This window comes from Plodia interpunctella, chromosome 8, assembly GCF_027563975.2.
Source record: "Plodia interpunctella isolate USDA-ARS_2022_Savannah chromosome 8, ilPloInte3.2, whole genome shotgun sequence".
NCBI classification, from domain to species: domain Eukaryota; kingdom Metazoa; phylum Arthropoda; class Insecta; order Lepidoptera; family Pyralidae; genus Plodia; species Plodia interpunctella.
In genome coordinates, this window is record NC_071301.1 from 10,486,081 (window position 1) to 10,722,457 (window position 236,377).

The 236,377-nt window shown below is 34.5% G+C and overlaps 10 protein-coding genes and 2 non-coding genes across 17 annotated transcripts; 4 read left to right on the forward strand and 8 right to left on the reverse strand.

Moving 5' to 3' along the window:
- Positions 1 to 15,776: 15,776 nt before the first annotated feature.
- On the reverse strand, positions 15,777 to 15,849 carry TRNAY-GUA (transfer RNA tyrosine (anticodon GUA)). Its single transcript has one exon. It is a non-coding gene; the product is annotated as a tRNA-Tyr (tRNA).
- A 2,270-nt stretch (positions 15,850 to 18,119) lies between these two features.
- Positions 18,120 to 91,964, reverse strand: LOC128672017 (uncharacterized). The gene is made up of 9 exons (XM_053748900.1): positions 91,798 to 91,964; positions 58,643 to 58,697; positions 36,451 to 37,372; positions 36,053 to 36,162; positions 34,930 to 35,116; positions 33,722 to 33,781; positions 25,253 to 25,442; positions 22,351 to 22,531; positions 18,120 to 21,295 (listed from the first exon to the last, which is right to left on the reverse strand). Exons 3-9 carry the CDS (start codon positions 37,295 to 37,297, stop codon positions 21,254 to 21,256), a joined length of 1,617 nt encoding a protein of 538 aa, XP_053604875.1. The 5' UTR covers positions 37,298 to 37,372; positions 58,643 to 58,697; positions 91,798 to 91,964; the 3' UTR covers positions 18,120 to 21,253.
- A 10,314-nt stretch (positions 91,965 to 102,278) lies between these two features.
- Positions 102,279 to 113,748, forward strand: LOC128671753 (formin-binding protein 4-like). 3 transcript variants are annotated; one of them, XM_053748488.2, is made up of 11 exons: positions 102,279 to 102,689; positions 102,992 to 103,126; positions 103,928 to 104,126; positions 104,578 to 104,854; positions 105,528 to 106,188; positions 106,408 to 106,628; positions 107,102 to 107,235; positions 110,875 to 110,998; positions 112,040 to 112,165; positions 112,377 to 112,598; positions 113,109 to 113,748. In XM_053748488.2, exons 1-11 carry the CDS (start codon positions 102,485 to 102,487, stop codon positions 113,202 to 113,204), a joined length of 2,400 nt encoding a protein of 799 aa, XP_053604463.1. In that variant the 5' UTR covers positions 102,279 to 102,484; the 3' UTR covers positions 113,205 to 113,748. The 3 variants fall into 3 exon arrangements, with proteins under 3 accessions (XP_053604463.1, XP_053604464.1, XP_053604465.1); XM_053748489.2 differs by having other exon boundaries at positions 103,937 to 104,126; positions 113,109 to 113,747; XM_053748490.2 differs by lacking the exons at positions 110,875 to 110,998; positions 112,040 to 112,165; positions 112,377 to 112,598; positions 113,109 to 113,748 and having other exon boundaries at positions 107,102 to 107,621.
- Positions 113,749 to 113,926: 178 nt separating this feature from the next.
- Positions 113,927 to 162,951, reverse strand: js (jiangshi). Of its 3 annotated transcripts, none has more exons than XM_053748493.1 (6): positions 162,745 to 162,951; positions 162,428 to 162,570; positions 136,168 to 136,254; positions 123,510 to 123,660; positions 116,508 to 116,629; positions 113,927 to 116,124 (listed from the first exon to the last, which is right to left on the reverse strand). In XM_053748493.1, the coding sequence occupies exons 2-6, from the start codon at positions 162,494 to 162,496 to the stop codon at positions 114,997 to 114,999; spliced, it is 1,557 nt and encodes a 518-aa protein (XP_053604468.1). In that variant the 5' UTR covers positions 162,497 to 162,570; positions 162,745 to 162,951; the 3' UTR covers positions 113,927 to 114,996. The 3 variants fall into 3 exon arrangements, with proteins under 3 accessions (XP_053604468.1, XP_053604469.1, XP_053604467.1); XM_053748494.1 differs by having other exon boundaries at positions 162,740 to 162,951; XM_053748492.1 differs by having other exon boundaries at positions 162,736 to 162,951.
- Positions 162,952 to 179,117: 16,166 nt separating this feature from the next.
- Positions 179,118 to 179,190, forward strand: TRNAA-AGC (transfer RNA alanine (anticodon AGC)). The gene has a single exon. It is a non-coding gene; the product is annotated as a tRNA-Ala (tRNA).
- Positions 179,191 to 181,626: 2,436 nt separating this feature from the next.
- Positions 181,627 to 187,086, forward strand: LOC128672004 (uncharacterized). The gene is made up of 4 exons (XM_053748879.1): positions 181,627 to 181,745; positions 183,292 to 183,434; positions 184,014 to 184,157; positions 186,121 to 187,086. Exons 1-4 carry the CDS (start codon positions 181,743 to 181,745, stop codon positions 186,299 to 186,301), a joined length of 471 nt encoding a protein of 156 aa, XP_053604854.1. The 5' UTR covers positions 181,627 to 181,742; the 3' UTR covers positions 186,302 to 187,086.
- Positions 187,087 to 187,368: 282 nt separating this feature from the next.
- LOC128672003 (uncharacterized) lies at positions 187,369 to 192,220 on the reverse strand. The gene is made up of 3 exons (XM_053748878.1): positions 192,071 to 192,220; positions 191,406 to 191,472; positions 187,369 to 188,248 (listed from the first exon to the last, which is right to left on the reverse strand). Exons 2-3 carry the CDS (start codon positions 191,470 to 191,472, stop codon positions 187,461 to 187,463), a joined length of 855 nt encoding a protein of 284 aa, XP_053604853.1. The 5' UTR covers positions 192,071 to 192,220; the 3' UTR covers positions 187,369 to 187,460.
- An 8,897-nt stretch (positions 192,221 to 201,117) lies between these two features.
- Positions 201,118 to 202,773, reverse strand: LOC128671894 (uncharacterized). The gene is made up of 3 exons (XM_053748719.2): positions 202,449 to 202,773; positions 202,284 to 202,331; positions 201,118 to 202,199 (listed from the first exon to the last, which is right to left on the reverse strand). The coding sequence occupies exons 1-3, from the start codon at positions 202,494 to 202,496 to the stop codon at positions 201,579 to 201,581; spliced, it is 717 nt and encodes a 238-aa protein (XP_053604694.1). The 5' UTR covers positions 202,497 to 202,773; the 3' UTR covers positions 201,118 to 201,578.
- A 222-nt stretch (positions 202,774 to 202,995) lies between these two features.
- LOC128671811 (superoxide dismutase [Cu-Zn]) lies at positions 202,996 to 207,894 on the forward strand. 2 transcript variants are annotated; one of them, XM_053748580.2, is made up of 4 exons: positions 202,996 to 203,241; positions 203,825 to 203,875; positions 205,251 to 205,421; positions 206,280 to 207,894. In XM_053748580.2, the coding sequence occupies exons 1-4, from the start codon at positions 203,176 to 203,178 to the stop codon at positions 206,454 to 206,456; spliced, it is 465 nt and encodes a 154-aa protein (XP_053604555.1). In that variant the 5' UTR covers positions 202,996 to 203,175; the 3' UTR covers positions 206,457 to 207,894. The 2 variants fall into 2 exon arrangements, with proteins under 2 accessions (XP_053604555.1, XP_053604554.1); XM_053748579.2 differs by having other exon boundaries at positions 203,043 to 203,241; positions 207,147 to 207,894.
- Positions 207,895 to 207,981: 87 nt separating this feature from the next.
- Positions 207,982 to 209,213, reverse strand: LOC128671808 (ribonuclease P protein subunit p40-like). Its single transcript, XM_053748577.2, has 2 exons — positions 209,074 to 209,213; positions 207,982 to 208,987 (listed from the first exon to the last, which is right to left on the reverse strand). Exon 2 carries the CDS (start codon positions 208,985 to 208,987, stop codon positions 208,115 to 208,117), a length of 873 nt encoding a protein of 290 aa, XP_053604552.1. The 5' UTR covers positions 209,074 to 209,213; the 3' UTR covers positions 207,982 to 208,114.
- Positions 209,214 to 209,489: 276 nt separating this feature from the next.
- LOC128671809 (protein takeout-like) lies at positions 209,490 to 213,372 on the reverse strand. Its single transcript, XM_053748578.2, has 5 exons — positions 213,178 to 213,372; positions 211,692 to 211,911; positions 211,078 to 211,208; positions 210,503 to 210,658; positions 209,490 to 209,674 (listed from the first exon to the last, which is right to left on the reverse strand). Exons 1-5 carry the CDS (start codon positions 213,230 to 213,232, stop codon positions 209,523 to 209,525), a joined length of 714 nt encoding a protein of 237 aa, XP_053604553.1. The 5' UTR covers positions 213,233 to 213,372; the 3' UTR covers positions 209,490 to 209,522.
- A 5,580-nt stretch (positions 213,373 to 218,952) lies between these two features.
- LOC128671844 (protein takeout-like) lies at positions 218,953 to 224,858 on the reverse strand. The gene is made up of 5 exons (XM_053748645.1): positions 224,749 to 224,858; positions 222,069 to 222,288; positions 221,291 to 221,415; positions 219,963 to 220,115; positions 218,953 to 219,653 (listed from the first exon to the last, which is right to left on the reverse strand). The coding sequence occupies exons 1-5, from the start codon at positions 224,810 to 224,812 to the stop codon at positions 219,502 to 219,504; spliced, it is 714 nt and encodes a 237-aa protein (XP_053604620.1). The 5' UTR covers positions 224,813 to 224,858; the 3' UTR covers positions 218,953 to 219,501.
- Between the last annotated feature and the right edge of the window lie 11,519 nt (positions 224,859 to 236,377).

Here is a 236,377-nt window from a genome sequence, read left to right on the forward strand (position 1 = left end):
GGTTCAATTAATATAGGTGTCTAACTTTTTGAGCATGTTTTCTTGTCGATTCAAATTGTTTTGTAGATCTTTTATAATCAACAATATCAATAATAATATTTAAAATGCGAAAGTTTGTTTTTCCTTCTTTCCTTACACGAGGACCGAGCTAATGCTCATCTAATGATGAGGTGATTTAAAATAATAATAACAACTTAAGTTACGATTTACGGTCGAAAGTTTGGGCAACAGCGAGAAGGATATAAATTTAAAAGTTACAAATTATATTTCGAAATATTATAACAATTTCACGCAAAAAAACTACAGGACTGTTTTTAATGTAATTTTTGTAACAGTATGAAAACGAATTGTCCTTAATATTAAATCTTTTAGTAATTTCTATCAAAGCGTAACGCCGAATATTTAAGTTTACTACGAATACTTCCTACCCATTTCGGATGATATAAAGTAAGATTAATAAGGTAGATTTGTTGGAGAATAGCGTAATTTCTGAACAACAGTTTTCGCAGATAAAACTAGGCTCATGGGCAGACAATTCAACCTAGGGTTGACTGTTATGCTCTGCTTTTATGTCTACTTCGGGTCGCCTTCATTTTGTTGTGGATTTTATTCTGACCAACGTAATTCTTATCTTAACTTGAAAAAAAAAACAGCAGACTTATCATTTATTATCATCATTATCAATAATTTCATTTATATTTCGGGTTCATGGCCATTATATGAAAATAAATTAAACCAGAGTTCTTGTTAGATACATAAATAACAGATTAGTGGCGCGGCGTGTAGTTTCCGCCCTGAAATAGAACATTTCATGTGTTTTCTAAGATGTCTACTAAGTTGAATAAGTAACCTTGACAGCTAGAAGCTGACCCCGGGCTTCGGGGCAATGCAGCCGAGAACACACCCAAATGAAAAGTTCTATACAATATTTCATTAGAAAACATAGAAAAGTGGTTTAATCTATCTAGGCTATAATGCACTTTAGTACATCTTGTTACCTAAGTTTCACAAATTAGTAGGTGTGCCGAACGAACTTCAGAGTAATTCGAGGAATAACTTCTAGTGGTGAACCCTATCACATGAACTCCGATTTCAGTTCGTTCGTTCGTTCTTCTGTTTTTGTGGTTTCTCTGCATATCGTTTAGGATCGCGGTCAATCGACGTTTATTCCTTAGGGGGAGTTGCACCGTTAACTTTGACGTTGATTTCAACATATGCGCCGCTGATGTTTAAACAAAAAAATTAAACAAAAGTTGTCTAAACGTCAGCAGCGAGGTTTAAAATCTACATCAAATTTGACGGTACAACTCGTCCTTTCATTTAAGCAAAAAATCACATGAAAATTACACTATTTAAATAAATCGTGTAATTTTCAATAATAACTTTTTTATCTAGTGCTTTATTGCTAACTCAGATACTGTAGTCTCATAAAGGCATCATGATATGAAATTTACGACTAAAAAATCTATTAGCAAGTAGTGTCATGTCTCTCACTTGGTTGATAAAAGCTACTACTATAAATTAATACATGATCCAGATTGTTGAAATGTTACTTAGGATTTGAACCTGTTTCGATCAGATGGTCTTAACCACACGGCAACCACAAATAATGCAATTTGAAATAATATTTACATTAATGTTAAGAGCCAAGGTACTAGATTAAAAGTTCTATGAACGTAACTAAGTTTGAAAGTATAAGTTATAGTAGGCAACCCTATGGAACATTCTAACTGGGATTTTCGCGTTCGTTTCATGGCACATTAGCTCGTTGCGACCTTGTCTGCCTAGACTGAACATCTAGGTACGCATGTGCTGTTTTTAGTTTTAGGTTATACTTATATTTTTATAAGTCCACGTCTTCACACTTCGACATTTTATTATATTCAGTTTCACCTCTTCATCCCACAAGGGATGTGATGGAAACTCAAAGTTTAAATGAGTTTCTTTCGGCATTTCTTCTTAGCTGTGGTCGTTCTGAAATGCTAGTAGTTCGTAGCTTTGGTAAATAATATTTTATCTATATAGAAGAGAATATGACGTGAAAAAGTGCTGTGATTCGATTTTCTACATTGCATTGGTGGTTTGTTTGTTTGAAATAACTTCATTGCATAAGACACAAGAACCTGTAATACTAACAACGGCGGACTTATCCCATGGAGGGATATCTTCCAGTCAATCGGTTATTGATGCCGGAATAATAAAAATATGTAGGTATATTTCAACAAGAAGGTGTGTAATATAAAAATAACAGTGCCTAAGCCAAGCATGTAAAACATCTTATGTTTTAGGCGTTAGCTAGACTAATACAAAGTTACAATTACAATTTAATTAAAGTATAATATTTGGAAGCTAATCTAACAGATTATATTATATATATATTATTTTATATTATTGTGCACAACGCCGGTAAAGAAGCTGGGGCCCGGACATTATGTTATACTGGAAATGACCTATAATATCGTTCGGACCATCAACAATTAAAAGTTATTTCGTGGATATTTTCAAAACGTTCAATTTGCTTAACCCTGTCTCGTAGAATATTAAGGACGTAATCAGATTCGTGACGTAATTCTCCAAACTGTATTCGCTATCATTTACAATCAACGGCTCATTGCAATTTAGCCCTTATTACCGACGCTTAAAGACATGTAGGAGAAGTCGGCGTGCAGTCGACTGTACATTTCAACTCCGCGTGAAATTAGAGGCGCGACTCTCGACGGCTACTGACTACAAATTGTCAAAGGGTTGTTTGTTTGTTTATCACGGACGTTTGCTAACAAGATTTGCAGATTTAAATATTTATGTTAAGATGTCGTTAAATGTTGGGCAAATTACGTAGGGAATAAAATGTCTGGCTATGCCGATCCCGCCTGGAGCTGGCAGAAGGGGTAAACCCAAAAAATGCTGGCTTGAAGTCAAGAATGATATGCATGACAATGGTCACACAAATGAAATGATTCAATAGAACACAATATGCTCATACAGTTCACATGTGCATATTCTAAAACAAGGTCCTCTGCTGCGTCTATCTGTCTGTTCGTCTGTTCGCAATAAACTCAAAAACTATAGCACGGATTTTCATGCGGTTTTAACCAATAAATAGTATGAAGGTTTAGGTGTATAATTTATTAAGTTTTTATCCGAGCGAAGCCGGGACGGGTCGCTAGTTATATATGTAACTTAAAACCAAAAATTGTACAAGAAAACGCGGGTAAGGCGGCCTTATTGCTGTTAGTGATTTCTTCTAAGCATCCTTCTGACATGAAAAAAAAACATCTTGTCGAACAAGTAAGTACCTATTTTAAATATTTAATGATGTTTTAAATATAGGAGCAACTTCATTTAGCATACAACAGACTAAATTCAAAGCATTATCTATCAGTCACCGAACATAAGCGGTTTTATTTCACCGTCATCCAATTGAAACAGAAGCCCTTGCCGGATTCAGTCGGGAAGTGAGCACGGACAGACAGACAATCTTATCGTACTCCGCAGACGACATGCTAAACATTATATAGGAATGATAACGTGTGAGAAGGGCCGACGTTTGCGGGTTAAAATATTTCTGGATTTCAGTTTAATATGAGGGTAATTTAACATATGTAGTTTTAAAATATTGATAATATTTTCATGTGCATGCGCTCCGAGGATGCACTTCTTGAAATTCTATGAAATTTTTAGTTTTCATTATTTTTACAGTTAATTTGCAATTCGTATTTAGAATTTAAATGGTATGTGATGTTATTTATTAAAAACATTGTTATCAGTAAATTTAATTTTCAAAATATTCGTTCAGCAGATTTAACTCTGCGCAGGAGTAGCTACGAATGCCAGAATGCCACGCGTAAGCTACGATCCCCACGAGAGCAATACGTGCACACTGCACACTGTAAGTAGATAGGTACTACACCAAGATAATAAATATACATTTATTAATGTTAGTTAAGTTTGTATTATAGTATAATGCTTTAAATGTAGAACTTAAATATGTAAGATAATATTAATTGTATAAAATAGTAGTTAATAATAAAGATTGGATATAATGTTAAAATTACTTAAATAAATAGGATTCACAAAAATAAAAAGAAATTCTTTGTCCTAAATAAACATGGTAACTTTTCTTCCTTCTTCCACACTTTACCATCAACGGTTCATTCGCTTTATCACTTGTCAGTTTGACAGTGACATTTCGTTATTGACACATCAATCTCGAACATTGTTCAGTGTAGCACCTATACCAAACTTGGCACTAACAACAAACTTGCAACACTATACTGAACCAACGCAGACTTTACGAGATTGTGTGAGGAAAGTAAACAAACAGCTTGATTGATGAGTCGCCACCTCCAGTCTTGAGAGATTAGTTTGTCGTGTAGTTAGTTTAGTGACATATACTATTTCATAAGCAGGTTGGCCCGGTAAATTTCGTAACATCTTTGCAACAACCAACTTTATTGTAATAGGGAGTATTACTGCACATTTATCCCGCCAGAGTACAGCACTGTATGTTAGGTATACAATAGCTTTGCCGCCTTTTGCTATGTCAATTAAAACGTTTAAGATCTCAGCTTCAGCATCAGCTTGTTACGACACTCTTTTAGACGTTTTGGAGGAAGCACTCAGGCGAGTTACATCTAGCAATAAGCACATAATTTTATGCGGTGATTTCAATATAGACATTTTAGTTTCATGTTCGGAAACCAATGGATTTAAAAATCTGCTAGACTCATTTAACTTAAAGCATACATTCTTTGAACCTACTAGAATAACCTCGACCTACCTACTACTAGATGTATAGATAACGTTTTCTGCGATTGCGCTGTTTATAATCAAAAACTGTTCCCCTGTCTGGGCTCTGAACACCTGGGTCAACAGGTATCACTTATAGGTACATGACGGAGAGTCTGACCTAAGCACCGCTCCTGTAACTCGTAGGCCTCTAACTAAGCAACGTAAAATGCGTTTTGGCGATGCGTGGAATACGCCTCACGCTGTAAAATTTTCGAGCCAGTAAACGGTCGAAAAGAAGCTCGGAATACTTCACACGTCGTGAAGACTTATTAAAATATGGACTTCATAAAGGTAAGATCTTCAGTCAAAATCAAGTTTATATCCGTTTATGACCACAGTTGACCAAATAATGGAGAACATAACCTAAAATAGTGTTATTATTTTCAGAATAATCCACTAAATCCTTCCTTTTTCCTTTAAACTCACACCACGATTGCGTAGAAGGTATTTTTGGTCGTAAATCTGCAACAATATTGGAACTTGGCGCTTTTTGCCGTCATTGACAATATTTGTGTACCTTAGTTGCACCAGTAGCGCCATCTGCGCTGAGCTTATATATATGCCCTATTAGGGTGGGTTGCACCCTTAACTTTGACGTTAAGGTACGCAGATAAAGGCAAAGTACGCCATTCGTTAAATTAACGTCAAATTTGACTGGTGCGTCAACAACTTTTTTATATAATATTTCCAGTTTCTGGTTCCTACCAAATTAGGCTGTGGTGTTTATTCATATAAATAATGATTAAATAATATTATTAAGTAAATAATAATGACATTATTAGATATTTTTTAGTTAGTTTTGTTTAGTTTAGTTTTAAGTTACTTTTAAGTTAGATAGTTTTTAGTTTCTAATGATATAATTTTGTTACTTTATAGTTAATTATATTTTGTGATATTCTTTTTTTACAATAGATATACCCAAATACTGGTATGTAAAACCATTTTTTTTACCAAAATTTATCGTAAATAAATATAATGAATGAATAAGTAAATTAAAAAAGAAATATTGTAGCAACAGCAACCCTGAAACTACAAATTTAAAATATTGATTTTACTTTAAATTGCACGCAAGCTTTACACGGGAGTTCGTTGGCCGAAGCTTTTACCTGCAATCAACGGATCACCCGCTTCCGTTGCGGCGCACGGCACGCTTCCGGTTCACAGTCGGGTGGTGTTAGTACAAGTTGGTTTTAATTTTTTTTATCTGTATGTAAAGGTTAATGTGGAAACTCGTTAGGTTTTTGATAAGATGCAGTTAAATGTGGCTTCAAGATGCTGTGCAGACTAAACACCTGTGTATATCGAACTTGTATTAAGCACGTTGCGTATTAAAATTTTATGGAATTCATACACGCATTGCGTTACAATTCCATACAAATGTTTAGCATAAAGTGCATGGGATTTTGGTATGCATTTGCTGTATTATATTCTTTCTGATTGTATTATGCCAATGTGCTATTCTTGAAGTATGTGAGTGTACAAAAAATATATTATAAGCATACCAACTTTATGACTAGTAGCGTCCTGTAGATTCGCTCTTGTTATGAATATTAAAATTGTTGCTCAGGAAAAAAATATAAGAAACAATAATGGTAAGCCGATCTGGCATGATAGGGACCAACACTGTTCAAATGAGTTTCTTTCGGCATTTCTTCTCAGCAGTGATCGTTCCGAAATGCCAGTAGTTTGTAGCTTGTGAGAAATAACTATTTAATATAAAAATTGACGTGACAAAGTGTCAGTGAAGGTCTAATTTCTGAATAAACGGTTTTAATTTGAACTTTTTGAATTTGAAAAACTACACCCTATGTTACTAAAGAATATAATGTAACTAGTGACAATATATGCAAATCGGCTCAGAAGTTCCTAAGATTACACACTACCATACGTACAACTTACAAACACACTTTTTAAACTATAATTATATACCTAAATCAGGAGTTACAATATCAATTTAATAAACCCCCATTAAAATACGTTGCGTATTTAAAAAAAATATATTATACATACTTAGGGACAGATAGACAACGGGGAGCGACTTTGTTTTATACTATATGTAGTGATAAACGTCTCCGACGCTCAACGACTGAGCATGCAACCAGGTAAATGTTATCTTATCTATGATAAATATTTAAAACTAAATATAATTTACTAGACTGTCAAATTATACCTCAATCATAATTTTCCTCTTCGTTCGTTTCACTGAACCATTAAAAATGAACAGTTAAAACATAACTGTTAATTGGTTGAGTACTTTTACTCCTGCATACTGCAGTGCAATATTATTAATAGTTATTAATTTATTATAAAAGCTTTTGCCCGTAGCTTCGCCCGTGTTTATTTCGTGCGTTCGCTCTTAATTTATTATTATCGATATCTCGAGACCTAAGCAACGTATCGCGATGAAATCTACACCAGATTTTAAGTTTGACCATCCGCTATATAATTGTCAAAACCGCATCAAATTCCATATAGTAACTAATAGTTTTTGCCTGATGCGCGAACAAACATACAGACGGATAAACAGACAAAAATTCTTTAAAAAAATGTTTTGCTTTCTGTTAGTCCCATATAAGTATAGGTACTCCCTTAAACTTGCAGGTTTTTTATATGTATAGATACGACCGACGAATAAAATTCTGATGTGTAGAAAACTGATTTCAATAATTCTAACTTCAATAGTATACTAGTACGTATACTATGAATATTACCAAAAGCAAACAATTTTCTTGATTTTAATCAAAAATCCAAGGCACAGATATAGAACATTACATTGTAATATTATTTTATCTATGGTCCAAGGAGGAATGAAATCAGACACGCGGTGGTTGTAAAATCACAGGCGCATCTTTAAAATTTTAATGATTGTTTTTACTCTGATCTCGTGGTAATCTCAAGCTCAAATGCAACCAAACACGCGAAAATGAGAGAGATAAATAAATAAATAAATAAATTAGGACAAATCACACAGATTGAGCTAGCCCCAAAGTAAGTTCGAGACTTGTGTTATGGGATACTAACTCAACGATACTATATTTTATAACATAAATATATAGATAGACATCCAAGACCCGAGCCAATCAGAAAAAGATCATTTTCCATCATGACCCGACCGGGGATCGAACCCGGGACCTCTCGGTTCAGAGGCAGGCACTTTACCACTGCGCCACCGAGGTCGTCAAAAGATATATAAATACAGTTAAAATGTCTTATATTACTACTGAAAGTTGCATATGTATTTGTATATAACTATGAATATTATTATTTGCGCACTTTTACTGGCCAATAAAACGAGTTTACATTGTAAGCTTGCAATTTATTCATGTAGGGTAGCGTCGTAAAATACAACTATGTCATGGTTACTGTAGATGCGGCGTGTGGTCCCGCCCTCTAATAGGACCACTGTAAATTCATACAAGGCGACTAAGGGACATACCTAATAGCTCTGATAGCTAACAATAGCATTCCCAAAGACGTTAGATTGACCGGTTGTAGAAGCCTAGCCAAATCCTCAAAAAGAGTTTCATTCGGCATTTCATCGCAGCAGTGTACGTCCCAAAATGCTTGTAGTTTGTAGCTTTAGTAAATAATATTTTATTTAGAATATGACGTGAAAAAGTGCCCGTATGCGGTCTCATGTTTGATTAAATGATTCGATTTTAATTTTATCGAAGAAACATGTGAATACATCAAATTGAATACTTACTTTAAATTTCATACATTTCGTAACCCAAGATTCTGTAAATGCTTTGATCGCGCCAATGCTACGTGTTGTAGATGTCGAATACATTCCAAGACAAATTCCGCAGTTTTGCCATCAAGGGGTATGACGGGGGTTGAAATTGGGACGTTGATAGTATATACAATTGACTGGGTATATGGCATACCATTATTATATATTAATCTACTAGCGGTCCGCCCTGGCTTCGCTCAAGTAAATAAAAAAATAAAGTGATCTAGACCTTCCTCTTGAATCTCTCTATATATTTAAAAAAAAACCGTATCAAAATCCGTTGCGTAAACATCTCAGCATACATAGAGAGACGGACACCGGGAAGCGTTTTACATGAAGTGATTACCTACTATATAATTTTTTAACAACTGACATTAGTAATTTAACTCTCTCACTCTCATAATCAACGTTAGCGACCAGCTCATTGCCACGCGTCTTCACATGTGTTTTTGTAAATATCTACCTATTTCGTTCAAATCGGATCACTAGATTTAGCTCTAACGACTGGTCGAGTAATCCGCATAACGCTAATGAGAGGATTCAAATTCAAAATTCTTTATTCAATTAAGGATGATATACATCACTTATTGACGTCAAAAAATTACTTAAGCTAAAGTGTACTATCGACTTCCAAAGCGGTGCAACAAACTTCACCGCGGCCTTATCTCCAAGAACGTAGATTAAACTAACTTACAAACACAATTAGAAATAACTAGATTATTATCTAGTCTACTAAATACAATCCCGGTGGTTCACAAAATACAAATATGAACAAAATAGAGGAATGCCGTCGCCGTGCCGGCAGCTATTTTCCAAACAATCTAACAGAATGCAGGGAGCTGGGAGCTGTGGCGTAGCTAGCAATGGAGAAAAAGGACGCCCACGGCTTCGCACTTAAAAGGGAGATATACCATCAATAGATATACGATCTATATATCTCAATCTCAACAGAGCTTCGGTTTCTTCCGCAACCGTTGAGCATCGGAGCATCGGAGAATCTGTTCTACTTTTTTTACTTGTTAGATCATATAAAATCTATCATGTTTTTTTAATAATACTCCCATTTATATTTTCTTAATCAAGAGTACATTTGTCTGGAACCGAACAGATATGTAAATCAACGCCATTCGAGTTGGTGTGCAGATCAGAATGCCTCATACTTTATGGATTGCTCTCAGATTGATTGCAACATTGTACAAAACCTTGAAACTGTGTCAGCTTGACACAGAAGTACCTAATGTGAAAGGGAATATCGTTTTGTGATGGAATCCAAATGGATTTACATTTATGTGGAGTTAATCTAAACTTTGAATAGCACGATGTCTCTCGTAAGTATGTCAGATTACGTAAAGATCGGGATCAGATTTACGTTTTAACTCACGGACGCTTTACAATGTTCTGGTTCGAAACTTTATCAGACAAAAATTTGATCCTGGATATGAATATATTTTCAAGCAGGCAAACAGACATGGGACCCACCTTATGGAAAGTGTTCACCACAGTATGGACACAGCAACACTAGAGGTATCATACGCAACAGGCTTTGTGACCTAGGGTATTTTCCTACAGTATTTTAACCTTATTATAAAAACATTTAAAAGGCGGACTTAAAGCCTGAGTCTTTTTCCACCAGTCAACTAATAGAAGATGCAGATAGCAAATAATACTTTTGGTGTTAGTGCATCTTGTGTGTTAGTGCAGCTGGCATTGTTCTCTGTTACTTACTGCCAATGCAGTAAGTAACGAAACAATACCAGCTTCAGATTGGCGGAACTGAATTATATAAGAGTAAGGTGCCTATAAAGACAATATTTGGGCCAAGGTACTGGGGTATTATTTAATCTGTGGCCAAGGTCTACTTTGGTACCGACAACATACGGGAATGAGAAATGACACGACTATCTAGTAATCGCCTCTGACATGACGCTGATCGACCGCGCGAAGAAGAAGCGTCTTCATATCTGTAACATACCGACAAACCCCAGGAGTGACACCCGCGCTGGTACGTCTACATCTTGCGTAGACCGGCAAAGGAACAAATGTCTGGCCATGCCGCTCTCGCTTGGAGCTGGCAGAAGGGACAAATCCAAGAAGTGCTGGCTTGATGTTGTTTAGGATTATATACGCCAATGGCCGTACTAGTGATGCCGTGCAAAGTGGAGGCAAAAGTGTAGGAAAGCAGACCCTTTTTTCCGGCGCTCAAAGGTTGAGGAAGAAACTGAACAAACGCTTAAATGAGAGAGAGAGAGAGAGAGAGAGAGAGATAGATAGAGAGAGAGAGAGATCTAGAAAACGCATCGTTAGTCCGCAAAGAGAGTAAGTTTTATTTTTAATCTGAAGTTATGAAGGTCGCTTCAAGTGTCATGTAGCCAGTGTTTACGGCAGTCAGTGGGGATTATAGAATTGCTTCAGTGACTAAGCCGAGACGCGCAGGGATCCTCTTAAGCTAGGTGACGAAACTCCTTCAGATGTGTGTGTGATTCAGTAAAACTAGGTATTAAGTGATTTTAAGACATTCCATAAACTATCCTTAAATATTATAAAAAGAAGTCCCATATCTCGTATGTCTGTATGAACGCAATAAACTCACACTGGACAGATTTTTATACAGTTTTTACCAACTGATAGTATCTATACTTCCTGAAAAAGGTTTAGGTGTACAATGTTACCTGAGAGAAGCCGGGCGACTAGTATAAAGTTGTTTGTCGTATATAGAAAAATAGATCACGTTCAATAATGGATCGAATCTCGTCTAATCAAAACCCTTCAAAGTAAAGTATTACCTAACTTTAAAAAACTCAAGTTAAAAATTCTAATGAGATTCCAGATTTTCAGTTAACAAGTTGTATCTTTGATTTCATTGTGATGAAAACGTTGTTCTTTTTTTAGATAGGTATGAATATTAAAAGTTCCTCGTGCGCCTTAGCCGACCTTGACCTTGAAATGAATCCTAAGATATTTCTGATTATATCGGTGTTCATTTCTGTATTGTGACGTCATTTGGCTTCGTTTTTGTGCCATAGATAGTAGATACACAAAGATTTCGCCAAACATCAAGTCGTTTGTTTACGTTACCAGCCTTTGCCGCGATGATAGATATTCTCTGTACTTGTTAATACGTATGTTAAGAACAGATGGTTTTATAAAAACAAAAAATATATACAAAAACTCACTTTTGCATTGACAATAAAATAAAAGATAACATTAGACTTTTACCTCCGTTCTTTATAAAAAAGTTAAAGCACACTTTTAAACTAAAATTTGTTTTGTCATTGATAGAAAGAGACAAAATATATTTTAGAAGTATTGTACAATATGTGCTTGAAGTATGTTTTCATTTTTTTACGTACTGCTTTGAATCGAATCTTTTCATGCTATGTTTCATTCGATTCAACTCATTTCAAAAATGAAAATTAAATAAAAATCATTTGTTTTCCGACAAACATGTTAGTAATTACTTAAAATATGTTAGTAAATTAAATAAAATCAAATTATAATATATAATTATGATTTATGATTATAATTACCATTATTTTTTGTTTCACTTTTTTCAGTTTGTAGAAAATTTTAAATAATGTTTAAAATTTGGATACTGTTAAACAACACCATGTATAGTGGAGCGGAATAATACAAAAAACAAATATTTCGCTTTCTAAAAATGGGATCTAACATGAACGAATAAAATCTCTATCCCATAAAAGGAAAAATAAAAACATTTTATTCAGTAATGCTGTTTAGAAAGTTTCTGTCTTTGGAGCTTATAGAAAAGCTCGTGCGTATCGGCGACAGGCGCGTTCCCTGTGGCTCCAGTGTTGCATCCAACACAGAAAAACTATGCTGTTTACTATGTTGTTTGTGTATGAAAAAATATGCTGTTTACTTCTTTCAAAAATTAAATTTTTGTCACAAAATTGTATTGTCGTCAAAGAGATATTGTTGAATGTAACGCGTGGCGATTAAATCATATCCGTGCGGCCGATGAGTAGTTCATCCTATGTACGCCAGATGATGCTTATCATAACAAGCATTGCCATGGAAATAAACGGAATCGATGTGGAAAATTTCAACTCCATTACACAAGCGGAAGTGGGTGAAATTAATATAACTTGCAATATTTGATCCTTGATAGACTGGACTGGCTAAAAGAGATGTTAAAGGCATCAGGAATAGAGGAAAACCGATATGAACTGAACCTGTATGAACTGGAAGAGTTAATTAAAATGGCCAGTGACAGAGCTAAAAGTAGTAATTCCGCTTCATTGAGAAAAGGATCAAAAGGACGAAGAAAAACTGGACTGGTAAAACTAAATAAAAGCTTAACTGCTCAGCTATCATCTGGATTGAACCCATCTTTGGGCACATTGGGAACATACAATCGGCGAATGTGGGCGTGACCTTGACCCGAAGCTCGTGTAACCCGCTAACGAATACTTGTGGGATGATCGCTTTTATCCACTCTATCTATATGCCATTCAAAATAATATAATAATCTTGGAAATGTTGATCTCTAAAACGACGGGTCAGATTAATGAAAAGTTTTTAAGTGACCATACGTCACGAAGCTCAAGGTGGATTTGGGCAGACAACCTGGCACGTCGAGGTGATCGCAAGTGGAGTAAGACTATATAGTAGGTGAAAAAAGTGTCGGAAGACCAGATATAAGAGCGAGATTTGGAGATCACATCATCAAAGCAGGTGGTACATGGATTAGACAAGACAGGATGGACAAGATTAGTGTAAAAGAGGAGAGGCCTGCCCAGCAGTGGTCAGAAAATGGCTAAGAAAAATAGACTACCTATCAAAATATGTTTAATATCTTACAGGAACCGAGTAATTATAAACATATACTTATTTACGTTTATCTGAAAACATGTTTACTTATTATGGTCAACGAAGCAAATATTACGCAAACAATTCACACACATTGAATTTTTGTTATCGCATTAATATTAAAATACCCGAGGGTGCAGTCTCCCTCAAACTCACATGTCATTTCAGGAAGAACCTTAATATTCCGACGGGGAGAGAATGATGTCGCTCCTGTTAATATTTCATAGAATATTACAATCGTTTTCTGAATTAAGCGAATGAGATTACTTTCCTGAGTACTTTGAATCGGCTATGACTGAATATAAAATGAAATTCATAATTCATAGGTAATTTATTAAACAACCAAATATAATAATTAAATGTCACATTAGGTAATTGATCAGTTTTATTAATTACGAGATTTATTATTTGTTGATGTCATACTATTAAATACCTATGTATATTAGAAATTCTTTTCGATTCCAAAATCTGTGACGTCACAATACATAACAAAAAATTTTATTTTTGCCATTAGAAAAAAGTGTCTGATTTGGCTAGTTGGAAAGTAGCAAATAGTTAATAAATTAAATCTATAACGTTAATGAATGAACAATCTAGAAGTTTTGGGAGTTTTGGAGGACATGGACAATTTTTTATTAAAAGAGAGTGTGAACTCTAATTTATTTCTGTAATCTAAATATTATAGTTACGTTTTGGGATCAGAATACCTATATAAAAAAACTTTCAACTTATTGAATTGTTAATGAATGGAGTTAAGCCTCAATAAATGTAATGTAAATTGAATAAAGTTACTGCTCGTTAGTTTGGTGGCCAAACTGACCGCACAATGTAGGCCTTATCGGATTCTCAATGCCATTGGATTGTGGCTTTTAAACCTAATGAAATAGGGTTGTGATTAGGTAAGGAAGGAAATAGAAAAGTATAAAATTTTGAACTATAGCGGTTCACTTTAACATCCCGTCAACTTTGAGCAAATAAACGACCCAACACTTTTCGTTATATTCAAATGTTGTACTATAGTTAGTTAATAGTTTTAACAGGTGTTTTATTTGTATAGCCTTCGCATTGCCTTATAGTGTTAGGCTCTACCTACCCCGTACCTTATAAAGACGGTTGTGTATATGAAATAATAATAATGGATCCATATCCCCACGCAAGCCTCTCAAAGGACCGGACTTAGTGCCGTGAATTTTTAAAAGGCGATACATAATAATAATATATAAAAGATTTAGGATAAGGCAGCATCTAATAAATGGCTAGATATAGAAGAACTTTTCCCAGATACTGAAGGTTTCCTCATCGCCATTCAAGACCAGATTATAGCAACAAAAAACTATAGAAAATATATACTTAAATACACAAGTACCCCCAATGATTTATGTAAACAATGTAACAATAAACCTGAGACCATTCAACACATACTGGTGTATGTAGTAAGCTAGTCCAAAATGATTATGCCCACAGACACAACCAACTAATATATATTATTCACTAGAAATTAGCACTCATATACAAAACTAATAACTGACACAAAAACTCCATATTATAAATACACACCCGAGAATGTATTAGAAAATAATTTCTACAAATTATACTACGACCGTACTATCCTTACAGACCACACTGGTCACAACAATAGACCGGACATTACACTGGTAGATATGAATATAATAAACATACTTACATAATAGACATTGCTATACTTGACATGCACAATATTCAAGCTTCAATTGCAGAAAAACTAAAAAAATACACGGTAGTAACAAGAGGAAGTGAAACGGATGTGGAAAATGAACTCTGTCTTTATAATCCCCATAGTTATTTCCACAACTGGAGTGATACCTAGTGACATATTTAGAGACGCCTTCTTCAGTTAGATTTACAAATATATACGTACTTAACTTTACAAAAAGCGGCAATATTAAACACGTATAGGATTGTCCGCAAATTTCTTCAACTCGAGTCCAGTAATACAAATAGTTCCGTATAATAATTATGTTAGCACTTGGTAACCACACCCGTGCTCTCATATAATTCTACCAGGCCTCGCCTGAGCTCAATGAATGAGGAAAACAAAATAATAATTATTCTTTATTTCAGAAACAAGATCCATATACAACAACACAGTGATAATAAAATAAAACATAGAACATGTAAAAAATAAAAATTGAAATTATAAATTAAATACCTTCATAATAGGTATCAAGTTGAGAGTTTATGGGTTAACCTTACCCAACGTATTAATTAATATAATATAAATATAAATATATACGGACAAATCACACAGATTGAGCTAGCCCCAAAGTAAGTTCGAGACTTGTGTTATGGGATACTAACTCAACGATATTATATTTCATAACAAATACATATATAGATAAACATCCAAGACCCGGGCCAATCAGAAAAAGATCATTTTCCATCATGACCCGACCGGGGATCGAACCCGGGACCTCTCGGTTTACAGGCAAGCACTTTACCACTGCGCTATCGAGGTCGTCATTAATTGATAGTGATTTGTATCGATTTATATATTTTATTAACAAAATATAAATCCCTTGCAACCGTCTTGTCCTTACTAGGAAGCGACGTAACTGGTTTCAAGGATGACCACAGAAACACGCAAACTCAGCATTTGTCACAATTTTTATCGGTCACGCACTTTCCTTTATTTAATCTGTGGGTGTTTAAAAACTACCATGTCAGGAATTAATTTATTTAGTACGAAAGTTCAGACGGAAATTGCCCTTTAAACGGGGCTGTATGATTTATTTTATCGCCCTTTGAACATTATCACATAATAAGTAATTAGTATTTAAAGTTACAACAAGTTTAAACATAAAATATCATGTTACGTTTATTTTCTTTGTGTAGCGATATTATTTGTTATTATAAGAAAATTGTGCTATTTATTTTAGCAGTGTTATACTTAGTAAAGCAAAATATTATTATATACTCTGAGTATATACCTCATACTGATGTTAATCCGGTTACTTCCTTCTTCATATACGTCGGAGCCGAGGTTCTGTTTTTCTACATTTTTCCCTTCACATCGCACGGTATTCAGCATTATTTGGGTAGGTTGCACTATCAACTTTAGTAGTAGCCGCAAAGTACGGCATATTGTCTAAACGTCAGCTGCGTGCCAGTTAAAATCATTATTAAATTTGACTTTGCAAACTTTGTTTTTTCTATTTGTAACTATAGAACATGGATTGAATAAGTACTTACCGTGAATTACCTACAAATTCCATGCTATAGAGTTGAAAGACTTTTGAAAAATTGCGCAACACCGCACTTACTTCTGATGAAGGAAAACATCGCGAGAAAATCTGCACACTGGTTGACAGTTGAAGTTCACTAGTGTGTGTGTGTGTGCCTATGTGATTACTTGCCACTCGACGCCGTAGGTAGTTGTAAAATTCATGTCATTGACGACCTCGGTAAAGTTAAATAATATTTTCAGCTACAATACGTTTTGTCTCGTTCTGTCAATATAGTAACGATAGTGACAAAACATAATTTCGATTAAAGTATGATTCCAATTATTTGATTTCAATTTGTTGGGTATGACGACCTCGGTGGCGCAATGGTAAAGTTCTTGCCACTGAACCGAGAGGTCCCGGGTTCGATCCCCGGTCGGGTCATGATGGAAAATTATCTTTCTCTAATTGGCCCGGGTCTTGGATGTTTATCCATATATGTATTGGTTATAAAATATAGTATCGTTGAGTTAGTATCCCATAACACAAGTTTAGAACTTACTTTGGGGCTGTCTCAATCTGTGTGATTTGTCCCAATATATTTTATATTTTTATATTTATATTTATGTCAGATCATTTTAGGCGACTTGAATAAAATCTGACACCAGTACTAGCAATAACCCACTCGAAAAGAGAGGATAAAAAGAAGGAAAGACTATGCTTTAGAATCAATTTTACTAAAAATAAATAGAATATTATATTTTGTAAATAACACAATACACTAGCGACAAAAATGGCCTAGGTCCAAGACAAACTTGCCGGCAAGTGGAAGTTAGTTAGTGGCTTTGTTTGCGTTGTTTATTAAGTTTGCGCTCCATAACTCCGTAACTAAGGGCAAACAAACTCCAACTTAATTATATACATCTTCGGTATGTTTGCTTCTACATGTTCTGTTCACACGAAAATTATTTTCCATAATTTTGATTTATTTGTTGTCATTTTCTTTGGTGGATGCGCTGCGATGGGTCGTGATCTCAAGAACCGGAATTTTCTTGAGATAAAATATTGAAATACTTTAACATTTATTCAGAAATTTTGTTTGCCTTCGTGGTGGTTATAAAAAATCTCATTACTATGTAGTCTTCTGTGTAAATGTGGAAAGTCTTAACATGTGAAAGGCAGTGTCAGTGTTCCCAAAGAGTATTCACCTCAGGGCTCCTTCAGGCAGGCGCCCGATATTAAATCTACAGCCAAATCTTCACAAGTTTACTTTCTTTGTTCACTTGCTTTAGGTCTAACACAATCTTCAAATCTCTTTGTCCACATATATTTATTTTATTTTTCAAGCGGTCCTTGGATAATAGTGTCGTAGCAAATTTTCCCTGGATCGCTTAATAATGGACAATTCCATCTAACGGTGATCAAAACGAAACCGGTAGCAATAGTAATTAGTTCCATTCGAGTTGGTGCACAGAATGGCTTATCAGAAATATATTTCGATGGGGTAAGATATTTTTCTCATACGGTTTGTTTTTGGGTAATCTAGATTTTATTAAAACAAAAAGTTTATAAAAAGAAAAAACATTTATTAATCGTCATTACAATAAAGACACGCAATGCTTTTTTACATTTTTATTATTATTTTATAGTTTAAAATACACTAAAATTTATGCTTCATAAGTACATACTTTTATGTTCTAAACTGTATCGTCTATACTACCATTTTATCATAGTCTTCAATAATTGTATTCAATTATATGATATCTATTTATATATAAACAAATAGGGGATCTAAATATTTTTCGTGGTCATATCAAGCACGCATATATGCTTAGGCACTAATCATAAATATGCAATATCTAATATTGGTAAATATTTATCAATCTTGATTCATTTCAAAAATGAATATTTTATATACAAACTATTGGCTTTAAGAAAAAAGTTAAAATCCGAATTACTAATTCTCTTATTTAAATTAGATTTCAAATTATGCACTTTTATAAATGAAAATATTAATTACATAATATAATAATAATATTAATTACTTAATTTATAATATAATAACTAGATTACCTGATAGCCGTTTACAACGTATTTGAGTCAATAGTGATATGACTGTAACAAGTGATAGGGAATAAAGGATATTCATCACTTTCATGAACAAAATAAATATATGATAATAAAACATTCTTTTTGGACATTTTTTTTTCAAAGATATGTAATAGATATGCAAACATTTAATTTGGATTGGATTGTAACCTAGTTTAAATTGAATTTAACTTATTTAATACGTTTCTATAAAAATAACTACGGACAATCTATGTTCCCAGGACCAGATCTATATTCATATAATTTTGAAACTGAAAGTATTATAAAAAATGCCAATTCACATCATATTTATTTGAACTGTCATATTTGACAAATTTAGTTATTTGGTACATACAATTGAATATTAGAATAGTTTGTCAAAAAAGTATTTTTTTTGTTCATAAGTGGACATTTTATGCGTTATTATTATTGTTTTAAGATAAATCTTCTAGATCTTATAGAAATACTTTTCAAAATGTATAAAGCAAAAAGTTAATAATGATATATCGAAATGGCTATATTAATAAAATCTAATGCTTATTATTACAATCTAATAGTAGAGATCAATTCTATACGCATTGCCAGTTTTTATATATTTTTTATGTAATAATTATGTCAGTATATATTTTACAGAATTAATAGCAAGCACCGTTTAAAAAATAATAATTTCTCCCTGATAATGTATTGGTTCTTATTTACTGAGTTAAAAGTATAGTATTAAAATGCTTTTTGATCCAAAAATTGGTCACAATCGGACGTTTATTTTTTATTTAATTGGGACGATCATAAATTTAATTTTTGTAAATGATTGTATAATAATTTATTTAAACACGTTGCAATTCAAAATATAATTTGTAAGACTTTAGCTTTGACTAATACTTGCCGTCTAAAATCACATCAAAGTACATGACAAATAGATTCGTACTATAAAAATATTATTTATTCACAAAATTCATATTAAAGCCCGTTCCATGCATTACGTGGTTGTTTGGCTCGACACTCGAGATATTTTTATCTAATTTTTTGAAATAAATATATATAACTTTAATTTGTTAACATTAATATTTTACTTAAGTACTTGCAAAGTATCTGTCATTTTTCTGGAAAAACTTGACATAAATTATTGTGTAAAAGGAGAATAACATAATAGAAAAGGCGAAGATAATAATTAAAAATGAAATAAAAAATTCAGAATTATTATTTTAACTTGCGAAATAAACAACAAATATAAAAAAATATTCTATGATCCAGATCATCAGTTTTGGATGAATTGTGTTAGAGAATTTGAAAGTTGAAAGGTTGTAATATGTAAATATATATGAAATTTCCGTGATATTTTATAAATATAAAATGTGATATTTATATTTTTAGATACAAGTATCTGGAGAGTCAAATCCAAAGCACACGAAGTAGTCTGACACCAATAATATAGAATACCTATAAGTGTGCACATAAAGTTTATACAAAATTACGTTTCCGATAATATTATAGCGTATATTCGGATATGTATACAATTATATGATATTTTTTTATATAATCATTACGATTATTTTTTTAAATTATTTACAATTTTAAACACTACTGCAAATACTGATACTAGTATAATATTCGTTGTGTCATATAAGATAACTATACTAAGTATGTCTATACAACGCGGGTTAGCAGCATTTTAACATAAAATTAAGTTTTATCTTCTTTTCTATTGACAAATTCAATCGAAGATATAATATGTCCACAGTAACTATATGATATAAATCTGTTTTAATAAAGCGCTTCCAACTCCCGCAAAATAAAATAATATTATGTTACTAACATTACTATTACTATCACATTATGATGTGCTATCGTGCGTCGAGCTAGACAAAGGTACAGATTTCTAAAATTCTACATTTTTTTTACTGTTCCCATTTACTTGAAAAACTTGCTACAAATAGCAAACTACGTAATAACACTACGATGAAATTTAATATTGCAATTTATAATGACTGTCTGTACCTTCAAAACTTGAGCATGGTGAAACACAAGTGACAAGAGTCCTTCATTTTAACCCTTTAAATTGTTTATAAAACACATGCATTTGAAGAGATAAAATTACTAATTCTATGTATTAAATTATATATCAGTTATAGAACTCACAATTAAACTTGTGACTTTTTCAAAGCAGCTTGCATCATTGTAATCATATAACGATGTTATAATGAACATAAATGAATTGGAATAGAAATACTAAAAACTGAATTATTTTAAAATGATCCTTTATTGAATTTGGAGATTAAAAATAATAAACTCTATCCGTCGTTTCAAAATGCACGTGTTTCTGATTCTCTGGTAGCACAATCACTAACCATCATGGCGAACTCTTCTTAATTGTCTCCTGACTTTTCACTACACTTTTCGGTGTTGCTTTCTCATCGTCATGTGGCTCGTTGATTTCTGGTATCTTCGGTTTGGGGGCGTCAGACGCTTCCCGGTCTGCTTGGGTCAGTACTTCTTGCACGTGGATGGTTAGTTCTGGTCTGACGACTTGCGTGAAGGGTAGTAGGGCTCCGGCTACGTCCATAGTATTGTTGATGTTCCTGTGCCATAGCTCGAGCACGACACTGCGCCGCTGCTACTTGTACCGCGGCGGGCCCAGCCAGCCGCAGCCGAATACCTGACAAATAGATCATCAGTTTTATAATTTTTTAATGCTGTAGTATGTCCTACTGCTGGGCAAAATCTGTCTCTTTCCACGAATCCCTATACTAAAGCTTTTTCTGTACCCGTCAGATAGAATCCATCCAAGTTGTAATGGACAACGAGCGAGACACAAGCGCGCCGAAGACGACACTTTAGCACTCACGAGCGACCGGCCAATCAAATCGTCGAAATGCCGATTCGCTCACTAGTATTAGTATACGTGAATACGAGAATGTGAATAAAGATAGCGACATGTCAGATTCAGTTCAGTCGAGTTCTTTTAAGTTAAGTTTAATTTGTAATTTTGTAAGAAGACCATTTATTATACAGTCCACTACACAAGTAATAAGAATGTCAGCGAAATGAATATTTTTATGCGTTCTTTCGGTATACATCGTGCATCGTGGTATTCAAAAAGTAGTGTATTGTTTTATATACTTTCGAACCTGAAGAAACAACAAAAAGATATTCTCCATGTATCACCTTTTTGTTCTCGTTTCACGTAAGATGAAGTAGGTATTATTTTTTTTTGTGAACAGTTTTAAATTTTGTTAAAGTTAGTGGGAAGTTTACGAACAACAAGAAGGATATTCGACCTGATATTGTTAACAGTTTTCAAAACTCTAACACAACTTCACGAGTACCTAACTAAGAAGAGAATATTAAAGGTCTAAAGCATAGGGCTCTCAACGTTACAGCTTGGCGGGTCTATTGATATGGTTACATTATTTGATTATCTTTATTATGACTGACATGTTAAAAGGTTTAAAAAGGTTTTATGTATTAAATTATTATAAAATGAATTGATTTAATAAATTATAAAAGTTCTAATACTTTGCCTTTTATATTTATTATTTAATAATAATGCTTGTCTGTATTTCTTTCAACTCTCCCTCTAGTAGACCCTAGAAGAAATTAAAGAAATCACATTAAAGACGCAGCACCATTAAACACCCTCTTCACTACACGTTTCTTCTTTGTACAAACGTTTAAATAAATAACAAAAATTATCTTCTAACAAAGACATACTTGGCAGACCACCAAAGCCAAGAGCAACAGCACTAGCAGGGTAATGACCCCCCACACCACTCCGAGCTGGGTCAATGCGAAGACATACAGAGTGCGATGACACCACTGGTTCGGCTCGAACAGCGTCGGCGCATAGTCCGGCCACATGATGCCCAGGGTCCAATAGTTGCCGAATGCGAACCTATGAAAAGCAAACACAAATACAATCATTTAAAAATAACATTATGACGACCTCGATGGCGCAGTGGTAAGGTTCTTGCCACTGAACCGAGAGGTCCTGGGTTCGATCCCCGGTCGGGTCATGATGGAAAATGATCTTTTTCTGATTGGCCCGAGTCTTGGATGTTTATCTATATATGTATTTGTTATAAAATATAGTATCGTTGAGTTAGTATCCCATAACACAAGTCTCGAACTTACTTTGGGGCTAGCTCAATCTGTGTGATTTGTCCTAATATATTTATTTATTATTTATTATTATTATTAACATCATTTTCTGAGCTCTTCTTGAACAAGTTTTTACAAAAATGTATTCTTTGCCACAAGCTTTTATTGTCGTCAGAGAGACCTTGTGGCATTTAACACCTGAACATCCATGTCCGTGCTGTAAACCGTTGAGGAGTTCCCTCGTTGAGAACCGATCTAGGTGCACCATCAGGTCATGCTTATCATAATTGCATTGTCATTGAAACTGAATCGGCGTGGTAAATTTCTACTCTACAGGACAACTGGAAGTAGAAGAAATCTAACTTGAAAGATTTGATTACAGACAGACGAGCAAATATCGGGACACGTGAAACTAAATAAAAACCTGTAAAAAGAGTCGACTATATATATTTTTAGTTCACAATTCTTATGTAAATTTACACGTTAGATAATTTCAATTAAAAAAATATTTCAAGGAGGTATTTTAATGTTTTTGTGTATTTTTTCATAGAATTATATTTTATGAAAAAACAAAATATAGTTTCTGTTTCTTTTGGTTAATACTAATCATACACCATTGTACCGCTTAAACGATTTCTCGTCTCACTCTCGTTATTTTCGTCTCTGCTTCTCGTTATTTACCAAAATACTATAAAATCATACAGGTGGGAAGATATTTTACAAAAACTTCAAACAGAGAAACAGAAGTAAAATTTTCAACACTAATTTCACTAAACATGAATGGTATCATGTATTCATTCAACATAAAATAACATCACAATAACAACGTTTTAGGTAAATAGATGCATTATTGGGGATTAAACTCTGCAATGCAGTATTTCAGCCTTACTGCACACAGTGCACCGTTTTCAGAGGAGGGTGGCATCCCCTCTGAGGGGGTAGTAAGTGTGATAAATTAAAAGTTTCGGCCCAGTAGCTCAGTATATCCGAATACATGCTATATATTTTATATATTTTTATGGAATTATGCAGCAATCGATCTTCATTTTCATGTATTCCATTAACTTTTTTACCTTAGTATATATGTGAAGGACACAGGCGTAGTAATAAATAAATAAATAAATATATTAGGACAAATCACACAGATTGAGCTAGCCCCAAAGTAAGTTCGAGACTTGTGTTATGGGATACTAACTCAACGATACTATATTTTTATAACATATACATATATAGATAAACATCCAAGACCCGGGCCAATCAGAAAAAGATCATTTTCCATCATGACCCGACCGGGGATCGAACCCGGGACCTCTCGGTTCAGTGGCAAGAACTTTACCACTGCGCCACCGAGGTCGTCAAAGAGTAGTAGTAGTAGTAGTAGTCGTTGTAGGGAGGGGCCATCATGTTTAAATGAGTTTCATCCGGTCGTTCCGAAATGTTAGTTGTAAATTTGATAAATAATACCTATATAATTTACTTGCGGCTTCGCTCGAGTAAACCATAATAAATTACACATCTAAACCTACCTAAGCACTACACTAACTATTAAAAAAGCCGCATTAAAATCCGTTTGAAACAGACGGACAGTGGGAAGCGACATTGTTTTAGTGAAGATGTGAAAAACGCCTGTGAAAATCTAATTTCGCAGCCAGACGTTTGTTCCCTTTTTATTTTTATTTCTTTTCATTTATCATTATCTGATCAAAGGTAAGTCAAAAGTAAAAGTCCATTATCAGATCTAAAAGTAATAACATTTTGCTATCAGATCGCGAACGTCTGATCTAAAATTATTAATATTCTTTGACAAACATAATGCAAACTTTTAATAAAGACATTATCTTTGGACAACAATATTAAAGAGATAAAATCAATTTAATGATAAGTCAGAAGTTAAAGCAACTTAGTTATAAAGTCTTAGAAAATAAAAAAGGATAAAAAGATCTAAGTTGGAAAGTCTAAAAGTTCGGCCGTTTAAGTTTTACCTTCGTTTCGTGAAAACAGATCGGCTTATGAGAAAAATATTAAAATTGTGTATTGTACCAAGTTTTCGACAAAAATATTAAATGACGAAGAATGCGATTGTTATATTTTACGAACCTCTTAACTTTTTCGTTTCAAAAGGACTTAGAAAATTGTTTGTAATTTGCGTCCTTTTAGAGCACAAAGGTATGTTTTATGACACGTAAAAAATTGTAAGAAATAATAATGGTAACTCTGTGAACGACCACTGCTGTGAAGAAATGCCGAAAGAAACTCATTTGAATATTATGCCAGAAGCCCTTCTGTTACTTTCTCTCTGTTTCTTCACAGTGCCAGTAGTTTGTAGCTTGTGAGAAATAACTATTTAATATAAAAATTGACGTGAAAAAGTGCCTGTGAAGGTCTAATTTCTGTATAAATAATTTGATTTCGTAAAATTCAAAGTGTTGTATTATTATGATAATGGAATACATATTTTGGATATAATAACAATTTTATCAGGAATTTTATCTATGTTTTTACAAATGGAACTCACCAACCCATGAGGAACACAGTAAGAGTATACGCCAGCACTCTCTCAGGCACGCTGGCTGAGGAGTTGGAGCTCCTGCTGGCCAGCTGAGCCCATAGCAGCCAGCAAATGCCGGCGCCGCCAGCCGCGCCGCCCACCACCATGTACACGGGGATGCGGGGCTCGGCCGGGCAGTCGCGGATGTATTGGACACCTGGGTTTGGTAAAAAAAAATTACCATTTAAATCTTCCATACGAGTACATTCCAATCCCAACTAATATTATAAATGCGATGGCAAGTTTGTTTGTTACCGCTTCACGCATTGTCTACTGGACCGATTGTTATGAAATTTGGTACACGGGTAGAAAATAACCTGGAATAACATTAATCCAGAAATTCTCACGGGAGCGAAGCCTCGGGGCGCAACTAATTTATTATAAATAGTTCGGATAAAAACATAATAAAAAGTAACCTATATTACTCCTGAAGGTTTCGTCTATCTCTGTGCCAATTTTTATCTATATCGGCCCAGTTGAGTTTATTTGTTACAAACAAAAAAACAATACAACGAATATTTTCTCTTTATGAAATTATTAGTATGAATATGTATATTGATTGTATGGTTATGAAAGTGTTTTGATTTTTTTACGTAAAAATGAAATCGTAGATATAATACGTCAAAAATCACCTCACCGACGGAGGGCAGGAGAGTGTCACTTTACATTTAGTACGGACTAATAAATTATTAAAATCCATACGGTTTAGTCGCTGTTAGAAAGATAATGCAGCTTGCTATTATGTAATAGTTTTTTCACGTTATATTCTACTACACGCATGTTGCTAATACTGGCCACTAAAAGTTTCATTATTAGTTTTCCGATAACAATATTACCTACCACTGATCAACAAATACAATATAGTACCGAAATAAATATTTGGCCGATCGAGTGAATCGAGCGAGGTCTCACATTCTACTTGGGGCAGAAATACATTTTTTGTATGTATGTATGTTTGTTTGTTTGTTACGCGACAACTTTCGAACCGTTGGTCAGATTTTGATGAAATTTGAAAGGTATGTAGGATCTGATGGAATGGAATAAATAAGTTCGTGGGGCAACAAAATCGGAAATATTCACAATTTTGTAAAAAAATATTGTGTTCGCGAGGTGAGTTTGTATGTTTGAGGCGGGTAATCTCCGAAGCTACCAAACCAATTTCAATAATTCTTTCACCATTAGAAAGCTACATTATCCGAGACTGCTATAGGCATATATTTGTTTTGAAATAAATTAGTTTTCAGCAATATCAAGGAACAATTGTAAAGTAATCAAAAAAAAAGCGCTACCGAAAATCTGAACGCGCGTGCGCCGGCCTACTGCTGATTATACATGCATATAATGTGCTACAAAATATAGGTTTTTTGTAGATCCATAAAAAGTCCGCGACACTATACATCTATCTTTTATAATTAAGTAACTGAAGACATTTTATATGTAAAAAGATAATGTAAATTAAAAGTTGCATTTTGACAATTATTACTACACAAGCATATTATTCCTTATGATTAAAAGTTATTTCATCATCAAGATAATTTCACGAAGATAAATTTTGTCCTTTACAGCACATAAATTGGATGAACAGATTCTGAAATATCGTGGAATTAGAAAATACGCACGCCGAATTAGGTACCTATATTTATATTGTTGAACACGGCACGCGCTGCCGCGTGAAACCAAAAAACTGTAACTTTGAAAAATGTGTTTTGAGATATTTGACATTATATCTTATATGTAAAAAATGTTGTATTGGCGAGGTCTAATTTCTTGGCGAACGACTAATTAAATATAGTTTAAGTACAGTAAAAATTACTGTTCGCGTTCTTATAAAAAAGTATATTTTTCAGTATAATGCCAATTAGCCAGTATGGCTTACCAAAGCGTGGGATGCTGTTACATTGAATGAAATATTGATAGGTTTCATTCAATTAGCGAAGGAACAAAAATAAATTTTGATCGGTTATTTTTTTTATTTTCTAATAATGGACTTTTTGTTTGTGAAAATTATATTAACATTAATTTTGTCAAGCGGTGTTCATGAAAGCGATGACCAAAAAGTGATTCGAACCAGTTTACTTGCACGTTAACTTGCGTTTGTCTTTGCAGGTTTAACTTAACGTCGAAGTAGACCTGTGCAACGCACCCTTAATATATTTTAAGAAAAAGCTGAGTAAAATATAAATATAGTTTTTTTTTTGAGTTATGTCTGTTTTAGAAAATAACAAATACCTATGTTATTAAAATGTTGTCGAATATATTTAGCTCGGACAGATCATTGTTCAGAAAAGTACGGTGAAAACCTGCAATCGTTAGCCTAGAGTTTCATGCTCATTCATTATAATATTTCCTCATTTTCGGACAAAAATAGGTATCGTATTTCTAGCGTATAGGTGATGGTAAAAATGGAGAAAAGAAATGTCAATATTTCGTTACAAAGTCAAAGAAAATGCTTTCAATTTGCAGTAAAAGTACTATCGCGCACAGCGGTGGTGTCTGCGCTCATGAGATATTATTTAATACCTTTGTGGCTGGATGTCAATGTAATGAATTATATTTATGATACATTTAGATGAAAGATATTTTTAAGACCCTAATATAATTATAACTTATCAAAACGTACCACCATAACATTTTTAATATTTTTAATAATATTGGGACAATATTGGGACAAATCACACAGATTGAGCTAGTCCCAAAGTAAGTTCGAGACTTGTGTTATGGGATACTAACTCAACGATACTATATTTTATAATAAATACATATATAAATAAACATCCAAGACTCGGGCCAATCAGAAAAAGATCATTTTCCATCTTGACCCGACCGGGGATCGAACCCGGGACCTCTCGGTTATTACGTAAATTATTATAAATTCGTAAGTATAGATGTGAGTGAAGAGAGCATGTGTCAGGATGTATGTCACTCAATCTCGCAAGATCTATTGAATGGATTTAAATAACAGTTTGTCACACTAGTCATCTGGAATAGCGTTGGGATGTATCTCGAAATTCCTACGGCAATTAAGACGCTATGGAGCTAGTAACACTATATATTAACATTTCAATGCAATGAGTCCGGTCCGGGTCCAGAAAAATGACAAATAGACATTGTCATTTGAATTTGACAACTGAACGGATCTGTCAAAAATCGTACACAAAAGTATCTATAGAACTCGAAGTAAAAATCATCTTGGTGCTGGCAAGAACGCTGGTTTAAGTGATAGTGTTAAATATCACATTCGATTAGAGTTTCCATTTTTAAATTAAAAAATTAACTAGCACACGTACATTCGCGCTCAAAGTGGTTTGGAGTGTTACAACTGGGAGAATTAATTAACATATTCATTGGTAGGCGTTATCGATGTCAGGCAATTAAGCACGTATCGGCGCAAATTAAAAATAATGCAGAAAAATATTTTTTTTATACAGTGACAAGCATTGGTAAAAGGGATAAATAGACAAATTAAAAAAAAACAGGTACACTGTTGTATCAGAAAAGGAAAAACTGTTCATTTATGTATGTTAATTGTAAATTGGTTGTCGGCAAACTCGTTGTATGTAATATTCCTAACGTTCCACTTGCGGTGGTGGTTTAATGGTTCACACGCCCGCCTGTGGATCGAAAGGTCCCAGGTTCGAATCCTACTCGTGCCACATGAGTTTGTATACCAATATGAATCATGTATAGTAGTTTCCATCGATCGCCACTTGCTTCCGGTGAAGGAAAAACATCGTGAGGAAACCTGCACACAGGTTGATTGTTATTAACTTGTGTGTGAAATGGAGAAGGCTCAAAGCACTCCATTAATAATGCTAAGAAAGTTGTTGTGTGTGTTTCATTCCACGTAATAACCACGACCCTCAGCAATGAGGAATACGACTATGAAGAAAAAGTTTCACTTTCAAAACAAAATAGCACCACATAACTCATAAACTGTAACTTTACCATAAACTGTATCTCGTTAAGATATAAATTGTTGGATGTCCCAATAAAATATAGAAATAAATGAATTCACACATAATATATATGTCGGTCGCTCGTAATAATACAAATATTATACTGCGCTTATTACGACCACCTGACATCTGAAAACAAGACGACTTGCTTTAGTGCTACGAAGTGCTACGCCGCCTCTACGAATCTCTACGACTCGCGGCCACGGGTCTACGAGATGCTACGATGAGTCTACTCACGTTTAATAATTTTGACGTGACAACGTCTTAAATTAGGTTGCGGCTGGGAGTCACTTATGAAAAAGTGTAACGCCCGGTAACGTTACGATGAGTCACCGAACGAGAGAGAGGCCCGCCGAATGCCTTGCGTCTCTCTCCCACTCAACTATGATCGGTCTGCCGCGCGCGTAAAAAGACGTTGTCACGTAAAATCTTCGCCCGTAAAACCGACTTTACAGGCAACCATTTTTTTTATTATTATAAAAAAAAAAAATATTATAAAAAAAATACTAATTGTATTTTTTTTATAATATTTTTTTTTTACTTTTTTGTTGCTATGATTTGATTTCGTTTTTTTTTTTCTTTAGTATGGGGTTGAAAATTGTAGACATACTATACATTTTTAATCCAATATCTTTATAACAATTTCTATCAATAGTTACTAAATAAATCACACGTTTTTATATAATTACTATTTATTTAATTTATTCCATCACTTTATTCAAATATAACACATATTATATAAAAATAGGGCTTATGCTAAGAGCATTATATTACAAACAAACAACAACAAAAAGGTTTTTCAAATTAAATTATAATGTTTCAGTTTCTGAGAATCCTAATCCCCCTTTGTATGTGGGTGTCTACTGTCGAAACAAGCATTTATTGTACACGATAAAATTCATACGATATAAGTCTGTCTGTCTGTGTGTTCCGCTATCAATGCTTAACCGCTCGATCGACTTTGATGAATAAGTAAGAAATATTGGATAATGTGTAAAATTAAATTTGAACGTGCAAAGATACATTTATTGATGTTATTGCTCATGTTCAATCAGATCTACTGCTTTATATCCCATCCCGGACCAATCAGAAAGATATCAATTTTCATCATGACCCGACCGGGGATCGAACCCGGGACCTCTTAGTTCAGAGGGAAGCACTTTACCACTGCGCCACCGAGGTCGTCATACACAACAAATTGAAATCAAACAAGTTGAATCACACTTTAATCGAAAATATGTTTTGTCATTATCGTTACTCTATAGACAGAACGAGACAAAAAGTATTTTAGCTTAAAATGTGATTTAACTTTTTTATGAGTGTGATGTTTTTTTTATGTATATGTAAGTTAATCAGAAAAAGATCATTTTCCATTCGAACCCGGGACCTCTCGGTTCAGTGGCAAGAACCTTACCACTGCGCCACCGAGGTCGTCAATGATGGAAATAATATTAGTTCATTCGGTTAAAGCATTGGTTAATATTTATTTTAAGAGTTTTCTAAACTCGTTTGGGATTAAAAGTAAAATATAAAATCAAGTGTGACTATTATAATATAGAAATATTTTTTTATTCAGACCAGTACTTTCTGTCTTCCAAAAATAAGTTCAAAGAAAGTCTTCTATTTTATTCAATTGAAGAGATTTTTTAAGAATTTCATTTCAAAGAAAATGTAACATATTGTAGCGGCACTTGCAAGCGAAGTAGCGTGCGCAGCATAGCATAAAATAAATTCTGCTGCTTCTCTTGTCGCACATTGCAAAAGTCAATCAAAGGTGAGGGCTATAAATTTGAGTTTCTTCTTACAAGTAAACTAATACTACAAATATTCAACTTCATAATTCTATTGGAAACGTGTCATACAGTTCTTGTATTAGAAATTTTGCCTTCAAGTTTGGCTAACCTTGGTTCAGTCTACAATTTTTACGAACTCTGAATTGCAAGGGTACTTGTCTATAATAGATTTATAGTCAAAATAAATAGAAAATATAATAAAAAAAAGTAATTTCATATAATTACTGTCATACCTAAAACTCGGCAAGATGTTAATCAGTCTTTTGAAGAATTCTATCCGGTTGAAAATAAAAGCGCGCGCAATTTTGTGACATATTCCAATCGTATTAAATTAGAAACATTGTGGCTTTAATCCACGCAAAAATCAAAATACGCCATTTTATCTAATCAATGGCGGGGTGCAGGTTAAAGTTAACGCCAAAGTTGACTGGTGCAACCCACTCTTAAAAATTACGTATCTTTGTACGAGTTCAAGAGAAACAAAGTGGCCGATGTAATGACACGTCAGAATGGTTACTCGTAACATCGCGTGTTTATTGACAAATGACATTATTACGTTTAAGAAATTGTAATTTCAAATGTAAGCTTTTCTAATAAAATAAAAGTTTGTCTCAAATAATATAAATTCATTAGTTTTCTAACATAATGATAACAACTTATGTGTGTTGTTAAATATTACGTATTGGGTATGGGTGTAGCGATTAGCGTTACAAAACATATTTTTAATGAAATAAGATAAGATGCAAAGGAAAGAAAGTACTAAGTTCGATTTTAAGAGTTTTTTTTTATCAATCATATTTATGTAGTTGTTTTCATTAACTAAAATTCTAAATGGAATGAAAGAGACGGAAATATTATTTAAACATATGTTACATTGCATAACCTAACCTTTATCGAAAATCGACTAATAAAACATAGTGGAAATAAATTGAACTATCAAAATGAAATAATATGAATGAAATTACTATATTGTTTCACTACAACACAGTTAATTGTTCAAATAGGAACTATCGCTGTTTTGATCGAATCGTACAGAGAGCGGGTAACGTGTGTTTTGTATTCAATATTTACCATGCAAACCATTATGAGAAAGTGTGTTATTGGTTTTATCCAAATATAGAAACTGAGGCAGAACTTGTATTATGTTCTAGGTGAACGACAAACGTAGAAACGCAGCGCGACGTCGCATGATTTTTATTTATTTAATGTCGTTTGGTGTCCCATTGCTGGGTAAAGGACTGCCTCCAATATTTCCATTTGGTCCCATATTACACTTATATATCATGCGACTGGACAGTCGCATGATATATCAAAATTAAATGCTCTTTTTAAAAATAATGATGAGATGAAAAAATCTGAAATCGAGCGGGAGTTGAACCCACACCCCTGTCTGGGTTCAACTCCCGCTCGATTTCAGATTTTTCGACACCCCTGTCTATCCGCTATAGTAATTATAAGAATGCTTCTCCATATTGAAGACTGCAGCCAGTTTTATATTAATATTCCATTTCTACAATAATATTCAGAATTACGTCTGAATTTACACTCATCAGATTCGCTTTATTCGCGGACGATCACCGGCCAATTTTATTTCAGACATATGATTAGCTCTGTGCTATTGCCGTAATCACTCACATACGCACGGCGTTGTGTTGCATCGTGCAGCATTCCGTCGCTCATCTAGTATGGTGTGTTCTTCCGCGGTTAACATTTGACGTTGATTCTGTGATTGACGTTATTAACGCAGAGTATCCTAAAATAAATTTTAAGCGAAGGCGTCTTCAACATGTACTGTCAATCAGTAACTACCTTTTAACGTAGTTACATACGTAACGGCCTTGTGAGGGAATTCGTATTGAACTAATTGAAAATTCAACTTGAGCGGGTAAACAACAGATAAAGTAGACTTCATTTCAAGTATATTATATTATTTCATATTCATGATATTGCTTATAAATAATAGCGGAGATTATGTAATACATAATGTTATTTAATAATGAGATTACTTCCATTATGTTTAAAAAAGCATAAGTCGCGTATTTTTATCGCTTTCAACATAAGTATTCAAAACACATCTTATTCTCAACCTATCAGCCACATATATATCTCCTTTATAAATCTCCTTTGTCGTATCCATTTACAAATGTGTTTTCGGTTGGAATAGCTTAGCGCTTAAAATGTGATTAAATATTCGGAATTACAATATTTGTGTCAGAATCATATTATTACGATTCTGAAACAAATATTGTCCACAGTCGATATAAGAATCCGTATGAACGAATATATGGATTCTTCTTTATACTCGTATTCTTCATGACTGAGGGTCGTGGTCATTACATGGAATTAAACACACGTAACAACTTTCTTGGCATTAGTAATGGAGTGGTTTGCTATTGCCTTCTCCATTTCACACACAAGTTAATATACAACAAGTGTGCAGGTTTCCTCACGATGTTTTTCCTTCACCGGAAGCAAGTGGTGGTCGACGAAAACTACTATACATGAGTCAGATTGGTATACAAACTCATGTGGCACGAGTAGGATTCGAACCTGGGACCTTTCGATCCACAGGCGGGCGTCTTAATCATTACAGCACCACCGCTTCTGTATGGATACTCATCTTTTAATCCAATGTATTAGAAATATAACTCGGAAACGAGAGAGGGGAGCTATTTTAACACACTTACCCATAATTAACATAATAACTGGTAACGTGGACAGGATGGCCAAGAATACTGTCATAAGAACTGCAACAAATTTAAATAGAATTACAAGTTAGTTTAGTTAAAACGGGAACTGGAAAAATAAAAGGTTAGAGTGAGACAAAAATGAGACTTTTGCACAGCGGTGAGAAATTATTTCTGTCTGTGTTATTGCTGGTGATAGATTTATTTCTGACTTTACTTTTACAACTATTGTTATATGACTTTTGCCACTAAAACAACATAGTTCAACGGAGCCGCACGCCACATCTACACACTGCCAATATAATACCATACCGCACTTCTCGTTGTCTCCCTCTAACTTTATTTATATACCTAGAAATATTCTTTTTTTTGTCTGTGCTTTCTTCTCAGTTATTTATGCATGTTGTATTTAATGTATTTATCCGTGGCGCCACCCACACTAGGAAAAGGCGTAGCGTAACACAGAGCCGTTGCCTATTGTGACGTGTTACTTTAGTCTTTATTTATGTCTAAAATCAAAATCAATCAAAATCAAATCATTTATTCAGAAATTAGGCCTTCACAGGCACTTTTTCACGTCATATTCTAAATTAAATGATGTTTACCCCAAAGCTACAAACTACTAGCATTTCGGAACGACCACTGCTGAGAAGAAATGCCGAAAGAAACTCATTCAAACAGTGTTGGTCCCTATTATGCCAGAAGGGCTTACCATTTTTTAAATATAAATTTATGTATAATTTTTTATCAGTAATATAACATGTAAGTACACAATAAAGAACATGGTCAAAAGGTATACTGAAACATATTATGATTGTGATCAAGTGCTGATGAAAGGAAAATATATATACTTATATTATATATGTATAATTAACCAAACAAAAAAAAAACTTTTAATAAAAGATCGAGCTGACCAGTTCCCCCGGCAGCACCCGTTCACGAGTTGACGCGTGAGTCAGCCATCGCAAAGCTCAACCACAATAGAGGGAACCTCCCGACCCGATCCACGACGCCGCCACCGGTTTGACCATTTGAGTGTGCATGACATACTCGATCTCCATAATCTAACATAATAGATACCTATATTACTTTCAGACACTTGAAGATCACAAATCACGTATATGTTTTACAAGTAAATGTGTGTACACACAAATTTCATAATAAAGACTATTCTATTCTTTAAATGACAAAGAGAGACAGATACTTACTGGTTCTGTTCATAATTTTAGCGGCTCGGCAGACAAAGTCGACGGTTCCCGAGGCCTCCATGTTAGCATCCTTCAGCTGGTACCCGACGGAGCCGTATGTGGTGAGGCCCACGCCAAGGCCCAGCCCCCCACGCTCATTGTACTTGGCCTGCTCACCACACAGACGCCGCTGTTCGTCACCGGAGACCTACAGAGGAAGATCATGACATAGTTGGACCACAGCATCTTTTGAGAGTACCGTGCTAGTATTCATTAAAATATAACTTGCCAACTCTAAAACCTCGACTGCGTCTTCATGTATGTACCCTGTCATTTATAAACAATTTAGTGCATACTTTAAGCTAAAATATGTTTTGTCACTATAACACCTTATAATATTTAACCGAGACAAAATATACTTTAACTTTAACTTTTATATATAAAAGGGGTATCAACCAGAATTTTTCCAATTCATTCCCTAAAAGTCTGAGAGAAAACAAATGGCAAACCACTAAATTAATGCCATGAAAAATACAGAAAAAAAAAGGAAAAACATACAAATAAAAACGACATTACATCATATATACTTTATCGTTACTGATTCTATTTCAACCACGCTAATTAAATATGTATTTTTTTGTGTAGCCGAAACATGGGTTTGACTCGAGTCCACTTATTGTAATAAAAAAAAAAAACAATATAATTTATTTAATAGCTTTCAAGTAAGTTCTCAAATCGAATACTAATTTGCGACTTAAAAGAAGTAGTGTAATTGAAAATGCGAAAACCTCAATTAAAGAATGCGTATACCTTGTATCATTAGCTGTTACTATAAACAATTTTGTCAATAGCCCCCGAAAAACATGTGAATTTGCGCGTTGAACTTGAACTTTACAAGGGCGTGCCCTACGGCAACACTTAGTATACTACCTAATTGAAAAGCCATGTGTACTGTATCGTATGTCTAATACAATTAAGGCTTGGAATTGGTTCCTGAGCTGCAAAAACAGGAATGTAGACTAAACTAATTTAAAGTAAATTTTTGAGGTTACAAAGTGACTTACCATCACGTTGAAATGAAGATAATTCAATTCGACGACCATCAAAAAGTCAATACGACTTTGAAGACTGACTAGGCACTAACCTGACTAACAGAGCTGGAAGCTCTCCTGGAACCCCCATCAGACAACACTCCCCCACTTTGACGACCGCTAAGTGACGCCCGGTAAGGAGAGATGCTCCTGCCACGAGTTCCTGAAAAATTACTTTCATTATGATTTCAGAATGCTTATTGGAAATAATGACATTAGGTACTTCCAGATTTGATAAGAATCAGAAAAATAAACTGAAAAAATCTGAGCTCCTCCTTTGTTTTGACGTCCATTCACGAACAACACAAAAATTGTACGGTCGACTTGCGTCAATGTCAAAACTACAGAGCACAACGGAGCGGCAACTTGCTATGTCGACGCAACGGAGCAATGGCGCCAGGTTCGAAGTAGTATATTAAGTGTAACAGCTAGGAATATGAAAAAAACTCACCAGCAGTTTGACTATCTTCACTAGCCCGCCTTTCTCTGGACACCAAAGGCTCTTGAAATGTTAGCGTTAAACTGCCTCTTGGACTAATCCTTGACGCATCGATCTCATTAGTCACCAAACTCCCCCTCGCACTCCTTTCCGAAGGCGCAATGCTTCCTCGCGGGCTCCTCTGAGAATCTGGTATTATGGATCCTCTTGGACTCCTACTTGTTATATCAGGCAGTTCCTTATTCTTCAATGGCACATCTGGAGCTATACTTCCTCTTGGACTCGTCCGTGGACTAGGCCCTAATTCTTTCTGACCCCTAGCGGGATCTAACTGTATACTCGCCACGGAATGCCTTGGACTTCTCCCCACATCTGGCACTAAGGAGTTGCGTGGCTGGTTCCATGTCGTTCCTTCAGGCACTAAACTTCGTCGCGGACTCCTTGCCGTAACATCGGGTGTGATACTATTTCTCGGGCTCCTGTTGAAGTCTTGCGGATTAAGACTTAGTCTTGATCCGTATGCTAATTCGACGCCTAAATTGTTTCTGCTTGGTGCTAGAGTATTCCTCATTTGTTGTGATGTATCTGGGGTGATAGAATTCCTAGCAGATCTTATTTCTTGAGGAACTAAAGATTGTCGCGGACTTCGGTGGTATATTTCTAAAGCGGCGTCAGGAGCGAGACTAGTCCTTGGACTTCTTGCTGGCAACGGAGAATCCATTTCATCATCAGTTTCTGTAGTTGCTAAAGATGCTCTTCTAGATGTTTGGGCAGACGCTCTCGGTGATCGAGTTTGTGGTGAAGTAGCCGCACTCCTTGACGCTCTTCGGCGCCGTGAAGACGATGTTCTATGGATCATTTTTGTACAATCTTTTTTACAATGTTTTCTATAAATCCATTAGTTTGTAATTAATGTCCGTTATAAATGTTCTTTCTGAAAAAGATGAGAAATGGAACAATATTAGTCTTCAACTTCGAATACCTAATTACGCAGTTAAATATTGGTATTCCATCGGCTCAGGGATTTAAAACTTCATAAGCCAACTGCGGTCCTCAATTTAAACTTATTTGTTTGCGCAACAAATCTTGACATTGTCAATGATTTAATAAAAAACTAGATTTGGCATGAACGCTTCAATAAACATGTGTAGTCATATTGTTTTTCGTTTTGTTGATCTTTGTTTTCGAAATGTAAAAACTCATTTCTATCTATCTAAACACTAATGCCTGGCTATTTATTATTAGGCCTTAGGCCTTAGGTAGCCTATACTCCAACTCGCGAATTATCTCCACATCAAAATTCACCTCAATCCGTTGCTGTGTTTGACGTGAAAGACGGAAAAACAAACACAAAAAACAACTTTCACATTTATAATATTAATATGGATAGACAGTAAGTGGATAGAAACTGCCCAAGACCGAGTGAGATGTCAGAAACTGAGGGAGGCCTTAACACTAGAGGTTGAAAATGGCTAAGAAGAAGAAGAAAGTGTAATAAGTCGTGCAATAGTACGGTGCAATTAAATATTTAAACAGAATTTTAGTTTACTATTTGTTCAATTTTCATATTCTATACCTTACAAAATTTTAGAAATTTCACTATCTCTCTCTACAATTCGTCAATCCTCATAAGAATATTATTGTTGCCTACCAGAGTGATTCTGTGCTAGAGTAGAACTACAAGCGGTAATGTCGTAACTTTTGCGCAGCTACTTACGTAAAATACGTATTCAAGATTACGAAAAAATTGGTTAAAGATTTAAATTGCTTTATGAAGTGCTTTATCCTAGCATTCATATGTCGATGTTATTTGTGAATAACATGCGTTTCTGATGACCCTCCACGATTTATTGGCCCCTCTTGGGACCGCGTGGCGAATTAGTTTTCTACTTATATGTTGTAGTAATGCGATACCGATTGATTACAGGGAAAAGATGCATCAAAAGGAGTAGCAGAATATTTTCCATAGGTCTGTGCCCGTAATATATTCACGCTGGTCTGTATTCTACAATATATAGATCAGCATAATTATATCATAAGGGACTAGAAGCAAGCAACTACTCGCTCCTAGTCGGTTAAGCCTGAGGCTAATTCCTGTCTGATTGCTTGGATGGTTGGTTTCGATTTAAAACTCTGTCTGCAGTGATATAGATCTATGAACATTCCGACAAAGTCTAAGCTATTCAAGTAACATTTAAATTAACAAATTTTCTTTTTCTTGTGGTTTTACCCGAGGGAAGCCGGGACAAGCCACTAGTGTGTAATTAAAATAAAATAAAAATCGGATATTATTTATGTTATGTAATAAAATTTCTTTTTATGTTATTTATTACATTTACAGTAATAATTCATCCTAAGGTTGCCATTTGGCAAATAATAATATTGTTGAAATAAAACGCAATTCTAAATTTAATTATTACGTTCTTCCATTCAATTCACATTAGCAATTTTTCCATACACGAGTAACCTTCAAGTAAAATTATAATTAGGGACTTCAAAAGGGTCCCAAATTACAAAAAATAATCTCAGCAAAAATAAGGTGGCCAGATTTATGCTTAGTCCCATTACGAAAGGTTTGTACAGTCAGCGGCTTGTCATGTTACGCAAATTCAATGCAAATTCAACGCTATTACCTACATAATAGAGAACAATGCAGAGTAACTTGACCATTTGGCTGCATAACCAGATTGTGTTAGTCGAACATTGGGCTGTCTGATGCCGTATACACACCGAGCTTTGTGAATGAAATATTTATTCAGTTGAAACACATTAAACATAAATGATATGCATAAATAAATTGTATATATGACCTTACTAATATAATATATATTGACGATTTATTCATTAACACTGACTAGATATATTATTGTTCTGGGAAAATTAGCTTTATACACTATTACACCTCTATGCCTTACCGTAGCCAGAAAGTCGCGAGAATCAACATTAGCAGTATTATTGGTGAAATTAAGATAAAATTATTATAGATAGTTAGCTCGTATCCTATGAGAAAACGTGCCTAGTTTATATTCAATCTATAATTTTTAAAATAAGACATTAGAGAAATACATGAGCGCTCGTTGTGTGCCGAGTTTAAGGATTAGACATTTGTTATCATCAACACGTTTTAAGAGGAACATAATTGATTAAAGGGAAGGACAATAGGCATAGGCAGTTAAGTGACAATCAGCTTATGTGGACACAGATCAGAATAAAAAATAGAACAAAACGGAAAACATCTGTATAGTAGGTAAAGCAGGAATAATTAACAACTTCTAGCGGCTTCCTGTCACTGTATCATTTACATACATAATGTTGCTGCGATGGTAAGGGTAACTATCACCTACTTTTCGTAACAATACACTTTCACGAGTGAATCACATGACGCATCTGATAAATTAATTTGTTATTTCATTCGTGTGTCACACACGAAGTCAATGGCATTTATAATGATAGTAATAATCTCTATAGACATAAAGGTTAGCCAACGAATGAGATTGTACATACTTAAATCTTAATATATAATGAAATACTGAAATCTTTCTACGAGGGCGTTTCGTGTGACTCTGATTTTAACACAATTTTTCACACAATAATTTAGTATCGGTTGCACCAGTAAAATTTGACGTTGACTTTAAACTGCGCGCCGCTGTCGTCGTATAGATTAAAACGCGTACTATGCATTTTTCTGCACAGGTCAAAATCAACATCAATGTTTTGCTATTCCGGGTGTGTTTAGACTCCAGATATTAACTTAATGCTTACTGCTGAGTGATGATTATAACAAATATCGATAGTACTTCCAAAAATATAGAGAAGTTATTTTTAAAAATTATGAAACCAAATGTTTCTCCAATTAAAGTTGTATCACGAAAATAATTAAAATACAAACTATGTTTTGTGCTTGAACTAAAAATGAAGCTTTGAATTAAATTTTGTTATAACTATTATTGCGTTCAAGTTGAAACACAAATTTATCTAAATATGATAATACATATAGGTATAATATATACATCAATGATATTTATTCAAAATATGTTCTATAAATGTTTTCAAAATGCACTTTCTCCATAACGTCATTCTTCAGAATTAAATGGATCACGAACTATTCCAATTTATATGCAAAGTGGACAAACTTCAATGGAAAAAACTACTCGTAAGGAATTCATATTTATGGACACACTGAGGAAAGGTAAATCCACAATTTCAATTACCCTTTTTGTCTACTTTCTACTGAAACATTAATTTTTTAAAACTCGCATTAGATTTTCTAAAATTCTGAACATTCTGGACGCGAGCGAGCGCGTGCTCATCCCTTCTCATCTACAAGTAAGGTAGGTGAGAATAACACTCTATATAGGTAGGTTCAACAAGACTACATGAAGTCAGATTTACGACAATTCGTTTTTAAGCTTTGTAGATAACAATAGTGATAAAACTAGTTTTTATTGTACTGCCCAATAAATGACGAGCATAATGATAATATTTAGTGCCTAGTCCATTTATTTTAGCAGATGGCCCCTCTCATTTTGGGTATTATTCCAGTTGCGCCGGCATTTTTGATACCGTTCTCACTCACTTGATTCATAACATCTATTTATTTAAAACTACGGGCAAAATCAAATATGAGATATACTTAATGAACGAACATCTTATAACAATTACGTTTTTTTATGAATAAGAAAAAAACAATCTAATATTACGAAATGTGCCCTACATTTATTAATTGACGTCCTTGGAGAAAAGGCTGCGGTGAAGTTTTTGCGCCGCTTCTTCTTCACCTGCGCTTTGGTAGTCGGCAGTAGACTTAGTAATTTTTTTACGTCAATAAGTGATGTATATTATCCTAAATTGAATAAAGAATTTTGATTTTGAATTTGTGAAATAACAAATTGAGCTTCAAGCTGACAGACTAAACAAGTCCAATTTAAGTTATTACTGATGCCTGGGGGGCTTACGATCATCTCTTAATGCGATCTAGTTCGGACCTAAACTGATCTGCATCGCTAATTCGTACCATCAAGTTAACATAACGATCCATTATAGGTAGTCACCAAAACAATACGCCAATTCGATTTCATTCACTCATTTTGCATACAATTCGATACCTAGATAGATTGAGAACGTAAATTGGATCGCGTATCTGTCAAAATTCGTGATTCTAAAAAAGTTACTATTTCTGATTGATTACCACGAAAGAAGTCACACAGTCGTGGCGCTACTGTCTAGTATTTGATTATGATCGACAAATTTGTTAGTTAAGATTATATTGCATTTATTGTAATTTAAATATTTGTTTTATTGTGTTTACTTTAGTCATGTAACTAACACAAAGATAATAATATACATTTTAATTTTAAGTAACAAAAATACAATACATATTGTTTGCTCAAAATGGTAAGAATTTGATATCGGAACGCAACTCTTGAAACGAGATAAAATATATATATATTGTATAGCTCTTTCTTACATTTGGCTGCTATCACTGGGGTTTACGATTCAGAGACAATTTTTACTTTTTTTATGCATTTAATTCACTCCTTACGATTCAAATGCGACTTTGTTTAAGATAAGTTGGTGGTACCAAATAACGCGATTCGTTTTGGTTCCTAAACTGAACTGCCCTGCATTTGAATCATTGTGTAATAATTGATGGTAGGCGCCCTGAATTAATGAACTTTATTTATTGAATGACTAGACTGACCAACTTTATATACAGATGTGAAGGTGTCGACCCACATATTGCGGTGGGAGAATAACACTCTGATGTATTTGTGGCTATTCAAATTAAATTCTACCAAAATTTTCGATATACAAATGATAAATTAAATCCCAAAAGGATGATTCTTTGTGGTTATTTAATTAAAATATCAAATGTTTCAATAATTTTGTGATATTTTAAATGACAAATGGTAATGTGATGACATTTAAAGTGATTTATCGCTATCAACTTAATTAGTTCACAAGTCAATAGTGTTATTACGGATATGACTTCGTCTTCGTGTACTAATAAATACCTATCGAATAACACCTGTTGTACGAAACCATACATACCTATGTATTAACATACTGTCCAGCAAAACCTCTGCGACTGGAATATCGAATATGATGCCTATATAACAAAGAAATTAACTATATAATATTACAATAATTAAAATAAAAACTAAAACCAAAATGTATATATAAATGTATATATGAATGTATGTATAATTTTAGTTTTGGTTTTTACCAAAACTAAAATTAAACTAACTCGTAAACGAACTTCTTCACAACAAATAAAATTTAAACTAGTTTTAAAAAATCTTAAGCATAAATCGCCGTCGTTGTGCGGTGTGGTAAAGTTCCTAGAAGACTGGAAAGATAGTCACCAGCCCTTGGATCCCCACTTCCGTACTCCTGGTCGATGTATGTTTATTTTTAATTACGTTTAATTTAGCACATTTTGGTTTTAGTTTCTATTTTAATTATTGTAATATTATTATAGTTGATAGGCACTTAGGATAGGATAATTTTGGAAATTCTAGTGAATTTCAATAAATTTATTAGTCTGCTGTACTTAATATTGCCAAAAAAGTAATAGAACTTAAGTTTTTGAAGAATCGAGACACAAACAATAGATAAACAAATTGTTACGCGGTATGGTAGACTACGGTGAGTAGCTCATGAGTGTCGCATATTACACAACCAAAATTTTTCGACGATTAATTTTATCTTAACCTTGTATTTCGTTTACGATTCAAAGCACTAACATAAATCACTCCCAGATATTTATTGTTGTATATCGTGTAACGTTTAACGCGATTTCGAGTGGAACAATGCAGCTTTTCTGAGATAGATCATTCCTGGAGATAGAACTGGTTAAAAAAGGTCATGGGATAAATCATTTTCACCCGAAACGCTGTCGGTGAACAGAATGGCAAGTCAAAAATGGCGCTACAAAAATGGAGAATGGTTTTTGTAGTTGTATATATACAGTGTTTGCCTTTTAAGGTCTAAAAGGATATAATATATGTACGTATGTCTGTATATTTATCCTAAAGAAGGTATAGGGTATATACAAGTAAAACAAAATTATTTTGTTAGTTTGCAATTTAATATAATAGAAGAACAAACTATATGAGTTTGCAATTTAATATAATATAAGAGCAAACTCATATAGTTTGTTCTTCTATTATATTAAATTGCTTTTATCTAATTAACCACATTTAATAGACAAAATACAATTATATGTTATTTATATACTTTGTTATTCACAGGCAGTTTTCACGTTAAAAGTTATATTATATAGTAATTTGTCAAAAAGATACAAACGACTGTAGCCATTTACTAACTAATAAAGAACATGCCTTAGTTCGTATCTAAATTAAGACTTCCACTTCCGTGATCAATCATTCTGTCCCCTGTGGCAGAAGATATGCTTCTGGAGAAATGTCGAAGCGAACATACAATCACACACGTAACGTTAATGGATCTTCGTTTTGTTTGTGAATGTCGTACGAGGGCGACAGGGACACATTGCTTTGTTAGTTTTTTTTTTTACAAGATTTTATTTAACTTGCAGTGTTTGTAAGTATGCATGTTCAGGTGGAACGTTGCAACTCAATTTTGACGCAGATATCTTCAACTTCATGAACCATTAATTCTTGTATTTTTTAGATTAAAATTTTACTACAGGCCTACCAGCAACTCTTTGAGAACGAATGTTTCATATCAACGCTTACTGGTCACTTCATGAGATATTCGTAGCCTCGTTAAAACAATATAAAACTAATTTATGATACGAATAATTTCATTTTATTCCTATCTTTACCTAAATTAGATTCCTACAATGTAGTTTTCTTTTATAAGAAAATTATTAAGTATGTTTGTGTTTATTAATCATTCGCACATACATACATTATAATAACGGGACTTAGCACGAACATTTTTCATTCAATATAGCTGCTTATCCATGATCATGGTTTACGTTAAATAAAAAATGTTTATACTAAAGTCTTATTAATATAAAAATAAACATCATTTTGTAAAAATAAACATTATTTTGTAAAAATAAACATCATTTTGTAAAAATAAACATTATTTTCTAAAAATAAACTTTTTTTCTAAAAATAAACTTTTTTTCTAAAAATAAACATTATTTTCTAAAAATAAACATTATTTTCTAAAAATAAACATTATTTTGTAAAAATAAACATCATTTTTTAAAAATAAACATAATTTTGTAAGAATAAACATTATTCTTCCTTTCAAACATCTTACTATCAATCCCACAGAGCAGACACAACTCGTAGTCACGTGTCAACATGAAAACACTCCCACACTTTGCCACTCCTCCAATCAATACAGTTGTTATACTTAAACCCTCTGTAGTTAGGTATAAAACTAGCTTACTACACAATATTATACATGGTAGTGAGCAGTGACCCATATTAGATGGGCATTGATGTCTAGAGGTTGGATAGTTAAGACCCACTGAAAACGAAAGTTCCAATAAACACAATGTTACCCAGTAACGGTATATATACGGCATGTACACTACATATCCAACTAACTAACTAATTAACCGCCGTTATTCACATAACGGAGGTTAGTTACAAAATCGTAGTTAATATAAGTCAATTTGTTTTTCTTTTCATGTTAATATTTGTTAATATTTTCTGCTATTGGCAAAAGTAATTATTGTCGTATTGTATTTTGTAACAATTTGTTGTTCTAATTAAAAAGTCTATGCAAAATTTCGAGATAAAAGTACACTATTATTATTAAGTATTCCAGGTTATAACAATCCGTGTATAAAGCATAAAAGTAGGTAAATATATATATATATATATATATTTAATTTCTTCACTTCACTAGCATGTAAATCTTATACAAATCCTACGTATCATTCGCAGCGGGTCAGTATATCATATTTTATCATTTGGACTTCGCCATTCAAATATTCAGTATTGAAGGGTCCATCTAATACCGTGTGGACTTGAATCCCGAACGGTCGTCGGCGATCGACTCAAGATTACCTAAGGGCTCTTGAAAAGGGTCGACAGTTAATCTGGAAAGCTGTTTAGTAAAAATGTAAAATATCTGGTAAGATCATCCCGTGTGTGTAATGCAAAATATTTGATTTGTTTGTGAATATATTTTTTATACTTAACTAGCTGTTGCACGCAGCTCCATCCGTGTTAGATTGACCACGTGTACTTAACAATGTCTATTCCAAATTTCATAAATTGCCATAGAGCCGTGAAACCGTGACAGACACGTTTTCATTGGTACATAATGCCAAAGGCTTTGGCAATCATTCTTATCAAAATTAAAGATAGTCGATTTACATAACAACATAAGAACTTTCATAATAATAAGTTCAGGTTTTAAATATATATGGAATAACGTAAAATTCTAATAACATTTTACACATCTACTAAATCCATTGTTAAACAATTAGAATTTGCAACAATGCAGTAAAGTAACTTACACAATAATATAAACGTTAAAACATAACACTCCTTTTGGTTAATCTTGGAAATATAGAACAAACAGTCAATTTACAAACTACATACAGACGTTTTTAATAGAAAAAATAATCTTTGTGTCATGCGTGAGCGACCAACCAGTGCACGCCTAACGACACGACGCGATGCATCAACACTATGTACCAATTTTCTTCCAGAAATAAACGATTTATATTATTATATTATATTATTTTATTAGATTTATATTATTTATTTCTCAATTGAACATTTATGGATGCATTTACTAGTGTGTACATCAGTTATATCGAGCGCCAGAAGCATTTCTACGCTCATGCGAGTTTTACGCACAGTCTTGTATCGAGTCTCGCAGCGTTTCAGCTGGGATACTAAATCAATGTTTATTTATATTTCTGCCGATTCAGCCGCAAGTTTTGAAGTGAAAAGTGAGGGTAATTATGTAATCTATCCGCTAAGTTTGAGACCCTTTCTAATCTTGGTTTCAAACTTGAGCTTTCCAAGTTGATAGAGTCAACAAGTCTTCGAGTGTCTCACCCTTTGTTATTGTTTTATTAGGGCCCGGTTAAGTGTTATTTTTTTAAACAAATACTAGACTCAAACATCCAAGACCCGGGCCTTACAGAAAAATATCATTTTCTATCATGACCCGACCGGGGAACGAACCCCCGGGATCTCTCGGTTCAGTGGCAAGAATTGTACCACTACGCCACCTAGGTCGTCAAAATCTGACTTTAGTCAATCTCTCACATCGCGTGTTCTCATGTATACGGGGATGCGACCTTTCCAGCCTGTAGTCGTGTCCCACTGCTGGGCAAATGTCTCCCTCTTCCCAGAAAATCTACGGGCTGCGATTAGTTGCCACCCCGCAGGAAATAATGCTTTATTTACAATGATGTCACTCTCGTCTCTCATGTTCCCAGTTGCGTTCGTGGTTGTGATACCGCGAAGCCTTGGGTCAGCTCAAAAAAACATAATTTTGATGATTCGGCTGTAATTTTACAACCGGCTACCTGCCTGACATCAACCCTCTTTGGGGATGCTATTATCGCCTATCGGCTGCCGTATGTACCTTAATCGTGTCGTACGATATTCACGGGAAGATGTGGAGTGTTCCTGTTCTAGGGCGGAACCACACGCAATTTATTATTTACAATGATGTAATATGGTTAAATGAACAGATAATTATAGAAAATACGATCAAGATTATGTATTCGTACACACGTAGGTATAACCGCAACAATGAAAACTTTTTTGGCCATTACACTTTACGAGGTTTTGTACGAAAAATATTCGGTGACAAGTGTTAAAGTTCAGCAAACAAGCCTCTTCTGGTTGGGATTTCAAAGAATATTTTGTGGAGTTGAATTTAACAACACAAATATTGATATATCGCTAACATGTTTTAAATTATTTTAAAATTACTTTTACATGGCTCTGTCTAATTTGTAAGGAATGGAGATGTGATATTGTTCAATGTATTTACATAATCTGCCAAATATTGAGGAACATTATGAAGATCTTTTGAGAGACGTCTGAGGCTTACACACACACACACACATGGAGAATATTAATAGGAGATGATCTAAAAGATTTCATACTCCGCACTTTTCAAATCATAACAGACTATCTCCCGACAAACATCGGTGCAAACTAATGAAACTACAGAAATTAATACGATTCAGATAAACTTAATTTATAAATTAGTAAATGTTACCCAAGGCTTTGCTCCCGTGAGAATTTTAAGATAAAATATAGTCTATAGTAATCTTGGATAATGTACCTTTTGAATGGTGAAGGAATTTTTGGAATCGGTTCGGAAGTTTCGGAAATTATTCTTTAAATAATAGTATAGAAAAATAAAAATCACTAATATTGGCACTGACTGGAAATAATTAAAATCTTGAAAGGCTCTTCTGGTATCTTAAAGACCAATACTGATTGAATGAGTTTCTTTAAGCATTTCTGATCAGGTGGCCGTTCCTAAATGTAGTAGCTTTTATCTTTAAGAATTATAACATAGATAATTAAAATTTGACCCGAAAAAGTGACCGTGAAAGTTTGATTGCTGAGGCATGATGGTTTAATTGCTGATCCACACTCTATATATTTTACAACTGCATGCACCAAGACTTGAGTTATAGAATAGAAGAAACTTTATATGGAGCGATATTTTATTTGAGACTGCGGAGTCCAACCAAAAGCTTTATTCTTTATTTACTTCGGTTCTGGAGTCCAATATTCCGGAGTTGCTTTTATTTATTTCGGAGCTCCAAGATTTATTGTGGACGGTCGAGATATACCTGTATTGTAACTTGCAAAGCCAGTTAGCAGATTTATTGTTTTCGTAGCATTTGCTAGAGGCTTTTTTGAGGATTTATAAAAGCACTGGCCACTGATAAAAGATTAAGTAATTATGTGTTCTAATTTTAAATATCTGTCACGGCTGACACAGAAAAATCGCGAATGTTTATGCCATTGCCATACTTAATGGCCACTATAGATGAAGTTTAATTTATTTGTTTCGACCACGGAAGTCAAATTTTTTTTGGTTGAAAATACCAATTTTACGTTAAAAGTCCATGAACTAAAAATTTACTGCTAAAATTTCAGGTATACACTAGGAAATTTTCTTTACAAAACGTTTTACAACAATGATTTTGGTCTGACTACCTCAGTGGCGCAGTGGCAAAGTTCTTGCCTCTGAACCGAGAGGTCCCGGGTTCAATCCCCGGTCGGGTCATGATGGAAAATTATCTTTTTCTAATTGGCCCGGATCTGGGATGTTTATTTATAAAATATAGTATCGTTAAGTTAGTATCCCATAACACAAGTCTAGAACTTACTTTGGGGCTAGCACAATCTGTGTGATTTGTCCTAATATATCAATTTATTTTTTCGAATTCCATAGTCAAATGGTTAAAACCCTTATAGATTCATCATGTCTAGTCTGTTTGTCTGTCCACTCGTATGTAACCCTTATTTTATTATGTAAAATGTGTGTCAACGTTTGGTCACATCAAATAAAATATTTAGGTTACTCATGTAACTAAACTAACCGTATGATAAGTTGAAGATACTTTTGTTTCTATAACAGAAAATCTTGACCCCAAAAATAATGTAATGAGAAAACTGTGAAGTGTGTCCTGTCCAGCTATCGGACACTACAACAATAGAGTGGACATTGTGACAATATGTCAGTCAGGCTGTGTCAGGGGAATGTACAGACCAGAAAAATAAGTTATTCAAACTGACAGCCCACTTTTAGTGGTAATTTTTTATTTTATATGCATAATGGAGAGTGAAAGTCTACTCTATTATGGGATTTTTATTATATCGAACACTTATGTCGTTATGTTTATAGTACGATGTTTTATTCCAACGATCGTCGAGTCAACGGGATGCTATGTTAATTCGATAAACCTTGGTACTACAAACCTAACAGCGCCACTTCATTCGCGTAAACACTGCTTGTGTACTGTAGTAATATCTCCTTCATTAGATTTTAAAACCTTTCTATTGCATTTCGAACGAAGAATAGAAAAACCAAGAAGAGTTTATTTGATGTATGTTTTGACGCAGTCAGCCCCCAGATTTGGATAAGATTGCGTGCGTGTTAAAAAAAGTATTAAATTATATATCTAATATCAATATATTCTAATTGATAAGCGAGCCCGATCGTTAGAGTACACAATCCTAACTCAAATCTGAAGAAAATTTTATACGATCTCTCAAAATATATTTTGTTTATTAAGTACTTTTTCTTTTAATGGTTTCTAGTCACCTTCAGAATGTTTTTTCTCGACAATTCACCGAAGAATATTAGTCTATTCCATATTGATGTTTTACAAATGAAGGATGAAATTGGAAGGCAAATTTATTTTTCTAATTATCGTCGCTCAAGGAAAATATGCAAATACAACTCAAAATAGACGAAAGGTTTCGACAGGCTCATTTTAAATGCGGGATGCTTTTTGCATCTTCCTGAAAATTCGACGTTATTTTTGTAAACGATTTCACGTCACTGAGTTAGGATATTAGGATTTATTTTTTTAATTTTATAGCTATTCTATAAACTCATAGAAATAGTAAATTCTTATATCAGTAATAATGTTATAAGTACGTAGTTGAACTCAGTTGAAGACACAAATACTAATAAACTGTAATATAGTTACAAAGTGAGTAGAAAAGAGAAACAACAAAAATGCCCCTTTCCAGTGACATCCGTCGGTAATTCACTAAGAAACAGACGTTCGACCTGACCTAGATTTTTATGTGAGTAATCTATCACCAGGCACCGTTATTGCGAGACGTATTTTAAGGGCGAAACGGAGAAAGTACTAAAAACCGATATAAATTTTACTTTGTAAGGAAGGTTTTAGTGATTCGCGTGCCTTATAAGGTGCCTAGTTTTAGAGATAGATGTACCTAAATGTGATGATGGCGTAATGAATGAAGATGCTTTCATTATAACAAAATCTAATATTTTCTGTTATGTTCATGCACAATCTACTGGACGGATTGTTATAACATTTGGTATACGGGTGGAATATAACCTGGAATAAAATATAAGTAAGGTACCTACTTTTTATCCGGAAATTCCCACGGGAGCGAAGCAAAGGTGCAAAAAGGTGGGTTTGATAAGGTCTATTTGACTATCATATGTTGCTTTAACATTTTATATGTTAAACAATAACAAGTAATTGAAATTTATGGGCACATACATACATCGTGCAGTGTAGCCACGGAATCAATGTTGATATTATGTATAAAACATAATAACAAAAGAGACAGAACGCCGAAGAGGGAGACGAATTGAGAAACACTTCCGTTTTTTGATGTCGCTTAATATAGTTAATAGTCGCTTAATAAGTTTTTGTTTAAATTTTCATTTTAAGTATAAAAATAAATACATGAAATTAAAAAAAAAATACATATATGATTTTATTTTTACTTTCTTCTAAATACTATCGTAGAAGGGACTCCTTGCCCCTCCTTTATTAATTATAGTTGCCTCTCAAGTAAATACTTTCGAAATTATTTAAATTATAAACATCGATTATCATAAGGTAATTTATCTTTGTGTAAAAGCTGTAACTTATACTAAGTTACAGCTTTTAAAAGCTGTAACTTACAGCTACTTACAGCTTTGTGTAAAAGCTGTAACTTATACTAAGTTACAGCTTTTAAAAGCTGTAACTTACAGCTACTTACAGCTTTGTGTAAAAGCTGTAACTTATACTAAGTTACAGCTTTTACACAAAGACAATAAGTTATAAAACAACACAAATAAGGATCCACAACTATATAGGTATTCTATAGAGGTTTTTATAAAAAGGATATACCCTATGAAAAGGACTGACTGGTTTTACACATTACTACCATACTTTTAAAAACCTTTTACCTTAATTTTAATTTACCCTGATATTACTCTTACTTAATTGACGCGTACCTCCAGCAACCCAACGAAACGAGCATGGTACCACGCAGCCCAGTGAATGAGACGCAGGGGAAAAATCCCCCTTGAAGCCGGAATCCCCAAAAGTAAGATGCAATGCAGGAGAATGCCCCCTCAATGAGAACGCAGAGGCAGCACCACCCAACCTCAGACCAAAGGTGACAAGGCAGGCAGGCCCTGCCATAACCTCTACTGGACAAGTGGCTACCCAGCCCCGGAAGCATCTGACAGAAAAGAAATCCCCATTAGTCGCTAACTATAAAAATAAATAAAACACTTCGTTAAAATGCTAAATTAGACACTAATTAGTTAGTTTTATTTAGTTTATTCTAAAAAATTATATATGTACAAAAATGTACTATTTGTACAAGTACATTATATCAATTCGTGATTAAATTCTCCCTTTATGTATATTACAATTTATTTTATTTAACTTTTCTCTTTTGATATGGTATTCCGTAATCGAATATAGAATAATGTTCTGGGAAATTTTTCTCATATTGTTTACACGTGGGACTTGAGAAGCGTGCGGGTAACGGAGACTGGTTCGTTGTTATATTGATATTGTTAAAAGCCTCGATTGTCGATTCTCTTGCATGAATGGATTCAGTAATTGTATTTTTACACAATTTATCCTAAGTATTTGAAATAACAAAAAAGAGAAAGGTAGGAATAAAAATATGAGTATATTGTATTTCAACTTCTGCAGTCACGTTAAATATTACACCTAAGTTAAAGCATTTTTCAAGCTAAAGTGTGTTTTGCCTCGTTCTGTCTATTTCGAATATTACGAAGCGCGATAGTGACAAAACATATTTTAGCTTAAATTAATACTTTAATTTGTTTTATGAATTATTCTGTACAATTTCACAATTCCTTGTAATTTCCATTTTAGAATATGAAACAAAAGAAAAGTAGAAGTGACACAACTAACTACAAGTATATTAACGGGCTCTGTCCTGTTAATATAACATTATGTCTGGTCAGTAGACCTGAGACCTCAAAAAGAAAACAGTAATTAATATTCACACTCGAAGATCCCTATTATACAAGCTCAATATTCTAAATTAGAATAAAAAAAAGCAAAATGGCGGATTATATTTCGCGAAGGGTCTCATCTGAACAGGACCTTTTTAATAAAGAAAGCAATTTCTTCATTTATTAAAATGCGGTGACAACTGTTACACGTTGAGTTATTTCCATAATCTGTACGCGCCGGAGTGATTTATAAAATTAATTATTTTCAGATCTCGGAACACAAAGCGATATTGGAATTTTGATTTATTTGATGAAAATCATTTGTTTACAATAATATTCCACCAGCTACTGAAAGTATACACTTTCAGATATATACATATCCAGCACTTTCAGTAGTATATAATATATCCTTAGTTTCCTAAATCAACAGTAAGTATTGTCCTAAACACAGTAATTGCAAGCTTGTAAGGGTAACTTCACAAGCTTGTGCGGGTGGTAGTAGTCCAGTAGATTCCACCTGAAAAAGTAACAAACATACATACATAAATAATATTAGTATCCAGACGTAGGCCTCTTGTAGAGAAACACAGAAAAAATACTTTGCTTAAGAAAAAGTTTGTTCATAAAGATATTGTTGGACGGGAACTCACATGGGAATTTCTAAGAAAAAGTTATGCGTGCATTGCGTTCATCTTATCAGTTTTATCGAATACCATTTCGTGGTATTACGAAACAGATATACACATATAAATTTTAGTAATATATATTGTTAAAAAATTAAATAAATAATGCAGAAGACACAATTTTCCTACAACTAAAGAAGACTTGTAAACATGTCTAATGCTGTATGATGAAATTTTACATATTATTTTACATATTATTAATATATAGTTGAAGACCCTAGCTAAACATCTTTGATTAACGATTACAAAATAATTCTTTTATTTTCTAGTCTGTATAGAAAATGTAATTTCTTACTTATCACTCACTAGACAGGGATAGATAGCTAAAATAGATAAAAGTCATATCAGATGTCTTTAGACGACTTGAATAAAATGTTATAAAAATTATTAACAATAATGAAAGAAAGAATAAGTATTTTTGAAGGACCGATCATTCTTTTCTTCCGATTCTCACTATTCGCTCACTTCGCCTACACAATATATCTAACAGCCAAGCTACTTCGTCCCTTGATAGCTGAAAGGTTACTTTTAGGATTCTGTTGGCAAGACTAAAAACCAAAAAAATCTTATGTAATTTTTATATAAAAAATAAGTGTTAATTTTCTCTAGCGGTGGTGGTGTAATGATTTAGACGCCCGCCTGTGGATCGATAGGCCCCTGGTTCGAATCCTACTCGTGTCAGATGAGTTTGTATACCAATCTGACTCATGTATAGTAGTTTTCATCGACCACCACTTGCTTACGGTGAAGGAAAACATCGTGAGGAAACCTGCACACTTATTGATTATTAACTTGTATGTGAAATGGAGAAGGCAATGGCAAACCACTCCATTAATAATGACAAGAAAGTTTTCTTCCTCGCTTGATTTCTTTTGCATTCACAGGAAAGATAAATCAACCAAAATTTCTATTAGCTGTCAAAACTCATCCCTTAGTTGCCCAGCACGACATCCACGGGAGGCTATGGAATAGTTCTAGGGCGGTAACTACACGCCTTCGCTTATCGCCTTTTACACGTTGCCTTTAATCATTCGAGCCAGGAGATGGTAAATACAATTGAACAACTCAGATCGCTGTCCGATCGATCTGCGCGCGAGCAGCCAAGCAGGTTTGACTTTTATAAACTTCACGGGACTAGAGGCAGTTGACACATTCTGTATTGTTCCTTTACTCTCTTGTGTTAAATAGTATTTCAGATTTTTACTTCTACTTAAATTGGTTGTATCTCCTACGGAACCTATAACTCGAATTACACTCGGCCAGTGTTTTATTTTCCAATTTGCAGCGCGTCATTTTATCTGACATTATCGACAATTCGCGTCCGCTAGCGACACGACTCGACAGGGTGTCGAATTTAACGTCGTGTTACAGTCGTACCTCAATAGTGTTTCAATAGTGGTTATTACATGACTGCCCAATTTATATGCCCTATTTATGTTGTGATAGTAGATTTTAGATTTCAAAACCGTCCGCTAACTTCAACCATCCTTGGGATTGTTTTTGTTGCTTATCAGCTATCAAGGCTATAAAATGAAATGTCTTTATTTCAGACCAACAGTCCATATTATTATTTATAAATATATTTTCTTAAAATTAAACTTATCTTAAATTAACAATTTTGTTTATGTGGAGGTCAGCATGTCTATATACTTTTGCATCCATCCTCTCATCAATGAGCTTCAGAGCTATGTGTCTCTCGTACGTTATCCACGGGAGGATATAGAGTAGTCATCTAATCAAAGCACAAGCCACTATGATATGAATTTTACTAAATATTATCAGAATAGCCGCCTCGAGCCGTACTATATATAAATAACGCACGCGTTCGGTGATCAGCCAATTCTGAGATCTTTAAAAGAGAATTGGGTGAAAATTGATTTATTGGCAAAAGCGAGGGAGTTCTGTCAGTTTTAAGTTGTGTTTGTAGTGTTCCCTTGCTATCTATTATAAATATGCTGCACTTGGAGCTAAAATGGACCGTTGAGTGTAGTTTAGTATTGTCTATTTGTTCATTTATTTTTCCTTATATTGTAAGTTATATAAAAACTAGGTCGCGTCTCGCGTGCTCACTCCGATCGATGAAAACGCTGGTTATTACTGCTATTACCAAAATTTATCGCTTTGTTTACCTATATATATATAGATATCTAAGTCGTCGGTCAGTCGGTCCACTACCTTAGGTATTGACGTCGGGTTTTTTATTCGAATTATATAAAAATGTATTTTTGTTTACAATATCATTATTTTATAGGGCATCTAACTATGATTATGTTGTTCCTGTCTATAATAGGTATATATATATAGGTAGGTATACATATATATATATATATATATATATATATATATATATCACCTGTTGGTGTATTGTATTTTTTACGTCTATAACAGGTATATATAGGTAGGTATATATACCTACCTACTCGTATATCTATATATATATCTATATATATATATATATACAGCGTATAAGGTTTATTTTTTACGTCTATAATAGGTATATATAGGTAGGTATATATACCTACCTACTCGTATATCTATATATATATCTATATATACAGCGTAAAAAATAAACCATATTCAAAAGTTAGATTAAATTTACACCAACAGGTGATTTAGGGCCTATTGCACCGCTTGCTGATAAAGTATCTGATAGCGTTAAAATTACGTTTCACCAGTTTTGAATAAAGCAAATTTAATATCATCAGATTATATAGATATTTTCATCGCAAAGTAATGAATCAGTGTCTAAATTTAGTTAAATATCCATCGATTAAGAATTTGGCATATCTTTACCTAAATATTTAGCGAGAATCAAAGTTTAGTAAAGAAGCGTAGGAAGCATACTGTTCTACACGAAACTACAAACTGAGCTTCGCAAGATAGATAGCTCTTCACTTCAGTTTAGTTTCGGTTAGCTTTACAACACAAACAGTATTAACTTTAAGCTTGCAACTTACGAAACTAACTTTGGTTCCATAACTGAGTCAAACAATTATCATTTTTTGTTTATTATCATTGCTTTATCTACACTTATTATATTAATACTAACTTATTTCTTTTGAAAAAGAAACAAAAAAACAAAAAAAATCCAGACCGATTTTGATGAAATTAGACACAGAGACAGACAAGTTCTTCAGGAACAACGTTGGCTACCTTTTAATATAAAGAAATGCGGCGTGAGTTATGTAAAGATACTTCTTTACATAACTTTATAATATAAAAAATATACAAATAATGTTACAAAAATTAAATAATAAAATTAATGTAACACGCAGTTAATTAACACGTCCAATTATAATATGAAGTTCGCAACTATATACTCGTAAACCTATCAAAGGGTGAGTTGCAACGTGAAATTTGATAACAACTTTATTAAAATTAACGTCAAATACGGCAGCGCATCTCACCCTAAACGTAAAGATTTATATAAGAAGACTTTATTTGGACCGAAATGGATGGAAAAGTAAACGGGAGATCTTTGCCCAGCAGCGGAACACCTCGCCTAGAGGTTAAATAACATAAAATTATTCATTTATTTATTTAATCATTCATAACCTTAAATCTATCTTTACAGTTCTCACCAATGCGATAGACAAGCATCCCATTTCAATAAATGTTAGCGTTTAAAAACCTAATAATATAATATTATATTATATTATATTTAACAGTCTTTTGCGCCAATGTCATTAGTCTACTGTCCTTGATTTCAAGTACTAAGCCTGAGAATCGCCCAACGATTTATATAGGTCTCTGTGGATGCAATTTAGATAATGGCGAATACAGTCGTAGTAATTGGAACCAGAGTGGATGTTTTATGAAATAACATCCGATCGCTTTTTATAGTTAAAATCGTTTCATTCCATCCCGTGGGTGTTGGTTATCGAAATTTGGGATAATGTTTTATACTTTTCAGTTCTCCTAGTCTCTGCCTACCCCCACGGGAAACAGGTGTGATAATAATGTTCTTCTGAAAACAGATTTCACACTTCTCCGAAAAACAAAAGCAGAATTTAATAGTAAAAGCATTCATATTAAATAACGCAATACTTCTTGTATTGCTCTCTGAGTAATATAATATCACTGAGTCGTGGCCTATATATGGTTGCTGCAGCACACACATTCATAGTGTTATCTGTATATTTAATATTAATAATAATATATTTGTTTATATTTCTCCACAATAAACATCTTAAAATTTAGCGTGTACTCTATATTTGTTTTTAGCATGTAATTTGTGTCTATGGTGTTTTATAGTTACTTTTAATAGTTTAATAACTTATTTTTATTTTATTAAAAACTTAGAATAAAACGCGATATTTTCTTCTTCTTCTTTGATCCATTGTCATCCATTAATCACATGTATTATTATTATCTAGCACACTAAGCACACCTATCTCATCGATCTTGTACTTTTAATTATTGCTATTTAAAGTTTTTATTAAAAATGATTAAGATTTATTAATCTAGCACACTAAGTACACCTATCTCATCGATCTTGTACTTTTAATTATTGCTATTTAAAGTTTTTATTAAAAATGAAGCATATATTTACCCTAGTAAGATATTAAAGTGCTCTTAATCCATCGTATCACCGTAGCCCTTTAGTAGAAAAAATAGGTTAACAATCAGACGTTTGTCTTCAGTACAATCTAGACTTTCACGACAAATAAAGACAAGAATTTGTCAAACTATCCTACTATAACTATAATTATAACTATTGTACGAACAGTTCATTCATTTGTCAAATAATATCGCCGGAATTCAGGGCACCAACAACAATGGAAGTTAGATAATTTCTCAAACCCTACTTCGTGGGTCCGAAGTTTGTCAGCGATGGACTAAGATAAGGAATACTATTCTGCAGGACTTTTTGTTCCCATCTGCTTGGTTACCTTCATCCACATTTAATATTAAACTTGGTAGAAAGTATTTCGCATTTCTACTGTCGCATTTCCTTTCAAATCAAATTCCACAAAATTAAATGAAATTCCAATTAAGTACCTACTAATTATTTGAATAGGTACATAGAAACATTTCAGAATGTTATTACTCTCACTGTGTGAGTTCCTTTAGTTTGAGGGCGCGTGCATCTTTTTCTACACTTTGTTTTGTTGTAAAATTTCCGACAATTTTGTTTAACTGTATTTTTGTTTATTTCTTATTGGAGACTTAATAATGCCTTTCTTCCTTTCATTATTAAATTGATAATGTGATTCTTGAGAAAGGTTTTGTAAGTATAATTAATTATAGATTTATCCTAGCGAAGCTGAGACTGGCTGCTAATTATTAATAGATGTAATTTTATGATTTTGCTTCGTCGTTACATTTCAGGTTACTTGATCAGGAAAGATTCTGTCGATTTATTTATTACGTTCGATACCTATAATAAAAACAAGTGACAAACGATAGTATTTCCCTGCTAAAGTGTATGCGCTGATACGAAATACTTCATTTTGCCTAAAAAGTTATGGCCTCAATAAAAGTGATATCATGTATCTCATAATTCTCACCGCGTTATAACGTATATCCTACGCAGTACATAATTCAGAGCCTTTAGGAATACCAGTATTTTTCAAACGACATTATATAAATCTATGGCTTACCTGATATTTATTGTTCGAATCGAAGAATCGAACCGTGTACACTTTTCACTTTAACCTGTAACAAAGACACATAGCTTTTAGTGAAAATTGTAGTTAAAAATATATGCTACTTACATGATTTTTTGAGATTTTACATAATACCCTTGTATTTGTAGATATAAAAGATAATATGTAGAGAAAATAAGGATATATTGCATAAGTATATATTTACTTATACAAGAAATAGTTTAATCGTTTTTACTAATAGATAATAACACAAAAAAGATACAATTTTGAACAAGACTTTTAGTAGTCTCGATTTGACCTTAATATAATATCCTATTATGTATAGATTTGGAAAACCTTAATTATTTACACGACTACCCAAAGGAGTGTTATGTTTTTATGTAAAGTTGCGAAGAAGAAGCACCTTAACGTTGACAATTATTGTTACATTTTGGATATAAAAACGCTTAGAACAGCATAACAGTTGCGATAATACGGAGCTGGTTGGATTCGTTTTTCCGAACCAACGACTCGATCTAATGACATTTTTGTCTGAATGTGCATTTGAAAGAACAATTTCATTCTTTATTTTTGGGTGTTTTCTTTGATTATAGCGCGATACGAACAAAACTCACAGCCCGTTTATTGTTTGAGCTATACCTTTGAAAGGCACAACATACCGCAGTGTTAGCTGGAAAATAACACACGAAAGAACGCAAATAAGAACAGAAAACCCTTTATTTTGGAATCCTGAATCTTTATTTATATAATAGCACACATTATAGATTACAATTTCTTGACGTTTATGAAAACAAGTTATGCTGTTTTAAATCGTAATCCAAAACTTTGTAAAAATAATACTTTTACAGCAACAAATGATACATGACATTAATGAAATGGAAGAAAAGTTAAGTAATTATATTTATACACAGCTATAATTCATTTAAATGTTCAACTATCATGCCTGTTAATTGTCAATCTTTTTCTTTCTAACCCTCCATTTGTCCTTCAAAGCTCCTTTATTTACTTTTCAGCAAAATCAAGCAATAAAATTAGGTCATAGGGTAATACCTCCACCTCCACTAGGGACTGGCAACTTTAAATTGGCGTGGAATATAGATAAAAATGATCACAACCTGAAAGTTAGGGAATAGTCACGTAGAGAAGCGTTGGCAGTTAGCGTTATGTATCCCTTAGGGTATAGCCCTTAGAATAGTGACTTGAATGACAGATAAGTGAGTAGGGACTCTGAAGAAACACGCCTTGTCTTACGTATGAATAAAGTTTTGTCAATGTCCCAAATTTAAGTAGATATTATTTTGTTATCTATTGGCTGCGGTGTTTGGCAATCAACATGCTCGCATGCTCATTGCTTACTTTGTACATAAAAATCCACCCATCCACCTGAATGTAAGCGATCCCCACAGCGTATCAGGACACTTGCGCGAAATATGATTTGCGCGAACGGCCGCAAGCGCGAATACTTTAAGCGCATGGTGCATGTCTTTTGCGCAAGAGTATTACATTCCTGACACCAGGGGACATACAGTTCTTGGGTACTTTGTGGCCTAGAATCTTTTGCCACAGTATCCTGTAACACAATTTTATAGAACCATCTATATACATAGAACAATATGGCAATTCTTTCGTACTGTATGTACCTATATCCTTCTATTACATTACATGTTCCCCAAAGGAGAACGATGCACTTGGGAGCAAGTGGCCTCGTAAAGTAGAAAAGAACTGTGTACGTAAAGCCACCCGAATCCATTGCGAAATCGCCCCTTTTACCACGGCATAAAGGTGCATGCAGGTTTACTTAACATGCGGTCGATTGTACACGAACTCATGTCATATAATGCACTTGGGAGCGATTGTCCTATAAAGACTCCAGGCGTGATTTTATGCAATCGTGTAACAACAGTTAAGGCACCAAGGACTATGGAACGCGACAATACGGAAATGTATTATGTTTAAATGGATTTGTTATACATGTCACTCATAACTTTTTTAACGAATTTCGAAGTAATAGTGAGATGAAACAATCCTGAAATTTTGTGACACTACGCAACACTTATGTTAAACTATATCAGCAAATACATATTATACTAGATTTTGCCCGGGACTTCGCTCCCGTGGGAATTTTTGAGCTAAATATATAGCCTAGCTCGCTTAGATAATATACCTTTCCAATGATGAAAGAATTTTTAAAATGGGTTCGGTAATTTCGGAGATTACTCGTCTCATACATACACAATATAATAACAATAATAACAATGGTCTATACCTATGTATTATTAAAAAACCTTATTTGTTTGTCCTTATTCCCCGACAAATCGTAGCATTGGTTTGAGACGATTATTGGTGTGCTGTGGTTGGACAGCTGGAGAGCACAAAGACAAATTTTCGTTGCGGGCGAACCCGCGAGCAACGGCTAGTAAAATATAAATTTAAAAATGCACCAGAATGTTTAAACCTATAACTATAAACAGAAGAGTATTTACATAAATAAAGGGGTTTGCTAATTGGCTTTTGTAGCATGTAATTTAAGAATTACAAAATCTATTTTTCAACGAAAACCTTTTCATTTTTTACAGCCTCACTCAGGTGGAATGAAAGCACGATTTATCTCACTTGGAAGAGACAAGGAGCAATTAACAAGAGCAGCGCTCCCGGTAGTAAACTTGTTATTAATTAGTTTCCTACTGATAGGTACCTTTATATACTCCTTTATTATATAGACTATAGACCTATAAAATATAGACCACCAGCTTGCTCGAGATTTGAAATTGCAAACTGAAGGACCTTAAAGACACGACGGATGAAACGGTACATGACATTAGGAAGTGGCGTGTAAAAAGGGGAAAAAAGGAAATATTTACTTTTTTTTTCTGATACATATATGATATAACATTTAATAATATAATACATATCTCTCAATATGCAATTTTTGCAAAAAAAGTTACATAAATCAATAAATATATTGGGACAGTTACACAGATTGAGCTAGCCCCAAAGTTCGAGACTTGTGTTATGGGATACTAACTCAACGATACTATATTTTATAACAAATACATATATAGATAAACATCCAAGACCCGGGCCAATCAGAAAAAGATCATTTTCCATCATGACCCGACCGGAGATCAAACCCGGGACCTCTTAGTTCAGAGGGAAGCACTTTACCACTGCGCCACCGAGGTCGTCATACCCAACAAATTGAAATCAAACAAGTTGAATCATACTTTAATCGAAAATATGTTTTGTCACTATCGTTACTATATTGACAGAACGAGACAAAACGTATTTTAGCTTAAAATATAATTTAACTTTTTTATGAGGTTTTTTATGTATATGTAAGTTAACCATTAGAGGAGGCATATAACCAGCAGTGGGTCACGCATACTTAAACTGCGTAAATATAATGAATATAATTATGCAGAGGATTAATTAAAGGTTTTCCTTGCATTTCTATGGTTAATATCTGAGACGAGTGCAGTTAGAAGCGCAACTGATGCAGCACAAACCAGAATTTTTAATTAAGAATTCAATTAAATAATACAAACGATCTGGCTTGCGTTTCTTTGGAGTAAAAGGATTTTAGGATCTCATAGTAATATTACTAATAGTATAAAATAAGTTTAACGTTTTATGCCAAGTAACTAGGGCTGAAAGAATATACTTTAATTAAATAATAAAATTACATTCATTTACCTATTTTAGACTAATTTACATTATTAAGACTACTATGGGTTTAAAGATTGAGTCATTCAAAGTTGCAAGAGTCAAAAATATTTATTTTTATACTATATTATTTTTATAAAAATAAATATTTTTGACTGTGGACTTTGTAAATCTCAATTAAAATAATACGTCTACTTGGTAACCTCTTTTAATGGCAAAAATTATAATTTTGTGCGATAGAGGTTACGAATTGAATGACATCAAACTATGGGCTTCCATTCTAAAACTAAATTAATAATATTACCCACATGAAATCCCCAACATCATTCACAATTGCACTGGACAGATGAATTGTAAATAATGAAACTTTTTATGTGGAAAAACTGAAGAAAAATGGACGCGGTCACATTAACTACGTACTTTTTATGTGGGTTTCCTTTGGAACGAGAAATATCATTTATATTACTTACTCTGCTGCTAGGTTTGTATACGTTTCAAAAGAATCATTTGAGAAAATATCTCTTTGTTATTCTGAGTTTTCAAAATGCATTCAAAAATATAGGATTCTTTTATGTATTTTTAAATGAAAGAAAAAAAAATAAAGTTAAAGAACTATAATATTAAAATACTGGCCGGCTAGTCGCGAGCACAAAGAAAAATGCAGAGTAGAAAAAAAAAAACTATCACGGAATATTGTATATTCACAGAAAAATAAGATATTTTCATTTCTATTTTTATCGTAAAAAAAATATAATAGGTATTTATAAAATAGAACGTATAACTTTTGAATTTGTGTATGTACTCAATTACTACAATAACAAAAATCTAAATATTTTTAATGGTCAATCTCCGAATATAATTTTCTATAAAGAAAAAAAGTATAATAAAACATGATCCAATTCCAACGACGGCTTTAACATTAATCATTAAGTTATTATGTTGCGAAAAAATACGTAAAATGGAGCGTTCCTAAAATACATTCCAAATAAACCCCAGCGGACACCCAAAACATAAAATTAATTTTGTTGTAATTCCTGCGCCGAAGCTAGGTCGCTCATTTCCTAAAAAATACATTTTTATAACGAGGACTATTCATTGAATATCTCGCTATTGTAATATTTGTAATACAAATATTTAGGGTTCGTCGTTCATTTTCATTAATTTTTGCATAAAGCATAGGTACATACAAATATGCACTGAAATTAAAAGAAAACATGTAATTTTATAAATCAAAAGATATTTTTTTGTCAATTTTGATAATTAGATAAACTATACAACTCAGAAATAAGTTAATTTTAAAAATATTTTTTATAATTAATAAACAAGTAGAGATGGCTGTCAATCCGCGTTTTTTTTTTCGAACCAAAACACTGTTACCTACTTCGGAAAGTTTACTGTGTTATTCATAAAAAATATAAAGCTTAAAGTATATTTTGTCTCGTTTGATCATTGTCAAATTTAGCAAAGTGCGATAGTGACAAAATATTTTTAAGCTCAAAATATGCTTTGGCTTTTACGAATAACAGGACTTAATAAAACATATCTGCGCCAATATTCATCAAAATACATTATCCGCTTTATTATTAAACATTCAATTCTCTGATTACGCTTGGAGTAGTTTTTTTTTTGTTTTGTCCCTCTCTCTCTCTTTTCAGCATTTGACATTGAAAGAACGAAACAATACAAAGAATAACCATTCCGAGGCTAATCAGAGAGTAACGTTTTTATTAATAAGGGGGTGGAGTTTATTTACATTTTATTTACGTTATAAACAAAAAATTCTATCTATATTCGTTATTATATTGATATTATACATTGTATGGGGGTATATCGTATACTAACCCGCTGTTATACTAAAGCCACAGGCCATTTACGGCGATTAATAATATAAAAAGGTGTTTACCATAAATTTTAAGTAACGATAAAATTCTCAAATAATTCGAGATCGGTCTTGGCATTTTCCCAAAGTCATTAGCAATTTAGCTAATAGCTTGTGAGGGAATTCATTATCTCAAATTACCTCAAAGATGTGCTTTCAGTTTCAGGCAGTTATGATTTCACTGGCTTTGTTTCCATACTCATATTTGATTGGGAAAGTTAAATTTGTATAAATTTTGTTGCCTCGTTACTTGGATAATGTCGTGGATATGAAAATGTTTCATAGGTTTCTGATGAACATTTTGAACAGGATGATCTTAGTGCTAGTATATATAGTAGAAAATACCAGCGTCGTGGTACACGCCACGGCATTATGCTGAACGGAGACACAGTTTTGGTACAATCATTAGCGACGTACTAACTAATACTTGATGTACTTGTTTTCTATGTAAAATGGTTATATCAAATAAACATTTTTTCTTTCTTTCTTTGGAAATTGCTCATAACGCATGGCAACTCACCGTGGTTCTTTATGTCGAGGTGAAAGGGGCCTTTTTGTTATGCATAAGGAGATAGTTATGGAGATTTTGACTTTGAATGCACATTGGATAAATAAATAAATATATTAGGACAAATCACACAGATTGAGCTAGCCCCAAAGTAAGTTCGAGACTTGTGTTATGGGATACTAACTCAACGATACTATATTTTTATAACAAATACATATATAGATAAACATCCAAGACCCGGGCCAATCAGAAAAAGATCATTTTCCATCATGACCCGACCGGGGATCGAACCCGGGACCTCTCGGTTCAGTGGCAAGAACCTTATCACTGCGCCACCGAGGTCGTCAAATCTAAATGTGGAAACGTTGCGTGTTACTGGAGATGTTATCTAGTCGAAATACGAACGTGTCTGTGAGTAGATATTATTTCTACAAGCTTTTAGTTCTATATAGTTAGTTCTATATAGTTTCACTTGTCCCGATGTATGTATATAATCAAATATTGAAAGTTAAATTACAATGGATGTCGTTTTGCGTACCAAACCGTTACCGTACGGCGACGGCGACCAACTCATCTGTTCGCAATACCACGAGGGCGAACGATTATGCTTTTTTTTTTTTTTTTCAAGATTCAAGATTCTTTATTTGTAAAACATGTTACATTACATACATATAAACAGGTATATACATGCATTGCAGATGGAGAAGCATATTATATTGTGACTGAACATGTTTGGCCATACGGCATACAAAATATTTATTTATACATGTAATATTATATTATAACATGCAATATTATTTTATGAATTACAGCAACCGTCAATAGAAACATAAACTCATTGAAAAAATAAAATATATATATATATATAAATTGAAGAAATAGGAAATTAATTGTCAATATTATTATTACTATTATAATCTTGCTCAAACATGTACCTCTGACTAGAGCGCTGAGGGTCCTAAACCAAGTTGCAATTCAAATCGACGTATTTGGTTGTCCTTTGACAGAGTTCACAAGAGCTACATTGTATGTGTTGTGCTATGGTGGAAACCATGTGTAATTTTAGATATTAACTATTGCATTGGGAGCACCTGTAATGATAGCGTAAGATGAAATAAATAAATAAATAAATTTCGCTACTACTTCTGCTTATCCTAAAGGATTGAAATTTTCCACGTGCATCCAGCGTTGGCTCCACTCAACGATTTAATTCATGTACATGATTATTTTTGAGGTCTCTCTAAATACAATAAAAGCTTGTGTCAAAAAGAACATGTTTGTGAAACAATCATGTCTGAATAGGAAAATTAAGAGCGATTTATAATCAGTTCATCTTTTTCGTTGACTTTAACCTGCGTCTGTCTACATATTGACAAAGTGGCATACCTTTTCAAAAGAACGTCAAAATTGTGGTGCAACCCACTCAATGTTTTCATATCCAACATCTCACTGCTAATAAGTATCTAGCAAATAAAATTAACAGAGATCTGTCTCGTACGTTTTGACACACAATATCAAGCAACCGGCAGACAAAACATCTTTGTTTACAAACACAATGAACACTTGAGGCAAATTAGAAACACGCCAATATTTAATTCGGTTTCACCACAGATTACATAATACCCCAGTAGTTTCATTCAACGTTGAGAGCGCGTGGGATTTCAAATAAAATAGAGCATTACTAGCTCTTAACCGCGGCTCCACTCGCCACAAAAAATAATCTATGTCACTCTCAAACTCAAATATGTCCACATCAGAAATCGCTTCAATCAAATTTTCCGTTTTGTTGTAAATACATTTAGAAGATTTAAACAACCTGCCTGTCTGTCATCAACCCTCTTTAAAAATGCTATTGTTGCCCCTCAGTTGCAAAGGCTATATCCCCTAGTCGCTTCGTACGAGAACAATGGGAGTATATCGAGTGGTCCTCTTCCAGGGGGGAATCACACGCAGAAGGCGGGCCTCATACGACATCCACAGGAAAGGGTACGGAGTGATCCTATTCTAGAAATTGACACACGCGGCTTTAATACGAGTATATATAATTTTTAACGTCGAGTGGACCTGTATATAACATGAGGTACAATAAGCACTTTTTAATTTAAATCAAACCTTGAAGGTCCAATGGGAATTACACAAAAATATTAATCCAGATGTAAAAACCGAGTGGGTTTTACTTGATAAAACATATTGCTTGAAATATAACAACAGATCTATTTCCCTGAAAGGCTAATCTAGCGTCCTAACTGAACTATAAATGAGAAAATGCAGCGCGGCGTGATGCGACAATATAAAATTAAATGTATAGTATTATAATTTAATGGATTTAAAATAAACATTGTAAAGGTATTTAAAAAAACGAAATCGAATCACTTTAAAACTAACATATGAATACTTTTGCTCCGAATGATTGACGACGATATCACTGACGTGGAAGTTAATGTTAATTATTATTTTTACATTTAAAAATAGGGTCTAATAATATATTTGTTGTGAAATCACATATTCTATTTATTAATAATTTACAAAAAATCCTTACAATAACAATAAGTTGCAGTACATAGTTGTATGTGCCCTGTATTGCCGCCGTAATCTATTATCTATACATTAAATAATAAGTCTGCATACAGTTTTCTCTATAACTAACTTGTGCACTTCACACCACTTTATGCTATCTATGTTTGCTTTTGTTCACTGATAGAAAATGTCATGTCAATGGTGTGAAAATGTCAATGGTGGACATTTATCGCCATAAATGTCCACCATTTGTATTTTCATGCAATAAAGTATTTCGACACACAATAAATATACCGTCGCACCGCGTCGTGACGCTCCTTGTCGGTCAGTGAGGACATGCTAGCATACAATCTGGACACGTAATCCGGTATGATGTAGGTGTTCCCCTGGGAGCCGGATAACAATGCGAGTGATTACAACCTAGAGGTATAGGGAATTGATATGACAGATATCTTATACCACTCGTGTCATAAACATTTATAGAATAATATTTTATAATATTATAATAGTGTTCATACCAAGCGGTGGCGGTGTAATGGTTAAGTTGCGTAAGTATTTCTGAATGATAATCATGACATGACGAATTGTTGCTGTTGTTGTTGTTGTACCTCCCCCACATAAAGTGATATAAGAGGCTCTTTGGCATGAAATAATTCAATTAAATAAATTAATCTACTAAATTAGTTTAGCGACCCTAGTCGATATGATTGCATGGAATGAAATACTTGCGTCCCTTGCGGGTGTATCCCATGGACGGTGAGATGGACCTCAGTCGTCATCCGACCACCGGCGCGAAAAAGTGGAAAATGATCTTTTTCTGATTGGTATTTGTTAGTATCCCACAACACAAGTCTGATTGGTATTTGTTAGTATCCCATAACTTACTTTGGGGCTAGCTCAATCTGTGTGATTTGTCCTTATTATATTTATTTGTTATCCTCGCGTGCTTCATATGCATTCGGAGCTATGACGCCGCGATGCTCATCGTAAAAAATAAACCATTAAATTTCGATGATTACGTCTAGTCTGGTAACCTTACATTGTACATCCAAACCGTGGTGATACCGATTGGTTTGCAATGATTTGGTGTAGCTTGACATATTGTTGTACTCGTTACACCAAAATAACGGGAAGGATTTTAGGACTCGTCTAGAAGTGAAAGCATTTTCGTGTTGGAATTAAAGGGTGGACCAGGACGTTTTATCTGAACCGTTATACTTTTTAGTTGATTTAGTTAAAAGTTTTGATCGGAATCGACTGTTTTTCTACAGTTTTACAAATAAAAAATACCTACATTTTGTTAAGAGAAGTCTTCTCAAGAGTTCTTGAACTCTTACTAATTAAATTTATTTTATCTATAGTAATATTATAAATGTAAAAATTTGTCGGTCTGTCTGTTCCACTTTCACGGCTAAACGGTTAAAAAAATTCATAAAATTGATAGAACTCTTTAAAACGGATGTACAAATGAAATGTTCGCAATACGCTCAACTCTAAATAAAAGTAGCAATTTCTGAGAGCGTTTCCTTGTCTTCGAATTGCACGATAGCCAGAAGCAAACATAGTTTTATACTGTTAGTAATAATTTTATTTAGGTACTCTTCTCATAGTATGTTATCTGAAAAAGATGATTTTTTTCAATTATCTTTACTAAAAGTATAAAAAGAAAAGATTTGTATTTTTGGTTGTAATCAATAAACTCAAAAAACAATGGAGCGCTTTTCATGAAATTTATCACAGAGATAGATGAAAGGTCAGCAGTAACATCAACTAGTTTTTATTATGGTCCTATCCGAGCGAAGCTGGGATGAGTCACTAGTACTGTATTAGTGTATATCTTGCTTACTTTGGATACTTAATTATATAAGGGTCGTTTGAAAGGCAAATCATAATAATAAATATTTTTGCGGTTTTCTAACGGTAAACAAGTTATTCACAAAACAAAATCTTTTTTGTTACCAACTGTTATTGTCGTCAGCGAGATCTTGTGGCATTTAACGCCTGACAAATAACCCATGTCAATGCTGTAAACCGTTGAGGAGTCCCCTCGTTGGGAGCCGATCATGGGAGCACCATCAGGTCATGCTTATCATAATAATGCATTGTCATGGAAACTGAAGCGTCAGCGGAAAATTTCAACTCTGTAGGACAACTGGAAGTAAGTGAAATCTAACTTGCAAAATTTGATTACAGGCAGACGAGCAAACATCTAGAAACTAAATAAAAGCTTGTAAAAATATTGATAAATACGTAAAGGTTGATGACGTTATTGATTACTTAATTCTTCTTCTACTAGAGGTAGACCTTGGAACAAGTCTTGATCGTCTGCATGGTACCTCACTCTCATCTATATCAGCCGCCAAACAGCAGTGTTTGCACTGTTGTGTTCCGGTTTGAAAGGTGAGAGAGACAGTGTAATTACAGGGTAATGTGGCAAAAGATCTTAGGCCACAAAGTAGACAACGCGCGTGCGACACCCTTAGTGTTTCAGGCGTTGGTTTAATCAATCAAATCACCTCAATCAAATCATCAAGAAAATCACAGGCTACCGCACGCGGAGCTACGGGCAACAGCTAGTTCGGTAGGTAGACAAAGTTATGTAACCTTTTTTTGACTACCTATTATATTATGTAACACATGAAAAACAGTTGTAACTAAAAAGCGAATCATGTTTAGACCTGTTTAACGTCATATAAATGCTAATTACTGCGCTTGTTAGGTTAACTTCGTCCCTTTTGCATTATTACATCGTAGATCTTAATTTAAAAAGATTATGTAATAACTTTGTGCGTATGTACTAACTTACTTTGCTAATTAGAACATGCCGAGATTACCTTTCTTCCTCAAAACCTCCCGTACTTGTTGTATACCTACTTAACATTATATACTATAATTTCTTCATTATGAAGTACTAATTAATATAACCAATCAATAATGAAACGCCAAAGTTTTAAAATTATTTGTACAAACATATTTTGAGGTCTTAATACTAATAACAGGTATGAAACGGACACATACCTTTTTTATTTCCCAGACGTTGCGGAAGGTCCGAAACTTCTGGGAATAATACCTGTTTAGTATATAATTATGCAACGCGAAAGTTTAAAAGTAGTATATTTTGAGGCTACATATCTATTTCACAGTAAAATTATAATACGAATTCACGTGATACCTAAAATGTAGAAAGATTCAACTACAAAATAAAACGCACTATAAACACACTCTTGTATGCCGAGGATAATCTAAGACACTTATCATTTTGGTCATTTTAGGACAAGACATTCTGAAGCACTGAACGTTTTAGTAAATGGACCTTTCGACACTGGACTTTTTAAGACAATAGACACTGTGATACTGGACGTTATAGGACACTGGACCCTTTAACACATTAGACATTGCAAGAAACGTTAGTATTAGAATAGGTAAGTGGGAATGTATAGTGGGAGTAATACCCACACGAATTTTAAATGTTGTACTAAAGTGAAAAGTTAGATTAGTCACCTTTTCCAGTGCACTTGATTTGTCAATAAAATTCAAAAGGTTTATCAGCAGTTTCTTTTCCTTACGGAGTGGGTGGATTGAAAGGTCAATAGTGGGTTGAAAAATTGACCCAGGGAAATAATATACACAATCGAGGTTTCGTTATAAAAGATGGATACCCATGGGTGCCACGAGAACTTGGGTTAAGACCCGGGACATCCCTAAGTCAATTAGTACAGCGCTTTTGATTTATGGTGAAAATTTCACTAATTCTTGCTAGTGAAAGTAATTTCTCAACGTTCCAAAGATTGAAAAGTAATAAAATTATTTAGGCACTAGCTTTGCCCCGGGGCTTTGCTTCCATGGATTATTTCGGGTTAAAAAGTACCCCATGTTTTATTAAAAAATCCTAAAAATAAAAATGTAATTGTTGAAATGGTACATAGAACATGAAAGACATATAAAGACACAGCATCAGTCTTTACTTCTCCGTTTTAGTTTTTAGTTTTAGGGTCGGTTGCACCGTCATCGTTGACGTTACCCTTAACGTGCACAGAAAAAGGCAATGTACGATATTTTAAGAGTTAAAAGACGGAGCAACTCAACCTGACTTTATTCCTATAATATCAATACGGACTTCCAAAATACGTCTACGTTCCTCATATTTACCCAGTTTACGTAAACTTGGATTTCCTTCACAAAGTCCCGAGTACTCGGAAGCCTCTTATGACCAGCGGTGCATTGAATCTTCGGAGAATTCAAGAGATAGACCAAGGTGAACGACGTAACGCTGCACGACTCGATGTGACGATGCTTATTTAAAGATAATTATTTTAGCATTAAGTCCTCCTGTTCTACTTTTACAAATTGTATTTAATTCAATACAGTTTAAATAAATAAATAGCGCGATGTTTGTGGCCATAAACTTCAAGCTACGACGTAGAACTCATCCTACCGCTGATTTGCAAGAACTGCTTGCTTACACATCAAAAGATTTTCAATGCGATTTACTCGCATCGCAGGGAACACAAACATTTTTCCAACATGTAGTATGTATAGTATGAAATGCAGTCCATATTATTTTGCGCGAAGCTTTGCACAAAGCACTTTTACGTATGGTATGTACAGCCAAAGCATGAATGAGTACGTAGTTAAACGGATATTTGATAATTATCGCGCCGAGTCGCGCTGCGTTGCAGTTTTTTTCGTTCTCCTGGAATACCGGTTAAAACGTTGCAAACACTTGATATTGGTTGCTTACGTAAATGTGAACTGCATGGACCTTTCTGTGATGGGTATAGGAGCGTATTTGCCATGAATTTGAAATGTTAAAGTGCCTGTGTTATGTAGTCTCGCATTTTCATACGTTTGCAGGATATTAAATCATTTTACCAAACGTTCGCTCGTTTTAAGCTATCATTCAAGTAACATTTCTATCTTCTTGAACCTGTGAATTTAAATTTTTTATATTATTTTCTGTAATATTATAAATGTAAGATGTGTTTGTCCTTCTTTCAAGTCAAAACTTATAAAAATAGGTACTTATATAAAAGTTATAGACGTTAAGGCCGCCTTTTGCACTATATGTATGTCTAAATCATAAATCATAATGCTATGTGTGATAATACATTCTGTACTTATGTATACTATGTAACTATAATTTGTGCAATAAAGTATTCTTGTATTGTAACTTTACAACAAATAAGTGTTTTTTTGTTTAATGATTTTTTTTTCATTTTAATTATAAACTAATGATTATTATTTTTTTAAAGAAATAAATGACTTTGTATTATACTCGTGCTAAGCCGAGAGGAAATTTTGCTACTGAAATTAGTTTTACTTACTTACTTAAAAACGAAGCGATGGCGAATTAAATTAAATAGGTAGGGAATCAAATGGCAGGTATTCGTCGATATTCAGATAAAGTTTTCCGTATTTCATTGTAGCTCAGAAATTGAATTTAAAAGTTGTACAAGTCATTAGTCAAGATCTGGCCGAGGGCAACTTTCAAGATGATCACGATGTTTCCCCATTTGTCGTTCGTTGACTGAATGAAATGAACGAGGGCCGTAAATCATTCGATTCAATAAGAAAACGCTGATTATTAAAAAAAGCGTTGGAATTAGTAGGTAACTACTAATAAGGCAACGTGTGTAAGTACGTTTGCCGCATCAGAGATTCCGTTCGTGAGGCGAGGTCAGCAGCGGACAATGTGGCTGAACAGAAACATGCTAAATACCAATTACTAAAACCGTCATATATTTTTGTTCCGGTAGAGCATTTGAGACCACGGGTTTTGGGGGGCTGAGGCGAAAAAAATTATTGGAGAATTAGGTCGCAGGGTGTCTAAATCCGTGCTGTATCCGTCTCAAAAAATCTCCATCGCCATACAGCGGGGCAATGCAGCCAGTGTAATGGGAACTTTTGCGCCAGGTATGATGCGGGGTGGCCTGTTAGATTAATACAATATTTGACGAAGCATGTGACGGATGCATTTCTGTACACTTTCTTACGAAGCATCTTGCGGATATTTCAAATTGTATTTAAGTTACTAATGGTAAATTAATCTAGAATTAAATAAATAATAACATTTTATTTAATTGTCCATTGAATTTGGTTGGAATTTGTGTCATCTATTTAATATATTTTTATGGATTTAAAATTATAATATACTTAAGTATTACTACAAATTCCATGCTGAATATTGATTACGATTACAAAAGTGTTCGTATATTTTGTCGATCAATCAAAATGTCAATAAAATATAACATTATATTATGTGCTAATGCGATAGCTTGAAGTACTTATGCTTTAACTTATTTTATATATTACTTACAAGGTAAGTATATATGAATATTTATTAGTATAGGTAACGAAGAGGTAATTTCCAAAATTATAATTTTGTCAACTGCCTTCATTGAGGGTCGGTATTATGGGTACTTTAGATTTAAGTTAGTTTATCGATCTGTCTGTTATTATGGTAGATTGTACACTTCGTTCTTCGTTAAGTAAACTGCCTACTCTCTCCACTATAAAATTAATTTTAATTAACATGAGGATTATGTTGACTGTACAACTATGTACTTATAATATATTATGTAACTTGTCTCCTGTACAATTGTTTAGTGTCCTAAATATATAAAATTTTATGCTTACAAATTATAAATCCTGTCTATAGACGTGAACGTTAATTAGAATGTATGAATATTAGAATGTTTTACGTTAATTTACCCAAAAATATTTACTTAAATTTACCAAATTCCAGCTAATTATGTTAAGCAGCGTAATTAGCTGGACTTTGGTAAATAGACACATAAAGTTAAATATCTCTTATATCGGTTAGGTACTCCCCAACAGATCCGTAGTGACAGAAATTTGCCATGGTTAGAACAAGTTCTGTTCAGAAATTCCTAAAGATTTGTATTGACAGATTTAAATGTATTACTTCCCTATACCAAACCATCTAATGACATAAAAAGTGCATACAAAACACAGGTAGAAGCCACTTTTAAATTGGTTTAGCAAAAGCCAATTTTTGTATCCACTTTATTCAAACTCTGGCAGCGTAGAACGAAACAGTGGGAATGAAATAAAAATAAAAGTGACATTTATCGAAGGATTTATAGGATTCGGCGCTAAAGAGGATTACAGACTTATACTGACGAATTAATGAGGGCAAAGACCTGGAAACCATTCGTCTTCTTCGATTTCGTGTTTTGTTTTATGGGCGCAATTACAGTTTTTTCATCATTCGCGGACTTTTTTTTTCTAAAATAATTTAATAAAATTTATGCTAAAATTAGAATGGCCGACGAAAAAGTCTTGAAATCTTTCTTGCGCGTAATTTTCTAATTTAATCTTTTGCATGTTAGGTATAATCTTGAGTTGTAGGTATTATACTCAAGAAATTGTCAGAACTATGCACAATATTTAATGAAAATCAGTATATATTTAACAATAAACATTCTCAAAGAAAACCAAGCATATCAAATAATTGATTGTTAGAAACGTGTGAAAACTTTATCCATCTCAGAGATGTACAAAGAAAATTACACATCACTTTTCACCTAATTTGTCCATAAATGCCAAACAATATTTACCTTATCACCAAGTCCCTAACGGTTCGATAATTCGATGAATGATCGATCGAACGTTACCTTTTGAACGAAACTCGATCGAATATAACCGTGTTTGAAAACAAAAATCATATTAGCTCTAGCTCTAGAAATTGGTAAATACGTAATTTTTCATACGGATATGAGGTTTTATATGCGTTCAGAAATAAATTAAATTTCTTACAGATTTTTTTCTTGCAATAGCATACTTGGATGATAGAGTGTATGGCTTTTAAACATGTTACAAAGATGTCACAATGAGAGAATGGTTTTGAATATAATTAGTAGGTACTTGGAGTATCTACTAATTCTATATTAAGAGTTTATATTGTTTAGTCAATATATTATCAAATCAAATCATTTATTCAGAAATTAGGCCGTCACAGGCACTTTTTCACATCATATTCTAAATTGAATGATGTTTACCAAAGCTACAAACTACTAGCATTTCGGAACGACCACTGCTGAGAAGAAATGCCGAAAGAAACTCATTCAAACAGTGTTGGTCCCTATTATGCCAGAAGGGCTTACCATTTTTTAAATATAAATTTATGTATAATTATATTATAACCATTTTTTAAATGTAAATTTATGTATAAGTATATTGACACGCAACAGACAACTTAAGGTGTCAAATTTGTTGAAATTCACGAATTTCACATTCATACTTTACCATATTCATACTTCCACAGAATATACCTAAATGTGTGTTTGTTTGTCCATCTTTCACGACTTGGTTGCTCCTTGCATTGGATGAGGTGATGTTTGGCGTGGAGATAGTTGGAAAGCTGGACAGTGCGGACAAGAGCTATTAATACTAATATTTCTATAATACCTACTAATCCAGATTATTTTTTGTGCAAAGTGGGATTTTGAAACCGAATGAGTAAAAAAACGAAATTATAAAGACATAATATTATAAAGAGAAAAGATTCATATTTGTGTCTGTAATGAAACTCAACTCAAACAACAGTTCGAGGCGAAAGTTTGCTCCTCGAGCTCTCAAAAAAGTCGCACGCAACAACCGTGACCAGCGCTTCTGTAAATTTGTGCGAAAGAGAGAAGGAATTACTAATTAATCAAAACAACTAAACATGTGCCATGGAGAGTCTATTTCACATGTTAAGATGTCTTTCAGGCTACCTTGAGGAGATAAATAAATAAATAAATCAGGACAAATCACACAGTTGAGCTAGCTCCAAAGTAAGTTCGAGACTTGTGTTATAGGATACTAACTCTATTTTATAACAAATACATATACAGATAAACATCCAAGACCCGGGCCAATCAGAAAAAGATCATTTTCCATCATGACCCGACCGGGGATCGAACCCGGGACCTCTCGATTCAGAGGCAAGCACTTTACCACTGCGCCACCGAGGTCGTCAAAGACGGATATTAATATAAATGACAGACGACCTGATTTACCGGTAAAAGCGATAGCAATACATATACTTTTAATCAGAAAGTTCTTGAAAGTAAGGCTCCAGGCTCCTATAGCCTCATTCACACACGCAGCCTTTTCTAACTCATTACGTGTAACACTAATCCCAGCTCTTGTTTGTTCCTCATTCCCGCAGTCACGCTTACAAGGAGCCCCTCAATTTCCGCAACAGGGACGCCATCCGCCACTGGATTCCCGCTATTTATATCTCTTTATTAGTTTCCTATACAAAGCCTTTCATATGAGTTCCACAACTTACATTGGACGGAAAACGTGTACAACACAATGATTTGTTTTGAGCTTTTGCGTGCTGCTTCGTCTGCGTGTGTTTCCTTCTGCCCTTTTCAAACTATTGTAAGTAATTAAGTTTCAAAAATATTCGATATGCCTCAAGAGATAATAAAATACTTTCACATTTATAAATTTGTTAAGATGTAAAATATCGCATTTTGCATAATTATGTATAATATAATATTAAATACTTAATATAATAATTTTACGTATGTTGTTAGTTTTATCGTATATTGTAAGTTTTTATTTTTTTAAACTTTCTAATTTCCGCATGTTCCCGGTTGAGTTCAGGGCTGTGACGTCGCAAAGCCCGTGGATTTCATACCAGGCAGTCTGCTTGACCTCAACTCTCCTTTATAACGCCTCGTACGACATCCACGGAAAATATGGAGCATCCAAATTTTAGGACAAATCACTATAATTGAAAAAGAAACTCACGTAACAATACAAACAATAATAATGATTTTTCTAGTAAACCAAAATTCAAATAATCAAAATTCAAAATTATTTATTCAATTTAGGATGATATACATCACTTATTGAGGTCAAAAAAATTACTTAAACCAAGTCCACTGCCGGCTTCCAAAGCGCAGGTGAAGAAGAAGCGGCGCAACAAACTTCGCCGCAGCCTTTTCTTTAAGGACATCAATTAACATATCATAGCCATAATTAGCTGTGTGGGTTGTCCACAAAGCAGGGCGAAGTAAACAATGGGACTGACGACCGAAATAGATGGGAATACAGAGATTTCCATTGAAATAGATGGTTTTGTTTAAAGATAGGATGTTATATATTACATTACATATGAAAATGGTGTACTTTACGTTTTTCTGATTTAATTTTGAGTGGTGCATTAAGACTTCATTTTAAAATTGGAGATATATTTAAGGTGTCTCATGTATACCGCTCCAGTGCGCGATTTAAAGGTATACATAAAATCAAATGTCTGTATACGATGTCTCATCTAGAACGAACAGAGCAATAACTTGCAGTAGCAACGACTATGAGGGTCAATCAGAATGTTTGTCTGTTTGTCATCCCAATTCGGACGTTGTTTACTCGCCCGGGGGACAATAGAACTTTAAACCAACTGAGTAATAAATTAATCCTGTGCTATCCTAAAATAAACTGAATTCCACTTCACATTGAATAATAAATGTTGGCTCCTGAATCGCTATTACTATGTGAAAAACAAAATTACAGAATAAAGATTCAAAAATAAAATAGTGATTATAAGCTAATATCTATGGATATTAAATAATATTATAAATGCGAAAGTCTGTCTGTCTATTCCGCTTTCACGGCTAAACCGTTCGACCGATTTTGATGAAATTTGATATGCTTGTAGTTAAAGACCCACGTATAGGCTACTTTACAGGCTTTTGGGGGGTGAAAGTTTATATGAGAATCATGTCTATTGCGGATTCGCACAGAAACTATTACCTGAACGATCTTGTTCAGCTTAGGACGATAAATATACATTAACATAATTCGTTTATTTTGTCTATTGATATAATTTGTACGGAGTCACAGAACTCGATTTTTTTGTGCGGCTATCTTTACGTTCTCTGCATGTCGTTTCCCTAAAGGATGTTGAAAGGAAATTTCCCTTTCAAAGGGCCTTGATTACATGATATTACTATAACAAATAGAAGTCACCCCTTTCCAGGCATTTCGTCGTTGTCTCCAGATTAATTTCCTAATTTCCTACCCGTTTCCCATGCTCGACCTGTGTTGGTTCAGCAACTACATCAAGGGGTAGTATATTAGCATTCATCATAATATTATGGTGAATATGATATGATCGTATATCGTATCGTATGACGCAGTTATAGGTATATTGAGATCTAATTGGCGCAGCAAATTTATGTCGAAAGTCGTTTCGGAAAGTCTTCTTTGTTAGCAATTATTTATATTAACTATTTTATTCACAAAAACGTACGTTTTGTCAAGTCTGTTAAGTTATTAAATTTAGAAATATACCTATCTACTATGGTGTAAATAAAATAAAACTTCTCTTGGCTACCTACTTATTACGTTACGTCACAAACTGAACTTTTTATTTGTGTGCTATAATACCTAAACGTTGGTCGTCAATTCCTTAAAATGTTGTCTTATACATAGCTATGGATAGGACGAAATTTTATATGAAATAGAATAGCTTGTATGACTATATATTCGACTGTTTTAATTCCCGTCCACTCTCTGATGTTTTTGAACTATAAATCTTACGACAAACACGCATAAAAGTGAGTTACAATCAAAATACGGGTTTTCGTCGTCGTTCTTTGCGTTTTTCTGCGCGTTAACGTCAGAATTGAGTAGAGCAACCCACAAGGTAATTTTGTCACGAGAGAAATTCACACCTTACGTACCTACATTACATCCAAAAGGATGACAGCCGAAGAAAAGATTCATCAGGATCTAATAGATCACAAATAAATATGACTAATTGTTCAAAGGGCACACTGTATTCACAAAATCTAAAAACTCCTTACCATTTCTATTCTCTATTAACAGAGCAGCTGTAACAAATGGAAATAAAATTAATGAATCAAAGTGCCCGTTCGAGACGATTTATTTTTCTTAACACGTTCCCTTTGTACTTATTACTCGAATTTCCAATACAATCAGCGCTGAACGATCTGTGTATTTAGTAATAAATATATTTTTATGGTTCTAATTTTATTTGTCGATATTTATTATTTTCAAGAATTTGTTTTAAAATAATATATAGCTGGCTGGAAGATTGAGAGTGTATAATATTTTGTTATGTAAACGTTGTCTCTAATTTAATTTTACAAATATTTTTTTCGATTAAAAATACTAGTGATAGTGCATGTGTAAATGTAATATAAATGCATAAATAAATAAATATAAATAAATATATATTAGGACAAATCACACAGATTGAGCTAGCCCCACAGTAAGTTCGAGACTTGTGTTATGGGACACTAACTCAACGATACTATATTTTATAACAAATACATATATAGATAAACATCCAAGACCCGGGCCAATCAGAAAAAGATCAAATTGTCAATCAGAAAAAAATTAAAGTAATTCGTTTAAAATTTAAACCTTACTTGCACTTTCTCACGGGTAAGTTATATAAATATAACATAAGAAAATAAAAATAAAACTTCAGTTTCAACAAGAAATAAAGCCAAGTTTAAAACAAAACTTCTTATAAAAGTCAGTCAGCCTTGTTAATATTTAATACAGAAATATCATATTTTATACACCCATCTGAACTCTTAAAGTATAAAACAATTAATTATGCTGTGACACATTTCAGTAAACCAGATTTATGACACGTAAATGTTATTACGCATTAAAAAATAATCATTTGATCACATCTTAACGGGTTCCAACAAACGTAGCACTGTTTCATCTCATATTTCATAGACAAGGGTTATCTGTATAGATTTTAATAATTTTGAAACCTAACTTTGTGAAAAGAAGTCATTTCAGATGCATTTAGGGACTGGAACATTTCTGATATTGCACATTTAAGTAGTTAAACAATAAAGCTCTTAATCAAACCTTAACGTATTTTTTTCCGTAAAATCTACAATTATTTTACATTCTTCTGCACAAAAAAAAATATAAATTGGCAATTTATGTTCATACATTTTTAATGATATGATTTCGTATTGAATTTATTAAATTTTATTGATAGAATGTAACATAATATTTATTTTACATACGAGACATACCTAATTATCTTTACATACACACTGTATTAGCAAATGCAAAAAGTTTATATAGAACATTTTGTTCGAAGGTAAAAATATAATTAGAAAGCTCTCAAGAATCAGAGCTGCCTTCGTTATTCAAATATTAAAAATAATGAAAGCAAAGTTCTTAATCCAAATTTCTGCTTACGTGGCAAAGTTCTTAGCGAAAATACGTAGACTACGAAATGTTTAGACTAGTCATATTGGAAAATATTACCTGTTTATTTTACCTTTGGTCGTTTGTAAATAATTATAAGGAAAATACCTACAATCTAATAATGTTCTTACGCATATTTAACTGATAACCGATTCAATAATTATGAAATAATACGAGTAGTATTGAACAACCAAAAGAAACAAATGACAAAATTCCTTTGGTTCCTTGAAACTTAGATCCGCGCAGCACGACTCCGGTCGACATTATTCTTTTATCTATGACTCCGACCCAAAGAGCAAAGAAAAGTCCTGTAATTTTCTTCATAAGTCTACGTCGGAATATAATTACAGAGTTCGGTTCCAGCACCGCCACAAAGGCAAATTATTTTAGCATTTATTTTGCAATTTTCGCGTGTGCGCCGATTTAATTTCGGCGTCCCGAAGTTAGCGTTTCATCTTGTACAGATTTTTAATAATAATATTACTTGGCATATGTGAAATTTGATATTCATAGCTATTCTTCTTTGTTTTTTAAGGTGCATAAAAGATATTTTGGACCGACCACCGAAATATCAGAAGAAATACTTTTAGTTGTTTGGTTGTCACGAAATACAAGGTATAAGTTGAGGTCCGACTATAAACCACATAAAATGTTGAAATTAAAATTGTTACAACTAAAGTTTTAGTAAGCTTGGTACAATTTTATGAAATCATTTTATTCGTTCATCACAAAACATAAGTTAATATTCTCTTAATGGTTCCCGAAATATTATATTTACCAAACCTAAATGCTAAAGGTTTTAATTTTCCTAAAATTGACCACCCACATAACTAAGTAATATTGTATTATATTAATGATAATATGAAGAAACGAATGGGCAGCGAAGTGACTTCAACTAATTAATGTTCTGATAATTCATACTCTATTCTAATATAATAAAAAAGATAAGAGATTTGTATTTTCGTTTGTAATGAATAAACTCAAAAACTACTGGGCCGATTTCGATTAAATTTGGCACAGAGATAGGCGAAATATGAGTGACATAGGCTACTTTTCATTGTGATTTTACCCGAGCGAAGCCGGGGCGAGCGGCTTGTTAATTATATTAAAAACCGAATAGGACAGCGATGGTTTGGACGTACACGGCGCGGGTCGAGTCGCACTCGGCTGCAGAACTTTTCAATAGTGTTCCCGGTTACATTTGGAGCTGTGACGCCCCAAGCCCATGGTTAGTGTAAAAAAAATTACCATCAAATTTGGATTCGGCAATGGTTTTACAACCGGCCACCGGCCTAACGTCCACCTTCCTTGGAAATGCTATTGATGCCTATCAGCTATTACAATTGTGTATTATTTAGTCGCCTCGAACGACATCCACGAGAGGATGTGGAGTGGCCCTATTCCAAGGCGGAACCACACGCCACGGCCTTCTAAAAGATCAAATTATGTCGACATCCCATCTATAATTCATTACACCGAATAGATTCTCAAAATCATAAAGTAATTTGTTAACTGTCTCGAGCTGTCTAGATCAATGATAAAGTGACATGAACTGACTTGGAAAATTGATTACTTAAAATGTCTTAAATGTTGTAGACATATTTGATACTATTTGAACTTCGACGTGAAGTTGTTCTATACTGAATTATTATTAAATTTTCTTTCTATTATTATTTATATATTTTTTTTATATTGCATTTTCATTATTTACCAATTTTTACTTTTGCCCGCGGTCTCGCCCGCTTATATTTCCCACGGGAATAGTTTATTTTTTTGAAATGTACCCTATGTCCTTCTCCACACTTCAAACTACGTATGCAAAATTTCAGTAAGATTTGTTGAGTAGATAGAGCTTGAAGGTGTAACAAACTTACTTACGCATTTATAATATTATTTAGGATTTATTTTAAGGTCTTTGGAGAAAACGAAAGTAGGTTGCATCTTCATCCTAGGTTATGTTCAGTGGTTTTAAATTTTGGGTCATCATCATCATATCGAGTGTGTTATTTTGCTAACAATGGTGTCCGAGGCTTTTTTACGACTACTTACCTCCATCTAGTAGCGGGTAGTCGCATACACTCTAGGGAACTAAACTGTCAACAAGTGTGCAAATTTCTTCACGATGTTTTTCTTCACCGGAAGCAAGTGATGATCAATGAAAACTATTAATGAATCTGATTGGTATACAAACTCACATGACACGAGTAGGATACGAACCTGAAACCAATCGATCCACAGGCGAGCGTCTTCACCATTACAGCACCACCGCTTCGAATTTTAGGTATAAATAAAATATGAGTTGATAATTTATTGATAATTTAATCTGTTGATAATTTACCCACTAACTTTTGCTTTAACTTTGACATGGGAAAAGGATTCTTCCATCCATATTACAGCACTTCAGGGGCCTTTTAAAACTAGTAGCCTATAAAAATGAAAATTTTATCAAAGTGGATATATTAGTTCAGCCGTGCGTGAATAACAAACTATCACAATCATAACAATTGTATTGATATTTTTGTGGCGTCAATCAAACCAATTTCATGAAATATAAACTGGATGACGGACATCTAAATTGTGTAATTTAAAGGTCCGTAATCGAGTTATTTCCTTCCTTTAGCATGGATGTTCATTTTCCAATATACAAGAAATGCTGCCAACGACAGCTCAGAAATTTTAATCTTACGACGGCTTGAGCTAAACCGTTAGTTAATGAAAACTCAAGTGGCATTTCTTTAAGGTCATTGTAAACTTGGGTCAAGTGTTCTCAGCTACTTCGAAGGGCTTGATTTGAATATGAACTAGTTATTCATGCGACATTCATAATACTATACTAACAATTAAGGTTGGGTTGAAAGTCAACTTTGACGTGCGTAGAAAAATGCAAAGTACCCAGGTACGCCGATTTCGTCTAAACGTCAGCGTTAAATCAATATCAAATTTGACGGTGTAACTCACCCTAAGAAAAAGGAATCAGACATCAATTTTTAATTCAGAATTATTTTTCACCGACTAGACCTACATAGTACGATACGAGTCAAAGATCTGAACTAAGATAGTCATTAGTAGTCAGTAGACAGTAGTCAGTAGTCAGTAGTCAGTAGTCAGCAGTCAGCAGTCAGCAGTCAGCAGTCATCAGTCAGCAGTCAGCAGTCAGCAGTCAGCAGTCAGCAGTCAGCAGTCAGCAGTCAGCAGTCAGCAGTCAGCAGTCAGCAGTCAGCAGTCAGTAGTCAGTAGTCAGTTGTCAGTAGTCAGTAGTCAGTAGTCAGAAGTCAGTAGTCAGAAGTCAGTTTCAATTACTAGTAGCTTGCAGCTTTAAAATATTATAAGTAGATACAATTTAAATTTGAAAAAGTGTGTATTAATTCCATGATTTAATTGCCAAGAATGTCATTTTGTACATTACGTTCGTATAGCCACGACACAGCCATATTTTTTTATAGGATAGTGGGCAAACGAGAATGCGGGTAGGTGATGATAATCACATATAAAAAGCATAGAGAAAACCATTCTTCTGCGACACTAAAAGTGTGGAACTAGACTTTTTCGTAAAACTCGTATTTTTATTCGGGTTACGTGGTCGTGCGGCTGCAAATTGCTAACGGTTCCAATGTCAAACGAATTTTGCTCCACTTTTTGCAAACTCTGCGTATAAAAAAGATAGTATTACATGTCAGCACATTTCAAAGGATATGTATAGAGCAGATTATTGTAATAAATTCTGTTATTTTCCAACAATGTAGTTCCTTGGAATGTTCACGCAACAATTAATTTGAAATTAACGGATACATTTTAAATTATAAATCGTCAAGGATGATATGTGTGTCTATGTAGCGTGTGGTCCCACTCTAGGATGACTTCAAATCCTCTCATGGATGTCGTATAAGGTGACTATGCAGGACACATGGCTTAACAACTGGTGTGCAACAAGGCTACAATAGCATCCCCAAAGAGGGTTAACATCAGGCAGGCAGCCGGTTTTGTAAAAACCTAGCTAAATCTTTAAAATTTACGCGAACCCTGGGCTTCGGGGCGTCACAGCTCCGAATGTAACAGGGAACTGCAAGGATGAGAGAGAGAATGGTCTGACAACTAAGGACGTTGAAAACGTGCGAAGTGGAAAAGAATCAATAGGAAAACGCTATTTCTCTTAACTAAGCATTTTCCCCTCATTATAGAAAAAAAATTAAGATATAAGATTTGCAGAATTCAAAAACGGAACGCTGAAACGCACCTTGGACTTCGCTATGAGAGATCGCTACAAGTATTTTAAATATTTAGCTCGCTTTCCCTTATCTAAGTTCTTTTCCCTTATTATAGAGGAAAACTATAAGGTTTGCAGAATTGGCTGCGATCATATTAAACTCGCCAGCCGAAACTATTTGCATACTGGACTGATTTCGCCAGAATTTCCCTTGCAAATAAATCCGCTGTGTTCCAACGAATTCCAACTTCGGTTTTCATTCAAATTGAACATTTCCCGCGACTAGGTCAATTGAGAAAACATCCATTAATTCAAGTGGTTGTTATTAATATTAAAATGCCGACTTGTTTTTGAACAGAACCTTTTACTCGATAGCTTCTCACTGCGCGCCGGGGATTCACTAAAAGAGTTTTATGATAATTTCTACCAACCAAGACTTCGTCCGCATCTTGTTTCTATCTTTGAGTAAAATTTTATACAAAATCGCTCTAATAGTTTTTGCAGAACAGATAAAATTAAACTATTTCTATTATTTATTATTATTATTAATAAGGATAACATTGAGATGTAACTATAACGACCTCGGTGGCGCAGTGGTAAAGTTCTTGCCACTGAACCGAGAGGTCCCGGGTTCGATCCCCGGTCGGGTCATGATGGAAAATGATCTTTTTCTGATTGGCCCGAGTCTTGGATGTTTATCTATATTATGTATTTGTTATAAAATATAGTATCGTTGAGTTAGTATCCCATAATACAAGTCTCGGACTTACTCTGGGGCTAGCTCAATCTGTGTGATTCGTCCTAATATATTTATTTATAAACATAATTTTGATTTATACTCTAATATTAGTTCTAATCATCAGACGGCGGTGTACCTTTGTTCTAAACCCAAAATCTATAATTAGAATTGAGATTTGACTAAACTAACAGACCTTTGTTATCAGAGGAATTATTAACTGAGTTCAAATGTAGGCTATCAATAGGTTGCTTAGTTAAGTATTTCCAGTTAGGTCTAGAGAAGGATACGCGAATTATATTAATAATTTGTGTCGGCGTAAACCGCGTATTAAATAAATGTACCATTTTCTAGATGGTTAACGCCGAGTTTGAGCCCAGGCATATACCTTTCTCTAGTTGCGATAAATTAAACGTCTGTATGTAATAATAAATATTTTAAAAAAATTTAGGAAACCTCCGACTCCTTCATTACTTTCGGAAAATTGGTAATGGTCCCCAAATCGGAACACACATTTTCCACACATAGACTAAGAAAATTCTCGATTGAATTATGCACCGAAGTCTGTTGAGCCATTTGATTGCTACGATATTACGGACAAACATTATACGTTAAACTTCTCCCTTCTTTTCGTAGTAGGCAGTTGAAAATACTGAGAATCAGAGACGAAGCCTGAATGATGCCGAAAACTGATCGAAGTAGGTACAGAGAAACAGGAGGAAAACAGAACCTAACCCGAACGTAACATAAACGAACCGAAAAAACGATTAAAATAAAAATAAAATCAATCAAAATTCATTTTAATTTAAAGATTTATTAACACGTGCTACTGATGCACGCACGTGCACGTAGAAGCACGTGTGAAATACGCCACCCGAAAATGCAACTGGAACACTAGATCATGAGATCTATTCTATGGTGGGAGTCATATACCCTGAAGCAAATATAAAAACAAATATCCTGACCTTTCCAAGGCCACAAATACCTGAGGATCACCCTATCGCACTCCATGGTTGACCTTCGCTGACCTTTCCCATCCCGCGCCATTCATTACGTGCTGCATATTGGATGAGACAGCTGCCGTAATTTGAGAAATATATGTTAAGGGAAGTTGTTTTCAGAATAGATACAATAAAGCTTTGACCCACGGTTTTTTCTGCCTGAGATCTGACTTACGAACTCGAAACTGATTTTGCGTGATGGCCACCGTTTTTACAAACTCAAAAAATAACAAAACAGCTTTGATCCGGGGTTTTATCTCTCTAAGATCAACTGAATCTCACCCTTGCATGAAACCCACTGTTTTTACAAAGACCAGAAATATCAAAAAATTAAGATTCGGCAGTGATTTTTAACACTCCTGATTTTACATTACTCCTGATTTTCTTTAATATGTAATTTTACGACCTGCCGCCTATCCGAGATAGCAGGTAGAAACAATTGCATTGCCAGGGGCGTCCAGAAATTGTCCTTCTTGATAATTCTCATCGATTAGTATCTTCAAAATCTGACCATTCAGAAAACAATTTGTATTTTATCACTTAAAACTGATTCGGTGAAGGAAAACATCGTGGGGAAACCTGCACACTGGTTGATTCTTGTTAACTTGTGTGTGAAATGGAGAAGGCAATGCCAAACCACTCCATTAATAATTCCAAGAAAGTTGTTGTGTGTTTTTCATTCCACGTAATAACCACGACCCTCAGCCATGAGGAATACGACTATGAAGAAGAAGATTCTTAAAACGCACAAGTACCTAAAACTAGAACGTACAAAGGAATATCAGGAGATAGATCGATTGAAATTCCAAGGAAACAGGAGCTCAGAGCTTCACAATATGCAGCAATAACAAAGACGTGGGACCATAGAAAATTCACTGAATTAAAAATAACAGAAGCCCATCTGGCGCCGTGGCAGGTGGAAACGAAGAAATCGATGGAAATTACTAGTTGTATTACTAACGGTTGGAAGCGTCTGTATCAATTTGTTTTGTTATCGATTCATCATTTGACGGGATTCATTTAATGTTTTGATTGATCTAATAATGCTTATTCACATTCTTAATGTTGTACTCGCGTTTGCCTATTCTGTTGACCGCATTACAATTAAATATATTCTCTAAAATGTGTAATTCTCAGAAATGGTCGCATCTATTAATAAATAATTTGTAGCTTTGAGAAATATGATGATCGGGTTGCAACACCAATCAACTTTGACATTAACTTTAACCTGCGCAGAAAAACGCAAAGTACGCCATTTTGTTTAAATATCGGCGGGTCATAGGCTAAAGTCAACGTCAAAGTTAAATGGTACAACTCACCCTATATTCTACTAATTTCATTTTAATATTATAACACTCCACAGATTGTTAAGAATTTCTTTAAAACCATATATGTAAACGACCTATTTATTTTTAGATTTGTGGTGGTGAAACTGGTGTGACACGTATAGGATTCGAACCTGGGTTCACAAGCGGATACAACCACCTTTTGATGAAACGACAAAAACGTATAATGACGTAACTTGAGTCATGTTACTTAATCAGTGACTAATATAATATTCAGTGGCGGTTGCCGTATTGATTCAACGTAGAATAACATCGAAGGAAACCTTTGATAATGTCAAACCGCGTGTTAGCGATGTTGATAGAAAACGATTCTGGCACGTTTCACGTAGGAAATTAACAAGACAAGTGCTTTTATATTAATGACTGCTAGGTCTAAGTATAATAAGTGACACATAGCCTTGACAACTGATAGGCAACAATAACACCTCCAAAGAGGATTGAAATCACAACCGAAACTTAGGTTAGGTATTTTTTTTTACTTTCTAACTATCTCCATCAAAATTCACTCATGTGAATTTTGATGTGGAGTGGATGTAGAAGTGAGCTTTCACTTTTAAAAAATCTGTTTTTAAAGTGAAAATAGGATAAACACGCCAAACTATACCCCAATCTAGTATGGGTGTAAAAAAATAACAAATACATACATATTATTGTATCAATATCAATGCGTATTGTATGCTTGTTTAATTCATACATGGCAAATAGTGATAGGTAGCTAGTGTCTAGCCTGTAAGAAAAATCTTCAGTTTACATCTCTATCCCTTGATAGTCTTTTACAATTCGCGGACATAGAAACAGCTACCTCGCTGACAGGTTTCTATCTGTCTCTTTCGCTCCCAGGTCAATATGCATCCATGCTGCACTGGTCTGATCATTGTGTCTTTAATAAGCCTTAATATAACTCCAGTTTTTTTTTTGTATTATCAAGCAGGCAAACAGGATTGCGGCCCACCTTATCGAAAGCGATCACCGCAGTCTGGCTGCCTGCAATACCTTTTGTTGTCAGAATATAAGGTGTTCAAATCTCACCATTCTATGTTATAAATATTCCATGTTCTATTAGGTATGCTGTATTTATTGCTTGATTAGTTATCAATATTTGTCTGAAAAATCATCGACAACTTACCTTCCGCTTCAAAATAATAAAAATATCCAAACGGAATATCGTAGATGTAAGAAGGGGAAATTCACACGCGCGGGCGTGGCGTGTGCTCCAGGATGAATATTAGATGATCATGGTCTATGCGCGACTCCTGAGACTAATTCTACACAAGCACGTCTTTGAATGGCGTAAACAATTTTTTTTATATTACGTTTGGAAGCAAAGGAAAATGTCATGTCGAACAATTGCCTAAAGATAGCTACGAAAAACGCTCGGTCGATTAGAATAAACGTATGTTTGTACATTTTTATTGAGATTTTGTCTATACGTAAATATACATATGATTACTATTATATAAGTTTGTTATTAATAACCAACAGATTCGTTGTCCATGTGACACGTAGTGGGAAACTGAATATTGTATGAGTGATGTCGATAATGACACACAATTCGATCCGATTACTGTGACCTGTGGATATTACGAGTATGTTTTCGTTTATGCATTTTGTGATAAACAATCTCTCATCATTTATATTTGCTCCTACAGCCATATAAAGCTCGCTGTCGACGCAAAAATCAAAACCAAAAATGTTATATAGACAGGAATAAATCACACAGATTAACGACCTCGGTGGCGCAGTGGTAAAGTTCTTGCCACTGAACCGATGAGGTCCCGGGCTCGGTCCCCGGTCGGGTCATGATGGAAAACGATCTTTTTCTGATTGGCCCGGGTCTTGGATGTTTATCTATATATGTATTTGTTATAAAATATAGTATCGTTGAGTTAGTATCCCATAACACAAGCTCAAACTTACTTTGGGGCTAGCTCAATATGTGTGGTTTGTCCTCATTTATTTATTTATTATTATTTATTTATTATTGAGTTAACTCCAAAGTAAGTTCGAATATTGTGTATGTGAACATACTAACTCAACGATACTATATTCTATAACATATTTAATAGCTATACTAGCTTTTTACCGCGGTTTCGCCCGCGTTTCATCCGTGCGTCCGGTCATAACTTGTTATTGTCAATATAACAGGTTCTAAGCAAAGTATCGCGATGACGTCTATATACCAGATTTTAAGTTAAACTATCAGCTATATAACAATGAAAACGGCAAACCGTAGTTATGCGCGATGCGCGACCAAACATGCAGACAGACAAAAATTTAAAAAAAAAATGTTTTGGCTTCTATTAGTCCAATAAAGCACCCATAATGATTTATCTTTAATATCTCCTATGTATATACAAAGCCTATTTACAGTTTTATTATATGTATAGATGAGAGAGTAACTAACTTGATTGGAAAAGTAATATGCGAAAAATCACTGATCGGTTACAATATTGTAAGGTTTCATATTCCGTATCTTTCATTTCATTAGATTGAAAGAATATTGTATTTATTCATAAGTGAATTGCAAACCCGGCGCTTTCAGTTGGTAAAAGCATGAATGTTTTACTTCTCGTTTCGAGTTCTAACCGCAACGAGGCAACTTTATTTGAATCGTTATTACATTATGCGATATTCAGCATAGGTACAGTCGACAGCACATCATGCTACCGAAATTCATTGGGAGCTATAACCGCGACATATAAATACATGCTTGACGTGAGCTCGGCTGTACGTACTTTAGTAGCGACGTGAAGCGTTTCGGCCTCTTTAGAAATGAATGAGTTTAAAGCAAATTCCTTTTATAAAATTGTTATTTTTGCCACAAGCTTTTATTATCGTCAGATATGTATGTCTGACTTCCCAACAACCCAGACCAGTATATTCCTCCTTATAGTCATATTACTCATAGCTGAAGGTTGGGTGATTAGGAGGAATGAAACACACACAACGATTCTCTTTGCAATATTAAAGGAGTATTCTCCATTTCAAACACTAGGTGATAAATTATCAACTAGAGTGGTTTCCTCACAATGTTTTCCTTCACCGGAAGCAAGTGGCGGTCTGTGAAAACTACTACACATGAGTCATATCGATATACAAACTCTTGCCTCTTGGCGCGAGTATGATTCGAACCTGGGACCTTTCGATCACAGACGGTCTTAACCACTGAACCATCACCGCTGATGATACGAGACTAGCATAATAGACAGCAAGAATAAACAAAAGCTATTAGACGTATACCTATATATTTAAGGCTGCGATTGGTGCAGTAAGTGCATCGTTTTAGTCTTCAGGTAGTTGATGCTAACCTATGATAAAGGCACCGTTGGAATTATCGTAAAATTTATCGTACAGAGCATAAAAAAAGCAATGAACGTAAACGCCTTACGAGCTAAGAAAGCTAAGGCTGCGTATACACAAATACTCTGTTATAAAGGCTAAGAGAATAGTTGTTTTATTATACCTTGAAATAGTATAGATATTAAACAATATGAGATTTCTGCTAAGGACATTACTTTGGAAAATAATTACAGAAAGACAAGTTAGTTGCTAGTTCCCAAAGTAATGATTCTAGATGACAAAAAACCGTTGGAATTAAATATTTGAATTATTCGGCCAGTGTGTGTCGAAAAAACTTAAAAGTTATCATTTGGGAAATAAAAAGCTAATAGTTAAAATACTCCCGCCCTAGAATCGGCCCTTGGCCCATTCCCTTTCGTGAATATTCAAGAGGTCGTGATATAAAAAAACCTGATAATTGAGAGGCAACAACAGCATACCCAAACTGGGTTAACATAAGGCAAGCAAGCGGCTGTCGTAAAACAACAGAGTGAATTAAAAAAATATATATTTAAGCAGATCCTACAATCCCTTCTTCAAATATTCTATTTATGAGTTCGTATTATTGTGAGTTGTTCGATCTCACTAAGTTCCTAAAGTGCTCTCTTTTTTTTTAGTAAAAGAGACATAACACTTTTGGAACTTAAGTTTTCGATTGTATATTTCAATTCGAAAAAGTGTACAAGAATTTCATTTTACAAATTCTATAAATAATATGAAATAACTTACCAATCATGACACTATAGGTCGATAATGTCCACTCACAATTCCAAGCCGACACAAACGCCACGCGTCTCACACGCTCGGACTAGACGTTCACAGTTCCATTTTCCAAAGAGATTCGAACCCTGTATCGTGCGCACGTCCTGCCGACGCGCGGCCCGCCGAGCACTGCCGGCGGCGTCGTCGGGGAAAATGCTGTATGTGCAGATGTTTCACTTTATCGGGGATGCAGATTATACAGGGTGACTTTTTATATATTGGCATTATTTTGTCTACATGCTCAGTCCATGATACCGGACAACTTTCCTTATGGCAGTAAACCCGAAATCGCGAAAAAAAATCTGCTGATCCCATACATTTTCCTCGAGTTAGGTATTTGATTTTGTATGGGACAGCTTATATTTTCTTCGCTATTTAGGGGTTGCTCCCATACAAAAAGTTGTTCAGTATCATGGACTGAGTATGTAGACAAAATAATGCTAATGTATAAAATGTCTCCCTGTATACGGGATGCAAGATGATTCCCATAATATATATGTGCTTGTGTATTCTCTACGCAATAATTTACGCATTGCTACGCATTTGCTCGCCTGTTGCGAGTGTTGTACTCGGACTGACTTGAAGGCATCTTCTGATGAAGTCATTGTAATGGCTCGGTTCTGGCAAGAAATTCCCATTTTGACAACCGTTATTATTTACCACTATGGGTAGAATGTCATTACACCGTTAAAATTGAATAAAATTACCTCACTATGAACGATACGAAATACAAATAAATGTAAATTAACTTGTTAAAAATATATTTTTAATGTGATTATTTATTTGTAACATTATAATTTCATTTGAACAGAATGGGATCATTGCCAAATATTTGTTGATTATTATCAAATGAAGTAAATAGAGAGGTGTGGCGTACACTCCACTGACAAGAGAAGAATTTGATCGCAAAATCCACACCCTCGCTATTTTGCAGCCGTGCCGTCGCGACGCTGTCATCCATTTTATTATTGAGTGGGTTTATTAGGCAATTAATCTTTTTATATCGAAGATTAATACCCAATATTATCATTCAATTAGGACTGATCCCCGTGTCTACCGGTTTTTTCCGAGACTTCGTTATTTTGGATACAAATTTAGCCCTGAAAATTGTTGGTTTGTATTTAATAGGAATATCAAATAAGCATTTTATTTTTTCATTTTTAGTTTGATTTAGTTATCGAAGGCCTTAAATTCCTCAAATTTCTGATGATAATATCAATTCATGTTTTATCAGAAAAATCTACGAAATCCAAAAAAAACTTTCAGCACCATCATGGCTCTTTGTTTTTAACCGACTTCCAAAAAAGGAGGAAATTATTAATGTTCGGGAGTATATTTATTAAGATTCTTGTTGCGAATTCGCTAAATCGTTCTTGCTATCAAAAACATGATATGAATCATATTATAATGTTATGAGATTCGACTGTAGACTAAAGTCTCAGTTGTTTCAACGTTAATCAGAACTCCGTTATCTCCCTTAAATCCCTTGTGAAACTATTAATGGCAAAGAAAGAGTTTTTTTTTTTAATTTTGCAGAATTTTTGTGTTTCAGATGGATTTTAATTTAAATTTACGAGAAAACGCACTGATTCACGAGCGAGACACAGATGGCATTGCAAACAAAGCTAGTCGATTATATACTTAAATAATAAATTGTATTTAAGATACAATGTCTGGCTGTCTGTCATCTCTCGAGGGAATTCAACTATTTTATTTGAATATCTATTAAAATGTAACAAGACGCTTTCTCAGAATGCAATTATTGTGATGAATCCTTTGTTCAATAAAATATGATAATAGATTTTATTTTGACTTCGAATAAATAAAGCTAAGAGGCAAATAAAAAACAAAGCATTAAAAAAAAAGTTGAATCTCTAGTTTTATAAAAAATAATACCAGTAAATAAATAAAAATCCATACATATAATATACATTTGGATTTTAATTGGGTTCGAATAAACTTGTGTTATGTAAAGGTTGCATGTAATGTTAATATACATATTATTTCTGGAAACTTTTCAAGTAAAATTATTATAAATAAATAAATAAATAAATATATTAGGACAAATCACACAGATTTAGCTGGCCCCAAAGTAAGTTCGAGACTTGTGTTATGGGATACTAATTCAACGATACTATATTTTATAACAAATACATATATAGATAAACATCCAAGACCCGGGCCAATCAGAAAAAGATCATTTTCCATCATGACCCGACCGGGGATCGAACCCGGGACCTCTCGGTTCAGTCGCTAGAACCTTACCACTGCGCCACCGAGGTCGTCAAATTATAGGTAGTATCTATACTTATAAATAGACATATTTCTATAACTACATAGTCTAAAATAAAGTCGCTTCCCGCTGTCTGTCTATGTATGTTTCGATCTATTAAACTACGCCACATATTTTGATGCGGAACTTTTTAATAGATAGAGTGATTCAATAGGAACGTTTAGATATAAATAATAGATGTTGCCCGGGTCTTCGCTCCCGTGGGAATTTTGAGATTATCTTGGATAATATTCCTTTCTAGTGGTGAAAGAATTTTTGGAGTCGGTACGGTAGTTTCGGAGATTACCCGCCTCAAACATACAAACTCACAAACACTTACCTCTTTATAATTTATAGTATATTACCCGAGCGAAGCTGTAACGAGCCGCTAGTTTTATATAATAAAGCATTCTAACCTCTAACGATTTTTAGAGGTGCCCGTGAATTTCGATTTACTGAATAAGTTAAAAGCATATTATTAGACAAGGTTCGAAAGGAATGGTTTCCCATGCGAGGTATTGGTATTTAGACTATCCAAGTTGAAATTAAACTGCGTCAAATACTTCACTTTTTAGATAAATTTATATGATTTCGAATATACGAAAGTAAAAATTTGTAATTTGTATTTGTTTTATAACAAAGCCATGGTCTTTAATTTCGAGAAAACAATTTGATTGACACAATGATTTTGAACCTACTATTAGTGTTTTCCGCCCAAGGGTGGAATTTTGCATTTCTACGCCATAGTAATTTAATTTTAATAATTTGTTTCGAAATTTCAACTTTGGTACACAACTTAAAAAACGACAAATTCTGCTTAAGTACAAACTGTGTCGCAGGTTTCAACATTAAGATGAAAAATACACCATGTTCCAAATACATTATGGAATTTATTTCCTAAAAAGAAATAAATCTAAACTAGACTAAAATATAAATCTTATGAAACAATTCGTCTAATGATGCGTACAAATACATTAGAGGCAATTAGGCAATTTCTTCTGCAATCACATTGAGAATTACAGCAGATCGTGCATGTAATGCTTACGTAAACAAAGGCTAGGTGAACTGGCTCGATTAGGACTCGAGGAGATAAATATTGGGCTCGCGAACTTCTGTATCTGTGTCTGTACCTTCTTCTTTAAGTTATAACTTCTTGTAATATTAGTTTAAGTAATTTTTTGACGTCAATAAGTGATGTACTCGTATATCATCCTAAATTGAATAAAGAATTTTAATTTTGAATTTGAAAAACTTTTGCAAGTAAGTTATAACTTTTACATTCCACGGGAACAGTTATTTTTTTCGGGATGAAAAGTATGTACTTCCACTTCAAACTACTTACATGCATGCAAAATTTCCAAAAGTTTGGGTGAGTAGATAGATCGGGTAGAGGTAACAAACCAACTTACTTTGGCATTTATAATATTAGTTAGGACGCTATACAAAATTGCCGTCACAGTAACAAGCTTACATGATAAGCTGATAACACTTTGATTCTGGAGATAATAAAAACAATTGAACAACATCAGGATCGCGTCGGTCGCGCCGCGCGGGATTTGATAGGTTAAAACAAATATGCAAAAGTGACAAGTCTTATTGATGCACACAGCATATAAGCACACAAAGCTTTCACCAAAACCTTACCTTGAGATCTAATAGTGTGTTTTTACTTATATGTACACAATATGATATAGTAAAATATGAAACTTACAAATTGGAAACTAAATACAAAGGTAGAATTTGTTTGTATATAAATTTATTCTTATACTTCCTGTAGACCCGCGACCAGTGTTGTGTATTTTTATTCTAAATTACATCCCTCATTACAGCCCTTTAAAAAACACAACTTATATTTGACCTCGAGATTTCAGTTACCTAATTTTATTAAAATCGATCCAGCGATTAAGTGTATAGCGTAATAGACTAACTTCATTAAAGTTACACGCAAAATGCTTTATGTAGCATATTATAGATCGCTCGTAGCCGCTTCGTAGTATTTGCAAGACGACATCGAATAATGCTACAAGCATTATTCGATATCGCATCGATTCATTAAAATGTTCTTGATGGTTCACGTAGCTTGTAGTACATAATATACACATAAATTCGTAGCAATAATAAATTGAGTGCGATAAAGTAACGCGTTACCCCGTGTCCAAAGCGGCGCGACGAGACCCGAACATATCAAATTTATGTATCCAAATTACAATATTATTTTAGTCTATACAGGACTCAGCCATAATACTAAATAATACATTTCTATTTTGTACAACACGTTAGTGTGTGTGTGTGTGTGCTAAAAAAATTCTCTATGATTTTAATGGCACAAGTCAAATGGGAATTAAATTTTGTTTTTAAAAGTGTGTTTCATCACCATTTGAAGGTCATAAGTAAAGTACGTTTAATGAATCTTGAAGAAAGTCACAAATAACATCCCGTCCCGAAGACACCTAAAGTCAGGCAATAAACAAAATCTGCGCGAGTGAAACCAATCGACGCTGGGGTAATATATTTCCGAATCTATTTCCAATTCATTCATTACATTAGAAAGTCCATCACTCACTTGGTGTAAAATATTGAGGGTACAGAAACAAAACTTGTAAAATTAATGTTTATTCGATCCTGTGGGGGTTTCTGTTGTTAAATTCAACCAGAGTAGGTACCCAATTTTAGATAAATTAGTATAACAGACATGCCCACCACACACGACTAAAATTTCACATTAATTACACGAATTGGAAGTAAGATCTATTTCAATTTAATAATTTAATTTCGAGATACTGAAATTTTCCTGGTATAGGACGATTTTCCTCAATTTTTTTCATTTCATTCCGCACATTTATAACTTACTAGCTGCGCTCCGGGGCTTCGCTCCCGTGGGAATTTCGAAATAAAAAGTAGCCTATATATTATACCAGGTTATGTTCTACCCGTGCATCAAAATGCATAACAATCGGGATTTTGCGTGAAAAGATAAAAAAATATACATACCTACACTCATGCACACATACACACATACACACATACACACATACACACATACACACATACACACATACACACATACACACATACACACATACACACATTCTCACAAACCTTGGCAGTTATAATATTAGTAGGATTGACAAGTAATTATTTGTTGTTGTGATTCCCTCATATAATAAGCCCGTCATATATTTAAATGTGGGCGTTAATATTCGGACGGCGAGTTCCCGCAAGAAATTAAAGCATAATTGTTGTACATCTATAAGTTCCATTAACTTTTGCATAATTTTGTGAACTGTGTGGATAAATGGCCTTTCATGCAGTGTATAAATTCAAATTCATAATAGAGTCACGTATATGGCTTCATGTGAATAACATTCGATGTGGGAGTGTGAAAACTAATTATAAAGTAATTTAAATACTATTTACTGTTCAGTGAATTGTACTGAAGACTGAATACTGATACTGAAATAATAAATCTATAAGTGGGCTATGTTTGTTCGCGCAAAACGTAAAAACCACTGGTTGGAATTTGATGTGGTGTTCACAGTTGTATAGAGGATGGTGTAACTTAAAGTCTATAAAAGTAAATAACTAAAATAAATTGGGACAAAATATACTTATATTATATATAAGTAGATAAAATGTCTGTGATCAAAAGTATATATTTTGCCCGGCATCGGACCCAGAACCTGCTTATAGCGGGCAGGCTTGGTGACCACTGTGAGGCACCACGGAAATCGTCAACTTTATATATCTAGGTACTTACTTTTCACATGTAATTAATTCGTTTATTTAATGACTGTTTCGATGACAAAGAAAGCAAAGCTTGAAATCTTGAAATCGACATGTGTGACTGAAAAAACACTGCCGTAAAATTTTAAGTCTAACTCCTCCAAAATATGAAATCCGACATTCGAAAAACGTTTTCTAGTAAGTACTACGGAGAAGCACATTGCAAACCAAAGAGTCCCAACTGTAATGTTTTGCGCAGAATACAGCCATTTCCCCCTCGTTGTGGTCGTGTGGCCTGGCTTGGATTTGGATTACATGAGCGTACACGTTATTTCTGACTCAGGTCTTTCACATTAGATTTTCTTTTTGAGACCATGGTTAGCAATTAACACACTATTGAAAATAAGAAAATATATATATATTACACAATAAAACTGGTTACCATACATGAGTTACCTAAATGTGGCACCGAAACCTACCAGAACAGACAGACAGGACAGACCACCACCGATACTTACTTTAAAGGATTTCCATAGATTTTCCTGACACAAACAAGTCTTCTAAAACTTCATTTTATTTTCTTTTATGTAATAAGTAAGACATAATCAATCGGATTTCCATTTATTTTCAATGACTCTCGTGTGTGGAATAAACGCATATTTTACTATCGTCCTTTTGGAACCCGGTGATATTATGGCACATAAAGCTCGGTCTCATAGCGCAGCTTTTTGGAAGCTTTATGGCGACATACTCGACACTTTACGCGGACGATAGATAAAAACGATGCTAAAAAACGGGGTAAATGTCGATACAAAGATTTACATCAAATCTCTTAAAGCACATCATTTTTTAAATAACCGGAGAGAAAATATACACTTTTCGAGTTATAATTATTAGATTATAATTAGGTATTAGAATTATTTTTTGCTCAAATTAAGTAAGTAATAAAAGTTTGAACCAATATCTTATTGGGCTTAGTATTCCTAATACGTCTACACTTAAAAAGACGAATTTTATAATACCTTTCTTTTTTCGCCAGGCTAAGATCAAAACAGAAAACTATTCGGCCCATTCGCGCAAAGGGATTTTCCCTCTTCGATATAAAAATCACAATACAATTTTCTTTATCTTCTCTGGGCCCTATCGGCTACCTATGAAGTTTTGGAAGTAAAATTCTGGATAAAATATGAAATGTCTCGTATATGCCATGGACTAAAAATAGTCACTTTACTTAAATTGAAACAGCAGAATAAATAAAACTAAGTAACTAGATATTTTTAATTACGAAAAATATTGTGCACACATACACTTTTATCAACTAAAATAATTATAAATAAAATATCTTGGAGCGGTGTTGGTGTAAGGTTAAGACGCTTGTGGTTCGAAAGGTCCCAGGTTCGAATGCTAATCCATAACACATGAGTTTGTATACCAATCTTACTCAAGTATAGTAGTTTTCACCACCTGCTTCCGGTGAAGAAGAACATCGTGAGAAAAACTGCACACTGTTTGAATATTAACTTGTGTGTTAAAATGGAGAAGGCAATGGCAAACCACTCCAATATTGCCAAAAAAGTTGTTGTGTGTGTTTAATTTCACGTAATGACCAACTACCCTCAGCTATGAGGAAATACGACTCTGGAGAGATTTTATCAATACAATCTACCTACCTAACTATAACTACAACTACTCTCCATAATGATATCTACCTAAAAATGCGGTGACTCCTAGTTGCAGAAATTAAAAGCAAAGTTTCCGTTATTACTTATACCTAATTTGTAACTTATCTAGACAAAGACATCTCGGCATTGTTCAGATGTTGACATGAGTATATATATATATATATATATATATATATATATATATACATATACATGTCAACATCTGTACGAGTTCGGCGAGCTCTTTTATGCCTATATATATAATATGTATGTTGTGTGTGACAATTTTCAATAATTTTATTGGAGATACAACTTTTATTTTATTTATTTATTCAAATTTTGACATTTTTAATAATGATGTAAATTCGTCCTCCTAATTTTTAATATACATATATATAAGACCTATATTTGTTAATTGACGTCCTTGGAGAAAAGGCTGCGGTGAAGTTTGTTGCGCCGCTTCTTCTTCACCTGCGCTTTGGAAGCCGGCAGTAGACTTAGTTTAAGTATTTTTTTTTGACGTCAATAAGTGATGTATATCATCCTAATTGAATAAAGAATTTTGAATTTGAATAGAATAAAAGACCTGTGTTAAAATTAAATGAGTTGGTTACACAACCTTGTCTCGTATGTGACCTAAATGATAATTTTAATTATCGTTCTCTAATGTAATGTAATATAAACAAATTCACCTTGTTATTACACTGTTCGCGTGCCACGCACCACCATACACACATACTTATAGGCAGAGTAAACCAATATAATCACCAACGATGAAATCAAATTGATGCGCTCCCTTTGGGACTGCTATTGTTTGGTTAGATTATGACCTTTTTCACTTGCGTTGCTTTTGCACGTTAAATCTTCGTTAAATAGGAATTCGATGAAATATCATAATAGGTAAACGGGAACAATAGGTACCTACTTGTATTTCGGAATTCCTACGAGAACATGTACAATTGGAGACTTTCAAATGAGACGAAGGGAATAAAATAGAAAAACTGGCCAGAAAAGTAGTAACACCGAAGAATATACTACAGCTTGTAAATGAAAACAGAGCTCTATTAAAAGTTATAACACCCACATAAAATAAATTTCTATAAGCAAAACTATTCATATCCAGTCTCCCTGCCGTGTTTGTCTATATGACCTCGATAAACTCAAAAACGATCATACAAAACGTTCTTTTTGTCTAAGTGAGAATGCCACTGGGCTCGAGCAGTGGCCCCAAAGGGAACTTACTCCGAAATCGGGCGAAGTAGGCCGGTCCGATGAATTGATGGGATTATTAACACAATTCTGACGCGCGGCCCAAATAAATGATGCCTGGCATAATTACTTGGGAAACTTGCGCTGACCTGTTTTTACAGACATTCATTATAGTTTAGTAACCAAAAGATAGTTTACCTTTGTAGTTCTTAGGTAATCTTTCTGGTGTTACCTAATCTTGAGGATGAAAAAGGTTAGGTCTTAACTACCCACCTAAACAAGCGAAGTTAAGTTTCGTTTTTCTTCACTAGATATTTTTGGGGACATATTTATTCCCATTATAGGTGTTTTCAGTCACGTACAACTATATACCTACTTAGATACTAATCCCGTTGGAATTACATAATATTGTTGGACCACGTATACTTATTTACACCGGCCTACAGGTATTTCCGACAAAGGCAATAGGTACAAAGGAATGAAATTGAGCCTTTTCATTTCTAAAATTCTACGGCCGTAGTAAGTAGATGTGGTGTACATACATATCACTATAACATCACCTACCTATGATAAAAAATATGTGGCGACATCTACCACGCCACATGCACAACGGCACAGATGTAAAAAGCCGACCAAACGCAACGAATAACAAGCCACACAAGTGATTCACGACTCTACGGACAGATGGCACTACGGTCGCCTCGCTACTAGAAGCTAACAAGCCTAGACCGCGCAGACAGTGCGTTTTCGATTGGAAGCATATATACAACCTCCGACATAACACCGTCGGACCCGTGCGGTTCCACAAGCGCAACACCTAGTTCTTGCTATAAATAGCTGCTATATGTTGAAAAAGGCTACACTAGTCTAGTCAGATATTTTTCCTCCTTGTATCTTATTTTGTATCAGAAGTCGGAATTAAAATCTCGGGATAGGTACACCTACATTTCTGCATTAGTAGGTACCTAGGTACCTACCTACTTATCATGAATTAATCCGTAGGTAAGTAGGTACTACGTAATGGTACCTACTAATTCCAAGGTACTTGTCTTTATCGCAGTGTCGTACTATCAAAGGTACCTATGTAATATTTTCATACTGCGTCTACCAATTTAAAGAGAGTAAATGAGCGCACCAGTAACATCACCGCAATATTCATACTTTCTTATGTTATAAATGCGAAAGTCTGTTTTTCTGTCTTACACTTTTACAGCTAAACCCTGTTTTGATGAAAGGTAAGTAGGTATTTAACTGTCTTTTAAATCAGGGCACTACCTACCGACCAGTTTCACAGGAGAAAAGACTGAAATCTGGTTGTTGCCCCAAGTTTCACAGATAATTTCATACCTAATATTTGGCCCCGAGTTCTTAACTATTCCTAAATACATCAAAATCGGTGGAGGGGTTAACAATGAACGACATAGATCAACAAAAAAATAACAAAGGATTAATATTTATTTTTGTCGTGATGATAATCTTTTAGTGTTTTGTCTGTTTATAACAATGTCTTTGTCTTGCATAGATTTGTCACAATGACAGTATTGACAGTAGCTTATAAAAAATCCGCAAGCCAAGATGGCGGCAACTGTCAAAAACAAATCGCAAACAGACAGATATCATATCACGTGTATTTTTACTATTTTGTACTAAAATAAACGTAAAATAGTGCTATTTGTGCCACGTTGTGCTTCCATAACAAGTTATTTTACATTTTATTAATTACTTACTAAAAATCTGTATTTCATGCAGATGAAGCATCGCGAACTTGAGTGCTAGTTTTCTTGTTAAAATGAATAAAGCGAATCCTCTAGCTGGATTGATCGGTTATGGCGACTCGGACGACGATTCTGATGAGGAACAAGTAAGGAATCCAATTGTTCCTGCAGCTATGAGCGCCCCTGTAGCGGCACCACCGCAAGCTCCATCCATTGCAACCGGTCCTGCTTTGGCAGCAGTGCCCCCTGGAATCCATCCTGCGCCGGTGCCATACTGTCGTAAGTGCCTTATATCATTGAACGAATTAATTAATGTTTATTATATCTATATAAGCAAAAAGGAAAATTTTTTTGCTAATAAAGCTTGTAAACTATGTATTTTAGTATAGATTAGACTTTTATGTGGCCATTTTTGGACAACTCCCCCGAAATGGCGCAACAATGGTTGACATACAAGTAGTCTGCCAGCAATTATGTTCACTCACACATAACTTGAAATGAAATGTGTATGTAATGAAAGCACTTTATACTTAAAAGAGTTAAGTACAGATCTGAATTACAAAATACAAATGTTATTTCAGCATGGTCTGCTTGTTACGATGAAAGCACTGGATTCACATACTACTGGAACCAGCAAACCAATGTGGTCACCTGGGAAGCACCACCCGAGTACCTCTTGGCTGTGAAGATAGCCCAACAGCATATGAGCAGATCTGGTTGGTATTGTCATTTTATGAAAAGTATATAGTTTGTGTAAGTTGACTAGGTTAGTTTGGTGACTGGTGACCCGAAACACAGGTTCTTCGGAAACTTAGCACAGGCGCCAGTTCACCACAGTTTATTGTACTTCATATCATCATAAAGTTTTGCTAAATTTGCAGAGGAGTAATATATATTCTAGTTGTTTGTGTTAATACATCTTACATCTAACATGTGATACTATATGAAATGAATGACAGAGCAAAGCTCAAATGGTTGAATTTCACAAGGATTTTGAATACCGCTGTGGGCTATCATTAGTGTTTATTAAAATGCACCATACACAGTAATCAATTGTATTGCCCTATTTTATAAATAAGTAAAGTACTGGTACAATGTTAATTTTATAAATGTTTAATTTTAAAAATGATTCTTTATTTTAAAAAATGTGACACTAAAGTTGTGAAATTCACCCAAATGCATAGAATACTATATGTTGGCCTGATTTGTGGAATTGAGATTAAATAGTAGGTAGGTTAGGTTGCTTACCTATTGTTGATGAAAAGACGCCAGTTTATAGTCCTTTCCCTATATTGGCTTTACAATGGGGAAATACAACTGGCACACTGACTGTCCCAGTCCAGCATGGAAGATGTCAAATTAATGTTAAAAAAAGAATAATGTTGTACAGAAAATATTTATTTCACTCAGAATACAGGTTTCAGCCTAGTTTGGTATCTCCAGTGCTCCCACAAGTTAGATTATTAAGTCTCATTGTTATTTATTATGTTGTTCCTTAACTTCTGGAGTGAATAAAGATATTTTAGGATCTGCGGAAGTGTCGGCTGAGGAGTGGCAACTATACCAGCAAGCGTTAGCAGAGAAACAAAATGCTCAGAACAAAGCGAAGGTGACGAAGCCCACAACAAGCTATAAAAAAGATGTTGTTCCCACTTCTGGTAAAGACAGGAACTCCAAAGCCGTCAAACGGAGACGGAACAGTGAGGATGACCCTGTGTAAGTAATTACTGTACTATATTAACATTACATTTAGTACATTTTAGTAGTTGAAATGAATGTAGCAATAAAACTACTGTCATAATCAAAGCATTTCTTCAGACCTTCACAGGCACTATTTTTTTACTGCTATTATAGTAGTGTGCTCATATATATATATATATATATATATATATATATTAATTAAAGTCACTTAAAAATCCCATTTGGCTGTCTTTTTGTAAAACCGCTGTTTGTTACATTGCTGGGCATCCCTTAATTGAAACCATTATCTAAAGATGACTTTTTGATAAGGGTGCATTCATTAATTTAATAACCATATTCAAATAAATTTATTTGATTTGATTGAACATATACTAAAAATATCTATTGTCTGAAAATAATTAGATTTATTCAAATTATGTTTGGGCTGCAACTCAGGATCATTCTAAAAAGAAACCTTTTATTTCAGAAAAATTGAGCTCATAACCTCGTACCACAATTCGGACTCGGAATCCAATGATGAAGAGAGTCCTGTCAAGCCGGTATCTTCCAAAATACCTGCAGTACAAAGCAAGAAGGTTCCCGCTAAAAAAATTAAGAAACCCACAGTTGAATATGGACCAGCGCTGCCTCCGAATATGGAGTACACAGTTCCTATTGGCCCAGAAATGCCTCCAGAATTGAATAATGAGAAGCCAAAATCCCCTGCAAATAAGATTCAGAATAATGTCATTGAGCATGTAGAGGTGATGTATTTAATATTATTATATTATTTCCTTATCTTGTTCTTAGAAATTTATAACCTATAAGAAAAATCGAATATTTATTACATTTGCGCTAATATTATCGTAATTGAAAAGACATCTGCTGAAACTAGATTGACTAAGACACTAGACAACTCCAAAGGGCTTTCTGGGGATGATTTTTTCTAGGAAATGTGATAACTTCAATGAAGACAAAAGAATCTGAATACGCTTCAAGAATAACTATTCAGTGTCATTGATAAATCATTCATTTTCATTCATTGTCATTTTTCATTTCAATTGTTGATAATAAATCTATTCTTACAAGTTTATTTTTGTCATAGGTACTTTATTTTAGTCCTTCCAAGAATTTCTTATTTTATGTGTATTGACTGTTTCAAACCAATAGTTTGGTTTCAGACAGTCCCCACTCCCCACAGATCTTACTCATGTATTTCTGGCTCATTTGGTTCTGGAAATTAAATTAGTCATAAGTCCTAGTAAGATCACACTTGTCAATTATACTGAAAGTGTTATCAAGCACTGTGATGGGTTACAGTTTTCAATCTGAGAAGTTATCAATTTCTTTCAAAATATATATTTCCTGAGTATTTAAATATATGAAGATAAAATATTTTACTTCTATTGAAAAAATTGTTAATTTCTTTTCATTCAGGTAAAGAGTTCCCCGAAAATAAACATTGATGAAATTCAAGATGATGATGTTTTGCTCAAAAGACTGAGAGACAAGGCAAAATTGTTAGAAAAACTTGGTGGTGAAATACCGAGTGAACTTCAGAAGATTATAGAAGTCAAAACACTTTCTAGAACGGCTTCGCCTAAGAATATAGAAGGGTATAGTAAAATAGATACTAATATTGATGACCTATTAGATGAAATTGAAAAGAAGGAATTGCCAAAAGTGAAAACAAAGGCAGTTTCGAATCCGTCTTCGCAGAGCAATAGTGTAAGGAATTCGCCTAAAAGCAATAATGGTGATTGTACACCGCCTTTAGATGACAAAATAAAGCCTTTATTCCCTAGCAGTAAAGCTATAGTAGAAGAAATAGCACTGTTCCCTAGTGCTATGAACATAAAAGACGGTGAAAAACTAGTTATTAATGAAGAAAAAGAGAAATCTGACCCGGTTGTAGAAAAGAAGTCGGGAAATATGTATTTGATGGATGCAAATGAACCAATAGAGAACATTAGTAGGAAAAAACTGAGGATTTCAAACTCTGTGTTACCAGAGAGGAAGAAAACCGAACCAGTGTCGAGCCCGGCTTATAATACGAAATATTCTCAGCATATTGAAGGATTTTCCAATGAAAGAACAGGTGTGATTCATGTAATTTTATTCATGCTTTATCAGTATGCTCATTTTTGTGTGGTCATATTACTTTCCTTATGCAAAGAAATGTATCAGTATTTTTTAAAGTCTTTTGTCGAATTTTACTATTGTCTAATTGATTAAGATCAGAATTTGCGACATCTGAAATGTTAGTTTATCATTATATCATATCATATCTCATCTATCATTTACTTTATCCCTGTAGGCTTGGGCTTCACCAAAGAAGACGAAGCGGAGTCAGCCCCAAAGAACACAATAAGCTACGGCAACGGCCTCCTGTTCACGAAGGGAGAAGTCCTGAACGAAGACAAGAAGGATGAAGATCTGGACGACTTAACTGAGCTGGTGGAGGCCAAACTGAAGTACCTCAACTCGCTGCAGACAGCCGCCATCAGTCCCGTGCAGGAGATGCTCATACAGATGCAGGTGTGTACACAATCTTGTCCATTCAGCCGTTCCGAATTGACCACCTGAATTTTTCTGAAGGTATTTTTTCTCGGTGTCAGTAAACTTCCTCCATACTCCAAACTGCTGTGAGAAGAGAGATTCCTTATTTATCCTTGCATTCTTAAGCCACATTTATACTCAGCCCTATCGGGCAGGGTAATGACCAGCCCAGTGGTCAGCACGAGTATGTAAATACCCGGCGCTCCCTCAATTGTCGGTTTTTCGTGCAGAAGTCACGACAACTATGCCACCATAGGAGTGGAGTAATGAAAAAACAATTACATTTTTAGAACTTTATGATATCGAGCGGGTAATATTGGATGACTTATACTGAGCAGTTGTAAGAGAGAAGAAGAGAGAGAATAAGAATATGAAGGCTTAGTGTACACGCTCACTCGCGTCGTTAACGGCAAGAGTAGTGGCAGTGGGCTGAGTGTAAACGTTGCCCGCAGACGCTAGTGAGCGCGTTCCGGTCGGGCGCGCTCGGACACCGCTACTGGGCGCGCTGGGGCGCGCGCGCGGCCGCGGAGCTGCGCGCGCACGAGGCGGCCGCCGCGCCTCGCGGCTGGCTCTGCGTCTTCCAGAGGTACTGCTTGCTCCACACAACACAATGCTGCGTCCGCGGCTGCCTGCTGCCGGCTCCCGGGGCGGATGGCTTCTACTTTACAGACAGATGTCAGACACGGTCGTTTGGCGCGCTGTTTATTTACTTTTTTATATTTTGCGATATAACATAAAAATCAATATGGATAAGTGTATAAATTAAAACTTAATTAAAAATTTCATTGAAACATAATTAAAAATTTCATAGAAACTCAATTAAAAATTTCATTGCAACTTAATTAAAAATTTCATTGAAACTTAATCAAAACATTTCATTGAAACTTAATTAAAAATTTCATTGAAACTTAATTAAAAATTTCATAGAAACTCAATTAAAAATTTCATTGCAACTTAATTAAAAATTTCATTGAAACTTAATCAAAACATTTCATTGAAACTTAATTAAAAATTTCATTAAAACTTAATTAAAAATTTCATTGAAACTTAATTAAAAATTTCATTGAAACTTAATTAAAAATTTCATTGAAACTTAATTATAAATTTCATTGAAACTTAATTAAAAATTTCATTGAAGCTTAATTAAAAATTTCATTGCAACTTAATTAAAAATTTCATTGAAACTTAATTAAAAATTTCATTGAAGCTTAATTAAAAATTTCATTGCAAATTAATTAAAAATTTCATTGAAACTTAATTAGAACATTTCAAGGAAACTTAATTAAAAATTTCATTGAAACTTAATTAGAACATTTAATTGAAACTTAATTAAAAATTTCATTGAAACTTAATCAAAACATTTCATTGAAACTTAATTAAAAATTTCATTGAAACTTAATTAAAAATATCATTGAAACTCAATTAAAAATTTCATTGCAACTTAATTAAAAATTTCATTGAAACTTAATCAAAACATTTCATTGAAACTTAATTTAAAAATTCATTGAAATTTAATTAAAAATTTCATTGAAACTTAATTATAAATTTCATTGAAACTTAATTAAAAATTTCATTGAAGCTTAATTAAAAATTTCATTGAAACTTAATTAGAACATTTAATTGAAACTTAATTAAAAATTTCATTGAAACTTAATCAAAACATTTCATTGAAACTTAATTAAAAATTTAATTGAAACTTAATTAAAAATTTCATTGAAGCTTAATTAAAAATTTCATTGCAACTTAATTTAAAATTTCATTGAAACTTAATTAGAATATTTCAAGGAAACTTAATTAAAAATTTATTGAAACTTAATTAGAACATTTCATTGAAACCTAATTAAAAATTTAAAGAATCCTCGACTCCGGAGTTGCTGGTATTCTCCCGTCTGCTAGAAAAAAGCTGATTGCTTCTAAACGGCTGCACATACATTTAACACAGGTAGCTAAGAACACTCGTTTAAATTATCTTTAAAAAAAAAACTTAGTCAAAATCGATTCAACCGTTTGGCTGCTACGATGCCTCGGACTGACATACAAATACACAGATACACATACTTTAAACTTATAACTCCCCTCCTTCTCTCATCGGGCGTTAAAATATATCAATTGTAACAATACTTTACACTCACTTGCTTCAACACATGCGGTGAACCGAAGTATGTACCACAAATTTATGTCTAGTAAGCTGGGCAGATGAGAAAGTAAGGTACTCACGTATACAAACATAAGAGTTATTTCGAAGAAAACAAAGACGTGAACTCTCGTTTATAATTTACTAGACTTTTCCAATTACTTCGTAAACGTATTCTCAGATTTTAAACGACGTAAATAACTTTTACCCAATACGCATACAATACAGAAAAGCAATAAAACTAAATTATATTAAATTGCGTCCAAAAATAAAGATAATAATTGATTTTCGAAAATGTATATTCCGTTTAGATGACGCTTTAATTTCACACACAAAAATTCTCTATAATTAATATTTTCTGAACCAGCCATCCGTTCCTTCAGTCTATCACAATACTAAGACGAACTACAGTGAATATGTGATAATGTGAGTTTTGAATTAGAAGACAACTGTCCCTGGGCATATCTGCCTAGACACATAAAACTATGTTAAGACTTTGCTGTGATATAAAAAAACTTTGGTAATCCTGTGTACCCCGCATTCATTACAGGTAATAAAAAAGTATATTGGACACTTTTCCAACGTACTTTTGTTATGTGCAAGCTTACTTGCAGTAAATATTTATTTTATTTTTAATGAATATAAAATCATATTTCAGTTTATAACAATGTAAGTGGTTACTTTCTTCCAATGCTGCTCAAAGTTCAATTTTGTGTTAAATTATGTTCTAAAACATTGTTCATTTATCAATATTTATTCTTTAAAACCTCTTAATAATAAGTATATTTACAGAACGTATTTTCATTTTAAAGAATCTTCAAAATTCATCCAAATGACATTTTATTTTAGTGTCAATCGCCTTTATTTCTGGGTGTTTTGTATATGGTATTCGTATATATTGTAAATAACAAACTATATTGTACTGTAAGACTGATATAATTTCAAAGATCTGTGATAAAAGTACCTGATAAAAATAAAATGCTATCAAATTACTTGACTGTCTTTGCTGTTCTGTCATCCTATATCGTAATGGAAGTCATTATGTTACCCTAATTATAAGAAATGAAGATTCTCCATTGAACACCGAAGATCTAAGGCCTGAGACTTCGCTCCGAGGAGTTTGGTAAGAAATTAACAGTATTTACCAACATTTACCTGTTTTCAAGATAATATACTTTGGTCTTTTCCAGAAGGAGCATCGACGTTATGAGACGTAGTAAGCTTTGCTATCAAGTTACATTGCATTATATATAACAATTTATACAATTTGAAAACTGGCAGGGTTGCCATGTAAATTTCAGATCTACAATAGTAATTATGAGGATATAATATATACACTTCTTAGCTAAGCTTGCAACATCAGTTACGTCTCAAGCGAGGGGCGGAGGACTTGTGCTTTCTTATTGTGACAAAGGCACAATTGAAAGCGGATGGTTTAGTATCACTTCATCAATAATCTCACTTTTGTTTGGTAGTTGCTAAGCGGCCTCTAGGCTTGGGGTTTGGTGGGTTTCGAAATGTTTCACATAATAACAAATAAGTAATTAAAAAGTACGAAATGTTTCACATAATAACAAATAAGTAATTAAAAAGTACATAATTGTATTCTTAATATTTTTTAAATCATTTGTTTATCAAATGCAACGTGTTACTAAAGAAACACGTGATTTTTAGTCAACATATACTTGGATTACAGGTAATCCTGTAAATCACATTTTTAATTGTTTATCTTACGAACTAATATAAAAGTCAAAGACGAGTGTTTAAAAAACATAGAATATTTTTATTATAAATATTTATAAAGAAGTAATAAATATTTATAAAGAAGATAAAAAGCCTAGTCATTCATAAGATTCATATAGAATGTCCTAAATCGGAATAGAATCTTCGGATCAGATAACCATTTCAAAAAAATATATATCTAAAAATCAATTTACGACACAAACATTTCAATAGTTACGAAATGTATATTACGTATTTTTATATTCAGAGTCCAAATTAAGCATTTTCGTGATCCCCGAACGTCCAACCCTCCAGGCCAACCCTCCTCCTCCCAAACGTGTACTTGTACGACATTATCTTTACATTCAGGTCCGAGGGCCGCTACAAGTACCGTCGGGAATGTGACGGCTTCGAGCAGTGGGAGTATCCAGCCTTGGCCAATACTGATATGGACATAAGCACCACACCGCCGCACCCTGGTGCCGCCGCTTTGGTAAGTTGTATAGTCAAAAAACACCCTTTAATAGAAAAGGACATATTACGGAGCAGTGAGGACCATATCCAGAACCGATGCCAGAAGCTGTTCTGTGATCGTGTTATTTTAGAATTCTGATTTTTAAAGTAAGAAGACCGTCCCAGTGTCAAATCAAATCAAATCATTTATTCAGAAATTAGACCTTCACAGGCACTTTTTCTCGTCAATCTTTATATTTATAGTTATTTCTCACAAGCTACAAACGAACGACTCTTCGGAACGACCACTGCTGAGAAGAAATGCCGAAAGAAACTCATTTAACAGTGTTGGTCCCTATCATGCCAGATCGGCTTACCATTATTGTTTCTTACAATGTTTTTTTTTTCTAATAATATATAAAAGTACATAGTCCAAAGGTATATCAAAACAGGCCATGATTGTGATCAGAGTTCTGATATATATATATATATATATATATATATATATATATATATATATATATATATATATAGTCACCTTAAAAGTAAGCTATTTAAGAACATAATTAGCGATTAAATAATTTTCGATTTTGTTGTAGGTCTTATTTTGTACTCTACTATATAAATCTTGTCTGTAATCCTGCACGACTGTTGTCAATAAGAATAAGGAAATATGTGTCACTCTCTTTATAATAATATACATGTCGTCTTGTTGCTGAAATATCCTCTGCTTATATTTGTTTTTAATATGTGGTTTTATTACCAAGTATATTAGATTTTGATTTATATGACAGTATAAAACTGTCATAGTTTCTATGTACAGGAAAACTAGCTAGCTAAATAGGGTCCGATTAGTCAATATTCAGCCTCTATGTGATAACCGGTTGACGGATACCGGAAAATAAGGAAGGCTTAGGATTAGATGATCAGATGATAACAAAAGACCGACAGGAAGGAGTGCGTGGAAGAAATTAGGGGAGGGAAGTCTTTGCCCAGCATTGGGACTTAAGTAGCAAGAAGAAAGTGATAACTATATTGTGAATTTTTGGAAGAATTTCCCCCATTGTTGCCCCTCATATAGGAGGAGCCTACCCCGCCGCCGCCGCCACCATCGTCGGAGTGTCCGCCGACGCCGCCGCCCCCCGTGTGGGACGACCCCCCGCCCCCCGGCACTGACGACCCCCCGCCGCCGCCACCTCTTGTAGTGGTAAGCTAATACTTACTCTTTCATCCATATCATTCTTCTCAGCAAAGACTAAGAAAGTAAATCCGCTAATCTCATTCATTCATTCATCGAAATGGAAAATACGATGTCAACCACTCATCAGTAACCGTGCATAACAAGATAGCGATTTTGCAATTAACTTATGATAGGTTCATGAGCGATCGACTGTACCAAATATTTTTTACTTTTTCAGGCCCAAGAGCCTCCGAAGAAGCCAGAAAAGAAGCAGGAGATAGGCGACGCTCTCCTCTCGTTCTACAACGACATCGCCGAGCTGGAGAAGACAGCCCCCCCTCCCCCGCCGCCGCCCCCCGCGCCCTCTCTGTCCCCGGGCACCTCAGCAGCGTCGCCTGTCGTCGGTCCTCCTTTACCGCCGGACGAAGAGAAGAGAGATGTTAAAAAGAAGAAATCTAAAGTGAGTTGTAAAAGGAATCTTTTGTATGTGAATAGACCTTTATTGAAAATCTGATTTCATATTCTATAAGGTCTGAGAACATTGAAATCGACAGTCTCAAGTAACATTTACGCTTTCGCTAATATATCGAGGTCGTATATTTTATTTTTCGAAAATTATAATTGTTTGGGAGTCACTGATGTAATACAACACTTTCACGTAATTTAATCACCCAAGTAATTTTATTTAATGCACATAGGTGCATATTTAAACACATGAGTCTAGAGCCGCCTAAATGTGTGATTTTTACTTGTGTGAATAATTGGAACGATCGCGAACATTACTTTTTTTTGGTATATCATTGATTCGCTATTAATATCTTAAAATGTCAAATCAATAAAATACCTTAATTATTATACAATGCCATTGCCCAATTATTGATTCCACGATCTTGTACAACTTTATAAAGTCTAGTAACAAATCGCACATATTATCAAATCTTATTTGAATAGTTATTCCTTTTTGTTGCAGGTAAAAATATCCGCATCAATAGGCATGAAACACAAGACAGTGTCGTCCCTGGTTGCCAAATGGCAGCAAGTGGCAGAAGAGATCAATTCCGATTGAACAATAACTCATGTTAAAATCTCAAGTTTATATCATACTGACGTTTTTTGCAGATGATTTTAGACCGTACTTATTGGTTGACCGTGCCCTGTGGCAAAACTATCTTAATCTTCTCTATTATAATAACAACATTTAGAAGTTCTCCATTATTTCTATGTCACAAGAATCTTATGGGATCATTGTTTTCGCTAAATTCTTTCACGTTGCATTATTATAATATTATATGTATAAATGTTTATGGTCGATTATATACATCGGAAGCTTTATAAGAACAGAATCTACATCTATCTGAAAGACCGGCACCCAACGCTCATTCTACCAATAGATCAATATTTTGAACTAGTATCTCTCATGATGGGACACTCGTTTTTGATTGCATATATATAATATATTTATAAATATACACGATTTTTTTTTTCACATTTCCATAACATTTACAGTTAAGGTAAAGTGTACAGCTTTGTAAATATTCCATAATATTTAATTAGGTTTAGAAAGTATTTCTAATAAATTTGATGACATAAATTATGGTTTCATTTTATATATCCTACTGACTATAAATTATATTATTACCTTACACAGTATTTTAAACACAGTTTTCGTTACATTTATTACCATAGAGTTTAATAATTCTAATATTTAAAACCATAACGTGTCGATAGTAATTTATGTAAACAATAATTTATTTTCTAAAGTATTATCTGTAATCTAGAAATAAAACATTGTATTATAAAACAATTTATTATGAACTAGTAGATTTTATGCACAGTTGTACAAAAAGTTAAAAAATATAGTAACTACATATACACATCTATAATTAGGTAGGAAACCTAACGAGCAATTATATGTTCGTTTAGAAACATACGTTGATTCTGTATGTAGGCCTAAAATAAGCGTTGCGTACACCTTAATAATATACTTTGTCCATCGCTTCTCGTGAAAATTTATCACGAAATTAGAAAATATACTTCTTTCGGGACTTCCCGATCAATCAAGCTGTACCTACAGCAGATTGATCGTTCGTTTGAGTATGTACAGTGATTGTATAAAATGCGAGAATAAGTTTTATCATATTCTCGCATTAAAAGAGAGTCCATATTATTGTTGAGACTTTAGGCCTGAATTATCTCCCGTTTCCTCTGGTTTGCCAGTTACGCAAAACATATTTTTTCAAAATGGACAAGTACGAACTCTTCAACTTTATTTTAATGAGTAGACATTTGTACTACTAACTGCTAATTCTATGGCTTAAAGTAACATTGGCTTATTCGGACTATACTGTAATATTACATGCCTCTTTATTAAATACTAATCATGTCGTACCGTACTAACGTACGATAAATTTGATGATAGGTATAAATTATTCTAGTTATATTATTATAGAAAATGTATCTGGATTGTTAAGTTTGACTACAACGACTATTATTTTTTGTCATTGTCTTAAGTCATCGGTGGTTAAAAATGTTTCAAATTATTAATATTTATAAAACATACCCTGCTTTAGTAAAGGTCGACGTAGCGGGGCCAACAAGCAAATAGGCATTGATATAAAACAATTACCTACAGAAAACTGTTGCATTAATTAACTATTTAGTTTGTTTTAGTACAGATAATTAAATCGCATCAACAAATAAGAAAATAGGCAACGTTAGTACATAAAAATAAATAATAACATGATTATCTCTATGTATAAAAAATAGTCTAGATACGATGACACTGGAAATAAAAGTACAAAAGATTACTTAGTAATTATGGCTTTAAAATAACTATGCGCAGGTTTCTACAAAATATGTTACCGTTTTACTATACAGGGCTCGCAAGTACCAGGTTTAAGGTACGCGGGGTGGCACTGGGGGCAGTTAGGGTTCTCCCCAAAATTAGATTGACTGATTTTAACTTGGAAGGATGTCTGGGAATTCTCGCCTTCGTAACCTGGATGCGGATTGTCTAAAGGGAAAACGTAGTCGGGAACGAAGTAAGAACTAGTATTGTACTCGACGTTGCTCGGAGTAGGGTCTACTGTTACTGGCGAAGGTCTCGTCACGCTGCTGAAAGGGCTGCGACCTTGGACCTTGCCTTTCGGCTTCTCCGTAGACGTCTCATTATTCTGCTTCGGTGGTTCCAAATCAAACGCTGGCACGGCCCACTTCCATTCGTAATAAATCGGTGGTCCTACAGTCGTTGAAGGTTCTTGGAGGTACTCTTCTTTAGGAGGGACTAGTTCCCTGTGAGGGGTTGGGATGTTTGTAGTCGGTTCCGTCGTGAATTGTGTAGAGGGCGTCGTCGGAGATGGTTTCAAATTAACTGTGTCGAATCTAGATGCAGTCATGGATTTTTTATCGTTATTTCCATGAACTGTATTAAATGCGTCATTGTTTTCGTTCTTCCTTGGCGTCCTTTCTTCTTCAGCGCTGACTTGCCCGGCTGGTAGATGTTGATTGAGATTAATAATTTCAGATTTCGACATGGCAGTTTTTATAGAATCAGGTGAGTTAGGATCGAATCGTTTTATGAAGTTGTAAACTGGGTCTTCGGAAGACTCCTTCATTCTCACGTCAAGATCAAATTCTTCTGATGATGGCTGTTCTGTGGTAGTGGAAGGACTTTTTGGTGGGCTTAGGTCTTGCGATGGTGTCGGAATCCTTGGTCTATCAGTGCTTCTAAAGAACCTTTCTGTCGAAGGTCCGAACGAATTCGTTGGAGTATTGAATGTGGGTGTGATATTGTCAGAAGCTGCGCCAGCTATATCTTGGGCTTTGTCCTGGTTGGAAGAGGAATCAGGTCGGCTCTGGCCATTGACCCCGGTTCCTGTGGACCAGGAGGTCGGAGGCCTGTAGTTGTTCTTCCCGCTGTCTAGGTCATTGCTGGTCGTTATCGTGTCAGCGACGCCGACGATACTGTTGCCTGGGTGGATGGGGAACTGAAAAGCAAAATTAGGTCTTATTTTAATAAATTCAGTAATTGTGCCAGGACCACAGCGTCACTGGTCACCAACATTAGATCGTCCAGAGTTCAGATTTTTTTATCCTAAGTACTATGAGCAAGCAAACAGGCACGCAGCCCACCTGATGGGAAATAAATCCCCGTCGGTGGCGAGAGGTGCGATAATAAAATGTGGCCGTTGACATCATATCACCAAAAGGGTTTTAGGACATGTGGTAAGGCAAAATATTATTATCAGGTCCCTTCTAACCTAACATCACTATCACCTGAGCGGTTTTCCCGGTTTCTTCCTCAGCTGTTAAGCACATAAATTTAAAAAGTGATCTTTGTTTTCCATAAGGACTTTCATTGTTACATCACCTTGGATTCGGCTTGCTTCAGTCCATCATAATAGTTATTATTGGGCGGCACCGACAAGATGTCTGGACGCGGAGTCCTCAGCCGCATCTCTTCTTCAGACACGAACGGTTTGTCACGTTGACCTGGAAACGTGAACATAAACATGACTACCGAATTTACATTCAAATCAATTTTTTTTTATTTCTCTAATGATTATATAGGCTTATCGTATTAATATTATAATAATATTATTATATCCATCATGTCATTTTATTGTAGATATCGGGGTATCCATGTAAGTAACAAGGTGACTAAAAACAAACACTATTTAGATCCTATATACTCACTAGTGTTAAGTACATAGTCATATTGTTTGCATATCGATGACCAATGTAGACATACGCAACCAGCTAATCTTTTGAGAAAACATGAAATATTACTTTTGCATATCCGATATCTAATGTCCGAATTGCTTCTGCTACGTCTGGGAGCGAAAAAGAAACATAGAATGTACCTACTGATTCCTCCGACTGGTGTAGATTATAAAAGGCAAAGGGTAGTCAACTGAAGATACTCCTCATAGGCAATGCTCCAGCAATATACCTCTTTTTCTGAATATAAATTTCGCAAACGTTGAGGTCCGGGTTTCTACTTTTTCCTCTTCAATTTGCACGCATTCTATTAACACTTTAACACGCATATTATGCTTAACATGTTTCCACTCTAAGCATAAGTATTTATTGTATAAAATAAATATATTGTATCAATGGATTTATTCTTTCATGGGAAAAGCTAGGGTTGCTCAGGCAATGCGAAGGCTGACACTTGATCAGGTGCGATGCGGTTGAAGTGACCGCGTTGATTCGATCTGACGCTTTCCGATCGGCTTCAGTCATCCGATATATTGCACTTTATCTCATTTCTTATATTAATTACGATACTACTTACTAATGTAGCGTAATGGAATTCTGGGAAAATTACCAATCGTTTCTAATTTTCCATTTCCATTCCCCGCTTTCAAATTGTCTGTCCCGTTACCCAGTAAAATACGTGAAAATATCCCTTCTTCGATCTCAAAAAATGCTCAAAACCATGCAGGGGAAATTTGGATAACTTCTTCCAAGGGGAAAATTCAACTCCGATAGGGCAGTCCAAACCGCCTTCAAAGATTTTATTGATTCCCGTCCGAATGGTTTTTTTAGTAAAAGGATCAATGAACTTACCTATGAGATGGCAAAAGTGCATAGATAATAATGGTTCTTACTTTGATTAATTAAATATATTATATTAAAAAATATTCAACTTTTTGTTCCCCTATACCAAACGCCAATTTCATATGTAAGGACTTAATATCCAGGTTATATTCATTCAAATTCAAATTGAACTTCAAAAAATTCAAATTATTTATTCAGAAATTAGACCTTCACAGGCACTGTAAATATATATATATATCGATGTGAAACACAATTAACTTACATAAAAATATATGAGAAACGAGATGACCAGTTCCCTCTGGCAGCACCCGTTCACGAGTTGACACATGGGACAGCCATCGCGCAGCTTAACCATAATAGAGGGAATCTCACGACCCGGCCCACGACTCCACTACCAGATTGACCATTTGAGTTCCCCGATTCCCATTACTTCATAATTACAAATCTTATTCGTCGAAATAGAAGTATAATTCAGACACTTGAAGATCACAAATCACGTATATGTTTTACAAATAAAATTTAATTTAAAATATTATATATTAATCTCTCATATATTATATTATATCTCTCATATAAGACATAAGGTACAAAATTCCCACGGGACCAATATGCACAATGTACCTATATTTCACACTGCCCATTTCAAATACCTTTAAAAATTTCATTTAAATGTATCCATTATCTGCTAGTTATATAGCTTGATACGTTTGAAATAGAATTATAAAAAGGCAGTAGGTGACCAAAATGTTTCAGATCATTTTTCCACAACGAGTAACATTGTATTATGATATTTACAAGCACATGTTACGCGAATCTGAATGACTAAACTAATCGTGACTATGAATTAGTTATGAAGTTAACTTTAATATTATAGAACCTTTAACTTTATGTAATGAAATGCCGGCCAGGAATGTGATGGAGCCATGAATCTACACGTGACTGAAGATCTTTGCATTGACTAAATTAAATTCTAGTAACGTTTGTTTTTACTTTGGTATATACAGTCGCGTGCGTGAGAACGTTATTACTTAAGTACGTATGCACGGTGGCGAATTTTTATATTGTCATGTTCTAAATAGATAAGAGATTTTAGGTTGTTTATTTTGTAGATATTTAGTTTGCTGCATTTCGTGTTAGTTTTTAAGTATCTATCTTTTATTTGCTTTATTCTTTTTTATTAACTATTTTAGATCTACTTATATAATACGAAGATTTGTCATCGACACTGTTGTTGTTACTTATACTGGGCCGCGATGAATCTTCTCAATAAATAAATAAAAATAAAGTAAATCACAGAATTATTTCAAATAGATTCGGAATAGGATTAATTTTTTTTTTTCTAAAATGTGAACCCTAACAGTTCACCCAGCGAACTGGTATTAACCTTTGTTTCTCTTAATCTCTGTTTGTTATTTTCTCTTAATCTCTGTCTCGTACTGTACAATAAAAAAATAATTCCTTCACTGATTGTTGGACGTAGGACCTCTGGGAAAAACAAAGAAGAAACCGAGTCACGCCGCGCCGCCGTGCGTTCAACCAATTGCGGTGACGTATCGATATCAAATAGGAAGTGAATTAATCGAGGGAAAGAGTGCCCAGAAGCGGGAAGCATTATCTGTATCGGTGACTGGGCATCGGGTTACGTGTATTGACTTTCATGAGGAAGGAAATGTTTGATACCTTTAATTATTATTTATATATTTATACATCTATAAGTACTGGGACATTAAACTGGATAATAAATAAATAATATTAATCGTGAATTATTAATATTAGTGTTGATTATACTGGTAATAAAGTTAACTGATAAAAATTAATCCTCCATACATAGCTTAATTTTATCACAATCTTCTACCTATTGGGTAGTGGAAGCGGTGGTGTAGTGGTCAAGACGCCCGCCTGTGAACCGAAAGGTTCCAGGTTCGAATCCAACTCGTGCCACTTGAGTTTGTATACCAATCTGACTCATGTGTAGCAGTTTTTATCGACCACTTGCTCTGATGAAGGACACTTCGTGAGGGAACCTGTACTCTGGTTGACTATTCACTTGCGTGAAAATGGTGAAGGCGACGGCAAACCACTCCGTTAATAATGCCGAGATATTGACTTCTTACCAATATTCCACGAAGGACACCCAACATTGCTCTTAAGGCAGGTGCACAACTAATGCATGCATGCATGGAATTGTACGCAATGCGTGCAGTCACAATTTCGTGCAATATAGTTGTTCGATCCAACAGTTATTAACGTTTTAAGGAATTACGTTGTTACATACGCAAGTGCATACGCATTGGGTCTGCGCCCACCTTTAATCCAACAATGCCCAATGTCAAGCTTTTCGAATTAATTTTAATCACTAGAGACCTTGTCTGACACATCAGCTATGCAATTATGGGTTCGTGATGTGAACAAAACTTTAATTAAGTAATAATAAGCTTTTAATAATAACCCATTGAAGCTTCCACAATATAACAATTTTGTATTGACGAGGAAGCATTTACACAAAGTATTGTTTTTTTTTTCTTATTAAAATGCAATTATGGCGGCACGCATATTGCGCCAAACGTTTGACCAAACCTTGGCCGCCAGCCGTAAGCGTAACATACATAATTATTACGTTTCGTAGTACCGATAGCACAACAAATCTCACATAATTATATAAAATTGGTAACGATTCACCCGACAACGTGTTCTGGAGTTTTGGTTGCTTAACTTTTCTGGACATTTAACATGTATAGACGTATAACTTTTCTGTGTCCTGTTTAATATATGCAAAAGGATGTAATATTTTAAAATTTCAAACCTACAATTCGTATTAACTGTGATGTGTGGGCAATGTGGACAAAACCCCTGGAGAAAATTTAGATATCCAGGCTCTGGTATACCAAATCAAAATGTTTGTATCCTATAAACTATCAGTGAATTAACTTGAAGCAGTTATTTCAAATTCAAATTTATTTGCTCAAAAGTACCTATATATTCTAAAATAAATTCAATAGTCTGTAACAATTTTCAATTCATTGCCGATAACAACAACATAAATAGGTATTAAGTACTAAAAACATAGGTACGTTTCAAAATGTTTTTGATTTGTTTGTTGTCGGTACACGAGCTGACCGACAGAAGTTTGCAGTCAAGTCAAGGGCATTGCCGTTTCAAGGGTCAAGACGTTACAAACAAACAAACACTGATTCTATGATAATAGATTGATTACTGTATTTAGAGTGGAAAGTTTCTGATATGATGCGCGTCGACGGAGAATTCGTATAATTATGAATAGAATTGATTAGGTATTGAAAATGATAACGTAGCACGAATAGGGTTGTCAGTTAAGTTAGAAGTTTAACGTGTTTGTGTATCTGTATATCGTGATTCGTGGAATCGTTGGAGCCAAACGACTGAACCGATTTTGATCTATAGTATAGTAGAGTATAGTAGTTTTCATACCTGCCTGCGTAGCTGCTTCCGGTGAATTATGAGGAAACCTGCACACTGGTTGATTATTAATTTGTGCGTGAAATTTAGAAGGCAATGGCAAACCACTCCATTAATAGTGCCAAGAAAGTTGTTGTGTGTGTATCATTGGTGCTGCCGGGGGAACTGGTCAGCTCGATCTTTTATTAAAAGTTTTTTTTTTTTGTTTGGTTAATTATACATATATATATAAGTATATATATTTTCCTTTCATCAGCACTTGATCACAATCATAATATGTTTCAGTATACCTTTTGTCCATGTACTTTATTATGTACTTACATGTTATATTACTGATAAAAAATTATACATAAATTTATATTTAAAAAATGGTAAGCCCTTCTGGCATAATAGGGACCAACACTGTTTGAATGAGTTTCTTTCGGCATTTCTTCTCAGCAGTGGTCGTTCCGAAATGCTAGTAGTTTGTAGCTTTGGTAAACATCATTTAATTTAGATTATGACGTGAAAAAGTGCCTGTGAAGGCCTAATTTCTGAATAAATGATTTGATTTTGATTCATTCCTTCCTTCACTCAACCATAAGGAAATATGACTATGAAGAATATCTCGTTTACTTAAAATTAGTAAATAATATTATACGATATAAGAATCTATTCAGATTCCGGGGCGACTCAGTGGTAAGGTTCACAGCCTTGACAACTGTTAGCCAACAAACAAGAGGGTTGACGTTCTCAGGTCGGTCGTAAAATCCCAATCTTCATAATTTGAAGATTTCTTTACACGCGGCCCCTGGGCTTCGTGGTATCAAAGCCAGAATAGATAGAATTATTATGATTTCTAAAAAATAACTTTGTTGACAACCTTACTGCGTTTAATTTGTACTATAATGTATTCTAAATATACACTTGACATGCGTATATTGATGTCCTGGCGCCCGTCATTCGATTTCAGAGTTATTCCTTGGCCTGTGACCGTTGACTGTAGGTTACTGCTTGTGTTACTAATTTGTTGCTGCATTAGTTATGTAATCGAAGGTTAAAGATAACACTTGTTGTTTTATTTATTGCTTTATCTGTTTCGTTGACAGTTTGCTAGGATCTGTGGATGTTAATTTGTCATTTAAAGTTTTTAATATTATGGAAATAAAATATGGGTTACGGATTTTTGATATAATAATTACCATCAACAGGGTATTCGATTTCCATCAATTGTGTATGAATTAATTCCGTATGAATTAAAATAAATGTTTTTGTTCCGTTCGTTATTCGTTGATGCCTTTATTATTAGTAAAACTAATGTTCATTTTTATTTACCATGTTTATTTTGACATTATATTTTCTTACCTATTATTTAATTTATTACCACGTTATGGTCCACACTATTGCCTATGATTGCGGCAAATCGTTTTTAAATATGTCTGTGTTTTTTTACTTAGATTTTCCTTAATTGCTAAAGACGGGTATTTAACGTACCGATTTCACACGTCTAAACTCAACAGAATAACAATATCTAGACGAACTGGGATACGGTTACGGTATATAGCTTCTTCACCACCAGTTTCCGAAAAACGAAATAAACCCCGTTTATACAGGGTTGCTGGCATCTAACGCATAATCTACAAGGCGCATAAGGTACTTAGAGACTAACATCTGTGGCGACATCTACCACACCACATGCACAACGGCGCAGATGTAAAAATGCCGACCAAATGCAAGCCACACAAGTGATCCACGACTCTACGGATAGATGGCACTACGGTCGATTCACTACCAGAAGCTAACAATCCTAGACCGCGCAGACAGTGCGTTTTCGATTGGAAGCATAAATACAACCACCGATATAACACCGTCGGAGCCGTGCGGTTCCCCAGGCGCAACACCTTGCCTGGTCGGAAGATCTTCCCTTTGTGGCGGTCGAGCATAATCACCTAGCTCCCGCTACACATCTTTTGTTCTACGACATTTGTCTAAACGTGATAAATACAAAAAAAAAACTTTTTTGTATGTCGTTTCTATAAAGCGTTACTGTACATAATACTCGATTCCGCTACATAACGCTACTGTACAGTCAACAGCACATCAATCTACATAATTCATTGCAAACTCGCCGCTATTACCGCGCCATAGAGATTCATGCAGGGTAACTTGATGTGCTGTTGACTGTACTATCCCGTGTTGCTTGGCTATTACATAAAGTTATCTTGTGTAGAATGGCAAATAAGATTCTATATTTTTTATATGAAAAAAAAAACAATACTAATCACGAAAAGTCGTAGAATAAAAGTTGCTTGTTTTGATGTACCCAAGTAGTCTTTAGGAGGTTTTGCGTTTGATACCAAATAAATGCGGTAGGAGCAAAATCTTTCATACTAACCAATAAGAAGGTTGGCACTGTAGTCGCTCTCGGCTTTGGAGCAGTTGACCATGTACCAGTGGTCGCAGATCAGCATCCGCTGCTGAAAGAGCGTGGTGTTGGGGCAGCTGTAACTGAACTGCCGCCCGAGTCCATCGCACATGTGGTATACCTGGAAAGGAGACAAATGAGTATGTCATTTTGACATAAATACTTCATAATATGTAAGTTCTTTACAAAAATGAAATTTTTTATACTTTTTATTGTTGTTGGAAAAATCTTATTGCATTCAATCCGTGACAATAAAATCATGTCCCTGCTGCAGTAAACCGCTGTGGAGTTCCCTCATCAAGAGCAGTTCCTGGTACACACCATCGGGTCATTATTATCATAATAATTCAAAGTCTTTTAAACTAAACGTGTGTACAAAATTTTAGCGCAAACGGTCGAAGATATCTTCAAAATTAAATTACAAGATTCCACCCGAACATACATCATTAATTGCAAGTTAAACAAATGCATATAAAAACAATGTTTCTTGCCGCTTTCTTATAACCACGCAACGGATTTTGATTTTCGGATTTTTCGGAGTTTTCACCGTTGTATAGACAATTTATTCACGAAGGTTTATACATAAATATATGACCGCAAAGGTGGGTCAGGCTGATAGTATCGTAAATAGTGAAAATGGCAGCGGACTCTGAGCTTTATCGCTTAATGGCTGAAGAAGAATCGGGAAAACGAACGACAAAGAGAGTCAAGTGGATTATGTTCACATTTACATAGATGGGAACACACCTTTGCCTCGGTTTATAATGATGATTATTAAGGTACGATAAATAATCATGATGTCAAATATTTATGCTGTTATTACAAAGACATACTAATCGTGATGGATAAAAAGATAAATTAATTCAACTTGATGTTTATTTAATAATGCCAAATGAGGGTGTTAAAATTAATCAATTGCAAATTATAGAGGAAGCGCGTCGGTTTACGAATCAGTAAGTTATTCACGGGCTTTGATAGTTCACTTCCGAGATGCATAAAATTGAAGCTTGATCAAATATTATATTACTTATAAATTGAATTCAATGACGTCTAACTCAGTTTTTGTGTCGGTAATTATGATGAGGGTGCATAACACATATAATTCATTCGTGATTAAAGGTCATCTTTCAATATGGTTTCTATTGAGCTTGATGGCGGTTCATTAATTAGATATTTATTGGGTATATACAAAATATCCTTAGATAACCCTCTAAGAAGGGGATGATTAGACTTTTTGTTGACTTCTCCTTCAGCCACCAGTACAAGATTTCTGGACGGCTTAATTAACAAGTTCTGGGTTTCGAGAGACGAATATTGGGTATCATTTTATTTATTTAGTTAGGCTAGCCAATCAGACGAATATTAACATTTCTACCTGGCTTAAGGTAAGAAACTTCACCTCGTTGAAACAAGATGATATTTGCTTTATTTTTGAACAAACTTAAATTTCCTAAATTATTTTAAAATATCCATTTAGATCCGGTAGCATCATAACAACCCACATTAGCCCTAATAGAGCAAAAAGTGTGTACCCGCCATCATTATAAAAAAAAATATTGCTCGATGTTACAAGTCATCAAAACAATTCTTGGAATATGGTTATAAGATTCGCGAATTTTTACATGATTTGATGCAGATATGACTAAAATAGATTTTAGTTATACCTACAGGGAAAATACGAGTGTTTAAGCTTAAATAGCCGAAAGGGTGATGACTCGACCGATATACGTAATAACAAGTGCGTGTTCCAGTGTACTGTTCAACAAAATTAACATATTTTTTGCATCTGCTAAGCCAATTTTTTGAAAGATCATATTATGTATGATATAATATATGATAGATATGTGGGATTACAGATATCAAATTATAGATTTGCCTCATCACATGAAAAGATAAGATGTAGATATCAAAAGTAAAAAATCTCTGTTTATCTAGTATTTCGAGGCATTCTTGTAATAAGTAGCAGTAACACGTTTTATGATATACAAATTTTGATAACAGTGTTTCCATAATAACTCTCTCCTAATTACAGTTAATGCTTCTGCTAATGACTAAAGCATTCGTTATCAATCCATACTTTCATACTAATATTTTAAAGAGAAGTTTTCATTATATTTTGCTTAGAGATAAACTAGAACTTCATAAATAATACAGGGTACATTTCAAGTCAAAAAACACGGAATCTGCTAGAGGCCACTAAGATACTTAAAAATGTTAATAAATAATTCAAAATTACTTGGACAAAATATATAAAGTGTGGTTATCGCCTGTGTATTTCATGTGGTGGCTAGGCGGGTCAAACCGTGACGAATTGATATTATTAAATCGTGGACGTTACACAATTTCGCGGCGATTTGGTGATTTCTGACCGCGATGGTCCCGAAATTATCTGTTGGGAAACTTCTAGCCGTGACTGTGTTTACTTCTTTTCAATTCGTTATGTACAGTCGACCACATATCCTCTTATTTAAGCGCTATGCTCTTGTCGGTCGGACCTACACAAATTCATCGCTATTGTCGCCGTATCTCAATGGGCAGTTTTTGATTAATTTTCTAATGTATTCATAGATAACATAAGTGCTCAAGACTTCCCACACACCTGTCCGGCTTCCCGTGGCCGGATGGACGGGACGAGGGTCTTTCCACACGTTAAAAAAAAAAAAAAGTGTTCAAGACTCAACCAAAGACGAATAAGAAAAAAAACATAAAGTTTACTCGAATTTCCAAAAGGTATCATCATCAGGTAAATATTTGTTTTCTCATAAAATTCATATTGAGTTTCCCTATCACTATACTATATTGATTTGAAATAAAGAAGACGAATAGTACGAATGCGTCAATCATTCTCGCAGTCACGAATTGATGAACTATGTGAAAATGAAGCGAGCTCAAGGTAGACGTGACCAAGAGCAGCTCAATCAGATACATAGTCAAAATTAACCAATACGACGCCACATATACGGCATTATCAGCGGCGTCATACAGGTCCTTTAGTGTGCAGGTGGTAACAAGCAAGGCACAACAATATGTGAGCCATGGTTGTCAGAGAGGCACTAAATTTGCAGGCGTTGGTTGAGCTGTAATCCCTGGACATGTCTCCGTTGATTCGGCCAACTTGTGTTCGGAGCCTATTAATAACTTTACATATCGGCCAAGGTAAACTAGATCCAGGTGGAAGGTGCTCCGACAACGGGCTGGGGGACGCTGCGGGGTATTTCTTCTACCATGGTTGAAGACGATACTGAATGGGTTCGCCAGTAAAGGTAGGTAATACTTCTTCAATAAAGCTATGAGATGACCTTAAATATATATTTTTGTTTTAAAGTTGAGCGTATTTAGTAAATTAAATTTATTACTTAACAATTTAATGGCATAGATAAATTTAATCAAAATCAGAAGACATATAAATATGACATGGATGCATTACACTAAAGTAAACGTTCAAAAAAAAATAACTATCTAGAATAATCGAAAATTAATATAAACTAATTGAAAACCGATTTTATAAACCTGAATGTGACTGGATGTTTGACACTGCATATCATATTATAAGCATTTATATCCACAATTTTTACGTATAACATATTCTTAACCAGCTTTAATAAATGGCAGCAATTTATCATAGTCACATTTTCGTCACTAGAACTTAATATTTAAAGTAACTATTTTCTACAGAGCTTGCATGTTGAGAACATAAATATGTATCTATTTTCATTTGTTTCATTTCGACGCTAATTTCAGGTTCAATTATCCTAAAAGAAGTAAAGAGGATTCAACAAGTACAATACACATGTTATTCTATTTTACACAATTATATTCTGAGTGACATGATTTTGTTTAATTTTTTTATAAATATGAAAATAATAAATATATTATGACAAATCACACAGATTGAGCTAGTCCCAAAGTAAGTTCGAGAACTGTGTTATGGGATACTAACTCAACGATACTATATTTTATAACAAATACATATATAATTAAACATCCAAGACCCGGGCCAATCAGAAAAAGATCATTTTCCATCATGACCCGACCGGGGATCGAACCCAGGACCTCGGTTCAGAGGCAAGCACTTTACCACTGCGCCACCGAGGTCGTCAAAACCCTCAATTTTGTTATGTTTGTGAAACTAAAAAATTATAGTGTTTGAAGATGGTTATATCTCAATGAGAAAATTTCCGATTTTGAACAAGAAGTATATAAATATATTGTAAACAATGTTTGAGCTTTATTACTTTGATAAATTACGAATAATTTTCAAGTTCATCACTACATAGTCTAAAACAAAGTCGTTTCCCGCTGTCTATACTTTGTATGTTTAGATCTTTAAAACTACGCAACGGATTTTGATGTAGATTTTTTTTAATAGACAAGAAAGGTAATTATGGTTTTACACGAGCGAAGCCGGGACTTGCTGTTAGTTTATTATAAGAGTGTCGCGCGCTCTACATCTAAGAACGGAAGCTTGCTACTCTATTTGCACATACATAATTCACAATGTTATATCATACAAAACTGGTATAACAGTGATCTACATTTTCACCAGTTTTAATTGTATTCTTATAGGCCACCTGACCTTGCTTCTAACTGGTTTATTCGTCTATTATCGAGTTCCGTAAAAGATGGATTTTACTAATCGACTACAATAAAAATATCGAAATAAGTATATAAAGCTATTTCAGTTTCAGAGAAATATCAAAATTAAAATAAAATATTGTTCACAAAAAATAAAACATAAAATTTGAAACGATTTGAACATAGTCAATCTGGGAGAAAAAGTATTTTAAATATGGCTACCATATACTTAGATCGATAGTATGTACATAATAGAGACAAACATCTAGACAAACACGTTGTTCGCAACAACATATAATACTAGTTTGATGAAATATTTCTTTAAAAAACAAACCTCTCTTTTCATAGTGGATTAAAAATGCGGCATTCATACTCATAGCGCTTTCTCTTCACTTCTGTGTGCGCAGGCGCAAGTTACGTCAACAAAGGTCAAGGTGAGGCAACTGGTTTAGTGGATCATTGAGGCGGAGGGTCGCGGGTTTGAGCGCTCGTTATGTTTACAACAACATCGAGACGAAAGTGAGATTATAAAGGCCATTTTTTTAGCGATGTTTTGTCTGATATTGTGGTCGATGGGTTTATGAATGGAATGCAAAACAAGGTCCAATTCTGAGTTTTTAATACTATTGATTTGTTATTTGGTTTCAATGATCAATCGACGAATGCCCCGTGGTAACTTAGCTACGTGGTTGACAACTGCTGCTAAATTGTTATAAAGTCGTGTATATGGATCTTTGTTGTCCGAAATAAATGAATTTTATTTTATTTATTTTTATTTTTATTTAGGTTCTTCTAGACAATCTACTTATTAATAAAGCTTATTTAGTTTGTTTATCAAGAGTTTATCAACTGGTTTGCAAGGCCAATCGACCAATGCACCTTAATCTCGGCTATAGATGACAATTAACTACAGCTATTCTTTCTTCTAGATAATCTACGTAATAAACATAAGCTTATTATTAGATTTACTTATGTACTTCCAATTAAATACTTTTTTTTAATGCCAAGATAAATTATTCATGTTATAGAAATAGAAATGTATTTATTTGTAGCATAAAATAAATTAAAAATACACACACAGCTCCAATTTTGTATTATATGTCTATCCAAAATTTCAGATGAAATCTTAGGACAATGCCAGTGCATATAATAATGAAAATTTGCATGTAACCCAATTCGAGGTAACGTACCGCTGCAATCGAATCATCTGTGAAACAAGGGGCATGAAATCTAATTCAATAAGATTATTTCATGGATCTAAAAATTGAGTTTTTCCGTTCACGAACGCACTATAAAGTGTACACTGAATGGAGTTCAGTTCAATAATAAAAAAAGTGCAAGTACAAATGGATTGGTCTTTGATCTTTTCACGACCTTTGGCTAGACATGCGCAGGTTTTTCTGGATTTTAGATTGTTCATAAATCTTTTGTGGTTTGCCACAGATCGTACGAAATGGAGCACAAAACAAATAGGAAAGCGGATCCTTTCTTAACTTAACGGTTGAGGAAGAAAACGGGAAAACACTCGAAAGAGAGAGAAAAATTGTTTATTAGGTAACAAGGTACTCTTTTTAACAATACCGTTTACTATTATAGGATCAATTAAAATTAGGTGCTTTTAGCTAATACCCAACCTCCTTTCGAGGACTCATTGTATAATGCACGCACCGTAAAATATTTTCTGTGACCTTTTAGGCGAAGGCGTCGCGACATACAGCCAGTATACTTAGACAATAGGCGCTTGTAAAATAATGCACTTAAGCTATAATTCATGAACATTTAGCTTATAAATTAATACGGCGGCATTCATCCACATGTGTTTAGTACAAGGCACTAGGTTATTAGGCAATTAGATCATGCGGCGTCACCACAATTAAAATAGTCACCATAATTAAAACTTATTAATATGTATAAAAACATCTATGAAAAATATTAGCGTTGTTTACAAAACACTGATTCCAATATTGATGGAGTGTATGATCATTGTTTTACACACACTAGCTGATAATAATCATCAACTAGAATTAAATTTGCTCACGCACGACTATTCCCACACAAAAGCGAATTACCAGCAAGCGCCACCATCTCTTAAAATAAATTTATATGGACAAATCAAATAAAGAATGCAAGGCAATCATATACATTTCCTCGTAGCACATAGTTTTAATGCACCGTATAAAATGCATATATTATTCTTCGAATCGCGATGGTGACCTACCTGGTCAGCGGTATACAAACAACGACTATTCAAACTTTGAACATTGGCGCGCATTTGAGTAACAAAGTAATATTTTTGAATTGACTTCAGTGGCACGCGTGAAAAAGTGCCTGTAAAGGCCTAATTTCTGAATAAATAAATAATAAATAAATATATTAGGACAAATCACACAGATTGAGCTAGTCCCAAAGTAAGTTCGAGACTTGTGTTATACTAACTCAACGATACTATATTTTATAACAAATACATATATAATTAAACATCCAAGACCCGGGCCAATCAGAAAAAGATCATTTTCCCATCATGACCCGACTGGGGTTCCGACCCGGGACCTCTCGGTTCAGTGGCAAGCACTTTACCACTGCGCCACCGAGGTCGTCGTCGAATAAACGATTTGATTTCATATGACGGTGCGTTTCGAGGACCTGTTTAAGCACATTTTAAATTGGATGCGCTTCAAGTCTAATACAATACGTCACTTCAATTCGTAAGTTCATAACGCGGTAACTGCCCTTTTTGGAGCGCCATCTTTGTAAACGGTCGAAGCATGCGCAGTAAGTATAGGTCAGGGCTCCCACATTTTGCGCGGTAGCGTGCGAATCCTATTGTGACCTAAGTGCCACTTATGTTTACGACATCGTGATTCTCAGGCGTTAATATGATTAGCCTGATAATATTGTAATGTTTTAATTGTAAACTAGACTAAAATTACCACACTAGGCATCCTAAATAAACTCTTAATTTCAATATTTTGAGAAAGACTCATTTTTTTCTGTAATCATATGTAATAGGTTATTTTCGTTCATCAACATTTCAGCCGTTTTCTTCCCCCTTCCGAGCATGGTCAGCGTTTCCATATACCACGCCTCTTTATATTATGTTTTAACGTACAGTCAAACAGCACTTCAAGTTAGCCTGCACGAACCTTTATGACGCGGTATAGGGGCGAGTTTCCAATGATTTTGGGTAGGTTGATGAGCTGTTGACTGTACTGTAACCATCGATAGGTACTTATTGTAATATAAAAGGGATAAGTAGAGAAAGTCTTTATCACTTTATTAATGTATCAGACTATAACAAATGAATCAAATAGCACCATTTATATGTTAAGGTCTCTGGCTCAAGCTCTTTAGGAGAACATTAATATAAAGCCATTAAAATGACACAATTCTGTAGATAAATTTATATTACATGTTACATTCTTTCCTTGTAATAACAAAGTGTTTTTAATATCAATTAAGGCCTGTTTAACCGCTTTCTGATAAAGCATGTGATAATCTATTTACGTACGGTGGCAAACATCCAAGCATTACTGTTTCCAAGAGTGAGCCCTTTGCTAGCAAAAATCATATTTACTATTACTGACGAATTATTAGGACTATCATAAAAAAATACCGTTTCGGTTATTGTATTTATTGATATAAGCGGACTTTGGTCACTGCAGACGAAAATCAACAGCTATATTGCTACGTACAGATTGATTTGACGACCTCGGTGGCGCAGTGGCAAAGCGCTTGACTCTGAACTGAGAGGTCCCGGGATCGATCCCAGGTCGGGTCATGATGTAAAATGATCTTTTACTGATTGGCTATATGTTATAAAACATAGTATCGTTGAGTTAATATCCCATAACACAAGTCTAGAACTAACTTTGGGGCTAGCTCAATCTGTGTGATTTGTCCTAATATATTTATTAATACTAACCACTACGTCAAAAGATCTCAATCATAACCTATAGCGTTATATTAAATGCGTTTAATTGTTAATACCAAGCTCACAAAGTTGTAGGTAAAAGCCATTTAGGTAACTACTGTTAATTATTAAGTCGAACTATTCTTAACCATCTTGACATCATCCATCTATAACGCTTGGAATGTTAATTACACATATTCTACGTATCAGTTACTTGCTATAATAACAATAGACTCTCATTCATTGAACAGTAACATTTCTTGGTCGTGTCAAGGCCTCTTTTAAAGATTATAATTACCGGGCGCTATGCAAATGCGAACGACTTTATTGACCTTTTACGGTGAATTTTACTCATATTAGAAGAATTAATTTGCTTATTCGCGTTTATTTGATAGCTTTGTCTTTCATGCTGGTCTGTGAGCGAAAATAACGTGGAATATGTATCATTGTAACATTATGTAGTCAAAGAAACAACGTCTTCTCATAAGCGATAGGATAGCTTATTCTATTTCTACCAATAAGTCCGTCCGTCGTTCGTGAAATCGCGCTGAGCTCCCTGGCTTTTTTTTTTTATTTTACGCTTGACGCAATGTCCAGACCTTTATAATTATGCAAGCACCGATATTTTCTATTTCATCAAGTATTGCTTTACATGTTGGACTGATAAAATGTTAGTTACGCTTTCTAGATTTTTGGCTGACAGCCTGACGGTAGTTTGGATAAATTGCGAGTTTGAAATAACTAATAATACTAAAACTAAAAATAATTACTAAAACTAGCTTTTACCCGCCCCTTCATTCGCGCGAACTTCCCACGGGAAATGTACTTTTTCTTGGAATGAATTTCTTGGTTAGGTAGATAAAGCGTGAAGAGGTAACAAACAAACGAAGTTACTTTTGCATTTATAATGTCTAATAGGTATGGAGAAATTCGGGCATCGGTCGAATATTATGCTCCACAGCAAATAACCCTCACACTCATATCGTCTGACACTATCATGACCTTTCGCAACTTATCCGTGTGATGCATCGTCTCGTGTGACCATTCACGCGACATCTTTCTTTATGATTGGCGACAATAAATTGCGTCGAAATTAAAATGACGATTTGGAATTATTCAGTTATACAGACGGTGGGTACGGTATCTCCGCACGGCGACGTAACGGCCAGTTATGCCACTACGAAGAACTTATTACTATTAAAAATGTAGACTATGAGTTATTAATAAATAACCTTTCGCTTCATAACGATGAAAGCTTTTGATTCTAAACATAGAAGAAATTACGTCATTTATGTAGTTGTAAAGACGAAAAATGTTATATGTTATCTAATAAATGCATAACACTACCGGACTGTCCCGGCTTCATTTGGGTGAAACCATAATTTTAAAAAGTATCGTCTCTCCCTGTGCCAAATGTCATTAAAATCGGTCCAGAAGTGATTGGGTTAATTTGTTACAAACAAATATGCAAATCTCTTCTCTTTATAAAATTAGTATGGATTAATTAAATAAATATAAAAATAAAATATATTAGGACAAATCACACAGATTGAGCTCCAAAGTAAGTTCGAGACTTGTGTTATGGGATACTAGCTCAACGATACTATATTACATAACAAATACATATATAGATAAACATCCAAGACCCGGGCCAATCAGAAAAAGATCATTTTCCATCATGACCCGACCGGGGATCAAACCCAGGACCTCTCGGTTCAGAGGCAAGCACTTTACCACTGCGCAACCAAGGTCGTCAAATTACATAATGATATTGTGTTACCATATTTCGTACTTTCTTTTTCTACCTTTGGTATGGACAATATGACGACAAAATCTCAGCTCTAAAATAAACACAAAAACGAATGTAGGTCAAGAAAACCCAGAATTTATTTGTAAAGCTGAAATAAAAATTATCTATGACTGTGACGCCCCGAAGACCGGGGCACGAAATAAATTGTTTTATTTTAGGACCGGCCTTCTTGACGTCAGGCTTCTGTTGTTGCCTGACAGCTATCAAAGCTTTTTAAGCTGTCAGTACGCCATACATGCTAGCTTAGTCAAAGGTAGAGCTATATCTAAGAATAAAAATAGAAACTGAAAAACTGAATAAATCATCCTAACCACCAATCCCATCCCAACTATTATACCTATTTAAAAGAAAAAATTAGTTTGTATATTTGTTTGTTACCTTCACGCGTTATTTAAACAAACAATACTTGTGAAATTCAGCATACACACGGAGAAAAACTTTACATCCCGGACTCTCGTGGGAAACAAACGCGGGCGAAGCCGCGGTCAAATGTTAATAGCTTAAAATGACAAATAAAAATATGTCAACTAATTTTTATTTTTTCTGTTCTTGACCCTGAGTATAAAAGGATAAATATCATACGCTATCATGAATGATACAAGTTTATGTGACACATCTGGTTGTAGGCGCATAGCCAAACAAGGCGCGATGGTAGACGTTACATGCGTGGGCGCAGCGTACAAGGCGATAATTTGTTTTTACATTTCGTTCGATGAGTTATTGATATTTATTATTTTCGTATAAGGTAAGTTAGTTTATTTTTAAACAAAATAGGTTTTTTTTTATATATAAAAAAAGTATTTTAGGTATGTACTTAATTTTCGTCCATATTATAACTAGGAATAGTGTCAAATTGAATGAATTGAGCAGTTTTAATTCACGTCTTGCATCTAGAATTATGCAATTCGACTTAAGGTGCAAGAATATGTGTGTTTTCTTCGAAATAAAATCTTAATTTAGGTCTATCATCCAATCCAGCATAAATCTACGGAGAAACGAGAGTTAAGGAAAAAATTGAGAGGCTAACTAACAGCGAAAATAATGGCTTGATAAAAAATAATTTGCTGAAGTAACTTACTAATGTAGAAGATAAATAAACTGATCTTTTAGTCCCGCCATATCAATCTATATCTCTAAAATGCTTCAAAGTAAAGCCTAAAAATCCAATAACAAATATATCTATAGCTCAAAAATAGGAAAAGAACGAAAAGCCAATACAAAAAAAGCCCTTATTCTATTGCCCATATATGCGTGTTTGTAATTACTGACAAAAACGCGAGTGCATCCTGGTTGACTAGGCAATGCGCATGCAATTACCAATTCCATGCAAACACTTCCTGCTTCACCACACGCCAGGTAATTGATGATAGCCGAGATTATATAAAGATTTACAAGCTCAAGTGCGTAACAATAAGTTTTATAACTTCATGCATGGAGATGTCATAAAAAAAGTAGGACTTTGATTCCGATAGAGCTTAGAAAGGGATCTTTACTTAATAGAGAGAAGATTTTTTTTATATAGGTAACCCACGGTTGGGCAAAAGTCCACATTCTCGGTCTATCAATCTGTCCTTCGTCTTCCCTTCCCTCACTCGACCATCCGCAGTTTATCTCGATAGGTTAACAAGAATATGAAGATTTTCCATTCGATTTTTTTACAGGGAAAAGACAAATAGATTAGGTAAAATAGGCGCACGTCCATATAGTAAGGTTTCATAAGGTTACATAAAGTCATCTCTGAATAGCTCATTAAAACCAGTAAGGGCATTTACGTATCTAAATAATGCATTCTGATGAATATCACATTCCCTTTTTGTACATTGGTTTAGACATTTTAGGAATTTGTCATAAACTTTAAAAACATTTGGTTTTATAAGTAAACGTATGGTTTCTGGCTTAGAATTAGGCACTTCAAATTCTCGTCATTATGAAGTGACTAATAAGCAACAACAGCACTCCATGGTTGATGCCAGACTTAAATTCACAGCCAAATGGTCCAAATTTAAAGGTTAATTTCATATGCGGACCCCAAACTTCGAGACGACAAAACCGAGATGTGAAACCGTGAACACTCTGAGGATTAGAGAGAGAGAGAGAGAGAGGCAAGTAAAATTCTAAGAAGGGTACCTTCGTCTATCTTCTAAAAAGGGAGATATCAAGATTACCTATACCCTGGCGAATGTGAGAAATCCCTAGTATCTGCCTGACGATAAATTCAAAATTCTTTATTCAAATTATGATGATGTGATCATATATTGGCGTGAAAAGTTACTTGAATGTCTACTGCCATTGCAAACTATCATCACTTACAATATGGATATACTTGTTGTTACCTGGCATCCTGTCTCGATATCAGCGTAGTAACCAGACGCTCGCCCGCGACACGTGAACCTGGTCAACGGAATCCGCACTCCGGACACCTGGGGACAAGCGATGCAAATGTTCACTCATATTTTCTATAAACAGTCAAATTTAAAGTAAAATGAAAACATCTCGTCTCTTCTTAATCGGATACAAAATGATAACATACAGAAACAGTTCAAATTATTTCCAATAGATTAGTAAACATATAAGAATTCCAATACCTTATGATAATTAAATTTATTTCCTGAGGAACCCTCAGGCTGGTATCTATAATAGTAACCTAAATGAAACTGTCAAAACCAATAAATACTTTTACAAATCTGATTAGCTGATTCCAAATCGCTTTAAAATTTTGTTTCTTCGTTATTTATTATTCTGATATTCTTACAAGGAACGAACAAGCCCTCGAGCGATGTTTTTGATTAAGAAGATTGATTACAATTATATTGATAAACAGCACGTGATGTAATACGCGTATAATAAATGGAACTGAAGCCATGTGTTATTATTAGTATCAAGGATGTAATTGCAATAACATTACCTGAAAAATTCAAAACATAGAGAGGTCGCTTCGATAGTAGTGTATTGCGGGGATAATAAATACATGAAAAAAGATTTCTTTCCCTCACCATTATTACGATAATAAAAATCATCTAAATGTCAATGCACAGATCTATTACGATTATGAGCATCGAGTTTGTAATCGGTTGGTAAACATAATCGATAATGATCGGTCACTATCGTATGATGCCTTTGAGAAATGTCACTTTCGAAACAAGTAGTTATTATATCTAAATGCTTGAGTGAGTATTTTGCTTTCAAGCATAAGCTACCTGAAATTTTGGAGATTTATTATTATTTATTTATGTGGGGTGTATGTTAAATGTTGAAGTTATATTTATCTTCATTTGCGTTAGTTAGTAGTTACGTAGTGAACGGGATAAACGTACGTATGCGGGTGAATTTCACGTGCGTTTTTAACTGTCGCAGGCTGTCATTAGTGTTTGTTAAATTGTACTATACACAGTAATCAATTTAAATATCCTATTTTATAAATAAGTAAAGTACTGGTACAATGTTAATTTCATAAATAATAAATGTAAAAAAATGATTCTTTATTTTTTTAAAATGTTGCGACACTAATGATACGCTACACGCCGCGTTCAAACTGTCGTGAAATTCACCCATGATTATATGACAAATGAAATTTATATTTCAAAAATGGTAAGCCCTTCTAGCGTTATAGAGACCAACACTGTTTGAATGAGTTTCTTTCGGCATTTCTTCTCAGCAGTGGTCGTTCCGAAATGCTAGTAGTTTGTAGCTTTGGTAAATAACATTTAATTTAAAATATGACGTGAAAAAGGAAGTGCCTGTGAAGGCATAATTTCTGAATAAATGATTTGATTTTGATTTTGAAAAAAATATGAATTGATTAGGAATATAGTCTAGGTAGTTAAGATTTCCAATGTATAACGCTAATTAGTTTGAAATACTTTGATTTGCTCTGTTTGATTACGTACGTACGTACATACTCTCCGTTACTTTTTCTTATGAGTACATGTAAATAGGCTTCACAGTACTTATTTATGAATTATTTTAAAATAAAACAAATATTAGCTCAAACTTATGTAAAACATTTACACCACGAAATTAATTTCCTAAAATGTCTGTTTAAATCATAAAATGACATGGAGTTTACAAAGCTATGTGTTCAAAATATATACCTACCATATATCAGTAAATAGTAGATGTTATTCCAATCACTATAAAATCCAAATATTTTCATCAACGCTATGTTTGGACTAGACAACTACACAAACGCTTACACAAGATTTTCCAAGACATTCCAGCATGGTCATTTAATACTGTGTAACACTGAACATACATACAGACATTTTGTAACATTAATTACCATTTGTGCTAAGTATGGGAGAGTTCTCATGCATAATAGCAACTTCAAGATCACCGCTCACGCACATGGAAATTAAAAAAAGCATATCGGAAACTAGTACATATGTAAATCATTACTTTTTCATAATTAATTGATTATGTTATTATCTGTACTTATTCTTTGATGAGATATTTTAAATAATTCAAATCCATTTGGAATTGAATTATTTCAAAGTTAAAGTCGAAGTTATTTATTCATAAATTGGACCTTTACAGGAATTTTTTCACGTTAAATTTAATACTTACAGGAATTTCTCAAAAAGCTTCAAACTGCTAGCATTTCAGAACGACCACTGCTGAGAAGAAATGCCAAAAAAAAAAAACTCATTTAAACAGTGTATAATTTGTATTTTTTCAGTTTCATTTAATTTAATGCATTAATTTCTGAACTCTCTCTTTCTCTCGCTCTTCCTTATCTTGCCATGCAATTACGAATAATTGCATTCTATGCTATAACTAGTGAACAAGTTAATATTTGGTGTTCGGTCTATACGATACTTACACTTATACACTGCTAAAAACAGACGCTGCATGTTTTCGTTAGCAAGTTGTTAATATGTTGTGAAGTTGTATCCTTACATGAATAAACATAGAAATCTCACAACTACCAAGAACTAACGGTCACCGATGTTATCAGCTGAAAGTGGGTCATAACATCCATTAGGTTATCTACCCTTGATGGAGGATGATCGATAGATCGAGAGTAAACAATACTTTACACGTTATTGACCTTTGAAGAATGCGTCTTTTGGACGGAAATCGTGTCGATTGTTGATTTGACTGACTGTACCCTAAACTACAATGCGCGGCTACCGTGAGAATTATTGGGAAATTGTATCTACACCGTGTATAGTTTCAGGGCTTGATTTCACGTGTTTTAAACTGAGTAAAACATTTAACAATAAGTTGGAAACTTTTTACCTGCCTTAATATAATAACAGCGACTCGCCGACACCCAGATAAACCCTGCGAGGTTTTTGTGGCGCGGTTTTATTATATAGTTGGATATTGTAAATTGTACCAAATAAAGAATTTAAATAAACAGTAATAAGTGAAAAAAGTTTTCACCTTTTTCACTTATTACTGTTTATTTAAATTCTTTTTTTAAATTCTTTATTTAAATTTCTTGAGTGGCACAAATCTACTGAAAAGGTTTTCACCATTTCAGTAGATTTGTGCCACTCAATTGTTTTTAATATTTGAAGTGATTTATTCCTAGGAATAAATGAAGTCTATATTACAGGCTAATTCGCATCAACAATTTGGTGCGTTGTGAATGAGAAATAGTATTATCCATTTCAGTTTCAGACCAATTCGATCGGAGTGGAAATCCTGCGTCTAAAAGGAATGTACCGGCTACTCAGCCATACAAAAAGTAAATCTTTCGGATCGTAATCGTTTTGAGTATATTATTGACACAATAAAAGACTAGGCTTGTAGATTTTCTTCTTTCAAAATATGCATAGATTCAAATGCATTGGTATTTGGTACCTGAAACTCAGTATTTTTGTGATTAAAATAAAAATTATTTACGTTTTAAACCAATAAGCAAATAGCACTTCTTGATAAGACTCATTATGCAAGACAATTGACCAACAGTTTTTCAGGAAAGCAACACACTACCCTCCTTCACAAAGCCAACAAGGACCGTGACCAAATCGCGCTTTGTGTAATTTTGGTCATGCCAAAGGTGAGTCGAGTTAAACATGACAAATTACAAGGTTCCATATACGAAGACCACGCAACCAGCTGTCACAGACGACATCATGGCAGATCACGCTTGACAGTTTTCACTGAGTCCTTATTTCGTTGGAATAGAGTTGTTTTTGCAATTGTATTTGTTAATACTAATTGATGTTAATGTGACTTATGTGACAAACGAGTCACTATTTGACAAGTATTTGCCCAATAGACATTGCAATTGTATTTAATACCCTCTGATATATTGACCTAGGTATGTAATGTAATGTGACCAAGACTATTATATTTTTACTACGTCCGTGGTTTAATATTATGTGGATGGGTATATTAAGACGACTTACGATTTCGAAACCTACGGAAAGTCTTTAAATAGATTGACACTCGACTGTGTCTAGAGTGGTGTCTGATTTATTTACTATTGAGTAAGGACATTTCAGACTTTTTCAGTTGATTTTACGTTAAGAATTATGTTCGTGTTTATATTGACATCACTAAATCGTCATCAACAGGAACAAACTTATATGGTTCGGTGACGGCTTCGATGCTTATATTTAACAAGAAAATGATATACAATGTTTCCGATTTCAGTTGTCGGGGCAAACAACCTTGTTGTATGTATGTTTTGAGACTTTTTCTTGCGTGGACTATGGTTTTCATCTCAAAATTCTCCGTTGGTAGGCAGTACCTTGGGTTATACGAGTATATCAGTATGTATAAAAGTACTACAACTAAAAACGACTCACACAAATTGTGTCAAAGGATCGCAACACATGACAGATGTGTGATAGCCCTCTACTCTCTATTGTATGCACCGACATTGTCTATGCGTTGCATCGCCCACAATTCACAGTGCAGTGCGTACATGGGAATAGTTATATATTGCTATTTAATCTATGTTGTGGTTTCGACATGCCTTGTTGACTGTAAATTTCAGTTTATATTTTCGTTGTGCTCGAAATTGGGTTAAAGGGTTACTCGTCAATTAGTTGTACACAAAAAGGAATTATATACAAATTTTACATTTAAAAAAATATTTTACCTTCTTTTTTTGTAACTATATTATATTATTATATATTTTTGTAACTATATAAAAACAGAATATGTACCGCCAAAATAAAGTAATGACACAAAAAAAAAACATCGATCGAGCCAATTAATTGAGCAAATAAAAATGTAGATTATTAACGGTATTTTTATGAATCTTTTGCACATAATAAGTACTCGAGTTTAAAACAAAAATTAAAACAAATATCAATAAAAGAAACGTGTGTTTCAAATCGTGAATAACAAAAAAAATTATCATAACAAGATATAATACAAAAGTTTTTGTTATTTCGTAAATCTTCCATTCATAGACAGTTAAAGTAATTTTAGTGAATTCGTACTATTCAATCGAACTGACCGGGACCGTGAGAAATCAATTCGCTCATGCCAAATATATAAATACATATAATAAAACAGTAAAAAAAGTGTTTCTTTACATTGAAGATATTTAAATATAAAAAATTGAGATCGATAGAGAATCAGTAATAGAATAAGATTTAAAAAAAAAAGCCTGTTTGTCAAAACACCTGATGGTGCAGCTAAATTATAGGGAATGTAGAAATGACGACTTAACAAAAATTGAATTCTGATGAGCATTTTCTGTCGAGATATAAAAATCGAAGATCTGGAATACCAGATGTAGACGTATAATGGCACAGCTAAACTATAAGGAATATAGAATTGACGCTCTAATAAAAGTTGTTCACTCTGATGAGCATTTTCTGTCGAGATATAAAAATTGAAGATCTGGAACACCTGAAGAAGAGTCATAATAGTTCAACTAAACTATAGAAAATATACTTTTCCAGTCTGATTAGCATCTTCTGTATGTATAGGTATCGTTACATTTGTCTGTACAATTAAATTTGTCTAATAATTTTGACTCATTACCAAAAATTGTTCGGCCACGCGAACGAAGTCGCAGGCATCAGCTAGTTTTGAATAAAGCCTGATTTTCTATAACAAAGTATTTACTACTCAACATAAGAATAGTATTCACTAATTTGATTCATTACCCGCACTTAACTCAGACACATTGACAAGCTATATCGCAAAGTTTCGAGTATTGCCACATAAGGGTTGAGTGCTCATTTAAATGGTGCGGATTGAAATCACGATATGAACTTTATGTCAAGGTGTTAAAGGTGATGATGCAAGTTTTCGTTAGGATGCGTAGGATCAGGACTATTAAGTGGATGGAAGTGTAAAATGTTGGTCAAGTAGATTGCCTGGTGTTGAAATGTAGCTGGAATCATAATTTGATGTAATATTATAACCACAGACAGGAAAGATAAAAATATTCTCTTATTTGTTTATATATGTTTTTAACTTAAACACTTGATCATAATAAATCTATCAAATATTGCAATGTTTTGTACCAAAGAAAATTCCTAGACTATTAAGTTTAACTTTAATAAGTCACAAGTTGATTTTAATATTTTTGTTGTTTTAGAATTTTTATCCTCGATAGTTTTTATGGACGTAAACAACTAGGTATTGCAAATCATCATTGGGTGACATTTTCACCTTACAATTTGCATACAAAGTGAAGCTAATTCATTGCGGTGTAAAAGGATCGTAAAGTCAGAAGTGTTTTCTCTCTGTAATAGAGTATTAATAATGTCTTGCTAACTCAAATGTTCCACACTGGGGCCAATATTCACGCAAACGAAGTTAATGTCAACAATTTTCTCGAAATTATTTTTTTGAGAATTAACACTTTTAACCTTTATCAGAGAATTAAAATCGAAAAAATTCAGTCAATCATACTGATCGATCGTAATTAAAATTACGGTTAAAGGATTTAAGCAAACGCTTCGTATGTAAAAAAATATAGAGAATTTGTGAGAAATATATGAAATATACTTGGTTTATATGAGAATTCCCTGGTCGCATCTATCATTAAAATGTACCTGTGAACCAAGATCCCAGTGGATAACTTCAAAGGAGGAAAATCGCAATTTTTTTTGAAACAAGTACTCAAATGGTAATCAAAATCACGCGTATACATAAGTATAATTCAATTCCTCTCTAATGCTAGAGAGACCTCCAGTCACAGCTTTATAGTCATCTAGATATTATATATTACTACTTTTTGGGGACGCCAGTGCGAGCACCAGACGCGTGATCAGTCCTCCCATACTGGAACCATTTCACCCAATTCCCCTGAGGAGTGCAGGTTAGATGGTCACCCTAGGTTTGCGGCGGTGCACTAAACATACTAAACACCTGTACTTTTTAGACATCTAGTTACTGTTAGCAAAGTCCTATCACCGATGGAGGATACGGTTGGAATTGCTCCAATAAGTCTTATCGTAACTTCCGGTTACGTAGCTTCCGTCGTCGTAACTGATACCATAAAGCAATGAAGTTGTAAAGAAAATAAAGTTCTGTATCAGTAAATGCTATGTAAGGTATAATGCTAGTATTCGCCTTAGTAAAAGTACTTGAAACAAAATTGACGTAATGTAGGATTACGAGAAAACCCCTTAGGGAATGATTTCCACCTTCTATAATAGGTCTGCTTAGTGTGGGTTGCGCCGTCAACTTTGACGTTAACTTCAACGTCAGCGGCGGCCCTCGCCTTAGAGTACGCAATCAATCGTTTGTCTTTCGAGCTCTAAATATTAGGTCCTTACATATGAAATTGGCGTTTGGTATAAGAGAAACAAAAAGTCAAGAAAAAAGAATATTTTTTAATATAATATATTTATTGAATCAAAGTAAGAACCATTATTATCTATACACTTTTGCCATCTCATAGGTAGACCCCTTTACAAAAAAAATCAATAAGATCTTTGAAGGTTGTTTGGAATGCCTTATTAGAGGTGATTTTTTTTCCTTGGAAGAAGTTTTACAAAAATTTCGAAAAAAAATGGTAATCTGTTGGAGCAAGGTCCGGGGAGTACGGTGGATGTCTTAGACATTCCAATTGAAGCTCCTCTAATTTGGTAGCCGTCTGTTGTGCAGTGTGTGGTCTAGCCTTTTCGTGAAGCAGCAGTTGCGTAGAGCGATTGACCAGCCTCGGTTGTTTAGCAGCTAGCTTTTTTATCATAGTTTGCAAATGTTGACAAAAGACGTCTGCCGTAATCGTCTAGCCAGATTTGAGAAAACTGTAATGAACGACACCGGTACTAGTCCACCAAACGCTTAAAAGTAATTTTTTTTGGATCAATTGTCGCTTGGGGCAGGATTTGGCTGGCTGGCCAGGGTCCAGCCATTGCGATGACCGTTTCCGATTACCGTAGAGAATCCATTTTTCAACACAGGTAATGATTTATTTAAAAACCCTTCATTATTGTGCCGGTTAAGTAATGTAACGCAGCAGTCGACACGCGTTTGCCGGTTTGCTTCACTAAATTCGTGAGGTACCCACTTTTCAAATTTCTTAATCTTCCCAATTTGCTTCAAGTGGATTAAAATAGTTTTATCACTAACACCGAAGCCTGAAGCTAACTCGAACGTGGTTTGCGATGGCCGTCCACGGGGCTTGTTCTGCAGGTCGAAATTCCCAGAACGAAAATGTTGGAACCAAAAACGCACTGTGTTTTCTTTTGCGACACGACCGCCATACACATCATTAACCCTTCGAGCCGTTTCCGCAGCACTGGTGCCACGGTGGAACTCGTACTCGTAAATAACGCGATTTTTCAATTTTTCCATTTTTTAAACTGAGTGACGCAAACAGAAAAATCAGAAGAAAAAAAAAACAAATGAATGACGGTTAACGAAACACAAATACATGTGTAAATAGCTGTATAAATTTGAATTTGGAATTCCTAATCAAAGAGGAGAAATTTGTGATTAAAGTGGCCAGTACAACAAAACGCCAATTTCATATGTAAGGACCTTACCGTAAATTAAGTTTGTCCTAAAGCTTTTTTGGATGAGCAAATGCTGATTCAGTATTTTATAATAGTCTATAAATAGTCCAATCAGTCAAATCAACACGAAGAAGTATTCTTTATAAATTTAAAAAATAAAAAAATAATTATTTTAAAGTCGGTGTTCTCACGCGGACAGCACTCTTTTGAAAATTATTCAATAAAATATTACAGACAAATACAACAAAATCCAGGTCAACCCACTGGTCAACTGAACTCATAAACGCAGTTCGTTACGACCTCTTCCGTCACGTGACGTAAACGTAGCGAGCACGTAACATTCCCAATAAGGAGGATTCTCGATTCGCCGCGTTTCATCTGATTTTATCTTTTCAATTTCGAGCGAGGCCAGCAACGTATCTATTCAAAGCCAAAAATATATCTGACAATTTATTATAAGGCTATTTGTTATAAGGCTCTTTGTATAAACATTCTTACACTCGACGTTGCATTTAATATTGGTTGTGTAACGCCACAACCACGGGTCAGCTCTAAAAATATACTTTATATACTTAAATACAACGATTGATGGCGCAGTGGAAAAGTGCTTGCCTCTGAACCGAGAGGTCCCGGGTTCGATCCCCGGTGGGGTCATGATTGAAAATGATCTTTTTCTGATTGGCCCGGCTCTTGGATGTTTATCTATATATGTATTTGTTATAAAATATAGTATCGTTGAGTTAGTATCCCATAACACAAGTCTCGAACTTACTTTGGGGCTAGCTCAATCTGTGTGATTTGCCCTAATATATTTATTTAAATCTTTTAGCTGACCCCGGGCTTCGGGGCGCCACAGCTCCAAATATATATGCGAATATGATTGCAGAGTGAATAAATGAGTTTATTTTAAACATTTTCATCAGCCATTAATTACATTTGTATATACTTACTTAGAAAATAACTTTCAAGAGTAGCGTGCAAGTTAATAGAATAAAAGTTTTTATCTCGGCACTTCCAGTCGTCTGTTATGTTGTCGCAGCTAAACAAGGTGGGCTGTTCCCAATCTGTTACTAATCCAGTTGTACGCAACAGACTGAAACTAGACTAAAGCCACGGTTTGTGCAACGAAATCACGTGCAACATTACAAAATTGTAAACTATACTTTGGATAAAATTACCAAAACGCAATGGAAGTAACAATATATTATTATGTTGATAAATTTACCATCCTCTCCTTGATTTGGCTCATTTTTATAGAAATATGATAAGAAATTATAACCTCTATATTAATTATTATGCCGGACAACCACACCCGGGCTCCTGGGCCTGATTCATGGAAAATTATCTTTTTCAGGATGAATTTAACAATTACTTATAATATCCCATAACATAAGTCTGGAATTTACTTTGGGACTAAATGAATCTGTGTAACTTGTCCCTATTTATTGACCTCTCTAAAAATTATACATTCCAGATTGTTATTAACAAAATTGACTATTTTTTTGTCTGAAATAAAGATATTTATTATATTATTTCGTTTCTCTATAAGTCTTAATCTTTCCCCTATTCAGTTTTTACGTAAAAAATCCAATTTGCCAAACCCACTATCTCTCTCTCTTTCTCTCTCTCTTTTAGTTGTACATTTTCCATTCTTCTCCTTTATACACGGTATATAACATCGAATCCACTACCTATAAGCTACAATAAACAAATTCCCACTGTGTAATCTAACACCGCCCCCTCAACAAATTATGTAAATTATTTGGCTAAAAAACGCGTGTCATTGTATTCATCATGGTTAGCTCATTTGAGGGAGGATTATCACTTTTACAACGGCATTGTTGATATATAATCCTGCCTAATGATCTTGTGCTATAGTTTCTTTCATTTACAAAATACAGCTAGGTAATTTACGCAAAACGCAACCAAAACATTTAACAAACAAAAAATAATATTTGTTTATATTGTAAATAATACACAAAGTAATTACAATAAGAATAGCATTTTAAATGCTATTCTTTCAAAATAAATTGTTATTTTAAATATTAATAATAAATTCTTAAAGACTTCATGTTTGCTTTCCATCAGATTAGATGCGAACAAACGCATTTAAACCTAAGATTTGTGATAAATTGTTCTTATTTTTTATTATTATGAAATCCACAAGGATATTTCATTCAATTTAAACCGCTCTGTAAAAAAGCCTAGAGTTAACAAAAGTTGTTCATTAAGAGCTTCAATGAAAGATTTATCAGGCAGATAGTTTATCAGCCAATCTTAAAGGCAGGATAATCCTAAATTACCAGTGAATGGTTCTGACCAAATGTAGGTAATTATATTATGTATTGTTGTTACTTTGTGGTTAAGGTCTTTTAAACTATTGCAATTAAACACACTTTTCATTTTAATTTTAATTTGACGTGTAGTTAATAGTGCCTGTTAGGGTCTAATTTCTAATGATTTGACTATATATTTAACCAAGATATTACTGATTAATATTAAAATGTTTCTAAATTTGATAAGTAAGTTTAAAAAGAAAATGTGAACAGGTACATTTATTTTGCCATACTAGCGTAACGGGGGAACTGGTCAGCTCGATCTTTTATTAAAAGTTTTTTTTTTGTTTGGTTAATTATACATATATACATAAGTATATATATTTTCCTTTCATCAGCACTTGATCACAATCATAATATGTTTCAGTATACCTTTTGACCATGTACTTTATTGTGTACTTACATGTTATATTACTGATAAAAAATTATACATAAATTTATATTTAAAAAATGGTAAGCCCTTCTGGCATAATAGGGACCAACACTGTTTGAATGAGTTTCTTTCGGCATTTCTTCTCAGCAGTGGTCGTTCCGAAATGCTAGTAGTTTGTAGCTTTGCTAAACATCATTTAATTTAGAATATGACGTGAAAAAGTGCCTGTGAAGGCCTAATTTCTGAATAAATGATTTGATTTTGATTTTGATTTTAACTCCATTTTTCGTTTTATATTTTGCAATTTACAAAATAAAAGATTATACGAGTATATGACAACCTCGGTGGCGAAGTGGTAAAGTGCTTGCCTCTGAACCGAGACGTCCCTGGTTTGATCCCCGGTCGGATCATGATGGAAAATGATCTATTTCTGATTGGCCCGGCTCTTGGATGTTTATCTATATATGTATTTGTTATAAAATATAGTATCGTTGAGTTAGTATCCCATAACACAAGTCTAGAACTTACTTTAGGGCTAGCTCAATCCGTGTGATTTGTCCTAATATATTTATTTATTATTTTATTTATATCAAGTGTGTAGAATCGACCCATTTCAATTCAATATTGAATGAAATATAAACCAAGTTTTATTAAAGTTGCAAATCATGACCTACTTATTTCATATATAAGGCATTTTTGTATCTATATTATACATTTAAAACCATTCTTCTCTAAGGTTAAATATATATATATATATAGAGGTCCAGTCTGTTTTATATTGTCAATATTTCATTATCAGAAGGCTAATTAATTCCCAAATGTTAATCTCGTTTTTACATTTGATGTGACCGAAATATCATGTCCCTAAGATCTCCAAATACAGTCATTATAAATCTGCGATTCAAGTATTCTGGGAGCCACTTTTCAAGGCCGAAGAGGCTTGTAATTTTTTACGTGTCACTTCCAAAAATGTTGATTATTAATGTCGCTTCTTAATTAGGAGAATATAGTTAGTTGTCAGCGTGTTGGCGTGCGCCGGCCTTAGCACTGCATGTGCCCTGGGCAAAATTTCTATAAAGCCCCCTATAATTCCACGGTGACCGCGTGTTGTGCGACCTAATGCCACCTTCACAATAGCGATGAACCTTCATGGTGTAATTCAAATATGAGCTTTGTTACCAAGAAAAAAGATAAGGAATGCATGTCGAAACCGCCAAGTTCAGCGAACTGTTTGCCGATAGTGTGAAATCAGCATAAAAATAACCCATTAGCAAGAACTAATACAAGCGGCGCAGCGTTTCTGTTGCAGCGACTTTCCCTGGCAGCCGATCAGTAATTTTGTAGCAGCCTTTGTTGGTTAAAAAAAGGTTATACGCTAACCTGCGCCCCTTTATATCCTGCGCCCTAGGCGGTCGCCCTAAACCTACACCGACATTGATATTATTTGATTAAGTTCAGACCAATTTGGTAAAGTTGTGATTAATCTTTTACGGTTTGCCAAATTTGGTGTGGTCGAGATTAAATTGTGATTATAAAATAGATGTAACAAGCCTCAGGTTACTCATTGCGTGATTCATTCTATATAAGTTTATCGAAGTATAATCAAAAAGGTTTTCGTTTTATAGAATCTGCTAGATCTGGCTGGTTGCTTCTCAACGTTTGCTTTTACACAATTCTAAGACTGAAAGATTAAGTACTTTTAGTCGTTATAATAAAAATTAATAAATTATTGCAATGTATATAGTTTAAGAGCATATTATGTATTTGCAACGCACTTCTCTAATTTATTTTACACAAGCTAAAACTACAAGTGATGTTAAGAAATTTCTATAACAATTACAGATTTGAAAACTTGTGTGGCAAGGTGCGGGCGTCGCTGTTTAAAAAAAAAACGTTGGAAACAGATTTTATCTAATTTTATTTTGAATCAATCAACTTTCATTGCAACAAATGTTTTATTATAAAATTGCTTCCGAGAAAGATTTTGATTTTTGTTGCATTTATCCACTGTAAACATTAAAAATGTTGATTATTTAAAAACTTGGAAACAGCAAGAAATTCTATACGTAAGTTAAAATATTCTAGAATTAACAACTTGACTACTGCTTAGAGGGTACAAATTGTACAAGACAAGCGCGTGGCGCCGCAAGGACTTCAATAATTAAAACTACATTTTGAGCTTCTTCTCGGAGGAAATATGCGGATGCATATTTCCTCCGAGAATATTCAAATGCAGTGCTAGTATTCAAACTCAGGTAATATGGTAATTAGTCACATGATATGACTCGACCGTATAACATTTTGTTTAATATACTGGCTCAATAGCAATACATTTAAAATTAAACAAAATAGGAAGGCTTTATTTAGTTCAATTTATGCTCCGCGTAGATAGATAACACACATATAAAAAGACACACAATTAACAATTTAAAATAAAAGTAAATTATTTATTTGAAATGAAAGGACACGGTGTAGAAATCATACCTACATGACCATAAACTCATGAAACTGATTCATATTATGTATATTTCATGAAACTGATTCATATTTATATTTATAATTAAAAAATGGTAAGCCCTTCTGGCATAATAGGGACCAACACTGTTTGAATGAGTTTCTTTCGGCATTTCTTCTCAGCAGTGGTCGTTCCGAAATGCTAGTAGTTTGTAGCTTTGCTAAACATCATTTAATTTAGAATATGACGTGAAAAAGTGCCTGTGAAGGCCTAATTTCTGAATAAATGATTTGATTTTGATTTTGATTTATGAATGTATATACGGATATAATGGAACCTTTAAAATTAAATGTTCACTACGTGCAGTCAACAGCCTGCACTTCAACCTAATCACCATTGTAAATTCGCCCCTATCCCTATACTATAGATAGGAAATAGGGGCTTTTTACTTTATTTAACTATTTATCAAAAACTCTGTGTTAATGGGTATGTTTCAGAATACATTGGCTTTAAAAGCGACATACTAGTTGAAGCTACCAAATTGAATTTTGAACCTTGTATTTCTAAACTATACAGCTTTTTTGAATTTATTTCATAAGTAAATATTAACTATTCCTAGAAAATTTATTATAAGTTTAATTTTAACGACGTATGAAATATGTCGTACGTCGTTAAAATAAAACTAAACTATTAAATTTCCTTAACTTTAACTAACTGGTTTAAATTATAAAATTACATTTTGGTAATTATAAAATGTTGGACTTAACCATAATGAATCCACATAAGTAGAGGCCAAGTTGTTCGTTTCGACATGCCAAGCCCAAAGCTCAAGATGCACTTTATGATAGCTAGATGTTATACAAAGCTTATTTGAACTTCCAAGTTCGACTATACTAGTCTACAAAGCTTAAAGCTAAAATTGACTGACATTTTTTAGTCACGAACTTATTATATCTAGATTGCCTGTCGATGATATAACGGTCGATTAATATTGTATTGTAGCTAAATATTTTTAAGATTTGTTTTGCGAAACTATTTTATTTTGTTAACTATATTAAGTTTATTTATTTTTTATACAATTTAATAATGTATATACATCACTTATTGACGAATAGGTGTGCACTCAAAATATTTTACATTAGGTTAGTTCTTATGGTTGTCCCACTATTCCCTATTGATACTATAAAATTATTCACAGTTTTGCATTTTACTCAGTTCCGTTTAGCGAATTTTAAAAAGCTGAAATTTAGATTTTTTTTTAAATTTCCATTTTTAAGAATATTTTTCCTGTGACTGAGGTAAGAAATTTGCAACTTTTTAAAATGGAAATATGTTAGCCAATAGGGTTACTTTATTTTATAGATGACGCCAAATAAAAAGCTAGTAATATATTTTATATAGTACTATATACATATATATATTAGTACTATATGTGTACATAATAATATAAATGGTCTATAAACTATTCAGAGCATCAGTCTGAAGACGTAGGTCTTCAGACTGATGCTCTGAATAGTAGTAGCGAAAGTAGTTTCGCTGACTTTCTAAACAACAACAAATTGCTAAACAAAGCGAGCTTTATTCATAATTAATAGCGGTGGATATGTCGAGATAAAAGGCGCCGCTGGGTCACTAAAGCGTAGATCATACTGTGCGAGACAGATAATATAGGTTTTCATAACTTAAGGTGAGTTGCACCACTCAATTTTGACGTAAACTCGCATTAACAACTTGTTCGCCGCCGTCGTTTAGACAATTTAATGGCGTATTTTGCATTTTCCTGCACAGCCTAAAGTTAACGTCAAAATTAACCTGTGCAACTCACTCCAAATTAAACAAACACCAGTCAATTTTGACGTTAACTTTAACCCGCGGCAGTAGCCTGAGCTATAAGTAAATTTTTAACGACAGATGTATTATGCACAATATTAAAAATTAATATTTATAATTTACTTTATTAACATTTTTCTTTCACGACTCGCTCTAAAATCTACCATAAACTACTAATATAGAATTCTCTCGTCAATTTTACAATCCTATACGCGTTGTGTGCAATACAATACTGTATTGGCTATTGCCTAATTGCTATTGGAAGTCGCCCACAGCCTTCTAGTTTATCAGATAGCATTCACTTTTCTTAGTTATCGTGTGTGACATCAGGAATATAATCGATAACTACCCGATTAATCAATGATTATTATACACGTATATATCGGTAGGCGCGTGTATAATAGGACCACTGCATATAAGAACTCCAGTGGATGACGTGCAAGGTGACTAAGGAACATAAACCGTCGACAGCTGATTGCCAGAGCATTACTAAGAAGAGTTGCTATCATGCAGGCGGCCGATCGTAAAATCTTCAAAATGTGGGGGTTTTTTTTATTACGCTAACATTTTGATGTGACGACGCGTCGACGCGTTGCATTTCGACGATACATGAAAGAAAGAAAGCAAGATAGGGAAATTAGAGATATTAATAATTATAATAGGTAACAACGTATTACCTCGACGACCTCGGTGGCGCAGTGGTAAGGTTCTTGCCACTGAACCGAGAGGTCATGATGGAAAATGATCTTTTTCTGATTGGCCCGGGTCTTGGATGTTTATCTATATATGTATTTGTTATAAAATATAGTATCGTTGAGTCAGCATCCCATAACACAAGTCTCGAACTTACTTTGGGGCTAGCTCAATCTGTGTGATTTGTCCTAATATATTTATTTATTTATTACAATTTAAATGGTCGATTCAACGAAGAAAAATTAAATGGATACCTATATTTGTGTTTCAAAAAATAGTATAAAAAGGCTTCCTATACTTTATATGTTTATATGGTGCATCTACATTTTACCTGAATCAAACAAAAACATAAAGTGGTGCGATAAAGTGCAATGGATAAATAATGTATCAATTCAACGCATCAGTCAATAGATACGTGCATACGGTTGCATGACTACAATTGTATGCAACATGCAACTAATTCTATTCTGTATCTTCGGGATCGTAAGTGTTACGTAACCGATTGTTTTGTCCGATGCAAATGGTTCTGATAAATACCCTACATCCTGGTCATCTGTTGCTACAGAGACACTGCGATAATGTGTTGATCTATCAACAATTTGTTTGCACGAATAACAGATAACACATGCTTTATTTGTATATTGGTTTAACTTCTACAATATCTCTTCTTTTCGTAGTCGTATTCCTAATGACTGAGTGTCGTAGTCATTGCGTGAAATGAAACACACACACCGTATTTCTTACGATTAATGGAATGGTTTGCCATTGCCTTCTCTATTATACACACAGGTTGATAATCAACCAGTTCGCAGTTTTCCTTCACCGAAAGCAAGTTGTGGTCGATGTAAAACTATATATAACTATATATATATACTTGAGTCAGATTGGTATACAAACTCATGTGGCACGAGTAGGATTATAACCTGGGACCTTTCGGTTCACAGGTCTTAACCATTACACCACTATGCTTCATAATTTATACAATATAATATGATTCAAAGTGTGTCCTATACTAGAGCGCAGACAGGCGGCTGACGTCAACCCTTTTAGGGAATGCTGTTAGCGGTCGGAAAACCACAACCCAATCTTCAAAATTTCTAAAGTTTATTTAATGCAGGCAATGAGATTCATATCCACATAGTGAATGAAACCGAAAACACGCTCCGATGAGAGGGAAGGGGATAAAAAAGTTCACTGAAAGAACTACATATAATAAGCTTTTATATCATAATAAATCAATGTACACTATCATAAAAAAGTCTAAATGAGGCGTAACTGATGTATTGCCTTAAAGCGTTCTAGGTGTGACATACAAGCCTGAACTTGCATTTATATATAATATTATTTATGACTGTAAGGAAGTTTCACGCGCACGATCTTTGCAGGCTTATTCTTCCATGGTGTCCATTCAGGGCACTCATTTGAATAGCACCGATTTCAACAACACCTGAAGTATTACTATCGACATTACTTTACTAAGTTTTCATTATATTTTTATTAAGCTTTTTTTCATTTTCTTAACTCGCAATATACGTATGATGGTAAATGTTAGTTTGAATGAAATCTTGTAACTCAACAGATATCTTCAATCGATTGAGCTAAAATGTTGTACGTATACTATGTGTAGCTATGGATTATTATGACAAGCAAAACCTTATGGTGGACCAGGTTCGACTCCCGATGAGAGAACTTATGAACGGTTAACTAAACGGACATGATTTATTGCCACGTGTCGTGTCGAATACAACAAGAGCTCTCTGACGACATTAAAAGATTGTGCCAAAAATTACATATTTGTAATAAACATGTTGGTTATTGTTTTATTCGTGGAATTTCCTTACGTATTAAATAAAAATAAAAAGACATCCACCTGTCTGTATGAACGCGATATACTCAAAAACTACCGGAAGGCTTTTGTAAGATGTTAACAATAGCACAGATTATATAATACTTTGACGACCTCGGTGGCGCAGTGGTAAAGTGCTTGCCTCTGAACCGAGAGGTCCCGAGGGTTCGATCCCCGGTCGGGTCATGATGGAAAATGATCTTTTTCTGATTGGCCCGGGTCTTGGATGTTTATCTGTATATGTATATGTTATAAAATATAGTGTCGTTGAGTTAGTATCCCATGACACAAGTCTCGAACTTACTTTGGAGCTAGCTCAATCTGTGTGATCTGTCCTAAAATATTTATTTATATTTATTACTGCAGTACCAGTATTTTTGCAGTACCAATTGTGGGATTCCTGAAGAAGGTTTATATGTAAGTTCTTCCTGAGTGAAGCCGGGTCGGGCGGCTAGTCAAAAATACATTGAAATCGGTGCTATTCAAATCAGTGTTCTGAATACTTCGCAATTCTTCAAAGACTAATTTCGCCTGGGGTCACTGCCCCGACACAAAAGATTATCTAACAGTCGTGAAATGCACCATTGATCTTAGTTAATCCAGTCTGATGATATATTGATGTCGGTGATGGTGACGTAACCGAACTGTTGTGTGAGAGTGTACCTTTAGGACAGACACAAACATCAAACCTTTAGGGTCACTCTATAACCTTTGATTGTGGGGAGGAAGTTACTTTGAAGTGAACTGTACTCAAGCGACACTTTGTAAACTATTATCGTATTAACACGAATTTTACCCAGGCATTAATCCCTTTCGATCGTAGTCGCGTAACCCGAAACGTCTTTCCATTTATTTATAGGAAACTAGTGTCCCGGCTTTGCTTGGGTATAACCATAATATATTATACACCAAAACCTACCTCAGAAATCACACTATCTATTAACCCATATCAAAATCCAAATAGATTTAAAAATCTAAGTCAGACAGACAGACAGAGGGAAGCTACTTTGTTTTATAATAATGTAGCGATAAATTATGATGAGCAGACAGCCGATTATTATATCACAGCGGAGCAGAAGATACAGACATACACATAATAAATATGCAATAACATATGTAAATATGCTTAGTGCGTGCTTGTGCGTATGCTCAACTAGCCTATATTTATTGCAAAAGTTAGTACTTCATAACAATCTCTTTACAAACAAAGAAAAACATTATTTTTAAATGATCTATATTATATACCCTTAGGGGCATCAAATATCATTATTTTTATCCTCCAATCATTTATCTATTACGGGTTTAAATAACACTAAAATCGTGAACATAGTTTCATAAGAGGCAAATTATCTAACACAAAATGCTCGTGACCGTTTGGACGTTTATCCTCTAATTTCCAACTAAAATCATCTTTTTGTTTGTTTGTTTCTCATTCGGAATCGAGGATAAACCAATTACAATTAGCCTTCGCCTGAATCGCTTCAACTTGACATGTTGTGTGAAGTAAATACGGGTGATTAGATTTCGTAATAGATTGACGCCTAGGCACTAAATTTTCATTGTATTTTTAGATCAGTGTGCATGACAGTTGATAACACATTTTTATTACTGTACTGTGTGTGTGTTGTGTGTCGTATAAGCACCAAGTGAGGCTCAAGTGAAATTGGGCAGGGCATGTTTGCCGAATGCCGCCAGAGAGATGGGCACAGATCACCACAAATTGGGTTCCCCAAGGGCGCAGGCGTCGAGGTAGACCACGAACTAGATGGCGGAATGATTTAGACAGGTATCGTCGTGGTTGGCAACAAATGGCTCAGGATAGAGACCTTTGGAAGACAGAAGGCCTTTGCCCAGCAGTGGGACACAAAATACAGATATATATATAAAAATATATATATTAATGCCATGAATTAATGAACGAATCGAATCTTGGCTTTGTGCTTCTATTAAATAATATATGTTCTCACCAAAATGAAAAAAACATTATTTAAATGTTTGTTGGATTGACATACAGCGGGTTCCAATCAAAAGTTTGTAAGTACCATGAAACGTCCGATATGTTGTCCGTCCATGACCAAGACATTTTTTGGCTGGAAAGAACATACTTAGAACCTTGCATAAGCTTGATAAGCACAACAAGAAATAGATTTGAAAAAATCAGGGATTTTAATATTCATAGATAAACTTATATTTTAAGGCTTATACAAGGACGCGATGACAAAAAATATCCTGTACCCAGCTAGTGTCTATTCTACCCGTAGACCAAAATAATGGAAATGCCATTACTGAACTAGAAATTTTAAACTTAACTTTATTAATTTTATATAGGATCACGTCCCTTTACGGATTCCTTACGGGATAGACAAAGCCAAAATTTCGAAACTCGAAGGCTACGTTTAGCTATATGGCGGACTCATTGGTGAGCTTATGAGAAGAATCTCCAGTATATACTCGTAGCTCTTTCCCTTGATTGAATTTTACAATCCACGTAGGAGAACTAGCACATTCTTCGTTTTACTTTCGCTCCCCGACCAGCATGGAATTTTAAACTAATTAATAAATACAAGAATACTAAACATAGTATCGTCCTTTTCGCCGCCGACGACATTTTGAGAGTTGAATTCCTTGAATCCTCACTCGAATACAATATCAAAGGTCTCACACTTTAATGTAATCTTGTGTTTGATATTATATTTTTCTTTTTGCCTTCTTTCTTTGCATTAAAATCATCAATTATCTTGGTAATGTCCCGGGTTCAAATCTTGACTCACATAGTTTTGAGTTTTAAATAGTTTTATTCGACACACACATGCTTTCGGCAAAGGAAAAATCTTGAGATGTTGCACACTGGTTGATTTATTACAAGTTGCTACTTGCCACTAGATGGCGGTAGGTGATAGTAAAAGTCATGTCAGATCTAGGCGATTTGAAGAAAATCTTACACTAGTGTAAGATATAGCACACTCAATAACAATAAAAGATAATAATTTATTAATCTGCGCTTTAGAAGTCGACAGTAGATAAATTTCCAAAATTGAATAAATTGAATTAATAATATGACGTCACTCACATACACTATAACGATAAACAATAGTAAACATATATTTATCCATAATATTTAGAAAACATTACAGAATTTGTGCAATTGAAATTCTATAAGTACACTCCTACGAGTGTAGGTTTACATAGGTTGGGCAATGTGTGCATATTTTTGCTCTCGGAGCCCACGCCCACCGGTGGGCAAATTACCTAATTGTCAAGATGACTATTATTTAGTGTTAGATTACGATTGACATTCAGCGCTAATAGTTGCGCGGGCGCCGCGACGCCGTAGAGGGAAAGATGACAAATATGAAATTCATTTTTGATGCAATTTAATGTAGCTTACTACTATTATTAAGTTTAAAGGCATGTACACACCGAATCGTGTATTTGACGCCGAATTGTGACGTCTGTGCTCACGTGTCACTTTTCTTCCTCGAGAGAAGCTTCGCTTACAGATATTTTTTTCATATCAACCTGTATTTCTAAATTTCGAAAAAAATATTAAAAACTAAGAAGAAACTTGTTTGAAAAAAAAAAAAGGCTGCGGTGAAATTTAGTTTATTGCGCCGTTTCTTCTTCAATTCGGTCGGCAGCACACTAAGTATAAGTATCAAATGGTATATATCAATTGAGTATAAAAAAAGATATGATATCGTCTATGCAAAATAAACTGTGCTCCTGTCATTGTGACATTCACCTCATTTAAAGTCAATAGTAATAACAAACCTTTCAATTTTTCTCACAGGCCCTAATATTTCTCAACGGCGCTGAATGTAAGTCACTTTTATTAGACGCGAGCATGTACAACACGAGTACAATAATTGGGAAATAAAACTAGGTAATCGTTGCTATTGTCTTCTTTCGGACAGTTGGCAAGAATTGCCCAACGCTGGGAGATTCTGCGTCTAGCCGACCTGACCGCGGATATAGAAATATTGTTATATAATCACACGTTTGATTGCACCTTTGTCTACAAAGTGTTTTGGTAAAATTTTTTTTAGCAAATTTCGATATTATTGCATTCAGACAGATCTAAAAATTAGAGAGAATCGGATAACTATTAAGTGTTTACTATTTATTAAGTTACTAACGGCCCGTCCTGGCTTCGCTCGGGAAAAAACATAATACACCAAAAACTTCCTCAGACAGACAGACAGACAGCGGGAAGCCACTTTGTTTTATACTATGTAGTGATAGTGATACTAAATAATTTACACATTGTTTGTATGTAAAGCATATAGATAGTAATATATTATATAATTAGGTATCAAACAAAAATTACTAGGATTAACGAATACCATACGCCGTGCGCTGGTCTCAATTTCAAAAGAAAACTCGTGCTCATTTTTTGTATAATTCAATATTTAATTCCTTTGTTCTCTAATCAATTTAATAACTAAAAGTTTGGCAAATTATTGTTTTTCAAAATAAATGAAAAATACATTTAAAAAAGTCTACAAAAAAATGTTTAATCTTTTCGAACACGGCACATTTGAAATTCGAACAAAGCATAGTAGTGATGAAAGGATGCAATAAAGTGTTTACGAAACTTAGTGTACGAGTACGACATGGAAGCATCCACAATAGTGATACTTCGGTTCGTGTCAAAATATCGACAATCGTTACTGGTCCTGTGGCACTTTTGGAAGTAATATTCAATATTACTTTTATGTTGTGTATTAGCTTTTGCCAACGGCTTCGTCCGCGTGAATTTATCTGCAAAATGACGATTTTCACACAAATTTCACCCCCCATAGCCTAGTAGTAGCATATGTTTCTTTACCTACACGGTATGACGGAGGTCTTTAACTACATACGTACCAAATTTCATCAAAATCGGTCCATGGTTTAGCCATGAATGCGGAACAGACAAACAGATACACAGACTTTCGCATTTATATTAGTATGGATATGGATGCTATGCAAACGAGTAATTTTCACTATTATACACTATACAAATAAATAAATATATTAGGACAAATCACACAGATTGAGCTAGCCCCAAAGTAAGTTCTAGACTTGTGTTATGGGATATTAACTCAACGATATTATATTTTATAACAAATACACATATAGATAAACATCCAAGAGCCGGGCCAATCAGAAAAAGATCGTTTTCCATCATGACCCGACCGGGGATCAAACCCGGGACCTCTCGGTTCAGTGGCAAGAACTTTACCACTGCGCCACCGAGGTCGTCAAATATAATGGTAAGGTTTTCCATCCCAGCTAAAATTATACATGTGAGTATAGTTAAATATATAAAGCGTAATAAAAATAATTTCGCCCTTTATCCAATCAACCAATAATCTTGAAATAGATCTGGTAAGCAAGGCAAAAAGGATGGCCTTTTTGCCTTGCAGAACTCAGTGATCTTTCTGCACATGAGTACAAAAACACTGATTTTCAGTTATTGCTGTCACGATCGCTGTTTATTTGTCAGTGAGTGCTGACAGCGGTAATTATAGCAACTTTGTCATGATTATCCGTGAACTTATCATTGCATAGATCGTAAATAAAGTATTATATGAAATCAAATTAAATATATTAGTCGACGTAAAAATAAACAAAAAAAAATTGCAATACATATTGTATTGTACATACTATTGACCATTGCCTTTAATAAAATATTCATATTGTTATTTTTCATAAACAAAATAGTTTAGAATACTAGGTTAAAGTCATCTAAAAACATCTTTGTATTCAGAATGCAGTTAAATATTTTTAAAGCGAGATTTTTAAAACAAATTAACATTATATGAATGATTTCTTAATTTCGAAACAAATGCATTTCGTACAAAAAAGGACACGGCTGATAAAATTATACAGATGAAATCGCTTACTGTTCACGTTTCAAATTATTATTGCTAAGGTCAATAGATTACATATTTACATATAATATAAAATTAAATGTATAATATAAAATTAAATGTAAATATACATTAATATTTTTCAATGTCGAATATATTAATCGGTAGAATCCTATTATTTTTTTCTGTTAGATGATGGCCAGATGTTTTTTTTATAAACCAGTATATTTTTTTCGGTTTTCCAAAGAAGTAAACGTAAGAACTTTTTAAATATCGCCACAATATTTTATTAACTCTACACCGCAGCGTAACATCGACTTACTATGGACATTTAAGTTGCTCATAATCTGTCTTAAATTAATAGCTACGATTCTTCTCGCCTTTTTCACGAAAAAGCATAAGTAACACAAGTATTTGGTACGAGCTTCTTCTTCTTCTTGACCTTATCCCACTCATGTGGGGTCGGCACAGTATGTAAGTTCCTTCCATTTTGTTCTGTCTTTTGCCATATCCATTGATACTCCTTTCCTGTTCATACTATCCTTGACACACTCCATCCATTTCTTCTTAGGTCTTCCTCTATTCCTGGAACCCTTTACTTCCATCTTTAATGCCCTTTGAGTGACGTGATTTTCATCTCTTCTTAAAATATGCCCGTACCAGCCTAACCTTTAAGATGTATCGGCTGATATCGTATATTATATCGTCTTGTTACATGTTTAAGTAGAACACGACCCCTGATAACCTAAACTATTAAAACAACATATTTACGACAGTCTATTTGTTATTTCCAGTTATTTGTTAACAAGAAAATTATATTTATCAAAAATTCTATTTTTGGTATCGTCCAGTCTACATGTTATCATGCCAATACGTTCATGGGTGACAGAACTAGCTAACGTAAAATCAAATGTTGCTTATTCAGAATTAACTAGCGGCTCGCCCCGGCTTCGCTCTAGTTTAACATATTAAATTATGCACCTAAACCTTCCTCAGGAATCACTCTATCCATTGGTGAAAACCTCATGAAAATCCGTGAAATTTTTGAGTTTATCGCGAACGGACAGACATACCGACGCGGCAGAGAACTTTGTATTATAATATGTAAGGATACAGTGTTAAGAAAAATATTATGAAAAAAATTCTAAACATTCCCGCCACGATCCTGTCAAATTTCACTCGCTTCTTTTATGCTCATCTCTCTCTTCATGCACGTATGGGTACTGCTAATATCTCCCTTACGAAGGAGATCCGCAATCTAGTCGTGTATAACCCAGTGGGTTATAGACAGTAGGTTTAACCCACCGTATACCGAGTGTCTAACTATCTACCTTGTGCTGACCTGATGATAGCCACAAATGAAGCCGTTAAAGTGGTGACTTTGACTTGGTTTGACCTGTTCTCGTGGAAAACGAAGACAGTCAGAAAAATTGATCGGAAATTAGATTGCTGCTACAACTGACGACCTCGGTGGCGCAGTGGTAAAGTTCTTGCCACTGAACCGAGAGGTCCTGGGTTCGATCCCCGGTCGGGTCATGATGGAAAATGATCTTTTTCTGATTGGCCCGAGTCTTGGATGTTTATCTATATATGTATTTGTTATAAAATATAGTATCGTTGAGTTAGTATCCCATAACACAAGTCTCGAACTTACTTTGGGGCTAGCTCAATCTGTATGATTTGTCCTGATATATTTATTTATTATATTTATTTATTATTATTAACTTTTTATGTCAAATTTGAAATTCTATAGTATTCCACAAAGCAACAAACTATCAATGGGACGTGTGAGATCGTGTTATATACAGACACGTGAAGTTTCTGCGTCTTCGCTTACGTAATAATACATATTACATTCATTTCAACGCAACTCTTAAAAACAATGAGGATATAAAAAACATGAACATTTATTCACAAAATAGTTTTATGTAATACAAGTAGAAACAGAAAGGTTAAGGCGACTTTACTAAAAAACCTTTATTTCCGCTTCTCAGTTTCAAGTTTCAAAAAAAAATTGAAACTTTTGAATAGTTTTTGATGTCTTGGCTTGAATTTTTTTCAAGTTTTAAGTGAATGTTAGACAACAAAAACGTATTTTCAATCATATAAAAACATCCCATTCATTATAAGAATTTTTGAACTAAATTCTAAACATTCCGTATTACTGTATTTTTCTTTGTCACCTGAAAATTAATCGAAAATAATAATTTTAGATTTTGCTGACAATGCTAGTCAAATTTGAGTACCTATGACTATTTTACATTTGGTAATTAATGAAACGCTTTAAAAAATAATGCAAAAAAATTAAAGGTCACTCACCTGTGCAGTTACCGTCACATAATACGCGCACATGATCGCACACACCAACAAAAAATGTTTATAACCCATAGTGACACTATCACGCACACTCGTTCACAAATATCTTGTCTATTTCATTAATTAATCACTGTTCATTTGGTCCTCTGAAAAAGAAAATCAATAGGTTAGGATACAGTGTTGCACAGACTTTAGTTACAAATTTTATTTTGCGTGGAAATAATAACATTAATACAATTATTTTAAATAAAAAAATATATAATTTATTTTACGAACAAAATTATTGTTTTTAAACAGATGACGAAACTCACATACTTCACCTTATCTATAAATGCAGAAAATGTCAAATGCACTATTCTAAGTTCAAAATTGTATATTTCGATTTTAAAACACAACACTGGCCACTGAAAATTATTTTAAAAGCAATATCTAAATGTTTAATTATTAGTAATTTTCGTATTCGATATCGTATTTTATTTACGTGTATACTGCCAGTACGCGCGTGTTTCGCGGCAAGCTGGCAGAGATACTGGCTGACATTTGAACCGCGATGTTCGCAAGTGCTGCGCCCCTACTCCACATAAATCCTGCGTCCTTGATCGAACATTGTTCGATTTGAAGATTCGATTATAGATTGTTTAATAGGAACCTACATACTTGGACCAAGAAAGAAATTACCTCATTGAAATTTTAATGATCTAAGTTCTATGCTGATACGAATATTATGAAAATATTTTTTTCATAAAAACAAACAAGCGACAACAACGAAGCTAAATGAAATTTTTAAATTAATTATCAACTAAACATATTGCGACTTTTAACTTAAAACACAACGAATACTTGTTATTTGTACTAAAACTAGCTGTAGCACCGCGACTCCGCCCGCGGCAAATAGTATAATCTATGGTGTATTTCAAGTGAAAATTATCTTAGTCCAATTATGATGTGAAAGAAGGACAAACAAACACACATTTTTATAATATACGACTAACTCATATCTATATACTTAATGTGAGTTTCACCAGTCAATTTTGACGTTGACTTTAACCTGGGCGCTGCAGACGTTTGCTACAAATAAAACGTATTTTTCATTTTTCTACACGGGTTAAAGTTACCGTCAAAATTGACTGGTGCAACAGTCTTTATTTTTTTATCTTAGAAAAAACATCTAAAAGGCGGATTTAAAACCTGAGATCTTTCTGCCTTATTCCATATACCGTTTCTTCAACTCATGAACAAAGACATTCTGCGTAGTATGGCGTAACAAATCCCTTTAGTACTGTTATATAATTGCCATTAATATAGGAAGTAATTGTCATTAACTATTTTTTAATTGCATATAAACGGATACAATGTCAGGACACAGTTTTACGGCTAATCATCTCAATTAAACGGAGCGCATCTCAGTTATGTCACCAATTAGTTATGTGATAAATTTGCCACCTGTGCTGTTGACGAGAAATATACGGACAGACAGACACCGGCTGAATGTCATTGTGTCACCTCACTTGCGTGGGAACGCTATTGTATTGTATTGATTGAGAGACATGTCTGTTTGTATAATGCTACCTGTAATATTATATGTTTAAAGGGCCAAAATTCGGTGCTTTAGACAACTTAAATAACTTCACAAAACAATTCATCCCTCGGGATTAAATAATGTAATCTCGAACTCTGTTTACACACTTGTATTTACTTGTGTGATAAAAAAAAAAAATTACATGTTTTTTATCATTATTTTGTGTCGTGGTGTTCAATTTTTGGCAACAAATGTTCATTCATTAATTAATTCATTCATTCAACTATCGCTGGTTGACTAGAAGAGGATCGTTCATGGGATAAGTCGGCCATTATAAATTTATTTTCCTGTTATATATGTACTTTAACAAGTTCTATACAACACTTATATTACAAATATGGGTCTACAAATATATATATTATTATTAATAATATATATTATGTTGGTACGCATTTTCAGCCACGGGTGACCCAGTCCTTTGAGGCATTCATGGGGTCGAAGCCAACATTGAAAAGACCTTTTTGTACATTTTTATCCTAAATTGAGACGGCTGCATCTGTAGAGATCTATCCCTTGGTGTGCCATTGGTTATTATATTTTATTACTTTCGATTTGTGACGTCATGAGACGCGACCAAGACCATGTCTTGAAGGAAACTCTCGCACTAGACAAGAGAGAGGTCACTATATCGAAGCACTTGAAACGGGCCCGCTTGAACGAAATGAAAACCCAGGATCGGTCGACCTGGTGCATAATATTGTATATTCCTCATACGTAGCTTGTGTTTAGCGTAGTCGCATTAAGCATTTCCACGTGTCATTACAGACTTAAGCCTGTGATGACACGTGAAAATTATGATAAATAAATAAATAATGGGAACGAATAAATAAAGTCAAGGAAATAAAATAATTTTTGATTTGTGACTCATCTTACTAAAATGTAGATTATCTTATGTGTTTATGTACAACGCAATAAAATTGTTTGTTGAAAAAAGGTGGTTTGGTTAAAGTCAATGCTCTTATATCGTCGAGTCAATAAAAATTATAAATTTTATGAATGGCATAAGTTACCGATTCAAAATAATCATCGGATCAGATTGTCTGCCAAATATTTTATTCCATTAAAATATGATGACATATTTAATGAATCATTAAGTTTTTGCTCTATGAAATATATTAAAGTTATGTAAATGCATCATACATCATATATAAAACTATGTATGAGTACGACCTGATTCCCACTACAATATAATATAATAAATAATATAAATATAAATATATACGGACAAATCACACAGATTGAGCTAGCCCCAAAGTAAGTTCGAGACTTGTGTTATGGGATACTAACTCAACGATATTATATTTTATAACAAATACATATATAGATAAACATCCAAGACCCGGGCCAATCAGAACAAGATCATTTTCCATCATGACCCGACCGGGGATCGAACCCGGGACCTCTCGGTTCAGAGGCAAGCACTTTACCACTGCGCCATCGAGGTCGTCGAATATGCCCAATGCAATATGCCCAACTAATTAACACAAAAAGTAATCGCCGTCATTCTTCATGTATGCGCATCCTTTAATGTAAACAAAGAGTACCTAATCCATTTACAAAAAGCCCATCAAAGTCAGCCTACCATTGATAATATATTGGAATAGATTGACAACTTGTAAATGTGACTTGTATGACGACCTCGGTGTCGCAGTGGTAAAGTTCTTGCCTCTGAACCGAGAGGTCCCGGGTTCGATCCCCCGGTCGGGTCATGGTGGAAAATGATCTTTTTCTGATTGGCCCGGGTCTTGGATGTTTATCTATGTATGTGTTTGTTATAAAATATAGTATCGTTGAGTTTGTATCCCATGACACAAGTCTAGAACTTACTTTGGGGCTAGAACAATTTGTGTGATTTGTCCTAATATATTTATTTATTTGTAAATCGTGTTTGACATAAGTCTATCCTGATTAAACTACGTAACGTAAAATGCTCGTTCCCGAAAGAATTTCAAGATAAAAATTACCCTATGTTGTAATCCAAGTTAGGTTCAACCGGTACCTTATCTGAATATCAGTCCACAGTCATATTGCGAGTTGAAGTAGTGAATTTGTTCTCCTTCACAGATCAATATTATCCGTAGATAGGTTTACGCCGTCTATTTGGCCATTTTATAACAAAAAGTATTGGCTCAAGTTTTACCCAAGTTGGGTTTGCATCCAAACCCAACTTGGGTAAAACCTGAGCCAATACTGGAGGTAAACCCATCTATAGCTATCGCATTTGTAATACTAGTTAAAGCTAAAATTTAAAATAAGTAGATAATTCAAATTTTAAAATTTAAATTTGTAAACTAGCTGAAGCTAGTACCACAAATGCGATACGACGCTGCGATCAAAATCTAGTACATTTTGCATCATTAAATGGCAAAAATTGTATATCAATGATACTTAACTTCTTACGAAAATTTGAATGAGAGATCATTCAGATTTTCGTATTTAAGCATACATTAGGATTCGTCGATAAACTAATTAATATACAATATTCTTAAAACAAAACAACTTAAGAACTAGAATTAACTGTTACGTCTATTTGTCTTTTATCTATGGCGTCCATATGTTATGAGTGACACTAAGGTCGCTGAGTGACAAATGACACGTCGATCATTAGGCGCTAATTATTAGCATTGATTTGATTGGATTTTAATAAACCTTATAAACTTAAATACATGAATTCTAACACTATGTCTAGTTGCATAAAGTTCAATTTGAGAAAATTTGATTTTATAAGCGCATTAGAATTAGAGGAGCTTGGGAAAAGGGCGCTTGTTTATAGACAGTAAAATAAATATTTTTATGCTTCAATCGAACATTAATTAGCCATAGATCAAGGTGATAAAAATATGATCAGATAATCTAAAGAGTTTGCATTGTTTTTTTTGCGTTTTGAGTTTGCATTTATTTACAGAATTCCCAAGCAAATAAATCGTTTTAAAATATAACGCATCCACGCGACCCTGGGCTCCGATGTTCTTCAAAAGCCACTAGGTAAACTCTCAAATGAAAGAACATCATTTCTACTCTAGTAGAGAACAGGGCGAAAAACAGTCCTTACCCCCCTCTGGGTCGTATGTACCGTTTCGCGCTTAAATACAAAACCAATGGACACGTAGATTTTTACGTAGAGATTGCTTTTGTTTTTATATGCATGAGTTTAGATGAGTACTATTTAGACGAAAAATTCGTACTCTAATGATATAATATTTATTCATCTACATCAAAAAGTTTAAAAGTAGTAAAAAACATCGTTCAATAAAAAATTAGAGCACATTTTTTATCATCACACATTTTGTTAATGTCAGTACGTTTTGACATTTGAAAAAAAAAATACTCTACATCCTTGGAATTCTTGTTTTCCGACGGTGTACTTACATACAAATGTCATTGATCACGCGCCGTTTGATTCGAATTTCGAACAGCTTCCAACATGGCGGCGGCGCTTGCTAGAGTGCTGATGTAGATATCGATAATTTTATAATCGTTAGTTTTCATCTGATATTGCCGTTTATATCAATAGTGATTTCGATAGGAATAATACTACGGGTCTTCGACTATCTTGTCCGTGCCATAGCTCTGGCATCACATTTAATTAAGTCTTCTACGATCCTGCTAGGTTGTCGGGAAGAAGGAGATTAATCAACGCTGCCCCCGCGGCCCGAGTAAATTCTGTATTTGCTAAGAGACAGTTTCTGAATCAATCATCCAATTTATATAACCTGATAGATAGAGATGTGGGCATATATACTCAAACTTCGTACTCCTGTAAATCCATTGTTACTGATTGACTACAAACTAAAGGTTATGATGAGATAGAAGGTATGGTACACCGGTCCAGTAATTAATAAAGATGTTAATCAGTGGTGGCCACTAATTCATAGTGGTCACTGAACCCAAGATATGTTCGTAGGGCTGATGTGAACTAAGTAATAGTTTAAATTTGTAATTTCTTATTTGATTTTGTTACACGTGTGAGAAACAAGAATAACTTTGTAATAAATTTTGTATTTGTATTTTATGTTGATATTGTATTAGGTTAATATCTAATGATGAATGATAGAAGAGCGAGGTTTTCTAACGCAAACATATTTTTGCTTAAAAGAAAATCTCAATGCATTATAGATAACTATGTAATGTTTTGAGAAATAAATAATTTTAATTTTTAAATATTTTTTTTTCTAAAGGCAACTGTTATGACTCATACAACTTCACACTAGTAAACTATAATACGTAATGAACTATTGCTTGCTTGCTGATACAACGATGTTTGCTTTCGATAGTCCTTATATTTGCGCGGTCAATATACTTTTTTATACTATATTGAATAACATGCACGCACATGCACTTTATTACACTTTCATCAATAGTTTAACGTTAGAAAATAATAAATAAGTGTACGTTTAGCGCTCTGCGGGTTCGGATTTAATCTCCTCAGAGTTGTCCATCATAGCTCAGCATTTCAGCATCAACATCCTAGCAAATCTATATGTGGTTACACACAAGTAAGTTTCACATGTCCCTTCACATGTCCTAATCATTAGACCACCGCTGTTTCCTATTAGCAGCGCATCAATACTAATACTTTAGCTTCAACTATCGATAAACTCAATATGGAGACAACACTAGCTCCCGCGCCTCGCCTGTCAACGCCGTCAAGGATTCGCACTTTCTTGCACAACACGGTGTGAGTAGCATGTCTGCTTCTTCAGCTTTCATTAATTCGTCGATAAAGGGTCAAGGTGACACGACCATATTCGAATCTAACTCCTCCCCGGCTCTGCCACGCTCTGCTGTACAGGCTGTTTTTCACTAGCCAAACATTTTTGGAATTGCAAACTTACTTTACATAACGTCTTATTTTTTGCACTCGGTTAAAAATTAGACTCGACCAAATACCATGCAACACGTCAACATTATTGATCTATAATTTTCTTGAATCGTGCGCATCTTTCTCAATGCACAAACGCAACACGAATGCTTTTAATAAATGTTTTATTTATGTTGAAATCACCATTCATAACCCACTAATGTAATATATATTTTACGTTTATAAATCATTGTAATGTATAGTTTATTCATAAATGAAGTTACACCTGGGTTCTTATTTTATTAAATTACTGTTTTTGACACGACGACCCAAAAAAGAAGTCTTATGTCCTCAGGTATTATGAGCTTGTATGTAAGTACTTCATTCTACCATAATTCTTGAGCGCCTTATCAGGTAACAATGTGTGATGCATTACCATTAAATATCCTACTCTAGGAGCAATCCGCCAAATCCGTTGCGTAGTTTTAAAAATGTAAGCATACATATATAGGGACTGTCAGCGTGAAGCAACTTTGTTTTATTCTATGTAATTATGGTATATAAGTAAAAGTTTCGGTGCAAGAAAGTATTTTGTAATGTTAACCATGGAAACCGTATAACAGCGAAGGATTGGTCAAAAGAGTGAGTGTGAGATAGTCTGACAAACTGTCCGCCTTCGATAAGGCATGGCAACAACTAGAGATGGATAGAGGTGATTGGAAACAGAAAGGGGAGGCTTTGTCCAGCAATAAAAGTATTTTTATTTTCCAATGCTAACAAAATATATATGCTTGAAAGACAACAGAACAATAAGGGAGGGTTGCACCGTCAAACTTTACGTTGATTTTGATTGTTGATTTATACAAAAAGTATCCGTTTTTCTGAGCAGGTTAAAATTAACATCAAAGTTGACTGGTGCAACCCACTCTAAGAGAGGATCGCCAAATGGTCAAAACGGTGTCGGCTGACGCTAAGCTAACATCCGCAGAGGTGAATAATAGAACAATTAAGATGTTACGAAAGCTGGCCACAATGCCAGTGCCGATGGCCAAGCACTGGTAGTTTATAATTATTATAAAACTACCAGCCCGCCCCGGCTTCGCTCGGGAAAAACCATAATAAATAAGTAGCCTATGTTACTCCAGAAGCTTTCATCTATCTCTGTGTTAAATAGATATACCTAAAATCACGAAGCAAAAACAATAATCCTTATACCTATTACAACATCTCTAACAAAAGTTGTGTGATGATACGGGGGGCTGAGACAGCCGAGTGGGGAGCGACCGTGTCTCAACCTTTTTCCAACGAAAAATCAAATAAGCCCGCCCCTTTTGCCATCTCCGCGTCGACTGCTCGCCTTTCATTGCATCTGGGCACATGTGATACAAGTTCTAATATTTGGCTTATGATAAAAAGTGTATTATATCTTTATACAAGTGTTTAAATATTTTATGTTACGAACGAATGATTTCATCAGGATAATCAAGAAATATAACACATTCTTTTTATAAGAAATAAAAATATTTTTGTTTTTATTTTATTTTCTGTTAGTCTGCGTCTTATTGTATTGTGTTCGTTTGTAATCGATTCAAATTGCCAATTATGACTACATATAACTTCCGTAACATATAAGTATATTGTTATTTTGTGTTTTTTTTCTCGATGTTTTTATTAACTTGATGATATCGTGCGTCAAACACGATCTTGTATTGGAATTTGTTACTTTTTTATATTGCAATGATGAAAATATTATATATGATAAATAGTTCATAGTCATCGATAATAGTCGAGAATATAGTTCGTATCATTATTTATTTCAGATCTGTACAAATTATCATCAGACGTAAAATGACTTTTCATGACATTGAACCAAACGGACGAAATAAAGTTTGTAGTATATACACACTATATCTACTTATTATTTCGATATAAATCAAAAATAACGCAAGTTTTGAAATTGATTTATCTACTGTTTCGATTGACGTGATTGTTAACCAAATACTGATTGGGGAACTTTTTGTAAACCGCTAGGGGTATTTTAGTTCCAGGTCGTTCATAAAAGTATTGGGCGTTCATAGCCTTCGGAAGGTTACGACATAAAAATGAGTGTTAGTACTTATAATGTAACATTTTTAAAGATACTTTACAAGTTAACTTCAGTATGTCTGTAGCTTTACCCCTATAAAAATCAGAACATTAAAAAAAAAACAGAAATATATATGTTACTGTAAAAGCACGAACTACCGTAAATTTTAAGATGTTCCAGTAAAACCTAAGATTTGCCAACTCTTAATGGTAAAAGTCCGAACAATTTTGCGATTCAAACTTTTACCACCATTCACCTGGTAAATATTAAGGTTTACATCAAAGGCGCGGTAAATGTTGAGAAAATAATTTTACTTTTGTTATTTTTTACTATTTAAGAAATATTTTAAAGGTTATACCTTTAAAATATAATACCTTTAAAAGTTAAAAACATTTATGAATAAAAATACCTACCAAATGAAAATAATTTAAAATACCTAGGTAAGGATTTGACTAATTACTTAGTTCATTAATTACTCTCATAATTATGATACCTACATAAAAATATGTAAGGGTATGACTGAAAAATAAATTATTAATAAGAATTACTCATTGTTTTATTCCCAAAACCAACATTTACCAGCGGTCAGTAGCAAAACCCAGCATATACTAAATTCCAATGGAAAAAGCCCGAAAAAATCGTCAATTATTTAAAAATCCTTACATTTACCAACCCCTGCCGGTAAATCCTAAAACCTAAGATTTACCTGTATGCGGACTTTTACAGTAACATATATATTAGGTACATGTCATGAAGTTTTACATGTCACATATGCTTAATTTAACGAAATTAAATTATTCATTTCAATTTCAATTCCGTTTTAGATACTGAAACTGAAATTAACAAAAAACCTCGTGGGATTTGAATCCAATACCACAAAACAATAGGCCAACAGTCACTAGACCATGGAGATAGAAGTGAAAATCTATGAAATATCAGAAACAATGAAAATTCCACGAAAGCACCTTGAGCGTATCCTGCCTCACACCGACCGCCGTCTCAAACTCAATGCGAGCTTACGAAAGCAATAGACAGATAGACAATGGTATTTGTCTATACGTCGAGTGGATCGCAATCTGTATTAATTATTGAGAAATGTTTGTTTCAGACTTTGACGTGAACTGAACTGGATTTTGACATGACCAGGAGTAATATTGTTTGTGGGTTTTGTTTTGTCCGAGTACTGTTTAACTAATCGTTAACACAAAAAGTCGTCCCGGTTTACACAAGTTAATTATTTTGATTCCGACGTGTGATGATCGTTCAAAAGACAAACTAATTTCGATTACGATTTCGATCACGATTCTAATAAAATTTTCCCGGTTTATATATTACTCATCCTCGCGAAGCCTCATAACAATTAGGTAAATATTTATGTCCAAAAATACCTATATACTATACATACTATTCACTTATATTCTTAATTAATAATGAGGAGAACAACCAACAACAACCATTTGTTTACGGCCACAAATAAATCTCCGTTTCCTGCAGCGGACGGTAACACAATGGTCGCGCGTTCGATTCCCGGTCAAGGCCCCAAAAAATGGATGACACTGAGGTCACGCCGGTAGATTAGGAGCTTATAAAATAATTGTGCCTATTGTCTTTGCGGGGTATTCACTCATTGTCATTTGATTAGAATGTACAATGGCGAGTTTTTACCAAGTTTTATTACTATTTTGTTTGAAAGGACGAAGTTTCCGAGTCAATTAATTCACACAATAAGAAAAAAATCGCATTACGAGGGCTTCAGGAATGGGGTAGGATCGAAGATGATATGGCAGATTGAATTAAAGAGGATACGCCAGCGTGTGGTTCCGACCTAAAATAGGATTACTCCATATCCTTCATGAGGATGTCACAAGGCGACATAGCTTTGACAACTCATATGTATCAATAGCATTCCCAGGGAGGGTCAACGTCAAGCAGTCGGCTGTTCGCAAAATTTCAGCCGAATCTTTAAAATTTTACGATTTATTTTTATCAAAGCCCCGAAAGAGATCAGATAAAAAAAGAATGGACCATAGGTACCTATAATTTAATTATCTAAGTTAAAAATCAAATAAGTACGCTATACTCTGCTACGCTTGTTCAAAACGCATTAGGTCATAAAAATTGTGTGATTACTAGCCACATATGATCATCTACTTAAAACGTAATAAACTTAGAAGTAATTTGTATATTGCTCTTTATAACCACAAAAAATATATAACATTGTCACAATCACGACTCAATTCTTCACAAAGTAAATGCAACTGTGAGTCAACGAACTAAACAAATTATTAGTTCGAAAAAGATAAATTTGTACACAAAAATACGGTTTTTGCTGCAGATAATATTACCTTACTTAGCAATTAGTGTGGTTGATATGTCTGTTGAAATTGTTTCGTGTTGATAGACGAGACCGAGATATGTTTCAACATATTATGAGAATATTCTTTGAACTGAATGTGGGATAATAGATTTAATTAATATGACGATGGCCTGCTAAGAGCTCTGTTGAATTAATTTCTCGTCAAGAGTGGTTGTTCTAATTTTAATCGATTGCTTCATTTGGAGTTTGTGCATGTGCTAATCTCAAAAATGTTAACTAATTAATTAAATCAATGTGATTTTTTTTTGCTTGTAGATTTTGAATACATTTTGGTTTCAAATAATGCTGAATTTCTTCGATCGAACTTTCTAAGGTTTTCTCCAAAATAGCATACTACTCGTATTTACATACATAATGTAGGTAACTTCGCATAAACAGAATTTTGATACTGGCCTATTAAGTAGCAACTAGCGCGAGTCGCCCGCGACTTCTTCCACGGTAGATAAAAATCGATATTACTCTTGGCGGTATAGTTTCTCACTGTGCCAAATTTCATCAAAATTTATGTAATTTATGTATTTAGTAATTCAAGAATTTCCTTCAAACCTTCCAAACTTTATAGTATTGTATGGCTTACGGAAGTATTTATTAAAAGAGCAGCGCATGCGATGAAATTGAAATGCCTCCTAAAAAGCCATCTTATAATGTCGTTAGCAGCGGACCCTGGGCTCCGAGGCTCAACATCTGCGGAAGCAACCGGAAAAACGCTCAGATGAGCAAGATGCTGTTGTAACTATGCTATTTAACTTCACTGATTTACACTTGTTAACAGTTCAAAAAACAGGAACAGCAGAAGTGTTCCCACGACTGACAAAGGGTTGTGAAACTAGTGCTCGCCGTCGGCGCTACGTGCTCCGTAATTAGATTTACGACATGAGTTTATAGTGCTGTCTATCTGTGTGTATATCTATATATGATGAAGAATATGTGAATATTACAACAGAGTCTTAAGTGTTCTTCCTTTCGGGTCAAGAAAAAAATCTTGTAATTTTATCTCTATATACCGTCATCGCGTGTTCGCGGTGACATTCGAGGCTGTGACGCCACGAAACCAGTCTTACTTCGTTTTGTCAATTTAATTTAAAGCCAAGAACTCAATGTCAAGAGTTAAAATATCGGACTCGTCAAAAAGTTAAGTAAGATACTAGTAGGATAACCAATAAAAAATTCTATAAGACACAACAAAAACCTTAGCATTGGCTAAGGTAAGTACTAACCTGATCAGATAACATTCACTGGTGTATCTACAAGTGTGAGAACTACCATTTTTTAGATGACCAGATAACGTTGGGAGCGCATACGCATTTACCAGTAAAATGTGAATATTTAAGTGCGCCAGGAGTACAAGCAAACAAAATGAAATAACGAAAAGCGGTGCTTGGTCTCCGATGCCTTATTGCTGAGGAAGAAACCGCGAATGTGCTCAGAAAAGAGAGAGTAATGCAACTTATAGTAATACCAGAAGTGTACACATACAAGGGACATGATCATAGGGAGATTCGAGCCGAGAACGAATGAACGAACGAACGAAGTAACGAACGACTTGCGGACGAGTGGACAAACATACAAACTTACTTTCGCATTTACAAATGAATTTGTCTACCCCGTGACGCATGCAAACGTGTGAATACTGTGTTTGTATCTTAAAACTGTATCTTGATGTCATCGGATAAGACAGTCATGTCGCAAGTGTCGCTTATGTGATAACATCGTTGATCTGGGGCTTGTTGACGAGATATTAATGTCGATGTCATCTCGAAATTGTGTTACATTCCCAATTGACGAGGTACGGCTGAAAAGACTGGAATGGCATGCATTGCATTATATCTGCTACTATCTACTTAATAAACCTAAATAACACACGGCGTGTATGTGAGGAGATGACAGATTTATATTTCCACATTCCCAAATAAGAAGATATTTTATCGAGGTGAATATGCCGACTCGCATTGCCCTTTCGCGGTGCAACAGAGTAATGTGGGCATTGAACTCACGGAAAACACATCGGTGTCCCTTTTGCGCTATATATCCAGCTCTGCGGGTACGACAGGGACAAAAAGCCTTGTCACTCTACTGAAGGCCTGGCAGTCCCGTCTTTTGAAATTTAGTTTCACAAGTTTTAGAAGTCGCACAGGAATAGTCTGTCGCCCGCCTCTACAACAGACCGAGCACGCTAACCGCTATAAACTCCTCTCATTAATCAAGTCTATACACAGCAACTTCAATTGCCCGAAATAATTGAGAACCGGAAGGCATTACAAAATTATAATATAAGTCTCATTCGATGCAGAATTTGATAGCCTATAACTTGTTTTCGATTTTGTGTATCTCTTACAAGATAGAACCGCAAAATCATAACAATTGTATTATGTAATCCTATATCACAACATGTTTGTCAATACTCTGTGACATTGACGTGTTAGTTACTTACTTTGTTATTTTATTGACAAAAATTGTAGGTATTTAAAAAATATCTGGTATGTTAGGAACCAATACTTAATTAAATGAGTTTCTATCAATCTCAACAGTGGTCGTTCCAATGTGCTAGTTGTGTGTAACCTTACTAGAAATAATTGATATTCATGTGAAAAAGAAACTGAAAAGGCGTAATTTCTGAATAAATGCTATTGGTTTTGTTCAATTAGACTGTTAATTTTGTATAAATATTTATTTTAGCAAATGGTAAAAAATAGATTATAATACAAGAACAAGATAACGAATTGATATGAGTCTTCAACTATTTACACAAATAATTATGTCAATCACTACTGAGACAGCTGAGATCCACGTTCATAATAAAATTCACAATGCAACCATTGTGTTGATGATTTGATTGATTCAAGAATCATCGACAATGACCTGAATCCAAAATGATTCAGAGGAATTCGACCGGTCGTGAGTATGGATGACAGTTTTGATTTTCGATCAAGGTTCGAAAAGAATCGATTCCCGTGCGAGATTTAATAGACTACTGTCAGAGTTGAAGTCACATGATAATGAAAACACAAGGGCAGTGTTCTACCGATTGCTTGAAATGATTTTAAATTGGACGAAGGGCACCGTGCTATAAAATCGTCGAAATACCTACTACGTTCTTTTTTTAATTCATTCATAAAAATAAGGTAACTTTATTTCATTCATTTCATAAAATTAAAAACACAAATAAAACTATAATTAAAAATAATCTTTCACCGCGCCACGGGGAGGCAACGTGCCCAAAACACTGGCAGCATTTCCTCGCTGTATCGCGAGACATACACACTGAGCAAAAAAAACCGCCAGCTCTCAAATATTCTGTTGCCAAAATAACTTTGCATCAAAGCCCAAAGGACTGACATAACCATAGATAAAAGAACAATTTAGACATGACTGTCACAACTACCTACCGCCCACCGGCGTGTAGGCGCCTACAAACTAAACTGACCAACAACTTTCATGTCACACGATATTTACCTTCACCGGAACCAAGTGGTGGTCGATGAAAACTATACGGAGTTCGGTATACCAACTCGTGGCTTTCGAACCTGTGAACTTTCGATCTCAGGCCCACGGTATGGAACCACTGGACCACCACCGCTTCGACAACTAAGAAGTAGATATTCTCATATATATAGTATCAGTATAAAATGTCATAATTTCACAAGCGTGCTGGCAGTAAACAGCCACAATGGGCTATATAATCTCAATTCTAAGACGCGCTGAATTTGAACAAGTCGATAAGATCAAGCGACATACATTAAATGTATTACCTCTAATTTACAAGGATTTAGTGCTATTTGTAAATATTTGCACTCTTGATGTCGATGTAAATTATTTTTTTTTGACAAATTTAATTTCAGATTTATCCCCAAAATTCCAACCATAAATCTATTTATGGAAATATCTAAATCACAAAACTAAAAAAAATAATAGTTTGAACGTGTTATCTCTATAGGTACTTACATCCAATCCAATTTGTTTAGATAAGTTCATCAACAGTATTAGTAAAAGTAATGTACTTAGTTAAATTTTTAATAATAAAATTATATATACCTACGGATAAAATATATTTTCCATCACCATTGATTTGGAAAATATTTGTACGTATAAGTATTATAATTAATAAAATGTATTTAATGAATAGTTTCGTCGTCTTTACAATTTAGCAACTCCCCTCGTGTAAACGGGGCATTACGATAAGATCGACCGCAAGCCACAATAACATTATAACACAGTGGTTTGCGCAAACGCACCTAATTTGATACTGTTAATTAAACAGTGTGAAGTCTTCATTTGGATGGAAATGAGTCTTGACTTTTATGTTCTAGATATTTTTTTCTTTTATGATAAATTTTTAACTCGTAAACAGTAAGTAGAATAAAATACCTACATACTTACAAACTCACAGTTGAACTACATATAATCTACTGTTGACGACCTCGGTGGCGCAGTGGTAAAGTTCTTGCCACTGAAGCTAGAGGTCCCGGGTTCGATCCCCGGTCGGGTCATGATGGAAAATGATCTTTTTCTGATTGGCCCGGGTCTTGGATGTTTATCTATACTGTATGTATTTGTTATAAAATATAGTATCGTTGAGTTAGTATCCCATAACACAAGTCTCGAACTTACTTTGGGGCTAGCTCAATCTGTGTGATTCGTCCTAATATATTTATTTATTTACTATTTTCTTTTATGAAGATTATGTGGTGTGTACGACTACGAGGGTGAGGTGAGATGAATAGGGACGGGCGAGAGCTATAAGAACCTAAGTGATAAATAGGCAATAATTAGTCAACTCGACTACTACACGACTATAGACTTGAACTCAGAATTTTTGTTCAGCTACCTAAAAGTTCCCGCAGGGTTTGGACAAAAAGTTTGATAGTAAATGGCACTATATAAAACAGATGGCGCTACTGTGCATAATAACGTACTCGTAAGTATTTTATTACAAGTTTTTAACTTGCCGGAAATCCATCCTGCAACTTATGTTTAAAGCAGATATCATCGACCAATCGGGCTGTTTTGTACAGACGTTTAGTTTTTATGACAATGCATTATGATAAGCATGACCTGAATGGTGTATCCAGGACCGGCTTCAGACGTCGGGAACTCCTCAACGGTTTACTGCACGCACATGTTTTTTTTTTTTCACGCATTGAATGCAATGAGACATATATAACAATGAAAGCTCGTGTCAAAAATGACTTTTTGTAAAAAACGCGGGTAACACTGCGGGGTGCATCCAGTAAACAGTATATAATTTTAATTTTGTAAAGGTGTCCTCGGAAGACCAGCGTTGTGGTTATCACCGCAACATTATGCTGAGAGGAAGCCTTTTTGGTATACACAAATACGCCCAAATTGTGAAGTCCTGTATATAAATACTTAAGTTTGTGATATCAAATAAAATATTTTTCTTTCTTTCTTTCTTAGTATAACCTCCTAACCGCAAGGTCGGCTAAATTCCTTTGCAATTTAACTATTATTTAACGTTAGACAGACCGTGCACGATTTTTATTGTTGCTGATTGATAATTGATTAGTAGCTTTTGGAATATTTAAATAATCAAGTGAGGTAGACCACGGAATTCAGTGAGTCATAGAGGATAAAATCAAAGACTTTGTTTAAGTACGAAAAAATATACCCTTGTCTTGAGAAGAGGAATTTTGGATTTTTTTCCCGATTATCCCCTACGCTTAATACAGATTATTTGCTCATTAGCCTTAAAAAATAAAAAACAAGTAACACATATTCAGACAGAAAGACAAACCTTCCAAGCAAAACCGCGGGGAAAGCTAGTTTTATTACATTTCGAATCTTTTAATTGTACAATCGAACGTAATAGCTATTTTCAACCGTCTGGTCATGGGGGGCGTAGCTCAGATGGTAGAGCGCTCGCTTAGCATGCGAGAGGTACCGGGATCGATACCCGGCGCCTCCAAACTTTTTATTTAAAAAATACTTTTATTTTATCGCTGTTGTTCATGACAACAGTGTCATGTATGTACAAGAGTTATGAACCACATACTGGTTTCATTAATTCGTCATATTCGTTTTGTCACAATTATTCGGTTGTGTTTTGCAACCGGCCCGATTTCGACCCTCTTTGGGAACGCAATTGTTGCCTGTCAGCTACAAAGGCTGTTTCCATTTAGTAGACTTTTACGACATCTGCGGGAGAACATTTTGCATTTATCGTATCTTTGTAAATTATAAGTAAAACAAAAGTTCTCTGCTGCGGCTATCTGTCTAATCGATTGTACAGATTTTTATTTGGTTTTCACCAATATTAAAAAAAAATTAAAATAGTTTATTGTATGAATTCTATGTGTTTATTATGTATACTGTGCCTTGGCGAAGCTAGCCTGACTGAACCAGCTTCTAAGATGTCATTTTTCAACAATGCACGAGCAATGGCAAGCACGTAGGTACCAAGTAAGTCATACCTCCTACCGGTTAGAAATGACATTTAAGAACCCATGTCATTACTGTTATAAATATTAATCGACATGCACCTTATGTTTTTATGATAATAAGCAAGTAATTATATCCAAATGTATTGCCAAGTACAGATTTCATACGTCAAATTACTTAGTTATTGCATTGTAAGTAACGATAGGTATTGTATGTAAAATAACTGATTCAATTGTTGGCGATAATTTTAATTTTTGGATCACAGATAAAGTTCTGTGTTTTGGATAGTATCTACATAAATAACGTTTTTGAAATTGCAATGCCTGTAAATGGCGACTAGGTTATAAATACAAACTTTAATAAAACGGTAAAATTATAAGATCTATACATAGGCGATATGTGTTTTGGACACCTTGTGAAATAAATAAATATTATATTTCATTATGAAAATCAAATCATTTATTCAGAAATTAAATTTTCCTACTACTTCACGGCACATTTTCGCGTTGAATTTTTTACTTTATAATATAAAGTAATTTCTCAAAAAGATACATGCTGAGAAGAAACTCATAGGTATAGACCTGTTAAAATAGTAATTGGTCTACATGAATGTCTTTGTAGGGTCTTCACAAAATAGTTTACATTTTTAAAGGTTTTGTCTGTCTGTATGTAAGCTAGGCACATAAGTGAATCACGCTTAATAAGTACAATTGAAGGTAACAATCTAATTGTAAGAAACTAATTTCACAACAAAGAGATTCAACATTAATAAAGGAGCAATTTATATTACATAGGTAATGAGAGCCTACAGCAATCGTCGACCTTTCGAGCGACCCTGCGTTTCTGGTCCGGCTAGTTCGAATCCGCCCTGGGCCAGGACGACCGCACCTATGAAAAAATTTTGATTTCATGGTGTGAATATACCTTTGTTGGGGCACTGTAGCAAATTCATAAATGCTCTGGACTCCCATTTAAAGATGTACCTATCAATCAATCTTAAATATCTATATAGCTATCTCTGAAAGAAACCACCTGTTCTTTTTTATACTACTGAGCAAATAGACATGCGTCCCACCTGATGGGAAGTGGTCACCGCGGCCTATGAACGCCTACACTATCAGGGGTGTCACAAGCGCATTGCCTGCTTTTTACGACCTTTCTTGAAGAACTCCTTATATTCGATTTCGTTCCTTATACGATTGCGTATAAATAAATGCGCCTATATTTTTTAATAGCAATAACTCCTTCTGTAACAAACACTAGGTACATGAAATAAAAATTAAATTTAAATTCAATAAACTTGTGCAAATATCTTTCATCTTATCATCTGCTAGTAAGGAGCTGATGGTTTTAAAAATAAGTTTGAACAAACGGCTGAACAAACATTTTCCAAACAAAGCTGTTTCAAATAATAATAAAAATTAGATCAAAATCGGTACAACCGTTTGGCTACAAACATACAGATACAACATTTAAACTGAAACATAAAATAGGTAGTATTTAAGTAACAAGAAGTGAAGCATAAAATACTTAATTTCCATATTAACAATTATTACCTAACTAAGGCTTTATGCCTTACGAAGAACAAATATAAATTATACGCTACTATAAACTTTTAAGTATGCCTTATTGTTAGGAGACCAAGAAAAGAAACAAGAGCCAAGAAGAAGCCTAACTATAATTATATAAATACTCATGTCGAGCTTTCTATATGTTCAACTAGAATCATAACAAAATACTTCATGAAGGATCTGAGAAAACCATTGAAATATGAATTTGCTTGACTTGAAATCCGTTAATAGAAGCCGTTTTTATACTATCTGTATAAAAACGGCTTCTATTAACGGATTTTGACTAATTGATGACTTATGTTCAACATTAAACAATAAACATATTGATTGAGAAAATCATTATCTCTAAGTATGAAGGATTACCATACCGTGCGATATGTCGCAGATCCGAGATGGCTCAGCATTATCACAGAATTTTATCGGCTTATCATTGATAACATGGTGATAAACAACAGTCAGTGTGCGCCCGTCGTCGCTTCAAGTCAACAATGGTGCCACCTTGATTAAAATGGTAAGAAAATTTGTTTTAATAATAATAAAGTTTTATTTACTTATTTAAGTTGTTTTATGCTAAACTCTAAACTATAGATCTAAATAACTAATAAGCTTTGTGTGTCTGTATGCATGAACAATGGGGTTTCCGAAACGAATTAAAAAAAGTAAAACGAATCGTTTCATTTTTAAGAAGTTATATTAAAATGTATTTTGATTTATAACTACCTGTGCCCTGCGATTTCATTCGATGGGCAATCTCGGGGTTCTAAATTATTTTCTTCTCATCAATGTAGGTGTAGGTAAGTAGTTACCATAATTATAACCAAAAATAATTCTTCAAATCGGTACCTATGGTAGTAAGTGAGACTACAATGTCTTCAAAACCTGTAGGTCAAACATTAGTTAGATTAGTAACTGTTTAGATTTATATGATTGTATATCTACTTTCTATAACTGTTTAAGTACTACTATAATTCGTTTTCGGTTTAATTTGTAAGAATATTGTAAGTTTCACTAATACCGTCAATGTCGATCGATAAAAAAATCTATGTTACATACAAATACTATTTAAAATTAGTTAGGTACTACGAAAGTTTTGATTCAATATTTGGTCCACCGGGCATGTATGGACGTTAGTTGCTAAATCAAATCTACTGGACTGATTTCGATGGAATTTGATAGCCTAGACTAAAACCAAACATCAACAAATAGAAAAATAATACCCCTAGAACATCACATTACATTACACTTTTATCTCAAAATTGTAAAACAAAATGGCAAACGGATATACCCAATCGTAGCTCCTACATACCTATATTCTAGGTTTCTCTCACACGATAAAATAAGTATCTGTTGATAAAATATTTACTGTCAATTCTTATCTAGGGAATGTTATTCGTGAGACGCACATTCTCACACTTTACACCACATTCTAAAAACGAGTGTTATATTTTCAGGTTAACTTATTAAGTTTCTGGTTACAGTAAGTTAGTTAAGTAATTTAACTGCATCAGCGAATTTTATAATTGCATCAAAAAAAGTAATAGAAAAAAAAAATGCATAAATTTCTGTTTATGATTCAAAGATTTAAAATTCTTTATTCAATTTGGGATGATACACATCACTTATTGACGTCAAAAATTACTCAAACTGAGTCTGCCGCCGACTTCCAAAGCGCATATGAAGAAGAAGACATACTATGATATAATTTCATTGCCAGAGTCATATTTTCACACAAGCCAACACAAAACCAATGGGGCTACCATCATCTCTTAACCCGATCCGCTTTACGACCTAAACTGAACTGCATCGAAAATTCGTTGACAATCAACTTACTTTTTAGTATGAATGCGATTCATTTTAGGTTCCTAAATTGAACTGAGTTGCATTGGAATAGTTCTGTAAAAGTTGATGGTAGGCCTGCAGGACAGAGATATAGGCCTTTCTTATAGGTAGTTATATATATATATATATATATATATATATATATATATATATATATATATATATATATATATATATATATGTATGTAATGAGAATTATGATAAAGTACTGCTTCCAGGAACAAGAGACCATCATAATAGTAAGCGTGTTGGGCGCGGCGTGGGCAGTCCTGCTCATCATCACCTTGGTGCTGTGGAGCCAAGTGGCCAAGCTGCGCCGGGTAGTGGCTGAGATGCAGGCCACCGGCAGAATCCGGGTGCAGTGAGTATATTGTCTGTTTGGTCTTGCTCATCATCACTATACAGTCCTCTGGGGCTAGGTTTTTTGCTTTGTAAATAATGTACAGTCGACAGCATATCAAGTTACCCTGTGTGGATCTTTATGCCGCAGTGATACGGGTGAATTTCCAGATAATTTGGCTATCTCGATGTGCTGTTTACTGTACTTTCGTCCAATTAGTTGTAATATACTTATTGACCTACATATTCGAAGAAGAAGCTGCGGTGAAATTTGTCTTCACCTACGCTTTGGCAGTCAGCAGTAAACTTAGCTTTAAGCATAGTGGTTTTAATCCTAATTTGGCATCAATAAGTATAATATACATCAACTAGCAGCTCGTCCCAGTTTCGCTCGGGTAAAACTCTAATAAAAATTTCACAGTAATCACCCTATAGATAATCAGATTTAATTCAAAATAATTGAAGTTAGTAACAACGTGAATTCAATGGTGTTTACGCTGAGCTGGCATAATGTTTCAACTCATTATTTTCAGTTAAACACACGTGTAACATGAATAATAAAACAATTTAAAGTTTAACTATTCCATTTGAATACTTCCAGGAAACTGAAGATTAACTCGGACAAGAACCACGCGTTCCACAACCCGGCGCTGTCTCCCGAGGAGGAGCTGTCTCGCCGAGGGTACTCCATGTACCAGCACGACGACGTCGAGGCCGACCCGCACGAGCACAGGGAACGGGAACGGTACGGTCTATTCATTTATACAGAGGATAAAATCGCCATTCCTTTGCTATTAGAAGTGTTGAAGCACTAGACTGTAGCGTCAAAGAAATCCTGATCTCTGAGTGAGAGACAAGCCATGAGAGGAGCACAACCTAGCCAGCCTGCCCTGGCTCACAAGTGAGTGAACGATCACTAAATTATATTTGGTCTCCTTGTGAAACATCATTGCACTTTTGCTTTTAAATCTTAACAGGATAAAAATACGAATAAGTACATCTTTAATATATTTTTTATAAAAATGCGATTGATGTGTTTGTAGATACTTAGATTAGTCAATCTAACACACTACAACATTTTTTGACAAATTACGAGTAAGTAGGTAGGTACATAAGGTAAAGCAATGCAATAATTAAGTACCTAATGTGTTACGATTACCTACGAGTATTACTCATGTTAAAACGAAAGACAACAATCTTGATAGGTGATTCACAGTTAGTACACATCCTTAAGCATTGTACCAACCATCGAGAAGATAAAATACCAATTTGATTTATTTTATTTTATAACTTACTAGCAGCTAATTAAACTGATGCTTGCGAGTTTTTACGTTTGAGCGTCTTATCTAATCATTGATGTAAATCAATCAATTAATTATGAGCAACAACGTAAGTACCTTCTTCAGTTCGCATAACTAAAATAATTATTTAGATATTTCATGCAAAAAAAAACGAGTAAATGCCGCCCTGTCAGCTGATGGGCAACAGTAGCACACCCAAAGAGGGTTGACCTCAGGCAGACCGGTCGTAAAACCATAGGTATTGAAACATTGAATGGTAAACACAAGAGTTAAAGCAGCAAAACTGACATTCGGCTCCGATGCTCATTCAACGGCTGAGGAAGAAACCAGAAAAATTAGGGTATATCAGATATCGTGCCAATTTAAAGATACACGCGCGTAGCCGAATCCAAACGAAACAGAAATTCCGACGACGAAATCCGTATTCGGTAATAAAGTACTTAGATTCGTCATGACTGTTTGTCCGTCTGTCCGTATTTCAGAGCCACTTTATTCCGGCACTATTAAAAGTAGTCCCAATAAAGTTCAACACATGTTGTTTGTTTAGTAAGAAGTTGATGGTGCGATAAGATAGACACAAGCACATGAAATAGAGCACTTACATATGTAGATAATGAATCTACATCAATTTCTAAACTTAACTTATGTTAACTTACCCACTAGCTCAGCGGTCGACGACCTTTTAGCAGTCGAGAGAAATACAGAAACGGGCACAACGCATCCAGAACTGAATTATAGGCAAATTCATAAAAACTAAAGACAAAAAGATTAGTGGCTTCGCACCCGAATAGACTGGACACAGTATAATATTAGCGGGAAATATCCAATTTTGTATTAGTAATTTTTATCCGAGCATCCAGATTACTCGTATGGTGGTACTCGTCGCAACCATTGCGATTTTGGTCTAGTGTAGATGTATTTAGATTGTGTAGAAGTAATCTTATGTGCAACATCGAAACCTGTCTAAATCAACCGGGACACAAAATACAGGCTATAAAAAAATGTTATGTAGGTCTCCCGCCAAAACTCACTCCCGGATATACCAATGAGATGGTACCTGTATAGCATATCTAGTTTTTGCGGCAGTGCGATCTATTGCAGAATAATTGATAGAACTGTACTGGTCTATGGGTGACTTAAAATGAATTTACAAAGAGTTCGAACACCTGCTATAATCATGACATGATAATTAAATGTGGACTTATTAGTAAAAGCGGAGAGGGGTTACCCGCCGCTCACTCGATAGGCCCCCCAAATCAGTTACTGCGAATATTAATATTTTATCTCTGGAATTTCACGACACATAGTTCGGTCCTTTGAGAGGCTTGCGTGGAAATGTAGATACAACATGTAGAAATACCATCCCTTTGGAGAGTTATTATTTTGTTAACCCGGGTATTCCTCCAGGCAGACGGGCGGGGACTTCATAGAGGACCTGACGCGCGAGCTGGAGTCGCGCCAGCAGCGACCCACGACAGCTCCGCCGTTCCTGCTTCAGAGCATCGAGGAAAACAAGCGGAAGACTCGCTCCATGAACCCCATGGCTAATGGACGCCAGAGTGAAACGAATCCCAATTTCATCTACTAAGTTTTAAAAAGGCTTTTGTTTACTTTCAATGATTTACTGTATTGCTGCCTTTCTTAGCCTCATACAAGGAGCCATTGCTTAATGATTGATCTTGAAAAATAGACATATTGCATACGGCAACCTGTGCGAGCGCCTAGCTAGGTGTCAGTCGAATCAAATAAATCGCTTGGTTCTTGGCGAAGCGTTCTTGGCCAGGCTGAATTCGAGGTTCCTTGTGTATGGCCTTTCGATTTTGCGAGTTTGAGAATATATCAAGGATCCATTTTACAGCCAGATTTTAAAATGTGTAAGCTTTTGTAACTTCAGCTGCTGCAACAATTGAAAATGAGGCTACTGATCTACACATTCAAAAAAAAATTATTACTTTACAGATGGACACTGCTGGTGTCCATCTTTTTAGTTCATTGGCAGAAGTTTTCGCTGTAATAAATAGTGAAACATACCTACTCCAATTTACACATTACTATTAGAATGATATAAAAATACATATGAAATTATAACAAAAAGCAATCAGCTGATAAGCGGGTGATCCAACAAAAAATGGAGTAGGTATATTTCATGATGTTAAGTAGTAAGCAATATTTGGGGATATTTATAAACAATTGGTCACGGCTAAGCGACGAGGACGCAAAAGTCGTTTAGCTGTTGATTAATTGTTCATCTGTGAGTAAAAATGCAGTAGTTAATCTTTTAGACGATTTTCGTTCAGAAAATTTTGTCAAAAAAGATTTTTTTTTTGTAAGTCATAAGATATTTCTAATGATAAAGTAAGTTAAGTGTGATTATTTAGTTAGTTTTAATTTAATTTAGCTTGCTAAAGAGTTCGTGAACTTATAACAAAAACACACACATTTTAGTCGAGATTTATTGAAAACAAAGAAACATTTAAAAATAAATAACCACAATTATAATTACTTAAAGCTTAATTAAATATTGCACTTAAAACTATTGCAACAGTATAAAAGCCAAGTCTTCCCTCTGTATTAATTATTTTGCTTATAAAATACAAACTAGGTACCTAATGTATTTTAGAACTGCCTAAATACTAACATTTATGAAATATTCAACCTTTTTCCTATTTCGTAAATCCCTAGACCATATCAGTAAATGTTAATATTTAAGTAGCACACACATTTCTTATTAGAACCCCGTTCTAACACTAATAAACGATTCTTTTAACCTTCCTGATGTAAGGGCGAGACCGTGTTCGAACAGTGTTAGTTGAACGTTTCCTACATCTTCCTGAATAGCATTTAGGGGTCGAGACATAATTATTTACTAACTGTCTGACTTTAGGCTTCTTTCGTCTTGGATTCACGACGTTCACCACATCATCATTATCTTCTTCTTTATTCTTATTTTTAGTTTTCTTTATACCTTTGTTACCTTCATGAGCATCGAGTATATCTTGGATGCTCTTGTACGCTTGAGAATCTTCAGGGTTTCCACCGACATAACTCAGATAAGGTTTAAATCCACTGGTGCCTTTAGGGAACCCTATATTTTGTTCGTTGCCGTACTGTTCCAAGTGTTTTAAGTAATTATATGTTTCTGGGTCAGATTGTTGGCTGATCGGCTTGAAATCGGAGTAGCTGACGAAATTGAAGGTAGATACAGCAGGTTTCGCTTTTGCTACTTCAGGTATCTTCGCGTATTGGGTTGCATAGCGATCAGCAAGACCATCTAGATCAACTTGTTGTATCTTAGCCAGATCAGGTATAGTGTACTGGTTCGTGTAACCACTGATCAGACCATCTGGATCGGTCAGCGACTGGGTGTCTATGTATCGTTCTTTCTTCTCTGAAGCTGAAGCTGAGGCCTTCTTCTTGGAGTCCAGAGAGTGGGTCACGCTCGCGGGCAGGGACGACCCGTACAGGTCCCTGTCTGATGTCTTCCCGTACACTTGCTCGAATACTTTGTAATCATCAGTCCAGAATTTTGAAATACCTGAAAATTATGTAATTAGCAGTCACGGCATATAATCTTATTATCATTAGGCGAAAGTATAATCTATCTAATTTGGTACACAGGTAAAATAGAAACAGAAATGGGCAAATAAACTTTAATCCAGAAATTCCTATAGGACCTGAGGTCTTGGGCACCTCAGAAGACTGATAAAATCTTATGAATGCTGCTTCACAAGATTTTATTACTCTTCTGCAGATAATTTCGACCCCACTTCTACTTTCTTGAACTCATTAGCTTAATTTGCTTTTTCACCACGGCCCCAATTGACTTATAATATCCCTAACCTGAATCGATTTATGCGAGAGAAACGCGAAAGCGGGAGTCGTAAACGATACGAACCACTTTCGATTTTGTTCGGTTCCTTACTTCAAAGGCGCTACCATTGACAGCCTTCACTGTCAAGGAATTTTGAGCTTTCAAACACAAATTTTAACATGTAACACTAGATAAGTAAATCAACCGTTGTAATTACAGATTTCGTTTTATCTGTTTCTGTTCTATTTCAAACTCCATACTTAATAGTATGTCAATATAAATTTAGGATACAATGAAAGGAACTGTTTTTAAAATTCTCATCCTTGAATGAATGTCTGACTAAAAATGTATTTGTTATATGGAACGCCCTGGGCCACTGCTTTATTTGCAGTGGTTAAGACCGTCACCACTGCATGGGCCTGCGAGATTGGTCACACAAGGCACTATCCTGCTAGCTATCCAAAGAAAGACACGCTCTATCACTCATCATTATTCTCCAAGATCTATGATTTAATACGTAACGACAGGATGACTTGTCTAAGAGGTAACCCAGCTAAATACTCATATCTATTTATTCATACGAGAAACGTAGCGACCAAGATGAGTTGCAGTATAATAACGAAATTTCAACTTTCGTACAAAATCATGTTTGCGCTGTGACTTCCAAAATACGTGTCAAAAGAGAAAGAATTTTCGAAAAATTCTCATTTACGTAACATTTCTACTTCGACAGTTTACATTGAATCTCTAGTTAACAATGACAATTAAAAATATAGATAATTGTGATTTAGATAATATTAGCTACGCCCAGGGCTTCGCACCCGTGGGAATTTAAAAATAAAAAACACCTTATGTGTTATTCCAGGTTATATTCTACCCTCGTACCTAATTTCATAACAATTCGTTTAGAATATTTTGCGTGAAAAAGTAACAAACATACACACATACCTACATCCTCACAAATTTTCGCATTTATAATATTAGTACCTACGATTAATTAAAGTTCTCATTTGTTTCTGTCTATCCTTACATATTATAAAACAAAGTACTCCGCCGCGCCTATATAACTATTCACAATAAATAAAAACGACTGCTCCTGATTTTCATGCGATTTTCACAAATACTTAAATAGGTACTTAGTGTGATTCCTTATAATTTTTGAATGAAGCCGCAACAGGCCGCTGCACTAGCATAATAGAGATATTGTATTTATTTATTTAAAAGCGCCAATCTCCGGAACTACTGTTCAGATTTGAAAATTATTATTATGCTATTGCTTTGTGAAAAATGTTATTCAGAGTCTAAAAATCCCAATGAGGGCATTGTGCACGTTTTCTTAATTAATCTTATCAAATACCTAGTATGTTAATAATAACGTAGATATTAAATCCACGGCTATCTTATCAAATGGTTTTCATCATTCCATCATGGTCAATAGGCGTGAAACCACATTGCAGATGATAGACTGTCCATTGGTTTTATGGTTTAGTTATATTGTAAACGATTTCCAAAGTAGACAAGGAAATAATAAGGAAGAACAAGCTTTCAGAGTGAATTGTATGTAGACTAAAGATCAGATGCCATCAAGCATATCACCTATTGCTAGTTTGTGCCGCGTTAAGAATTTTAGCTGGATCGTAGTTGTATCTCGACGTTCCGCAATTTTTTTACCGCGTAAATTCAATCGCGTTTGCAATTTGTATAAGATACATGCAACAAGCGGCCTACCCCGGTTTCGCCCGGGTAAAACCATAATGAATTACACTTAAAACTTCATCGTGAATCAAACTATTTATTGGTGAAAACACAAATCCGTGTACAAAAATCCATCCGGTTGTTTTTGGGTTTATCGCGTACCTACCTACACTATCACACACGTCATGTAATGCACACAGACCATTTAGCCTTAAATGGTCTGTGGTCATACATGAACGAGATAGTTATAGAGATAGATTAGAATACACAATGATAAGAACAGAGAAAAGACATTGTCGGCACAACCTTGATCTGTATCAAGTTGCGACACAAATTAATTTCTTCAAGGAGCGGGAAAACATGCCTCCAATCGTGTTCATTATGCGATAACCACTTTCCATTTGGCCTGTTTACAGAATAGGTATAAAAAGACAACCCCGACTAGAGACAGAAATAGACTTCTTTAAATCTACAAAATAATTCTAAGTATACTGTCGTAAAAGCTAATTATTGAACTAATTTGGGTACAAATCTTAAATGTCAAAGGAAAGCCTAATTTTAAATTTTGAAGAGATAATTCTAGTGAGTGATCAGAAAGGAATTTTTGATCATTAAGTATACTTACATATACCAAGAATACAAGATGATAGGTTAGGTTAAAATTTTATAATGAAGCACTACATAAGTAGTACTACTTATAAAACCCAACCTAAACCTAAGTACGAGTATGTAGGTGAATTAGATCTTTAAAGAATTCAACGGATTTTGGTGATATTTATGGTTTTACCCGAGCGAAGCCCGGGCGGGCCGCTAGTAAATAATAATTCTATCTTCTATCCGCGAGACGGAATGCATTATGCCGTCCACCCTTACAAAACTTTTGCACTTGTTTTGTGATACTTGCGGGGGACTACACAAGTCACACCAGTAGGTATTTTAAAAAAATATTTTAAAGGACCTTCAACACTTACTTTCGTAACATAAGTTGTAGGGATTCTTTCCAAAATTAATACTTACATTATCCTTCTAATGCGAAAGTTTGTGAGGATGTATGTGTGTATGTATGTTTGCTACTCTTTCACGCAAAATCTACTGGACGGATTGTTAAGAAATTTGGTACACGTATAGAATATAACCTGGAATAACAGTAGGGTATTTTTATCTCGAAATTCAAATTCAAACTCACCTGATGTTTTAGTAACACCACCGCCACCGTACACCAATACCAGGAGGCATGCCAATGTCACCCACATCTGGAACATAGTGGCCAGTAACAATTGGAGGAGATTCATATGTGGCTTGATAAAATATGGTGAAAAAATCTGTGATAAGAACTTGAAGGGTTACCACGAAACATTCAAACACACGTTACTAACGTGCACATTCTGTCTCTTCTTCACATTTTATAAAAATTAGAGAGATAATTACAAGGACGCAGTTACGTGCTATGTTTTAAAGGAATCCTGTGATTCACTATCACGATATTGAATATTTTGAAATCGTTTTGCCGGTTATTATCTGCCGCTTAGAGCGTCGGCGCCAAGCCCCGTCCGCGTTTTTCCTTTTCTCCTCAAGTCGCAATTAGTAATCCAAACCAATATGTGCAAGTTTCCTCACGATGTTTTCCTTAAATGAAAACTATGATGGTATATATATGAATCAGATTGGTATACAAACTCATGTGGCACGTAAGTAAGTTTCGAATCTGGGACCTTTCTATCCACAGGATAGATATCGTTTTCCTTATTTTTTTAATTAAAAGATACACTAATCAATGAGTGGATAAAGAATAGTTACATAATGAATAAACCGCAGTTAATTAAGACAAAACTTAAAAATAAAACGACTCACCTTTTCTAGTATAATTTACAGTCCAAACTGCACCATTTCACTCCACGGGCACAACTGGCCGGCGGGAAAGTAAGAGCGGCGGTAACTCGGCTTCCTATTATAAGCTCGTAGTTGGTAGTAGGGAACCAGAGCGGGCTTGCTACGACGAATCGGGAGGTATTCGAATTGGAGTAAAATATTTAGATAATATTATAGTGTGGCCTTTGTAGATCTGCGATCGATACATAAAGAAGACATCGCCATCGGATGGGAGCATTAGATCTTTCTTGACGAGTGTGAGGTTATATAAATTTTATTCAAAGTCGCCTAAAAGCAACTGAGATGACTTTTAAGATTACTGCCATTGCGACTGCAGTAATATACGCACCTATTTACATACTAGTTAGTTATAAATTAATAAACAGTCAGCCATTTTCCATATTTCCTCCCAAGTGGCAGCCGATGAAAATTAATTTGATTGAATCGAAATTAAATGAGATGTACACAGAATTAAAATCGAAGATGACATATTGCATAGTATTTGTGAAGATGTCTCTCTCTCTCATCTGAGCGTGTTTGGTTTCTTCTTCAGCCGTTGAGCGTTGGAGCCCAGGATCGGCTAGTAGCTAGTAGTAGTTATAATTTATGAAGATGTGACGAAACATAGTATTTGCCTAGAATGAATTAAAAAATATAGTTACCTAAAAATTCATCGCATATAGACGGCGCTTCATAGGTATGTGTTCATATACGCAGGCGCAATGGCCGGGGAAAGTCAAGTTCAAACTCCTGCGTCCTTCCGATCGCCATCGATCACAGATCGATCACCGAGATCTGGTTACACTCGTGCTGTTTGTCCACGGCTACCCTCTGTCCGGATCCGTCATACTAAAAAATCGGACCGAATAAACCTATATTGTTTTATTTATGTCCACCCAATGTCCGATTGAGTCTGACATCGCGTGCGTGCCATTCAATGGACAATTCGTGCCATTGAGTGAAAAATTTGGCTGTAGGTGAACTCCTCTGTGATAAACTCAGATGTTGACGTGAATGTGTGTCACGTGAACATACATTGCGTAATTTGTACGAGACAGCGTGCAAAGAAAAACAAGCAATGTAGGCAAGGTACGTCGACACCGTCAAAGTTTGGCAAACCGTTTGCCGATAGTGAGGAGCCGGAATTCAGTCATGATGTACGAGTAAGTACATAAGTTTAACTCGCTTAGAGCCACATACTTATATAGGTGGGTATATTAACCTCAGCTTTTAGCCCTCTCCGATGCGTTTTTTTCTCGGTTGAAGGCGAAACGGGCTCGCCGCCGCGGCGCGCCCCGTGGACACACAACCTAAATAATCACAGAAATGGGAATAGAATCTTGAGAGTTATATGCAGCTTGTGTCAGGAGACGGAAAATAACGCCTATTTCTGTGAACGTAATCAAATACAGCGATATAGGAAACTGATTTCATTTGAGGTCTATATAGGTTTGCTCTTATCTAAAGTACCTACCTACTTAGGTATCATTATAGTAACTTAGGTACAGCATGAAGTTTAGAAATCCCTTTAGAAGATCACTGATAAGATAATGTCCCAGAGGAACGTTTGAGGATATTTCTGGGATAAAGTAACTCCCTATCTAAGTATGCAAAAAATATTTATAAGTAGCATCTTTAAAAACATGCATGAAAAAACTTCTTGTAACGGCTTTCTTAAACCGATTTCCCTTTCGATTGTTTTCGATAATTTGCTGGTATAGACGGCGTGTGTTATGCTGTTTTTTATTGTCCATTACATTTTTTTTATGTTACTAGATATCTAAGTACTAACTTTATGTAAGTACCTATATAGTCTATTGTGTAAACAATTTCTAATAAAGGTATCATTCTTTCGCTCTTAATAGGTAAAACTATGGGTAAAACAGTGTTGCAAATTCGTTACCTATTAATAAAGAGGAAGCTCTTACCGCCCGCCATTGTCAGACTTTCCCACATAAGGTTTGGTCTTCCGTAATCGGAACTGAACCAGCATTATACCTATCGTAGGGAAAAATTGTCACTTTGATGGAATTGTTTCAATGCGGATGTAAAATGATATATGTTATTATTACACTACTCGTACGTACTAGCGCGTATCTAAGTAACTAGGTAACTTATGATGAGTGAGACACAACACAAATAGGTAGGTAGGTATAGGATAGAAGATAAATTAAAGTCATAATACTTCAAGAATTTGTTTTTATAACTATTTCATAAAGGCACTTTTCACACTTCGAAACGAAGCTACTTATTTGAAGGAGGTAGGTAGGTACCTAGTATTGTTGTTAGGTACACAAACCTACCTCAAAAGTCATATGGCGAATTAGAAAATGCACTCGATAAAGAAAATAATAAAAAAAAAGCGAATATGCGTGCATGTTTGGCTTTGTTATCAAATCACGTGTTTTTTTTATACTTAAGTACTGGGGTATTATTTAATCTGTGACTTAAGTATATCCTAAGCAGGCGCAACCCACTTGATGGGAAATGGTCACCGCAGGCTGTGAACACGTGTGCAGAACTTTATGTTGTATCTCTGGGGAAAACCATGGCATGGAACTCAATCCACAACCTCTGATACGTACCTGAAAATTGGCTTGAAAGTTGGCTTCAAGGTGAGTGAGATATTTATTATACTTAGAACTAATCTCGAAATGTCTAGGGAGGGGCGGGGGGGGCAAAGTCCAAAGACTGAAAACAATCTAGCGAATTTTATTGTAAACTAAGATATGTAGACCTAGAAGTCACAGACCTTCAATTACAGTGATTACATAGAAACTAACGGACGTGGACATGTGAGGTTTCACTTTCGAGCGTTCCTGTGAGCTTCCGGTTTGGAAGTGCGAGTTCTTTCTTAACGGGTGCACAGGTCCATTGACCCGAAGAAACTGATCTAAAATTACTTTGCTCGTACAACAGATTCTGGATTCAGGCATCGATTCTCAGCACATTCTGTTCTGGATTTATTTGAACTATTATGTCGTGCTACAAATTCACGTTATTGGCTATAAGTTCGCCAAACGTGTTACTGGATAGATACCATAACCTTGCGGTAATAAAAAGATCACATAGTGACGACCTCGGTGGCGCAGTGGTAAATGGTAAAGTGATTGCCTCTGAACCGAGAGGTCCCGGGTTCGATCCCCAGTCGGGTCAGGATGGAAAATGATCTTTTTCTGATTGGCCCGGGTCTTGGATGTTTATCTATATAGGGTGAACCTGCTGGTTTATGATCAGTTAGTTGATGTCTCGATTTTAAAATGTCATAATTTAAAAAGATGTTGCATTAGAAACTAGATAGGTATTGTGTTTTACACGTAAAAAAAACTATTAAACTATTTAATAAACCTATCTTTATAAATAATTCTATTTATCTGTTATTTTTTTACTTCACGATCGTTTTTCGTCAGTTTACGTTCACACATTTGCGCCAGTTTACGATCATTAAGAACCACTGAAAAAGGAACTCTAGGACAATGAATTGAAAGTCGAAATTGCATTGTATTATTTAATGAAAAATATTTTTTTTTCCCGTTTGGCAAAATGAACATTATAGGGCGTTAGTGCTGCTTCAGAATAAGATATTTCTGTGCATTTTAAGTGCAACTAGGGGATGCATACATCGCAGGCTATATTTTTTTCCAAATCTTCTTCAACATCACTAATTAATTCTTCAGCACATTCACTGTATAACAAGGTATCTTTTTCATTACTTTTCCTTTTTTATAAAACCTTATTTTTCTTCTTCTTTTCCTCTGATTTATATTTTCATTAAGAGCAAGCAAATTCGAATGGTCGAGACCAATAGGTACTTTTGAAATGTTGTTGCACATATTGCTAGCTTCGTTGGTTTCAGTTTGTTCAAAGTTTAAGTTTTCTGGAGTGACGTCTGTTATCATATCAGTTGTAAGTCGATTTGGTGCTGCAGCTTGAAGAACATATTTTGACCATTTTTGTTTCAGGTTCGTCAAACATTGAATTTGCTAACATCTCAATAGGCAGAACGGATGAACAGAGATCTGAGGCATGTGCAGCTAGTACTTGCGAGTGGTCCTAAAGTATTCAATAGACGATCACTGAAAATGTTTCTAAACTAATCAAAAATTGTTTCCAAACGGTAACTGACCGGTATACGATCATATAAAACTGATATTTTTCTACAGAAAAAATAAATTATCGGTAACAGGCCGTTTCCCGATCACTTGGTTTGTCAATAGTAAAAAGCATTTAATTTTATGATTATTTTTCATTTTAAGCCGATCGCCATCTGATCTATAATGTTACGATGGAACAAAGTAAATATTAATATTCCCGACAACACCATACTAGATACTACAAAAGCATAACGAAGATAAGGCCAAAACTGCCCCCTTACGATCACCTAATCGTAAAATGAAGGAAGCTTAGTTTTGTAACGTCTCATGGCGATCACCTTATTTTATAGTAAATTATTAACTTTTTTTTATTAAATTTCCACATAAGAAGGAAATATAATTCTTTTTCAACACACATAAAAATAAAACTTAAACCGTATCAAAAACATGTTTTACTGACGATTCAATATTCACGTCCCACTATTTTTTCTTAAGATTTGGCGGTAATATTCACGCAAGCACATTGGATAGATTTCGTCAGCTCACTAATCGAAAAATAACGTATTTGGCTACAGAGACAACTGATACAAATGAAAAGGATAGATGGATCAACCCTTTTTATGCAAAATTAACACTTCACGCGCAGTATTACGGCTATTTTAGAGGTTTTTTGTAAAAATGATCGAGAGCGGGCGGTGATCAGTGAACCAGTCGATTCACCCTATGTATTCATTATAAAATATAGGTAGTATCGTTGAGTTAGTATCCCATAACACAAGTCTTCAACTTACTTTGGGGCCAGCTCAATCAGTGTGATTTGACATTATTTATTTATTTAGCAATGTAAATTATTACCCCTCGACGACAGGAGGGGAGATATAAAGTTTAACGTGTCTGTGTATCTGTATGTCTGTCCGTGGCGTCGCACACTGGTTCGAAAATCGTATATGGTGGACTTAGGGATCAAAGTGCAGCTATCACGCTGATTTTTTTTTTACATACTCCTTTTAACAATAGCTTTGACTTTTGTTAATAAGGTTTTTGCTAAAAAGTGCATTTTCATATTTAAAAAAAATACTGTTTATTTTTTTGTATGGAGAAAAAGTAATAATCATAAAAATCTTTGAAATGGTAATACTGTTAGGCAGGGCGGCTAGTAGGCGTTATAGTCCGCACAATTCTCAACATTTTATACCTTGAAGTCATATTCATATGTCTGCCGCTTTGGCGTCCACAGCGCTTGGAAATTTTCCTTATTAAATATATAGGCATCATAAACTAAATTACCGTACCCATACTACGTGACCCGTTCAGAGGCGGATGGGGAGTCTTTTAAAATACCCGTACTTGATCATACGAAGGCTGGGGGGGAGGTCAGGATTACGATGAAATTTTTGATTGAGATGAAATTTCATACTATTAATGATGAAACGATTATCTTTTTAAAGCAAGACCTTTGCGACAAGCACACAAAATTTATACCGTGCGAGAATTTTATACATTAGATATTGACTATGTTGCCCAAGAAATATGAAGATATAGATGGTAGCCCTGAAAAGAGCTTTTGTAGAGCTCTGAAAAGAGCTGTTGTAAAGCTAAGAAATATGAAGATATATATGGTAGCCCTGAAAAGAGCTTTTGTAGAGCTCTGAAAAGAGCTTTTGTAGAGCTCTGAAAAGAGCTTTTGTAGAGCTCTGGAGAGAGCTGTTGTAAAGCTCTGAAAAGAGCTGTGATATTGTGCACACTAAAGAGATGATTATTCCAAAGGATTTGTCTTATCCACTGAAACTTCGTCGATCTCCATTTCTGCTTCTTCCTCTACCGCTGATTCTAATAAGTCAATAGCTTCTGAAAATAATTTTAATTTATTGAATTTTGCATACTTTGGCCTGATGTGTGATATATATGGATCCGAAGTTATTAAAAAGTTATGAAGAATGTCTTCATTATTCTGAATCCTTCCCATTTTCCGAGTGTGTTGCTCCCTTGTATTTCTAAATTCCTTATTTCTTGCTTCGGATGCTTCTTCCGACATTATTCCAATAGGCAGACAAGAGAAATGTCGGCAAATATCAGCCCCATGTATGAGCAGCTTGTGCACACTTGCTGGCATATTGTACCATGGATAGAGGTGTACAAAAAGTTCAGCTGTCTCTCTGCAATATTCCCGGAATTTCTCGATGTTGATGGCATTCCCAGAGGATATGACCTGCAAGATCACAGCGAAATGCCTAATGAGATTCTCATCAATCTTCGTAATCTGTGCACTCTTCTGGTATTCTCTGAAAAATTTTCTTGCAGTGTTGCCATCGTTCGTAGTTCCGAAGCCCTGTTTAACAATATCTATCAAGAGTCCCATCTGCTCTTTGAATTGTTGTTGCGTGAAATCCTTCCTTGCTTTCTTGAGGTTTTTATTTTCACCTCGTGCACACCACATCTCGAAGTCCATATTGTACGATATGTGCAATAGACACTCCATGCTTCTGATCCACATGTGAAGTGTAGAGAGTCCGTACTGGTACACCTCATCCCGAACTGGTCTTGAGAATACTTCTGGTAAGTTATTCATTTCACTGGGTTTTGCCAGACATATATTGCAAGTCGCTGCAGATGGAGTATCGGTGATGATTGTAGCTATCTTGCCATCAATCATCGTCATGTGCAGATCATGACTGATCTCGACTTCCCCGCATCTTGACACAGTCAGGTTTCGGATTTCTTCTTTCATCGCAGCTTCTTCTTGTTTGATGAATTCGCTGGTTTCCTTTGCGAACTGAAACTTCACTGGTCTACAGTAAAACGTGGAAGAAGGTTTTGGATTTTCCCAGATCAGCACATTGTCAGACTCAAGCTTTAATGGCACAAGACTCGTCATGAATACTGATGAATCATCGAAGTCAGGTTGCCCGCTTTTCTGTCTGTAATTACTTTGTGCTGAAGATCCGTCGAATCCCCATTTGCTGGTCATTTTTAGATGTCCATCTGGGAGATTTAGAGGTTCGCCAACAACTTGCAGGATCCTCTGTACAGTCAAATTCAGTAATGACTGCAATTTCACCTTTGCTCCATCTTCAGTTACTTCAATATCAGACGTATCCGGATAGCATTTCTTCTTAGCTTTCAAATATGTTTGAACTTCGTGTGCTCGTTCTGGGTTTTTCATAAGGTGCCCAATCACTTGGGCAAGGTCGATTTTTCCTTCCGATTTCAGGTTAGAGACGAGAGCAAAAGACAACTCATCTGCTGTATAGTCAGTTAATGTACCTGACCGTCTTTTTTTTTTGCTTGTTTCCCAGGTCAGAAAATGGTTTTCTGACCGGACTTTCTGTAGAAGTGCTCATATCCTTTGTAACAGAAGATGTGGATGGAGTGACGTAATCTGTAGGCTCTGGTAGCTGATTTTCTTCCTCTATGGTATCTTCAAAAATCTTCGCGAGATTCAGGTTATTGCACACAGGCCACTTGATTCTTTCCTCTAACCAGCCCATATGTTTATTCATAAATGTTTTCTGAGTTCTGTTTGCCGCGGTCCATCTGCGATTCAAGTTGACAGTGATGGATCTTGAAAACTTTAATATTTCTTCAGAATCTTGGTCACAAACACTGAGTGGAATACCAGCCAAAATCGCTTGATGGAGCCTTTTATAATCCTTGAGGTCGCCTTCTCGTAGAAATATGTAGAAGTCCAAGTTGGTTCCAAATCGAGTCATGGTATGTAGATGATAATAGAGCGTCACTGATTTTATGGAGATGTATCTTCTTCAACAGTTCAATTGGTAGTGATTTTTTTATCGTACGCGCCTCTTTTATATAATTTCTACCTGTTCATGCATCACACTTTGGACGAGATTACGGGCTCGACCAATGAGAGTCGAGTATTTTTTTAGTGGAGGGGATGGAAGAGCGCTATGGAATCTAAGTAGTATAATTTTCAGTGGAGGGGAGGGCTCTGGTAATCTGTCTGGCATTCAGTCACTTTTAATGTATGGTACTAAATAATAGACGTATAAGAATATTAAAAGTGGCCGAAGTTCTCTGTTGCATTTTTAATAATTTTTCTGTGACGATATATTATTAAAACATGCAAACATTTTTGTTTTGTCCATTTTTGTTTGAAATCTAGACAGTTTAACTAATATACTTGATCTACAAAATATAAAACAATGTTTCCTGTCTAGACTATTTTTATTATACTCGATCTAGAATATTTATATTTAATATATATATTATATTAATAAGATAAGGGAACGTACCCATACTACGTATAAAAGGATCCATTTTGTTATCCCCGCCCCTCCTCCTTTTCTGTGATCCTCTGATTCTCTCTGCGATATTGTGTACGTGATGATGAAATCCCCCCCCCCCCCCTCCTATGATCAAGTGCGGTATTTTAAAAGACTGACCCATCCGCCTCTGAACGGGTCACGTAGTATGGGTACGGTAATTTAGTTTATGATGCCTATATATTTAATAAGGAAAATTTCCAAGCGCTGTGGACGCCAAAGCGGCAGACATATGAATATGACTTCAAGGTATAAAATGTTGAGAATTGTGCGGACTATAACGCCTACTAGCCGCCCTGCCTAACAGTATTACCATTTCAAAGATTTTTATGATTATTACTTTTTCTCCATACAAAAAAATAAACAGTATTTTTTTTAAATATGAAAATGCACTTTTTAGCAAAAACCTTATTAACAAAAGTCAAAGCTGTTAAAAGGAGTATGTAAAAAAAAAATCAGCGTGATAGCTGCACTTTGATCCCTAAGTCCACCATATACGATTTTCGAACCAGTGTGCGTCGTAGCAGCCAAACGGTTGAATGCAATTGTATATGAGGGCCAGCATTTTCGGGGTGGGGGGTTTCTCAAGTTTTTATATTTTTTTATTTATTATCTACTACCGTCACTAAACTTAAATAAGTATCAACAAATATTCAGTTTCAGTGTTTATTATAAAACACATAAGGTCTGTTTCACCACTTTTTGATATCATATATCACAAATAAACCAACTGCTAGATAAATCTATCTGATGTGAATTAGTGATCCTACCTATCCAATACTTGTGAATCATAATATTTAATACTGTTTGATAGCATACTATATATTGGCTACCTGATACTTTTCAGTAAGTGGTAAAATAGGCCTTAAGAAAAATAAAAAGTCTTCAACAATATATTGTACTTAAAAATACTATGCTACATCTAGGTTATTATATTGAGATCACTTTGAAATATAACCCTTTTCAGAACACTTTACATCTACAGATGTTATAACAATTAAACTTGTTTTGTTTAGTGTTCCAGAAAGGGTTACAATTACAACAACAATAAAGTCACACATCATTGCTACAGCCACACCTGCACTAATCTTATACACTTAACGATAGTCAGCTTTATTTTTTATCTTCTGTAGACTTTTCTTGATTTGTGATATCAACAAGCTCTATTTTAATACTTGACATGCAGTTCTCTGTATCCGTGTTGACATCTATCTTAACCTCTGGGATTCCTTTTTCATTGTTCAGAATATTCAACTCTTCAGGCTGCAGCATTTCCTTGCCAGACATTGCTTGCAGACTCATTAAACTACTTATATATTTCTTGTTCACAATTTTTCGTTTACTTCCACAATTAATTTCATTAAGCTCATTGTTCAAACCCTTTATACACTGCAAATTTGTCAACACTCTCTTATTTTTTTCTCTCTCCTTATTGAATTTGCTGACCCTTTTTGGAATATATTCCAGTTGACTTTCATCTGATTCAAATACTCTGTTCATGTGATCTATTTCTGACCAAGCAGCGGCAGACACTGTGGAACAGGAGGCAGAGGTATTGTTTATGGTTGGTTTACTTGGAATGCTCGAGGCTTCATCCATTGAGTTGTCTGCCCTAAAAAACTGCAGGTCTTCATGACCAAAAGGGTACTCACACTCAACATTTTCGCACATCAATAACTTTTCATTTAGGTTTATAAAAAATAACTTTATTTCGGATTGGCACAGTGGACAAACCTGGAAATAAATAATTATTTTTGATGAAACATGTCGTAACTGTAACAAATTTTAATACATACAAATATTATTGAGATAGCCTACCCTTAAACCTTCTTCTAAGATTGTAGCATTTTCCGAAATATCGTGACCCTGAAAATAATAAGTAGTAAGTACTTAATACTCGTTTGTTATAAAATGCATTTCATAGACAACGAAATAAAATCGACATATTGTTACCCACAACTACAATAACTATGTAATACTTACGTTAGAGTATTGGTTGTTTATATCAAATGTAGCATCTTCACCATCCATTTTACACTAAGAGAAGAAATGCTAGCAAAACTCTCAAAAATCTTTTTAACGAATAAATAAACTAATTTTGCTACAATATTTCAATTATTTAGTTTTTATTACTGGTAATATTCAATTCCAACTAATAACACAATCTAGTCAACAAAAGCAAAGCAAAAACTCTGTGAAACATTAATTAATTTCATTGTAATCACGTGGAGTGCAATGCAAAATATTGCAAAGTTTATGAATACCTATCATGAATGTGCATTGACAGTAGCGTAGTATCAGTGACACTAACACTAATGACATTGAATGTAATTTGATTTACGTTCTGTTTTACACGGCTCATAATTGAAGTCCATATATTTTTATATATCAATATGATTAATTGAACTTAAATATGTAATAAAAAATGTAGTAAATATTATGTTTACTATGAATAACTATACAATATACTTAATATATATACGAACGAATCGTAGGTAATACAATATTTATCAACGCCATTTTCAAACCCGTGTTGGCAACACTGATACTTTACGTCATGCAATTTCGTTTCAACCATTTCAACAATTTCTCAAGTGCGTGTTTGTAGTCGGTCACCGTTTTTGCTGTAAAATATTAAAAGCAAGCAATTGCTCACAAAAACATATCAACCAGTTATTAATCAGCAGTTTGAAATCCCCCAGCGTGTAAAATGTCCTTAAAGGCAGTGTGTGTTCTCAACGGGGATGTTACCGGCACTGTGTATTTTGAACAGAGGGTAATTTCCATTAGTGATTTTTCAACAAACCAGAAAGCACACCTAACCTTGATCAAATTATAATAATTATCGTTTCCAATATATAAACACACCAACTTTGTTATTTTTGTAGAACTGCATGTAATGTGGTATTCTTATCAGACATCAGACAAGAAAAATAATTATGTAAACATGGTTGTCGACATTTCTAGACACAAAATCCTGTTGCACAGTTTTGCTTAGAAACTACTTCTGATCTTTACAGGACAGAAACATAACAGCTCACAGTGTCTTACATTACATGTTCTCAACATAGGTCAATCTTAATAACACAATACAAATTAACCTTTCCATTCAACCCACTTGATAGAAAGTTCTATTAAATTCAACTTTATATTATATAAAGTTGAATTAGATTGTAAATTTACTCAATAATATTGTAATTTCTTTTTTGATAAATATAATACAGCATGCAAACCCAAATGACATGATTAGATTAGTCTAAGCAAATATAAAAGCTAAAAAAGGCTCGGGCTTTAAGTCTGCCTTTTACATATTTTTGTTATCAATTAAATAGAAAGCAAATTTTCTTCTTATATTTCAGGACGCCAAATCTCCAGTAGTGCTTACTGGTGAAGTCAAGGGTCTTACTAAGGTAATTTTCTTTAAATGTTTTAGCCAATCTAACTTCTAGCACTTGTCAGAGAAAATATAAAATATAATAGCAAAGAAGATTAATTATTTTTGTACATCAAATTAGTTTAAATCTTTATTGCAAAGTCAGTATATATTTCGGTCAGTATTATTAGTATGCAATTGATAAGTACAGTATTTGCAAATATAAAAATAAACCTCTTGGGCTTGTCACACAAATTTATACCATAAACATGTGTCAACTATCAGCCCGTTCCGGCTTCGCCCTGGTAAAAACATTATAAATTATTCACCTAAACTTTCCTCAGGAATCACAATATCTATTGGTTAAAACCACATGATAATCCATGCAGTAGTTTTTTTTGCGAACAGACGCTGCAGAGAAGTTTGTTTTATAATGTGTAAGGATTACTAAGCATAGTAATTTTTGCACCTAATATGGATATTCAACAATTTTACCTGATGAGCCTTATAATTACAAGCTTGTAGAAATTAAATTCAGATGGCAATAAAAATAAGTGACTAAAGTGAACCCTAAGACAGGCACATTAATTAATATGATGTTTCTAAGACAATTACCTATTTCCCAATAGTTTAAAAATGTGTTATGTTATTGTGTAAATGTAGTTATATTAACACTGAGTTCATGACCTTGAACCAATGATAAACACATTCAAATGTGTAGGTAAATGTTGCCTACATTGATAATGCTGTCTTCAAAAATTGCTTAATCATGATGTTATACAATTACAAATGATTCTATACTGAATATTAGTGTCAAGTAAACTGAATTTCGAACTTGACCTCCAATGTATACTAAATATTTTCTCATATTAAAATACTTAGCAAGTACTGAGTATAAACATGATAATATTATCATGTTTATACTCAGCACATGAATACCACTGATTAAACTTTTTTTAAATGTACTTCAAGTATGTAACTATAGGTGTTTTCATCAAAATAGCTATCTATTTTGACTATATGTATAATCAAAATTGCTATAAAATACAGGTGTATTTTATGTATAGGTATACATACTTGGAGTAAATTTCAAATATTTTTCTTTACTAGGTATAATCTATCAAAACAGTATAATTAATTTTTTGTTTTATCATTCTCTAGACCTAGTTAAAAGCTTGGTTCTAATCTCTCTAAATTCATTTTGCAAATTATTATAGGAGTAACATGTCTGAAACAGTTATAACTAATTATATACTAATTTTATTTATTTATTACAAACAAATATTTTCTCTTTTGTTTAGTGTACAGTCAATAGCACCTTTTGCTGCTGTTACCGCCGGATAGAGACGCAGATACTAGATTGACAAATGATTTGTTGGTAAATAAGTCTGAACAATTTATTATTATTGCAGGGAAAGCATGGTTTCCATATACATGAGTTCGGAGACAACACCAACGGTTGCACGTCAGCTGGCGCCCACTTCAACCCGCTGAAGAGCGACCACGGAGCGCCCGACGCCACTGTCAGACATGTCGGCGACCTCGGCAATATTGATTGCTCCTACGATAAGGGAGTCACCAAGGTCAGTTTATAATGGTACTTCTTACCATGTCGATTGTCAACTCGGCATACTTAATGTCAGCTACACACTATCGTCGAACTTAGACAAATGCCGATAACAATGCGTGAACATGTTGCGTAGTTTGTATGAGAGCTTTTATTTACCACAATGAAAAACCAGCAATGTATCAAATTTACAAATGTTCGGCAAACTGCACCGTGATAATGTCAAGCTGGCGTTAGATTCACGATCTACAATTATAATTACTAGTTGTTCGCCGCGAACTTAGACCTTGCGAACACAATATTTTTTTATGAGTTTTTACAAAATTGTGAATGTTTCAAAAACGACGAAGTTAAAAATTCCATTGACAGATCCTACATTCATTTAAAATTTTATCAAAATCAGACCAACGGTTCGAAAGTTATCGCGTTACAAACATACAAAAAATGTATTTTTGCCCCAAGAAGAATGTTAGACCTCGCTCGCTCGGTCCATAAGCAGTGAATTCACTGAACACCTAACCATCGCGTTTCACGGTGTTAGCAAAAGTTTACAGCAACTATTTCATATGAAATTGTTTATTTGGATATGGGACATTCATATATCCTTTGAATAATAAAAAATATTCTTAGACTTTCTTTCTAAGTAGTATTAATTTGATCTAAATCTAAAATAAGAATTAGAAATTAGGTCCAGCTCTAGCCACATATAACAAACTATGAGCTGCTACGTAGTGTGCGAATCAATTCAGAATAGTTACGTTTAAAAATATTCAAACAGGCTAATTTGATAACATTGGGACCCATGACCTTTTTATCAACAGAAAGTCGAAAAGACGATATCAAGTTTGTGTTAACAATGAAATATGTCCGGCAGGTGTGTGTGCAGGACGAGCAGATATCTCTGGTGGGGCCCCACAGCGTGGTGGGTCGCACGCTGGTCGTGCACGCCGACCCCGACGACCTCGGGCTCGGCGGGCACGAGCTCAGCAAGACCACCGGCAACGCTGGCGCTCGCATCGCTTGTGGCGTCATCGGCCTTGCCAAGATCTAAATCTATCTACTCATAGATGGATAAGAGATAATTCACTGGACTTGCTAAATTTAATGAGATCGACGTCTAGACAGAACTACCGATCTACATAATGCACGCCAAAAAGTCTTGTAAAAACTTAAAATACTACTAAAAGAATAAAAACACTTTAAGAGATAAAGGAAACTTGCTGTTTCTCGAAAGTGAATGAAAGCTTTTCGCCTGTCAAAATGTTGACTTTAATATTTATATTATAAAAATTTAAATCTTTCAGTGGATTGTCTCCATACTTTTATCTCTTAGGCAAAGTAATCCTAGTGGCTTATTGTTATATATCACTTTCTAATTGTCTAGATGTTAAAAATTAGGTTTATTTTACGACTGTTGACTTACATTACGTATACCCATTTATAACCTTTACAACTGGAACAATTTCATATGAAATTATTGATTGAGACATTCACAAACTTTTCTCTGTCAAAAATTATTTTTAAAGATAAAAATTTTGGTTCAGTACCAGATGGTTTTTCAGAAATAGGATCTTTAAAAACTAGCTACTATGTAGTTTGGAATCGAAAACTTCAATAGTAGTTAGCATACTTTACAGAAATTTGAAGAGCGGGACCTATAACCCATTTTCCTAAAAGTCTAAAAGAGACATATTTAATATATCCGAACCGTTTTGTGTTAACTCTAAAATATGTCCGGCAGGTGTATGTGCAGGACAAACAGATATCTCTAGTGCCCGAACACCCCAACAGCATAGTGGGTCGCACGCTGGTCGTGCACGCCGACCCCGACGACCTCGGCGTCGGCGGGCACGAGCTCAGCAAGACCACCGGCAACGCCGGCGCTCGCATCGCTTGTGGCGTCATCGGCCTTGCCAAGTCTTAGTTTCATCCATGGATAAGAGATAATCACTGGTCCTTCTAAATTACATTGACCGACGTCTAGACAAAACTACTGATATGTTACATTCAGAGATCCACTGAAGCATAAAGATGTAACGGGCAGCACTTTGTAATTTAAAATTCCAAGCAGCATTCGCAAGCATAGCTTGCGACTTCACTTTTTCTTGAAATAAAAAAATTGTTTTATAAGCAAAATGTTGAATTTGTTTCATAATTGAATGAATCCTTTCAGTGGATTGTCTCCATATTTTACCTCTTAGGCTGAAAATCCCAGTGGCTTATTGTTGTATCACTCTTCTAAATGTCTACATATTATGTTTATACTACATTTTTGGTCAATAGATAGAATTGTTAGTATAACATAATAGTATATAACTATTTAATAAACAATGTCACTAAAGTGACAAATATAAGATTAAAATGTGTTATTTAAGGTTTTAGAACCATTGGTATCATGTTTATTCCTAGGTGATGTATTTTGCATTTCTGAACAAATAGCATTTGTTCTGTAACTTGTTTTGTTTTATTAAATTGTTCGGGAATTGGTATTCTTGTTTTTATTGCTCCTTCCTAAAACAAACAAGAACAAACCAATCAATTTCACTATGTATATAATACTTTCCATTTAAAAACCATTTCATAGCTATATGCATCTATTAAAAAATTATTTTTACAAATTTAGTCTAAGTACATCAAAATATGAGTTTTTGGCTGATATCTTCAACCATAAAATTAATAGACAGAAGTAACAAGTAGAGGATTATTTTGTTATGAATATTTTAATTGTCCAACAGAGTACAATATATTTTGAGAGTGAGTGAAGAAAATATTGCAAGTTGAATCATGCGATTGAAACATCATTGGACTCCCCACATTCCATCTCCACGGACTGTCTTCCCAGCTCTGGACACTGATAGATGTCCAGTAGTTTTCCAAGTCTCTGGATGCAACATACTCTGATAGATTCTTACATGCTTTTACTATAGTTGTTGGAGTAAATAATCCCTTGACGATAAGAACAGAAATTCGAGTTGATTTTAGAGAATTCTCACTTATAGGTGGAGAATATGTGCTGATGTAGTTTTCAGTTTCTGAAAAATCAACATTATGTGCTAACAGACCAACCCATTCCACCATCTCCTCTACATCTGTGTCATGTACAGTAGGAATTTCACAAATGGTTGGTGTTACTTTTTTCACATTTAGTGTGCATAGTGTTACAGTTATATTTCTATCATTGAAATATTTTGCTATTGAAGATGGACAAATATCTCCATTCCTCGGCTCCCAACTTATATAAAAATCAAAATATTCTAGTTTTTTTAAAGAATTGCGCAACTTATCAGTATGTCTTAATTTTTTTAAATCTATGCTGACTTCATAATAGTTATGAGGTCGCTTTGTTCCTTCTAATCCTAAGGTTTGATAGATAAATTCCAGAATATGTAGAGTTAAAACGCCATTTGGAGTTACAGCGGCACAGTTTTGTATTATACAATTTCTATCGGATAGACAATAAACATCACCATTCTTTACAAAACTTTCAATGAATGTGGGCTCCAAGAACTCTGTTAGCGAGCAGTTGGAAATTCGGTAGTATTCATTATCTTCTAATAACACTTCTTCAACAGATGCAGGCATCTGTAATTCATCAGGGCATGTGATTATCAAACTTTCATAGAAATTATTCATTTTTATTGCCTCTTTAATGGTTTCAAGTTTCTCACATGTTTTGTGACTCGTTATAACCTTTGGCGGTGGAAAATTCAATACTTCGGGACACAGCATGATTTTTTAGGAGTTGAGTTGCTAAAATCGTAAGCGATTACAATATAACATCTACTATTTTTTAATATAATCTTAAAATTGAAGAATAATAATGAATTAATAATATAACCTCAAAAATCGGACGTCAACAATAAACCATTAAACCGATCAACATAACAATAATGACAGTGACGTAAGCTGACAGTTATAGCTTTTTAAAAGGTAGCCGACACTATGCAATAAATTCACCATACGGTAGTGTACATTTCATTTTTTTTTATAACGAGCATTTCGCAAAACGTGCATTTTTTATGTATACAAAAATTACCTTCATATAAGAGCTAAAAACTATTTTCAACATAATAAAGCACATAGGTAGATATTATAACAATAATATTTTATTGCTTAATTAACTAATATATAATTGTTCAACTGGAACAGCCTTGTAAAGAGCTTCTACAGCGTCTATAACTCCTTGGACTGTAGCCTTTACAACCGGAGGCGCCACTTCCTCCATCACTTCTTGCCAATTACTGTTCAGAAATTCGTCCACTGGATCAGCTGAAAAATATAATTTTATTAGGTACCAATGACTGTTTTGCGTGTGGTTCCGCCCTCAATTAGGACCACTCTATATCCTGTGGATTTCGTACAAGATGACTAAGGGGCACATACATATTATATATACTTAGCTGTAGCAGCTGAATAGTGAGTAAGTCGGTACCTATTGTCGCAACCATTTTATGATTTGATTTTACCTATTACCGGCCGCCTGCCTTCAATATATTAAGGTTTCTTTATTAAGCTAACTTTGCTTCGCGGCGTCACAACTCCAAAATGAAATCACACGAAATTATAAGCAAGAGAGCCAATGAACAATGACCACGAGAAATAAGACTGTAAGCAGGAGGTATAAATAAATAAATAAATAAATATATTAGGACCAATCACACAGATTGAGCTAGCCCCAAATTAAGTTCGAGACTTGTGTTATGGGTAAATACATATATAGATAAACGCCCAAGACCCAAGCCAATCAGAAAAAGATCATTTTCCATCATGACCCGACCGGGGATCGAACCCGGGACATCTGGGTTCAGTGGCAAGAACCTTACTACTGCGCCACCGCGGTCGTCATAGTATGTAGATTAGCCGAAATGGGCTGGGAAAGTGTATGGAAATCTATCTCATTTGGTTGTTGTCTATATACTTAGGTACATATAGTTTTTTTTTTATTTGAGTTCCTTTGACTTCAATCTAGCCTAGTGGAAAGCAAAAGAGTGAATCCTACAATTTAGGCATCGTCAAGGCATGCCTAAATTATAGGATTCGGGAAATATAAGTAGTTTAAGTATACCAAGACTTTCCTAGTCTTGTCAATGTACTCACCAAGCACTCTGTTCCCATTGAAGAGGTTGTCAAAGTGGAATTGCGCGCCAGTCTTGGTGGTGTACCGGTGCGACCAGCTCGCAATGTGCCAGTGCGGCTTGCCATCACTGCCCTCCACTGTCTGCAGCTCCGTATACGTTTTTATTACTATGTCCTCTGGAAGTGCATAATATGAAATTGTTACCATAAGTCATAAAAAGTTTGATGCGGGGTGGTCTAGTGGTTAAGCCTGTCCGCCTGTGATCAAAGATTCGCATTCGCATTCTACTCGTGCCACATTCGTTTGTATACCAATCTGACTCATGTATAGAATTTCTCATAAATCACCACTTGCTCCCAGTGAAGGAAAACATGGTGAGGAAACACACACACACTGGTTGATAATATTAGTTAACTAGTGACGTGTGCAATTACTTACTTACCAGACGTCGATAGGCACTCGTTAAAGAAAAGAAAACAGTTTTTGTCATTGGCGTAGGAACATATTTATTTTTTAAATTAATAATTTAAATCCGTTTGATCTCAATCCAGCCTGATGATTAGTTAACTTATTTTGAGATTATTAGCTAACTTACGTATGGTTATGGTGTATTTCCCCTGGCCCTGAACCGGTAGTATGATGAGGTGTCCGTCGAGATTGTAGTTACCCTTCAGCGTCACAGAGCATCGTGTCACCACTGTCTGTCTGCTCTTCGACAGATCGTGTCTGGAACATAAGAGAAATACTAACAAAAAAGAATGTACATATAGGTAAATAACCTATCCAATCAATAGCACGCCTTCTCATTAGCGCATAATCACTGTTTTATTCATAGATAAAGGAAGTGTTTTAATAATTATAAAACTGGCGCTATAATTATTAGCGAAGAGAAAATATATCACATAAAATTACGCTAAGGTAGATAATTTTAATAGATTTAATGTCGCTATAATCCAGTTCCGCCGTAGAATAGGACCTCTCCTCCATATCTTCCCGAGGATATCCTACAACCTTAGCAGCTGGCAACCATAGCATTCCCAAAGAGTGTTGACGCCAAGGAAGCTACCCGTTGTAAAATCATAGCCAAATCTTCAAAATTTAAAGGTTTATTTTTTACGCAGACCTTGGGCTTCGGGGCCTCACAGTTCCACGAGAACACGCGGGGATGAGAGAGATGAAAGATACGAAAACTTGTAAAAAAGTACTGACTTGACAGCCTCAACGACACATCCCTTCATGCCAGTGACTACGGTGTCCGTGAAGACCATCTTCAAGCCACCCTGGTCTCCAGTGATCAGCGGGATGGCCATAGGGTCTATGGGCTTGATGTCCAGCGCTGGGACGCCCTCAGCTAAGATCGGGGCGGCGGCCCGAGCCGATGATAGGATGCATACATTGTCTCCACTTTTGCAGGGCTTTATGAATGGCGCTGGAAGGGTTTATGTTAGGTTATCTCTTTTCTTGAAGGAATTTCATTGGTTGTGGACGAGTCCCATGTACCTAATGGGAAACACCCGATAACGTTTTTTTTATACTTTTGTAAGGTTAATCATTTCATAGTATAAACAAAGTCGCCCTCCGTTTCTGTCTATATATTTCTAAGCATTCTACCTAAGTACTTACTCTTGAAAGAATTAATATTTTTTGTTAGGTATGTAAGTATTAAATAACTTTACAACTTTTAAGGAACACAGTTTCTTCAATCATTTAGCGGATTTTGATGCAGTTTTCAATACTGTTTAATGCAATTAAAAGTTAGTAAAAGTAGGTACCTAACTTAAAAAATATTGCGACAGATTAAATTGAACAAAAACGATGTTTACAGCAGCTATGAGGGTGTGAACTTTGTTTGCAGAAAAACTTATTAGTTTTTCTTATAATTTCTTTAGCAAATGGTTTTCATTTGCGACATCGCTTTATTATGTACAGAACTATGTGTATGTAAACTAGTGTCCATCACTTGCGAGTATGTTTGCACTGGCTATGCGTTATAGGTATAATACCTCATAATGCTTAGTGTAAATTTAATACGCATTTCTAGAATAACTACACGAATTATGTAATGGTTCTATCGACAATGTTCTACAAGGTTTTCTATTTCCATAACCGTCGCTCGAAGCTCATGAACACGAGACAAGAAAATCACAATTTTATGCGATTCATTTACATTGAAACACATTGGAATTTAATGTTATTTTTTTTTGACAAATCTTTGCAACATTCAATCTGGATTCATGATTTACAAACTGTAGTAATCGCGGGACAATTGAAAAATATAACAAAGTAGATCATGCACAAACTGGTAAGGAAAATACTGAAATATAGTTTGTTACCCTACTTCGTCACTTGACATTGGAAGCGATGGTGATACTAGCTCAATTTACCCGCGTCAATTTCAGACGGTAAATTTTGTTTTCTTTTTTTTTTCGAAATGAAAAGTAGCCTACATCCTCAACCGTACTCTTAACTATACCAATGTGTGAGAATTTCAAGAATACATGGTTGAGTAGATGAAGCGTGAAACGAAATTACTTTAACACATAAATGTTTGTTATTGTTAATTTGTTAGTTGTGATTAAAAACACCGTTCATAGGTAGGTACTCCTTTTTTATTTTTGTGACGAATAAACTCAAAAGCTAGTTAGACTAGGATTAACGTAGGTTTATCGCGAAAAGTAAATTGAGGTTCACTCACCTAAAGCGCTTTCCACGGCAAGGATTACGGCGAGAAACGAGATGTATTGGAGCATAGTTACACTGTGTCTTGTGACACTGAGAACTTTTTCAGACTGTATCTCAGGCTCAGAGTGAACTCTATATATGTTTTATAAGCCGTGACGTCACTCCTCGAAGGCGAGAGTCCAGCAGATTGTTTTGTTGTATTTACAAATTATATCTTAGTAAATATTGAATGATTCCTTTTAACACCTATTTTCGCAGTACACGGAAATATGAAATCAAAATCAAACCATTTATTCAGAAATTAAGCCTTCACAGGCAATTTTTCACGTCACGTGAAACGATTTTCTACTTTCACATTATCTAATAAATGCTTAGAGGTAAACAAAACATAATTATTTACGTCAAGAATTGTATAAACCAAGAAGGAGAATTAAATCTAAGATGAGAAAACAATTTGGCAGACATCTAGATGGATGTCTGCCAAATTCTGTAATAATACTTCAATATTCACTTATATCAATTTGTATTATTCTTGAATAATAACGTAGATATACATTCACTTAGTTTTTAGAGTTCCGTACCTCAAAAGATAAAAACGGAACCCTTATAAGATCACTTTGTTGTCAGTCTGTGCGTAGGTCATTCGCTTTTTTTCTGTAATGCACGTATAAGGTTTGGAAATTTGCATTCGGCTATATCGTCCCTTCAAATTGTGTACAAATGAAACAGCAAGTTAACGCGATCAAAATATATGATCATTCATGTTGAAAATTTTGCAATTTAACAGGATAAAACCTACTTCCTGTTGACCTAAAATAATGAAATTTACTTTCGCTGGCCCAGCTGTTAAGATCGTGGAATTGCGATTACATTTGATGAAGGAGTAACCGGTCCGAGCCTGGCGTTAACCGAAAAAAAAATCTTTATTTTTTTTTTTGTAAAATAACATCACTTTACTTTTATAACTTTTATAACGGAACCCTCGGTGCGCGAGTCTATCTCGCTCTTGATCGTTTTTTTAATGACAAAAACAAATGTCTTTACAACATGACACATGTCTAAAATCCTTGTAGGTACTTCAATTAAGAGGATGTATTGGATGAGTTATTTTACGTAGGTAAAGCTTAGAAAAACAGATTCAGATTCATTTATTGCAATGTCACAAGTGGTAATGTTAGATGTTACATAGATAATAATTAAGTACATGTGACGCCCTGCGAGGGCGCAGCAAACATTGGGGCAGCTAGATGCCATTTACTTAAATATTTAACATTGTTTGTTAATTGTCATGCATTAAATAATTAAATTATTAAAAATGATTGAAATGATTAAAATTGAAGTCGGTTAAAAATGATGGGGAGTCGAAGGTATCACCGGTCGATTTGATCTTCAAAGAACTCTGCGATACTGTAATAACATTTGTCTAAAAGAAAAATTTTGAGATGGTTAGTAAATATGTGTGGTTTTTTAATATTTTTTATTTCATTCGGAATATGGTTAAATATTTTTATTGCCACATGATGAGGACTAGATCCAATTAATGCCATATTAGTAAGTGGGATTAATAATTTATTTAAATACCGATTGTTTCTTCTGTTGTAATTATTCCTATTTACTAATAGGAATATAATTCACTGTGTTTCCGTACGAATTTGCAGATTTCTAAAATGTAAATACATCTATTTAGCGTTAATATTTTGTGTTTTTTAAAGTATGGCCGGCAAGATGTCATTTGGTCTATATTTGTAAGAATTCGGATACATTTTTTTTGCAAAACAAATATGTCATTTATGTCACAGCAGTTTCCCCACAGGACTATCCCATATGACAATCTTGATTGAGCGTATGCATAGTATGCAGCAAGCGAAGTCTTAAAATCGGTCACACGTTTTAAGTGGTTTAATGCGTATATAAAAGACGATAAATTATTTTTTAATGTTCTTATATGGGGTTTCCAGGTCATATTGGTGTCCAAATCTATTCCTAGTAATGTAGCTATGTCGACAAATTTTAATTTTGAATTATTGAATTCATATGTAATTTTTCATGCGATTTTTTGTGAAGGTTTGAATTGTGTCAATTTTGTTTTATTTAAATTTACTTCAAGATTATGATTATTTAGCCAATTTGTAATGTCAGTTAGAGTTGTATTCAAACTGTTTTCTAGTTCTACCGTATTTGAGCAAGATAGCAAGACAGAGACGTCATCTGCAAAAAGAATACATTCGTTTTTGATGTATTTAGCGAGGTCGTTTATATAGATTGTTTGAAACAACAAGCAGCCCAGCACACTACCCTGCGGGATACAGCTGGTAACTACTTCTCTACCTGATCGGATGTATTCTATTTTCCCTGTAGCAACGTCGGTATTTCCACGTATTGACATCGGTTTTCTAGATACGGTTTAAACCAAGTATAAGCGGGCCCTCTGACACCTGACTCGTATAATTTTGATAGTAGAATGTACTAATTATTGACTTTAGTTTTTACGAGAAAGACCGAAATTTTATGTGGGTTCTGTCGTTTTTTGAGATTCTAGAAAAAAAAACCTAGATAAAAAGCGCGGACAAAAGCTAGATACCGCTCTACGAGAAAAAGAGTCGGATAGACATAAAGACGGACAGATAGCAGACAGACGGACGGGCCGACAGACAGACAAAAAACAATTCTACTTATAATCCCTAAAAACTGAAAAAATATAAATATTGAAGTAGGTACCTATAAATAATAACAAATAAATCTTATCCTGCCCGAAAATTGACTGGTAGATAGATTTTCAGCTTTTGATTTTTTATTTGTTGATCAACCTTATTTTTTTTATTTAATTATTGAATTTAAGGAAAAGCCAAGGAAAGAAAAGAAAAAACCTTGGAAAAAGTTGTGAAGTAGGACTTAAATGGCTAGAAAAAAAAGGGTTTAATTTTTACATCTTAAACATGAAGTTATGATTAGGTACCTTGATGTTACGTATTCTTCAATCTCATGAGAGTCAAGCACAATGATCTGACATTACCGCGGACTTCGTGAAACACAAATTTTTATATCACAAGGTCTATAAATAATTTGAAATAAATTGATAAATAAAAATGAAAACTGCATGAAAATTCGTTGTGTGATTTAAAAGAGAAGACTGCTTAGAAATTACTTACGCGATTTGATTTGATTTTTGATTCAGACGCGGAAGTCGGTTCTGAGGTATGATGTTGAAAAGCGAAAAGTGCACCAATCTCTTAATGAAATAAAATAACAGCCTTCTTGTCACCAGCGAAAAGTTATTGGTATACGTGGTCACAATATAAACTACCTAACAGGATGTCGGGACTCAAAGTCAGTTTATAAATTTTCTTCTCTAACTCAGCTCAGTCTTTAATATCCTTATTTTGGGACCATTAATTCAAACTATCAACGACTGCATATTATTTGTATTTATCGACAAACTGCAAGATCCTATTTCATTGTCAAATAAAAGTAGATAACTGCTTGCGTCAACGCGAAAATTCTCGTATTTGTTATCTATTTCTTCTACCAATTATATATAGGTGCTTCTTACTCTTTCTCTCACATCCTCAAGAATTCCATTCGGGATTCGGGATTTCTCGAATGGAAGTCAGCGTACAATATAAACCTTACAATTTTGACTGCAACACATTCACACCGTCAACCCTCTTTAGGAATGCTATTGTTCCCACTCATCTGTCCAAGGCTATGTGTGTCAGTCGCCTCGTACAACATCTCCGAGAGGGCATGGGGTAGTCTGTTCTGGTCCTATTCTAGCCGTACACGCCTAGAACTAGGTATCTTGTACTAATTTTGGTCCAAAACTCCAAACTGTTTGCCGTACTAAAAACGATATGCTTTATTTAGGTACAGTCGGCTGCAATTGTTCATACTCCAGGGAATAAGGTTCAAAAGTATGAACTTTTGCAGTCGACCGGGTACATAACACCTTTTACATATTTAGCTAATAAATCAATCGTTTCGATACATCAGTAGTTACCTATTCTAGGTAGGTGGTATCAAATCTAACCCTGGTCTTATTTACCTAAACACTTACGCATAAGTTTAACTCTCATCTTGTGCTGTTTGGCTTTTTTTATAACAGACGTCGAGACTACTTTTAGGTTGTGTTGTCGTATAGTTTTGTTAGCAAATGTTTGTTGTTTACCCTCGTTCTCGGAAACTGCGTTCAACACATGATAACTACATATACATACATATATACATACAATAAGACATAAAACTTTATAGACGACGGAAATTTACCAGTTGTATTCTAGTTATAAGTACCTAGGAGGAATTAATTGTTTGTTATGCCACTTCAAAATGTGGTAAGCAGAAAAGTCAGCCTATTACTTATTTGGCCATCAAATAAAAATTGGATTAGCATAACAAAAGTCAGTTCCGCAGAAAATCATGATAATGGTGAACAATTTAAAATATAATCAGGTCAGCAATATAATTATTTGGGCAGCAATATTTGATCAGCAAGATTTTATTAATTATAAAAAAAAAAAACTAAATTAAAAACGCAAGAAACTGCCCTCCGCAGTTCCTAGCATTATCTCATCTATTAGAAAGAGTTGACGGTTCCAAACGTAGCTAAGAACAAATTGTCATTAAAAATGGATCAAACTCGGTTCAGCCGTGTGGCTGCTATGATGCCACGGACAGACATACAGATAAACAGACACGTTAAACTTATAACTTCTTTCTGTCGTCGGGGTTTAAATAAAAAGATGAAATCCATCACTATCCAATAACATGGTTTAGCATTATTATTAGTTTGACCGTATTTTCATAGCATTTATCGTTGAATAGGGTAATTTATATAAATTTGTACTTGATGTATATTTATTAAATACAGACAATATGGGTAACAAAACAACCATCAATAACAGGCGAATAATCACCGCGAAATAGAAATATCTTCCTCAGACTTTGTTATATTTTAGATTTATGATCACAAGAGGAATTATAGGAACCATTAGACCTTTACCCTGCCGCAGTCATCTGATTATAGCTAAACGTATATGTATATGCAAATTTGTCTAGATTACTCCAACGGAATTCCCCGGCCGATATTGACACCTTGCTTAATTTGTTTTGTGATTTATTTCGAAAATCTGTTTGCACGTAAAACACAGGCCGCTCAGGAAATCTTAGATAGGTAGATACTTACTTTGGGGATCGTCCATAAATCACGTGAAGCTTGATGGGTTCAGCAAAAATAACGGATTCATGAAAAATCACTAGGTAGAAGGGGTGGAGTGGATGGAGGTGTAGTAAAATATCACGTGTATATATTTTTTCGTCAAACCGAAAGCGGCGTGTAGTATGATATTATTTTTATGCCTGTATTTAAAGATGATATTAAAAAGAATATTGAAAATTACTAATTTTTGTGATGCTCGATTCATTTTGATTTTTCGAGATACAAATGATATTTGTAGAGATAAGATATGTAAGATCAAAAACAACCAATTGTGTCGGTTGCAATCAATGCCATTGTCTATATACGTACCTACAATACAACAAAATTACATCAAAGTTCAAATTTGAGTAGAGCAGACACTAAATCGACGCAGTCTTACCCGTTTCCAAATTTTTAAAGAAATAACTTTAGCTACAACTGTTGTAATGTTGATGACTGTCGTCTTTGTCAATTTTATTTCTTTAGGCGATTTGCTCGGAATCAATCTTTTGACAGTGTGTACACACACTGTTTGGAATACTGGATCAAAATGTATACTAATAATAATGTATTTCTAAGAAGGAAAACACAAAGAAAAATTGTGTATTTTTTTTAATTTAGAACATTAATAAAAATCTTCTGGAACTAAAGGCGTCATCTCACTGGCAATTTGCGAGGTCTCTCTTGCAACTGGCCAGCGTGATGACACTTTATGTTGGCACTCCACATTGCTATTCAAAGTTTGTGTACTTGCAAATAAACGACGTATATTGCCTAGTTTTAATTTGAGTTATGCAGTGCAAGCAATGTACGTCGAATCGTTACAAATATTCAAACAACGAGATGCCAGCATATTTAAAGGGCACACTAGAACGACCGTCAAATGTTTATCAATTTATTTTATTTTTATAAAGAAATTTTCTAAACAAAATATGCTACTGTAACTCCCTCATCTGAGCGTTCCTTCCTCAGCCGACAGGTTTCGGAGCGTAGGGTCCGCTTTCCAGTATCATCAGTTTATTAGAAAACTATAATATATAAAGTGTAGCATAATTTGTATACATAGATGATTTATCAATTTCTGCTAATAAATAAAAAAAATTGATAAAGTATGATGGGGCGCTAGTGTGTGGGTTTGCCTCATAGCTAATCTAAAGCGAGGCTGCGTATGGGCACATTGTTGAAGATCTTCCTGACCTCTGTGACGATCTCGGCCATGACGGCGTCGATGATGGGCGGCGACAGCTCCTTGAAAATGTCGCGCCAGTTGCCGTTCGCGAACTGGTGGATCGAATCCGCTGAAGACAAACATTTCATTCAGTCTAGTTAGTTGAAGTATGTGTCTAATTTAACATATTACCGCGACATTCTCTTACGCATTGCAACATTTTTGCTGACTTAGTTATATTTTCAAAGCATAAAACCTAGTAGTAATTTAGTTAAGGCGCCTTTTCTCTATTATCTTGTGTACTTCTATTAAGATACACCAATGAATTTCTATTAATCTCCGCCACACATATATCTCAACGACCCTGCCAGTTCTCGTGTTGTCCATTTATCTATTAATCATTTAGATCATGCGAAGATAGAGAGAGAGTATAACTTACAGAGGTCCTTGTTCCCGTTGAAGAGGTTCTGAAACTGGAAGTTGACATTAGTGTCGACCCGGTCACTGTACTCCCACTTCTCGAACGTCCAGTACGTGTCCCCGCCAGCCTCGCGGCGACCCATCTCGAACGAGAACTTCACCACGATGTCACCTGTGACGGGATGAAATGTTTTATGCCGGCCATACACTATCGGCAAACATAGACGACCTCGGTGGCGCAGTGGTAAGGTTCTTGCCACTGAACCGAGAGGTCCCGGGTTCGATCCCCGGTCGGGTCATGATGGAAAATGATCTTTTTCTGATTGGCCTCGGTCTTGGATGTTTATCTATATATTTATTTGTTATAACATATAGTATCGTTGAGTTAGTATTCGCTCAATCTGTGTGATTTGTGATTGATGATTATTTATTTATTTTATTCTAAAACTCTGGCGATTTTGACGTACCTACATTGCTGGCTGATTTATTTTCCTTGCGGTAAATAAAACCTCTCATATTATATACTACGCAATGTACATCCATTTGCGTTCGTCTATAGCATAGGCCGGACTCTCGGGTTTTTCTCTATGAAGCGAATACATCACTTTATACTTCGTTTTTCTGGGTTTGTAATCAACTCAATGAAGGCTCGTATATAGAAAGACACGATTCCACTTTTATCACTAAATCACAACTAAATTACCTTTGACATTTTTATGAATAGGCTTCGTTGTAAACATGATAATACAGTCAATGCAAATTGCATGAAAATACATTTATATGTATATCAAATAAATTTTATGAAAACACATTTAACTAAGTGGCAATTTTCCTCGCATTGTTCTTTTATTCAATACTAGCTTTTGCCCGCGGCTTCGCCCGCGTGAATTTCATAGAAAAATCTCAGTAATTTTTTTATCGCGTACTCTGTAAGACTATATTATATGATTCAAATTCGCATTTTTTCTCATCTTTAGTTCAATTTCCTGTTTCCCGCTGCGTGTCTCGTCCCGCAATTTTGATTCATAATTAGTTTTTCAATTATCCTACGGGAACCTGACCATTTACCGGGATGAAATGTATCTAAGATGTTAACCCTGTATATAAGGTACCTACATACCAAATTTCAAGTAAATCGGTCCAGTAGATTTCGAGTGATGCGCGTTCAGACAGACAGACAGAGAGACGAAAATTTCCAAAACTATATTTTCGTCATCTATATCAGTAACTAAGTATATTCAATAATGTATGTCCAATGTACAAATTTGGCCTCTCTTCAATTTTATTATATGTATTGATGTTACGCCTAGTTCTTCTAGGTAAACTACTATCTATGAAGAAACTTACGGATCTTGATCTTGTAGCGGCCGTCACCCTGGATGGGCATGACCAGTAGCCGCCCGTCCAGCTTGTAGTCCCCGATCACGGTGCACGAGCATCTCATTGTGATGCTCATCGCGTCTCCGCGTCGCCTGAAACAAGTGTTTTAAGTATTACCAGCCGCCCGTCCCGACTTCGATCGGGAAAAATCACAATAAATACATTACACACTACACAATACTTCTACACCTACCTTAGGGATCACGAAAACCCTATGAAAATTCGTGCAGTAGTTTTTGAGTTTATCGCTAATAGACACGCGGCAAAGGACTTTAAGGATAAGGAAACATATCCAGAACTAATTGTTGTACATAAACGAAATCAAATTCGACGAGATACTCGTGGCAATGTTATTTTATTTCATATGACACTTAGAATTTCGACAGGCGCACTGAGCTACCAGAGTTAGTAGGTACTCCGGTTGTACGAAGTACTTTTTAAATCCATGGCTACCACCGCTTCATAGACTTGAAAGCGTCAAAACATAGATAAATATATATTTATTTTATCTATGCCTCAAACCCATAGCATAGGATACAATATAACCTGTTTAAATGAATTTCTTATTCTTTCGGCATTTCTTCTCAGCTGTGGTCGTACAAAAATGCCAGTAGTTTGTAATATTTTGAAAAACATTATACCTATAGCTTCAAATTTGACGTGAAAATTGTGCCTGTAAAGGTCTAATTTCTGAATAAATACTTGGACAGAGAGTTGCTCCACAGAATCAGAGGTTAAAGCTTACACAATGTCTTCAACGTGACAATTCCTTAGGCCTTTGACCACATTGTCTCTGAAGTCCATCTTCAGGCCAGCCTGGCTGGCGGCGATCCTCGACAGCTGCATGGGGTCCAGAGGGTTTATGTTCAGCTTCGGGACCCCGGCAGCGATAACCGGGACGGCGCGCTGAGCTGACGTCTTCAGGCATTTTCTGTCCTCCTGCGCGCAAGGCGTTATGAAGGAGGCTGAAAATATGTCGCAAAGTTAATGATTTTTTTTTTATATTAAACGAATACTGTTGTCTGTACATATCATTTTCATCTATATATATATATCATTTTCATTTGTTAAGCAACTATTACATGCCCCATATTTTATTTCAAGAAGATTGTTCTAAACATGAAAATATTCTTCAATATATTAATGGCAGACGACACGGCATAAATATAGTTATAATAATTAACCTATCGATGCGGAGAATCAAAACACAATAGATAATTGTTGGACAGGCGCATGCGCACCGGTTCGTAAGATAGACGAAGATATATATTTAATTAAACTTTAACAACGCTAATAATATGCATTTTCTTCAGTTAAACCTAAAATAAAAAATAGCAGAAAGAGTTATAATGAAAATATTTATTAAAACTATAATTATATTGTTCTCATAGCTCAATAATACTGGCATAAAGACGAGATAGGTAAATTAATGACGGACGCAATTAAAATCTAGTTAATAGTTAATTAAGTGAAAAAACTAATAACACTATCTCAATATTACCGGAACTGTGATAAAACGTACCTGTATGAACAGGAAAACTAGAAAACCCGACGCCTTTGTATGGCAATTTCAGATTTTTGATTGATTTATGAAATAAAATGACTAGATCCTGTTAAGAGTGTCCGTATGAATGAAAAAAATGACAAATGATGTAGACGTTTTACTTTATCTTTAACAGTTGCATCCCGTTTGGGATCTTTTATTCGAGGAAATTTCGGGAAAGCTGTTATAGCTTTCCCTATCGTACTTTTTGAGACGCTAATCTGTGAAAATACCAATTTCATAGGTATATATTACCTAACACAACGAGCTAACATAGAAATTAATGTTTTAAAAAGAAACTCCCTAAACTCCTTCCAAGTTTTTTTTTTTTGAGAATATCTGTTTTTATGATGGATGATAAAGTAAAAAAAGCTATTTACTTAGGTGCGTCATTTTTTTCTACTAATATTATTTATCTAGTGTGGATATTTTTTATTTTTTTGCTATGAAATAAAATAAATTGTTAAAAATGTGGTGGAGGCGTTAGCGTACGGCTAATTGCGCCATACATAAGTGAAAACAAAATCGATGTCGAGCATTTCGCATGAATGAAACATTTATAACATTACACGTAGAAAGCACCACACTATACAGCAACGTGTCTACGACTGTGTTAAAAAAAATAGCTGAATCGCCACCAGGCCTGATTGACACAGATTCCAAATGCAATAATACAATGTGTGTCACGGCCAGAGGAATGGCGCTTCCTCCAATACTGTTGATATTGACAGTTGAGTAATTAATAAAGGCTTTTAGATCTTAGGTGATATTAAGCGCCACAGCAGGTACAGCAAACAGTTCGCCGTACTGTGGCGATTATGATTAACATTGTTGCTTTTTACTTGCGGTAATAAAACTCATTTGTAAACCACGCAATGTATGTTCATTCGTGTTGGCTTCTATCTGAGTTCGGCGATAGTGTAGCTGGTATTAAAGGTGTCTGTTCTGACCATGGATCAATGAAGTATTCCGCGGGTATGGCCGGTCAATGGGGCTCACCAGCAGTACTCAATGGTACTGATGCATTATCGGATGCAGTGCCTGAGTTCTCCCCGGCTAACAGTTTTTAACTAACTTGAAAAGTAGAAGGTTATCGATTCGTCACGATCTCTGATTTTGATATATTTTTAACAAGCCATAGTTTAACACAACTTTAATCCTGAACGCCCCATAGCCTAAGCCTTGATATCAGAGATAACTAGAGGATGTAGGTACAACTCAAATATAGTTTTTATAGAGTATCAAAATCTAAAATTTTAAGCTGAAATTTGGTGTGTAGGTTCCTATGACAGTGTAGGGGAGCTCTGAGAAGGAAAATATAAAAATTCACACACTGAAAAACATTTTGAATTTTTGAACGTTCAATGTTTTGTAACAGCCAGTCTGAATTGGAAAATGTTATTCGACTGATTCCGTTTTCTTTTTTGGTTCATTGCATTCATTGTAGATTCATGTAGAATAATCTAAAAAATAACATAAAAATGTGTTTTCAATTCAATCCCCTTATTGAAAATGAAGCAAATAACCTAGAATTCACATATGAATTAAGATCAAGACGGAGAGTTGTTTTCTTTACCCGCATACTCTATGTTACAACATGAAGTTACAAAAGACTAAGTAGTTATAATTAATTTATATTAAAAAAATGGTAAGCCCTTCTGGCATAATAGGGACCAACACTGTTTGAATGAGTTCCTTTCGGCATTTCTTCTCAGCAGCAGTGGTCGTTCCGAAATGCTAGTAGTTTGTAGCTTTGGTAAACATCATTTAATTTAGATTATGACGTGAAAAAGTGCCTGTGAAGGCCTAATTTCTGAATAAATGATTTGATTTTGATTTGATTAACTAAAGTTATCATAAAAAAAGCTAATCAGTTACTAACCTTCAAGCTGTCCATTACAGAAATAGAACGAAGCACAAACAAATAAAATTAAAACTAAATTCATATTTCTACAGTAAAAGTATACATAACATAGGTATATCGTCAGCTCTGTCTGCTGACTATGCACCTACCTGCATTTATAGCCACCGAATGCATTTGGGACATTATAAAAATGCATTTGAATGTTATATTTTGGACTTTATACTTTAAGAAATAAAGAAGTATAATGAGTAGATATAAGTTTGTTAATTGATCTGTAATAGTCATCAATATCATGTCATTTGGGATTTTATTTGACTTACCGTTGTTGTGCAGGCACGTAAACTTGCGGTTAACTATACAATCTGTTGTTTAGTTACTATTTTCCGATAAGAGTGGCTTCTTAATTATCCCTAAAGACCAAGATTTCAACTACCTCCTTTTTTAACTATCCAAAAACAGAAATACTAAGGATTGAGGAAGTATTGGAACAGATGTAATAAAAAAAAATCTCGATTTTGGTTTCAAGTCTAGAAAAACAGTGAGTTTAGCATGACAGTTAGGTATCTGAAGACTTAGTATTCTGAGTTCAGTCAGAAAGATTATTATACAGAAAATTGACGTCCTTGGAAAAAGGCTGCGATAAAGTTTGATGCACCGCCCCTTCTTCTTTAGGTACCTACCAGCGCTTTGGAAGTCGCCGGTAAACTTGGTTTTAAGTGCATTTTGACATCAATAAGTAATGTATATCATAATAAATAGAGTAAATATTTTTTAAATTTAAAAATATAATTAAATATTGGAGTTTAAGTAAACATATTTTACAAAAATTCAAATCTGACTAACTAATTAATAAATTTCTTTCCTTCTTTCTTAATTTTAATTTGTAGTGATAGTTTAGTAAATAAAAATAAGAAGTAAAATGAAGCCAACTGAAACTTGTAGTACTGGTAAAGTTATCATAAAGCATAATGTAATTAATTATAAATAAGATTTTTAATAACTAAAAAACAATCTCTATAAGAAATATCACCTATATTTTTGGTGTATTAACTTGCGCCATCTATATAGTTAATTACGTAATGATTCTTGATTAATTTTTAATTTTAGAAGTAGGCGTGCAAATAAAATTATGTCTTACAAAACCTATTAGACAGATGGCGACACTAGCGATTTAACTTGCTCAAAGAATGTACTTGAATTAGAAATGAACATGCAGACACAATTGACTTTTCTCGAGCTGTTGCACACGATAAGATTTCGATCTCCAGAAGTTGGAGTCGAAAAGTCTCAGGTTCAATTCATAATCGTCTCGTTTTGAATTATTTTATAATAGGTACTATTATTTTTAGTACATAATAATTTAATTCGGGAAAATAATTGCGTGAGACACCGACTAGCCTCGTAAATAGTGTTTCGTCGTCCATCATCAAAGGGAAAAGGGCAGAATCATGCAACAAATCAATTTCAAATATAGGTAAGTTGGCAGTTAATCTACATAATAATGAAACAAAATAATTGTCATTCACAGATATGGGATCAAGTATTTTCCCAATTAAAAAAAAATAAACGCCCCAAAATTCTATTTATTTTTATTTACACTACTGAGCAAGCAAACGGGCATGCGGCCCACCTGATGGCAAGTGTTCACCGCAACTTATGGACATTTGCGGACGATACATCCTTATTATTTAAAGTCGATAGAAAAAGTGAAAACTATAACTTTATAAGTAATAGCATGTCGGTAGTGCTTAACTGGTTTACAACCAACAACTTAGCTCTAAATACAGAGAAGACAAACTGTATTAAATTCTCTCTCTTAAATAACTCGCACAATGTTATACCTACCTTTAACAGTAAATGGTAAAGCTCTAGAATGGGTACATAGTACTAATTCCTGGGCATCACTGTGGACGACAAATTAAAGTGGGATAAACATATTGAAATCACGGCCCTTCTGGCATAATAGGGACCAACACTGTTTGAATGAGTTTCTTTCGGCATTTCTTCTCAGCAGTGGTCGTTCCGAAATGCTAGTAGTTTGTAGCTTTGGTAAACATCATTTAATTTAGAATATGACGTGAAAAAGTGCCTGTGAAGGCCTAATTTCTGAATAAATGATTTGATTTTGATTTTGATTTCGGCCAAAAAACTTAGTACGGCAGCTTTTGCAGTGAGACGGATCAGACAGTGTACGAACATAGATACAGCTAGACTTGTGTATTTCAGCTACTTTCATAGCATTATGTCCTACGGTCTATTAGTTTGGAGTAATGCAGCTGAGATAGGAAAAATTTTGTATTACAGAAAAGAGCTATTCGTTTTATTTATAGATTAAAACCTCTTCAAGAACTCTTCAAATCAATTAACATCCTCACTGTTGTATCTCAGTATATCTTTGATGTGCTTATTTTTGTCAAATCAAATTTACATTTATATAAAAAAATAAACGAAGTAAATAGTGTAAACACTCGAAATAAGCACAAACTTTGTATGAACAGATTCAGGCTTAAAAAGTTTCGGCGGTCTTTATGTACTTTTATATATTATTAGAAAAAAAAAAATGTAAGAAACAATAATGGTAAGCCGATCTGGCATGATAGGGACCAACACTGTTCAAATGATTTTCTTTCGGCATTTCTTCTCATCAGTGGTCGTTCCGAAATGCACAGTAGTTTGTAGCTTGTGAGAAATAACTATTAATATAAAAATTGACGAGAAAAAGTGCCTGTGAAGGTCTAATTTCTGAATAAATGATTTGAATTTGACATCTGCAACGCCAGAGTAAATCTTTTCACCCCCTCTTTGGAAAACTCCATGTTGTAGCTTCTAAAAAAACCACTGCACTCATCAAACTCAAAGTACCCAAGAGGATTTTTTTAACTCTGAAAAAAAATCATAATTTTACAAATCTTTTTAGTCTATACCCAGGATTTTTTTTTAAATCATTCGGAAACCTATCATTGGTGTAGCTTACGCCGTTACTCCAATTATATTAATGGAAATTAATTAGGTAAGCAGAATAACAAATACCAAATCAGGGCCCTTAGGGCCGACCATGACCATGAAGATAAAAGTTTAGTTCACGTGTTACAAGTCACGTAGCATGTTACGACTATATTAAGTTTAAATACAACCATTAGGTAGTGTAGTCGCACAATCAACTTTCATTAATCTTTATAGCGGCAATAAACGTAATCTCTGATTGGCACTAATCATGGTACAAGTTAGGGTGTTGTATCAATACTCATGCCACGTTGGTTCATTAGTTTCGGATAAAAGTAGCGTAGGTCGGACAGACAGAGTGCAAGAGCGATTTTATAGGGATTAATCTGTGATTATATCGTGTTTTCCTTTTGAGTTACTGAGCATTAGAAACAGTAACACAAGAAAGAGTTCAGATTTCTCATGTAGCATACTATAATGCCAGCACAGTTTCGAATAGGTAAAATCTTGGTATAATACTTAATTCGGGGCAGAATTTGCCAGATTAAATGTAAGGCTGATGACCCTAGATGAACAGTAAATTTCTAACTACAGTCAATTAATCAGTGATTAATAAATTTTGTACGTTGCAAGTAAAACAAATGAAGGGTGACGAAAACTTCCTAAATAGTCAAGTGCGGCAATGACAAGTGGTTAATTCCGAGAATGGCCGGTGTACGTGACCGCAAACGCCGGTATTTTGCGTCATAATCACATCATTTTAATGGTATTATACTTACTCGGTACCTCGTAGACAAAAGATGATAATAACCAAGTCAAGAAACAAAAAAAAAATTCCGAAGCGACAGTCAGTGATCCAATAGTTATGGCACATAAGTTTGTATAACAGTTTTATTACTCTTAAAAATCTTACCTACTTATAGTATATCTCCACTACGGCCTACATGGTTCGCTCAGGTAAAAACATAACAATTAAACCTTCACTAAAATCACAGCAGTTTTGGAGTTTATAGGGAACAGTTAGACAGACAGACGCGGAGGGGACTTGGGCCTTTGGGGGGTTGGGCCTCAATGATTGGAAGCAAAGATGAGGTCTAGGGTGTTACACACAAGCTTAAACAAGACTAACGTTCTTTAATGGGATGTTACGTTCCTTTTATTTATAGATTACCTACGAGTATACTCATCTTAATAGTTCTAAAGTCTACATTGCTAAGTACTGAATGTTTTTGTCACTTGAGGATGTTACTGAACTGTGGTCTCAAAGATTATTTTATTTGAGCTGAATGGTCGAGATTTTGTGGCGAGTAAACATGACAATGAGATGGAAAATCCCGTTTGAAATATGATGAACAAGGTTACCTAGGTACTTATGGGTCCGCGGTGAAGCCTCATAATTAAAATTCCTATGTACACATTAACAAAATAGTATTCAAACTTTTATATTCAAAGCGTGAGTGTATATGTCGCAGTAAGATAGAAAGAGCCGCAATATGGTTATGTTATATCCCTAGAGATATAATTATATGCCGGAACATACTTATTCTGTAACAAATTTCTTTAAAATCGGCCCTGTAGGTTTTGAGTTTATTCATAACAAATAAAACAATAAAATACAAATCTTTTCTCTTTGTAACAATTAGGTACTAGCTTTTTCCCGCGTTTAATATTATAAATGCGAAAGTCTATGTCTATAAGTTGTCTGTCTGTTCCGCATTCACGGCTAAACCCCTGAACCGATTTTGATGAAATTTGGTATGCATATAGTTAAAAACACTCACTCGGTCAAATATAGGCTGTTTTTTTTTAAATCAACCCCCAAATGACTACAATGGGGGTGAATTTGTATGAAAATCATGTCTGTACCGCTTTCGCAGCGAAAGCGGTACAGACTGAGGCTGAGTTTATTATAATTATTCAAGCTGCAAACTACTAGCAACGTAATTCTCATGAGAGTGACGTTTTAATCGTCACGACATACACACATGACACCGCAGCTTACAAACAAGTAAAACTGGTTTACAAAATTTTAATACTTAGTGAGTGAAGCGTGTTTGAGTGTTTTGTTTATGTTTACAGAAATCTCAATAATTATTATATTTTGTAAACAAAGCTATCCGGCTATATATTATTACTTTTCGCCTGAACAAATCTGGTGTAGTGAACCGGTTTATGTGTCAATACATATTACATACCAATCGATCAGTAAAATCGTACATTTTTAGAAATTTTCCGTTCAATTAAAATATCAAGAAATTACGCAAAAATCTATATCTTATTAACTAGGGACATAAAGTAGGAACTAGCGGCCCATCCCGGCTTCGCTCGGGTAAAAACATGATAAATTAATTATATACCTAAACTTTCCTCAAGAATCACACTATATATTTTAAAAATCCGTTGCGTAAAGATCTAAGCATACATCGGGACAGACCGACAGCGAGTAGCTACTTTATTTTATACTATGTAGCGATGAAACCGTAGCCAATTGCTAGTAGAAAATTAGCCAACATGTACGGGAACACGTCCGCAAGGAGCCATGACGCATGCGTGACGATGGTGACGTCAATCACGTCCTGCGAAACCTGTGCCAGTCCCCTGTCGGCTGCGCTCCGAGACGTGACTGTTCATTTCTGTTTAAAAAATAAAATTAATATTTTTTATGGTTACGTATCTTAATAGGGTTTTTAACCCTTACAGTTCTATACAAACTTTCAACCCCCTTTTCACCAAAACTCAATTAATCAATCATATTTTATTAAATACAAATGCAAGTATTAAATTTAATGTGTGTCACTTTATAAATGACGATGTTTCATACAAACTTGCACCCCTTATTTACCCCACTCAGGAGTGGATTTCCGAGATAAAAACTACCCTAAGTTGTGCTCCGTAGCTTTCTTAACCTTACATTGAAAATCCCATCAAAATCGGACAAGCTGTTTCGAAGATTACCCTGACCAAATAGATAGACAGGCAAAAATTAAAAACAAAAATTTAAAGGTATATAGAAACGAATTCTTAATTATTTTTGAAAATAATAATGAGATAAAAAAAATCTGGAATCGAGCGGGTTATTTATTAATACTATGCAATTAAAAAATGCATTTATTTTGCAAATAAAGTTTTATTGAATTTTTTTTAAATTTTAAATTTTGAATTTTATTTATTTGTATGTGAAACGTATCATATAGGGTACTTCCCGTTGAACTATAATCATAACATTAAAGGCAAATGAAGGAAAAAAATCTAAAAGCTATGTACATAAACGTAAATAGTACATAAACAACAAAACCCACGTTGCGGCAGTACGACTCGCACTTGTCAGGTTTTTTTTTATTAAATAACTTTATTAATGTAGCGCACGTCTCACGCAGTAATATAGTTTTGAACACGCACGTTGAATTTTAACGTAAAAAATAAAATATAACGTCACTTAGGGGATTTCCATTTTTTCTTTTAATATCGTGTCGGTGTCAAACACAGCAGACCTTTTAAGTATTTGACTGTGGTATCAAACCTTCTGAAACGCTTAATTATATTATCTGTTCCCTTCGATAGTTGTTCCAAAATAGATAGATATTCTATAGGTAAAAAAATATTAAATAGATAAATATAAATATATTAGGACAAATCACAGAGATCGAGCTAGCCCCAAAGTAAGTTCGAGACTTGTGTTGTGGGATACTAACTCAACGATAATATTTAGTAACAAATACATATATAGATAAACATCCAAAACCCGGGCCAATCAGAAAAATATCATTTTCCATCATGACCCGATCGGGGATCGAACCCGGGACCCCTCGGTTCAGAGGCAAGCACATTACCACTGCGCCACCGAGGTCGTCGACATATTCTATAGGTAAAAAAATATTTATTTCATCACTTGTGGTATTGGTGCAATATTATGCATGTTAGCTATATTTACACCTTCCTTTTGAATCACTCTATCATCATCTTATCGAGTGTGTTATTGCTAACACTGGTGTCAGACTTCATTCAAGTCGCCTAAAGGCATCTGACATGACTTATACGACTACTTAACGGCCATCTAGTGGCAGGTAGTCGCATACACACTAGTGAACTGAACTGCCCACAAGTGTGCAGGTTTCCTCACGATGTTTTTCCTTCATCGGAAGCAAGTTTTGGTGTATGAAAACTATTATATATGAGTCAGATTGGTATACAAACTCATATGACGCGAGTAAGATACGAACCTGAGACCTTTCGATTCACAGGCGGTCTTAACCATTACACCTCCACCGCTTCTACGAAACAATCCGCATCAAAATCTAAGCATACATAGGGACAGACAGCGGGATGCGACTTTGTTATAAGTCTATATTAAGTATGTAGGATGTTAAAAAAGTTACCTACATAAAATATGAATGAAAATAAAATTAAATAAACAACGGCCGCCTACTTGACGTCAATACTCTTTGAGAATGCTCTTTGTTTCCTATCAGCTGGCTTTGACTTTTACGACATCCTCGGGAGGATGAGGTGTCAGGAGTCAATGCCCTTACCATACTGATGAATAAAAACAATTAATTCTTATATGGGATAGAATTATTTTGGTGATTCAGATTTGGATTTTATTACAAGTCACAAGTTATATAAGTCCAGAAGCTTGACTCTTTTATCATTGATTTGACGAATTCGTCATACATTGCTGGTTTTCCATTGCGGTAAATGAAAGCACTCATATAAACTACGTAATGTTCGCACATTCGGGTCGGCATCTGTCTGAGTACGACGACAATGTAGAGGCTATAATTACACTCAGTATCAAACGTACTGTTTCATTTTGTCGCTGACTGTACATATTTTAATGTAGAAATAGTCCAACCATACTCGTATTATTTATAAACGCGAAAGTTTGTATGTGTGGTCTCTTTCACGCAAAATCTATTGACCGAATTGTTATGAAATTTGGTAGGTACACGGGTAGAATATAACCTGGAATACATAGGGTACTTTTTATTCCGAAATTCCAACGGGAGCGAAGCACCGGTGCGTAGCTAGTATGAAATATTTTTATTATCTTTCTTTCCTTCAAATTATGTGAAATTGTTTATCTAGTTAGGCACATTCATAAACTCAGAAATTATGTCAGATTTTTCTATTATTTATTTAAAATCTTCAAATCCCATTGCTGGGCAAATGTCTTTAAAAAATTGAAATAAATATATAGATTACGCGTAGCCTTGCTTCGGGTTTAGCAGTAACAAGTAAAGTATATCATTAACATGATTTAAGTATAATTAGAAACAAATTAGCTTTAAAATAACAAATGACAGGATGCTATAGGTAATAATTGGATTGACAAAATAACAAGGTATGTGTCCAGTCACCAAGAGACCAAGTTACCCTTCGTGTGGTTGCAATAACACCAAATTTGGGAGGGTCGATGTGCTGTTTACTGTACTTATGACTAGCAGGAGTTGGGTAATATCTAGATACAGTGTTATCTACGAAATTACAAGTAATTTCGGTTCCGGACGTGATCCTTACTAGCTATAACCTATATTTTGATATACGTAGGTAAATCGATTTAAAGACTTGTCATAGTGACCGAGATGATGAAATACTCGTTGGTGATAATAATTAATAAATTACAGCGTAGGGCTTCGTGGCATCATAGCTCCGAATGCTATAGGGAACACGCGAAATGAGATACGTGGTGACTTTTATAACATTGTCAAATTAATTAATGTTAGAAGAATTACTTGTATATTACCTACCTATACAGGTAGGCAGTAATAGTACCTAAATATAGGATAATTTTTAATTAGTTATGATTTTGACCAGTATGCATGTTATGATGTTAGGTTATAATGTTTGTTCGTATGGTTTTGAAACATTTATCCCCTTCACAGACACATTTTCACGTCAAATTTCAACTTTGTATAGGTAGTATTTCTCAGAACGCCACATGTTCCTGGTATTTTTATAATATCTAAACTACTTTATTTATTGTATGTAAAAACGTTGACATCGTACGAGACAACTAGGCTATTGATGGGCAATAATAGCATTCCCAAGGAGGGTTGTAAAATCTCAGCTGAATCTTCAAAATTTTAAGATTTTTTTTACGCTGACCCCAGGCTTCGGGGCTTCACAAAACCGGGAACATGCAGAAATGAGAGAGAGAGAGAGGGAGAGAGAATACAAATGCATAAGGGAGTATCATAGAACAAAGGTCCAGAAAGGGCAAAGTGACGTCGATTCAGGTAACTACCTACAGCAATGAGCTGAGTATTTTAAGTAGTATTTATTAATACTTAATTGAGTATTGTCCATTTGGAGAGGTTGTAGTGAGATGCGGAAAGGCTAGTGACCTTTTGAGATTCACTTTAAAATTCAGTTATATAAATGTTTGAGTACATACTTTTTTGTATTGTGGCTCCTTACAATGAACGCGCATTTATGATGAAAAAACTATAAAGCTTTTAAACTAATTTTTGAGATATTTTCCGATCTTGACGTTTCTGGTTTCGTTGTTGAATGGTTAAACTTTGACAACGATGACACGATACTAAAATATGGCGGTATATACCTATATAATACGATAGCGTGTGGTTCCGCCCTCCACTCTGTCTCCATGTATGTGCCCCTGGTATTTTCCATCCATCTATTTTCGAGTTGAAATAATTATCAAAAATTTTAAATGATGTTCATTATGAATCAAAACAGACAAAAAAATCTCGCGAATATTTTTTAACTTCCTAGACAAACGATTTATTTATATCTATTCAAATTGAATTCTCATTCGGCAAAAAGTGCATAATGAATAATGATGGCGGTATGTTGACAAAAATAATGAATAGAAGTTAACTATTAGTAACATAAAGAGACAATTACTAATTATTGTACTTATGAAGCTAAATATAGTTTCATTAGGAAGAAAAAACCTTAGTAATGTATACACATAAGTCGTGACAGTAACATTATCTCAAAACCACGTCGAGATTCAACTGAAAATAACCAAAGAAGTATATTTATAGTTTTATCCGTATCCTCTTGAGATTAGGGACTTGAAATTGCAAACAAATCCACTACTGGACAAAGACGATATAGTCTTCTTGATAGAATAATGGCTTGCATGAAGAGTCTTTCTGTGCCTATTTCATTGAGGGTTTATGAAGTCACCGCTGGTGTGAAGTAGAGAAGACCAACGTAAGAAAAGCGACCCGGGCTTCGACGCTTATGGCTGAGCAAGAAGCCGGGAATGCCTTCAGATGAAATAGAGAGAGAGATTGACTAATAAATTCAATAAGATGCTTTTTAAACTTTCGCACACTTAAAAACTAACTACATTCTAACCAATATTATAAATACGAAAACACGTCTGTTTATTTGTTTGTTACCTCTTCACGCTCTATCTACTCGGGCAATCTTCTTGAAATTTTGCATACATGTAGTTTAAAGTATGGAGAAGGACATAGTACCATTCATCCCGGAAAAACTCCCGTGGAAAACTCATAATAACGGCACTTAGACTGCCTTACCTTTACTATTTAATCTAACTGACGTCTCAACGATTTTACAGTTGCCGTGGTCCCAGCCAGACTCGAGTATTGGCTGTGTCTAGTTGTGACAGTTTTGTTAATCAGTTAATGTTATTTGTAGTTATAAACACTTTATGATTTCACATCTCGGATGTAAAATCGCAAAATGTGATGCAAACATGACGCGTTGCATACTATAATAATTATTACTTACGTACGACGATTATGACGACCTCGGTGGCGCAGTGGTAAAGTGCTTGCCTCTGAACCGAGAAGCCCGGGTTCGATACCCGGTCGGGTCATGATGGAAAATGATATTTTTTGATTGGCCCGGATCTTGGATTTTTATCTATATGTATATTTGTTATAAAATATAGTATCGTTGAGTTAGTATCCCATAACACAAGACTCGAACTTACTTTGGGGCTAGCTCAATCTGTGTGATTTGTCCTAATATATTTATTTATTTATACATATTTAAGTACTACGGCATCACTCGGGTAAAATTATAATACATCATACATACATCTAAACCATCCTCTGGAATCACATTATCTATTGGTGAAATCCATACAAAAATCTTTCCGGAATTTTTGAGTTTATCGGGACAGACAGACGCCACAGGGGGACTTATTTTAACAATATGTGAAGAAAAAAAAAACTACTTATGTACTTAATTGATTATAACTATATAATAATGACATCTCGTCTCACGGACTTCGTCTTCCCTTTCATCTCGCGAACAATGAGATGTCACATCAGTTTTTATTGCGATATGTTGTTTTTTTTTTCCTTTTCAGAGTTAATAAATAAGGTTTTTTAATGGTTTTACAATTATACTGATATTATTTAGATGGAGATGAAAGTAGAAATAGAATTAACCAAGCTTGGTAGGTATTATAAAGGTTTAATCAATAAAAAGTAAATTTCTTCTCTTCGTTTTACTACTTAGATTTATTTTGTGGACTAGGGATCTAGTCAGCCGATAGGTAACAATAGCATATCCAATTTGGATTAACGTCAGGTAGGTGGCCGGTCGCAGCCAAATGTTTTTAGGTTTTTTATGCTTTGAGGCGAATGAAATAAACTATACACGAAGTAAGATAAATCGTAATTTATTCAGTATACAATATAATATAATATGTGATTTGTAATATATTACTTAATTTAGTTTTTCGGCTTAGATAGAT

Coding starts and splice junctions, on each gene's coding strand:
- LOC128672004 (XM_053748879.1), top strand. Junction 183,435..184,013: donor ACCGGCAGAATCCGGGTGCA/GTGAGTATATTG, acceptor GAATACTTCCAG/GAAACTGAAGATTAACTCGG. Junction 184,158..186,120: donor GAGCACAGGGAACGGGAACG/GTACGGTCTATT, acceptor GTATTCCTCCAG/GCAGACGGGCGGGGACTTCA.
- LOC128672017 (XM_053748900.1), bottom strand. CDS start 37,297: ATGATCCATAGAACATCGTCTTCACGGCGCCGAAGAGCGTCAAGGAGT. Junction 22,532..25,252: donor ACTGTGTTCCTCATGGGTTG/GTGAGTTCCATT, acceptor TGCTTTTCATAG/GTTCGCATTCGGCAACTATT. Junction 21,296..22,350: donor TGGCTTTGGTGGTCTGCCAA/GTATGTCTTTGT, acceptor TCTATTTGTCAG/GTATTCGGCTGCGGCTGGCT.
- LOC128671894 (XM_053748719.2), bottom strand. CDS start 202,496: ATGGATGGTGAAGATGCTACATTTGATATAAACAACCAATACTCTAAC. Junction 202,332..202,448: donor TAAACAACCAATACTCTAAC/GTAAGTATTACA, acceptor TATTATTTTCAG/GGTCACGATATTTCGGAAAA. Junction 202,200..202,283: donor TCTTAGAAGAAGGTTTAAGG/GTAGGCTATCTC, acceptor ATTTATTTCCAG/GTTTGTCCACTGTGCCAATC.
- LOC128672003 (XM_053748878.1), bottom strand. CDS start 191,472: ATGTGGGTGACATTGGCATGCCTCCTGGTATTGGTGTACGGTGGCGGT. Junction 188,249..191,405: donor TGGTGTTACTAAAACATCAG/GTGAGTTTGAAT, acceptor CATAATTTTCAG/GTATTTCAAAATTCTGGACT.
- LOC128671753 (XM_053748488.2), top strand. CDS start 102,485: ATGAATAAAGCGAATCCTCTAGCTGGATTGATCGGTTATGGCGACTCG. Junction 104,855..105,527: donor ATGTCATTGAGCATGTAGAG/GTGATGTATTTA, acceptor CTTTTCATTCAG/GTAAAGAGTTCCCCGAAAAT. Junction 112,166..112,376: donor CGCCGCCACCTCTTGTAGTG/GTAAGCTAATAC, acceptor TTACTTTTTCAG/GCCCAAGAGCCTCCGAAGAA.
- LOC128671809 (XM_053748578.2), bottom strand. CDS start 213,232: ATGCTCCAATACATCTCGTTTCTCGCCGTAATCCTTGCCGTGGAAAGC. Junction 211,912..213,177: donor TGCCGTGGAAAGCGCTTTAG/GTGAGTGAACCT, acceptor AAACCCTTCCAG/CGCCATTCATAAAGCCCTGC. Junction 209,675..210,502: donor CAATGGGAACAGAGTGCTTG/GTGAGTACATTG, acceptor TATATTTTTCAG/CTGATCCAGTGGACGAATTT.
- js (XM_053748493.1), bottom strand. CDS start 162,496: ATGGGTTATAAACATTTTTTGTTGGTGTGTGCGATCATGTGCGCGTAT. Junction 136,255..162,427: donor ATGTGACGGTAACTGCACAG/GTGAGTGACCTT, acceptor GCTTGTCCCCAG/GTGTCCGGAGTGCGGATTCC. Junction 116,630..123,509: donor CAGTGCCAACCTTCTTATTG/GTTAGTATGAAA, acceptor TCACGTTTCCAG/GTCAACGTGACAAACCGTTC.
- LOC128671844 (XM_053748645.1), bottom strand. CDS start 224,812: ATGAATTTAGTTTTAATTTTATTTGTTTGTGCTTCGTTCTATTTCTGT. Junction 222,289..224,748: donor CTGTAATGGACAGCTTGAAG/GTTAGTAACTGA, acceptor ACATATTTTCAG/CCTCCTTCATAACGCCTTGC. Junction 219,654..219,962: donor CAACGGGAACAAGGACCTCT/GTAAGTTATACT, acceptor GTTTGTCTTCAG/CGGATTCGATCCACCAGTTC.
- LOC128671811 (XM_053748579.2), top strand. CDS start 203,176: ATGTCCTTAAAGGCAGTGTGTGTTCTCAACGGGGATGTTACCGGCACT. Junction 203,242..203,824: donor CTGTGTATTTTGAACAGAGG/GTAATTTCCATT, acceptor CTTATATTTCAG/GACGCCAAATCTCCAGTAGT. Junction 205,422..207,146: donor ACGATAAGGGAGTCACCAAG/GTCAGTTTATAA, acceptor TATGTCCGGCAG/GTGTATGTGCAGGACAAACA.
- LOC128671808 (XM_053748577.2), bottom strand. CDS start 208,987: ATGCCTGCATCTGTTGAAGAAGTGTTATTAGAAGATAATGAATACTAC.